General features: G+C 39.8%; 4 protein-coding genes across 16 annotated transcripts in view; 3 read left to right on the forward strand and 1 right to left on the reverse strand.

Moving 5' to 3' along the window:
- Positions 1-12620: 12620 nt before the first annotated feature.
- Positions 12621-43581, reverse strand: LOC116593453 (transcription initiation factor TFIID subunit 4-like). Its single transcript, XM_032347731.1, has 5 exons — positions 43558-43581; positions 14240-14374; positions 13875-14162; positions 13297-13778; positions 12621-13228 (listed from the first exon to the last, which is right to left on the reverse strand). The coding sequence occupies exons 1-5, from the start codon at positions 43579-43581 to the stop codon at positions 12919-12921; spliced, it is 1239 nt and encodes a 412-aa protein (XP_032203622.1). The 3' UTR covers positions 12621-12918.
- On the forward strand, positions 13048-134098 carry ATP2B1 (ATPase plasma membrane Ca2+ transporting 1). Of its 8 annotated transcripts, XR_004286725.1 has the most exons (23): positions 13048-13145; positions 67625-68050; positions 85505-85702; positions 91438-91692; positions 91784-91909; positions 95679-95819; positions 98315-98353; positions 99117-99278; positions 101177-101391; positions 103777-104019; positions 105371-105612; positions 108111-108348; positions 112798-112977; positions 113699-113786; positions 114158-114264; positions 120133-120324; positions 120587-120800; positions 121239-121450; positions 125115-125222; positions 127158-127340; positions 127731-127817; positions 130403-130473; positions 132821-132893. XR_004286725.1 is itself a non-coding variant. In XM_032346795.1 (22 exons), the coding sequence occupies exons 2-22, from the start codon at positions 67843-67845 to the stop codon at positions 133130-133132; spliced, it is 3750 nt and encodes a 1249-aa protein (XP_032202686.1). In that variant the 5' UTR covers positions 13048-13145; positions 67625-67842; the 3' UTR covers positions 133133-134098. The 8 variants fall into 8 exon arrangements, 6 of the variants coding, with proteins under 6 accessions (XP_032202686.1, XP_032202690.1, XP_032202689.1 ...); XR_004286726.1 differs by lacking the exon at positions 127731-127817 and having other exon boundaries at positions 132821-132892; XM_032346795.1 differs by lacking the exon at positions 130403-130473 and having other exon boundaries at positions 132821-134098.
- A 63730-nt stretch (positions 134099-197828) lies between these two features.
- The window catches only part of POC1B (POC1 centriolar protein B), a 99312-nt gene continuing 29578 nt past the window's right edge, over positions 197829-267562 (forward strand). The window contains exons 1-10 of one of the 6 annotated variants that reach the window (XM_032346809.1): positions 197829-198210; positions 198775-198859; positions 219891-220062; positions 224547-224726; positions 243768-243875; positions 244004-244119; positions 245272-245405; positions 247460-247528; positions 248227-248379; positions 256963-257040. In XM_032346809.1, the coding sequence (XP_032202700.1) occupies positions 198139-198210; positions 198775-198859; positions 219891-220062; positions 224547-224726; positions 243768-243875; positions 244004-244119; positions 245272-245405; positions 247460-247528; positions 248227-248379; positions 256963-257040 (1167 nt within the window). In that variant the 5' untranslated portion in view covers positions 197829-198138. Of the gene's footprint in view, positions 198454-198774; positions 198860-219890; positions 220167-224546; positions 224727-243767; positions 243876-244003; positions 244120-245271; positions 245406-247459; positions 247529-248226; positions 248380-256962; positions 257041-267562 lie in introns of those variants that run through there. The other 5 variants (XM_032346803.1, XM_032346807.1, XM_032346804.1 and 2 more) reach the window with 5 other exon arrangements.
- GALNT4 (polypeptide N-acetylgalactosaminyltransferase 4) lies at positions 198874-202450 on the forward strand. Its single transcript, XM_032346802.1, has one exon. It carries the CDS (start codon positions 199389-199391, stop codon positions 201123-201125), a length of 1737 nt encoding a protein of 578 aa, XP_032202693.1. The 5' UTR covers positions 198874-199388; the 3' UTR covers positions 201126-202450.

The following is a 267562-nucleotide window of genomic DNA, read 5'->3' on the forward strand; positions in this document are numbered from 1 at the left end:
TATTCCACACTCCAGCCATTATGAATAACCTGTAATTTATAAAGAGCTCATACCTCCCTATCTTTGTATCTGTTATTCCTCCTACCTGAAGAGGCTTCTCCTCTTGCCTCCTATGGCTAAGTTAATTTCTAAAAATCCATGTTGATACAAAAGTTGCGTATTCATCCTTCCTGATGGACACTACAGACAAAGGGCTATTATGCAAGATCTATAAAGAACTCCTCAAACACAACACTCAAAAAACAGATAATCATGTCAAAAAATGGGCAGAAGACATGAACAGACACTTCTCCAAAGAAGACATATAAATGGCTAACAGACACATGAAAAAATGTTCACCATCATTAGCCATCAGGGAGATTCAAGTCAAAACCACGCTGAGATATTATCTTACACCAGTTAGAATGGCCAATATTAACAAGACAGAAAACAACAAGTGTTGGAGAGGATGTGAAGAGAGGGGAAACCTCTTACACTGTTGGTGGGAATGCAACTTGGTGCAGCCACTTTGGAAAACAGTGTGGAGATTCCTTAAGAAATTAAAACTAGAGCTACCCTATGACCCTGCAATTGCACTACTGTGTACTTACCCCAAAGACACAGATGTAGTGAAAAGAAGGGCCATCTATACCTCAATGTTCATAGCAGCAATGGCCACAATTGCCAAATTGTGGAAAGAACCAAGATAGCCTTCAACGGACAAATGGATAAAGAAGGTATGGTCCATATAAAAATAATTTTTAAAAGATGTGTAGAAAATTTCCCTTACATTTCCCCCTGGCTTTCCTTAGTCTGTTAAGCATCAACTGAATTTATAAATAGAGTATATATAATATGGGGATTTATTTGTCAGTGTGAAGCATCTATTTAGGCTGCTGTTGGTTTTTTTTCAGAATGAGTTCTACCTGCTACATCACAGATGCGCAAACTATTCAGCTACTCAAAAGCTGTTATTGTTATAGTGCTGAAAGTGCTGAAAGTTATGTAAAGTAAGTGCTTCTCTCTCTGTTTTAGACCTGAACGGATAGGGTTGTAATGAATTCACTGACTTGCTACATGTCTTCTTAAATCCCAACAATAAGGTGCCTGAAATGATATAACAGATTTTATGGCCTCCAAAATGTTTCCTGTCATTAAATGTCTCTATACCTTACTTCTACCCTGACTGGCCTCATGTAATAACTTAAATAATGACAGCTTCTAGAATTTACTAATAAAGTAGTACTTCAGTTTATTAATTAGGTTTCTAGATATACATTTTAAAGCCCGGTTATGAAGATTAATTAGAAAGAAAGCATTTTACTTCACAGTAAAATATTTAAATAAACTATTCTTTCCTTGCAAATTCCAATTATTACTGATTTATTTCTGAGTTAATGAAGTACAGCATTGCTACATATTTTAGATGTATATCTAACTGTTAGCTCTCAGTGCATTAGCAGTCATCAATCTGTCTTTCAGAATCTTAGAAATCATCATATAGAGTATAAATTTATTTTTGAAAGTGCTCTCAGGGTATCTACAGTGCTATTTTTGGATTTAATGTCAGAGGGCAATAGCCTCATTATTTTGCTTAGAAATTTGTGGCTTAGTTTTTGCATCTATATGAAGGATCTCATAGCCTCCATCTATAAGCGGCTTATCCAGTATGTTAATTTTTTTAATGCTGCTCAAAAAAAGAGGCTGCCTTCTTCTGATAAACCCCAGACTTTAATAACACATCCTCTGAATTAATTCTGTAAATGCAGTACTAAAGTTCAGCACAGCGGTCTGGGCTTTTTAATTAGCTCGCAGCTGCATGGCCGGGATAACATTTCTTGTTGAGGAGGTAGCTTGGTGTTCATTATTTCGGCCCCTGTTCAGAGTTCAGTGGTCATTTTCAGCTTTCTTAAAGAATTGCTTGTCTTTGTTTTCAGGGAAAGACCATATGTCTTTGCTTAATCATTACCCAGAAACACTTACCAGTGTTCTTGCCATGACTGTACAGCCACTGATTTGGCCTGAGTGTAAAAAATGGTGGCAATCTTCTAGGCATGGAAGGATTCAGTAGGATCCAAAAAAATCATCTGAGTTATTTAACTAGTATATAAGTCACACAAATGAAACCTAAATCTCAACTCCTTTACCACTTTAAAATTCTTTACATTTTACATGTTCTTCTTTGATGATGAATATGGGTTATAAAATTTAAAAATTCTTTTGAAGCTGTATAAAATTTAACTATATTTTCTACAGTTTCTAGTCAATTGTATTATTTTTTCATGCCCTAGAGAATATGAAGACTTAATAGAAAGTGTAGCAGATTATATGGGACAATGAAGAACATTTAACACCTGTTCATTGAATGAATGCCGTAAGAAACTATGCAATCTAATTTCATTCTCATGGCAACACTAAAAGATTGTCCACAATGTAATTTGTCACCAATGTAGGTTGTCCCCTATGTAGTTTTACATAGGGGAAAAACTAAAGAATCAGAGCAGTTAAGGAACTTGCCCAAGATCACACAGTTAGTAAAATTCAGAACTGGGGCTTGAATCCAGGCCTGCCTTACATCAAAACTTGGCCTTTTTCTAAATGTTATATTAACTCCTCCTCAAAGCCAATTTAAGAGTAATCTTTTTTATAATATCTTCCCAGTGAATTTTAATTCCCTCAGCACGAAATTATGCAGTATGTACTATACCATCACATGTTTATATATTTCTTTAGAATTGTTTTTCTTGCTATTTCCGTAACTTGTCAAGGCTACTAGACATCTGTATTCCCTAAGTCCAGGCACCATATACTCTACTTCCTTTTATGCCCTCACGGCAAGAACTACTTGGAACAAATTATAAACCTTTTACACTGGATATTTCGGGGTGTGATTACACAATTTTTCACTTAAAAAAAAAGATTTTGTTTATTTATTTGGGGGTGGGGAGAGGCAAAGGAAAGGGAGAAGCAGGCTCTTCCCTGAGCAAGAAGCCGATAGGGGGCTCTTCCCTGAGCAAGGTCCCAGGATCCTGGGATCATGACCTGACTCAAAGGCAGATGCTTAATCGACTGAGCCACTCAGGTGCCCTCTTTCACTTTTTATACTGTACTTATCCTTATTGTTTAAATTTGAAAGAAATATACAGGGACACCAGGGTGTCTCTCTCAGTTAAGTTTCCTGCTTGATCTTAGCTCAGGTCTTGATCTCAGGGTCATGAGTTCAAGCCCCACATTGGGCTCCACGCTGGGTGTGGAGCCTACTTTATTTTTATTTAACATTTTTTTATTTATTTGGTTCATCTTAACCTATTGAGCTACCCCGGGGCCCCTGTAGATTCTACTTTAAAATAAAGAGAGTAAGGAAGAAAGGAGAAAAGAAAGAAAGAAAGATAGATGTAGGTAATTATCTATACCTAGTATTTAAAAAATCTAATGGCAAATGTCCAATGGGGGAGCTATTAGACAAAAAAAGATAATAGGAGTATACACACTTATATGACACTATATCTAGTTTTCTGTTTGAATTCTTGCAGATTAGAAAGAGTTAAATGTGAGAGGCAGCTCTATTATTTTTCTGTTTATAATAGTAATGGATAAGGTTCCAAATATCTGGGAAAAGATGACTAAGGCTCAAAACAGGAGGAATATGAAGCTATTAAATATATAGCATTTCATCTTTAAAGACATGAAGGGAATTATAAAGGATAATGACAGTATGTATCACTGAAAGGGATAGCAAGATGTATGGCAAATAAGCATTAACATGGTGATGGAAAACAAAAATACACCATATTTAAGAAAATGAGAGAAATAAAAATGTTACAATTTAGAGTTAGACTAGAACTACCCCACAAAATATTATCATGAATACAAGTCATATATGAATGCTATCGTATCAGTAGAATAATGATAGCTCAAAAAGAATTTAACATGAACAAATCAAAATGATTAAATCCTGATCCTCTTTTGGCACATTTAGTGTAGACATGATCTTGTAGTCCTATAAACAAGGTACAATTACTTGGGAAAAACAAGTTTGCTCTGATAAACTCTTTGTTCAGGGGTGGCATGAACTCATATAGCTTCCATTGAAACAAGGCATTTGAGAAATGTAAAAAAAAAAAAATAGATGAATAAAATAAGAAATAAAATGACTGGACAAACACACTAAACTCTAAATGCTGGGATTATGTATGATAGCAGCAAAGCAAAAAAAGGGGTTAGAATTTGGAACTGGGAAAGCCAAAATTGCCCTGAAATTGGGAATTTTGACAAGACAAGGGAATTAGCCATTAGGACTTTTTTTTTTTTTTTTTTTCCTGAAACAGGCATAATTAAAGTTCAAGATGAGCCGGTGAGGTCAGAAACTAAGCAACAAGCAAGCAGAAGTGAGTATAAATAGATGGAAGAAGTAAGTCTAGTCATTGGGTCAGAAATTAGTAGGCAAGCAGCAGATTATGAGGACAGAGTTACTGGAGTTCAGGGCAAAGAGTGAGAACCTGGAGGACATAAGTTTGCAAAGAGAAAGGCAAGGCAAATAAATGGTCTGCATGTGGCTGGTAGTCTGGAACCAGAAAACTCACAATAACCAGGCAGGTAGAGTAGAAAGAATTTCTACTTTGTCAAGTTGTCTCCAGAAGTTTCTCCATCATTACCATAATTTCATAAATATTTAAGTATTTTTAGATCTCAAGAGTAGAACTAGGAAGATGCATCTGACCAGATGTGGCTTATTGCCAAGTTTTCATGGTGATAATAATTTAGCAGTTTTATCTCCAAAATTGCAAAGCTCCATCCCTGTCTCTACCCCAAAAGAACTTCTTACCTGTCACCTCAGTCCTATATCTTAAAAACCACCTAAGCTATTTTTTATTTCATTTAATTATGATTTGAAATTGCTTTCTCTCTTTCAACTCCCTCACTTGATTATTCTTTTTCTTATGACATTTGCCCACCTACGCAGTTATGGCCTCAACTCAACTCAATGAGGTATTTTTCTTGAACTAATTTCAACCGTGATCTAATGAATCCCCCATACATATTCCTTAATAATATCTGGAGCAGATTTTAAAAACTTTTGTGGACCTTTCAACTATACAAACGGAGCCCACTACCGTTACAGAGTTGAATCTCCATCTGAGTCTACGGTAACTTCCCTCTCCCCATGGCTCTGTGCATTTTTATTCCTCCTCTTCTCTCCCTTCTCCAAGCTATGGCTCTTTCAGTGTTGAGGACGGAGAGTAAGGAGGAGAAAGAAAGGACAAAATATTGTTTCTTGGCTAGACTCCACTGCAAGCCTGTTTGGCAGTTGATGCCTTCAGCGTGGCTGGTGTCCAAACACTCACTCTCTTATAGGTACATGTGGGAGTTTTTGGAAAAGCCCAGCAAGGCCGATGGTAGGAACTGGTACTAGCACATCACTGTCTAGAAGGCAGAATTTTTGGCTTTACACAGGGTTCAATTCCAGTTCCTTGCTTCACTCAGGTCTAGCCACATCCCCTATCATTAAAACTTCACACTAACATTGATGACTTATTTCCAGGTTGAATAGCCCCATAGGCTGACATCTGCTTATTATATACTGGCTATTCTATCTTTGAGGTCTGTATTCCCAGCACTGTAGGTTTCGCTGCTGCTGTTGCTTCTTCTGCTTCTTCTTCTTCTTCTTTCTGGTACTTTTTGGTATTCTTTTTTTTTTTTTTTTTTTGGTACTTGTTTTGTACTGTATTTTGACATTGTTGGCTGTATTTCCCCCAACATTGGTTGGCTATACCCACCCCTTGCCATGCATACACGTACACACACATTTGTGGAGTGGGGTTGTGTAACACAGGAAATCTGATCCAGTAGATCTGAGGAAGGACCCTGAGACGTGGATTCTGAAAAAATGTTTACCAGATGAGTCTGTGTTATGAACTGACTTGTGTCACTTCCTAATTCCTCTGTTGGAGCTGTAGTCCCTAATGTGATTGGATTTGGAGAAGGCATTTAGGGAGGTAATGAAGGTTAAATGAGATATTAAGTTTGGGCTCTAATCCCATAGGACTAGAGTCACTGTTTGGAAAGGATGAAAATACCAAAGATCTTTTTCTGCATGTATACACACAGAAGAAAGGTGATATAAAAGCACATCAAGAAGGTGGCTTTCTACAAGTCAGGAAGGGAGGCCTCACCAGAAACCTATCCTTAAGGTACCTTGATCTTGGCCTTCTGGCCTTCAGCACTGTGAGAAGACAAATTTTTGTCGTTTAAGTCAACCAGGCTGTGGTATTTGTTAGGGTAGCACCAGAGAACTAATTCAGTGTGGGTATCAATGCCATGTCTATCCCTACTGAGAAGCTCTGTTCCAGACTCTCTTGAATCCTTAACAACTATAACCGCAATGGGAACCCCCAACCCTGAGTCACCAGAGAATATCATGCAAACCTCAATTGCTGTAAAATCATACTCTACATTTATTTGGGCCTCGGATAACATTTTTCTCTATCCTTTGCTTATCCTTTAGTTTCTTTAATCTTCACAATCCAGTCCTTAGCCTTACTCCATTCTGGCTGATCACCATAAGCACTATTATATAAGAAATATTAGGATGCCATTTATATGCCTATGTCATCTTTCCTCTAAACTTCAATTTTCACTTTTCCTTCACAGTTTTTTTAAAATTAATTAATTAATTAATTTTTTAAATAAACATGTATTTTTATCCCCAGGGGTACAGGTCTGTGAATCGCCAGGTTTACACACTTCACAGCACTCACCAAAGCACATACCCTCCCCAAGGTCCATAACCCCACCCCCCCTTCTCCAACCCCCCTCCCCCCAGCAACCCTCAGTTTGTTTTGTGAGATTAAGAGTCACTTATGGTTTGTCTCCCTCACAATCCCATCTTGTTTCATTGATTCTTCTCCTACCCACTTAAGCCCCCATGTTGCATCACCACTTCCTCATATCAGGGAGATCATATGATAGTTGTCTTTCTCTGCTTGACTTATTTCGCTAAGCGTGATACGCTCTAGTTCCATCCATGTTGTCACAAATGGCAAGATTTCATTTCTTTTGATGGCTGCATAGTATTCCATTGTGTATATATACCACATCTTCTTGATCCATTCATCTGTTGATGGACATCTAGGTTCTTTCCATAGTTTGGCTATTGTGGACATTGGTCAACTAATCTTTGACAAAGCAGGAAAGAATGTCCAATGGAAAAAAGACAGCCTCTTCAATAAATGGTGTTGGGAAAATTGGACAGCCACATGCAGAAAAATGAAATTGGACCATTTCCTTACACCACACACGAAAATAGACTCAAAATGGATGAAGGACCTCAATGTGCGAAAGGAATCCATCAAAATCCTTGAGGAGAACACAGGCACTAACCTCTTCGACCTCAGCTGCAGCAACATCTTCCTAGGAACATCGCCAAAGGCAAGGGAAGCAAGGGCAAAAATGAACTATTGGGATTTCATCAAGATCAAAAGCTTTTGCACAGCAAAGGAAACAGTTAACAAAATCAAAAGACAACTGACAGAATGGGAGAAGATATTTGCAAACGACATATCAGATAAAGGACTAGTGTCCAAAATCTATAAAGAACTTAGCAAACTCAACACCCAAAGAGCAAATAATCCAATCAAGAAATGGGCAGAGGACATGAACAGACATTTCTGCAAAGAAGACATCCAGATGGCCAACAGACACATGAAAAATTGCTCCATATCACTCGGCATCAGAGAAATACAAATCAAAACCACAATGAGATATCACCTCACACCAGTCAGAATGGCTAAAATCAACAAGTCAGGAAATGACAGATGCTGGCGAGGATGCGGAGAAAGGGGAACCCTCCTACACTCTTGGTGGGAATGCAAGCTGGTGCAGCCACTCTGGAAAACAGCATGGAGGTTCCTCAAAATGTTGAAAATAGAATTGCCCTATGACCCAGCAATTGCACTACTGGGTATTTACCCTAAAGATACAAACGTAGTGGTCCAAAGGGGCATGTGCACCCAAATGTTTATAGCAGCAATGTCCTTCACAGTTTTGGTTTTTTTTTTTTTAATGCCTCCTTCTACAGCAGAGAAAGAGATGTTCTTTTTATTTTCAAGGCAAATACCTTCTATCCACTTTAGATCCTACCTTCCTCTGACCTCTGCACCCGCTCCCCAGCATTTTCATCTTCACTCCCATGCCCTCCTTTTCTCTGCCATCAAAAATACATAAGTCAAAAAACAGAAAATTGACTTTCAGTAGCTTGGTTTTTGGTGACTGATAAATTGGCTTCTTTCCAACATTTCTATCAGTAAGAGAAAAAAAAAAAATGACACTGAAAGAAGTTCCCTGGAGTCACCGGAATAAAAGAGCAAGGCAGTGGATATAAATTTAGAATTCATCGTTGGAGAGGTGATAGTTCGCTTGCTCATTCATTCATGTCAATCTATTTTTATCTTAAGCACCAACTCTGTGCCTGGTTCTGTTAGTTTGTATAAATGGATAGATGAACTATCACCTTGGTGCTAATGCCTCTTAAATAGACATCTTCTTTGTTTTCCTACCTTAGTAAGCTGAGAGAGCATTTGTCAGGGTCAACTACTGGTTAATGAATAAATGAATGAGTGACACTGGTCTTGTCTTCAAGGGGCTGAAGTCATGAAAATAGGTGAGCTCTATAGAAGTTAGGATAGAGAAAAAATGCTCAAATATAGGAATTTAGTATTGGAACTAGCAAGGGAAAGAGAAGGAAGAACTAATGAAGGACACAACAAAAGAACATTGTAACAATGAAGAGAAAAAGATGATAAGGTGCTTCAAAACTACCTAAAGGAACTGTCCAAACTGTGTTTTCACTGGATCCACTCTGAACAGATTTAGTCGGAAACTCAGTATGACCCCGGGATCTGCACTGTTAAGCTCATACAGGTGATGCTTCTGCACATTCTAAAGTCATGAAAAACAAGAGTGTCCAAGAAGAGGTGGGCAACAATGAAAAACTGTAGAAATATAAGCACTGAAAAACCTGGAAAATGTAAGATTCTCCCTGAATGTGAAAAAATTCAGCTGATTTTCTTACTGTTAGCATAAAACGATAGCGAGGTAAGCCCATACCAGGGATGGTGGAGCAGAAACTTGTGAGCGTGGATCCTTGATGGCTGTGTTGGGCAGCTGAATCCGTCATAGCATCACCTACGTCTGGACTTCTAATGGGAGAATAATAAACCCCTGTTCATCAAAGTGACGTAAGTAAAGTGAAAATGTACAGTTTAATTTGCAGTACCTTTATTTAGTAGTAAGGGATAAAGAATGAATGCTTATGAGTACCAATGACAACATTTATTGGGCACTGACTATGCATAAGCATTTTGTTAAGAGCTTTGTATAAATATCTCACCAAAACCTCACAACGGCACAGTGATACACCATAACTCACCACTATTAATGGAAAAATAAATGAGCTCCTCGTATGGAGGTAAAGAATATCAAAGGTAGTAAATATATGTTTCATGGCTGATGAAAGGATAGGAATATAATGGATGTGGTGAACTTGTTAATTGCCAGGTACTTTTCTGGACATTTCTCCTGCCCATCTTCTTTTGCATTAATTTAAATCCTATATGTCTTTTGTGGCACAAGTCAAGTCTAAATCCTCTTTTAGGAAAACCTCCTTAACATTTAAGTATGAGCTTTCCCTTTTTTGATCTTTGGGAACTTAAATTTAGGACCACACTCTATGACCTAGATTATATAATATTTGGGGTAGAAAAAAATGCCTTATAACTAGAAGAGTACAGGGTGTTGAATAACTCCTGTCAAATGATGACAACTAACCATTTTGCATTTTTCACCTATAAAAATTTTCCATTATGTGACTTGAAAATGCTCATTTTAGGCTTACCCGAAGTCATACTTCATTTAACTCAGCAAACGTAATTAATTTGTTACTAATAGATAACAGTTCTCTGTGGTTTTCAGCTAAGTAATGTTTCTCTCGACATCTCTCTCTGGTGATCCAGGTTAATGGAAACTGGAGAAATACAACTACTTTTTATGAAGCATTTAATATTTCTTCTTTCCTGCCTCGTTATATGTGTCAATTCTCTTTAGCATTTTGCAATGCTCAGAACTAATACATTCATATATGTATAAAATGGGGAAATTATGTGCTTTTAAATACATGCTGCTGTTGGTAAATCTTTATTTTGTCCTACTGCTAGATGCTTGTGACAGAATTCTTGGGGATAAAGATCTTAATGTTTCTTTTTACACATAATTACATTAAAGATTTTAGAAAACCGTCTCTATGAATTATACACAATTAATTCATGTTGAGTCAATTGACATATCAGAAAATAATCAATAGTTTAGATTTGCTCCACTAAATGGAATATACTTTAATAGTTTGCAAAATATATGATTTTGAAAACATGGCCTATCTTCAAATAATGTTAATATCCCAAATAGTGACTTGCCATAGGATTTAAATACCTTTATAAATTTTGCACTATAACTAAAAAAAGGATATTCAGATATTCAAAGTGTATTAAAAGAACTTTGTAAAAGTATTCAACAAAAATTGCATTATTTTATTGTTATCATGCACTGATATATCTTTAGTTCAGTTGAAATCCATGGGACAAGTGAGGTCCAAGATTAGAGAATATGGCTATATCTTATATAGAAGCATCTTTGAATTCAATTAGTTCCATTTTAGGAAGTGCTAATTAAGCAATATCTTTTTGATTTTTACATTGAGAATTATGACACTAAGGTGGTCTCGGTAATAAACCTCTCGCAGATAAAAATGAATTTCCTTATGTAATGTGTACAGTTATTTCTGTATTGTTTTCAGGCTCTTTTGCTATTTGAAGAATGAAAATATAAAAACCAAATTACACAGTACAATCGTCTTGACTATGACAGTGAAAGTATATCAGTGTGTGTGACTCACATTTCATTAAAATGCATATAAATATGTTCTAGGATATATATGTATATAATCTCCATAAATGAAAACTCTATTGAAATCACATCTTAAAATGAAGATGCTGAGTAATTTTTCATGACCACAACACTTTAAAAGCATATATTTTATTATTTGGAATTGCAACAAACCCACAAAATGAACACATTCTAGTTTAATCTATTATCCATTTTGCTAGTGTACTGTACAGATGATTCATGTATTACTTTGTCAAATTCTTGATTAAAGTAGGATACATAATTCAATTTTCTATTGCGACTTCCTTGGAGGAAAATTTGGACAAAAGCCAATGATTCTTAAATTTCTCTAAGCCGTTTTGAAAAGTTAATCTATTCTTCTGTTACGAAGTCTTGAAATAGAGTCAGGAAGGGCTATTCTACCACACCAACCAATTCTTTAACAGTGATTAAAGAAAGGAAGAACTGTGTCATTTTGCCCAAGTGCTAATTTTGCATGTCGAGGGCACAGCTCAAAAGATAATGTCTAACTTGGCAAGATACATAAGTTGATGGGGAAAAAAACCCCTATCTTTAACAGGGTAAACCTGGAGATTTTTGCTTATGAAACTTATGTATTTGTTTCTAAGCCTTTATAATATTTCAAAATAAATGCTACCAGAGAGTGAACACACACGTAATAAAGTCTTCTGCATCGCCTGTATGCTTTTAAGACGTTACAAGTATTAAATTTTCCAGTCCTGGAGTTAAGGGAGGAGACTCTTCAGATTTTATCTTTTTGTTTTGATTAAGTGATAATGAAAATCGCACTAATAAGGTTCCTGAAAGAGCGTCGATGGTTAATTCAAATAGAGGCGATTGAAGGAAGATGGGACACGCTGTCTAAGGCAAGATAGGAATCTTTACATCCATGTGTGCATGTTTGTGAAGGAAGGAAAAACCATTTTATTTTCTAAGTAGATGTCTCTACAGGTAGTTTCTTTTTTATTAACTTGCAAAATCTCTCTTAGTTTGGAGCAAAGGAGGTTACCTTTTAGCCTCTAAATCCCGCACACTACCCCGTGTTTTTTCATTTCTCACCCACAGGAAAGAAGGGTGCAGTGTCGAGATGCTACAAAGTGAACTAAAGAGCCAACGGCAGGGTACAGGGAGAAAGAGCAAACCCAAAAGGAAAACATGGGGGTTTTAAGCCCGGATCCGAAGGCACGCCAGCGTTAACCCCTTGGGCGCTGCAGCGGGGATCCCCGGTGTCTCGGGCCCGACGGACAGGAACACGGGCGCCCCGCCCCCGTCGGGGTGGGGGGCTCTCCTTCTCAAGAAGGGAGCAAGCTGAGGCACTTCTGTAGTCCGGAGCGTGCGTCACGACCTGGGACAGGCGGCGAGTCCAGTACGCAGTGGAGCAGAGACGCGGCGAGGAGCCGCTCAAATGTCCGCTGGCGCGGGGTCAGCCTGAACCTGTCCTCGCCAGGGGCGCTCGCCCTCGCCCGCCCGCCCGCCCGCTCGCCCGCTGGCCCGGCTCCCAGGCTCTGGAGGGGCGCAGGACTGAGGATGGTTCCGGCGGGGCCTCAGGTGAAGAGTGCCCGCGTCCGACTGCGGCAGTCACTGCTGTCCTGCCTCCACACTCGCGGTCCCCTCGCGGACCCGCGCCCAAACAGCAGCTGTGAGTGACGGAGTCACCGCCCCGCGCGCCCAAGCCACCCCCTCCTCCCCCGCCACCCCTCCCCCGCCCCATACGTCATGGAAACACGGACGTCAGAGATCCTCAGCCAATCGCAGGCAGCAGCAGGAGGAAAGGAGCGAGCGGGAGGGGGCGGGGGCAGCGGCGAACCGAGGCTCTCGGGGAAGGAAGAGAGGGAGGGGCGCGGGGAGCGAGTCCCCCGCCCCTCACTCCGGACACCCTTTCCCGACCGGGCGGCAAGTTCTAATAGCCGGTCGCGCGCTCGCCAGCCGGGGACGCGCTCGCCGGGTCCTCCCCTTAAACGCCCTCTCCCCGGCGCTCGGGTCCTAGTCCCTGTCCCAGCCGCGCTTCCTCCGCGCGCGCGCGCGCTTGCCCGCCCCCAGGCTCCCCGCGGGCTGCGTCACGTGACCGCGCCCAGCCAAGGCGGCAGCAGCGGCGGCGCGAGCTTCGGCGGCGGCGGCGGCGGCGGCAGTGGCAGCGGGAGCAGCTGCGCCGCCAGCGTGGAGCGGGAGGCGTGTGGGTGTGGAAAGAAGGGAGCGCCAGACCGGAACGGGTGAGCGTTCACCTCCCCGGGCCTGCCCGGGCAATCTTGCTGGCCACCCGGTGCAAACGGGCCCCCTGCCCAGAAGCTTTGCGCATCTCCCTCGTGCTCGGCCGTCCGCCCTCGGGTGGCCGCGGCCCCGCCCGGAGCGGACCGGGCTGCGGTGCTCACGAAAGGGGCTGCACCCCGCCCGCCGCTGCTGTTGCGGACGGCGGCGTGAGGCTGGCGGAGCTGCCCGTGCTGAGCGCGGCGCGCCCTGTGTGCGGCTCTGCGGAGCCGAGGAGGCGGGTCCTGCGGGGACGCGGGCGGCCACTCGGCGGCTGCCGGGCTCTGGGCGGGGGCCGGGCTGGGCGCCGCCTCCTCCGCCGCCGCCTCCTCGCAGTGCAGCGTGAGTAGGGAGCCCCGGCTGGTGGACGCCGAGCCTCTGGGCTCCGCGGTCGCCTCATCCTCGAGGTGTAGCCGCACCTCCGCGTGGCGCCCCGAGCCCCGCGAGTCGGCTGCGGACGAGCAGAGGACCGAGCCCCCATTCTCCGTGCTTCCCGCTGCCCCCCACCGCTCCCTCCCACCCCTCGACCCTCCCGCAGCCTCCCCTACCTCCTCCCCCCTCGGAAAATGGTTCCTGCTGCCGGGCGAGGTGAGTGGCGGCTGCCGCCCGCCCGCGGCGGTGGTGGCGGGTCAGGTCACCTGCGGGGGAGGCCGGGCGGAACGCTGTGGTCTGGGTGTCGCGGCGGGGGTCCTGACCGCTGGGCGCTCAGCGGACTGCGGCGCAGTCCCGAGAAGTTGGCGCGGGCGTTCGGGGCGCCCCTCGCAGGTTGTCTCCTGCCGCGCCCGCCCTGGGAGAAAGGTGAGCGGGTTCCTCGGCGTGCGCCTCAGCGCCCGGTCCGGCCAGGAGTCCCCGCCCAGAGCCCGAGGGACGGGGCTCCGTGGGGCTTCGTGTCTACACCCGCTGCTCTTCGGCTTCTTCCAGCCGCCTCGGCCGCGCCATAGCCCATCCTGCTGCTGGCCGCCCCCGCCCCGGCGTGTGGTGACCTTGAGGGCAGCGGTGCCCGGCACTCTTTCCCCGCGCCCCGGGAGGGTCACCCTCTAATCCCCGACTTCGGCCCTACTGGCCCTTCGCTGGCTGAGGGCGGGGGCCCCTCGTCGGCCCCTCGCTGGGGCTGGTTGATTGATGCGTTGTCACACTGGACGGTGATTCCGCGGGAGTTCGAGAGCCGCCGCGCTTCTCTCCCGGTGTCTCCTGCCTGGCCCCCCCAAGATGTTCACGGCTCCTTCCGATTCAGATTTTTGGACTTAGTTGAAAAGGGAAAAATAAAAACAAAACAAAACAAAAAACCCGTGCGTCCTCCACTCCCTCTTTGGAAAGGGTCAGTAGAAAGAACCGCATTATAGTTGCGGGGGCGGGGGGTGTGCTCCCTTATCCCATCCTGCTGGAGAATCTTGTGGTGAGCTAGTTAGCGACCCCTGGTTCTGCGCCGCGGTCACTAGCTAGGTTGGACTCCGTGCGCATTTCATTCACCAATTTTCTGCGGGACTCGCCGCGCTGGGAGTGCTCGCATCCTGCGCGGTGCAGCGGTGCTGGGCGCGGAGCGCGGGGGAGGGGGCAGGGGGTCCTGAGGGACGTCTGTGGGGGGGGGGGTCTCTGAATCTGGGGAGGGCTGGACCCAACTCCACACACGTATTTTTACCCTTCCCTGGGGTTAGAGCGCAGCCAGCAGTCACCTTTGGCTGTTATGCATGCTACTTTCTGGGTTTATTAATAATCTAATGGCTCGTTGGTTGGTATCGATTGCTGTTCATGATGAATTAGTTATATGGGTGTTTTTTTCGTATGTGTATAGGTATATGCATATGTCTGGACTGTCTTACAACATGGAAGCCTTTGTTGTGTTTAACCTCCCCCACCTGGGGACAATCTTATTTTAAAATAAAGCTCTTGCTCAACGTGGGTGTATTTTATAATAAGAAGTACTTTTAAGGATCTGCTTTGTACGAGGCTGTCCTCGAGCAGAGGGTGTGTAACCCTTTGGATGGTGGCCCACGTGAGTCAATAAAGGGCCTTCACCGCCTGCCCTGCTGCCAGCCTTCCCCAGAATCCCTGTCCTCGCGTGTGATAGAGGCGGATTGGGAGAATTAGAGGGATTGGAGGGGAATCTGTTTTTTGTACTTGTGCGTTTCGTTTGGGCAGCCCCCCCCCCTTTTTTTTCCTTTTCCATCATGATGCGTTCAAATTTGAAGTAAATAGAAACGTTTTTCTTACAAGGAATCTTTATAAAAACTAGTCTGTGAAATGGACTTATTTAACCATGATTTCAGGGGGGGCGTTTTAGTTTCTACCTTGCTTTGGACGAGACAGTTAAATTGCTGTAATTAAGGGTGGAACTCTGTCCTGATTTTGGTTTGGGTGTAACTGCAAAGATCTTTGAAAAGTAACTGTTATTTCCTACCATATAGTCTGCAAAAGTGAGTCACAATCGGGTGAGTTGAGGACAGAGCGCCACCTTTAATTTAAAATTTCGTGATTTTTTTTTATTAAAATGGTGAAAATTCAGAGTATGCCTTCTTGATTTTTATGGCAGCGGCTGTCATTATGACATCCCTATTTAGACGCATAAGGTAAAATTGTCTGTTTTTCTTCCTGCAGTTATGTGGGAAGTTTTGGTTTTTTAATTGAAGCTTGAGATTTAATGTAGAATTCTGAGATGAGCTGAGAAACTAGTTTTGATTTGTGCTTATATGATCATAGGAGTAATGATAGTCTGGACCTACTTAGGAAAAGAAATAAGGAAATAGCTGCATTGTAAATAGATATTTAAACCTACCTATTACCACCAAATCCAGGTACCTACCAGCGTGATGTGGTTTTACGGTTTCTTTTGAGCTTTTGTACTATTAACAGATTCTGTAGGAAACATCCAAACTATCTGTAAAATTATTAACCTTGAGTAAGGTTATAGTAATTTTTTTGTTTTTCATCTTCCAACAGCCTGCCTTTTATGGCTTTCCTGTGAGTTTTATAATTGCTTGTTTTTAAATGATACAAATTTGAGGACTTCCAGCGCGAGTACATACATTCAGAGTTACCGAAGACCATGTTGGGAAAAGTGGTTTCTATATATGACTCCTCTCAAATGCAGTTTCTTACAAAAAATAAATGGAGTCTTTAATGCTTAGATAATAAAGGCTGTAGCTGACAGCTGAATTGGTGAGATTTCCTTCCTTGCCCATTTGCTCCCTTCTGTCCCCCTTTCTCCCAAATAAAAAATTTAAGGTACATTATCTCTTTAGGCACAGGATACTTTTTGATAATTGTGACTACGGATGTAGCATGAAGACACAAAAATTTTAGCTCTCAAGGAATGAGTGTGTCCAAGTTACCAAATACAATTTTCATTACTGACCACAAGATATTATTGCCCTTCTATCTGCATTTAAGTTTTAATTGAATACTTACGATTTCTTCATAGATCACTATGAAGCATAAGCTATTAAGTTATAGATGTTGTATTAAGTTAAAATTGAATTACAGATTTGCTTGAGATGAAGAGTGGCTTATACTTTTTCAGTCTGTGGAATATGGCCCCATGTTAAGGACATTATTTGAACAGTTAGGTTGATGTATGCAGAGTAATTATACACAGTTTTGCATGATTTGATAGAAACTGTGATTTGTGGGTTAAGTTTTACTAAATGCCTTTGTCGGATATGTTTAACTTCATTTTGAAAGAAACAGTCTTTTATCATGAGAACTGAGTTGTGTATAGCTAAACAGGTTTTAAGAAGAATGGCCCATTACAACTGTTTATTATGTAGTAACAACAACGAAAGTGTTTGCCCCCTTTTTTTGTACTTTGTTACATATACAAGCAGTTGAAATTGGTTGTTTTCACTTTTTTATTCTTGAATTTTGTAATGAATGAGCAAAACAATAAAGGAGTAAAAATACCAGGAAGCAGAAACTTTTTAAAATTTTTGCACCTTGATTAAGACCTTACTTGTCCAGTTGGAAGGAAATATTATTTTGTAGAAGCGAAGGTGATTAAATAAAAGGGCAACACGAGTAGCTTATTTTAGAATATATAGAATCTGTGGTTAACATTGAAGGCAAATGATTCAGTGGTTATGGGAAAAATTTTTTTAAAGATAAACTTCAAAAGATTATTTTTTAGCTTTTACAGTTGTTTTACATAAACATACACATGCACTGTTGCTTTGTTAAAAATTTTTATTTTGGAAATTGAGAGAATAGTATACTTATTGACTAGTTTTGACAGTTATCAATTGATGGTGGCCCATCTAATTTCATTTCTGTCTTTATGCATGAAATATGTCTGTTATAAATGGGGACATTGGTCAGGTAACTGAAATGAATTCATGTGTAATTTATTTGTAATTTACGGAATACACAATAATGCCTAATATGTAGTTGAATCTGAAAGATAATTTTTATGTTCTTCGTTGTTTCTGTAATAGTCTGTTTTACAGCAGGCTCCTAAAGACAGTGTCTCTCAAATTTTGCTTGTTTAGTAATAATGCTTTTGTTTTATAAAGCTCTTTGCAATATTTCAGAATATGTAACATACTGCCTCTTTGAGTCTCACAACAGTAGACCTGTGAGATGAGTAAAAAGATAGTTGTACTCCCCCCCACCCCCACTGGGTCCACCCCAGGTTAGTAAAAAGGATTTGTCTAGGCCCTAAGGTCACATAGCTAGCACTTAGATTAGCCAGAACTGGACTCTAGGTGGCTTCTTGCTTTTATTCTATTGCTCTTTCCATTGTACATGTTTTTATGTGAATTTGTGAAAGTTACATAGGTTTATGAAAAATGGGTTTCTGACCAGAGTAAATTTAATACTCAGATACAGACAGGTTTGTTTATACTGTGTAAATATAATCTATTGCTTATATTTGGCATAATGGAAATAGTTCATACCCTGATTTACTTATTAACAGATGAGTAAAATGAATTTGAATGCGTATGAAACCTTATATTTTTAATATTGTGAATTGGATCATCTTAAGTAAGGAATTTTGTTTGCAAAGACCTCTTGGTCTTTGAAATGATTAGGGATGTCTTAAATCTTGTGTCAAAAATAAAGTGGCCTGTACTAAAAGTTTCTTCTTTCAATTTCGGCTATAATTTTTTTAATGCACTTGTTTTTCTGCCAAACATATGTATTCCATAAATCTTTTTGAAATGTTAATTTGTAATGACATTTAGTTTACAAAGTTCCCAAAGGAGGAGATTTTTAGTTCCTGAAATTCAAAAGCTTTCTATAAATCTCACCAGGAAGGTAGTGGTTCTCCAGCATCCATGGGCCTGAGGATCACCTGGGGGAGTGACTGACAGGGTCGACCTCTGGCATTGCCCCTGCAGTCCTGATTCAGCAGATTGGGGGTGGGGCCCAGCAGGGTGCATTTGGAGAAACATCTTCAATTTATGACCAGGTTAAAATTATATGATGTGGTAGAGATGTAAAGATTTCACTTTGTGTACAGAGTTAGTGCTTTCAAATAGTTTTGACTCTTGTACCCATGCTTGATTAGAGATTGGTGGTTTTTGTGACGATTGTAAACCTGGTAAATTGAAAATACTTTTGTTATCTGTGTTCACTGTCTTCCTGTAAAAGATCTGTCTGTGGTTATTTGTTAAGTTACTTATTAATCTTTGTGAACTCTTAAAGAATGTTCTTCTCTTTTTGTTTTCATGCCCCCATGTCTGCCATTTCCAAGTGACTTGAACATAGGGACTTATTTTGGTAAAAGTAATGAATCCTATGTCAGTGGAGAACTGAATATTTGTGCTTTAGTCTGGCTCTTACATTTTGTTAGAAGGAAAAACTTTAGATGTTCCTTCAGACTAAAAAGCCATTAATTGGTGGATAAGTGGTGGTCCTTATCAATTTCAGTTAATAGGCAGCTGTTCTTCAAAAGGAGCAGGTTAGTGTCTAATGATTTTTCAGTAATATTAATGATATAAAACTAATTGATAATTCATTCTTCTGAGCATTAAAACAGAAGTTACTGCTCTTTTACTATTTGTTAAAAAATTTTAGATGCTAAGTAACAATTTTTATAACAATCTACTCTGAGGTCCAGTTGATATAAACTGGTTTGACTTTAAACTGTTTTATCTAATACTATATGCCACATGTGGATTATTTAAGTCCTAAAATAGTTGTTTCTGCTTCATTGTAACACAGTAGTAAATAGCCTTTATTGTATTTAAAATATATTTTATGATGAAATTAATTTCAAAGTAAATCCATTTAAAGATTGTGTTGAACATTTTTTTTTGTTGTTTGTTCCAAAAGCTTTGGCTTGTTGGCTGTGCTTTAAGATATATTTAGGCATCATGGGTTATAATTTACAAATGACTGTGGAAATCGAAACTAATAAAGATTTCTGGCAGAGAAATCCAGATACACTATGGGTAAACTTTTCACCGTGTTCTTTTGAAACATTTTTTTATTAAATTTTTCCTAGGATAGTGTTAACTGTTTTAAACAGTATGCCGTGTTTTTAGTTAACTCTTTGGTGAAAATATTACTTGGTACTTCTAAGTGCAATAACTTCCAACAGTGTGGTATCCCAACCTCTGGAATAGCTGCTTTGTATTAATATTATTGTCAGCTGGGCCTCTGGGGGAAAGAATAAAGATAGTTTTGAATGGACCAGTGCTTGCTTACATTGTGAAATCTGAGATTATACTGCCTAACTGTAAGCTGTTATGACTACTGTAAAGACCTGGTAACTTTAGAAGGAAAAGTTGTACTTTCTGAAAAATAGATCTGAAAAAGGATTTGATTGTTTAAAAGATGCTTTTTAAATAACTCGATTATTTACAGTGTGAATTTATTGTTCACTGTACTAACTCAGTGAATTTGCTCCCAGAAGGAAATTAAACAGTCTTTTACTCTCAGAACGCTCAGATCTGCTGCTTTAATCTATCTTTCATATTTGTGCCAGAACTTTTTTTTGTTGTTTTTAAATAGCTTTCCTGCTGTCCTTTCTTCACTAAAACTTCTAACGGTTCTTCATTTTTCTCTTTATCAACATGCACCTTAGCTCTGAAGGCCTTTTGTAAAATCGCTCAGTATTTTCCAAAGTGTTTTTCAGAACACTGGCTTCAAGAAATATTAATGGGGGGGGGGGGGTTCTTTAAGGGAAGAGGGGCAAAACTAAAATCCAAGATTGCTGGTTTCTGCAGTTTTCCAGTTTGGTTCTTCTCCCATCCTTTGATATGTTAATATGGATGGCATCTGTGTAAATGTGTTTAATGCTTTGTTCCGTTTCACAGAATCCCCTTTCCTGGATTATCCCACCTGTTACTTTTCTATATTACCTAATAGGATCACCACTTTTCTGTATTACTTAATGGGATTAGCACTTTGCACACCTCCAGGGGGTGCTATTCACATAGGTCAAACTGTTAATCACCTTTCTTGGAGTTAAGAGCAGTGCTAGTAACTTAGTGCTGACTGCTGCCCACTGGGGGACAGTCATGGAGTCTGGCCACGTGTGTCCACTCTGCTCATTCCTTTTGTTGTGACTTCATTATGTTTTTCCTTTCACCTGATGGGACCCTTGATCTTGTTTATCTAAGTGTGCTCATCCTTCAAAACTCAGCATTAGTCTCCCTTTCTCCATCATCACTCATTAACTTTTTTGTCTGAATTTCTCTGTATGTGTAGTCTGGGTCATACACTTCCATTTATTATAAATTGTTTTTGTCGTAGTCATTAATTTCATTTGGAGATAATATAGAGGAGTTGAGATAAGAACATGGGCTGTCCGGGATACATAGAACTTTATCTAGCAAATGTCCAGTCAGCGTTTTTCGGCCTATTGATTAAGGACTTAGGTATTGTGTGGCTTGCGTTGTTAGGGTAAAGCAGATAATGTTGAGGAATTTTTCTTGGTGAGTTTCTGAAGCCTTTTTAACCTTTGCAGTTTTAACTGAGGAGGACTCATAGGACAACCTGTTTTACTTTTGGAAGACAACTGTCTTCCATAGAAAGTTGCAAGGACAGTAGAATGTAGTATAGGAAATCTTCCATTTCTTAATTTCAGTTTAGTAATTAATTTGTCTCTTAGGTTTTATTTTGATTGTAATGAGTCATTATATGCTAAAATTCATTATACAAGTAAAATTTGTATCTTAAGATGACCAGTTTCGTTTTTCTGTTAGTTCTTTGACATCTTTTCTTTCATTGGAACGGAGGTTCTTAACGATGTATTTGTTGGATCTGTAGTCCGTTAGCCTGTTGCATGATGTGAAACACCATAGTTGGAAGCATATATTATGGTTTAATATTTAAACTATGATATTCTTGTTTTGCTCTTTATTGATAGAAATACCGTAGGGACCAAGTTAATGTGTGTTCGCCGAGGGTTCTGATTTTTCTGAGAGAGTCCTTTTCTATGAACTGAGAATGAATGTTTGCTCGTGACCTGGTGTGGGATCATTGTAGGAAGGGTAGATATACGGTCTCTGTTAAAGTTTAAAGCACAGTATAATATGGTTATTCTTCTAACTGCCTTTCTTAGGTCAAGAAAGGAAAGCCTCAGGGCGCCTGGGTGGCTCAGATGGTTAAGCATCTGCCTTCCTAGAGCAGGTCATGATTCCAGGGTCCTAGGATGGAGCTCCTGCTCAGCGGGGAGCCTGCATCTTTCTCCCTCTACTGCTCCCCTGCATGCGCTCTTTCACTCTTTCCCTCTCAAATAAATACATAAAATCTTTAAAAAAAAAAAAAAAAGGACGAAAGAAAGAAAGAAAGGAAAGCCTGTACTTGACTTTATCAGTTATGTTAAATGCTTATAATACATGAGTCGTAATTTCAGACATTCAGGCAATTGATTGATATAGATAGTATGTAAGCTGTTATATTAAAAAACACTTGAGAAAAGTTGCTCTCTAAAGCTCGTTCATTTTGCAGTTGACTGTTCTTCCAACCCTTTTAAACTGTGTAGACTTAATTGTTGGTAAGGGATTATTGTAGAAGAAATTTAAGACTTGCTCCTGCTTTAAGCTGGCAGTAGTAATCATACTTAAATTTCTAAGCAAACGAGGAGCAAAAAATGAAATCTGTGAAGGCAGAAATCAGTGAAACCAGGAAAAGTTGAAATGGGCTAGGGTATGCTCTTTTCCTACGGGGACACAGGTGGATGACATTGGCACATACTCCATCCTTCCCTGCTAATAATCTAGGCTTATGCAAGATTTTCAGTTTCTTTGCTATCATTCTTCCTTACTGAAGCCTAAAATTAAGGGAGTGCTGCTTGAAGTACTCTTTGTTTACAAAGCCAATCACAAACACGGGTCTTTAGACAATCCCGACAGCTGATACCATTGTGGAGAACTGTAGAGTTAAGAGGGCAACAATGCAGGTAAAGGACTGAATACAAGGAGGGTCAATCAGTGACATGGGAAAGAGATGAGGCGAAGTCTAGGAAAAGGAGATCCGCTAGCATCCAACTCTCTGAATATGTGGTCTCTGAAAAACGAACATCAAGCAGACAGCCCTTCCCTGCTTGCAGAGTGGATTCAGGGTAAAATGTCAGTTCTCCTGCCTTTGGGGTCAAACTCTGCTATATTTTTATATGTAATTGGATGCTGGAACCAATCGCATCTACTTTTCCTCTGGACCTTTTGTTGCCTCACTCCTTTTGCTAGAAACGCCCACGTGTCTTAGAGCCTGTGTGTCTTTTTTTTTTTAAGATTTTATTCATTTATTTAAGAGAGAGCACAAGAGCAGTAGAGGGCAGAAGGAGAGGGAGAAGCCGACTCCCCACTGAGCAGAGGGCTTGATGTGGGCTGGATCCCAGAACCCTGGGATCATGACCTGAGCCACCCAGGCACCTTGAGCCTATGTGTCTTTTGGTATGTGTGACTGGAGCTAAAATTTCTGATTTGGGTTTTTACTCTGTGATGTTCTGTTTAGATTTCTCCATATTTAAATTTGAATTTTACTTTCACCAGTAAAAAGCCAGGTGACCTTGCGTAAATCACTGGGTTTCTTTGTTACCTTCCCCAAAAGTGCAAAATACAAGGTCAAGGAGTTTTATTTTTATTTTTTTGAAAGTTTCGACTTAAAAATTTTTTATGGCTGTTGTAGATCTTTCTTCCCACCCTGCCCCAAATTTTCAGCCATTTAATTCTTTATTCTTTCAGATTTGCCTTCTAATTTTGTCTTTTAACCTGTTTATCAAAATTTGATGTTTCATCTGTGATATGCTGTGTTTCATTCATGAAAAATTACCTAGTTTTTCAATAAATGTATTTATCTAAGACTTCCAGTTAAAGAAATGGAACGTAAGTGGCATTTAAGTCTGCTCCCTACCGAAAGCATACTAAAATTTGAGAACGTGTTGAGTTTACATATTTATGTTAAGATTCCCTGCTGCCTGCCTTCTCTTAGCTTTTAGGCTGCTGGCCAGAGTTGAAATGTCTTCTCTGAGGATCCTGACCAGCTCTGGGGGTTGGGGGAAACTTAAAGATTCTGGCATTGGCTCTGTGTTTGTATGAGGAGTTTGTCCTGGGAAAAAAAAAAAAAAAAGTCCCAGTCTGATCACCCTGCAGAGAACTCCCTAGTCAGAAAGTCCTATATGTGAGTTCAGAACTCCTCTGTAGTGTATTTGTCCTATTTTTTTCTTTCATAATTAAAAAAAAAATTGTTATAGCCCTATTAAGGAGTGATTCACATACAGTAAAATGCACATACTTAAAGTGAAAAACTTGTTACATTATATTGAGGTGAACCTATCACCATGGTCAGGTTAATGAGCACAGCCATTCCCCTAAAAATTTTCTTGTGCCTTTTTGTAATCTTCCCTCCTTTCTCCTCTTCTGTCTCCTTACTTCGCTAGGCAATCACTGGTCTGCTCTCTCTCATTATAGATTAATTTGAACTTTCTAGAATTTTCATGTGAATCATGCAGTGTGTGCTCTTTTGGGGCTGGCTCTCATTCAGCATAGTTATTTGGAATTCACCCATGCTGTATATAGTAATAGTTCAGTTTTGTTATTGTTGATACAAGGATTTGCCTCTATGGATATACCACAGTATGTTTGTCCATTGACCTGTTGATGGACATTTTGGGTTCCAATAATGTATAGTGTCCCTTCAGATCTTTTGTCCACTTTTAGGTTGTTTGCCTTTCTATTTGAGTCGTAGTTTCTTTTATATTTTAGATAAAAGTTCTTTAGGAAACATTACTGTTTGTGTTGGGAGTGGGAGGAAGAATGGTGATGACAGCCATTGATAACACCTGAAAGCGAAAAAGCAAGCAGGAGCACTGTAGTATTATTTGTAGAGGTGGGCTTGGGTACTAAAAGAAATGACACCTATTCCCCATTGCCTCTGAGTGGAAAATGGAGTAGGGGAACTAAAAAAATGCTAATATTAAAAAGAAAAAAAAGTCTTGAAAATCTTACTCTAAATGGATGGTATTCTGAATGGATGGTATGCACACATATGTTTGTCAGAACTAAAACAAATACATCCATGGACTAAGTTTATTTGTGTGGACGGCCCAGGTATGCCTGTAAGTCAGTTCTTGTGTCTTGTTTACCGTTAGATGCAGAATTCAGTATTACTTTGGGTAAAAGAATCAGTTTTTACAAAAACATAAGTAAGCAATGTGGACTTAACAAGGGGCTTCATTTCTCAGGCAAGTCTTCCTCTACTTTGCAAGGTCAGATTCCCCATTCCTTTATTACGTAGAGCAGTTTGTCCCTACCTTTGGTTTCTTGAGTTTCCCCCGGGATTTTCCATACCACCACCACTCCTCCACACACAGCCCAAGCATCTTATAAAAACCTATAAAGACATTTTCCCCCCAGACGGTTACATACAGTGCTCTTCCTATCATAGGGTTCTGGTATGTGATTTTTCCATTTCTTCGTCTGGATAAATGTATGTTCTTAGTGTTGAGAGTACAGTCCTGTGAAATGTTGATATGTGAGAGACTCTTTAATAAATCTGTTAAGGAATACACTTTTTTAGGTGTGTCTTAAGGATTAACCATATTTTTAAATTCTGCTTCATTAATTTCCTATCTTCCCTTTGAGAAACTTGGTATTTGACTGAATTTCTTACTCTTGCTCTTTTTGGGAAGGAAGTAGAATCTCAAAGGGAGATAGCAATCATCTCTCTTAAGAGAGGCTAGAATTCAGAAAGAAAGAAAAAAAAAACCAAAAAACTAATTTTTTTTGTCACGTGCCATGAAGAATAGATCAGCTCCAAAACACAGTAATGACTTTGACTTAGAAAAAGGGAATTTAAAATTATTGAATAAAATGAACACCTGTGTAATTGCTTTCTACCCGCCAGGTTTTATTCTACACAGTTTATACAAATTAACCTATTTAAACCATGGGTTCTATGGGATTTGGGGGCAAGGTATTCACTACTGAAAATGGAAAGGATTATTAATGGTTTTAAAGGGAAATCCTAAAATACAGCAACTTACATAACTTTTACCAATTTAAGATGTAACAACACTGAGGTATAATGTCTGGGGGAATGTAGACTAATGTAAAATGAAATAAAATCACTCATAATCCTACTTCTGTTTTTGATCCTTTAAAAATTTGTATACCTATTAATATGCTTAAGATAATGTAAGTATAATTGTGTGCTTTTAAGAAAACTATCATTTTTCTCGTCATTTTTTTCATTCATACATTTTAATGACTATGATACTCCATTCTGTTGTCTAATTTCCTTGTTACTAGATGTTTGGGTTTTGAGATTTTTCTCTTATGTTAAATAATTCTCCAGTAAACACCCTTATCTTTATCCATGATTATATCCTTTGTAATTATTGGGTTTAAAGGATTTTGGTAGTTTGTTATCTCTTCATTTAAATTTTTCTTCTACCCTGACTTCCTGTGAGGCTGGTTAGGTATTTGGGATTCTTTGTCCTTTCTTGCTATGTGTACAATTTATGTCATTCACTCCTAGGTCTCTGCTTTACTCTTTGAAATTCTCAGAGCACTTTTAAAATTTCATATTTCGTTGTTTACTTTTTTGGCCACCTCTCTGTGATGTTCACTTTGAGAGCCGGAACTGTTAATCTTCTGTTGCTTCCTGCTGGCCAGTCCCTTGTACCTGTGAGGGTGGTCATGACTCTCGAATGAGCATCTTGTGTCTAGTCTTGAGCATGAATCCACTGACGTTGGGCTCCAGTAAAATGCTTGCTTTGTTTCTTCTTAGAAACTGTGATACGCTTGTGGTGAGAATTTATCACAAGACATTATTCCTTTGAAGTTCAGTTAAATATGTCAGTGGAATGACCCTATTGAAGATGAGAAATACTTTGTTTTAACTGTACTATATAAATTTAATTCTTTCTGAAACAGTTCCACTATTCCTTCTTTTAAAGAGTAGGATAGATTTTGCTAAGTGGAATAGAATTCCAAGAAGCCCATAGAGATAGATATTACTTTTTTTTCACAAAATGCCAATGATACATCATTTTTCTAAAATGCTTCTTTACAGATTAATGTATCTTTTTTCTAATAGAGAAGAAAACTACAAAAATTTAACCTTAAAGTTTTAAGTGCAGATCTGACAGTGGAGGTTCCATAATATTTAGAAAGGTGTCCTACCTAGCAGGCTCTAGTTATGACATTATATCTGAGATTTTTTTTTTTTCATCCTCAGACTTTGGAAAATTTAAGATTTTGGATGAATATATTCTTTCAAAAAATACCTATGTGTTCACTGTGCTAGACAGTAACAGCTGTGACCTACCAAGACACGCCGTTATGCAGAGCTTTAAGTCGGCCTCAGTCAGTGTCCAGTGTTCCTTCTTGGTTTCTTTTTTTATGCAGTGATTCATCAGGTGCTGTGTGCTTCCAAGGAACCCCTGTAAGTGTGTGCACATGTCTGCTTCCTGATCTTTGATCTCTTCCTATAACGAATGAGGATATATTGTTTCCAGTTATTCTTACACAGAGAAGAAAGGCATTTTGGAGTCTGCTGTCACATTTTCAAACCTTAATAGTTTTGTTGCCATTGTGGGCTATTTTTAGAACTCTTGCTACTGATCTCTGTCCTTGTGTCACTATTGCTTTTGGAGGTTTTTTTGAGTTGTGCTGAGCTCTGCTTGTAATTCCACATACAGCCAGGCTACCAGTTCTGAACTGTGTCATAATCTTGGACTTGCCCTCACTGTCTCCATTCTTGAGGGATATCTGTAGATTCAAATGAAATGTTTCGCCAAGGGAGGCTATATTGGTGAAGGTCTAAGTCCTGCAAAGAGGGAAACTTTTTTTTGAGATTTTTTTTTGGCCCTGTCTCTCCAATGTATTTTCAACACTAGGTAGCCCCATAAGGTGGATGCCCCAAGGAGTTGAAAAGGAAGAAATTTTGAGTGGTTTGGGGGGTATAGAGCAATGATAGTTCAGCTGAAATTTGTATGTGTACAGAAAGAATTTTGAGGTCATCATTAAAAGATGCTAGATTATGGTGGTGTTGAGAACTTTAGAATGACAAGCTACAGAAGTCTGCAGAGGAGGAAGAATAGGACAGTTGATTGTAACTTCTTAACATTTAGTAGCTATGTATCTAACTATATGTATTTGAATGTTAAGAGTCGGTGTTCTTTTTTTCTCTTAAATACAACCTCTTAATTGCTTGGAAAAGTTATGTGTGTAAAAGGATAAAAATGTACCAAAATAACTTTATCGTGGCATTCTATAATGTTGAGGTCAGCGAGTAATGGCAGTCTTGTTGTGGAATGCAAATCACTGGGCTAATTGCTGTCCAGAATGCCTCTGAGAGGGGAAGGAATGAAAGAGGAAGGAGACTAGAAGAATGGCGAGAGGTGTGGAGTCATTTCCCTCCTAGCCTGAAGGCTATTATTTATCTGGCTTCCTGAACCATGTAAAACAAGTGGAGAACCGGGAAATTGGCTGAGGCATCCTCTAAGAAGCCAGAAGTCCCTGCATCAAAACTCCCAGTGCCTCACCTGCTTGTAGGTGTTTGCTAGGTGTGTTCCCTAGCATTTTACATATATTCCTGTAACATTTTGATAACTGGTTCCCCAGCATACTACGGATGAGAGCAAAATTGGAGAAACTGGACAGGTTGTTCAGAGGCAGGTGTAAGTATCCCAGGAAAGAATTGAAAATTGACGTTTGACAGTGGAAAAGGAGATTTTTTAAATGAAAGAGAAGAATTCACAAAACTTAGGAAAAACTAGTCATGGAAAATTTGGTTCAAAAACAACAGCTCTGTGCTGGTCTTCCCATCTAGGCTAGTCATCTTTTAGGACTTCTCATGAAACTCCTTTGTGAAGCCTTCCCAACCTGTCCAGAAAATTAGATGCTTCTTTCCTGGCACCTACTGAATTTACGTGTGTCCAGTAAGACTGAGCCCTCTGTGCTGCCCCATCTCTGCTGTCAGAGTGATTACCTTCATCATACCAGCAGTTCTTACTGTGTACAGACATGGCCAGCCTGCACATTATTCTGTGACATACTTTGTACATCCCACTCCCCTTGCCTAAATTCCTCACATTACGAAATACAGCTCTTCTTTCAGTTCTTTGATGAACCATTTCCCCAGCTTCCCTAGGCAAGGTCATTTCCATGTCTGTGGGCCATTACTTTGTATTAAGTAAATGTTTCCTGAATCTGAAACATGGGATAGGAAATAAATCGATTCAATAACTGTTGTGGGGGAGCAAAATGAAAAATAGACAGAAACACTTTCACTTACTGATGGAAGCATATTATAGGACTATTTCACTTTATTCAATATAAAAAAATTTGAGTCTAAGCCTTTTCTGACTTATAAGTCATGTCAGTCATTTTAGCCATTGCTTGAGGATAACAACGTGGTGGGGTACCTGGGTGGCTCAATCAGTTAAGCATCCGTCTCTTGGTTTTGGCTCAGGTCATGACCTCGGGATGGTGAGATGAAGCCTTTTAGACTCCTCAATAGGCATGGCGTCTGCTTAAGATTCTCTCTCTCTAAAAAAATAAAAGTAAATAAATAACAACATGGTCACATGTTGCTTTTTATAACCTGTGGTCTAAGATCTTAGCCTCCTTAACATCTTTGCAACTGACTTGTAACTTTGAAATTTAGTGAAGTATATAGGTTTTGTTTGCATTTCTTATTGATTAAACTCAAGGCCTTTTTTAATAGTCTTTATGTTTTTAGGGTTTTTTTTGTCCTTCATGTAATAGTAACTTGGAGTGCTAATGCATTAAAAAAGAAACACTACCCTTTTCTTTGATAATTGTGTGATTTTTCTGAGAGGTGGCAAATTCTGTTCCTTTTAATTGCTCTGCCTGGTGTGTGACAAGCAGTCTGTGTATAAACCAGCTTTTGCAGTGTTACTTTTTAATTACAGATTTTTGAAAGATCTTAAAAAAGCAAAAATTAGGGACTCAAATTCCCATCAACTCAACATGGAAAAAAGGGTGGAGTTAAAATTCTTGGAAGTAGAAAGAATGATACCTGAAATATATTTGAGCAGGTAAATATGGCCTTTCTAAAGTATTATTTATTACTTGTATCTCTTTGCAAGTCCATATATTGAATTCTTCAAGGGAATGAGGTCTAGGTTATTTCATCCCCAGCACTCAGCACCTGGTACATTGTAGGTCTTAAAAAGAGCGGTACTCTTCAGTGATTACTTGCCAGTTTAATTATGCTTGACTTTTTAAAGTTGTCCAAGAGAATTTTGTGGTATGTTGTTGGAAGCTTTTTATGTAAAATATTTAAAGTTATTTCTTTCTAAGGCTAAGTTGCAGCTTAGGGCAAATATCTCATAACCTGATTCTGCTGCGTAATTAAGGGCTTTTGACATAAAGAGTGCAAGCACTGAGTTAACAGTCACAGACTTCACACCACTCACTGCATTAGTTAAAGAAAATGGACTTGGCTTACTGGCTTTATTTGAGGTCATGAAAATAAAGCATCTCAGGACACCTGAGTAGCTAGCTCAGTTGGTTAAGCTTTTGCCTTAGGCTCCGGTCCTGATCCCAGGGTCCAGGGGGTGGAGCTCCGCATATGGCTCTCTGCTCAGCGGGGATTCAGCTTGTCCCTCTGCCCTCTGCTTGTGCTCTGTCTCTTGCTTTCTCTCTCTCAAATAAATAAATCTTTAAAAAAGGAAAAAGAAAGCATCTGATTTTCTTTTATAGTTAAGAGGATAGATTGTGTCAGAAGTGTGTTGCGTGTAGCAGTTGTTGTCATTTATTTTGTATATAGGGAAAAGGAGTCTTCAGCCCTCCAAATAAGCTGAAGACTCCTTTTCCCTGTAGGTAGAGACGTGAGTCAGTTTACCTGCCCAAATGCTGATGGCCAAGAAAAGGTATGTGGGCCCAACTCCAACTCCCTAGTCCCCTCACTTTCTGCTGTAATACACTGTTGGGCCTTTGACTTGTTAACAGAAGTTTAAAGTGACGTCAAGACGTACTTTTTTATTTTTTAATTAAAATGTTTTTAGATGAATCTTGAAGTGCTTATCTGTTCACCTAAGGTTTGATGAAAAATGTGTAAGAGGGTAGGCATTCGGTTTATTCTTACTCTGAATATTGACTGCAAAAAGCCAAATTTAAATCTTAGTTTGCTTAGGTTGTGGGAAGGTGGTGCTGTGGATTTAGAGTGACAAACAATGAAGACTTGGTATCATCCTGACCTTAAGCAGGAGGTTTTATGCTACCAGCGGTAGTGGGAGGAAAGAGGATTGTTGATGGAATGTGGTATATTTGATGCTATCTAGGGAAGAAAGTTAAGGTCTATAGTAGAAAAGCATTAACACTCAAGATCCAAGAAAGCACTGATGTCAAATCAAAACTAATAAGTGATAAATAATGAGTGGTTAAAAAAAAAAAAACATGTTTAGTAATTTTTTGAAACCTAGTTCTGTTGAATTTGTGTCACGAGTTTGAAAAACTCATTGGGCTTAGGATGTTGACATTCTGAATTGATACTGGAAATTCCATGTTAAAAAATACCCTTCACGGACACTTTTCTCAATACACGAGTTGCTGTAATACAAATTTTCAACCAGTGTCCCTAGAACAAATAGTGCGTGAACCATCCACCTTATTAATGAAACTTATTTACAAAGTTATTCTTGATGATCTTCAAAAAAATAAAGCTTTGCTGCCATTGAGGATATTTTCTTTTAAGAGTGACCTAGGCGCTAAAGGAAAATTTAGAATAAAAGTGCTTGAAATAAATGTTTTTAGCATTGGCAACCTTATTAGGATGAGATAAGGTCAACAGATCTTGGTAAAAAAATAAATACTTTTAGGCTATATATATTCTGATTCATATTTTCATATATTAGTTATTTTATGGGCATACTGAATAGTAAGCAGCATAAAGGGCAGAGTCTGGATTTATTAGATGTTCAGTAAATGCTTATGAGAAAAGAATCCAAATACTCAGAAGAGTTCATAACTGGAATTCCTATCCGTTTCATGCTTACATTATAGAAGGTCAAGTAGTCAATATGAATTGAATGCAAAAAGTGAATTCTGGGTGTGTCATTGGATCAGTACAAAATGCAGTGTAGAGTATCACAGCTTCTGTGTTTATATCTACAATGGCATTTAGTATTTAGAAAACAGTTGCTTAACTTCTGTGTATATAACACAGTGTACACTAAGGAGGAAGGGTAGATGAAGATGAGGTTCAAAAGAAGTTATCTCCTTAACTGGTTTATGAAAAGCTAGGTAAGATAGATGTATTTAAGTACAAAGATAGCAGAGTTAATAGGTAGGGATTAGAATTATGTTGTGTCAAGCGTAGTTTCAGGTAGCACACTGGGTATTGGAGTCCATTTTGGTTAAAGTAAGTAGCCCCTGTCCTATATAAATGGAAGTTTATTGTCTTTCAATCTTATTTATTGTAAGTAGTGATGCTAAATGAGCAAGATTTAGGATTAAACGCTTTCATGAACTTGAGTAGCCCAGATCTTGACCTCTGACTTCTGATCTTTGTAGGTCACGTCCCTGTTCCGCAGTTTGTAATAGTTGTGCAAAAACTTGGGTCTGTCTTCAGATATTTTATAATCTAAAAGATTTGATAGGCTTTAGCTGTTCCTTTATAGGTCACTCAATTATCCTCAGTCATGAAGAGTAACGTGAAGTGAAACATCAGTGGTCAAATGAAAGAAAGTGCTAGAAGTTCATCCTCTGGTACAATAAACAGATAAAAATGACCAACTCTGAGGCTCTTCTTCTCCTTGGGTTAGATGCTTGCTAAAGATTTTGACCTGATGATATCTGTAAGAAGGTGGGTGCCTTTGGGGGCTTACTATCAGAGCTTCTTAGTCGGTCACAGTATGGTCCTTGTTTTCTTCTCCTTATTTGGAAGAACAGTGTTCTTACAGGTTGTTAGACTTTTTTTTTAAACACATCTGACTTAGTATTCTTCATATGACTAACTTGATAGAATGATCTTGCATACACTGTGTGAGTTTTGCCTCCTTATTTTGACATCTTTCAGTGGTTTCCAGGTAGGTGGAGCATTTTGTTTTTGTTTCAATATTGTAAAAGCAAGTATTATCACAACTTGTAATACCTAGCAAATGAAATTGCTGGGTAACATTTATTTCAGTCTGTTGAATTTATACCTCAAATATTAATATTTTTCTCTCTTGGCAAATAGAGTATATGGAATAAAACGTAACATTTCTTTTATTCAGGTACCCCAGTTATATAATTTTTATCATCAGTTCTTTATTGGATCATGTACATTAAGAGGAAGAATGAGCTAAATTTATGCTTTTCCAAAGATATTTGGAATGTATATTTAAAGGGGGTCTCATTTAGAAACTTGACTGCTTCTTTAAATTGGAGCAGAAATTTTCTCATTAAATAAATATTGAGATTAAGTTCTAATTAATGAGAGTTTTATACCATTTTAGAAAGGCATTCTGTGTGGCAGTATCTTTATAGGAAAATCATGATATTAGTATTACGTAGGTGAGGAAGGGACTAGGTGATCAGATAGGCCACTTTCTTGACCTCATTGCCTAATATGTTCAAAGAGGCTAAAACATAAATGACCCCAGAGGATATAATGTTAAAGTAATTATGGGTATATGGTAGAGACACGTTTATGTTTTTATTTGGGTGTCCAGTTGTTTTCTCTTAGTATATGGGTGGCCACTGTAGTGGCACTGGCTGTCCAGTTAGCTGATGTAAATTTGCTACATGGATCTACATGCTCACACACATCACACACGGGGAACATGAAACCCTTCCCAGTCATGTAGTGCTTCATGTTGGGATTGAGCATTTACATACTATGCACCAGTGTAGACGAAGTAAAGCTCCTGGAAATGGTCTGTACCTGGAGAGTGTTCTTGGGCTGGTTCAGTTGTTTATGAGTGTGATTGGTTAGCTCGTGTTCCTTTATTTCATGTTGGTAGTAATTAATAAAGACTGTATTCAGTGAAGCACTGTTTTTGCTAAAATTTCCTTTTAGGAGATTATTTGGAAGGTTTAATTATGTGCTCCATTACATTGGATAAAAGAGGAACTACAGTTGTGATTTTATACCTTAACTACAAACTAAAAGTGAATGTGCTCAAAAGTGTATTTGTTATCTAGCATTCAGCAGGAGGATAGGGGACAAGAGAAAGGGCTCTGGTAAAGAGGAGACCAAAGTCAACCTGGGATGGGTTGTAGATATTGGAAATAGGACCATTTTGTACTCAGAAATAGACTTCTAACAGCTTAAGCTGGTATAGGCTTCTGGTTTATCTTCTCACGGGAGTTAAGGTATAAAATAGTCCTTCTTATCTAAAAAGGGTGAAAGAAAGATTGAGTTGAAAAATGAGTTTTACAGATGCTTAAGGGAATTTCAGAGAATTTTCTTTTAACAGTGTCCGGTGTTTTCAGTTCATACTTAGAGAGAAAAAGCATTAAAATTAAATATTGCTTGAAGTAAAAGGGAATATATTAGTCTGGTAGGGCTGCTATAACAAAATGCTGATGACTTAAAAAAAAAAAGGATTTTTTTTTTTAATCCATCAAAATTCTGGATGCTGGAAGACCAAGATCAAGGTGTTGGCAGGTTTGGTTTTCTCGTGAGGCCTCGTTTCTTAGTTTGTAGATAGTTGACTTGCTGTTTCCTCTTGTGGGTTTTTCTCTGTGCTCACATCCCTGGTGTCTGTTCCTCTGATAAGGACACCAGTCCTGTTGGAATAGGTTCCCACCTTTGTGACCTCATTTAATCTTAATTACCTCTTTAAAAGCCCTATCTCCAAAGACTGTCACACTGGGGGTTAGTGATTCAACGTAATGAATTTGGAGGAGGCACAGTTCCATCCATAACAGGGAACACACAAATAAATTGACAGTAACGTGTCACTTTGTTGAAGAGGAATGGTTGTCAGACTTAGCATGTGTCAGAATCACCTGGAAAGCTTGTTCAAATACATTGCTGTTCCTCCCCCCACCAGGATTTCTGATTTAATAGGTCTGGAGTGGTCTGAGAATTTGCATGTCTACAGGCTCTTAGGGATGCTGATGATGCTGGTCTGGGGACCATAGTTTGAGAATTTGTGATGTCTTATCCTCCGTTTGGATTGAGAGGAATCGTCAAAGAATGCCTCTGAGATAGAAGGAGCAGCCTTGGGGATGGGAATGATGAGATGCGGCTGCAGTGGGAAATGAAGACCAGTGAGAATGTAGAAGAAACTGTTGGTTTTGCTTATCTGCTGTTCTGTTTACTCTCGATTCAGTGAATTAAAGAGATGGTGTTTGATTGGAGGTTGAAAGCAAGTACTTCTGTTGTCTCTTATGGCAGGAAAACGGACTTCAGACTACGTAAGGAATTCAGTTCCCGGAATATTTATCATCTCCTTCAAATCTTTGTTGAAATGTCACCCTCTTTATCTGGCCTTCCCTACCTACTAAATTGTGTCTACGAATTTGGAAGACGATCCCAAGAGAAGAGGGCAGACACTAGAATGAAAAATCTAAATTGGGTCGAGTGGTACCTGAAGCTTGGAATTTAGTGTTCACTGTGATGAAACAGACTTTTGTGTTAAAGTCTAGGCAGTACATAAAATTAAGCTATGCTTCAAAAGTTCATTTTTGTTGGTATAGAACTTGAAACAAATTTTCCCATAGAAATGGGATTATAAACAGTTGATCAACAGAATTCTGAAATGAAAGCTCAGTTGCTAGTACTACTAGCCTGCGATCTGGAAGTGCCCACTACATTATTATAGGGTAGCAGGCAAGAGGGAAAGAGAGGGAGAGGCACCAAGTTACCTTCTCCTATCCAGTTTCAAATGGACCAACAGAAGATTAAGCTTTAGAGAGTGAACAGGAGTTCTTTCGTCAAGTGCTACAAAATAACCAACATTTCTTTTAAAAAGTGCTCTCCTCTTGGCATTGCTGATTTTTACTGGATAACAAGAACAGTCCTAAGTCATATTATAGTCTTATATGAATGATCAGTGTTTCCCTCATGCTTCAGGATTCTTGTATTGTAAGAAGTGTATAAGCTCATAGTGTGTGTGTGCACATGTTTCATATATATGAATATATATATATATATATATATATATATATATGAAATTGTGAATTCGTCCTGATCACTCCCTTCCAGTCCATACTATGTCGTACTTCTTTGCCTTACCCCCATTCCATTTTTTGGTCTCTCTTTCCACAGAGAGAACTCTCCCGTGGTGCACATGATATAATTTGAGAACTTCTGTCTTCATACTGCTGTGATAAACACAAGTACTAAGAGAAGTTTAAGGTTTGTTTATACTCCCTTCCCCTGCCCCCATACTCTAAGGCTATATAGTAAAAATAAAACTGTGTCTAAAAGTTACTTTTATTAGGTTCTCCCCCACCCCTTTCAGTGTGGCCATTTTACTCCTTTAAACGACGGTGGGTGCTCCTTCACTTACGTTTCCAGTTTTATCTCCTCCCCAACCCTTTTTGTTTCAATTTTAAAATTTTGGATATGTAGAACGTTAGTATGCTTTCAGAAGTCAAAACTACACATAAAAAATGTATACTCTGGGCACTTGTCTGGCTCAGTTGGTTAACCGTCCGCCTTCGGTTCAGGTCATGATCCTGGGGTCTTGGGATCAAGCCCCGCATTTGGCTCCCTGCTCAGCAAGGAGTTTGCTTCTCTCTCTCCTGCTACTCCCCCCACTGCTCATGAGTTCTGTCTCTCAAATAAGTAAATAAAATCTTAAAAAAAAAGTGTACTCAGAATTCTTTTTTTCTTTCAGCAGTTCCCCCCTCCTTTGTGCAAGTAACTAATTTTCTTGTTTTTTGGTGTATTCTGTTTCTTCTCCCCAAAATAAACAGACTTATGTATGTTTTCTTATTTCTTCTTCCTTAATACAAAACATGGTGTATGTTTGTGCTCTGCTTTTTTCCCCTGCTTGATGTATCTTGCAGATCCCTCCATGTTGGCTGGCAGAACTCTTCCTCTTTTTTTTTTTTTTTAATAGCTGCATGATTCTCTGCTGTATGTGCTCTTCTCTATGCAACCACTCCTCCTGTGTTTGAACATTGAGGTAGTTTCCAGCATTTTGAAGTTATAAATAGTGCCGCAGTGAATAGATCTGTGCATTTGTGTTTTCCTGTCTTTAAGGTATATCTTCAAAGTAAACTCCCGGAAGCAAGATTGCTGAGATGGAGGGTAAATAATAGTATTTTTATTAGCTGTTATCAGATTTCTTTCCATAGGGATGTGCTATGTTCTGCTTATTTATTACTGTTTAACAAACCCACACCAAACCTAATAGCATAGAACAGTCCTTTTTATTACAGTCCTAGATTCTAGATGAAAAATTTGGGCAGAGGAGAGCAGGGTATCTTGGCTTTTCTGCAAATGGAGGTTGCACTGGGTGGGGGGGTGGGGGAGTCTGTCATCACTGGGTGATAGGGCAGGACTGTGATTATATGGCAGCCCCTTTACTCAGCCCGGACTGAGGTGGCTGAGGTTGGGCTCAGTTCAGACTGTCAGCCAGCACGTGCACATGTGGTCTGTCACAAGTGTGGCTGTAGCTTCTTCACAGAATGGGCAGCCTGGGTTGTCTGAGGGTTTGTCAGGAGAGTGAGCGTTCTTGGAGAGCCACAGGAGCTATGTGCCCTTGTATGACTTAGCTTGGTGTCCAGAGGTGTCACTTTGGTGGTATTCTTGGCGGGAGCATCCCCAGAGTCTGCCCTGTTCAAGGGTAGGAATGCAGACCCCACTTCTCCAAGGGACTAGTGTCAAAAATTTGGAGTTGTGGGGTGCCTGGGTGGCTCAGTGGGTTGAGCCTCTGCCTTCGGCTTGGGTCATGATTCCAGGGTCATGGGATCGAGCCCCGCATCAGGCTCTCTGCTCAGGGAGGGCCTGCTTCCTCTCTCTGTCGAATGAATAAATGAAATCTTTAAAAAAAAAAAATTTGCAGTTGTGTTTTAGAACTGCCCCACGACCTTCTGCATACACTGCTGGTGAATTCATTGTTTCCCAGACCCTGCCTAAAAAGTGTTATTTCCCAGCTTTTGAATTTTTGTGAATATGTTTGATAAAAGATGGTATTTCACTAGAATTTTCATTTGCATTTCTCTTATAGGTGACGTTTCCCTGTTTTTAATGGGCTCTTTTTATATTTTTGGGAACCGTCTGGCTTTTGCTCGTTTTTCTATAGGAATTTTTTTTCCCACTTAAAACATTTCTTTTTAATTGGGGAAATAGCCCTTTGTGACGTTGCAGATACTTTCTTCATGTTTATTATTTATGTTTTGACTTTGCTTAAGTTGTGTTTGCCATGTAGAAGTTTAATTTTGTGGTCATATTTATTCTTTTTTAATGCCTCTGAATTTTAAGTCATAGTCAGGAAACTTCTTACATTCCAATTACGGAGGGATTCACTTGAGTTTTCTTCTAGTTCTATTTAGTTTTATGTCTTTGATCCATTTGGAGTTCATATGGTATTAGGGATGGATAGATAAAACTTTACATTTGTCTAACTGTCCAGTTGTCCTGACACTATTTATAAAACATCTCATCTTGGCTTTCCCTCCCTGTCAAGTAATCTGAGTTACTACCATTATTATATACTAATTTCAGTGTGTAGTTAGGCCTGTTTCTGGACTTTCTCTTCTAGTCCTTTGTGCTTTTCATGTATCAGTACCTCGCTCTTTTTATTCATAGAGGCTTTACAGTACGTTTTAATATCTGGTAGAGTTAATCTCCCTATCATAGTTCTTCCTTTAGTGTGGTTTCCTGATTATTCTTGTGTGTTTATTTTAGCATTTAACTTTAGCATCAATTTGTCTAGTTCCAGAAAAGAGCTTGTTTTTATTTGGATCACATTGCATTACACATTGATTTAGGGAAAACGGAAATCTTGATAACATTGAGATGTCCTAATCATGACTAAGGGATGTCTTTCTAGTTCAGGTCTATACTGCGGATGTCTTTCTAGTTCAGGTCTATACTGCTTTCAGGAGTGTTTTTACAGGATTTTTTTAAAATGTAGATTTTGAACATTTCTTAAGTTTATTTGTAAGTATTTTCAATCTTTTTTGGTTGCTGTTGTAATGGGGTTTGCATCTTCTACTTTGCACAAAACAGAACCAGGTCCAGAGGGTTTCACAGAGCAATTATGTATGTGGAAGGCATTAATTTTAACCCTTATTCATTTATTTCATTGTTAAGTTAGGGGGTTTTTCTAGTTTTTTGTTGTTGTTGTTTTTGTAAGATTTCTTTATTTGAGAGAGAGAAAGCAAGTGGGAGAGAGAGAGAGTGACCATAAGCAGGGGAAGGATTAGGGGTAGCAGGGAGCCTGAAACGGGGCTCGATTCCAGGACACTGAGGTCATGACCTGAGTCTAAGGCAGACACTTAACTGACTGAGCCACCCAGGTGCCCCATTAAGTTACTTTTCATTGATTCTTGGTTCTGGAGTCTAGGGTCTTCCAGATGTATTTTCATGTCATGTATAGAGATTGTTTTATTTTTCTTTTCCCATTCTTTGATTATTTTGTCTAATTCATTGGCTGATACCTTCAAAATAATGTTAAATAGTAATGGATTAGTGGGCATTTGTTTTTGACCATATACTGAATGACTCTAGTATTTTCCCATCAATTTACTGACCCTAGAATCTGTATACATCATGATCATGGTAAGTATGCATTTGTTTCTGCTTGCTATTAGCTTTTCTAATATTGGAGTATTCTTGCATTCCTCGTATAAGTATCATTTTATCATGGTGTATTTTTTTCCCTTAATATGTGGTGTTGGAGTCTGAAGAAGTCCTAAATAAAATAACTATAACCAGGGGTGCCTGAGTGGCTCAGTCGGTTAACTATGTGACTCTGGATTTTGTCTCCGGTCATGATCGTCAGGGTCATGAGATAGAGTCGTGCACTGGTCTCTGCGCTGGGCAAGGAGCCTGCTTAAGCTCTCTCTCCCTCTCCTTCTGCCCCTCCTCCCTGTGTATGCACCCACTCTCTTTCTCAAAAAAAAAAAAATTGTAGTGTAGTGTAGTGTGTGATCTTACTCTGTCGTCATTAGGTTTAGGCATCAGTGTTATACTTGCTTCATAAGAAACTTGGAAGTTTTATTTTCTAGTCTCTGAAACAGTTTATGTAGTCTTGGGATGCTGATCTCCAAAAGTTTAGTGGGATTGCTCTGTGAAACCCTATGGACCTGGTTCTGTTTTGTGCAAAGTTTTTTTTTTTTTTTCTGCTGTGGTCAGTTTTGGTGGGTTATGTTTTCTTGAGGAAGTAGTCATTTCATCTAGGTTTTCAGATTTATTTACATAGAAGGTCTCAGTCTTTTTTTTTTTTTTTAATTTTTTTCTGCACAAAGTTGTTTCCTTTGTTGTCATTTTATTTAGTGTATTTGTATATTCTCTCTACTTCGTCAGCATGTGTAACACATACATTCTATTATTTTAACCATGTTCTTCTTACCTTTGTCTTTATTCCACAGTTAAGTCTGTGGAATGCTCACCGTTAATTCTTTTGCTTATGCTCCTTCTGTTATCTCTTGGATCAAGTTCCATCTTCCAGTAAATTCTTTAGTAAAGGCATGTGTATATAGTATTCCTGGGTTCTTCTACAGTCGAAATTGTTTTTCCTTTTGTAGACTTAATATTTGAAGGAAACCTTGGCTCCTATATTGTTAAATTTCTTGAAAATATTTTTTAGTTTTTTGTTCTTTTATTTGAAGTCTAATTTTATTACTTTTAAAGTAATTTGATATTTCCTCCTGCCCCTGAGGATTTTTTCACTTTGTCTTTAAACTTAAGTATTTTTACTGAGACATGTGTTGAAGTAGATTGTTTTGGGTTATGTTTCCCAGGTATACATCGATTGCTTTCTGTATGCTTATTAGATTTTTTTTTTTAATTTCCAGAAAGATTTTTTGGGTTATAATTTTAAGTGTTTTTCTCCTTTGTTTTCGTAAATGACTCCAGTTATACAGTGTTGGACCTCTTGCACGTATTATGTTTCAGACACTTTCTTTGAATCTTTTTATTCATTCATCTCATTTTCATTCCTTTATTTTCCTTCCTTCCATGTCTCTTGTTAGATTTTCATTCACATCCATTCTTCATCAAACATTTTGTAATTTGTTGTTCATTTCAAAAAAAATTTCTTTTTTTTCCCTCTTATTCCATCTCTGAGCTTGATCAGTTCTCATTGCATTTCTTCCTGGATTTTTGTTTCATTTCTGTTTTTAGTTTTTGTGTTTTAGGTTGTAGGTAATATTTGTTTTTAATATCTCCAAATACTTGCTTGAGGGTATTTAACTCAATTTGAAGTACTGCTTTACAGTTTTCTATTATTTCATGGTTTTTTGGTGTGTGTTGTCATTGTTGTTTTGTGGAGTGAATGTTTGTCAGCTGAAATGTTGTGATTTGCATTTTTTGTTTCCCTTCTCTGGTAACTTTGTATGGAATTGGTTTGATTTTTTTCCCCCCCTTCCTATTCCTAGGCATTTTGTGGACATCTTAGTTTGTGAATGCCTTCAAGTCAAAGAAGGGAAGTTTTGTTTTTTTTTTTCTTTTCCTTCGTTTTTGTTTTAATGGATGATGGCAGTAGTGAAGAAATTGGGTGGGAATTTGTATGTATTTTTCTCTGGTTTTTGCAGGATCCTTAATTTTCCCTTCTTTTCCTTCATTGCCACATCTCCCATGACGCACCTCCCTTCTCTGTCTGCTTTCCTTGAGCTTGCATTTCCATTGCTGGTCCCATTCAGTCTCCTCCTAGGTAGCTGATGATATCAAACTTTCTTTTACTCTAGGTGATTTTTGTTTTCTGTGCTTCATCTGTGTCCTCTGGTCCCTTCTCTTTTCCATTGCGCCTCTTAAGCGTCTCCTCTCCTGTGTGGTGTAGCCATAGTTTGCAAGGCACTGGGAGCTCTGTTTGATTTGGTGTTTATTTCTTTACTTCGTAGGTAATTCAGAGTTTGTGGTATTCTGTCTCCTAGTAATGCTGAGGGTTATGTGTGGTTTTATTTGCACTCTGTGATTTTTGTATTTTGAGAGAGAGAGTGAATTTGGTATTGAGGCTGCTACCATTATCCTCCTGACTTAGACATTCTAGAGGAGCTTTTTAAAGTTGAGATTCTTGGGCCTGGAGACTGATTCTCCGGGTATGGAGTGAGGCCTAGGTCTCTGTATTTATACTGAAGTTCTTTAGATTATTTGGTTACACAGCGAGTTTTTGGAACCGCTTGCCTTTGACCACAGATCAACAAAAGTGTTCTGTAAAAGGGTCAGATGTGAAATATTTTAAACTTTCGAGTGCATGACCAGTCTTTATGGAATTTTTTTTTCCTTTTTGTCTTAAATCCCTTAAACCTATTTTTTTAAAAGTACAGTTCTTAGCCTTGGCCCTTGCAAAAACAGGCTGTAGGCAATTTAGGCTGACTCCAGTTAAAGAACAAAATGCCCTCCTCTGAGCTTGGTTTGAAGGTTCCCATAGTGTTTACTTTTCTCTGAGAGCCTGAAACAAGGATTTGTTGTTGTTGTTGTTGTTGTTGTTGTTCTAATGGTGTAAGCAGCTTTGGATCTACTTAGGAGTGTAAACCAAGGCAGGGGTGGAAGTAGCCGTATGCAGTGGGAAGTGTCAGTGTGGGTGGTGCTGGGTAGCTGCTTTAGCAAGGGAAGAACTTGATACATCATTTCGGTAAAACACCTGATTTGACAGAATACTGTACTTTGATCGCTGCCTTGTGTATTCACCACAGCACGTGTGCAAATACGTGAGCGAGGCGCCTTTGAAGAATATGTAAATTGCAGATGTTTTCTTCCAGAGTTGTTCGAATTTTAAGAATTTATGCCAAAATTATTTTGACTTTTTGCACTGCTGATACTGAGCTTTTCTGGCAGGATACAGGTTCAGTCACTTCTTAAGGCAATTCTTGATTTGTGTTAGTAAGACAGACACAAAATAGCTTCCTATTTCCCGTGTCCGGAGGGCATGCTCTGAGTCCTAGAGCTGTTATATTGTCTTAAATGGATTGGAGAAGGTGCAAGAAATCTTACTGTATCTTCAGCACTTCTGATTCCCTAGCAGTACTTTTAAACAGGCTTTGATGTGTAAGACTCACGGCGGGAGCAGAGATCATTCTGGAGGGTAAATAATATGAATGCCAGCATAGAGGTGAGGAGGAGTAAGGCTTAATTAGCAGGCTCATTATTCATTGAGCCATTTCTTCATGTCAGTCACTGACAGGCTCTTTTTTCCACTTGCTAGAAGAAAACATGAAATGGAGGTCAAACGGCCACTTTTTTTAAAAAATGGCTTTTTTAAACCTCGAGAGTCACATCATTTAATCCTGTGTTCCATGAAGGGATTGATTTCCATTGTAGAATCACTTTGCTTTGAAACATGGGGTTTAAAAAAAAAAAAAAAAAGGCACTCCTGTTAGTCACCTTTATTTTTGGTCACAAGTCACCCTATTTATCTACATTATTCACTGATGAAGTCTTTCACATAAACTCTTACTTTGTGTGGGAAGGTGGGGCAGTTAGTAGGTGAGTATTTTTGCCTGGTGCAATGGCCTTAACTCCTCACTGTTTCAGAGATGTTCTACTTCCACTTCCTCACCTAATGAGAAAAAAATGGATCAAACTAGTGAAAAGTTTTATTACCTCTCCCTGTACCAGGGTCCACTTTTTGAAGATGCAAAAGTCATCTCAAAACACGTATCAAAGCATAGCTCATTGTAATTAATGATCAGACTCTTTGCCATGGCCTGCAGGCCCCTCGCTCAGTACCTGGTCCTTTCCAGCTCTCCCAGCTTCTCCGCCAGGGTGTCTGCTTCGTACTCTGTCACGAGTACGAAGGAGGGAAGGAGCAGAGATCATTCTGGAGGGTAAATAATATGAATGCCAGCATAGAGGTGAGGAGGAGTAAGGCTTTCCCTCTGTCTGTCTTGGGCAGTTCCGCCTGGTTCCTACCTCCAGACCTTGCTGTTCCCCCATCGCGGATGTTCTCCCTCCTCACTCCTCACGGAATTGAAGCTGCTTTGTCATGGTTGGGGACATTCTCAGATACCATTTGCTACCCACATTAAAGTAGTGCCCCTTCTTCGCACACTTTCTTTCAGGTCTTGTCATTCTCAGAAGACCGAGGAGACCCAGAATTGCTAGAATTCAAGGTTCATTAGGACAGGAACGTGGCCCTATACACTACTGATTTCTGGGTTCCTAAAATACTGCCTGGCACTCAGTAAGCACTCATTTGGAGGAATGAATGGAAGTTATACCAGTCTGTGTAATTTTCATTTCAATTGTAATGTTTCATTATTGATACGAACAGCAGTGTAACGCCCCCACCCCGCTCCACTTCTCTCAGTGAAGGGCTAATTCAGCGGGAAGTGTCACCTCTTACCTACAGCATCTCTGATCCATGGGTTGTAGAAGTAAAGTTTTTTTTAAAGGAAGAACATTTCAGCATAAGGATAAGTACTTAATAGTCTCTCTGTAACTATAACTAGGAAAGTTGTTTTCTAATCAGTTACCTTTTTAAAATAAATTTTTAATATTCAGTCCTCTGAATTAGGTAATGAAGAGTTGCATTTACCTGTACTTTTCTTTGATTGCCAGAAAACATGAAGATGGCTCTTGTCTTTTAAATAGTATGGTTTGTGTGCTTTCCCATAAGAGTGTCCGTATTTAGATTTCTTTAGAAATGATACCGTGAAGTTTCCTTGACTCTTGACCCACACAAAGAGGGAGCTCTTCTGGTGCTGAAGCAGCCCAGTGTCCCATGAATATATGACCAGGTATTCTAAAACTGGCTGTTTCTTCAGTATCAAAGACCTCTTCAGGCAAATAATGCTTTTCCTCAGTTGGTTTCTCCAGGAAATGTTGAAGGTCCACTGCTGCCTTCACTCCTTACTTAATGTAATGGTAACCAGGCAGGGTTAAGTTGAATTTATAGTGAACTAAAACCTTAAGTTTTTTGTTTTGTTTTAAGATTTCTCTGTTCTGTATCTGTATGTGGCTTTTCTCCCCCTGAAGAAGTCTAAGCACAGGCTCTAACATTTATACACTTTGACCTTGTTTCCCTTTTCTGCCCCGCACACAGCCTGTGTAGTCTTCCATCTAGTATGAGATCTTGCCTAGCTGTGGCGTTTGAAAATTGTGTGTCTTTTATATTTTCATTTAGGTTTTTGATGGAAAAACAGTGAACGGGATGAACATATAATTTACTTGATAGTCTACTCCTGGTGAAATTATGAATAGCCACATCTGATTTTCTGATAGAGAAGAAACGAGCACTGGTGCAGTGTGGTACCAGGAGAGATAAGCAAGTACAAAAAGAATTGAAGGAATCGCTTCATGTATTTTCAAGGAAGTGTAAGTAGTATTCCTTCCAGTACAGTTTTCCTTTGAAGATAGTAGAGGAAGTACATTTGTTCTGTGGCATTTTCAGTCTTAAAATGAGTACGATGTAAGTTTCGTTACATTCTCGGCCCTGCATTCTTCCATTTAAGATACGGTGAATCAGATATTGCCATTAGTGAGTTAGGAGGAGAATATTTGAAGGGCAAATTAATCTCAGTTGGAAACGATTTCTTAAAATGTTCATTAGTGTGCTAGAAAGATTTGGGGAGGGTATAATCACTGCCTCCCACTTCCCAACACACAATTGAAATTAAACTCCTGTGGATAAATCACTCAAAACAGCTGGGCTCTGCATAGGAGTATCTCAGAAGGGGGGCCCTGAATCCATGAAAAATACAAGGTGTTTAATATCCTGTGGGGTCTGTATTCAGTATCATTGGGCAGTGATAACGAAAGCTTCTGTCTGCTGGTTCTTGTATTGCCTTCCTGGTCTATTGGGTGTATGAAGTAGTTGTTACTATTCAAAATGGTGAAATACTTTCCCGACTAGTGCTGTGATTGGGAGGTTTGGTGTGGTTTGGTGGTGATGGCGGCGGCGGTGGCGTTTGGTTTAGAGAGCGTTGCTTCTGAGTATTTCTTTGATCCGTAATGGATACTGGTTCTTGCAGAGTTTTCTTCTAAGGAGAGATCATTATTCAAAACCATAAAATACAAAGCAAAGCAAAAACACATCGCTTTGGTTTCTGTTCTATAATAATAATAATTAAAAATGACTACTATGTAAATCTGGGGATTATAATTGTTTTAAAAATATGAATTTAGAAGGGTAATTACCGTAAACATGTGGGAGCCAAAACATTTTGTTTTATGTGAATGTGGCAACAGGTATGAAAATGAATAAGTTGCATCTGTTTGCCACTTTTATACTTCTGGTCAAGTAAATATGGTGTCCTAGATAAGACTTGGTGTTCCCCGAACTTTGTGTACCACTTTGTTACTCTTTTAATGGAAATCGTATCTACAAAACAGCCAAGTAGAAACACTTTTCTCAACTTAAAGATTGAAGTATAATAAATGCTTATTTTTCAGATCTTTTCCAGGACATTGTAATTTTTAAATGAGTGTCCCAAGTCATACGCAGTTATAGCTGATTCTGACACACATAGTCTGAGGAAGTAGATCACCAGTAATTGTGCCCACCATAAGTTGTGTAGATTGTGTCTGTATTTCTTTTGCTGTGCATCTGTGCGTCTCAGGTGAATTCAGGAACTATTTATTGTTGAGAGTCAATGGAATACCTTTGGTTTTAGCCTTTTTTTCCCTGTACTTTCTAGAACCTCCTGAGAGCTCCTGCAGTGGGAGGGGGAAGATGGGGAGGTTCTCCATCCTTGCACTTCTCTCTCTAGCCCCAGTACCCACCCACAGCTTGGATTTCGTGTTTTACATGCTAGCCACCCACAAGCAATGGGTTAGCTGCCTTAGAAGTCAACAGCTATTAATGAACCCCCTCTCCACAGTGAAGAAACCTTTTGATGACGGTAAATCTCTGAGGTTGTAAAAATAACTCTTTCAGCCTATATAGATTTAAGTGTTCTTAAAGTAACATTTTCTGAGAGCCTTTTATCATTTGTGAGATGATTATACCTAAAATTGAATCCTGGCTGGGGCGCCTGGGTAGCTCAGTGGCTTGGGGCCTCTGTCTTCGGCTCAGGTCGTGGTCCCAGGGTCCTGGGATCGAGCCCCGCGTTGGGCTCTCTGCTTGGTGAGGAGTCTGCTTCCCTTCCTCCCTCTGTGCCTGCCTCTCTGCCTGCTTGTGGTCTCTGTCTGTCAAATAAATAAATAAATCTTTAAAAAAAAAAATTTAAATCCTGGCTAGTTAGAGCTTCTGAGGTAAAAGTAGTATCCTTCCCCCGGAAGATAAATAGTATACCTACCACTAGAATCGTAATGGAGTCTGGGCAATCTAGAAGCGGCTCTTTTTTTCTTACCTGTTTGTGATATTGGTAATCAGTGGTTGGATCATGTGAAATACTTTGGTGATCATGAACTTGTGGTGGCCACTTTTCTGCAGTGTGGTAAAAAGTACTGCATTGCTTCAGTTATAAATTACCTAACAGTGGTTGGTGTATCAAGTGAGTATTTGCGTGCTTTTCCTAGCATGATGGTTAAATAGTACTCTGTTCATTCAGTGGACCTTTAAGTGTCTGCCTTGTGCCAGACGACACTCTGCTCTACAGGTAAAAGGCGCGTGTACTTCTTAGAAGGCTCATTGTTAATACAGCAGTAACACAAATATTCTCCAAGTTCAAAATAACATCTTTAAAAGAGTGAGTTCCTAGTCATGCTACTTTCAGAATAGAAGTATGTCATTCTTCAGAATAGATGGGTTGGATATTTTGATTTTGAAGGAGATAAATTGGCATTTTTAGGTAATAGTATTCCCTGTATACTGTTACATACATCTCTTACTTGTGAAAAGTGAGAGCATAAGCCTAATTTCTGGAACAAATTGAGGTTTTCCTCTTCTTGGTAGGTAATCTGGACATTACCTTTCCTTTTTTAGCCCGTTTTTATATTTTTGTAACATAGTATAAGTTTTTTATGAGCTTCAGTGAATATTGATTATAATGAAAATTCCTGATTTGTTAAACATAGGATCCTTCAGAATTAAAATTCCCAGAGAATCTTAATGATCTCTAGTTGTTTGTGCTGCATTTTTGAGTGGGTGAACATCTCAGGAGAAGTTAGGTACCATGCCTCCATGGATATATATGCACAGATTGGGTAGAGTGGTGAGAAGCAAACCACACTGGCTGAGTGTGAATTCCACCTTTGTTATACAAATTACTTAATCTGCTTCAGTTTACTCAACTGAAAAATGGAAAGTAATAATTACCAGTCTCATAGGACCACATAGTAAACCAAAACACTGTGAAAGTATTAGTTATTGTTATTATCTTCATGATAATCATTCAGCTTCATGTAAAATTGATAGCACAATGTTCTCTATATAGTAAACATTCAAAATTGCATGCTTTTTCTTTTACATTTGGCAGTAAGCCAAAGAGGTAATACTTTGAAGTGTTTTTGCTGTCAGATGCTACCTGTGGCCAAGGGTTCCCTCCCACCCTTGACCATCCATCCTTGTCTTCCTCCAAATCCTGTATGTTTATTTTGCATTTTCTGGCCAGTTCTGAACGTTTATAATGAGGCATGCAGTTCCAAGCCCTGTATAAGCTTAATGCCCATTTTTTTTCCCTCCTTCCTACCAAATTATGAATAACCAAAGGTGAGAAAAGAATCAAATGATGTATATTCACTACATTTATGATTAAATAATTGTACAATTATAGTTTCATATATATCTCCTCCAGAAGAATGTGTTCTGCGGAGAAAGGGATGATTCTGTCTTGTTTGCTACTGTGTCCTCCACATCTATCACTCAGGTACACCCTGAATGAGGAAGCAGTGTTTGAATGTCTGTTCTTTTCATGCCAATCCCAGCAAGGTCACTAGGCTCAGTGAGGAGTTATGCAGTGTATACAGAGAGCTAGAAAAACCCACCTTTGAGTGCTTGAATAAATGAGAAACTAGGTATAGGCTGTTCCCTATTCTGTACTTCCTAGTTCTATCTTGAAGGACGTGGAGACCCAGTGCTGGATATGACACCCACTCCGCCCCCATTATTACTCATGCCATATTCACACTATTGGCATTTCTTATGTGTGTCATTTGAAAGTTCCCAATCATTTATGCTAAGCGAAATAAGTCAGAGAAAGATAAATACCCTATGATATCACTCATATGTGAAATTTAAGAAACAAACAAATGAGCAAATGAGAAAAAAAAAAAAAAAAGGCAAACCAAGAAACAGACTCTTAACACTAGAGAAGAAACCAATGGTTACCCGAGGGGAGGCGGGAGGAGGACGGGTAGAATAGGTATGGGATTAAGGAGCGCACTTGTGATGAGCACCTGGTGTTGTGTGGAAGGGTTTAAATCACGGTATTATACATCTAAACTGATATACACTGTATGCTAATTGGAATTTAAATAGAAGCTTTAATAAAAAAGTTCCCAATCATGGCTGATATGCATAAGGCCAGTTCTGCCCTTAATCATGGAGATGGCTTTCCTTAAGCTTTGAATTAAAATTTACCATAATAAAGAACAATTCCAACCAACTTTTAGGGAGAAATTTTGGATGCTTGTGAAAGACGTGTTATGCAGGATGTTAGACTCATTCTTTTTTAATCCTCATGCCAGCCTGAAGGGGTTGATAGCAACATATCTGATATTTATTTCTAGACATGATCTATAACTCTTATGTATGACAGAGTCTGCAATTCAGTGTTATAGAGGGAATAGGAAGGATAAATATGGTAAGATTTGGAAGGAAAAAATTTAGCTACTGATTGGATATTCGGGAGAGTGAGAATTAGGGGTGCTTTTGAGCCTAAGTGGTTGACACTTTGAAACAGGAAAGAACAGAACAGTGTTTCCTAAAGTATTCTGTGAAACACTGGTTCCAGGAGATATTAATAGGTGCTCCATGGAAAGAAAGAGTAGTTAAAAATAAGTTCAGGAAATGCTACATATAATATTTCCCTCTTGTAAATTCACTAATGTGCAAGGCTATGAAAAGTCTCACTAAAGAAACCTATGTAGTATGTTGACCTTTTCACATCATAGCTATTAACCTACTGTAAATTAGCCTTGCCTAAGACACCAGTTCGGAAGAGGCTGGTCTAGAGGAATTTGGTGTTTGGTAATAGGAATGGAGCTTTGAGGTTTGAGCTTGAGGTTAGAACTAAAAATTAAATTACCATCAAGGTTTTGGAGATGAGAGAGAAATGAGACTTGAAAGTATAGTTTCATAGGCACACTGAGTAGAAGCAGGAGACAAAACTTGGAAAAGAAAATACTAATAACCATTTGTAACCCTGATCCCTAAAACTGTTACATTCCATGAGGGTCTTTCCGATAAAGTCACAACTGTTCCATATGTCACGTGTATACACATGCCATACTAGAGTCTGTATAATTCATAGTAGTCAGATAATGAGGACACAGGCAGTGTTTGTATTACAGATCTACAGTCATAAATGTGAGTGCTGGTGAGATCAGAGTAGCAGAGCCTAGACTTTGCTAGGATGGGTGCAGAAGCAGAAGGTGAACAGCAGGGCAGAGCAGAAGGAATACCCAGAGATAAAGTAGGGGGGGAGAGAAAACTAGAAATTGATAGGCAGTCACAGGTGTTAGATAAGAAAGGAATAAGATCATAACGACTCCATTTATACATAAGAAAATGAGCCTAAGGAATGAGAGAAGTGATTTGCTCAGGATTAAATGTTAACAGCAGAGTCAGGATTAGAATCTTGTCCCTTCCTTGTTGCCTTTTTGTATTCTAGAGATTTCAGAAAGGAAGAGACTATTAATGATGGTGTTGAGGTATCTCCTCTCCCAGGATAATGAGGATTGACTGTCCTCCAAAGGGCCCTCCCAGGATGGGGATTGTATTAGCTCTTAGTAGTTTTACCATGGCACAGAGTCTGAGATTTTCAGGCTTTGAAACCCAGTTCATCTAAACTGTAATAACTGAATTTTGGGGTCAGACTCATATTATCAAGGCTTATGAGATTGATATAAAAATCACAATGTCAATTTATTTAATTTATAGTAAAGCAAAACCAGACCTGCCTTGGCAAGCAGATTCCCAGAGTCCTGGCTAGCACGTTCCCTTCCCTATAGATTTACCACGTGGGAAGCCACGTTTTAATTAGAAGGTTGCTTGGTGAGGATATAGGCACCACAAGTAGTGTATAGTGTGTTTGGAATGTTGAACGGAGTCAGGCTTTTCTTAACCTCTTACAGACCAGTTTCTTCCTCTGGCAGTTGGCGTCAGTAATAGTATATTGTCTGGAGGGTGTTGGGAGGATTAGGTAGAGTTATACTGTAAATTGCTTAGCTTAGTACCTGGCATGGGTGTTCTACTCTTGATAACTAATATCAGTGTTATAATTCTTCACAGGATACAAATACTATTGAAATTTCATTGTGGCTTAAAATACTCTGTCCTAAACAGTGCTTAATGAGAAAGGCCACATTTTGTTTTTCTGTTCTAGTGATGTTCTGTGCCTGTGTTTTCCTGGTTGACCAGTCCATTTCTGAATGTTACGTGTTTTTGTTTTTTGTTTTTTCCCTCCATGAAGTTAAATGGACTTGTTCTGTCCAGCTGTGTCAGATCTTGAGTTCTAGGTTCCATTTTGCTCTTTTTAGGATGCTTGATGTGGGTGCTCAGCTCGATCGCCATATGAAACTGCTGATACTCTACTGGTTTTCATCTGTAAAAATAGCAGTCTCATATGGCTTAATCTAATCTACTAGTTTTAAAATTTAATTCCTCCCAGATGGTCGAAACAGTTCCTATGATGAGAGGCAAAGTCTGTTGACAATGCATGAAGCCTTTCCTTTCAATGCAAAGGGCTGTACCATTATGCTCCTTTTCTGGTGATGAAGTTCTGAGAAACTTCCATTATTTTATGTGTGCTTGTGTCTTTTGTATAGTGTGCTGTTTTTCCTCTTTACATTTAGGTTCTGTCTTTTTTTTCTTTTTTCCTGCTCAGGCCAGCACTGAAGGTATGAGAATGAACATTTGTACTTGATTGATAGTTTTCATAGTGCATTTTAAAATTAAAGTTATTAAGATTATTAAATCAGTGTTTGCTGCTCAATATACATTTTGTTCATGATATATCCTAGATCATAGGTATTAATTTTAAAAAAACTGTTCCTAGTTTTGGTTAAGGACATTGTGGGTCAGTATCAGAGTTGGTAAATTCCTTGTTAACTGGAATTTTAATATAATGCTGATTGATCAAAGTCAGAGTGCCTAACAGTTGAAGAGAAATTCTTCAGTATTATATTTTTAAATAACATCCTAAGCATTTAGGAAAGAAAGTAATCTGTAGGTTACTCTGACAAATTAGCTAATTTTCTCCTCTTATTTTCTGGTTCATGTCTATTTATTTAGTGTGTGAATTCTGCATGGTTATAATAATTGGATAGATGTGTATTTTTGTGTTTCTCCATGAATATTGTGTCACAGAGAGTTTTCTAGGCTGGTGTTTAATTTTCTTAATTGTTACTTTTAAGTCTCTAAGAATCTTCAACAGTTAATCATCTAATTTTAATTGTAAGAAGAAAACCTTTTCCTCTCTGGGGTGTCCCTCTCCTATTCTTTTTAAAAATAGACTAAATCTAATTTGTAGATCAGCTGTTACAAAATTCTGGATATGTGATACAGCCCTCTTGCTTTTTAATTCTTAAATACCATTAGATGTCATTAAATGTAAGGAAATCACATTGAAATATTGAATTAAATGTCTCTGTTCATTTAACAGATGTGTACTATGTATCTTCTGTATTGGTGGGCTAACTTAAATATTGAATAATATGTGCTGAATATGACAGTTTATTGGAAACTAATTTAAAATCTCCTACTGCTAATTATAACAAATAGTTAGAGTTTATTGAGTGTTTACTATTAAGTGCCAGGCACTAAGACACAGGGATGATTTTAAGATATCTCATGTATTAATTCATTTAAACCTCTAATAAATGAAGAGGGTAGATGGTGTTATTCCCATTTTACAAATGAGGAAGCTGAAACACTGGGTAAATTGCCCGAGGTCAATCAGCAAATACAGGAAAGTGCTGGAATGAACATCTTAGACGTTGTGGCCCTGCTGAATAGTTACTGTTCAGTGGTGATCTGGGCATCCACTTGAGTGCTGGCTCAGTCTCTGTTTCTCTGGAGTGGACATTCCCATTTGCAGGCACCCACATGGGCCTTACTGAAGGACCACTCTTTTCAGTGCATTGCCACACATGCTCCAGTGTAGTTTCCACGACAAGGTGCTGTTGCTGTAGTGTCGTTATCAGGAGACAGAGAAATGAGCAAACCATCCTGCCCTCAGAGCTGACTGTTCAGTCAGAAGGAAAGCCATGCACACAGGAAATTGTGATAGTACACACTGAATGCTGTAGTATCTGAAAAAGACTACAGATGCAGAGAGAAAGAGACTAATTCCATGTAATGGGATCCCAGCAGAGAGGGCATTTTAACTGTTCCTTGAAGGAGAGGTTCATAGAAAGGCAAAAGAAAGAGGCCAGCTTTTCTTAGGCAAAATTCATTAGGGAAAATGACAGTTAGAGACTATTTGAAACTTGTCCAAAGCAAAAAGGAGGTAGGGAGTCTGAGAGCAGTATGGCAACAAATGGGTGAGACAAGTTTGCAGATTTGGTACAGGACATCCATGCAGAAGCTGTCCCCATCCACGCCTCCTCTGTTGAAGACCTCTGCAGAAGGGAGATGCTCATAGACTAGACTCCGCCTGGGATCTTTCACTGTCTTGAAAGTACTCCTTCCATCTAGTCTCCTCCTTTGTTCGTTCCTTCATTTTACTTTTTGCAAATGCTACAAAAGGAAATTATACATGTTTCCCACCCCAGCCCCCTTCTGCCTCAATTTAGAACAGTGAAGCCTTTCTTGAGGCCACATACCCCTTTAACACGTTATCCTTTGTGTATTCACCAAATCTCTTGTGATGCTCTCTCTGTAACACTTAATTCTGTTACTTACATGCTTGTCTTTATCCCTCATTTAGTCAGTAAACTCCTTGAAGAAAAGGTCTTGGACTTAGGGCTTACTGAGACATGTTTGGAACTAACAGGAACTCCACAGAGAAGAACAGGTTTGGGACAGACTGTGATAAGTTTAATATTGGTGGTTGAGTTTGTGCTCTAAGATACTCTGATAGAGATATCTGTTAACAGTTGAAAACATAGGCCTAGAGCTTGATCAAGGCCTTAGATGTAGGTCATCATGTGGTATCACTGCCAAGAGGGAAGAGAGGTCTGCAGATAGATCCCGGCATGATAACCTCACTTAGGGCATAGTAGTGATTTTAAAAAGTCAAGGAAGGGCACCTGGGGGCAGCCCTAGTGGGACCTTTGTTTTGGGGCAGGGACTGGTGGGAACATAGGAGCTGACTTAGTGGAGAGCATGGCCCATCACCCTGCACCCGTGGTCAGGAAACTCCCCTGGAAAGTCAGAGAATCTGGTTTTCACACCCAAACAGATCTCTCCCCTAACTGCCTGAGGCAGCTGTGGCTCCCAGCTGACCTTCACTCCCAGAGTTCAGAAGGCCCAGGGCGCCTACATTTCAGCGGAGAGAAAGAAATCAAGGAACAATGACTAGAAGGAATGAGAAGAGAGGAAAGGGAGCTTAGGCACAGAAAGAGGTTAATGTGCTCTGCCCACAATCACAGCAAGTTGTAGTGAGAGGAGCCCCTATAAGTGAGCCCACTCCTGGACCAGGGCTCAGAAGAGACCGTTGAGGACACGGCTCTTAAGAGGACAGCTGTCCTCAGGCCAGGAGGAGGGCCCTCCCTCCACCAGGAGCCAAATTGCTGGCACCTTGATCTTGGACTTCCAAGGCTCCAGAATTGTGGGAAATCAACTTCTGTTGCTTAAGCCATCCAGTCTGTGGTATTTTGTTCTGGCAGCAGGAATGGCCTTTTTCTTCCTTCTCAACTAATCACAGTCTCTGAGAATTTCACACCCAAGTTTGGTCCAGTTTTGGTCTACAGTCATTCCCTGGGTGTGTCATCCGAGCCCCAGGTCTGTTTGGGGTGCTAGGTATCCAGAAGTGCTCACCCAGTTCCCGCTGGGAAGAGTCATCTCCTGGTGAGACAACAGGCAGGTTGGTAACAAGGTTGTCACACGGGGTGGGCTTAGATGAGCCTTCTGGGTCTGTGAGTGTCCTGCCCACAGCCTTGTCAGGTAAAACTGGTCACAGGGAGGAGTACTCTCTCCCAAATTGCTGTGGGTTGAGCCTCCTGTAGCCTGAAACATCAACCTGCTATCATGGTCCCATCTCCTGACGCTGGCCTTATGGCCAGACTTGAACCAGCAGTAGATGAGGAGATCTGACCTAATATTTCTGCACAGAAAAGACTGATCATTCAACCAGCCATTAAAAAAAAAAAAAAAAGAGGGGGCAATGTGAGCTGAGATTTCTGGGAGGCCTGAAGAGGACAGAGTAAGCGACAGAAGGGAGAGAGTCAAGAATACTAGCAAATGACAGAAAAGCGTATGTAGGTGGATGAGGGCTGAGAAGCAGCCGGAGATCAGTCACCACAGGCAGCCAGCTCAGGACTGTTGAGGATGGATTCCGTTTGCTAGGGTTCAAGGTGAAAGGGTGACCAGGAAGCAGTAAGAATGGACCTTATCAAGGGGTGTGGCAAGGGGGTGGGGTGGGGAAGGATCACTTGGTTGGTTAACAGAATCCAGGTGAGGCTTATTTGGGGGGGATGAGAGGGAGGCACCTTTTTTGTGATAGAGTGTATCTGAATATTCGTTAGGCTAAGTGAACAAGCCAGTGCTCAGTGGGTCACCGCGGCTTGCAAAGACGAGGAGGTAAGGTGTCAGGAGGAGACCTCTCCTGGCCTGGTGGAGACAAGAGCTGGAGTAATTTAGGAGACTTGGAAGAGAAAGAGGAACTTGCTAGGGAAGGCAGAGATGTATCAGTGGATCATATGGGATATATAAGTTTCCAGTGGAACTAAGAACTTACTCAGTCTTAAAAATTTCAACCGGTGTTGCTCAGCCAGACCGTCTGTCTGTTCAGAGGTAGCTAATTAACGGAATGGGAGTTAGTGGGAGGATAAAAGAGTAAGTGAGGTTTAAGAGCAAAACCAGAGTCACTGACCATTGGGAACTTAGCTTTTTTAGGGAGGCAAGTATGATCAGAAGGGGTCTTGACTGCCTTTGAGCCTGGAGGTCAGAATGTGTTCATAGGGTTCTGTGTAAATGAAAAGAAACAGAGATAAGTTGTACTGGAGAAGAATCTTGAAAATAGGACAGTTCCAAATGATAATGATTTTTTAATGTGTGGTTCTACCCTTGAAGAGCAGTCACAGAGTACAAATCAAAGTCTTGGAATGAAGGTCAGGAATTGTGTGAAACCAGCTTGAAGGATCCTCGGGGTGATGGGATGGAGTGCTTGTGGTTCAGCACGTTCCTTGATCTCCACTAGTCTTTGCACTTTGGTGAATTAACTCTAAGATTCTTGCCTAACACCCTCTTAAAATACAGCTTACCTTATTTTTCTACCAGAATCTTTGAATGTGTTGCGAAAGTGGGTATTGATTTACTGCTCTGTTCTTTAGTAACTACAGCTGGAAATTGCAAAAGACCATCAGCTCTCAGACCGTGTAAATAGAGAGCAAGAAGATAAAGACATGGGAAAGTGTCTCTCCTTAATTCTGCATTCAGTTGTTTAAATATTGGGATAAAAAAATCCTTGAAATTTACAGTTTTTAATGAAGAAAACAGAAAGCTCATGTTAAATTTACAGATAAGAGTTCTGCCTCCCTAAATATTGCCAGCTTTATTTTTGTGAGTTCGTTCGGTGACATAATGAGCATCCTGTTTCCTTAAGCATGTAAGTGTAGGTTCTTGTGAACTGACAGGATAGAAGCTCGGAAGGACGGAGTAGGCTGAGAGCAGCTGGTGTGACATTCAAGCGTTCATACTGCCTTCTTGCTCCTGAACAGAAGGGGGGGAAAACTGTTTTAATTTAGAAATCTCTTCCTTGACTATAGCTCAGATTCTCAAACCAGTGAAACTAGAAAATGATAGAACATTTCGTTCTCATATATAACTGGAGATATAATATGTTCTTACATTTAGTGGTAAGCTGTACAGGATTATATAAAATGAACTTTCCATAATTTGGAGCTTTTGAAAGGCTTCCCTTTTACTAGGAAACTGTCATGGTTAGGGTGAGCGTTCTTGAAATGCCTAAATCGAACAGTAGAACAGGAGAAGACAAAGGATAGTTTACTTAGGAGGGCAGTAGGAGAAGGTAGGTATGTAAATTATAGTTCTCTGTTCAATGTCTTAAAATTTAATACTTTTAGGTGTTTAAAATCATTTTACATGCTCAAAATGAAACAGTATGAATCTCCCTATTTCTTTGAATGAAAGAAATTATTTTTAGTGGCTGTCAGTATACTTGGTATTAAAAATCAAAGCAATTTAAAGTAACAGCTCACAGAATATTTTTAGAGTATGGTCTGCTTTCAATTATTCATGCAAATTGAGAATAACATAGCGAGGAGCCGTGAGTAATTTGCTTATATAACTTAATTGACAGGGAACTTTGGATGAAGGTGATAATCCAACAGTTGGTTCCTCAGCCGTAGTTCAGGGCCTGGTGGTCCACACTGTTTCAGTGGTAGCATCAGGATCTCCCTTGCCTGAGAAGCTGTTGGAAATGTAAATTCTTGGGCCTCCACCCCTGATCTACCACCGAATTGAAACTCTGAACTCTGCAGGGGTTGGGGGGTTGCAGCAAATCGCGTTTGAACAAGTCCTTCCCAGGATTCTGAGGCTTGCTGACGTTTGAGAACCACTGATCTGAAGTCTGTGGAATTAGCATGGAAATGATCTTAAAAATTCAGTATGTGACCCAGCACTTTGCCAGTTTATCCTGGATGTGGTGCATTCAGAAGGATTGTGGTTTCTTACTGTGGAAATGCAACTTTGCAAAACTAGAACAACCTTGTACGAGATACGGGTATCATCAGGGTTTGGGATATGACGACTCCAACACACTTGACCATAAAGCAAAAATGCTTAGAGCGAACGTCAAGATATCTGTGTTTGGATCATTCGCATTAAAAATTTTATCACATGCTCTGTTTAATTAAGTACTTTGTTGGCATAAACAAATAATCTGTGCTATCAAAAGCAAGAGTAATTGTCTTACAGTCCCAGGGAGGGGGATGAATCATCAATTTATAGAATCTCTTGTGCTTTGGGCTGACATATTTCTTTATAAACTAAAGGCTGTGGGGAATAGGAGTTGGGTTTCAGGCTAGGAAAAGGAAACGAGGTGATTTTATTCACACCTGCACTGAGCCAGACGGCTATAGTGTGGTTTTACCATTTTAATTGAATTGTGAAATTCTAAACTATGGGAGAGACAAAAAAATAAACCTTGTAAATGCCCATGCAAATAAATTTTAACTATTATCTCTAAACTGATCTCGTGCTCTCACTAAGAACAGATGAAAGCAATTACCGTCAGGCTGACAGCACCACCCAGCCCATCGCCATTGACTCCCTTGACACTTGTTCAAGAATAGGACAAACGTTGAAAATGAAAACAGGCAGCCAGAGATGGCAGTGTGGTGGGGTTGCAAGTGGAGCATCAGAGAAATTAAGGCAGCAGAACATTTCAGGGGGTGAGGGGAGTGGGGTGGGTGGTTACTGGTGGCAGAGGTTGTCGGTAGTTTAGATAAGAAGGACGGAATACGTCCCTTAGATTTAGAACAAGAGGAGTCCCAGGTCACCTTGAAGAGTAGTTGCAGTGCAGCCCAGGAGAAAAACCTAGAGTGAAGTGGGTTGATCTTGAAGATGAAGTAGAAGTTGCAAATTTCAGAAAGGATGGTAGATTCAGAGTTGAGGATTTTCTTATCCAGTGACCCTAACTGGGTAAGATTTTTATGTCTTACATAGAGGTAGTTGCTGACCTGATTTACCATATTGTTTTGGTAATACTTTAATTTAGTATGGATAATCCTAACTATTTTTCAAGTAAATGTATCACTCCATATTGAAATATTGAAACTCAGCATTATTACTTTTCATAGCCTCAAGGGTCTAGGACCTTGGTTGAGAATCATTGCTATGTAGCAGTCCTTGCATAGCTCATTGGAAAATCTTAAATACCTTTTAACTAATACTGTCTGAAATGATTTAAAGGAAAGGAACATTTGTATATGTTACATACATATCAAGGTGGTTTGAAAGTCCTTGAATGCCGTGACTTTCCCTTGACTAACCCTGCATGCCTTGCATATTATTTTAAATGTAGGGTTATCAGGTTTTGTTCTGTTTAAGTTGACCTTGTTTACTGTTAAAAAACCTGTTTTTCAAATTGATTTTTATCTTAAGGATCAAACATAGATATTAAGCACCTACCATATTTCAGACAGTGCTAGGGGTTAAAATTAAATGCCACAAATTGCCTTGAGTTCACAGTTCATTGGGGAGGACAGAGAGGTAAACCAGTCATTGCTGCTGTGCAATAAAAGCTATACTAGAAGAACAAATTAGTGCCTCCCCTCTTCTCATTTACTTGCTGCCCACCCTGAGAGATTTGCCGAAGTGCTGGTGCTGAATTTATCACTGGCAGCAGCTGTGGTTTGCCCTTCAAAGTGGTGTACTTAGTCTGTGCCTCTGGAAGAGTCTAGTAGATGGTAAGTAATTTACTGAGGGGAGAGAGACTAATTTCAGTCAACTCAGACGCAGCGACGGTATTTATGAATCCTGTGAGACTAATAAATCAGACACTGTAGACAATGTTTGTTTTCTGTTTCATCAGTTCTGTAAAACTGAAATCATGTTTGTTGAGTTTAATCTTGTTTATCTATCATTCTTTACTCACCTGATATAAATAACTTTTCTAAACAGGCTTTATAGTCTTTTATGTCCCTTTGTGCAGTGTGTATGCTTTCTTTAAGCCTCTTAAAAAAGTAAAAAAATGTGAGTTCAGAGAATATTCAAGTTGAGTTATCCCTTGGTTCTTTGGAGCATTTTAATGAAATAACTTGAACATAACAGAACTTTGTAAAAGAAACATGACCGTTCATGATCTTGATCTATCTGCTCTTGATATGCATAGTATTGATAGCCCATCCTCTTTTTTCTGCCATTAATCTGATGCTACAAGGCAGTACTTCAATATTTGGTAGTTTACCATACATTTTTATCATTTCTAATTAAAAATTGTTTTACTTGTTGGAAGACTTTACATTTGTAGGGTGTGAATCAGGATAATGGTTTTTTTCTTTTTTTTTTTGTTTTTTGTTTTTTGTTTTTTTTAGAAAGTGACTATATTTTGAATGATCATAGTACCTCTTGGTAAGATATGGAGATCAAAGATGAATAAGGCATGGCTTTTGTCTTTAAGTAAAATATAAGCTTAATGGGCCAAAATTTAGGCTTAGTTACACAGCAGTTAAGCAGTTCAAGCTTCCAGGGGACATTTAAGGTGGCGAGTTTTAGGTTGTCCTGCCTGAGAACTGAAGGTCACTGCTATTATCTAATGGGGTAGGGTGGGGCAGTGTGGACCCAGCTGGATTTCTTGGTTTATGAGATAGTGCTGTTAATAAAATGCTAATAGCAGCCACAGTGAGAAACAGCTAGAAAAGCTGGTTATCCCTCTCCTCACAACTACTTGTCTACAAAGGAAGTTGGATTAATTTTTATGTTTAAAAAAAAAAAACAAAGAAACTAAGAAAATGGAGATTCTTGAGTGTTCTTTTTTGAAAGGCTGCACTCCAAAGCAGTTTTTTAGCTTTTTGTCAGTTAAATGTGGTCCACTTTGAAGTACAGTGACATCTTTGTCCATGCTAGTAGCCTCTTTACAACGTGTACATTATGATTTACCCCATGACTTAAATTTGGTCTTTTACTCTTCTTTTTAATGATTTTGTGAGTATTTAATGTTTGCTTTCTTTTTTGATAAGCATCTTTTATTCTTTTTGGAAGTAGATTATGTATATTTGGTTTCATTGGCTATAAAATGAGCAATTAGATTTGGTCAACATCCTTTTCATCCGTTAAATTCTATGATTTCTTTGTAACCATTTTTTAACAGAATGTTAGCTTTTTAAAATTTGTTTATGGTTAGTGTTTTATTTTGACATAGAAATTTAACAATTAATTCTCTTATTAAGTGATTGAAAATAACCTGTCTTTTAGCTTTAGCTTTTTAAAACCCCAGATCTATAATTTGTGATCCTATAAAATCAGTTGTTGATTAAGAACCTTTGTAAATACTGATTTTTTGGTTTTTAAAATTTACTGAGATGTATTAGAGCTAGTAAATGGAGATTTGACTGACTATTTGAGTATATCAAATGAAAACCCAAAGACATTCATTGAGATATTTCAGTATGGAATCCTTAAGAAAATTGTTTGAATATCTTTGGGAAAGAGTATATGAAATCAAAGGTAACTTCATGTACTGAAGTAGTTTATGTATCATTCTTTACTCGCATGATAGAAGTATTAGAAAATTGAAGAGTAAGATTTAGGACTACAACTTTTTATGTTTTGAAATTTCATTGTGAATTTGGAATGATTTGAAAAAAATTAAGAATACTCGGGAATCTGTAGCTAGTTGATTCAGAGGACATTTTAAGAGAGAAATTAAAGTTTAAATGAAAGGATTTGCTTCTAACAAATATATTACTTTTGTTTTATATCCAGTTTGTTTAAATTTAGGGTTGAAATTAATTACATGACTTTCGTAAGCTTGTGATCATAATTAGCAGATCTTCAAATTTGATGGTATCTTTCATACGTTATATTCAAGGAAGAATTTTTTTTCCCCCTGGGGTTTGTTGTCTTTGAAGTAATCTTGCCTAAAAGGAGTCTTTATTTTTAAAAGCTAAACAGAATCAATGGAGAATAGAGTGCTGAACAGGAAGTCAGTTGTATATGTGTATAAAGCATGCTTACTGCCTTATTAGGCCAGTGGAGTCACCTTTTAAAGTAGGAATGGGTTTTTAAAGATTAGAGTTGTCACAAAAAAGGGCATGGGTTATCTTTAGGTATTGAGTGCACTTCCATATAATTCTTCCAGTATCTTGCATGGTCAGCTCCAGGTCTAGGGAGTGTCCTCTGACCCAGAGGCCCTTTATTAGTTAGGGTTCTCCAGAGAAACAGACCAATCAGAAATAGACACATAGAGTGATTTATTACGAGGAATTTTCTCAGGCATTTATGGAAGCTGAGGGATTCGATGTGCCTTCTGCAAACTAAAGCCCCTGGAAAGCCACTGGTGTCACTTTCAGTCTGGGGGCAGAAGATTGCTGTCTCAGCTCAGAGGTGGTATGAATTCCCTCTTCCTGTTTTATTCCATTCAGTCCCTATATGGATTGGGCGATGCCCCCAGTCTGCTTCACTTGGTCTACCTGTTCAAATGCTAATCTCATTTAGAAACAGCTTCACAGGTACACACAGAAATAATGTTTAACCAGGTATCTGAGCTCCTTTTGATCCAGTCATGTTGTCTTAAAATTAACTGTTACAGACCTTTTCAAATTTTGATAACTTGTTACAGAGTTCTGGTTTATGTAGCCAAAGACTACCTTTTTGTAGCTTTCTTTCCTTTCATTCTACTGTGTCCTTCAGTGGGCTACAGAATTCATCGGGTTCCTTTTCTACACTGTAGAATGTCACATGTTTGAAGTTTGCTGTCACAACTTGTTCCTCCCCTAGACTAGATTTCCTCCATTTCTTCAATGCACTGGTTTCCTGATTCTTCAACATTCTCTTTATTATTAACTGTGTTATAGTACGTAGACCCTGGCTGTTCATTCCTGACCTAGTAGCCCTGTTACGTATAATACAAATAAAAGTCTTTCATCCATCACTCGTTTTGAGACATTCAGTCTTCCTATTCTATCTGTATAGCAGAGTTTCTTTCGTTTTAGAGTATCATGAGAATCCTCTTTTCCTCTAGGTTTAGAAATCTTACTTCTTTAAACATTCCTCATCTGAATTGTCTGGGCAGTCCTCATCTGAGGAGAGCAGGGTAAATATTCTTAACAATAAAAAATAGCTAACGTTTATAAACATTAACTGTGTGCCAGGCTAAGTTCAAATAGTTTTATGGATATTCACACATTTAAAGAGGTGGGTATTGTTTTTGTAAATGTATTTTTATAGACGAGCCGGTAATCTTACTCATGTGTGTTGTCCAGGGTGAAGCAGAATAGTCTGTTACCTATCTTTACGAGTGTTAGGCTCCTGTCACTGCTGCCTAAGAACATACTCTCTTTGGGGGCCCAGTGAAAAGCACTTACATTATGTTAACTAACATCAAGTAAGTGCACTTTGTGACAATGCACTTACTTCTCCTTCCTACCTGTCTTTCTGAATCCTGATTCTGTCATCTAACATTTGCTGGCTTAACCGGCTTTAAGCCATCTACAGATTGGGGAAACATAACTTCTGTGTTTATGAATCATCAATAATGGTATAGAAGTCAGGAATTAGAAACCTAGTAATGCCTTGCAGGTTGTTCCTCTTTGTTATAATACACTTAGTTATAGGAACATTCATTTTGTATCTTTGTCTGCAAAAATCTCATGTTACTGTATAATGCTTTCAGACTCTGAATTTTATCCAGCTTCGTATTTCATTCCATACCTTACTTACCTGTTGCCTGTGTTTCTTGGAGTTTTTCTGATAGGCAGTTTTTTGTGGTTATCCTTGTTGAGTCTAGATAACATCCATACAACCACTTCACGATCCACAAGTCAAGTGTTCTTGTGAAAGAAGGAACTGCCCTTGTAATTAACAAAGGTGTCTCGTTATAAGCTTCATCCATTACTAGAACCTCACAGTCATTTTTCGGTCTTCTATGGAGGGCCCTGCTCATTCCTACTAAAGCTTAAGTATCAGTTGGAATCCATCTCAATCCTTCTTTTTGAAAACTGTTAACTGTTTTTGCCTAACTGCAGTCTGAAACTACCTCTTTTCTTTTTTCATAATCCCTCAAAGACTACCAGTAGTGGTTTGACCAGCGATATCATCTAGTGATTCAGGGATAAGTTATATAGACCAAGAGAACTCCGTAGATACCCTTTGTGGTTTCTTTAAAATTCCTCTCTTTGGGGTCTTCAGCTTCCATGTAACATTTCTCCTTAAACTTTCCAAATGGAAGATCAAAATCTTTTAGACAGAACAAATAAGCAAAAACATCTTACACATTCTGTTATATTTCAGTCCCACATTTCAGTCCCAAACAGTGTGTCCCCATCTTAATTGTCATTTTGTAGCTAAGAAATAAAAAAACTAAACTTTTTTGTTGTCCTACGCATTTTTGTGAATCCACTAGTTTGGTGAATGGAGGGTTGAAAGTGGATAGGGAGGAAAATAGTGGAGGAGACGATAGACAATCTACAAATAGACAATAGCCTGATAAATAGAACATGTAGGTAATTGTAAATTCAAATAGTAGACTTTTTGGAAAGTGGCTCATTTGCATTTGGTGATTTCGCTTGGATTTCTCTTTCTTTAAACAGTGGGGGAACTGGACATAACTGGTGATCATGCACTCATCAAAGCTACGTGGCTTGCACAGTGGCACAAAACTCAACCCCAGAAGGAAGTTTATTGATAAATTACCAAGAAAATCAAGGGCTCCGACAGACTTGAGACACTGATTGACCAAGGGGCTCAAGTGATCCAGCACTGACAGGCACATTCCTTGCCTCTCCCCTTTCCTCTCTCTGTCTCACCTTCCCTTTTGGATCCATTTGCAGAGGCTTTCTACATCTTGGATTTAAATTCAGTAAGAAGAGACAAGTCTCTCCCCCAGAGTCACAGCAGAAGCCTCCTTCCTCCCTTTTGGCCTTTGTTGGGTCATATGCACATTCCTGAACTGGTTACAGTTGTGGCCAGGGGAATGTTTGGATGTGGGAGGGAACCACATGGGGACTGCTTTGAGAGTCCGGGAAGGACAGATCCCTAAACAAAAAGTGGGAATTATTGCTGGAAAGTGCGGGAAAGGATGCTGAGTTGGCAGATAACAAATATCCGCTACAGTGTCTAGAATTCTGCTTTTATTATATACATTGGTACATTTGGCATTATTTGACTGTTTTTGACCTAGGACAGTTGCTATTTGACCCTAATAAATGTGAAGACATAAAGTAGAGGCAGTGTAGTGGAAGGAGCATGGCTTTCGAGTCAGAAATAGAAATTCAGGTCCCAGCTCTATTATGTGTCCTTATTGTTGAAAAGTTTAAGAGAACCCCGTAAGTAATACCCGTTTATCCTGCTTGCATTCTGTTGAAAGATGATTGGCAGAGAGGAATAAAAATACTAGTTTTAATATTGTCAGAAGCTGATGTGGAGGATTTGGGTTTTGTGTGACAGCAGTAAAGCTCTATAGTTGAATCCAAAACTAATCGGTTCTTTACCCCACCCCAGGCACTTGGAACAGGAGCAGGTTTCTGTGTTTTTTGGTTTTGTTTTGTTTTTTTTAATCTGGGAGTCTGCCCCTACCCTAATAACTCACACCAGAATGTATGAGTTTTGCAGAAATCTGGCTCCCCAAAGAAGGTAGAAAGGTGAAGAAACTACATATGTCCAGTGGCTCTTGGAAAATCTGTGAGGCAGCTTATTTTACCTCCGTGGCAATTGATGGGATAGGAAGCTACCCTTGAGGAAAATTCCTCTTTGTGGAGGAAACCGGAAGACTGATGACATACACACAGACTTAGTTAGGAATCTTAATTCTTTTTTTCTCTTGAACAATAACTTACTTTAAGATTGGTGTGATAACTCGGATGCCAGCAAAGTTTGCATTTGGAAAGTCAGGGAGATTGTCAAATAAGCACCCTCTCTAGTTTTTGGAGTCAGGTTATTATAATAATTGATATGTGAGTAGGAGGCAGCCCACTTTGCTTCTGAGATAAGTAAAATTGGTAATAATTGGGCAAGCAAGAGAAATTTTTGAAGTGGGAGGAAGCAGGCAATGAAAAAATGTCTTCGAGAATCTATCGCCGTCACATCCTTGCACATTTAACCCGAGGCAAGCAAATTTTCCTCAGCCACCTAGTATGAATTCAGAGTTTTTAACCCATTTTCCTATCCACTGGTTCTCACAGTATGCTCTCTGGACCTATAGCATCTGTATCACGTGGGAATTTGTTAGAAAAGCAAATGATGGAACCCATCCTAATCCTACTGAATTTAAACTCTGGAGGTGAGACCCAGCCATCTGTATTTTAATCACCTGTAGATTTTGATGCATATTGAAGTATGAGAACCACATACCATGATTTGTAAATATCCTCATAACAGTTTAATAGATGAAGAGTAATTGCACTTGCCAGTAATCTTGTTTCCAATCATTGAACATCTTATTAAATATGGGGGAGTGGGGTATTTGAGGGAGTGGGGTATTTGAGGGAGTGAGGAAGAAGAGAGATGAATAGGGAAATTAGAGCTTAGGTTTCAGTGCTAAATAGGCATGAGCAGTGGGACTGTTTCTTCACCCTTTAAGTTTAGGTATAGTGATGTGAAGCCTGTTTTAAAAACTAAATGTAGCCACAAAATGCACACCTTCGGATAAAGGAGAAATTAGAATGAAAGAGAACCTGGGGGTAGTGATTAAAACTTGTGAAGAAGGGACTCGAAGATCAGAAAGAAAAACGTTACATAAAAAGAGCTTTTCAAAGGAAGAATTTACTCAGTGACTGAAGCTGAAGTGGATGGAATCAAGGATAACTTAGGATTTCAAGCCCAGGTGAGGAGGACAATGGTGATTGAGGAAGGAAGTTCTCTGCTTAGGGAATAAGATGAATCCAGTGTTGCTGGGATGCCTGGGTGACTCAGTTGGTTAAGCATCTGCGATTAGCTCAGGTCATGATACCAGGGTCCTGGGATTGGGCCCCCGTATTGGAGTCCATGGTTAGCAGAGAGCCTGCTTCTCCCTCTCCCTCTGTCACTTCCCCTGCTTGTGAACATGTGTTGTGCGTTCTCTCTCTCTCAAATAAAATCCTTCAAAAGAAAAAAGAAGATGAAACCAGTGTTGAGCATGTTAACATTGAGATGGTTAAAGGACGTAGATGGAAACAAGAGCTGAACATCCATCTTTAGGAGGCTTAGATTATAAGGAGAACTTGAAAGTATTATAGGGGAAATTAAAGTAATGCATCCATTTATGGCTTAAACACTGGTTGTCTGCCATGTGCCTTGCGCGGTTCTAGATTCCCAGAATGTACTAATGGGCAAGCCTCACAAATAAATGAACAAGGTAATTTTAGATCATAAAGGCTGGCAAAGAAGTAGAGTAATGACAAAGAATGATAAGGGGTAGAGAATTTCTTGGGGTAGGTGTTTCAAGGCAAGACCTGAGGTGATGACATATGACAGAAATCATGGTGGAAGATAGTTTTAGAAAGCCAAAAGATGGTGGTGCTGCAGAGTGGCCAAGGAGGACTTTAGGAGAGCTTACTGTTTGTTGTGTTTTTGTCTTTTCAGGGTCTATATTGCATGAAAGGTTTAGAAAGAAGGTTCCATGTATTAGAAAGAACATGGGTTTGGAGACATCCCAGCCCATCCATTTTTTAGGCATTCGTTAGCTATGCAGAAGCTACTGAAATTCTCTGAGGCTTATTCTTCTCAGTAGAGGGGGAATAATAACACCTCATGCGATTAAATTGTGATGATTAATTGAGAGAATAAATTTAAAGAAATAGTGCTTGGAATGTAAGTGCTGAGTGATAACTGTTAATAACAGTGATACTGAATGAACATAAAATTCAGTCATGTGAAATGTGTTTTCATTTAATAATGGTGAGATCTAGTGTCTTGAAATACAATTTTATTTAGGAGTTATACTTCGACATTTTGTCATGCAAAACACTTTACAGGCGTGAGACTACAGTTAAAATATTTCTGTAATTAAACATGTACTGTGATTAGCTGCTTGAATGATACTTAGAAAATATACTTGTATGCATAATGCTATTAAAAGAGGGATTGTATTAACTTTTAAATATTATCTTACAGATGTGTACATCTCATGATTGATATGAAGAAACAAGTCATGGGCCAAAGGTCAAGATACTTCTCTGGGAAGTGCTGTTGATGCTGCTCTACAAAATCGTACAATGAGTGTTTGGTTTAAGAAAGACTTTCATATTTAAAAGATTTTCATCTTGGAAATACATCAAGTGAAAATTAGAGTCTTTTGGGAAACATTTTCCTCCTAATAAATTATTCTTGTAATGGGCGACATGGCAAACAATTCACTTGCATATAGTGGAGTAAAAAACTCTTTGAAGGAAGCTAATCATGACGGAGACTTTGGAATCACGCTCGCGGAGCTGCGGGCTCTCATGGAGCTCAGGTCTACAGATGCATTACGAAAAATACAGGAAAGCTATGGAGATGTCTATGGCATTTGTAGCAGATTGAAAACCTCTCCCAATGAAGGTGAGTTGTGTTATGTTTGTTTTTAGCTCTTTGTATGGAGAGCACTAGGAATTTGGCTCATAAATAAACCTCTCTCTATATATATATTATTGTATGATTATATCATAATTTTAGTGACATTAAGGTGAGTGGGTTAGCTCTCAGATTGGTGCAGTTAAAGTAACTTTAGATCAGGAAATAATGTTACAGATGTATATATTTAAGTTGGTGGGAGGAAATATTTTGTACTGTTGTGCATATTGCTGCTGCTTGTTTACAGTAACAAGATTGCTTTTCCACTGGAGCTATAGAGAATGGAACCAGGCTGGGTAGCCTCCGGGGGATTCAGTGGAAATAAACCCTGCTCACTTAGCCTTCATTTTATAAGGTGGCTTGAAGTAGTTGTCACTGCCAGTAGCGGACCAAGTTGTTTTTAACCTAAACTGTAATAAATTAGTTCAGAAGGTCCTAAAGCAAATGGAGTAGATTAGAAGCCATTTTTTTTTTTCTAACCTAGCAGACAGTTCCTTTGATTAAAACTAATTTTCAAGTCTTAGAATTATGTTCAATTTCCCTGTGTTCAAAGAAATCTTTGGTTTCATAATTCTCAATTTGTAGTAAGTTTCTTTATGAGAATCAAGAAAAGTCATTATAACTTCATTGCATTATGGCCTTTGAAATGGTTTGAGATAGGTGACCTTTTTTATACATTCATCATGTTGAAAAGAAAATTACAGTTAGGAAGTTTCAGAAAGGCTTTTCCAAATTACAAAGGAAGATACATAATGATGACTGGTGATTGTACTTTAGTAAGGATGGGAAAGTATTAATGTTAAAAGTTAAAGTACATTAGTACATATTCCAAAGCAAGTTCCAGAGAAATTAGGCAGAGTTTTTTTTTTTTTAGTCCATTTATTTTTTAAGTAAAAGTAACCCTCTACACCCAGCGTGTGGCTTGTGTGTGACCTCACAGCCCCGAGATCGAGAGTAACATTTTCTTTTGACTGAGCCAACCAGGTGCCCCCCAAAATGTTTTTCTTAACTTTTTTTTTTTTTTTGGAAACATCTTCTGCCATGCCATAATATATGTGATAAAATTTAAAGTAATGGCAAAAAGTTACTTCCAAAAGTGTTAGAAATTTTTAAATCACATAAAAAATTCTTTAAACTTGTGTGTGTGTGTGTGTGTGTGTGTGTGTGTATTATTGCTATTTGAATTCTTAATTCAAATTTTAATTGGTAGGTAAATATTTTTTCTGAGGTGGCATAATCTTGAGGAAGCCAGTATCCATATTCACACATGTCTGAAAAGGGCTTCCTTGATCACTTGGAGTATGTTCTTTTTCCTGCAAGGCCTGTTAAATCTTTTGTATTTTCTGAATCTTTTCCTTAAGTCAGAACTACTAGAAATGTGGACTTCTTAGTTACTCCTTAATATTGCTGTACCTTTAAGGTAGCAGGGATCCCTGTTGGTGTAAATTCTAGGAATCAGGAACAGACCCATGGACTTTAATAGATAGTAGTTTGACGAAGTTTGTAGCTTGTTCATTATGCAAACCCCTTTTTGAAATATTAGCTCACTTTATATCTCTTTTAGAGATTTGTACATTGATACGCTGTTCTCAGCTGGTAGATTCATTAATTCAACTATATGTACTTTCTACATTGAACCTAACACCTAATTGTTGGATGCTTCATGCTCACCAAATTGTTAAGAAATGCTACCATTAAAAAGCCCTCAATATAACAACAGTTTGTTCATAAAAGTGATACTGAGCTTCAGCTTCAAACCACTTAACTGTACTTCCCCTCAACCATGTTTTTGCATTTCTGTGCTACTAGTTAATCAGAATTCTTGTCTTCTAATAACTAAACACCCCTGTATGGTCTGTTCTCATTTTTAATAGATGTGATTCTCATTTGTTTGCACTGGACTTTCTTTTGTGTTGTTATTTTGGGCAGTAATCCTACATTGATTTTGGCTGTTTATTTAACTGAAAATTTTGCATTTACTACAGTACTTTTAAAATTTGGGGAGGTGATGGTTATGCACCTTTCTTACTACATGATGGAAGCTGTGGATAGTCTTAGAATAATTCACTTACCGCCCAAAATTTGATGTGCATTGTTGCTGCTTTGAGCTATCAAATGAATACATGAAATATTTTCCTCTCTTTTATTCTTGGGAAATTCTTGCTTCTTCCTCATATTACAGATTTTTGTTAAAATTTGCACAAACTTTTGTCTTCACTGGTTAAATATGAACAGTTTGTCATTTTGAAATATTCTTTTAAAAAAGTGAAAAAAACATTTTAAGCATATTTGTGTTTACAGTTGTAGGGTGAAAGAAAAACCGCCACAGGCTTCATAGGCATATTGTTACCAGAGGAGTAGTTTTAGTTTAATTTAGAAATAATTTATTCAGAAAGCTAATGAACATTTTGTCACTGATCAGCTAGGCAAACGATAATAAATAAATCATCATCAGGGATAATCAGCTATGAGTTTGTAGGCCCAAGAGAACGATCCAGACAATAAGTACCCTCTGTTAGTATAACCTGCTTCTAGTCAGGGAAAGTGAGACTAAAATGATTCTTTAAAGAATGTAAATTTGGGAGGCACCTGGGTAACTCAGTGGGTTAAGCCTCTGTCTTCAGCTCAGGTCATGATCTCAGGGTCCTGGGATTGAGCCCCGCGTCAGGCTCCCTGTTTGGCAGGGAGACTGCTTGCTTCCCCCTCTCTCTCTGCCTCCCTCTCTGCCTACTTGTGATCTCTGTCAAATAAATAAAAAAAAAAAAAAGAATGTAAATTTTGATTAAGTAAAAACTGAAGTTTATCTGTTTCTTTAATACTTCATTTAATCATTCCTTGACATATAGTCTTTCATCAGGTCTAGGTTGTTAATTGCCATATGTTTTATATACCCTCTAAAAGAAAAGAACTAGTGTTGGCAGTTTTAACTGTAAGATAATTGTAAGTGTATAATTAAATTACATCCCAATTTCAACAGTGTTAATACAGTGTCAGAATATGTGCCCCTTAGAATTGCTGGGATAGTCCGCTCATGGAGGCTACTACTTTTCTCCGCTGGGCACACACTTTCGTGAATCAGACAATCCCTGACTTATTTTTACAAGGGGGAGACAAATTTACAGGACAGCTAAACATGTAATGTATTAGCAATGTGTGCTTAAGAGAAAAAAATGAGCCGGGAAGGAAAGTCAGAGATACTGAGGATGTGGCTGTTAGATTGCTATCCTGTCTGGAGGAAGAGCAATTGAAGACATTTCTGAAACACAGCTAAAACAAAAAGAAGGTAACACATAGTTAACACTTTCTTGTGTCACATTGGCTGTTGCTAGCAGTTACAAATATTAACTCATTTTATCCTCAAAACAACCTTACCCTTTTTTACAACCAAAGAATCCACAGCACAGACAGGTTAATGGGCTTACCCAAAGTCTCACAGCTCTTAAGTGCCACAGTAGGGATTCAGACCTTGATATGGTCGCCACGGAGAACATGCTTTTAACCCCTGTACCGTGCTACCTGTTTGAAAAGCTCAGTTCATGCAACTTGCAAAACAGTTTTGAGAAAAAGGTACCTGTGTTCTGTCTTCTCAAATAGTAATTTTTGTTGGCAGGAATTTCATGGTGAAAAAATTTTTGAGTTATTTAATAAAGCTTCTGTTGATCAGTTAGTCCTTTTAAAATATTGCCTGTTCAGAAAGTTGGTATTTGTGAACTTCCCCATTTGGCCTGCTGATTTACTGCTTGTCTTCCACAGAGTACCCCTTTAACTGGATTTGAAGCGTACTTTATGTGTACTGATCGATAGAAAGTGTTTTGAGCCAGATGTGATTTTCATATTAAAAATTTAACCATCTTTAACTCTTAAAAGAATTGGAAGTACAAATTTTGAGGTTAACTGAAATGGAGACTGTTATCTCTTGGAGTCCTCAGAATCCGAGAATATACTTTACAAAGAAATTACTTCCTTACAGCATCCTAACTGCATGCAGTTATCCTTGTGGTTTTTTTCTTCATTATCTTTATTGTTTTCCTATAGTGACTTCCTTATTCCTGTTGTAAATCCTACTTCTTGATCCTTTTATTTCCAAATTAGCTTTTGGGATTTTTTTCCCGTTTTAATGTGTTCCTATGTTATTTATATTATATTTTAAATTGGATGGTAGAGTAGACTGTCTAATGATGAGATTTCTAGAATGCAGATCTCTATGCTGGTAGCATGTCATGTCATTCAGTACTGCCGCACTAAATAAAGGGTAACAGTGAATGCCTACCAATTAAAGTCTGGGACAGCGGGATAACTCTGTAAGAGGCATGGATGGCTTCATGGCCTTCTAAAGGGTCAGGAAAGTAAATGAGACACCAAGCTTTTTAAGTGGTAGTTGCTAAAATTAGGTGCAAGAGGAAAAGAAAGCAAAGGGAATAAGAAAAGGAAACAGGGGTAGAAAGAAAAAAAAGAGTTATGCCATAGGAAGCAGGGTAAAGTCAACAGTAACTGATTGCCCTGGCTGACTAATGTTTCCATAATGTTTCAGATGGCAGTTGATATTTGCCCTCCTGGAAGTAAGGCTGTTAGTAATGGTGTGCTTTGACCAGGTCTTCATGATGTAACATACTAACACTAATACTCACATTTGGGAACATATTAAAAAAAAAAAAAAATTAGCCCTTTGCCCAGCATGAATCATCGTTGACTTAAAGGCTACCACAAGAATCCTCTGATACCCTGATGGGTGTGCTTGGTTATACAGGTTGGCACAGCTCTTTCAAGGCACTCAGCAAGGATTTCCATCACCACAGTATGCCAGCCACGTGTATTTTAATACTTACGTAGAGTTACCTGCTAGCATTTTATGTTGATAATCCTGTGCGACCTTGTCCTAGAAATTTATCGCTGCTCTAATAGAAAATTATACATTTAATTTAATACCTGTTCAGGTCACTAGTTTTCATTGCTTATGAACTTTTTGAAGGTAGTAACACTGACCTCTTGTAACTTTGTTGCACATACTTAAAGTTGTCCTTGATGGAGTCTGAAGTAGCATAGCATTAGAGTTTTTTTGTTTTTTTTTTTTTAAGTTTGGTTTTCTGAGTGCAGTTGACATTTTTCCTTTTTATTTAATTTTTTAAAATTTATTTATTTTAGTAGTCTCCATACTCAATGTAGGGCTCAGACACATGACCTCAAGATCAAGATTTGCATGCTTTTCCGACTGAGCCCACCAGGCACCCCTGTGTTTCCTTTTTAAACCATTCTGTTCTGGTTTTCATGATGCTAAATTCTGTGGGCTTTCTTCCTCTCTGGCCAGTTATGTATCAGCCTGCTGCGCTTTCCTTTAGATGTTGGTGGGCCTCAGGTTTCAGTTCCTCTCCACACACTCCTCATCATCGACACTCTTCTGGTAATGCCATGTACTTCTACGACTGCACACATCATCTGGATGCTGGTGGTTTCCACATCTGTAGCTCCAGTCCAGATTTTTACCCCAGACTTCGGGCCTGAAAACTGAATTGTTATAGACCTCTTATTTTCTCAACCTTTCCATACTTTCCTTTCTAAAAGCACACTCTCCTTTTCCCGTTTCCACTGAAACCATTATCCATCTTTTAGGTGGCCTGGACTTGGGCGGGAAACTTGCACCCACTCTCATTCTGTTGGTCAGCAAGACCTAGAAATTCTAACTCCTAACTTGGTCTTAACCGAAGAGTGTCTGCTTGTCTGCATCCCCATTCCTCTGTTTGAGGACTGACTTCATTTATGATAATTGAGATAACAGTGGACTCGGGTGTTTTTTCCCTGTCTCCCTGTATGTTACCTGGCACTTCCTTGCTTAAAGCTAGTAGTGGTTTTGCATTGGCCTTAGAATGAAGTTCTGACCTCTTGCTTAGGTTAACAAATCTTTTGGGGGATCTGACCCCTGCTTACTTCTCTTATCTTGTTTCTTCTTCTCAGCTCTTCTCTTCAGTGTTTGAGCATAGCAGAATTGCAGTTTCCTTAAAAACTATTGTGCTAAGGTGACTCTTGTTTCTGGGTCTCTTACATACCATCTTTTTCTTCTTTTTTTTAAAAAAAAGAACAAAGGTACAGAGTAGCCTAGTGGGGTTTTTGCTACTCCATTTATTCACTTTAATTTTATTTACTATTATTTTTTTAAGTAGACTCCACAGCCAGTGTGGGGTTTGAACTCAGAGATCAAATCGCATGCTCTACCCATGGAGCCAGCCAGGTGCCCTATGTCTTAATCATTCTTAAGACCTCAAATTAGATACCTTAGAATTTCCTCATCTGTCCCTAACCCTTTAAATTTTGGATTCTAGCTCCCTGTGTATATTCCCATACTACCTCACCACCCCCGTCATAATACTTAATACAGTTTGCCATGATTAACTGGTTACTTGTCAGCTTGCCCCACGAAACTATGAGTTCTTTGAGGGCGAGTGCAAGAGAAAGGCATGTTGTCTGACTCATTTCCCTTTGTGGGCTTACTTAGTGGCCATCACAATGCCTGGCCCATGGAAATGAATGTGAATATTTCACTTTAGACCAGTGTTGCCTCAAATGAAGAGCAATCTCCTTTTTTGAAATTGAGCATATTAGTTTGTTTCCCAAAAAGAATGCAAGTAAACATAAATTTTCACATGCTTTCTCGGTCTGCATGTTTCCCTGCAGCCTTTACTTAGACGAGTTGGGGCGGCTGCTGTCACCACTGTGTTCCTCTCTCTCTCACACACACATAGACACACACACACACATGCACAGATAGAGACACGTACAGAAATTGATAAGACTGTGGTATTTGCTGTCGTAGCCGTGATTGCCGGTAAAGCCCTTCTGCTTCCTACATTCCAGTACTTTACCCTTCTCATTTCCTAAACTGACACATGATTTTATTAGTCGCAGAAGTTGTGGTGCTTTGTTTTCTTATAAAACATCAGGTTGTGATAAAGTTTGAATTTTACGTCTTTTCCAAATATATAGACAATACTCTTGAGCCATTATCTGCTCATAGGATGAAAATAGACTGCCCTGCCCCCTGCGCCCTTCACTTCCCACAGTGGTAAATCCAGACCAAAAGCAGATAATGCTGAGACTATCAACCTTAAAGAAAACAAATGGTACTTTAATTAAACAAAGATGAGTCTATTTGAGAGTAGCAGGGGAATTGGCATTCAGGACAGGCAAACTATGGCAAGCTGTAGCCCAGTCTGAGGAGACAAAGCGGGGAGACTACCTGTTTGGAAGAAATTGAGGAGGGTTGTTTTGAATATGACTCCACTGGAGAAGAACAGGAGTTCGAGGTTATGGTGGTTTCTCACCGGCTGCAAGTGGTGGGCAGTTGGCCCTTACTGAGGCATGTGGAAATCTTCCTCCTTCCTGCTGGTCATGTAAGTTGAGATGAGTGCTACGTGCATGAGAACCGTCCCTTCATGGCTTCCCGACTACATTTTAAATTAGATTTTCTTGATTCGTTTTCATGTTTTCCCCTTTTGATTAAGATCTTTCTCAGAAAGCATCACTGATTAAGCATCAGGTGGTTCTTTTTGATGGAAATATTTTTGTCTGTTTGTGTCTTTTGGTGCTTGGAAGGACCTTTTTCTAGGAGTCATGTCCCATGTGAGGATGAGGGAATGGGGACTAAGTAGCGAGTGGAAACCAGGGAGGCCACATCTGAGTAACAGGGGAGATATGAAGGAGGGGCTCTCATGCATTTCCCATTCATAGATTCATATCTTATCAGGTCTCTAAACATGAGATCGTCTGAGAGCCTTGAGCTAGCATTCTGTTTGCTACATTATTTTCATGACCTTCAGAACTAGCAGGAAGGACTGACCTCAAAAAGGGGTTTGAGGGTACCACGCTTGAATTTCTCATTGTCCCCAGAGCTGTTGGAATTCTCCTTTGGTCCTGCAGTCGCCACCAAATCTCCTAGTGCTGACTAGGAAATTCCAGGTTGGCTGGTCAATGTGCTTTTTAAGCCAAGTGGGTTGCTCAATGATCTTATGTAACTGAGTTTTAACTTCCCCAGAAGTGTTAATCCAGGTGCAGCAGGTGGTGTTGGCCACGGCACAGACTCTTCCTTGCTCAGCTAAACAATTATCAAGGACTGTCATGTTATCGGCTTTGGCCAGAGAGTGTAAGGCTCTTTTTTGGGCAGCTATTGTCTAGACAACTGATTCTGCAATATCTCCAAGAGTTAAGGAAAAATTTCTGATCATATTCTTGTTTACATGTACTCCTGACTGAGGAAATACAGCCCTGCTAAAGGAAGTGAATCCTAAATCATGAAAGCCTCCTGCTAGGTCCTTTCTCATTTGACAATGTAAATACTGGGAATTTGACCAATGAAGGTGCCTTAGTTGGATTGTCAGAAGTTAGGGGCATGGTCAGATCTTAAAAGGCCTTGCCTTGATATGCACTAGTTGTTGATAGGCCCACATTTATAGCCCACGGAGAATGATAGCCACCACAGACAAACATAAGTCCAACTGGGGCACAAATCACTCACTCAGATGGCACTGTTAATAGGGTAGAGATTTTAATGTTAAGTACAACAGTCTGAAAGGCAAACCCCTCCTTTAGCAGTGGCCTTGGAGAAATGGATGAAGATTTTCTCTTTCCAGGACAATGCCAGAGTAAAAGAAAGAGAAGGAAAAAAAAAATTCCTGTTTAAATTATGAGGTTTTGATTTGGCATCAAGAGAGTAAGCAGTCAGCCTTTATGTCAGCTACTTCTTTTTCTAGTCTGTTTGATTTGGAGGTCTCAATGTCTGTGCAGGACCAGGTGTCAGATGGAGCCTTCTTCATCCATGAGATACATGTTCAAGGCTTAAGTCCCTGAAGTTTGTCTGCCATCTGGGGAGTGAGGAGGACCTGGTATAGTCCCTTCCAAGTACAGTCATGGGCAATCTTTGTTCTGATTGATTCCAGATCAGAAGTGTGAGAGAAAATTGGAAATGTTCCTTTGAGAATTGTAGCTAGATTTTGAGGAAATCAGAATTCAGGATCCAGTCCAATTTGCAGGTTTGTAACAGAAACTCCAAGACAATTAACAGGATTAAAGAAAAATATAAGCATAATTTTTCTTTCTCTGCAAGTACCCTCATTTTTTATAATAAAACTATTTCTTTGCATTAAACTTTGCCTGGTTATGTACATTAGTGCAGCAAGAATAGTGATTAACCATCCAAACTCTTAATTAAAACTGTTTTTGCTGGAATTTTGTAAGCAAGGTACCAGATTGATTTTTCCTTCAAAGGACTTCATTGGCTGTGTAAAGTCAAACTTCACTCCTTAAAACTCTTGTTTTATCTGAATCTATGCACATTTCTCAACTATGATAACTCCAGCCAAAGCTTTGGTAATATAACAGATGTTTCTCTGTCCTGATACAAGAAGAACAGATCCTTATTGAATTTATGCAGATAATTGTCATGAAGATAAAAATACTCAGTTTCATATTCTGGAGGGATCATGTGGAGAGATAAAGCAAATGTTTTATTTTATTGATGAAGGTGCGTATGGCCAAATTGTTGAAAGCTTAGGAGAAAGGAAAAGGTTTCCTAAAATCTGAAGAAGCATAACATTAGAGAACCAATAATGTTTTAAACAAGAAGTCATAGAAATTATAGTCACCCTATTCAGTTCATTCAGTCTTGTGTTTTTAATTCTTGTTCTGCTTGAATTCAGTTTGCCACTAGTTCTGGAAATTCTTACCCAGTTCAGTGTTATTATCTTAAAGTTATCAGAGAAGTGTCCTTTCCTAAATCTCTTTGACGATCAAGTAGTTTTTCAGGAACACTTGTAAAAGTGTCAGAATAAAACAATAACTGTCTGTAAATGACCAAAAGACTTCAAAATGGCCATGGCTAAATGCCCAATGAGATTTCATTATAATGCAGCCAAGATAAAAATTTGGTTATTTTTGTGACAGACACTTTAAGTAGTAACTAGAATTAGAAATGTTAACGTGATGTCAGGACATACAAGATCTTTAGAAATTTCATGCTATTTTTCCTTATTACATTAATAACATTTCCACACAAATATATTCTAAGAAGGCTTAACATCACCTGTTTGACAATACTTCCCATATAATTTAACATACTAGGCAAGTCTAATTAATTTAACATCTCCTTCTTTATAAGGAAAACAAATCCTTTGAAATGTTCCAAGGACCCTCTGTAATAACCTAAAGTCAGTTCAAGGTCAAAATACTACCTTTAGAATTTGATTTGGGAGAAGTTTGTCAAAAACACCAAAAGGCTTGGACACTTAGGATGTGAGGTCGCTGTGAAACAATACTTGGGTATTGATTTAACCAAAGCAACAAAGATTTTGCAGGAAAATACAGAAAGCTACATAGTTGTAAAAAGCCTTAGCTTCTTTAGTATTGAAAATAACTTTTTAAAAAAGTAATCAAAGATCTGATGAGGAAAAACACACAATGTTTATTTTTCTAGGCAGATTACATTAAAAGTAAAGAAAAACTTGTTTACAGTAGCATATTAAGGGCAGTTCAGTAATGTAAGAAAATATTGTGCTTTTAACAGAGAAAAAGAAAATTCTAATTTTGTACCAGTGTCCTTTTGATGGTAAAACACCTTTTTTTAAAGATTTCATTTTTAAAGATTTTAATTTTTTTAGAAGATTTAAAAGATTTTATTTTATTTATTTTAAAGATTTTTTTTTTTTTTTTTTTTAAGGTTTAAAGAGAGAGTGAGCACAAACAGAGGCTGGGGCGGGGTGGGGGTGGGCAAAGGGAGAGGGACAAGCAGATTCCAGTGAGCAGGGGCCTAACTATCTGGGCTGGATCCCAGAACCCTGGGGTCATGACCTGAGCCTGAGTCAAACACTTAACCCACTGAGCCACCTAGGTTCCCCATCTAAAACTCATTTTTAAATAAATTTATTTTTAATCTTAACCAGCTTGACCACCCATTAAAATCTCCAAATCTTCCTTTTCCAAAGACCTACCTTTCTTTTTTACATTTAGATTTTATCCTGTCTTTGCTCGTTTCAAATAACCAGCCCCTTTTCCTTTTTTAAATAACCAGTCTCACTTTGTAGCAGACTTTCCCTCAATAAAAGTGCATGTCTGGGCACCTGGGTGACTAAGTTGGTGAAGCATCTGCCTTTGGCTCAGGTCATGATCCCAGGTGTCCTGGGATCAAGCCCCACATCAGGCTCTCTGCTCAGCAGGGAGCCTGCTTCCTCCTCTCTCTCTCTCTCTCTGCCTACTTGTGATCTCTGTCTGTCAAATAAATAAATAAAATCTTAAAAAAAAAAAAAAAGAATTACTTCCTTGAAGTTGTACTTTAGCATTTACACCTCAGGGGCACAAGGAAGAATGGGAGTTACAAGCCTTTAAAGATCAATAGGAGGGGAGGTTTGGGGATTGGGAAAAAGAAATGGGCAGATTTTGAATTTGCCTCTAGAGTTGCATTTCTAGTTTTACAAAGATTGTGAGATGAGGATAGTTGCTCCCAATTCCTCAAAGAATTGGGTTGCCACTTAATGACATCAGAGCTTAATCCACCCATCCAACTGCATTATCCTCAGTACAGAGGAGAGCACCTTAACAAAATTTCCTCTCAGTCACCAACCACTGCCTCCAGTCATGTTTTCTGCCTTTTTGTGTATTCACTAATCTCTGGAGTTAATCCAGTTATTAAAATGTTAGAGGATTTTCTATGAGTTTAAGAAGCTACTTAACTATAGTCCTTCGTTTGGTCTTTACTGTGGCCCTTGACCAAGAAATGAAAGCTACCTGAGGAGAATTACCTGTAGCTTCAGGTGGTCTTATTGGAAAAGGTAACTGTTTAATAGTCTCTTCAGAGTGGAAAGGCAATTCAGACAGGATTACTAGAATGAATATTCAAAGAGGGGAGCTGTATGAGAATTTTGTCAGTCTTATAGCCTTTTGTTTTAGCTAACTCTTGTGTCTTCACATTTTCATTAGCCTTTTTACAACAAATCTCTCATTAAAGCTATTTTGGGATTTTGAGATTTGGAGGCTTCTGCATGCCAGTAAAAATAGGTATCTCATTCTGTTTAATTTGATAGTCCTTACTTTCAAGTTCACTTCTTAAATGATCTTATCTAACTGGAACATTTCTCATAATGGCCATTGTAATTCTACGTTGTCTTTAGTAAGATTTTGCCATTTTTACAGATATTTACAGCTTCTGGAACCATAGTGTTTAGATGTAAAAATAGGCAGGTATGCCAGAAGGTGGCTTGCTTAACTTTCTGGATTTTAAGGATCCCATTACTCAGAGTAGAAGTACATAAAACGAAAGTGTATTCACCAAGAAGGGTACTATCTTAACAAAAGCAGACCTGAGATACAGCTGGAGAGCTAAACCAAAAGAAGGGAACTTGTATCCTAGAGGAGACTCACTGAATCCAAAGGAAAAAGACAACTCACAGAAATGAAGAGTGCAAGGGGCTTAAGGAGTGTTTTGTGGGATCTAGAAAACAGTTGTGAGGGTCATTAGTTCCTAGGGGTTCACCTCCTTCCGATCCCACTTCCGACACCAGGTAATAATAACCTTAAATGAAACAAGTGGTAATTTAATTAAACAGTTTAAAGATAAGCATATTCAAGAATAGCAGTGATGTTGCAAGTCAGGGCAGGCAGATAAGGTGAGCCATAGGCAAGTCTGAGGAGACAAGAGGGGAGGCTACCTTTTATTAGGTTCTGAGAGGAGATTAATAGAGTTGTTTTGAACCTGGCTTCATTAGAGAGGAGCAAGAGCTCAGTGTTGTGGCATTTTCTCACTGGCTGCAACTGGCAAGTCATTTGTTGTTCTTGAGGCATGTGGAAATCTTCCTCCTTCCTGTTTGTCATTTAAGTTGACATAAGTGATACATGTATAAGAACTTTCCTTTCATAGCATCCTACCTCTATTTTATTTTATTTTTTAAAGATTTTATTTATTTATTTGACAGAGAGAGTCACAAGAGAGAAGGAACACAAGCAGGGGGAGTGGGAGAGGGAGAAGCAGGCTTCCCGCCGATCAGGGAGCCCGACATAGGGCTTGATCCCAGGACCCTGGGACCATGACCTGAGCCGAAGGCAGCCACTTAATGACGGAGCCGCCCAGGTGCCCCCAGCTCCATTTTAAATCAGGTTTTCTTTATTCATTTTTACTTCTACCTTTGATGGTTTTTAAAAATACTTTTTCTGGTTTTGAAGGTAACTGGGCCATGAGGAGATCAGTGCTAAAACATGCCCTTTGCCTCACTGACACTACACTACCATCAACTGAGCCAGTGGTACTAGGCAGATTTGTTGTTACATTAATTCATAAGTTATACTTAATGATTTCATTTCACATGTACACTGTTTTAAAAATTCAGACCATGTAGTCTCCTTACTAGTTTCATCAGCTTAGCTCTCTCCCTTTGCCTAAGAACTTTGCTTTCTCTCTCCTAACAGTGGAAGCCTCTTCTTGCACTTAGAGCAGGCTAACACTTACACCCTGGATTCCATTCCCCTTACCTCTTCAAAGGCTTTACTCTAGTGTTAGCCTTTGTTTCTTGTGTTGTCTTCTCTATATGATTATTTACACTTGTAAATTACTTGAGCTAATATCTATCACTCAGCTTTTTAAAAACCTAATGGGTTTTATTTACACTTTAAATTCACTTTTACTGCTTAATTTTTCTCTGCTGTATCATATTCCTGGAAGAAGTTCTATGACCATAGTTTGCACTCATTTTCTAATTCTTGTTCTCTCTTCAGTTCTTTCTAATCAGACTTTCTTTACAACACTCTACTGTAAGATTTCTTAATCAAGGTTGTCAGCCTCCATCTAGTGAAAGCCAGTCGTCCATTCTCTGTCTTCACCTTACTCATTTGACAGAATCATCCACATGATATTCATCTTTGTTTAAAAAAAAAAAATTCTCCTTTTCTAGACTTCCATAGTATTAGATGAGCTTGTTTTTGAGCCCCTCCCCCTCATCCCCACCTGTTTCTTTGGGTTGCCTTTGGCTTTTCTTCCCTTATCTGACCTTCAAATGTTGGGAGGGTTCCAAGGCACTAGGTCTCAGACCTTCTCTCCCATCTGCTTTCTGGGAACTCTCATTAGGCCCATGGCTCCAGAATCCTCTATAAACATGGATGATTCTCTGATTCAGGCCTCTTCCTTGAGTTCCAGATACGGCTAGCTAGCTGTCTCACAGACATCTCCTCTGGTTTATTTAATGGGCATCTCTTGTGTAAATCTTTAAAATGAAAACCATTAACTCTTGCCTCTCTTTTTCCACTCAATTCTGCGATTCCCAAAGCCTGCTCTATCTTGGTAAACGGTCTTTAGTATTCATCCATTTAAATGTATAGACCCCCTACCCCCCATTCCCCACCCACAAAATACTAATACTGCTCTTTATTCTTTTTCTTTCATCCATGTACAGTCTTTTAGCAAGTTCTGTCTGATCTTTTTGCAGGATAATTGGTAGATCCAATTAAAAATTCAGATACAGGCTACCCTCATCTCTTACTTTGTACAGCGACAGCCTCCCTAATAGTGGCCTTTTCCCTCCACTCTTGAACTCTTCAGTTTATATTTTGTACAACGATTAAAATGACATCAATTATTACTGCAGTGCTTTAAAACCCATTCATTGTAGAAAGGTTTCTGTTACAGGTAGAATAAATACTAGTCTTCTCTGTGTTACTTAGTCTCTTTGTTTCGGTGCTATGTAACACAAGCTTCTGAATGTATAATTTGTTCACAGTGATTCTTCTGGATGTAGAGTAGTCCCTTGAAGTAGTAAATATTTGCTGGGGAACAGACTATTGTTATAAAACCCTTAACTTCATTATATTTATATTATATAAGTTTATTATTTGATATTTATGGAAATTCAAGTGTAATTAAAACCTGTAGTGTTCAGTTTGTAACTTGTCATCCCCTTACTTAATAGCTGTTATTCTAAGTTTATGATTTGATACTTTGTACCTTCTTCTTGGGTCCTTCTAAACAACTTTGTAAGTTACACCAACAAATTTTAATGCCCCTCCCCCAGCTGAAGAAGTTAAGTCCTATGTGCAAAATTTCAGTAGGCGAACTGGAATCTAGGCCTTCTTGTTCCTAAACCAGATAACTTTATTGATGTTAATGTCCTAGGTGTGTGCTTGGGGGTGGTACAGAAGAATTAGAATAACCCTTAAGACCAGCTGCTTTTTTATTTTCTAAATTTCCTCCAGTTACATTTTTAAGCTGTCTTTAGTTCTTTGGCTAAAGACATTTTTTTTTAAATATTTTATTTATTTATTTGATAGACAGAGATCACAAGTAGGCAGAGAGGCAGGCAGAGGGAGAGGAGGAAGCAGGCTCCCTGCTGAGCAGAGAGCCCGATGTGGGGCTCGATCCCAGGACCCTGAAACCATGACCCGAGCCGAAAGCAGAGGCCTAACCCACTGAGCCACCCAGGCGCCCCTAAAGAGTTTTTATCAGCATTAACATAAAATACTGGCCTCTGTTATAACCAATGTAAGTTTTGGCCAGTTATTTTATAGTTAATAGTGATGATATTTTAAACTACTAGGTGTTACAAATATGTAATTAATGATAGGTCCTATTAAGTGTAAGTTAAACTGATAGAACCGGTATCTTCAGACGAGTTCTTAGCAAAAAAATATTGGTGATTGACACAGGGAAAGAATGCAGTCTTTTATTTTTGCTAGTAAGATCACTGAAATACAAGACAAACTTACTATTTAATATCTTTATATGAAAGAAAGAACACTTAATTCAAAAAGCAGCAAGCACATAATCTCAGAACATTGCAAGGTTTAGTTCTTTAAAATAAATTTTGTTTTGTGGAAAACGTCACTACATTGATTGTCTTATCCCTCAGTTAAACCACAAACCCGTGCTAACTGCTTGTAGCCAGGTGTGATCTGGGAGCATTGCTCTAGTCAGAAGGAACTATGTAGCTCCTAAATTATAATTTGCAAGTTGCATCTCTCATACTGTCTTTCCCCTGATCACAATTAGTACAGTCCTTTGATTCCTTTCTTTCTTTTAAAACTCTGTTTCAAAGCCCAGAGCTCTGTGGAAGATTTCAGATGATGACTTCTGTCATCAGACAATCTGAAACACTTTTTGCCCAGAATGGACTGACCTTGTTACAGTTGCTAATAAAAACATCTCTGGAATCTTCTTGATAACATTAACAAAGTCAATAATTACTTTAAAAAGTTTGTATTCATTTCTTACTGTTTTTTGTAGCAGCATAATTTCTTTGTTCTCTCTTCCACTCTCTGCCTGCCTCCACATTGAGATCACCAGCTGAAACACTGAAAACCAAGAGCCTTCCAGTAATCTGCTGTTTTCCTGTCTCCCTCCTTTCTTTGATACTTTGTACCTTTCTTGTTCTCTTAGAATGAGCTCTTTCAACCCCCACCCCCCGAAAAAGATTAAGTTAACTAAATTAATTATAAATTTCAATTCATGATGATAAATTGAAAGTGGTATCATTCTGGTACCTTATCCGCCTCCTTTGATATTTTTAAACAGACTAAGGGAACAAATCATTTGTCACTGCTACCTGTGTTTTCATTCCCCCCCAACAAAAATGTAATTTTGTGCAAACTTTGCTTTAGCTGATGGGAATATATTTAGGTTTGATAGGATCAGCAGGGTTAGATTAGAAGAGAACCTGCTAGATGGGCTAGATGGGGTGAAGGAAAGGCAAAATTGATGTTCATCCAGCTCTCCCTTAACCTCTGCCCTCATAGCTTTCCACTCCTACATTCAGGCGATAAATGTTATGTGTCCTGTGATACATCTTTTCCCTTGCAGTGACTGTGGGTGCGGTCAGTGGCACTACCTATTTCTTAAGCTGGAACAAAATCCTAAAAGTAAAATTCTGAAGAAAAATCATCCTAAGTTTCTGGTTTTTGTGACTTGCAAATCTTTTATCAGTACCAAGTATATAGTAGACATTTTAGTAGAGAAGGTTTAGAGTTTAAATTAACTTTTCATTGTTCTTTAGTAAATAAGAGTGAGTTAACCAAGATTCTGTAAGTAAATCAAATAAATACATAATTCCCCATTTTTGGAGCGAAAACATCATCCGTAAAGGTCAGGGAGATGTTTAATTCCAGTATAAAACCCATCCAGCTGTCATATCAGTTCTGGTCTCTGGCAGTCTACAAGATGGTATAAAGTAATTTGATCAAAAATAAGCAGTTTGGAAAAGTGAAAATTCTTAATCCAATCTTGGAGCTGTCTACCTGAAATGTCCTTTTAAAGTTCTGTACACGTTTTTCAGGAATTTAAATTCTGTACATTTGGTCTAATGCATAAAAATCCTATCAAAAGGATCTTAGGAATTGTAATCTAAAGTGTGATGAATATGTTTTGAATAAAATAGGTAGTTTCATTTGTAAATGTGAGACTTTTTACTGAAATTTGTTTCTTTTCACTAGGTTTAAGTGGAAACCCTGCAGATATAGAGAGAAGAGAAGCAGTGTTTGGAAAGAATTTTATACCTCCTAAAAAGCCAAAAACCTTTCTTCAATTAGTATGGGAAGCATTACAAGATGTCACTTTAATTATACTAGAAATTGCAGCCATAGTATCATTGGGCCTTTCTTTTTATCAACCTCCAGAAGGGGATAATGCACGTAAGTAAATTGGGGAGGGGAAAAAAGAAAAAGACTTTAATGTGTGATGTTGGTAAGTTCAGTTCATTTGCATACTTATAATGTAATAATAATAGCAGGTCAGCATTTATTGACCATGCTAGACACCATTCTACTAGTGCTTTTAATAGTTCTTCAAATAGTCCATCTCGGATAATTGTACAGTAACACTATGAGATGGTGTCACTTCTAAGTGAAATACAGAGGTTAAAAAAGCTGCCAAACTGTGCCGTACCATGTGTTGTCAAGGAGCTAAGCCATATATCAGTGGGGTTTGTGCCACTTCGAACACTATATTGAGATAATTATAGTTTTAATTTTGGTGTGTGTTTTTTTTCTTAATTTTGGGAAGCATTACGAAAACAGTATTTTTTTCTCTTACCTAATCCATTATTTTTCAAGTTCTTAAATTGTGTTATTATATGCATGATTTGGGTAATTTCCTTGACATTCTAAAAATGTTTCTACTATGAAGTTTCTTGACCAGTAGAAAAATACATCATACAGTGGTAATGGTATATCTACTTTAACTTATAACTACAAATGGTTTTGTTTTTCTCCCACCTTTCTGTGTTCATTTCTTTTTTAAATTTCTTACCCTTTTTAAAAAGCTTATTTAAAATAGATATTCTTTGACAGTACATTCTGTAACTGCTGAGAAATCTAGCTTGGGTTTTGCTTGCTGTATTTAAAACCGTAGAGTGAACGCATAGTAGTTTTTATATCAGAAGAGTGATGGACCAATATTTTTGTTCGTAAAAACTTTATTCTTACGCCTTTTAAGTTATGAAAAGTTTGATAAGTATTTGCTGACTCTAAGTTTGGCTTAGGCGGTGTTTTAAAGTAATTCCATAAAAGGTGTGCCTGGAGCTCATTTGAGTTTTGGTTTTTGGGTCTTTTTGTTCATTTGCTTGAGAAAGTTGGTCACAGAATACATTATTTTATCTGAGCCCAGTATGGATCAGTGGTTTTCAGCAGCAGTAGCACTGTTCATATTTTGCACCAGAACATTCTTTGTTGCCCTGCATGGCACCACCTTCCAGTGGAGGCAGCCAGAATGCATCCCCATATTGCCAGTTTTCTCATAGGAGGCAAAATTGCCTGTGACTGAGCATCACTGATCTAAATAAGAAAAGATTTAGGCAGTATTCTTGTCAACATTGAGCCAAATTATTTTTGAAACTTGTCTTTATTTTTGTTAAATAATACATATTTTGCTATAGAAAGATGAGGAGGGAAAAACGACAATTCATAGGAAATACTATTCACCCAAAATCTCACTTCTTAGAGATTACTGCTCTACCATTTTGATACATAGTCTCCCAGATTTTAAAAGTACATTTGTGTGGGTTACTTATAAAGGTATCTGTGTACATGTGTGGGTAGACCTGAGGGTCTGTAAATGCATGTCTTTTATATGACAAAGAAAGGTCATACCATATTCAGCAACACACAGCTAAGTTCTATAGTGCTATTTACCCAACTAGCATTATGGAATATTGGGAATTGTTACTCTACATTTCAGTGAGTTGGCAGATTATTAATTTTTTTTTAACTTTTAACATTTTTTACTCCCAAGATTATAAAACTAAAAAAAAATATTTTCAGTGGGAGTGGATTTTGTTAGCAGGACAAATCGTTTTGGAACTTGGACTGCTTTCATTTGTAGGATGTAGTGACAAAGCCCTTTCCCGAATTTACTTAAGGAGAATACTGGCATTAGATCCAACTGGGAAGATAGTCTAGAGTTGTCCGTGTCGTAAGACACTTCAAAAAAGGGTCACAATCTACTAGAAGGTGGTGAAAAGTTAGTGTTTACATTTTTTTTGAACATTTATTAGTGTACTCCTTTATCTTTTCATCATGTTACCTGTTAACACTAAGTAGTAATTTACTTGAAATCCATTAATTGTCTTTCTACAGTCCTGGAACTCTAAATTCTCAAAATTTCTTACTAGTGCTGTTTGGTGTGAAAATGAGCACTATAACCTACTCTGTAAACAAATCTTTAGTCACTAGCATAATACTGATGATTCTCAAACCTTTTGGTCTCAGGGCCGCTTTACACTCATAGTATTAAGAATTCCAAAGAGCCTTTGGATTATATGAGTTACATCTTAGATATCTACTGTATTCTTAATTAAAATCAAGAAATTTAAAAATATATTGCATTTAAAAATTATAACCAGCCTGCTTTCTTCTCTCTCTGCCTGCCTCTTTGCCTACTTGTGATCTCTCTGTCAAATAGATAAAGAAAATCTTTAAAAATTTTTTTTAAAAAATTATAACTAAGTTCTTGTTATAATAGAAAATTATAAATACTGAAATTATTATTAATGAACTTTTTAAATGAAATAATGAAAATAGTAGTAGTAGTGTTCTTCATTTCTTTGTGTCTTTTCAGTGTCTGGCATAATTGAAGATAACTGAATTCTCATCTGCTTCTGCACTTAGTGTGTTGTGTTAGCACACATAATGTAGTCTTTGGAAAATTCCACTACACATTCCTGAAATTTAAGGCAGATTACATCTTAGTATTATTATAAACATAGTTGACCTTGGGGGTTCCTCCTGGGGTTCCTAGATGGTACTTTTGAGAACTCCTTCTTTATATTGTTAATGTACACACTTGATGCACCATCCAAGAAATAGCTCAAGTGGAGAACTTTAAGAATGGAGTATTTGCCTTGCAGTAGAGTGTAGACTGAATTTAGACTCTGCATCTCTCTCAGGTGAATTTACAGGGGACCACTTTGGGAGAGACAGATTTGTGTTGCTATATTTGTACTTGGACTTCACTGAAAGCATTATCAAAATACTTTATACATATGTGTGTGTGTGTATAATTGGTAAACTATAATCCTTTTGTGACTTTGATTTTGCAATTATTTTTTTCATTGCAGCTACTCTAAAAATTTGTGATGATCAGGAAAAGGATTTAATTTCTAGAAGTATTTTACTACCATCTATTTCAAGATCATTCTAACTTTATCTATATAATCTAAAGTAGAACTATATATGAAATGAAATATGGCACCGACTTGTTTCATGTTCTCTTTTGAAATATTCAGTCTTCTAGTTCTAAATATGCATACGAGATTTAAAGCTGAGAATGATAGAATTGCCTCATAATTCCTTCCCCCCGATCTCTTTCGCATTGATCTTTAAACTTTTTTGGTTATATACCTTATTGGGAAGAAATCTGAGCATATATCTGCAAATGATGCATTTGTGAATTAAATTTATTTAGAGCTGTCTACGTAATGTGTATATTTATATTGTATATACTGTATTTTTATAATGTGCATAGTCTTAAACATATGCAAAAATATAAACTGAAATATTAAAAAGATGAGGTTTAAAATTTTGATGTTTAATAACCATAAAATACCATTATTGATAGCATGATTGAGTATACATTATTATATTTTATAACTTTGGTTAAACCTTGATTTCCCTTGATTTGGGTCTGAGTTCAGTTTATTTTAGAACTTGGCTTTAATGTTCCTGATAGCTGTAAAGAAACTTACAGCGTTATGTAAATCCAAGTGCAGGAAGTGTATTCACTAATGGTATTTATTTTCACTCCATCCATCAGTTAAATAAACGTTTCTGTTGACATATGACTGGCAAATTCCATCTTCTGCTTTCAATGTGTTGTTTTTGTACACTGTTGTAACATTTTTCATTTTTAAATTTTTAACCAATGAGGTCAAAGCCCATTGAAATGCTTCACTTGGAAGATGATATTTTACCTGCATTTCAAGTTCGCAAAAGTGGTCAACATGGGATTTCAGCCTTCATCAGTTCTTGAGTCCAGACTTGGGCTACTTAATTCAGAGAGCTGATCTATCTTCTGGGCAAGGGAAAGGGGGAGGAGAAGCTGTCCTACAGCTGGCTTCTACTGTTCAGAACGTTGTAAACCATAAACTAGTTATTGTGTACGGTGACAGTGGTCATTTCTTCAGCTCAGATGTAATTCAAAGAGAAGTTTTTATATTTAGATGGGGAAGCTAGCACTCTTGATGGGTTGTAGTGCCATCTCCTTTGGAGAACATGCTTTTGTACCCATTGATGGCTAAATCCTGTTGATGGTCCTTGGGTTTTTGTGTTTATTTGTTTTTCATTCACATCATCCCTTTTATTTCACCGCCACCAGTTGATTTTATTACACTCTTCTGTGTTCTGTCTCTTCATCTGTCCCACATACCTCTCCTGGATTAATCTTTATTCAGAATCTTTATATATCAAATCATATCTTTGTTTCATGCTCATGATTTTGGAACTTGCTTTAATTACTTCTAGTATCATTCATTTACTCATTCTCTTCTTTGAATAATCTTTTTCCTGCTTTACCTGTCCTAAGAGAATAATTGACTTTCTTCAGACTGTTCAGCTCAATCCTCGGTAAGAAAGAACTTTTTTATATAGGTATATGCAGAAGAACATACGCCTTCATGTGAATTTATAAATAACCCAAGTGAACTTTAAAGAAGCAGTGCTTACCTTTACTGTGTATATATCCTCTTTATTTTGCTGTGTTTCATTTTTTGAAATACTGGTCATGAGCCACTGAATTGATTTTAGACTCTCAAATAGATTGTAGCCCAAAGTCTAAGTAGCACTGTTTCATTGTTCTTTCTTCAAAATTGTTGACCTTCAATTTTGAGCCTTTAAGGTTCTTTCCTCCCTCATTCTTTTGTAAACTTTTTTGTGCCATAGAGCCTTTGTACTGATTTTAATCTTTCTCTGGAATGCTCTTTCTCTAATCTTTTCCCTGGAATGCTCTTCCTGGAACGCTCTAAAGCAACTATATGGCTAGTTCCCTTTTTATCATTTGGCTCCTAGCCCAAATGTCATTGACACTTCAGAGAGGCCTTCTGTGTTCACACAAACCACAGTTAGCCCTTTCTTCACGTGATAGCACATCACCCTCCTTTATTTTCTTTATGCCATATGCTATATCTGAAATTAATTATTTGTGTTTTATTATCTGAATTCTTTATACTCTGTCCACACCTTCCAATCTGAGTATGGGTTTCAGGCGAAGACAGTGCTTGTGTGTCTTACTTCCTGCTGTGTCCCCAGCCACTCAAGTACTGTCTGGCACCTAGAGCAGGTGCCCAAATAGTTGGGTTAATGAGTAGCCCTTGGCTTACTTTTTCATGTTCTGGAAACCAAGTGTTGCTTTACTCCTGTAAAATTGATACAGTAAATAAGCATGATTCATGGGTAGCATGTAGTATTTAAGTTTTCCTGTACATCTTGTCTAATATATGTAATGATTAGTAGCATTAACCGTTGGTCAAGTGTGAAGGAATTCTTAACCACTGCTCTGCCTACATTAAAGTGTTCTCTCATTTAATCCTCACAACTCTGGCAGAGTAGGTGGTATTATCCTAATTTGACAGATTAAGGGACGGAGTCTCAGAAGTAGGTAACTTGCCTTGAGGCTGTGATTTCATCTTCCCCAGTGTCCTTGCTCTTAACTAGAACTCTAGACTGCCTCTGTGCCCTGAGGGTGAGAATCTTCTGTGGCAGGGAACTTGACATAGTAAGCATTCTTATCGTTGTGGAATGCTTTGGGTTCAGTAAGGTATTTAGAGTAAAATTAACAAGGTATGTAAACATCATAATTAACTTATGGAATGTCTGTTGTCATCAATTCAGAATCTTTTTTTTTTTTTTTGATAAGCATTTTCTTTCTTCCCATATAGTTTGTGGAGAAGTTTCTGTTGGAGAGGAAGAAGGTGAAGGAGAAACTGGTTGGATTGAAGGCGCTGCAATCCTCTTGTCAGTAGTGTGTGTGGTATTAGTAACAGCTTTCAATGACTGGAGTAAGGAAAAACAGTTTAGAGGTTTGCAGAGTCGAATTGAACAAGAACAGAAGTTCACGGTCATCAGGGGTGGTCAGGTCATTCAGATACCTGTAGCTGACATTACTGTTGGAGATATTGCTCAGGTGAAATATGGTAAGTAAACAACGAACAGTACCTCTTAGGCTAGAGGTAAAGTTCCTGTAATCCTTTTGGCAATTTAGTATACCATTGCTTTTTGTTTTAGGCGATCTTCTTCCAGCTGACGGCATACTGATTCAAGGCAATGATCTTAAAATTGATGAAAGCTCATTGACTGGTGAATCTGATCATGTTAAGAAATCTTTAGATAAGGATCCCTTACTTCTATCAGGTATGAACTTCTTTCTTATCTTTGCACTTCTTTCTCTTCCACGATTGTATCCCGTTGTCAGCAAACACAGTTTCTCTAAGAGCCTACAACTGAAGGATTCTGTATTTTATGTTAGCTTCTACCCTATAATCCTTAGGGACTTTTTTTTTTAAGTTGGCAGAGATACTAGAATCCAGAGCCCTATTTTACAAATGAGGAGCTTAAGTTAAAAAAAATCCAAATAAGAGTTTTTGAGTCAGTGTTAGTATAATGATAAAACTGAAATATAAGCCTAATGATTTCTACTTTTCTGCCTTATGTTAATTCTTTTGGCCTGTTGATGCATAAAATTAAAGAATGATTGTTTTTAAAGCAAATGAATGAATTCCCTTGGATGTACTACCAAAGACAGGTTTTTTGGGTTTTGTTGGTTTTTTTTAATTCTTTTTTAAGAACTGATACAATCCTTAAAATTGATCTAATCTGGCTTCCTCATTTAACTGCTGAGGAATAAATCTGAGACCTAAATTATTTATCAAAGATTACATAACCGATCAACAGTAGGCCTAGCAGTGGCACACATCTACTAGGGAGAAGTGAATTTTCACATAGGTAAGACGTGCTGAGAACAAAGAGTAGGATTTGTACAGGTAAGGGCACTGTTTGAAATGGGGACGTGGCCGTCTACCTGGGAGGCTCTCCCAACAGTAACTGTGGTAGCTTGACCTGAGGTTAATTGGAAATGAAAGGGAAGGGATGGTGGGAAAATTTGCACTCAGCCTTCGAAAATGTTGAGTGAGAGGGAGCCCCACAGTCTCACACTTGACTCCAAAAGCATGCCAGTTCTTTCACATTAGATTTCCAGGTTTTTACTCTTAATTTTCTAATGTTCTTTATAGAATTTGTAAAATTGCCTCTAAGATCATTGTTGATATATGTTTGCTAGACTGAATTACGCTGGAGCTTGGAGTGCACAGAATGCTGCCTGTTTGTCTTCCATTACCATTTTCAGGTGTTAATAGAATGCTAACATTTTACGTCATAAGGAGATTTCTGCCGATTGAACTGTGTAATAATTTGGCAGCTGTAATCGTTCACTTCTTCTCAGTGAACCTTATATATTAATTGATTGAGCATGGTTTTACTGAAACGAAAGTCAAACTGGTGACAAGTCAGTTAAGTCAAAGCCACAACTTCCGGGCATATACTTCAGTGTAACTTACCTTTTTAAGATTTGCAAATATGTGCCTAAAACACCGATTGCAAAACATCCCACCACTAAAAATCAGAGTAATTACATAAACACCATTATTAAAGGGTAGAGGTCCCAGTTATAATACAGATTTACTTCTTAAGAAAAATCTTGGGATTTGTATACCTTCAAAATTCTGCACTACCAAGAACATCCTGTTTTTTTTTTTCTTTACATGGGTGTGCTTGTAATTCATTCCAAGCACACATATCTTAGATATAGAAGTTCGGTATATCTAAGTACAACGTATACTTATTTTTATTTATTCCTTGCTGTAGTTTTGAGAAACTGTAATTGTTGACTGGGTAACATCTATAGTCTTTCCAAGGACGGGAAGCAATCTAATCAGACCTTAACCCCCACAGACTGTCTGGGCCACGGTATTTGGCGAACTAAGGCGATATTCTCTTGCCTTTTGCCATATATACTGCCGGACTTCTGTCTACATCTAGCTTATTTACAGAGTGCTTAGCTCTTCAGGTTGATGTCCTTTACCTGAACTTTGGTTCTTTTCTATTTTAATGGAGATTGCTAGTAAGCTTTATGTAGACTCAGGTCCCAGACACACCAAGTGTACCACAAGAACTCTGCAAATTTTCCATGGCTAAGAAAAGACCGAAATAACTTTGCAGAGTCCCTTATCGTAATGTGGGTGGGAAAGTTTTTCTCCATTTATTTCCCTATTCCAAAAATGTACTAAAAAACATAAAATGCATTTATTTTTAAATGTATTCTCATGATGCCATTCCCTCACTGCTGTTCTTGGCTTTTTAAATTTAGATTTTTTAAAAGCAGTTATTCAGTTAGCAGTGGGGATATGACCAGAACAAAAACTGTTTACTTTGCCTGAGCACATTAACCACCAGCATCTGATTACCTGTGGTAAGGAGGAATAGAATGTAAAAAAGTTGAAATTTGCCAAAAGCCAGAATCGTTAAAAGAAAGAAATTGCCTTTTACATGTAGAAGTTGCTCAATAAATACTGTTTCACTGACCTGAAATTCATTTCTTGTTTGCTTTGCCTGTTCACTGACAGAGGAGCTAATAATCAGTGAAATACTCAGAATATAGAATTTTAAAAGCAAGAAAATCAGGGGCACTTGGGTGGTTCAGTTGGTTAAGCATCCGTCTCTTGATCTCTGAGTTCAGGCTCTGCGTTGGGTTCCATGCTGTGTGTGGAGTCTACTTAAAACAACAACAACAAAACAAGGAATAAAAGCAAGAAAATCAAAGGCCTAAAATATTCACATTGGATAAGTTGCCCAGTAATTAGAAGACAAATATAATTTTTTAACTACTGGAATAAGGACTTATGCTTTATGACATTATTTAGCAAATAACCTTTGTGCGTTGACTTGGCAGATAAAATGGTGGTGGGACAACAGAACCTGCCCATATGGTTGTAAACTAGGAGATCAAATAAATGTGATAACTGTAAAGAAGGCTTTATTGGGAGTTTAGAAAAAAGAGTTGCTTTTGAAGGCCACTTAAAATTCACAACAATATTACACTAGAGAGATGCGAAGCCTTTTAATTAGGAAAGGTGCAGAGGTAGCTATACAAGTCGGAGAATGGTCAGCAGACTTACGGGCATTGTAGTAGAAGAATATGCCCTTTGTCCCTTGACCAAGCTGGATTGAATCTTTGTCTTGCCACTTAATTGTTATATAACCTTGGGCAAATGTTTAGGAAATAAGAAAAATTAATGCCTGCCAACTTTCAGGATGGTCGTAAGGGATGGTCAGTATATAATTGACGTCCCCATTTCTGTTCCATAGCTTTCCGTCTTGGCATTTTATGTTAGAGTAATGGATGAAAGGTTTAACGAAGGGTTGGTTGATCTCAAGGTGAAGACTTTGGATTTAACCCATTAGTTAGTGTAGAATCAGAGGTCTTTGAGCCATGAGACATTTGTGAAAAAATTCACGTTTTAGAGAGATTAAAACTGATGTCAGGACAAATTGGAAAGACAGACTAGCTAGGAGGCTTGTTGCAGTAATGTAGGCTGGCTGGGTGGAAAGCTGGTTTAGGAAGAGATACGGGTTTGGGTGCGGTAAATAGGGCAGTTTGTTGCTGTGGAGTCCTTTTGGTTATAAACACATTTCTTTTTACGCAGTGTGTTTTTCAGTAGTGTCAGTAATGATCATTGTAATAATTTTACAATTAAAATTAATGTGTATTCCTTGAATGCCCACAGATTCCAGGCAGTGTGCAAAGGCACTTTACATGTGTGCCTTTATTTGAGTCTCATTGTTTTTATTGAGGGTAGGTACTCTTGTCCTCATTTTATGGGTGAGGAGTTGAGATATGATAAGCTGACCAATCTCTCATGATACATGAGTGGTGGAGTGCACTTTGAATTCAGATGAAATGGATTACAGAGTTAAACCCTTAAGCCTAAGAATTTAGGTTATTTAATGTCTTATTGAAGTTATTAAGTACTGTATATGAAAGACAGTAGGACTAAAGTTTGAAACGTGAAGGTAGGAGGGAAAAAAACCTAACAATTTTAAAACAGTAAATTTTCTGTTGCTGTAGGTACTCATGTAATGGAAGGCTCTGGAAGAATGGTCGTTACTGCTGTAGGTGTTAATTCTCAAACTGGAATTATCTTTACCTTACTTGGAGCTGGAGGTGAAGAGGAAGAAAAGAAAGATGAAAAGAAAAAGGAAAAGAAAAGTAAGTTCCACAATCTTCTGTGAGAATTGGTATTTGGAAATACAGCAACTGGTTAGAAGAACTGGCACAGAAAAAATATGCTTCTTTTATGAGGTTCTGATATGAAACGTTCTATAAAAAGTTACTCATTGTAGTACTTTCAAGTGGTAGAATTAGTGGAGTCTCTTCCATTTCCTGATTTTTCTTGTAGACGTCACAGTCCATCAAGGGCTTTTAGCGAATGCATCAGTCCCTTTTACCGTAGCCAGACAAATGGAGCATCGCCTCGAACACTTTCATTGGCCTTTATTGTTTTTCTTTAGTCTTAGTGTCTTTCCATTATCTGAGCAGCAAAGTGAATTAAACTCTCACTTCCAATGCTTATCTCTTCTGCATCTTCAGTCATAACTTTGTCAACCATATCACATTTTGGTCTCCTTGAGCTTTTCATCTATTTCACATTTTCTATTGTTCATATTTTCCCCATCTATACTTACGTCGGTGGGTTCTGGACATAAGACAAAGACTTCCCATTGACACTTACCCTGTTTATTACATTTAGCCCAAAGTATTAGATACCAAGATTTTAGAGATTTGATCTCAATCCATTGTATCTGCTGTCCCTGCAAGTGATCTGTCCTCAGCAAAAATTGATAACCATAGTTTAACCACAAGCATCTTACCAGAAATTGTCATGAGGAGGGAGACAGCTCAGAATTACGCAGCTGGAGACACGTTACTTTTCTTAAAAAGCCCTCCCCTTCCTGCTCTGCCTGCTGCACCACCCTTTTCTCCCACTCAGGTTTGCGCCTACACGATTCTTTTCCTTTAGGGTGACAGCAGTTTACTGTGGTTTAGCCACTTGGATGTACTTAATTTTACTTAGGATAGTAAGTCCATATTTCTCTCTTACACATAAGTATTTTGAGATCTTCTAAAATAAAAACCTTGCTAAAATCTTGGTTTGCTTCAACTACAACCACGATTTTAATATTTGGATGTTTTATTTTTTGGCTTTCATCTTCAGCTGCGAAATTTTTAGTTCAAACAAAACCATACTTGAAAACTGACTGCAAGTGAAGGTTAGCAAGACCCCCCATTCTAAGTTGTTTTGTCCCAGTCCTTCCATAGCCCTCCTGGGGCCTCTTTAGGTTTCTTAAGGTGGAGTGGAAGGCAGTTTGAAAACCAGTGATAATGATACCACTTACTCAATACTGTGTGCATTATCTCATTAATCCTTAAAACCCTAGGATGCAAAGATGAGAAACCTGCTGAGATGCTGGGCTTGCTCCAGGTCAGAGATCTAGTAAGTGGCGGATCAGACCTGCTTGTCTGGCTCTTAACCAGACACTGCTGCATCCTAATTTATAGGAGTCAAAGGTCAGCGGACCCTATTTAAAAAGGAAGGGGAGTTTGCATCATGACCTGATACTTGTTGACCCTACTGTGTCTTTTCTAACAAGCTCTGTTTTTTCTAAGATCTTACATCTCTTTTTTGATTAAACCCGTCAAAAATATTCTCAGGAATGAACATCTAATTCATTGTCTTATCATTTTTGATTCTTGGGGTTGAGGTTTTTTTTTTTTTTTCTTCCCTTCACGAAGTGGGGCATTTTTCCATCTGTGGACGTCAGCCCTTCTCTCATTCTCTTGACTGCTTTGGCTGTTACCCAAAAGCAGTTGGGGGTAATCTTTCTCCTTTCCTTCCTAGTCTAGAATGTAGCTGTCGGGTTCCTCTGAACTCAGAGCCTGTTGAAAGTAGCTAGATACTATCTCCTCATCTATCGTGAACAGCTGTTCCCTCTTGACTCTCTTCCACGTTTCCCAGTTTGAAGATAGCTCTTCTAGATAGAGAAGGTAGGAGAAAAATTGACTGAATGAGCTCTGCCTCCCTTCTCATTTTCAGTATTCCACTGCCGGCTCCAAACAATAGATGTAGTCCTTCCTTGATTATTTTATTGCTTTAGACGGTCCCATGCTTGTTTTCTCCAGATTGAAACTAATTTGCTGAATTATCTCAACTGGTACTCCTACTGGCCCATTCTTTTTATTCATATTCTAATTTTACTTACTTGCCTCTCCTGTCTTTTCTGTGTGGGTTTTGCGCCCCTTCCCAATAACAGCTCTCCCCTTCCCAGCACAGCGCTCCTGTGTGCCTGTTATCTTCAGGACATGTCTCCCTCCCTCCCTACCCCTGCCCTTTTCTCCTTTCTTAGAATTACATGAGTATTTAGTTGAGATCTTCTTTGGGTTCATTGCAGCATAAAAGAGAGTAAAGTCTTACGGAGAAATTGAAAAGGTATAGACGTCCCAAATTATTTTGGCGTGTTTTCCTTAGTGAAGACCTAGGAGGTGATCAACCCAGCGGGTCATTGCAAGCCAAATGCTTTCTATCTGTACAAGCACACACCATTGTGTAACAATTCTGTTATAGAAATGTGAACTACCTCTGCATAATTCAGCATGGCTGTCTTTATTTCCTTTGGAAAGCTTTAATTCCCATTTTGTTCCTACAGATAAGAAACAAGATGGAGCTATTGAGAATCGCAACAAAGGTAAGTTCACAAGGATAAGAGTACAGTTAGCTTGTTTTCATTATATACAAAAGTATATCTACTATATACTGTATTCATCCAAAAGTAGGATACATGTGGCAGGGGAAATCAACAGTTTATGTTAACTTGGGTTAACTTCTCTTCCTGCCAGTGCCGTAGTCATTTTGCCCTTACAGTGGTAATAAGATTTTAACTGTGATTTGTGGTAGTAAGCTAAGAAAAATCCAGATGTAGATAACTTTCAACTTAAGTACTTGAACTTTTTTAACATTCGTTATTATAATACTGCTAGGAAAAATGTCTAAGAAATAGAATATACAACTGAAATGGTTTCTTGGCGCTTATTTAGGTCTGTAAACATGTACATTTTTCTATATGGTTTACACATAATGTTCTACATTATGGTCACATCTGGGAGGGATTTATAGTGTTTGGAAACGAACCTTATCAAACACAACATGAGGGGAGAGAAATGATTTTGGTGTTTAGTTCTTACTCTAAGGATCCCAACGTTTCTTCTTCTCCCTCATCCCTATTACCTGGCACAACATTCTCAAATCTGGTACAGAGATTCACAACCTAGTATCACTATTGTCTTGTTTTCTTTGGCTAGACATAGATACCCATGCACACACAAAGCCGAATATTTAAATCTTTCCTAGTTTCTATAAGAAACTGATACGTTTCAAAAGTAGTTTCAAAATATTAATAGTTTTGTGTGCGTTAAAAAATGTAGTGACGTTTTATTTGTTCTTCTATGTAGCGAAAGCCCAGGATGGCGCAGCCATGGAAATGCAGCCTTTGAAGAGCGAAGAAGGTGGAGATGGTGATGAAAAAGACAAAAAGAAAGCAAATTTGCCAAAAAAGGAAAAATCTGTCTTACAAGGGAAACTTACAAAGCTGGCTGTTCAGATTGGCAAAGCAGGTATGATAGACAGAAGAAAATAAGGTGTTTTGCTTTTAAAATATGCTGACTTTCTGCTTGAAAATGGCCTTTAGACCCACTTAAGTCTACAAATAGTTGCTTTGTGAGTGGAAGGGGTTTTAAAAATATTTTCAGTTTTATCCACAGACTACCAGGTCTTTGAGTTTTGCGGATCCTTGTGATGTCATGGCAGCTGAGGGGCTCTTAACCCCATTATACATGGAAGGAGCTAGCAGTAAGGGGTGAGGTTAGGGTTCGTGCCAAAGACCACCCATACTCCCATGTCTGAATTTCTCAGGATTTCCGGGAGTAGTAGAGAGAGTGCTAGTAGTGCCCTTGGTTACTCAAAGCAGATTATCCAACTATATTTTATTTTATTTTTTCAAAGGAGTGATTGATTGAAGAGAGAGAGAACCAGGGAGAGAGTGCGTGTGAGGGAGGGGAGGGGCGGAGGGGCAGAGGGAATCCTCTGCCCTCCCTGCGGAACACAGAGCCTGAGGCAGGGCTTAGCGCAGGACCCTGAGACTATAACTTGAGCTGAACTCGAGAGCCAGACACTTAATCGACTGAGCCACCCAGGTGCCCCCAACTTTATTTTAGTAAAAAGAAATTTTACCACACATGTTGCTCATCTTTTTATTGACTATGAAGAAAATGAGATCATGTTTGTCTGAAAATTCCACTTTACTTAAATTGAATGGATTAGTTTAAGTACCATCCTAGTGAGACCAAAGTTACTAAATTGCTATCCTCACTAGAAATACCTGTTAATACAACCACTTTCAGGTGGAGAAAAGCAGCAGAAGCAGAGCTCTTAGCTAAAAACATAGCATGCCCTCTAGCAGTATCATGTATGTGAAAGAACATGCGGATAAATCAGCATATACTATTAAAATCACTTAGATTGGGGCACCTGGGTGGCTCAGTCAGTTAAGCATCTGCCTTCAGCTCAGGTCATGATCCCAGGGTCCTGGGATCGAGCCCCATACGGGCTCCCTGCCCAGCAGGAAGCCTGCCGTGGAGCCTGCTTCTCCCTCTCCAGCTCCCCTGTGCTTGTGTTCCGTCTCTCGCTGTCTCTCTGTCATAAATAAAATCTTTTAAAAAAAAAAAAAATCACTTAAATTACATAATTCTACTTAGGAGTATGCTGGGAAAAGTGAGGTTTTTGCTCCCGTTCTGAATAAGTTTATCCAATAGCAAATACTTGCTTGTTGTAATGTGTAGCTAAAGGGTAATACTACCTCAGTTTTGGGGAAGGGGTAGATTTAAGGTAGTTGGAGTATTAGGTGCGGATATGTGAACTGGTCTTATTTTTCAATACTCATCTGTAAAAGGCTGAGTCGTCGACAAAATAGGTAAATGGTTTGTAGAACGTGAAGAACTGAGGATAGATAACAATTGAGAGAAATAATTTTTTTAATAAAAAACATAGGGTTGAATATATTTAATTCCAAGTCTCCCCATCAATCAGATTTCTACTAGCTTCACATTCAGCAGTAAGCAGTTGCCAGCATATGAAGTACCCATTCATTCTAAGCTTTTGGTATTTCTTTGTCATTACCTGTTATTTTGTCTTAGCTTTAGTAGAAAGCTGAAGATACAAGTAAGTCTAGGAAAGAATCATAAACACTTTTCTACCAGTTCTCCTGGGGACAGGGCTATACTTGGAAGCAGAAATTAAATCTGACAATGCCAAATGATGAGTTAGTTTCAAAAAAAAAAAAAAAAAAGTAACAATTTCTCAGAGACATTAAACTAAGTATTTTCAAACCAGTGGTAATTTCTTCCAGTTGCTAATACATAATTGACAATGGGGAGTGTCTGGACTACTGAAATAATGACTTTTTTTTTCTTTTTCTTTCTTTCTTTTTTTTTTTCTTTTTTAAATATACGGAAAGGTTTGTTGATGTCTGCCATCACAGTTATCATTCTAGTATTATATTTTGTCATTGATACATTCTGGGTTCAGAAGAGACCATGGCTTGCAGAGTGCACACCAATTTACATACAGTATTTTGTAAAGTTCTTTATTATTGGAGTCACGGTTCTGGTGGTTGCGGTTCCTGAGGGTCTCCCCCTGGCCGTCACGATCTCCCTGGCTTACTCTGTCAAGGTAAGCAGAAAACGGTGAAGTCAATTTACTAAGTTTAAAGCTTTAGTTGGTGGAGAAAATTGACACCTGTGGTGCCTCTTTTCTTTCTGATTCTGAAAGTAGGAGTCTTCCAGAAATGCATAGTCTCCTTTAGAAATGCTGTCACAGGTCCTGCCCCTGCCCAGAGTTGAAGGTCTCTGACACTTCCGGACGTATATGTTTCCTTGCAGGCAGCCTTGACCCAAACTGAGCACAGCCCCGCTAGGCAGTGTCTAGCTTAAGTTTCACTGTATGGCCTCCCTTTTCCCCATCTGTAAAATTAAAGGAAGAATGCATAGCATTGACCTGTAGGAACACAGCATAGAGGCGTCTCTTAAGTCCATCTTTCTCAGGGCTTCTTGTTTCTGCTCTTCTAACCTCATCACAACAAAGCCAAACTTCTGCACAGTAGGCGGACGCCAGTTCCTGGAGTAGGATTCAGCTCTGTCATTCCCTTGTGTAAAATGCCAGTGACTTCTCGTCACACTTAGAAAAAAAACCCAAGCTCCCTCTGTCCCTCAGGGCCCAGCCAGTGTGGCCCTGCAGACCTCTCGGTGCTCCTCTGGTCCAGCCTCACCAGCCCCCTGACATTTGTCACATAGTCCAGGGCCAACTCTCTCTGTCCTGTGAATCACCGGCTCTTCCTCTACTCTGTCTCTTCTGGCGTCAGTTCCCAGTTGCCGAGTAGAATGCTGAAAACGAGCTTTGATGGCTTTGCTCACTACAGTTTGCTTGAAGTTGTAATCTGGTTGAAAATTACTAATTTATTTTAATTAATTTTATATCTTATATGGAAAAGGTGAGTTGGATTTTCAAAAAGGTTTAGCTTTTTGGGCAATTTGGATCTTTCAAAATGGCTTTGCAGGTAAAATCATACTTAATGGGCAGAATGCCGCTCTTGTCAATTTTCTGGTGTTAAATGAGCAGTTCTTACGTAGTATTCCTGATGGCGCTGAGCCGTATGAACAGTCACGGTTTCCACTGGCGCCCTCTGATCCTGCGAATTCCAGCATCTTATACAGTTAACCTGTCAGGATAAGAATATTTTTTGCTTATTGTTTATTTTCTTTTCAGGCATTTAACATTTTCATTTCAAATGGCAGATGTTTCAATATGATGAAATACAGTGTAATACCTATTTGCCTTTTTTTTTTTTGATGTTTTGAAATAATTAGAAGTAATTGGGAGAAACAGTTATCATTTTATCAATACTGTCCGTTCATCTTGAGTAGTCATCAATGACATTAATTTTTCAGTGGATCAAAAAAAATAGGCAGAATTAATTTACATTCATAGGAAATAAATAAGAGCATTTTAGCTGCTGTTCTTTAATCTCTTTATTAAAAGTGTTTAGCCCAAATGTTACCACTTAACGTTGTTCTTCTTGGAGGTATGTAGTCTTTCTGGATCCTTTATTAGTACTTTGTGAAATTGAGCGCTTTTTTTTTTCACTATAGAACTTCATTCTTTTAATCTTCAATATTCATATAAATCACAAGTAATTTGAGAGGTACACCTCTTCCCCATATTTATTTCTTCAAAGGAACCAGTTTCTGCAGTATCTTGTGTATCACTAGTCACAGGCCACACTTTGTAAACCAGCTCTGTAGTTTTTTAACCCATTCTACATTTTTGAAAATGAATATCAAGCATTTTAACTTAAATGCCTTTTGGGGCTACTGTGAAAACTCTTCGGAGTTTTTTAGAGACTATTTTGTTCTTATAAATAAGAGGAAGAGATTATCCTAAGGATGAGAATGCCAGGTGTATCAGCATATGGAAAAGATAAAAATGACCTATTCTGGTTTTGATACATTATCTTAGTCTATCAGAGTAAAAAAAAAAAATCAGATAACTGTATGCCTATCAGTTCTTTATTTTAACTGATAAAAGCTACTTTTTCCTTGGTGATTTGTCTTTCGTCTTATAAGGAGAAAATTTAATCCTTAAAAGTCATATATTTTTACAATGCCATAAGTACCTCTGTAAGTGGAATACAGATTGTCTTTGCTTTTACATAAGGTGAAGACACTTCACAGAAGCTTTTGGAGGTGTATAGTCAACATAATTTGCGTATGAGTACAAGTATCTATATTCATGTACTAAATTTATGTTACGCATTGGTTAAAAAAAAATGTAACCCCAGAAAGCTAATATGCTCTTCAGCTTATTCAAATAGGTTAAATATACCAAAATTCTTCCAGTATTAAATTTATAAATGCTTTATACTGTATATCTGTATATAGCTGGGAGTTTTAATTCTTAATTTAAAGTACTTTGCAATTTTATGTAATGAGGTAATTGGTTTTGTATGTGTAGCCTAACTAGGTTGGGTATTTTTTTTTTTTTTTTTTTTTTTGTCTATAGAAAATGATGAAAGATAATAACTTAGTAAGGCATCTGGATGCTTGTGAAACCATGGGAAATGCTACAGCTATTTGTTCAGATAAAACAGGAACATTGACAATGAACAGAATGACGGTTGTTCAAGCTTACATAAATGAAAAACACTATAAAAAGATTCCTGAACCAGAAGCTATTCCACCAAATATTTTGTCCTATCTTGTAACAGGAATTTCTGTGAATTGTGCTTATACATCAAAAATATTGGTAAGGTTTCTTTAATAATTAATTTGTATATGAAATTAATTTTTATATAATAGATTATGTGTAGTTCTTCAGTCCTACCCTTATTATATATAAATTGGAGAACTGAATCTGTTTTTAGAAGTTACATAAGTTAGATAATGTATGTAAGTTTCTGTAATACAATTTGTGTCACAAGTAAGACTTGTTGATCAGCTTACACCTTGTTTACTTGCACTTTCCTCCTCCTATATTTTGAATTTCCTGTGTTCAGAAACTTTCAAGCCTTATAATAAGTTCTTAATTTTTAATTCTTATTAAATTTATTTTGTGAAAGACCAGGCTGTCTTACTGTAGAAAGTCAGCTCTCAATTTTCTAGAGAAAATTTTGAAGCCAGATTTCAACTTAAATGAATATGTTCTTATCTATGCTTGCTGTATGCTCTGTTTGGTTTCTCAGTATACCCTGCCAATGCCATCATCCTTAGACTTTTTGAAATTAACTCAATAAACTAATTCTAGACTTTGTGCTGCCTTAGAATAAAATATTTTTAACTTTGCAAGTTAAAAGTCTTACTTGCAATATAAAGTATGGAGTTGCTTGAGTTGATACGTGTTCTAGTGATTCATGGGTCAAGACCATGAACCAAATTAATACTACAAATTGTCTAGTGAAAATGTGCATGAATTGGATTATTAGACTGAAAAGTTATGAGATCCCGGTTCTAGATCTAGCTTTGCCTTTTACTAGCTGAAAGTCTGAGCTTTACTTTCATCAGTTGTTAAGTAAAGATGATCACATCTGGCCTTATTACTGTAGTGATAGTTATATATAAGGTGGTATTTGTGAAGATATGATGAAGGAAATAAAGCTTTTGTATATGTTTAAGGCAACAGTGCTTTATTTTAATGCATATACTTCTAAGTTTAAAAACTTGTATAGTCGATTTAATTTTGAACTGTGTAACATAAATGTTTAATGAAAACAGGAAGAGAAAAGGAAAGGAATTAAAATTTATTAAATCTCACTGTGTGCCAGGAGCCAACTTTAAACTTTACATGCCTTATCTCACTTAATTCTTGAGTCATAAGTGTACCTGTTTTCCAGATGCTGAAGCCAGGGACCACAGCAGTGGGGTAATTTGCCAAAAATTCACGTAGCTAGTAACGGGCAGGGCTGAGATTGGAATCCATGTCCTTCTCGCCCCAGAGATCATTTCTACCGTACCTTTTTGTGTCCCTCTTTGAAATGCTGATATTACTAGAAGTTTCCTATGTAGTTTTGTTTTAGAATGTCACATTCTATTTACATTATAAGTTAAACTGTCATAGAGAAACAAGATGATACTAGTTTCTAAACCTTTTTCTCTTATAGCCACCAGAGAAAGAGGGTGGATTACCTCGTCATGTTGGTAATAAAACTGAATGTGCCTTGTTGGGACTTCTTTTGGATTTAAAACGAGATTATCAGGATGTTAGAAATGAAATACCAGAAGAAGCACTGTACAAAGTCTACACCTTCAATTCTGTTAGGAAGTCCATGAGTACTGTCCTGAAAAATTCAGATGGAAGTTTTCGAATATTCAGCAAGGGTGCATCTGAGATAATTCTGAAAAAGTAAGAGTAAAATGCTTAGATGAATAAATTGCTCACTGTAGTTGCTTTATGGAATACCTACTATGTTGTTATTGTTGCTGTTTCCTTTTTTGTGAACATCAGGCATTTGATAGGACCTCAGAGCTTTTCAGCATATTTTAATGGTATCTAGGTATTCGCCCATGGTGTTCTGCCATTTCTGTACTTCTGTTTCTTTTATTTCATAGTTTTTGCTGGAGGGAAAATGTGCCCATTACATTAAGTCTGATAGACTTAATAAAATAAACCTCAATCTTTGCTTTTAGACGTGTTGATTCCGTGGTTACAGAGGATCATGAAAAATAAAGGGGCCTCCTGGGAAGAAAAATTCAAGTCTAGATCTTCAACACCACATTGTAGATAGTGAGCTCGAAAAATGTGATGAATGAATTATAGATCAGTTTTTAGAATAGCAGAGCATTAACACTGGATCTTCAGAATTCTCCTTTTATATCAGAATGAGGTTTTTTATCTGTGCTGCTGCATTATGATACTTAAATATCTTCCTGTCATTTTAAATGATCATATTTCTCTTTTACTGTCCTTTTACAGACCAGTAGTTTCAATTTTGACATTACACACTTAAGTAAAATTTCTCTGATGTTTGTATGTTCTTAATAGGTGTTGAAATTAATTTGGTTTCCCTAATTCCAATAGAGAATTTAAAAACGTAATGTAAGAGCAGCCTTGGAGAATTAGAGCTCATTTGAACTTAGGCATTTAAAGTATTTTTACTTTTAATTTGTTTATATGTAGATTATAATCCAGTGTTATCTTAATGAACACTTGACAGATTATATTCTAATAGGTTTAAGAGACAGGTCTATAAATAAATCACTGAAACGCAGCACATGACAGATGGTTACAGAGTCTTAAGATGAGATCATTGTCATATGAAAGATGTGGCACTTCAGCTAGGTTTTGGTATGAAGAACATCAAGGTGAAGGAAGCCACATCAAAGGAAAGGAGGTGGGAATACACAGCCCATATCGGGGAGGTAGCTGGTCGCATAGTTCATCTGGGTAGTAATGGGCCTTTGTGACACACAGACCACATAGAGCCTTCTTTTTATTGAACATTTGGTTATTTGATGTCGGTGTGAAGGTTAGAAATCTGTCTCATCCATGCGTTGCTGAGTGGCAGATAGGTGATCCAGGGAAGATTTTTGTACCAAAACCAGTCAAGCCTTTTGCCCACCAGCTCTGAGACAGTGAAATGAAAGGACACATGTGAAACACCTAGCTTGGGGTCCAATAGCTAGTAGTCCCCCAGTAATATTTACATTTTGTTGTAGGGGTTCTTACACGTTAGGTTAAGCAGAAAAAATTAAGTGGGTCAGAGGATACATCTGGAGTGGTTTCTTTCATCAGGTGGTAGAAGGAGCAAATCTGTGATGGAAGATAATTCTTACATCAGGAAGAAAGGTGGGTTGGCAGCAAGGAGAGGATGGACTGGAGACAGATAATAATTTAAAAAGCTATTACAGTAGCTCTAGCTTGAAGTAAGAGCCAGGAGAAGGCAGTAGCAGAGTGGGAACAGAAAGGAGAGGCAACATTGAGGAGACTGTTAAGAGGTCCAATATGTGGGACTTAGGAGCTGATACTGTGTAGGTGATGGGAAAAGGAAGTGTGCAGGTGAGATTTTTAGATTTACGTGGAAATGAGTGGGGCGGGTGTTGATACGGAGGAGGCAGCGTTTAGACTTGCACGTGATAGGTCTAAGGTGTTGCTCCAGCATCCCTGTGGAGCTCCTCAGCAGTGATGGAGAGCTTTGGAAAACCATCAAAACAGAAGACGTGGATTTGGCCATCACCGCCTAGAAGCAGAAGGAGGTGGCATCACAAGGGAGAGGGGCAGAGCATGGAGTCATAAAAAATAAACTTTAAATAGGGAAGTACATCGTGTGACTTCTGTTCACTACATAATTAAAATTGTGTAGTTAGTGTCACTGAAGATAAAACTATTTTGGCATTATGTCTCTCGTTTCAGTAGAATGCTTACTTTAACAATAAGTTATTATTTTCTTTCATGGCTAAAACAATATAGGTGATGAAACAGCATCTCAGGTAAGGGGTTGATTGAATTTGATATTTTACTTTAAAAGAAGAATATTTATGAATTTTGTGTTAATGCCTGATTCTGTACCAGGATGGACAGTTGTGTAATTTATTCTCCTCTGCCACTAGAGGTTCTTTGTGAAATTTTAAAAGCATTGCATTTCCAAAAGAGAAAGTTTAGAGAATATCTAGAATAACTGATAAGGCGGAGAACTGTAAAACGAGAACCATAAAAACTAGATCTGTTGTATAAAGGGAAAGGTAAAAAGCCAGTGTGATTTAAGTCTGTGGAAATGCAGCATACATAATTCTCTAAATTCCTAGTATCAGATCCCATGATTTCTAGCCCTTCCAGTTCACTTAAATGGCATTAACCATTATTTTTGTTAATTATTGATGTTTGGATTCAACATTTCCTTTTAGGTGTTTCAAAATCTTGAGTGCTAATGGTGAGGCAAAAGTGTTCAGACCAAGGGACCGTGATGATATTGTAAAAACAGTGATTGAACCGATGGCATCAGAAGGCTTGAGAACCATATGTCTTGCATTCAGAGATTTCCCAGCAGGAGAACCCGAACCAGAGTGGGATAATGAAAATGATATTGTCACCGGCCTCACGTGCATTGCTGTTGTGGGGATTGAAGACCCTGTGAGACCTGAGGTGGTGAAACGTTCTGTGCTCTGCATGTGCGCAATCTTTAACCCTAGGGGATCCAGGCACTGGCTGGGACCAGCTTTCTAGTAACATTCTTGGTGTTTGTGATTTTATTGTTTTTTCTTGGGTGAATCCAAAATAGGTGAAAAAAACAGTGCTTGCGATGTATATGCTACTTACTGATGGTTTTTAATTAGACTGCTTCTCTTTGGGATTTTATGTACTGATAGCACCATAACCTAACACGGTGCCTTGAGCTGGGTAGGTTTTTCAGTTGATATTTATATTAAGTAACAGATGTATTAAGTTACTTGTTTTCATGGTCTCTAGACCAGTGTTCAGTAGAACTTTCTTGTGATGATAGAAGTTTTCTATATGTTAAGTTTTCTATATGTTCTCTACAGTAGTTCTTTGCCACATGTGACTTCTGAGTTTTGGAAGCATGGCTAGTTAAACTGAAAAAAAAAAAGAGTTTTCTGTACTTTATTTAATTTGAATTTAAACATCCTAGTACCATATTTGACAGCATGCATCTATACACTTTGCTTGGCTTCTTTAAATTGTTTATTTTAAAGGTTATTGAGCAACTGCTAAATGAGCCAGGCATTGTACTAGGGTAATCTTTATAGACTTAAAGATTTTTGAAATCCAGTCCCTGGCCTCAAAGAAGTCACTCTTGGGTGGGAATGCACAAACATGTAAACATAATCCAGGATGTTAGTACATTGTTAGGTTTATCCAGAGCATGTTATTTGGGCACAGAACATGAGCCCCCAACTTTGTTTAAAGCAATAACATCTTTTTAATGAATTCTTAAATGAATTCTGTGTGCCAGATACTAGGCCAGCTGCCTTACATATGTTACTTCATTTAATGTTTACCTCTGTGACATTACTCTCATTTAACAGATGAGAAAAAAAAAAAATCAAGGTGTATAGAGGTTAGCTCTAGACCATAGAACTAAACTATTACGTTTAAATCTGGCTTTGTCTAAAAGGTGTACTGAAAACACTGCTATGCTCTGTGAACCACTGAAGGGGTCAAGTAAGACTTCTGGGAGGTTAATTACCTATCTGAGTCTTAACGGATGCGGTGTTAGCTGAACCTCAAGGGACAGTTGTAAGCACATTCTGAGCAAAGCAGCAACATGAGTAAAAGCACAAAGGCAAAAGCAGCTTTTGTTCAATGACTCTCAGCTAACTGATTCAACAATACCCAGTGTATTATATTAGGTACTTCTTTAGGAATTGGAAATAGTGCAGTAAACAAAATAGTCATGAAATTTGTCTTCTAGAGAAGACAACCAAACAGACAAAATGATAAATTTTTGGACAGTATGCCAAGTGAAAATATATTCTGTAAGGAATAAGACTTGGTCCCTGCCCTCAGTGGTTTTACATTCTGGTTGGCATATGGGGGTAGTTGGGAGGGTGATACCAGATACGACAATTACAAGAGTGAAAAGGGCTATAAAGGGTATGCTCAGGGTGATGAAATTAGGTGACTTAGACACATTAGGAGATCTCTGAGGATATGACATTTGAACTGAGATCTGATGGAGGAAAGGGAGCCAGCCATATTAACAGCTGCAAGAAGAATATTCAGGCAAATGGAACAAAAAATTCAGAGAGAGCGTTGAGCGTGGGAAAGTATTAACTATTTCAAAGTTAGAAAGGAGGCCAGTATGGCCGTAAGTGTCGACAAGAAGGGACAGATAAGATTATCTTTGGTCTTACAAAACATATGGGTTGTGAATTTTATTCTAAAACTCAGTGGGAAGTAATTAAAGAAATTCAGGCTGGGAAGTAACACAATTTGTGTAATTAAAATACTCTTTGAGGTACTGTGTAAGAAATAGAAGAGGAAGTAAAGCAGAGAAGGGATTATCATAGTGATCCTAGGAAGAGATGATCATGGCTTAGCACTACATACAGTGTGGCAGGGAAGACAAAAAGAGAGGGCTGATTTCAAAGTAAATGGAGGTAAAACCAATAGGAATGAATCTGTTGGGTTTGGATATATGATTCTTGACATTTTTTAGGTGTCTGAATCACCCTAATGTACATCCTGTAGGCAGTTGGACCTAGTAGCCTGAAAGGAGCCTAGTCTGGGAAATTCACCCAGGGGGCTCCAGGAGCTCTCCTAAGGAGAGTCTAGCTCCACAAGTAGATGTCTTACAGAGGAGAGACAGTCAGTCTTCCATTACTAGCTGAGGGGTAGACGATATTATTGAAGGAGTAGGAGAATCAAGCTGCCCTCTGTTCAGAAATAATGAAATACCCAGGTGGGTGATGTTTGCCTTTGGTCAAAAGGAAACCAAAGTTTTAAGCATTGATTTATGGCTTAGCTCTTACCTAGATGTAGTATTAGATCAGGGTGTCTACAGCTTTTGTCCTCTGGAAAGTAGATTGCTGTTCTCATGCTTTTGGCATTGAGGTTGATTAAGAGTTTCATCTTTTTTTTAAACATGAAAGTGGCACTTAATTTTTGTTTTTAGTATCACAATATGAGATGGATACTTTGAGACTAATATGAGACAATGTAATATAAAACCGCTTTCTGTGAGTGGGTATTGTGGACTGCATTTCTGATACAGAGAATTTTGATTAGATATCTAGAATAAATTCAGCTTTATTAAATTTGCATAGGTACTTGAACAAGGTAATTGGCTTCTCTTCAATTTCTTATTGTAAAAGTGGAGGTGGTTTGTGGGCTTTATTTGAAGATATTTGGTATGGTTAGTGGGCCATTCATAAATGTTAGTTTGCCCTTCTTTAATATTATTTGCCACATGGTTTTAACCCGACACCAGTTTCTCTCTTTTATTCATTGTCCCCCTATTCCAAGTGATCTCAGGATACCACCCAATCATTGAGTGCTTGGGTGGGTGGACAATTTTGGGTTACTTTTCATCCAAATGAGATATCTGGATATACATTACATTTTTTTGATAACCAATGTTTTCAAAATCAAATGTTGATTTTTTAAAAATAATAGATGCATGTGCTGTACGAAGACACAATTTTGTCTAGGTAGGCCATGAAAGCTATTCAGAGACATTACATTTAAACTGTATTTACAGTAGAAGTCATAAACCATCAGTCTGCAAGGCCAAATTTAGCCTTCAGTCAGATTTTCCTTGGACTGTGTGTGTGTGTGTGTGTGTGTAAAGTATTATGTATTGAGAAAGCATACACAAATGTAGCTTTCTACTTTCTCTTAAAGTTATAGGTTCTATCAACATTGGGCATTTATTCCATCATAGCAAAAAAAAAAAAAAAAAAAAAAGGCTAAAGCCAAGTAGCTTTCTCATTAGGCATTAGTTTGGGGTTCTGTGTTTTTCTCATTTATGTTACCCACATGGCTCTATAGGTGTTTGCATTTGCAGCCTCTGCTCCAGAGGAATCAGTACGGATATCTTGATAGAGAAGAGCAGGAAGTATTCTCTAGGCAAAGGGAATTGCCAGAAGTAGAGAAACAGAAACAATATGTATTTAATTCATCCATCAGACTGTCTTGTAGAGAAAAATTTTAGATAAATTTAGAAATTACTTTGAGGTTCAATGTGAAACTCTGTTATACTAAGAACTTTGCGGCTTAATAGTGTAACAGTTGAGAAATTGTCATGTATTTTTAAGAAAATCTATTAGAAAAATAATTCTATCATCAGGTATATCAGATGTTTTACAGGAGAAACAAACATAAAGACAGGGATACCAATTAGAAAGCTATTTTGGTAGTTGAGGCAACAAGCAGGGGAGACAAGGTACAGGGAAGGTTTGAGGTAGAATCCACAGGACTCATTGTCATTTAAAGATGGGTAGAATAAGAGATTGGAAGAGCTCAGATGACCCCTAGGTTTCTGTTAGGTAGGTTTTAAAAAACCTGCCCCCCCCCCCACCCCCCCCCCCCCCCCCCCCGTCTTTGGACTCCCAGATTCCTCTGTTCACTTCTCTGATGAAATTATGAGCTCAGCATTCACAATGAGATGGGAGAAAGATGTAGATTGGAAAATTATTAGCACAAACATGACAGTTAAATGTACAAGAATAAGTAGGGTAATCCTTAAAAAGATACAGAGTGGGAGGGGAAAAGTGAGCCACCTTAACCCTAAAGAGCACACCCCAGCATTTTACTCTGGTGTTGTCTGGGCAGTAAAACCAGAAAGCCAACCAAAAAAGAACCTCATAATAGTTGGGGGTGGGGGAGCATTTTAAGAAGCCTTTGGTAAATAAATAATGCAAACAAGTTAAGTAGGATCATAACTGAAAATGAAGCCTGAACTAGGACTGTGGCAATGGAAGAGGATAGAAGAGATTATTGGGAGTAATTCAAGAAATATTGAATATCTTGAGATGAAAGTAAAATGGTCATTGTTTGTGGAACTATGCAGTAATGCATTATTTGGAAATACTCATTTTCTTTCGTAATATGAATTTTTTCTTTGTAAACCAGGTACCAGAGGCAATAAAGAAGTGTCAGAGGGCTGGAATTACTGTGCGGATGGTTACTGGTGATAATATTAATACTGCTCGGGCTATTGCTACCAAATGTGGTATTTTACATCCGGGGGAAGATTTTCTATGCCTCGAAGGTAAAGATTTCAACAGAAGAATACGAAATGAAAAAGGAGAGGTAAGGGCTTCTTTAGTTTTTGTGTTGATGTATTTTTCATATATTAGAATTTCATTCAACCAATAACATATTGAATATGCACTGTGGGTTACGTATCACAAATGAGGGAAAGCAGCCTACACCTAAGAAGCAAAACGTTTTAGCACGTGAAAGAGATTAGTGATAGAGAAATTTGTCCTAAAGGGAGTGAGCACTTCTTTTTTTTTAGTCTAGGCCAATTTCAGAAGTATAATATATATAAGCGAGTATGGGAGGAAGAGTTGGGAAAGGCTGATACAGAGCATATTTTAAGACACCTCAAATTCTTTGCTTTTCATACTGTTTTAAGTTGTTTTTATTTTCATAGGCTGTGGGAAGATTTTCAAAATTAGATCTTATAATGGTGTGTGTGTGTGTTTGTGTGTGTATATATATATACATATATATATATGTATATATATATAAATAAAAAATAGTGGTTCTCAACCTGGAGTATACATTAGAGTGACCCAGAGAGCCTTTTAAAAACTGATTGCTAGGGCCCCAACCCAGAGGATTTGATAAAATGATAGGCTTGAGGCCTTGCTAAAAAAATCTGCATTTCTGACAAGTTCCCTTGAGTTGCTGATGGTGCTGGTCTGTTAACCACGCTCTTGAGAACTGCTGATACATATGCCAGATAGCTAATTTGGGAATTATAAAACTAATTTGGGTACATTTTAACTTTCACGAATATTTATAGATTGAGCAAGAGCGGATAGACAAGATTTGGCCAAAGCTTCGAGTACTTGCCAGATCATCTCCTACTGACAAACACACACTGGTTAAAGGTGAGTGGATTTTACGGCTAATTCACCGTTTGTTCATACAGAACTGTGTTCTGTTTCCCAAAGTAATAATAGATACTGAACAGTAGATTGGATCTTGGATATTATCTCTTTCAGTAAAATCTAAATACATTTCCTTTTGACACCTTCCGTGAACTGTGTTTATCCTCATTAAAACAGGATATTGCTCTTCGTGTAACCTTAGTTTCTGGACTTGGTCCTTGTCCAACACCTCAGCAGTTTCCATTTCTCTGTATTTGTTTGTTTATTTTTAACATCGAGTCTGTAAAACTGGCTGGTCAGGGTCCTCTGCAGAATCACCTTGTTAATTAAAGGGGATATTTTTACAGCACAAATATTTACTTTTTTTTCAGGTATAATTGACAGCACTGTGTCGGAACAACGCCAGGTTGTAGCTGTAACTGGTGACGGTACAAATGATGGCCCAGCACTGAAGAAAGCTGATGTTGGATTTGCAATGGTATGAACTTAACCTGTTTAATATTCAGAAGTAATTTACTGGCTAAGTTGTTTGTTACTAGATTGCAACTAACTTTTTTCACTTATTTGAGAGTGAGCGCATGAGTAGGGGAAGGGCCAGAGGGAGAGGGAGAAGCTGCTTCCTGCCTGTGTGAAGCCTGACACAGGGCTGGATCCCAGGACCCTGAGATTGTGACATGAGCCAAAATCAGGCGCTTAACCCACTGAGCCACCCAGGAGCCCCACTGTTGATTTTAAACACTGTCCTTTAAGATTTGACTGAAAATAGTATGTGCCTAAATTAGTTTGTAAATCTGAATAGTTTGTAACCATGTTCATTTGATGCAGTGAAATCTGGCTAGAAGGTGACTCTTGAAGAACTATAACATCAAGCATTTACCTTGTACTCTGCAAAATATATAAATACCTGTTGTCTGATCTGAACCTTACAACAATCTTCTTAAGCAGGAGACAGGCTTTGAATAAAAGAGAGAGAGAAAGTATATATGTGTGTGTGTGTGTGTGAGTTAAAAATATAATTGAGAATCTTCTGTTCCACTGAAGATGTCTGTTAAGAGTAACTGAACGTCATCATTTCATGTATAATAGCTATAGTCCTTTTTTGATTGTAAAAAACCTGCCCCCCCAAGTTTTCTATTTAGATTCGATTATTTAAAGTGTTAGAAAACTTCAGCATTTCATTTTTATATTCTTTCACACTAGCCATAGTACTGATGAAGTACTTATTATAAAATTGATATCATGAAATACAGATGCTACATAAATGTTTAGTGCCTGAAATTAGGTTGTTTTATATTTCTGAATCGATTTCTTATAGCTTTTCAGTGTTGGAATGAATCTTTGTACCTTCAGTGCCATAGAAAACAAATATTCTAATTTTAACTTACTTTTTTGAAAGTACAGGTCTATAATCACAATTCCCAAATCTAAAAATCTGAAAACTGAAATTTCTTCTCTAAATTCGCAACAGACTCTTTTGACTCCAAGACATAATTCTGAATGGATGTGAGGACTTTTTGTCCCACTTATCATGAACAATCATAGCCATTGTATAGATACTAATGTTTTTATGGGGTGCTGATCCCCTCTGGGAAAATTTGTGGTGGGATATAAGTGCGTCATTATCTTTCTAAAATGTGGGAGACTTGAATTCCGAAACATAGTCTGGGCCCACAGGTTTCAGATACAAGAAAACATGTGCGTACCAGGATTTATTTGTATAATTTGTCCCCCTGTTAGTGTGTTGCTAAGATAGGGAGGTAGCAGAACCATCACCATGGTGGCAGGCTTTCAGCAGGCATGGGAGGGATAGAAGGAGGAAATTATGTGGGTGAAGTGCTCTCAGCCCCTAGCAGTGAACCCAGAGCTCCCCACCCTGCCCTACTGCAGACTCATTACGGCTGGCAGCACATCTGTCTGAACTTCTGAAGATTTGTGCGAAGTAGCTTAAGGGAGAAGGAATACTGAGGTCCTGTCCCTTTGGCTGTGGGCACGTAGGATTCTTGTTCATTGTAGGAACACACGATCACTCTCTGCTGCTCTGAGCACTTAGCAGGACTCTGACTTTTCATTGGGACAGCTGACCAAGAGGGCATTGATTTACAGTTCATTTTAAAAAATAAAAAGCTTGCTTCCCAGACCTTCAGTGTTTTAAGGCAGATGCTAAGGACTTTCAGTGCACACAGGTAAATATAGTATTACAAACAGAAACACAGTACAGTGACTGCTTTGTTTCACTTGGAAGCCCTGACATTTTAGGCCCGTGGTACCACCTTTTTTTAAAGTAGCACGTCAAAAATCTAAATCTGTTTTAGAAGACAGAAGGAATGACTTGAATGTCAAAGCACTCAGTCAAGCCGGAGTTTACTTTATGTATTTATTCAGTTGTCCAATTTCATATTTTAAAACTGCAGGACAAAATTATTTGACTTGAGTTTTTAATAAATACCTGCAAGAAATTGCTACTGGTTAGTCCCTATTAAATTTCTCTTCCTTTGCAGGCAGAAATAGCATTTTAGAATACTATCTGTATATCCTCTGTGTGTGTGTGTGTGTGTGTGTGTGTGTGTGTGTATATTTATACACACTATATATACTTAGAAAAGTCAACATTGAAATAAAATTTTTGACAATAAAATAAGATTTGCAGAAGGCCTCTAATATAAGTATATGATTAGGTTGCAAAGAGGTCTGGCTTTATCTCTGTATAGCCGCTTGCCATAGATTCCTTTTGATTTGCAAGCTTTTATGGGTACATTTAAAATAATGACTATATTATGTTATTATATTACATTATTCTTACCAAAATTCAGCCAACCATAACATACAGTTATCTCTGTCTTCAAAGCCTGAATTCCATGATGCATTTCTATAACCAAATACATCTTTGGTAGTATAATCTTCCCTAAGGTAATTAAAATACTGTCCTTTTAAACTTTGGATTAGTAAAGGATTTGTTTGTTTATTCTCCACATATTAAGAAGCAGTTTTCAGTATTCTGGTCCAGAAACATTAGAAGTGAGTAGTTGTCTCCTCGAGGTTCAGCACACAGGGGAATAAGTACTCAGAGCATAGTGGCAGCCAGGGAAGGACCAGACACAACACAAGGTGTATGTCAAGGAGGGAGACTCTGCCTGGAGAGACTGGGAAAGGTTAAGGGACGGAGAAGAGGAAATGGAGAAGTACAGTGCAGGGACCCTCGTGAGCTACAAGAAGTTGAACTTGTCTAGAAGGGGTGTGCTGTTGGAGGAGAATGGGCCATGAAGTCGGGTAGATCGGCAGGCAGCACCTGCAAAGAGCCTTGAATACTGACATAAGGAGTTTGTTCTTTTATCCAGTACATCAGCCCCACCCAGACAGTCTTCTGATGGAGTAAGAGAAGTTTGGAGACTTCCATGCATGGTGGCACACAACTCAGAGCTCATAAAAAAAGCTATTTAACTTTTTCTGGTGGAAGTTCCCCAGACTTACTTGACAGTGGAACTCATTTTTATTTGGACACCATTTAACATCTCAAAATTGCTTCTTATATTTTGAAGGATTTTGAACAAGGGAGTGATGAGATTTGCATATGAAAAAGATGGGAAATGATTAGAGGCAGGAAGACCTGTGAGGTTTAGATGTGTTAAATATGTTGTACATTAAAAGTAAAATATTCTGATTAGAAGTTAGAGGCTAAAATTTTAAATTTAAATTGTTCCCTCATGGAAAATTTTTGAGAAAAACTTGAGCTTTGTTTTTGTGTTATCAATACATTAAATGGATTTAAAAAGTCAAGCCATTTTATAAGTCTTATTGCTTAAGCCCCCTACTTCTTCCAGTTTTTTGTTTTTTGTTTTTTGTGGGGTTTTTTTTGACAAAAGGAAACCAACTATTTTAGCTCTTTGTTTCCCTTATTTGTTTGCCTCCCTATATTTAAATTACATGATGGTGCTTTTTTATTTGTTTACAATAAAGCACTTGCTACTGACATCTCACTGGCGAAGACAAATATTTGACACTTCCACGGGCACACCAGGCACATACTGCTTCCCCTCCGTAACGCATACTACACAGGACCTACCCTGTCATTCTTGCTCCAGAATTAGATCATAATTTCCGATAGACCAGTATACAGTCCTTATTGCGACTATAAATGCTGTTCTTTTTTTTTTTTTCAATATTTTATTTATTTATTTGAGGGAGAATGAGTGAGAGAGCATGAGAGCTCTCCAAGGAGCTGGGAACCCGATGCGGGACTCGATCCTGGAAGTCCGGGATCATGACCTGAGCCGAACGCAGTTGTTCAACCAACTGAGCCACCCAGGCACCCTATAAATGCTGTTCTTTCTTTTTTTTTTTAATTTTTTTTTTTTTTAAGATTTTATTTATTTATTTGACAGAGAGAGATCACAAGCAGGCAGAGAGAGAGGAGGAAGCAGGCTCCCCGCTGAGCAGAGAGCCCGATGCGGGGCTTGATCCCAGGGCTCCAAGACCACAACCCAAGCCGAAGGCAGCGGCTCAACCCACTGACCCACCCAGGAACCCCTCCACCATTTCTTCTTTTGGAACATCTACCACCGTCCCCAATCCCAGTTCTTGAACTGCTTGGACTCATTATCTTGTGGGGTTTTTTTTTTTTTTTTTTCCAGCTTACCATACCTTTATCATCTTGCTATATTTTCAGGGACATTTCCTTAGTTTCTGAGTTGTTGTTGTTGTTAAGTTTCTGTGATCATATATTTAATCTCCAAGAGTTATTTTTCGATCACTGACTTTTTTGCCCTTGTTTTAGTATTCTGTTCATGTTTCACTGATGTGCCTTTTACCTCTGTAAGGATTTGGCTTCTTAAATAAGCTTTCATCTCGGCAAAGTCTGTTTGGGTTTCATCTTTCGTCCGATGTCAGGTAGTTGATTCTTGGTTGTCTCTGCGTATTTACCGGTGGAAAGCTGGAAAGCCTCGGGGCTATGTGTGGGATTTGTCAACGAGAAGCTTCTCGGTAAAGTGATCTGGCTTGGCTATTTCACTTCCTTAGTGTACCTTGAATTGTAGTATTTTCAGGTCTTTTCTCTTCAGATGATCAAATTTCCCAGAAAAGAATCTTCAAATCTGTTACCTAGGGGGCACTCCTGAATACTGGTGTTCTAGAAAACAAGTAGAGAAAAGGAGGTGGTGGTCTCAATACTCATTAAGCAGAGTTAGCCTTAACCCCTTTTTTCTTTTAGTAGCACACCCCTGTACTCAGCAGTGCTTGGTACCTCCTCCCCGCCTCCCCACAGTCTGCACTGTCTTTGTCATACCCTCTCGGATAAATTACCAGGCAGTCTTCTTCCAGGTCAGAGGGCATGGCAAATTGCCACTTGGTTGCATGGACCTGGGAACAGGCCTTGAGAACTTAGCTGCCTTTTCCTCTAATTTTGTTGTTAACATAAAACACACATACAGAAAAGTGCATAAGTCATAAATGTACAACTGAATGGATTATCACAAGGGAGCAAACCTGTTCTGTGTAAGGCGAGAAATAGATTGTTACCTGAAGCTTCAATCACGCTGTCTTCTAAACATTGCCCTGCCTCTCTGTGAAGATAACTAGTATTCTGAAGATTACTTTTGTCTGTTTCCAAACTGTCAACCTGAGAATCTTACATGTATTTTGAGTCCAGCATCCTCTCTTCATCATTATGCTTATGAAATTCATCTGTGTTGTATATCACTGTAGCTCACTCATTATTAATCTACAGCTTGCTAACCCATGCTATTCTACTCTTGATGGACAGAGTTGTTCTTAGTTTGGACCTTCTGGGTACTTCTTCAGTGTCTTTGCTAGACTTTTAAGAAGTCCTTCAATTTTTATTCACACTTTTACCCCTCCTTCCAGTGCTGCCTGGTGCTGCCAAGTACTGAGCCTTATGTAGGAAAGTCTGTTGTGCAAAGAAAGTTTCCTCTGCTTTCCCTACTCTTGGCATGGGATTCCGCTCTGTGGGGTCTGCCAGCCTACTTACTATTTGCTTATCTCCTCTCCGGCCTCTTAAGATTTCCTTGCAGGATGTCCTTTCCCACTAACTTGGATTTTGTTAAGTTTTTATTTTAATACACCTTTTTGTGCGACTTTTAGGGAGGAACTTGGCTGATGCATTCTTTTTTTAAACCCAACTTGAACCTTACTCTTTGTTCGATTTTGGTTTAGGTAAAATCGCTTTCTGAGAGATACTGTAGAATAACTAAATTACCTTTTTTTACAGTGAATGTCAGTCATTAGTCATTCAGTATAATGGCAAATTTTGGTTTATCGCATACTGCTGCCCTTTTGGATACTTAAGCGTGGTATTTCAAACGTTTAGTCTAATTCACAGCATTTTTCTTCTTAGGGTATCGCTGGAACGGACGTAGCTAAAGAAGCTTCTGACATCATTCTCACGGATGACAACTTCACAAGCATCGTTAAAGCGGTGATGTGGGGACGAAATGTCTATGACAGCATCTCCAAGTTTCTTCAGTTCCAGCTCACTGTTAACGTGGTCGCAGTGATAGTTGCTTTCACGGGCGCCTGTATTACTCAAGTAGGTTCACAGTTGTTCTTGTTGTAGTTATTGTTGTTGTTTTTCATTAAAACATGTTTGTTTTAAAGCAAAAATGTGTGTATAAGCTACCGTTTTAAAGTACTTAAACATTTGAATAACCTGAAGCTTAGCAATGTAGGTTAATTAATATGAAAATGTTATCCTGTTCTGTTCTTTGAGTTTTTAACTACAAAAGGCTTCCTGAGAATTGCTGAGTCCCTGAATAGTTGTGAATTTCTATTAGGAAACCTATCTTTTCTAGGATTCACCGCTTAAGGCTGTGCAGATGCTGTGGGTAAACCTCATAATGGATACGCTCGCTTCCCTGGCTCTGGCAACTGAACCCCCCACTGAATCTCTCTTGCTTCGGAAGCCTTATGGTAGAAATAAGCCTCTCATCTCACGCACCATGATGAAGAATATTTTGGGTCATGCATTCTATCAACTTGTAGTAGTCTTTACACTCTTATTCGCTGGTAAGAATTCAATGCCTGATAAAGCTTCGGTTGTTTTTGTTCCAAGCTAATACCGTCCCAGATGTTTGAATGTTGCAGATTCTTCAAGAACATAAGTTCTGTTTCTGACTGCCCATGTATCTTTCCTTTCTCCTCTTTGTCAGTGGATGTTGCTTAGGGAAGCACTATGATAGACAGTGGGAGGAAGTAAAAAGATTCCTGATTTTTTTTGGTCCTGGCTCTGCCACTAACTTAAATATCGTAGTTTTGGGGTTTCGGCGTCCACACCTGTAAAACAATGGATTTGTACTAGATGACCCCAGGTTTCTTCCAACTTAACCCGTGCTGTTATTCGAGATCAAATAAAGCTCTGGCTAGGTTGTATTATTGCATACTTTTCTTGAAATGTTAAATTGTTTTGTATGATAATTACAAAGTAGTAATTTTTCATTCTTTCAGGAGAAAAGTTTTTTGATATTGATAGTGGAAGAAATGCTCCTTTGCATGCTCCTCCTTCGGAACATTATACTATTGTTTTTAATACCTTTGTGCTGATGCAACTTTTCAACGAAATAAATGCCCGGAAAATTCACGGTGAAAGAAATGTGTTCGAAGGAATCTTTAATAATGCCATCTTCTGCACAATTGTTTTAGGCACTTTTGTGGTACAGGTGGGTAATTGGAAAAGATAGTTTCGAATTTGATGATCATGTAGGAGATATTAGATAAACAGCTTGTTCCCAGAAATTGTTCGCTGCATGTGTGGGGCTTCTATATATTGTCTTAATGACACCCTAAAAGATTTTAAATACCATACGTCAAGTTAAAATATGCTGTATCCTGAAATCCCACATTGAGCAGAGTATATAAAGCTAATACTATTTTAATTGCACTACTGATTCTGTGGTTGTGGTACTTTACACATAAGCTGATACCGATTGTTTATATCATTATCAAAACTCTTATAATTTTAATGTTACTTAAGGCAAATCTTACTGTTTACCAGTTTCTAGCCTAGCTAGAGTGATCACTTAATGGCTTCGAGCAGTTGATAGTAATTGTATCTACGGTTACATTTATTAAATAATAGTAGTTGAAATGAATATTCTAAGATTCACCTGATTCTGAATGCTGTTTCCTGAGTTGGTACATGCTAGTTTTTGATTTTGTAATACAGCTGACTCTTGAACAACACGGGATGGCGGACCAACTCCCACCCCGTCCCGGCCCCAGCCCACCCCTGCACAGTTGAAAATCTGAGTATAATTTTTGAACTTCCCCCAAAACTCTTAATAGCCTACTCTAGACCAGAAGCCTTACAAATAACATAAAATAGCCAACACATATTTTACATGTCATATATATATTCTTATAATAATGGAAGCTAGAGAAAAAAATGTTACCAAGAAATCATAAGGAGAAAATACATTTACAGTACTGTACTGTGTTTACTGAAAAAAATTTATGTATAAATGAACTTGGGCAATTTAAATAGTGTTGTTCAAGAGTTCCCTATACCATCAAAACAAGATTTAAAATTAAACAATGAGCTTGAAGGGGTCAGGCAGTGATGGAGCTTGTTTTGAAATGAAGACTGAAGAATTGTAAAGTTTATTCAGCCATGGCTTATGTACTCTAGGTACCAAAACCCTAGACTTAATTATTTCTGTTTTAGCTTTCAATTTCCATAAACTTTAGGGAAAATGTTGCTTACTTGCAACAAGTATTTGCTGGAAGTATTTTATTCAGGTTGTAAAGAAGTATCATTCATGACATGTTAAAATTGTAGCTTTTACTTGCTATAAAACTGGATTTATTTTATCTTCCTAATATATGAGGACTGCAGAAAATTTAACTGCCTCTCTATCAAGCAAATCTGGTAACTTGGTTCTCAGCAAAGATTGATATACCCAGAAGAGTTTAATGGGAGGGTATCATTCATCAGTGCCTTATATATAAGCCAGTACTACTCAAAAGTATAGTCTGTGGACCAGCTCCTGGTCCGTTTATTACAAGTCCACAGTGAGGTAAGAAGCATGTGTCAGACTATAAATCAGCAGCTTCATTAATCACCCTGTGTTTCAAGGAGGGTTTTTGTTTCGTTGCTGGAGGTGTGTGTTTGTAAGTAATAGCAGCGGTGATTCTGCTAAGCAAACATGCATCGATTTGTACACTAGTGCCTGTTCCTTATCTTCTTATCATGGAGTGGCACTTTGAATAGCACTTTTGTAGCCAGTTTTAGCTTGGTAGGAAAACATGGACCTTGATATACACATATCTCGTTCTGTTTACTTCTGAAACAGTCTAGCCAGAATCTTGATTGTAGAGCAGAGGTCCCTGAAGGGCTTCCTATTATAAATTGTATTCAATTTAATTTCTGTCTCTTTCACTTACTAGCTGATTTTTCTTCTTGCCTTTTTTTTTTTTGACAGATCATAAAGTACATAATAATCCAGAATTCTTTGTAAATATTTTATCTCCTACTTTCTAGCGATTAACACAGAATCAGTGTTTTCAAAATAACGTTTCACGAAACATTGGTTCCTTCGGTTGCTCTTACATCCTCAGATAAGTATAGGAAATATTGCCTATGTTACTACCTGTTGTAGTTTATTAAAGCAATATAACATTATAGTAACAAGTACAAACTTACGAGTCAGTCATGGGGTCAGATCGTTGCCTCTTAGTAACCATGTGACTCTCTGACAGGCTGCAGCTTCTTCATCTGTGAAATGGGGATAATATATATATGAGGCCGCATCACAGAATTACTGAGGCATTAAGGGAGACCATACACTCGGGAAGATCTGAGCTTACTCCCTGGGAGGGAGATATTCAAATGCTGGCTGCTTTTTTTCTTTTTTTTCTTTTTTCTCTTTTCTCTTGTTTAAATTAAATCAAAGGCTTTGAGAAATCCTACAGTTAAGAAACTTGTTGAACTCTGTTTAATGCTACTGCTTCCAAATTTTAGAAGGTAGCACCTGATGCAAGGCTCCCTGAGCACTCATTTTGGAAAATGGATCTGTGCACAGTTACACAGTTCTGTAGTATCCTGTTGATCTGAGGGATATATTAAAAGTATGTGGAAACTTAGTCCTTGTTCTTAGAAGTAAATGCCCTAAGTAATTAGGAAGTTTTATTCCTTACAACTCTAAAATAAAAGATTATTATTTCTTACAAAACTCAATCAATACAGTCATATCAGTCATTGATCATTTGCCCAGCATCTTAATACACCTTTCACGTCCTTATTAAGAATACCAAAAGATAAAGTTTAAATTTTAAAAAGAAAAGAAGAAATGGAAAACACTCAAATAAATAAATGTTGAGCTTTTGTGCTTGTTTTCTTGGTTTACCAAGGAAAATTATTTTAGTTTGATATCTCTATTAAAATCCAAGGAAGACTGCCAAATTAGTTATGATTGATTGGGAATCCATTGGTACAAGTGTAGAAATAATCCTGACTAAGAAAAACAGTGGAATTGACAAATACATATCACTTGAATTTGAAGTCTAGTACCGCTACAAAGATCGGAGTCCGTACCTTAAAAAGTTTTAAAATGTTGATACCAAATTGATTCTCTTTTACTTCGGTATTAGGCAGCTACTCACTGCCATGTCAAAGAGAAGCCTGTCAGACTCACAAGAGGGTGAATGTTGGTACTTATTTCTTAATATTCCTATGTATGGTCTTAGGTCTTTGAAAGTAAGGAGAGAAGCATAAGCACTGGATTAAGGATTTTATCTATGCCGGTCATTGGACTTCCCTCTTATTTATAAGGGGGAGCAAATTTCTGAGAGTGTACCACCTAAGTAAGCACCGTATCTCATAGAATTTTACGGATCACTTGTCCTCGTCCACCATTCCTGTTTGTCCGGACATCTAAATGTGAACTAAGAATGAACAGCTGTGTAGGTGGGAAACAAGAAAGATTGACTACCATGTTCCCTTTTCATAATATCTGGTCTTTTCCACAAAAGCTCACTGTCTTTTATGGAAAAGCATAAATTATTCAAAGAATTATATAATACAAGGGAATATAGTTACTTGGATCATACTGGAAACAACGTAAAGTTATTTTCCTGATCAGGAGAATTTTTTTTTTTTAACTGAACATAATCATTAAATATACATGCGTTTTAAATTTTGAGCAGAGATTTCAATTTATTTTCATTTGTCTTATTTTCAGCTGTGAATATGACAGTACACGTCACCATCAGGATAATCATTATTCAGCTTGAGTTTTAAAGGATACAGATTTGGGTAATTTTTGAAGTGTATGAAATGTCAAGTTTAAAAGATTTAAATAAATTTACTCTTGATTATTCCTCCAGATAATAATTGTGCAGTTTGGTGGAAAACCTTTCAGTTGTTCAGAACTTTCAATAGAACAGTGGCTATGGTCAATATTCCTAGGAATGGGAACGTTACTCTGGGGCCAGGTAAAAAGCTCATCATTTTTTGTTCAAACCTATAAAGTGATTTTTTTTCTTTTAAATTTCCAATGTGTATTTTCTTTAATCAATTCTGTTGCTTAATTCTAAGTAGTTGCCATTCTGGGTGAAGAAAGGGCATTCAGGGATATGTTTTTTTGTTTTTTTAATGTAGTATCTGTTCTCATATTATTATTATGGTTATGCCTATGTAATAAAACACTTCAAATTTCTTACATAGTTTTTTAATTTATTTTTTAGAACAAGTTTTACAACAGTTATTAAGAGGATGCATTTTTAACTGCTTAAGATGCTGGTATCTCTGTCTTTTGCTCTATGACCTATTTTTGCATTTTCAGAGAAAATATTTTTACAAAAATATTACGATGTTATACCTGAGACGTTTCATCGTTTTATTATGTAATTTAACCCAAAATATAGCTAAGAAAAAAAAAGCTCGAGTTTCAGTTCACTTAGAGGATGTTTCCATGAAAAAATAGTGGTATCTGGGTAAATGGGCCACAAAATGACATTTTCAGCTCTTTGGATTGACTGTAACAATATACGTATAAAGTACAATGCATGAAAAATAAGATATAGTTCATGTTTGGTATAGGCAGCTGACACGAAGGCATGTCATTAGTTTAAAAAGATAAGTGGTGTTGGTGTGTGCAGTGTTCATTTTAAGTCCGTTGCCATTACTATAAAAGTAACTGATTGTCTACTAACATTTTCATAAACGAAAGTTAACATATGTTATGATGTGTACCTGGTGTAAGCTTATGCACTGTCATTCTGCAAGTCAGTCTAAGTGAATGTCCAGGTTTTACTGAAACTTAACTCAATCTTTATGTGCCTTACCTTTTTCTTAATTAAGTTTCTAGGTTCTGAGGTTTCTCTTCTTACTCCTATTGCATGACTCATTAATAGAGATCTTCTTTTAAGTATTGGGATCCATACTCGGGCCACCTTTCTTTATTGATTACCATTCTAGTTATTTCATAATGTTCCCGCATAGGCAAAACAGAATCCCACAGCCTCCCAGACCATCTGGCTAATTGCAGGAAGAGGATATTCAGTACAACCAACATACCCAACGGGGATCAGCTCCTGGCTTTGGTTGACATTGCCTATTGATTTTACGTGTGTCCTGGTAGAAAGAGCACTGATCTTGGTTGTCAGGAGACCTGTTCCACCTTTGTGAAATGAGCTGGTTGGACTAGAAGGTCTTTAAGCAGTTCTGATCAGACCACGTGCTTGTTTCCTCCTGATAAGCCTGACTTCCTAAAGGAATGGCTATTAACACTCACAATTTAGTACATATTTATTACTATTTCTTGTCCTCTTTGTGTTTCCTGGGGCATCTGTTCCTGTTTGGTATCATGATCAATCAGTATTAATCCAGTTTTAAAGAGTTTCATCTTGTAAAAAAAAAAAAAAAAAAAGTGCATTTAAGAAACAGAAAAACTATGTTCAGTTTAACCTTGAAGATTTTGGGGGGGATTTTGGTATGTTTTTTCTCATTGAACTCTTTCAGCACTAATGAAAAATAAACTTGTTTTGCATCCAGTTAAGACCACCTGCCATTTTGGTTTTATTTTAAATAAATGTAATTAATTTGAGTTTAAAACTGAATATGTGTTTCAGAGCATGTTTGTGCACTTGACTGTCTTGAATGTCTCTCTTAAAATATGAAAGCTGTAATCAGGTTATTTCCACTCAGGAAAACTTCTTACCATTCCAACTTCAATCTTTTCTGTAGTTAAGAAGAGAACGTATTTTGTTGTTGTTCTGTGAAAGAAAGCCTAATGGACAGGATCTCACTGCTTCGTGGTAACAGTAGTGGGCCACACTTGCGACTTCTTACGCCTTTTGTATTGCGGTTGGTTGGTTTAATTTCATTCGGTTTTGATTTATTTCTAAGTTCTTTCCCCTGTGTTGTAGCTAATTTCAACAATTCCAACTAGCCGTTTAAAATTCCTAAAAGAAGCTGGTCATGGCACACAAAAGGAAGAAATCCCGGAGGAGGAGCTCGCAGAGGATGTGGAAGAGATTGACCACGCTGAAAGGGAGCTGCGGCGCGGGCAGATCTTGTGGTTTAGAGGTCTGAACAGAATCCAAACGCAGGTATGGGCCTGGTAGAGAGGTAGGAACGGTGACGGGAGCTGGGGGCCAAGGGCTCTGGGACCTGGGGAGGAGGTTTGAATGCGCTCCTTAACTTCCTTTCTAGCCTTCCCAACCCACAAAACGTATTCTTTTGAAAAAAATAATACTGGTGCCTGGAATGAGTGAAAATTTTAACTGATGGTGAAGGAATGTGTCTATATGCCCCCTCAGCTCCTTTTTTCCTAGCTTTTTCCCCCCACTCCATCTCAAAATGCTACTCTTGCGTATTTATCTGCTCTGTAAAAAGTGCCTTTTTCTTTACTTTTTATATGTTGATAGATGGAATGGTCCTTTCTCTTGTTCTCTCTCTCTCTTGCTGAGCAAGCTGTCACAATCTCTGATTCCTTGCAGATGGATGTAGTGAATGCTTTCCAGAGTGGAAGTTCCATTCAGGGAGCTCTAAGGCGGCAACCCTCCATCGCCAGCCAGCATCATGATGTAACAAATATTTCTACCCCTACACATGTAGTGTTTTCCTCTTCTACTGCTTCTACTACTGTGGGGTGTGAGTGTGTGTTCCTAAGTGCATGAAATTAACATTTCCTACTTCACACACCTAACGTTTCTCATTTTCTCCTTAATGTTTGAATTCATCGTTCAGGCTTTTCATAAAGCTTTCTTTTCGTAAAGTGGATTGAGACCTCAAAGTGTTGTCGTTGTTGTTGTTTTATTTCTTAGAGGGTTAGATAGGAGGTGGAACAGTTCAGCCAAAGATTAGATAGGAAACCCGTGAGCTTGTCTCTCTGCTAACTCTGATAGTTAATACGGGGAATAAAACTGTAGCTTAGAATTTGTGAAACTACTATAAATTTTTGAGTATATGCCTTTAAACATGTTTGTACTGCATGGTTTCGAAAAGCATGTGATTTGAAACTGATCTGTCAGAACCAAGGAATTATATTTTTAAAGCTAAAAATGAATCTAACATTTTTGACTTTTCATCTTGTTTAGTTGGCAAAGTTAAGTTGGTACCGTGAAGAAATGATCTCAGTATATGGCCCGTTGTTTGCCTTCTTAGCCTAGATTTTGTGGCCGTGCTTTGAATTTACTTATTTACTTACTTACGTATTTGTTTTTGAGACGGGGTCCCTGTGTAAGCTTCAAAATTCTTTGGTTTTTAATGGGTTTTTTTTTCATCTATATTATCAGTTTAATTTAAAATTACATCTTAGATAGAAATGTTCTATTAAGTTTTCCAAGGAAGTAGAGAAAGTATACCATTGATTGATTCTTAAATCTTATGACATGTCATAATTTCTGTTAATTGACTAGAATAATACATTTTCTTTCAGGTTTTCAGTAAATGGCAAATTCCCCAAAAGTCTTCTAACCTCTTGTCATCCTTACTGTGCACAGTAGATTCTCAGAATATTGGAGGCACTAATGATACAAAGCCCACCCCGTCATTCAGCCCATGCCTGAAATCCGCTGGAATACTTGTGCTTAATCTTGTATTTGGGCAGAGCCCCATCTTTTCCATCTGGTCCTCTGCCAGTTAAGGACTAGGAAACATGAGAAAGCTAGAGAGAGCGTAAACTGAAGAAGAAAGCAGTGCTGTTCTAAGGAGGACAGTTTACTCGTTGCCTGTTTGTTCACTGTTTGCATAAGCAATTTTCATTGGTCATTTCTGACAGTGTTGTAAAACAGGCAGAACAGGAACTGTGTCCCATTTTGCAGGTGTGAAAACTGACTTGGAAGTCTAAATGACTGGTCCATGGCTAATAAGCAGAGGCAGCATGATGTAGAGCAAAGAGTAATCAAGTACTCCTAAGGACAAAGGACTCTGTTCAGCTGGGCAGGATGTTCCGTTTACATACGTGGACAGATAGGAATCTTTCTTTTGAAAATTACCCTGCTTCTGTGCCTGACCTAAATGAAATGGTGTATGTAAATTGCCTGGCATGAGGCCTAGGACAGCTGATGTCAGGTATATCCCTCCCTCCCTCATCTGTGGATCTCCCATCGTTCCTGGCTCTTGAGGGTTTATTACCATTCATCCTTTCATCTACTGTTAATTAATGTTTCTGTGGTTGCAATGTGTAAACACGTACAGAAGGCCTGCCGTATGCCAGACCTGCGCTGGAAGCCCCAGACTTCGCAGTCTTGTATAGGAAACAAGCAAGCAGTTGAGGATTTCTACATGGTAATGAAACATGGAATTTTACAATAGAGTCCTTAACCCACTTTGGGAAATCAGGAAAAAGTACCCAAAGGAAGTAACCCAAGCTGACCTTTGATAAACGTTTACCAGTTGAGGAAAGCAGGCCTCAGTGACAGGTACTAAAAGTAATAAAATGTCAGGTGTTGGCGAGACTGGAGTGGAAAGCAGGGATAGGGCTTCTCTGGGTATCCTGTAAGGAGGATGCAAAATGAGACTTTGTCCTGAAAGACGCCCCTCAGAATTTTATTTTTCAAAAATTTCTAAGCGACAGACAAGTAGAAAGATGAATACCTGAATACACTTCACCTGGATTTACCACTTAATCGCTTATGATGTCTGCTTTATCTGTCTCTATATATTTATACTTATATTAGTGTATACATGTTTTCTGTACCTTGAAAGTAAGTGACAAATATCCTGACATTTCCGTGTCTTAATCCTTCATGTACCTCCTAAAACTAAGTCTCCTATATAATCATACTGTATTATCACATCCAAGAGATTTAACATTGGTATCTTTCTGTTGTGTGCAGTCCCTATTTGGATTTCTCCATTTGCCCCCCAAAATGTCCTCTATTAGAGCGATTTTGATCCTTTTTCTCTGTATGGATGTATGTATGTATGTATGTTTTGACATTGATTTTTTTGAAGAAACCAGGCCAGTTGTCTCATCCGGCATTATGGATCTAATTGTTTCCTCATGATTACTTCGTCTTAGACTTCCTAGACAGATGTAACTCGTGGGTGCTGCGTATTCATTTTTATTTCAGCAAGATCTTGGATAATTGACTCTTCCTTTGGAGGTTCTCACATGACCTTAGGTGTGCTCTCTTTACTGTATTTCTGTATAATTGTGTTCCAGACTTTACATTAACTGTCAGATCACCGAAGGCCCCTCCTGACTCAGAATCTGCAGTTTAACAAGATCCCCAGGTGCTTCGCATGCACATTAAAGTGTGACAAGCCCTGGCATGACATTGATACTTGTGCACTAACACGGTTTTAAGTTTGTACTTGTATTAACTCACTAATGACTCTCCCGTGACAACCCTGTAAGGTAGGTACCACTGTTACTTCCCATTTTATAGTTGAGGAAATCGGTTTGTCCAGGGTTCCTCAGCTGGCAGGTAGCAGAGCTGGAATTCACACCCAGACCTTTAACCTCTGTCTTCCTCGCTTCACCATGCTACACTCTTCCTAGAGCTAAGTGAGCAAGAAGTAAAGCAGCCTCCAGCAGGCAGGGCTTGGTAAATGCAGGAAGATAGCTTTGAGGAGAGATATTTTAATCAGTTTTAATCAGAACTGAGCGAGCGTATGTTGTGTTGCAAATGGTAGAATTCCCTTCTTCTTAAGGCTGAACAATATTTCCTTGCACATAGGGACACCTGGGTGTGGCTCAGTCGGTTAAGCATCTGCCTTCAGCTCAGGTTGTGATCCCCAGGGTCCTGAGATGAGTCCCACATCAGGCCCCATGCTCAGTGGGGAGTCTGCTTCTTCCTCTGTGCCATTCCCCCTGCTTGTGCGCTTGCTCGCTCACTCTCTGATAAATAAATAAAATTTTTTTAAAAATTCCTTGTATGCATATACGCCACATTTTCCTTACCTGTTCATCTCTCAGCTGACACTTAACATTTCCATATCTTGGCTATTTATAATGCTGCAGGGAATAAAGGAGTGCACGTTATCTCTTCAAGAACCTGATTTTATTCCTGTGGATACATTCCCAAAAGTGGGAATCTAAAATAGTGAAACTCCTAGAAATGGAGAGTAGAATGGTGGTTAGGGGTAGAGAGACATGTGGAAATGTTTATGAAGGGGTACACAGTTTCAGTTCATGCAAAGACCCGTAAGTTCTAGAGATGTAATGTATCTCATGCTGACTCTAGGTAACAGTACTGTACTTAACATACCTGTAATGTGCTAAGAGGACAGAATCCTAATTATTCTTACCACATACACACAAATGGTGACAATGTATGGTGATGGATTATGTTAATTAGCTTGACTGTCGTGATAATTTCAGTGTGTATATGTATATCAAATCATCAACTTGTACATCTTAGATATATACAATTAAAGAAAAGAAGTGGGCCTAAATAAATGTTACCATTTAAAAAAAATACATTCAAATATCATTTGAAGAAATTTGTTAATTTTTTCATCACCATTGTCTTAGAGATGGTTCCGATGTGATGGTCTTTTTTCTGGAATACCAGTATTCATGATTTCTCTTAACCTCATGATAAATGATGTCTTCATTACTAAACAAGATTCATTAGAATCAGTGCAAAAGCAAACACTGTGTTTGAATTGATACTGAGTAGATACTCAATTCTTTGGATTTTGTCCCTTTTTTTGTTTTGAAAGTCTGTATGACACTAGGTTAATGAGACCTAATGTCAGTGTATACAGCACTGTTTTTGCGTTAATTGTCCATTAACCTCTTTTCCTCTGTACAGCAAACTTTTGTATGGGGGGGCGAGTTATTGGGCTGTATGTGTATGGGCAAAAATACCAAAAAACCTTGTGTTTTTGCGAGATTGTTGACAGAACAACAGCAGGGGGTTTGGACTTTTTGTTTTAAATCTGTTCTTAGTGAACTCTAGTATATAAAGTGATTCAAGTTTTAATGTATTACAGAGAAAAGCACTAATGCTTTATAAACAAATGGCATATACTCAAATATTTATAGCTGTTTAATGGCATTTTATAGATACTTATTTGGGTTTTGTCTTTTTTTATTTGGTAATTAAGGGAATAGCGGGGTAGATGTGAGTTCATTGTGGCATTCAGCTTATATTTGCTTGGCTTTTTCATAGTTGGTGACACCCTGATTCCTAGCATGATGAATAGTAACCCTCTGTGCTTGACTTTGTTTAACTTATTTGAATTGTTTTCAAGACTTACTTTTTTTTTTTATTTTAAAAATCAGCTAAAGCTTGTGTATGATGAAGTTTCTGTTTCGTTTGTTTGTTTTTGTTTTCGTAGGGAAAAAAGTCCTATAAAATGGCTATTAAATTTTTAGCCTGTGACAATGAGATTTTCTCAGTATTACTTTGAATTCTATAACTCTTAATTCTTAGCGTATGTGGTTTTGTTGTTCTGTAGTGTCCTACTAAAATATTCATTTTTTTTACAGTGTATTGCAAGTTCCACTGCATTACATGCAAATATGATTCACTCATACCTAGCTGTTTGTGGATTCAGACTCATAAATGAGCCACTTTTAAATTAAGCGAATAGTATCCTGACATCTTTCTGTGTTTTCTGATGTTTACAGATTCGAGTGGTGAATGCATTTCGTAGTTCTTTATATGAAGGGTTAGAAAAACCGGAATCAAGAAGTTCGATTCACAACTTTATGACACATCCTGAGTTTAGGATAGAAGATTCAGAGCCTCATATCCCCCTTATCGATGACACTGATGCCGAAGATGACGCTCCTACAAAACGTAACTCCAGTCCTCCACCCTCTCCCAACAAAAATAACAATGCTGTTGACAGCGGGATTCACCTTACAATAGAAATGAACAAGTCTGCTACCTCTTCATCCCCAGGAAGCCCACTACATAGTTTGGAAACATCGCTCTGATTGTAAGCCGAATGTTAACACACTAGCTGCATTGTAAAGAAACAAATCGAAACTGGGTCTTTTCACATATTGTGATGGACAAGATCGTATTCTTGTCTTTGGACTTCAACAGAAGACACACTTGTACGAATGTAGATTTATTTTTTTAAAAAAAAAAAGCAAAGCTTTCTGCCAGACTGAGGGTGCTTTTTGGGGGGTGGGAGAAACGAACTGACAGATAAACAGTAACAGCTTATGCTGCTGACCTGTGGATCATCAGTAGTACCCAAGAGTGGTCCTGACCAGTGTATTAGCAGACCTTTAGTTTATTTCAGTCCTTGATGGGAGAGGGGGAGGAGCACAGCTGGGCAAGCAAGCAAAGAGCCCTGGATCATTGAATTGATACTTTAATTTCTGCTGTTGGCTGTTAATAATTTCGATTATTTATGTTTATAAATGATACAGATCTGTTTACAAGGTTTGTAGATACTTTTTTTGTTCCTGTTCATAGATGGGAAGCTTCCTTATAACTGATGCAGAGAAAAATTAGTCCTTCAAATACTGCTGTATTTTCAGGAAAACAAAAAAAGGGGTGTTTCTATTGAAACTGTACTAAATTTTTGCCTACAATTTACCTTGTTAAATACTGTAGATAAATTGCTAAGACTCATAGCCAAATAGATAACACTAATGCTTTGTTTAAAAAAAAACCAAAAAAAAAAAAAAACAAACAAAACAAAAAAAAACATGAGCAGTGGTGTTTAATGAAGTTACGGCATCTGTCCTAATTAGTTTCTTAAATACATTTACTACTTAATGGTTTTGAAACAACTGTTTAATTTTTAAAATTTTTGAAAACTTGCTAATAACCTTTGTTCAGAATTTAGTAGACTGTTTAATGTGGGACATCAAGTACATAATGAAAGATGCTTGAAATGCTTTTGTTATTTCAGGCAAATCAAATTAAATCAAACTATCAAACTACAAGAGAACCTTAGTCCTTTTTGTTTTTGTCTAAACATGTTAGCTCAGTGATGTCTTGGTGAACTGTGAGTGAACTGTATTGATTTTTTCTAATAAATCCTTAGAAACCTTCATACAGCATGAGGGCTGTTGGCATTTTGAAAAAGGTTAACAGGTAGAAGCATACATGTTTTCCTTTTGTTTTTGAAACTTGTTTGTAAACATAAATATGCCCTTTTATTAAATAAATACATGGCAATTTTTTAAAAAGAAAAAAGAAATTTCAGCTTCTTTACTTAATTCTGCATATTTGGTGCATCAGTCTGTTCTCTTTAACCACAATTGGAATAAATTTCAAGATGGTAACAGCCCCATGAAATACCACTTTAATTCCCCTGGTGGTGAATCTAATAGAATCACATTAAGAAAATCATTGCAATTTCACTGTTTGGCATACTCTTCATAGAATTTGGTTTATCTAAAATAGTCTCATCTAAAAATAATAATAATAATAATCACCATCATCATTGATACATCTATTTTAATTTGTAAGTGGCCAAATAACAAATTAGGTAAAGTGAGATTATGTGGAATGGTGGAAACGGTCCTAAAATATGTATATTTAGATGTAATAATTCACCATGTGCTTTCGGAATGCCCATCTCTAAGCCAATTGGGTTATTTAAGTCTTTGTTTCTTTCTTTCGTCGACCTTCTCCCCTTTTTTTGCCTCTGTCTTTACCTTTTAGGAACTGGCATTGTGTTAGGGCCCAGATTTCACCAGGAATACGGTCCTCAGGCTGACATAAAGTTTATGAGGACTACGACATCTGAGCATGCTGACTGAGCAAAGAAATGTTTAGTTGATGGTGCTTGGTATTTTTGGTGGGCGGGGGAAAATCTGTTTCTCTCCATCAGTGCTTTGCAGTAATCCTCTGCAAGTCTTAGAAACACATTGGCTCTGCCAGCAGTTTGTAATTGTACATTTATTCATCAGGTATCTATAGCAAACCATACTGTAAAAAGAGGTAGCATGAGATGCTGGAACGCATACGGGACTATAGGAGTCGCCACCTGGCTTCTGGTCTCGGTTTTGCCATTAACGTGCTGCATGACCTTGGGAAAATCATTTACCCGAAATGAGGGTGGTGGACTAGACTATCTTGAAGAACCCTTTCAACTCTAGAAATTGACCCTAGCAACTGGAGAAGCCTACAAGGCATAGGGAATAGAGAAAAGGGAAATGTTTTCAGTTTTCTTTTTTATTTTGGTGATGCTTAAATATGAATGTAATTTCCAAAAGATTTAGACGTGCATGTGCTTTGGAGGATTTGTATTGAGCTTTTACAGTATTCATTTTTCAACTCAAGGCAATGGCTTTTTACACCAACTCTAATCCATAAACGGGTCTTACGACATCCATGAAATAGTAGCAAGACATGCTTAGTGTGTATTTCTCCCTTTGAGACACTGTAATTTCTACCAGAAATTTCCAGAGCATTATGTAAGTAGAAAAAAATGCAAGCAAGCTGTTAAAGATCTTGGATCCCATTATATAGTATGTATAGCTGAAATCAGCATCTGTAATTCAATCACTTTTTCTCTTTTATCCTCTAACCAAAAAATTGTTTAATTTTGCATCCCAAATGTTTTTAATCTTTGTATATTTTTTAAAAATCCTTTTCTCCTCATCATTGCCTTTTTTGTGGTTGTAAATAGACTTACTTGCACTTTGAAGATGAGTTACTCCTTGTCATCTTACAAATATGTGATATGGTAATTTTCATAACAGATGTCAGTTTTGAACCAAGAAATGGTGATTTGTTTATAAGAAAAAAAAAAACTGGCTTCATTTCTGTGAAATTGCTCTTTGAAAATTTCTTTTTACACGTGTAAGCCAACTGAGATACCGTGATGGTGTTGATTTCTTTCGATGATGCTTACCATCTATTTTAGCCACTGAGCCTTTTATTATTTGTCTATTTGTAAAGTTTATTTGTCTTAACTCATTTAATAAATATACTGTTTATCTGTTTCTGAATGGGGACTGAACTTTTTGAATATTGAAATTGATCAGAACATCATATTTTGGAATTACTTTTTTCTACGTGAAATTTTAAAAATCAGGTGGACGACAATTCTATAATGTACTTGAAATGTTATGGCTGTATTATAGTGAATCGGTGTCCTTAATATGCATGATCTTGCCCCTAGACCTAAAGTGGGTATATTGTTGTCACTTTCTTTCCCATAGTCTTTGATCTGTACAGCAACCCTAGATCATTTCTACAGTCTTCTGAGCATGTAATGTTTTGGTCTTAGAAGAGATTCGTTTTTCACAATAATTGTTAGAGCTGCTTCTTTTTTTTTTCCCTTCATTAAATGATCCAGACCTGTCAATAGCAATTATCTGAACTCTGTGGTAACAAAATTAATCAAATTACCCTTAGTTGGTTTTTATAATAAATTATTAACATAAATTAGCAACTTTGTTGAAATACTGACTGAATTTAAGTGATTATGAATACCATATTTTTCCACTTAGCAAAAGTTATTAGTAAATTATCAAGTCTGTGTGAGTACCACATATATGACATGAGAGATGTTTTCCATTTCATTAAGTGGAGTTTATATATGTATTATGTATTAGGATTAAATTTTGAATGAAGCTCCCTTTGTAAAATGAACTGCATAAGAGTTTCTGTAAGACTTCGCTCGTTGCCATTTTTCTTTCCCCATGTGTTGAGAGAACTGTCCTATCGCAGCTCTGCTTTCTTCCAACCTCTACCACCGTCCAGACTCTTGTTTCCCAAACCCTGTATCAGCCTTTATGTTTTCAAAACACGGTGTTGCCTCCATATACCAAAAATAAAAAAGATTCTTTTCTTAGCATAATTAATGCCACCTAACTAGAAGTAATCTTTGAAACATTCTTGAAAGATAATCTTTCTTATAAAGAATAATCATTTTAATAATACCATAAAGAGTGCTTCATGCAGGAAGGGAAGTTTTGACTGTATTCCTGTATTTCTCTCATCAGTACGTGTCAAAAAGAAAATTGTCTTTATCCTTATAATGTAATTTCCTTCTCACCAGACTGATAATTTTGTACCTTAGACTCTCCATTGGGTGTTTACGTTCGTGTTTTTTGTCTTAACTACTTTAACACTTTCCCTTTTTGTTAGAAAAAGACTTCAGCCTACCGATGTTACACTAAATGTAGGCATAGCTAATCTGTATTCTCTGAAATCAAAGTATATCATTATTGAGCTGTATAATATTAATAGTTCCAAACTGGAAATTAAAGTAAGAAATGTGCATATATTCTTATACAGTCTTTGACACAGATTTCTTAACCACTATATCCTAGGAAAACTGGTTCCAGAATCAGTAACCCAAGTCCTGGTGTGGGTTCCCTGCAGGAAGATCCTGAGATTCTCTTAATTTAAGGCAAAGTTGCAAGGACCGCATACTATCCAACATTAAGTATAAGCACTGATACTTTCCTTAGGCGCTAAGAGGGATATTGTCACAATAAATTACTATTTACAAGTTACTGGATACATGCTAAGCGCTTTGTGGAGATTATGCAAATAGCCCCGTGTGCTGCTGCTGTCATGTTCTGTACAGGGAAACAGGCTTAAGGAGGTTAAATAGCTTGCTCTGTCTGGGTCCCAAGACAGAGCTCAGGAGCCCAGGCTGGTAGCTGGGTCCCAAGACAGACCTCAAGAGCCCAGGCTGGTAGCTACCAGTCTTTTCTGCAGTCTGAGCCCCTCACCATCTTGAGTCAGGGCCCCGTACCTAAAAATCTCTACTTGCTTTTAAGCCTCCTTCATTGTGCTTTTCTGATAGCAAATGCTTCAGAGAGAATCTGAAGAATCTTCGTGAGCTTCCTGGAGGACAGCTCAACCAGAGACTGAGGCAGAGGGTCCCCGACTAAACTGTGTAACCCAGGCTTTCCTGAGACCTCCCGCACCTGAAGTGTCTCTGTTAAACTCACTAGAAGGGTGTTTTTACTAGCATACTTGATTAGAGAATTCTGTGGTTCATTAGTCTTAAAATCGATATATATTTATTCTAAGTTCTGTAGATAACCTATTAATTTAACAGGCTGTTATTTTATTTCCTAAATAATTTGGAATGAAAATCAATTTATCACAGGATATAATCTGCATTTTTCTTGAAATCTGTGAAAGAATAGGACCTACCTAGTTTTGCGTTTTTTGAAAAACTAGTTTGTCCTTTTTAAATGTGCAGTAAAAATTGCAGCCAGTATTTCACTACCATTTTAGTACAGTTTTACATCGATGATGTTTATGGTTTATGAATAGTCAACTGCCTCCCTTATAGTCTTAAAAAGGAGATGCTTGCTGACCTGTATAATCTTTAAGGTAAAATGTACCTTAGTGAATGAAGATAAAGTCTATTAAAGCAATCTTTCTCTTTAAGACTACTTTTGAGATCATAAATATTTAGTCTAAGTCCTACTTTCACGAATAGCTTGAGAATGAGTGTGAAAAAGTAAGAATGAGACCTTAGGGAGAACTGTGATATCTGAGGCTAGCAATTCAAGTAAAAATGCTTCTTATTTATCTAGTATTTGAACTCTTTTAACCAGTAAGCCTGCTCCTTCCTTTCGCTTCAGACCTCTGAGAGGGTAAGTGTGTACCAACTAAAATTTTTCATCTTTCACTTTCTCGCTGCTGCAGACTTAGACTGGGTAGTAATAGTTCACAACCTCAGAAGTGTGATGGGACAAGGGGGAACAGTAACAGGTGTAGCCACACCAAGTTTCTGGAGTCTGAAGACTCCTCCAAACGCTACCTTAGGTTCCCCCTTTCTCCTGTACTCAAAATTACCGAACTGCCAACTGCTTTCATGCCTTTTACTTGCCATCCCTTGTCCTCCATTGATTCATTCAACAAATACTTGATACCTGGCCTGGGGAATTCATACTGTTCTGGACTCAGGAGAACCAAGCACTGTCCTCCTCCTCAGGGAGTGTATGTTCTAGTAAGATGGAGACCTCGGTCACCTGGTGGAGGGGACGATGCTATGTTACCTATTTAGTTATTTAGTGTGGTCAGGGAGGTTCTCAGATAAGGTGACTTTTCAGCAGAGGCATGATAGAAGTGAAGGAGCCAGCTGCTTGGTTGTCTGAAGGAGTCCAGAGAAAGGTTCCTGTAAATAATGCTTAGCAAGTTTGAGGGACATAAGGAGGCTATTGTCGTTGGGAGAGCGTGAACCAGCAGGAGACTAGTAGGAGACAAGCTTAGAGACCTAATGCGAGACTTCGCTTAACTCTGGCTTTTATGCTGAGTGAAACGGGAAGCCAGTGGAGGACTTTGAACAGAGCAGCAACATAATCTGACCTCTGAAAGGATCATGGGCTGCTCTGGAGAGACAGAGAAATTGGAAGTTAGGAAACCAGTTAGGAAGCTAACGTTTTCTGACTCATTTCGTTACAATTTCGTTTCTTCTGCTTTCTCAGTAACCCTTTTTTAAAGAGCCTTTGGGACCCCTTGATCTGTTTTAACTTCATGCTAGTCCTGCTCTTTGAGATGACACAAGGCTGACATTTTTATAGTCAACCCTGAAAAACCTACCTACTCTCATTTGCTTCAGGCTATATGCAGTTTCCCACCGGGATCACAGTAGCCTCTGTGTTTGCTCTGTGTTACTCAGCAACATGGTCCCAAACAGAAGATGGCCATTTGTCAGCTGTGGGTCTCCAGGATTATAGTTGGCACTCTAAATTTTCCTTCCTTTTAGAAGGTCTTTATACTAATCGGTATGATGGCTGGTCTCGTGATTTCCTTCATCACCTTCCAGTCTTTGAGCTAATACCCTTCACTCAATCCATCCTAACCAAGGCACTCAAGCTGGCCCCTCTTTCCTGTTCTGTCATTGTGGTTTTCCTCCTGGCGTTTCACTACCTTGGTACCCAGATCTGAATCACCATTAACTTCCTATCTGTCCGTAGTTGTCAGAGGGCTCACAGACCCGCTGGTGGCCGAAATCCACACGCATTTCCCGGCTTTCCTCACTGATGTTCAGACCTTTAATTTGTATCTCGTTCTCTTCAGGGTCATTCTTCATTGCATTTATTCTAACCTTTGCATTTTTCTCAGAACCAGGATTCACAGGCTGGTTTGTCTGACTCGGTCAAACACACCTTTTCCATTCTACCTCTCACAGTCAGCCCTGTGGGGTTTTTTCACATATTTTATAGGGGACGCCTGCCTGTCCTGGTGCTTTTCTTGCTGGTTTGGGGTCCCAAAGAACAAGAGATTACATCTATCTGCACTAAACTATTGCCTTAGCCCCTATTTGACTAATAATTTTTATCATCTAGTTTATTCTCAACCCTTCCCGGCAGTGATTTGCTTTCCTTCTGCCCCTTTATGGAAATCGCTATTTCACAACTAAACCAAAAGACATACATAGGACAGTCTGCCAACCACCCTTGGCCTCACTTTGCACTTTATACTACCTATTAACATACAACAATGTACATTTAATCAGTCATTCAACTAATTAGGGATCACTAATTAAGTGTTTTTCACCTGGAGTGCCTGACTGGTGCAGTCGGTAGGGTGACTCGATCTCAGGGTCATGAGTTCAAGCCCCACATTAGGTGTGGAGTCTACTTTAAAAAAAAGTTCTTTACACACAAATACCATCAGATCTAGATGTCCCATTGAAATGCCAGTACCTCTCCTACTTTGCTATACATAGTTGTTCCTTGGTTTCAATTGCTTTTTTAATAGGTTTTTTGTTTTTGTTTTTGTTTTGTTTTGTCTTTTCTTTTTCACTCTTGCTGTCCTAGTCTATTGCCTCTTTGCCTCAGATGCACAGCATACACTTCGGTTTCTCAGTGGCTCTCTCTACATCACTACCTTCCACCTCCCCCATCGCCAACACGTAATCCAAGCCTTCCCCAAATCACCACTTGCCCACATCATCCCTCCCCTCCTCAAAAAATAGATGAGTAAATAAACTTTTAAATGGCTTTTTATTTGCTTCTTAACAACTCTTCGGCCTCATGTAGTTGTCCCCTGCCCCTCTCTCCGCTATGGCCATGTTGTCTGTTTCTTCCCTCACCTGGAAATGCCTCCTTGAAGCCTGCCTTCTTCTTGGCTCCTCTTTTGTCTTTCTCCCTCTTCACAGTGAACACGCCATGCAGCCTCCCTCAACACAACCGACATGCAAGGGGCAAATGGTGACGTGGCTTATTTTCAGGGGGAAATCGCCTGGCCGGGACCAAGGGCTGAGGCTCAAACAGTGGCTCTCTCTTTAGTTAGAGGCAGTATTATATCCAACAGCATTTGCCTATGAGTCAGCAGACCTGGGTTCTGGTCCCAACTATGCCTTGTACCAGTTTTTAATACTTCAAAACTTCATTTTCCCAACAGGATTGTATTACAATTCCTGCCCAGCTTTGGGTGTTCAGGTGACCTTGGAAACTTAAAAGCACTTTAACAATTATAAAGGGCAACGCAAAATGGTACTATTCACTCAATAACAACAGAAACAATCCCAGGAAAATCCGTTCCTGCTTCCCCCCAAAACTGATTTAAGTAGACATTTTCCAAGTCGAAAGGACCCTTAAGCCCCAGCTTGATTTGTAAATACCCAAGGCTTTATGAAGATTACCCTGGAGAGTCATCTCATTAGCAATAAGTGTTTGCTTCTGTTTCCTTTCTGACCCTGTGTTTTTAGTCAGTAGAAACATTTTCCCTTTTAAAGAGAAGCGCCTTGCTTATCTCTTGCACATCTGGGAAGCGGAGACCAGATGAGTGAGCTAGTGACCCACGCACTCGGGTTCTTTAAACTACGTATCATTCAGCCAAACGCACTAGATGCTCCGAAGGTGAGGACTATTACCTAGTTTGTTGTTGTTGTTGTTTTATTTGACAGAGATCACGTACATGTAGGCAGAGAGGCAGGCCAAGGGGGTTGGGGGGGCAGGGGGAAGCAGGCTCTCCGCTGAGCGGAGAGCCCTATGTGGTGCTCGATCCCAGGACCCCGAGATCATGACCTGAGCCGAAGGCAGAGGCTTTAACCCAGTGAGCCACCCAGGTGCTCCTGTTACCTTTTAATTGCTTTTTTTTTTCCTGGTCATATCTATATCCCCAGATTGGACCATAGGGTAAATGCTCATTTCCCAAATGGCCACATACTGGGGTCACCTGAGGAGCTTTATTTAAAACACACAAACTCCAGACTCTACCCCCAGGCAGTGTGGGCAAGAATGTGGCCAGTCACAGGGATTTTTTTTTTTTTTTAAACTTCCCAGATGATTCTAATATGTAGTCCAAATTTGGGAACTACTGATTAAGCAGAGGGAAGCACTGAGAACCAGGATGCTAAAATGTAAGTAGTTAATGAAAAACATAATAATTTTGTAAATTGGCCTACTAAGATGATGGTCAGTACCAGAGTCTGTTTACTTGGACTTCAAAAATCAGGTTGTTTCTAATATTTTGAAAATCAACATTAAAAAAGAGTGTATAGATTATATTCAGTTTAGTTTTTTTTAAACTTACTTCGATTAAAAACTAACTCAAAATGTATATTTTTGGAAATGTGCTTATTAATAAGCTAAGAACCCTCTTTATCTCATTATTTGAAAAACAAATTCTAACCGATTCTACAATAAGCTAATTGGTTTTGTGAAAGCAAAATGAAAGGATTTCAAATATTAGGTTTTATTGCTTACCTGTTTTGAAATTCCTAGTTTATACTTGTAGACAGTCTCAAAATCAAGCAATATGTCATTTTACAATGTATTTCTAGCACTTTATGCTTTTTGTCTACATATTTGAAAATAAACAGCATGTATCATGACAGGCAACTGTCATTTATGATGAATATTAAATTACAGTATAATATCTAGGAATATACCTTTTTAAGATTTTAACTAAAATCACCTTATACCTGGAAAAAAATTAATTGATTTTTTTCTATTTCTAAGAACAATTTCTAAGTTAAATTAGTCAAAAAATGTTGCCTCCAACCATCATTTAGTTAATCCCTAAAAGATCCTATAACATTACCCACTTGGTGGTCTGTTCCTGTGCTTGAATATTTCCAGCATTAGGTACAATGCATACATTAACATTGATTGAGCCTCTCTTCAGGGTCACTTACTTACGTGTTTACCTCAGTAAATCACTACAACTCTATTCCCTCTTTTATAAGAAAGAGGTTAAGAAACTCGTCAATGGCCACAAAGCTACTTGGCATCATCTGGGTTTTGAATCTGGAACTGCTTGACAACAAGGCACACAGACCATTGCATGCGACCGTAAAGCCTCTACAGCATGGTCCAGGCACTCCAGGTGTCAAGGAATTAGGATCATCTCAAGCCAGTTCTTCATGGAGGTCTTCAGATGCCTCAAGGCAGCTTGCGTGTCCCTCACCTTCTAACCTTCCCCAACCTTCCATGCTCAACCATCTCCAGTTTCTAGCACTGTTCTTCACAGTAGGGTAACCATATGGACACCCCAGGTTAGCAGGGTGTCTGTGTACGAGCCCGCCACCCCAATGTCAGTGTTCAGAGCCCCCCCCGCCACCTTTCACTCAAAAGTGTTCTAGCCTGAATGATAAAAAATTACATATTTTCAAGTTGTGTTATCATCTCAGTCCTCTTCCGCTCGTGTTTATGTCTGCCTGTGTCTGCAGCATGGCGGCTGTTACTCAGAAATTGTGTTATTTGGGGCTCTACTGCTCTGACAAGTGGGATATTGAGAAAAGATGCAGAGCCATTTTTTGTCCTCCGTAGAGATCACGAAGGGACTGCAAAGTGTATCCTGCTAACAGGATAGCTTTCAAAGTTCAGTTCATGGATCTCCAAGTCTCCTCAAGTTTCTAGCTGAGGAGCCCACCATTGCACGTTGTGCCGTTCTTCAAACTAAGCTGCCTGGGGGAGCCTGCCTTCTTTCCACCCAGGAGGCTAAGAATGTCATTAGGGACCTAACTACTGATGCAGGTGGAGATTGCTTAAATATCATAAAAATTCACATAGCTGATCTGAATGCCTATATAAAGTTCAAAGAAGCTCTATGGCTTTTAAAAAATATAAAACTCACTTACCGGCCACATTATGAATCAGAGACCCCTTTGGGCACAGATCTAGTAAAGTGACTGACGTATAGGCTGTCAGCTGATGATCCTAAATAAATGAATGAAATCATGTGATTAAAAAAAATTTCCCTACATGATTTTAATAGCAATTCAAGTGTTTAACAATAGAGACTTCTTTATGTAGGTTATAGCATATCTTCATGATAGAATAGTCAATCATTAAACATGTTTTTAAAAACAGTTTGAACATCATATATACTTTATATAGCTGCCCTTTTTTTCCATTCAGCCTAATATTATAAATGTTTCCATGTCAATATTTTAGATGCGATTCTGTAAGAAAAATAAGTAGTGTGAGTAGGACATGTTATTTGGTCTCTAGGAACCTTCCTTCATTCTGTAAAACTGGGATCACAGTATATCTACCTATCCCTCAGGGTTATTGTGACAGTCTAGTAAGATGAAAAGTCAAAGTCCTGGGCAGAGAGCACTGCCTATAAAAAAGAACTTGGTAAAAATTCTGTGGATTATGATAGTAAGATTAAAGTGGTGTGATTAGCAAATTATGCAATATGGGCTGATCCCAGTACAGTGAGGAAGACAAAGCAGATCAAGTATTGTAAACTGGTAGCCTACACCCCCTTCTGACCCACCAAGGTGTTTTGTTTGACCAACGGTAATGGCCCACAGGGGGTTTTGTTTTGTTTAATGTTTTCAGTTGATTACCTGCACTGACCATTAGATTTCACTAAAAACACCCAAATTCTTGGCATCAGACATTAGACCCTCAGTCCCATATGATAATAGTTTGGTGCTTTACCCTCTCTAGTTTGCCACGGTCCCCACCAATCCCTATGGTCTCTACACCCCTGTCATTTATTAGTGTTGGTGACCATTTATTACTGTTTCTTTTATAGCAAAACTAAGAAGGAAATGAAATATTTTTATTGATATCAAGTGTGAAATAAGGAAAGCTTGATAATACCAAGATTCCCCTGCAAGAAAAACTCTTCTCACTCTATAGTCTTTTTCACTGCTGTATATTACCTGCCTTGACCAGAGGCATTGGGGTGGAACCCTTAGCCTCTCAAATTCTAGCACTATAAGGAACAAGCATGCTGGACCAGACAATCCTATCTTCTCTTCATTGTATAGATGAGTGAGTTAAGACCCCCAGGAGATTGTGATTTGCCCAAGGTTCTGGCTGAAAACAAAGTTGAGGCTGAATCCAGCTGTAAAGTGTTCTCACTCTAATATTGGGCTTTTAAAAGTTTTATTATTGTCTTAATTTTTAAATAATGGAAATGAGTGTAAATTAATTTCCTTTGGAGTAAACGAACCCTCAGTACCTCTTCCCTCTACGAAACATGTAATTCACAGTTTCTAAATGCAGATTTTCAGCATATTCTGTTAACTTCAAGCAACTTTTTCTCTTCATACGCTTTAGTTTTGCTACAACGCTTGTAGCAAATTTAAAGAGACCATTTCTCCGAAAAGTATTTGTGTTTGGCATACTGGTTTTCCTTTTTTAAAGAACGGAGAACTTGGGCAGAGTCTGTCCCTTGAAGTCCACACAACCTCGAAACATGCATGTTGATCTGGAAAAGTCTGCAGTGGGTCTTGATTACTTACAGAACTGGAAGACCCAGGAATAACAGTTCCATGCATATATACGAAAGTTAACTATTAATTTCAAGCTTTTCCAAAACATTGCTTAATACAAATAACAAATGGCTGAATTAAATCCTTTTATTTTTATGCTCTTCTCTCCAGTTTCTGGAAAGGGAGACAGTGCAAAGGAGTTGGAAAGCAGATGACATGTGTAATTCACAGTCGGATCTATACTGAATAAATGAGGCATTTTTAGCCTGCATAAAAATATAAAGGTCTTGTCGGATTTATCATGTGACGGAGTTAATTTGAAGGCAGAACAAAAGAATGATGGCTGGTCGTGTTAGTAAGAAAACAGCACTCATGCTTTTCCTTTTGGAACATTACCTCTTATCGTTGGATTGGAAAATGTATATGGGAGATTGGAGATTCTATTTGTTATGAAACATTTGCAAATATAAATAGCTTTGGTCTTCATTTTAAATCCTGAGAATAATCCGCGCTCATTATTAAATAAGGGAAGCATGTAGTGACAAGGAAAACTACCCTTAATGCCATCACCCAGGTTTAAGAAGAAAAACAACCCCATGGAGAAGGCGTGAGGTAGGGCACATCAGTCTCCGTGACCGGCCGGCTGAGGGGAAGGGAGCAGAAGATGTGGGTTCACAGGAGGCCCCCCTGAGGAAGAAGGAAGAAAAAGTGCAAAGAGCTGTGTGATCGAAGGCCCAGCAAGGAAGCGGTAGAGGGCCTCCCTCGGGAGGCCTGTAGAGTCAAACAGCAACGGCCCAAGCCACTCTTCTGTGCGGCCTTCTGAAGTTGGGAGAAGGACATTAGCAAAAACGCCATTTCTCCCTCAGTCTGAGAGAAGGAGATGGAGGTAGGCCTATAGGGAAAGGTTCAAGTGATCAGATCCCCAAGACGCAAGTGTGGAAGACCCAAGCCGAGCAACAGTGGGAGAGCAGAGCAGAGCAGCGTGGCGCGGGGCTTGCGGGGATAAGCAGGCTCTTCGCAGGAGTAACTCAAAGTCATGCTTTCAGTCCCGGTCCAGAAACCTCACTGGGCATCTACCCTACGCAGGAACTCTTCTAGGCAGACTCGCTACCAAGATGAAAAAGACACCATCCCCGGTCTCTGCGATGGACACAGGAACAACTTAATGCAGTTAAGTGCAGTAGCCAGGCCGGACAGGTGTGTTGGAGGATGGATTCCAGCAAGAATGGGAGATCCCGGATGAAAGAATGCGGAGTGGAGAAACCACTGGGAACCCAAGACACAGACAGGGCTCCGCCAGAGACAGGCCATCCTGAGAAGACAGCTTGGGACAAAGGAGCAGTGCAGACAGACAATCTCTCCATGCTCTGCAAGCTCATCAGGTAAGCAGTAGGTCTCGGTTCACCACCCTTTAAGATGAATTGAATTACAGACGTTTAAAATACACTAAGACTCTCCCTAGAACAGGCTAATGGGAAAGGCTTATCTCAATGAACTAGATGCTTTTGAGATGTGGGGTTGTATTGTAAAGGCATTCAGATGAGAATAACCGTTGGATAATAGATTTTTTTTAGAAAATGACAGTGAATGCTTCTAAATGCATGCTTTTAATGTGTTCCATTCTACTATTTAAATCCTTCCCCTTGCAATCTTGATTATACTATGAATTTGCTAACCCCGCCTTCCTTTTGCTACCACCTAAAGCAACATAAATCCTGGGTCAGAATAATAAATACTTACTGTACAATTTTGTGGGAAAAAAATTGGGGGAGTTACAAAAAGACGTTCTACTCTTTAGAGAGTACATTACCTAGTAAATATTTTCTCATGGTTTGATTTGGTGACAGAAAGGACAAGAAGACTTAAAGATAAACATCTTTAAAGTTATTCCTGCACTGCCAACAGTACAAATTCATGCTGAGATCTAACGTAAATACAAAACATAAATTCTCTTTCTTATGCCAACATTACTGGTTCCATGAACTTTGAATTATCACTAGACTAAAACTGTTCCATAATTTCTTTTATCCAGGCGTTTTAACTATACAGTACATTTTACTGCATCCTCAGTTTTATGGAATGTGGGGGCAGCATCTGATTTAATATTTTCTATTCGGGCTGTTTACTTTGTAGTCAAACATTCTTCAGAAACATTTTAGTCCCCCGCACACCACCCCCCGCCCCATTTTCCATCTACGGCTGTCAGTTCTTATTTAGAAAGGTTAATTGAGACTTGGAGGCTCCAAGCCTCTGATACAGAAGCAGCTTTTTCTGGCCTTAATAGTTTTCTTTGAATTTGCTGCCAGGTCTGATTCCACATGTAAATATTTGCCTGAATTCGTTAAAAAAAATTTTTTTTTTCCACAAGAGTGGGGAAGGGAGGTTACCATAATGCAATTCATGATATGAGAAAACTAACTTTCATTTCTACCCACTTCTTTTTGCTAATTACTTGGGTCACCGTCAAATTTGCAGATATCTTCATTACTGCTTTCATTAAACTTCTAGCCTCCTTTGCAACTGCTGAATCAACCAGGAAGTAACACAGCACATTAACAGGAGCCCACGCTGTTTTAATTAACTCCCCTTGAAGTCACAGAGGAGGCTGGGTCAAGTGAGCCCTTCGCCGTGACCCTTAACTCGTGAAAAGCGAGCATCTTCTTATGAGAGCCGGCTTTGAGCCACAGCGCATGGACTGCTGACACGCTCCTTTTTCACCTCTGCAAAAAGCAAAGCCTGCCTTGGAACGTAGTGGAAATAACCCACCACAGAAGAAAGAGTCTGTGAGCCCAAAAACTTGCTGTGGATCTTGGCTTCTTGCTACAGCCTTCTGCCGGGAAGGAAGAAACCTTGTCTCTTTCCACCACCTCACATCCTCTTTCCGCCCAGAGGTCACCCGCCCAGATGAGACAGAGGAAGGGAGCTGATGAGACAGGCCCTGTGCTCCCTGATCTGGGCCTGCACTGTCTGACAGGCATATAACGGGAGCCACTTTGATCAATTTAAATTGTCTAATAGATACATCCAAAAAAAAAAAAAAGGTAAAAAGAAACAGAGGAAATTAATTTTAATAATATGTTCTATCCCAACATACCCACCTATTATTTCAACATGAAATCAGTAGCAACTTTATTGATATTTTACCTTTTTTAAAAAACTGGGTCTTCAAAATGTGCTGTTTATTTTATACTTGGAGCCTATCTCGACTCTGCATTGGAGAGAGATGTTCCGTTAACTACATTTCACAAAATCCACAGCCGAAAAGATAGATTTATAAGCTGTTCCAAGTATACTAGAAATTCTTTTCCAATAACTAACCAAGTATCAGGGTTCAAAAGTTAATTGAAATTAAATAAAAGTATGCCTTCCACTCTTAGCTGCCCTACCCCACATTTCAAGGGCTCGAGAGCCCCTGTGGCGGGGAGCCACCATACCGACAGCCCCAAACTCCGACCTTGCTAAAACGCAGTCCACAAAATGACAGCGTCAGCATCAGCACCACCAGAGATTTTATTAGAAATGCAGAATCTCAGACCTCATCCCAGGCCTAGCAATTCAGAATCTGCATTTTAACAAGATCCCCAGGTAATCCGTATACGCAATAGAAATTGGAAAGCATGGATCTATTTAACACGACCAAGAAATTTGGTACTTATTGCATCCATTTTACAGATGCACATATATATACTGCAGCTCAGAGAGGTTACAGAATATGCCTAAAATCACAGGACTAAGAAGTGCAGGAGCTGAAATTCAAACTCAAACCTTGCTCATGTTTAAGCCCATTAGTCTTTCTAATATTTATCACCCCGAGCATAGGTTACTAACTTGCAGTGGTGTGGAAGTTAATTTTAAATGGTGCCCAGAAGGGCGCCTGGGTGACTCAGTGGGGTTAAAGCCTCTGCCTTCGGCTCAGGTCATGATCCCAGGGTCCTGGGATTGAGCCCCGCATCGGAGCCTGCTTCCTTCTCTCTCTGCCTGCCTCTCTGCCTACTTGTGATCTCTGTCTGTCAAATAAATAAATAAAATCCTGAAAAAAATACTAAATGGTGCCCAGAGAGTGTCTAAAAAATAAATAAATACAAAGATTAAAGATTTGTCCCTTTTCTACTGCCTTTTAATTTTTCTAAGATCAAGGATGAAGTCTCTGATTGGTGCCTTCATTTGTTCAGTACCCAACCCCCGATGAAGCCAGCCACAACCTCAGAACCTCCAGCAGAGTCTCTGGCTAGATCCAAATGGCTTTGTTTCCCTTCATTGTATTTATTCTTACTTTCACCTATTATTTATGGCAGATGATGCTGACTCTCCATTCACAGGAGTCCTACAAAAAGTAGATGTATTTTAGTAGAAGAAAGTGGACATAAATGCAGGTGGCACGCAGGTATGGACCCGTAGGGGAAGAGGCAGAGGAAGGACTGAGGTGTGGGAACAGCTCTGGCTGAAGGTGCCTCCCCAGGAGGCAGGGGGTCCCAGCAGCTCAAGCCCTAAAGACGACGAAGGATCACCAAGAATTTTGTGCCCTTCTGCATAAAGCACTTTAGCAGTTGTTATTCCTCTTTATTTCCATGTGTCGTCGATGTGAACTGTATTTATTGGATTGGTTGTCCAGCATTTCCTACTTCCCAGCACAGAAAACAAAGTGTCTTCTTGTGAGCTCCTCAACTTGACAGCAAGGCTGCGGGCGTAAGGGCAGCCACTGGGTGCTTCTGCTCCTGGATGAATGCAGAGCAGGTGCCACGAGGAAGCTGGGGCAGCTTCGGGCTCATCGTGGCTGTGGTCCTGTAGGGGCAGCTGGGAGGCCCTGACCCACCTTGGACCTGGATCAGGAGCTGAGGCTCCCTTGGTAACTCTCTTTCTACGAGCAGTGGCTCTCCGGGTCTCCTGGAGTGATCTGTGGGAGATGCGGCATCATTCCAAGATTGCCTCTTCCCTTTATGGCAACAAGAGTTGGTTTTTGTCTTTTGCAAATAAAATCCCTGGTTGTTACAATGGGATGATTTGATTATCCACGGAACCCACCAAACTACCAAGTCCCGTGAGAGGAGAGTCTGTGTCCTCTTGTTCAAGTGGCCCAATCCCTGGGGCCATTGTTTCCAGCAAGGCTGGAGCTCAAAACTTATTGATGAATGAATGAGTGTTGAGCAGGTAGGAGATGCCAATAAACAATGTCAAAAGGTCATACTGCGCTTTCTCAAAACAAGCTAAAGGTATTCTAGCTTTCATTCTTATTTAAGACAATCTAGCTATGAAAAATTCAGTTTTCGGAGACGAATAATAATAACCCTTTACTTCCTCAGCTGATTCACCCAGGGTTCCTTCCCTTACTTTCCTAGTGTGAAGTTTTGCTTTCTAGCCATAAACTAGTAGAGGGATTTCAACACAAGAGAGCATGAAGGGAAAAGTTTGTGCGTCGTGAATGTGTAATGATTTCAAAATTAAAGGAAATAAATCATCAAAAAATAACACATTCAGAGCCACCGGCAAGAAGACATTGTTCAGCTACGAAGGTTACACACATCCGAAATGGAAACGTCAATCACAGAATTTTCAGGAATTGGTATGTGGTTTGCTAAATCACAAAGGCACGCTAAGCCGTTTACCAACATGGTTATGCTTCACAACAACCGGAGTTACGGACTTCTGTGGCCCTTTGCCAGATGAGGAAACTGAGACACAGCAGAGAAACTAAGCACTTCACCTAATCTGCCTTAAGTCAAAGACCTAAGAATCACAGTTAAAGAGCCAGGATTGAAACGTCAGCCTGACTCCAAAGCTTAAGATTTTAAGCACAGGCTAACGCCCATTGCCTATAGATTGGTGACGTGTATTTGTAATAAAGACTTTGACTTCATTTTTGATGTTTGACAGCGGACAACTTTCAGGTTCCCACCCCTCCTGCTGCTTTTTGCCTTGCATCTGGGCGAGTCCTATGTGGAAGTCTGTCCCTTTCCTCTCTTGGTGCAATCAGGGGAGATCCCCTCATCCAGCCGGAACTCCGACCTCCTAATCACACACAAAACCCACTCCTTCCTTGCTTCTCTCCGGCCAGCTTCAGCCCAGCTTGGGTGGCTCCTTGATCCCCCTAGAAAGCCTCAGTGTGTGAGTAATAAGTTTCTTCAAATTCTCATCCAAACAAATTCTGGGGCAGGGGGTGTTGATCCCACCCTTCATGGGACAACCACACTGCAGTATTAAATTAATAAAATAAAATAAGACTATCTATGAAACTCCTTTTTGCGTTTACTGCACACACCGAGAAATTCATTTATTTCCTTGTCTAATTTTTGTGAATATTACCGTCAAGGGAGGGGTAGGTCTGTCTTCTTTCCCACTTCAAGCTCATTTCTGTTTTCCCCTAGAAAGCTTTCCAGCTCAACGAAATAGGGATTAGCTATTGAGTATTTATTAAGCTGAAGTTTACTAGTGGGCAGGGTCACTGGAGTGTGAAAGTTAGCCCGCAGGCACAACACTCTTCTGCTTTTTGTCCGCTGAAACATTCAGGGCAAGGATCCTACAAAGTTTGTGCTGTCTTTCATCCCTTTGATGTGTCCTCACTACCTTCCCTGCTCAGTTTGAGTTCCAGGGCCAGCTGTCATAACCCTCCCTTGCTTACATCTACAACTCCATTACCATGTCTCACTTCGTCACATCCTGGTTACATCCACCTCTCTGCCTCCTCATACCTGTCCTTGAAGGGAGCTGGAGAACCATAAAACAGGTGGTGCTGAGCAAAGCACAAGTTGCTGAATTTAAGACAACAATCCTCAAATGGTCCCCTGGTGCTGCCCGGAATTCCTACCCTAGGTCCCTAATGCATTCACTCTCCCATTTGCTGTAAGATACTTATTCTATACCTTTTCCTTTTCCTCAAACCTCTAACACACCCTCCCACACTTTCACTCTTGGCTGATGATCTCCTTTCCTGCTTCACCAGAAACATTGAATCCGTTGGAAGAGAATTTCAACTGACCCTCAACTGGCCCCCAATCCTGCGTTGATGTACCAGCATCTGCACCTACACACTGTGCCTTTCTGCCTAAAATCAGAGGAATAATATGTGCTCCCATGAAAACCCCTGAGCCCCAGACCCCGTCCCCCTCACCTACACAAAGACATGATGGCAGCAATTTACCACTTCTCTCCTAAATCATCAGTCTTTTACTTTTTACTGGCTTATTCCCATGGGCATGTAAATCTTCTCTTGAATTCATTTCCCCTGATGGTTGCCCCAAAATTCTTTTACTCCTTTTTGCACTGAAAATCCTCAAAGAGATAGCCATGCCCTCTCTAAACCCTCTCCTCATGCTCTCTCTTAAAACCACTACACTCAGCTTTATGATTCCATCTAAACTGCTCTCATCAAGAAAAACCAATGACCTCCATATTGTTTAATCCAATGGTCAGATTCTGGATCCTTCTTTTACTGAACTGAGTGACATCATTTCCTCCATGCCATACTTTTTTCATTTCCTTCCCAGACACAACATACCCCTCCCTTTTACTGTTACTTCCTCTCTGTCTCTTCTGATGGTTCCTTCTTAATGTGGGAGTACCCCAGGGATTGGTCCTTGATTCTCTCCTCTATTTTTTTTTAAAGATTTTATTTATTTATTTGACAGACAGAGATCACAAGTAGGCAGAGAGGCAGGCAGAGAGAGAAAGGAGGAAGCAGGCTCCCTGCTGAGCAGAGAGCCCGATGCGGGACTCGATCCCAGGACCCTGAGATCATGACCTGAGCCGAAGGCAGCAGCTTAACCCACTGAGCCACCCAGGCGCCCCTCTCTTCTATCTTTATTCACATTCTTGGTGATGTCATTATGATCTGAAATACAAATCTACGTGCAATCATACCCAAATGTCTATTTCCAGCCCAGACCCCTTTACTGAGCTCCAGATGTGTATACCCAAGGCTTTCCTGACATTTCCACTTAGATGTCTAATAGACATCTGGAAATCAGCATTTCCAAAGATAAGCTTCTGATCTTTCTGCCATCCATAGTCCTCTCAATTGACAACTTTATGCTTGCAGTTTTACAGGCCAAACTTTGAAAACTCATAGGTTTTCCTCTTTCTCTGACACTCCATCTTCATTCCAGCAGGAAATTGTGTTAGCTCTAGCTTCAGAAGATGTTCGGAATCCAACCACTCTGTATTACCTCCATGGCCACCACCCCGGTCCAGACCACCATCGCTTCTGTGTAGCAGATTACTGCAATAGCTTCCTGACTGGTTTACTTCCTTCTACCTTCGTCCTCTGAAGTCAATTCTCAACAGGATAGTCCTGTTAAGGGAGATGCCTTCGGCTCAGGGCATGATCCCGGAGTCCCGGGATCGAGTCCCGCATCGGGCTCCCAGCTCCATGGGGAGTCTGCTTCTCCCTCTGACCTTCTCCTCGCTCATGCTCTCTCTCTCTCTCTCACTGTCTCTCTCTCTCAAATGAATAAATAAAATCTTTAAAAAAAAAAAAATACAAGTCAGATACCTTCATCACTCCATGCTCATTCAAATTCTCGCCATGTCCTCCGGGTTCTTTATAATCAGTCTCATCTCTCCTCCCTTTACCTCACCATCCTCTTCTTCTATGACTCTCCAAACCACTCCTCCATTAGCTATGATGGCCCCTTTGCTGTTCCTTTGAAACACTAAGTATGGTCTCATTTTAACATCTTTTCATTTGCATTAACTTTACCTCCAGCTGGAACATTGCTCCCACAGATAGGCCGACTTCCTCACCAACTCTAAGTTCTTGTTCAAATTTTACCTTCTCATTGAGATACCCTGATCACCTGTGACAACTTCTGTTTTCCAAATGAGGCCATAACGATACTCTCATCCAGAAACTCTTACAGTGCCATCTTACTACTCCTCCATTAAGATATGGAGTCTATGTCCCTTTTGCTTTCAACCTGGGTGGACCTTTGTGACTCAACCAGCAAAGAGAAACTACATGACTTCAGGCTATGTCATAAAAGGTGATACATTTTCCAATAAAAGAACCAGGGCTCCTTATAGAATGACTGATATTAGGGGATAGGATAGAGAAAATACAAGAGGTCCCGGAAACATCCATTCCAGAATGTAAGGAAGTATAAATCAAACAGATACACAAATACACAGAATGCTAAATGTCTCTGACAGAATTAGTGCCCAATAGATGATTTACCTTGGTCTTTGCCTGGTACTTAGTTTTACTGAGAATATTAGATGGCTGCAGTCCTCTCCATGTTCTACACTGACAGATTCCAGTAAATGGCACCATAAGCAGAATAAACACTGTTGAATCCCCTATTGCCATTGGTGTCCATTTAAATTAGAGGTGGGCTCCAACAGGATTTCAAGGAAGCCTTGCCCTCTTTGACCTGGGCCAATATGTTGAGTATACTACAACTGTGAGTACGAAAAACTGGTCTCCTGTGGTATGCATCTTGAAGAGGGAATGAGAGGACTTTGTCAAAATCATACCACCAGTCAGCTTGAGGCTTAAGGGGAGAATATTTATTTGCTAAATTGCTAGAGTGAACTCTATACATTTCTGTAACTCCAAGCCTTTAGTTTCTCCTAAAACAAATATATCATCAGCTTTAACAATCCCACAAGGTAAAAATTCTACATAGTGGAAAATTCTTGTTCTTTGGTCGAGTTGTTTTATGAGAAAAATAAGAAACCTTGCTCAGGCTGTCAGAATAATATAAGACAGCTTGTGGGTTTTTTGCCTTGAGTTTGCGTGGGCAGGAAATTTATTCTTTGCTTGGTACATCTTTGAGCTGCACACAGCTGTGTGAGATCCCAGTTCTTTACAAATTGCTAATAAAGAAGATAATGCCAACATTTGCACTCTCCTCAAAAGTCAACCACTGAAGATTTAAATCAAGATTTCTGGATAGAAAATCTTAATCTTTTGAGTCATGTTGCCATCCTTTTAAATTCGCTTCCTAACACTGAAGTGAACTAAAATTAGAATTTGAGATAAGGCAGAAGCAATGCAACAATTTTCTCATTCATGTAACATGTACTTAGGAGCATCTAATCTGTGTGTATGCATTTAGAAATTTTTTGAAAAAGACAAAATGGATTTGATCTCCAAATACAAGGATTCTGTTAAGTTCTGTCAAAGAAAAAGAAGGTAATGAATATTTGTTTAGTCCTTACTACGTGTCAGCCCCTTTGCTGGGGTTCCAGAACTGTTGTGGTACGAACATTCTTGATCCCATTTTACACATGAGGATACTGATGCTATGTAAGTAGTAAGTAAGCAACCAAGTGGGATTTTACCCTCAGACGAATTGATTCCAAGGCCCGCTGTATCACCTTACCTCCTATTATCCCAAGTTTCATCCTGACTAGAATTTTTTTTAATTTTACTTTTTTTTTTTTTTTTTTTTTTATAAACATGTATTTTTATCCCCAGGGGTACAGGTCTGTGAATCACCAGGTTTACACACTTCACAGCACTCACCAGAGCACATACCCTCCCCAATGTCCGTAACCCCACCCCCCTTCTCCCATCCCCCCTCCCCCCAGCAACCCTCAGTTTGTTTTGTGAGATTAAGAGTCACTTATGGTGCTTAAGTGGGTAGAAGAAGAATTTTACTTTTTTAAAAAATGTCCTCACAATTATTTTCTTTTCACTTAAAGCAAATTTGATTCATTTGAAACCACAAAAAATAAATGACTCTGAAATAGATGTTCATTTTCTCTAAGTTAATGTGATATTGGCTGTGGGTGTGGGAAGCTGGGTCAGAGGAAGCACTGAAATGAAGGCCTCTGCTCACCTGAGGTCGTTTCAGCGTTGACCTCCCCACCCTTTCTCTCCTCCCTCCCTCCCTCCGTTCATCCCCTCAGTTGAGCTCCCCTTTCTAGGAGCTGGGGCCGGGCACTGGAATAAAGAGAGGAAAAGAAACGTACTTCAATCCCAAAGAACTTTCAGGTGAATGGGTAGGAAAAACAGCTGAAGTAAGCAATTTACATACAATGTCCTGCTGCGGAAGGAAGGATGAGAGGCAGGGGATCTTGGAAGGAGGGATGCTTTTGGAGGAGTCAGAAAAGGGTATTTGAGGTTACCTCTGAAGGAAGGATAGAGATGAACAGAAGACATTCTGCTTCCATAACAAAGAAGTGGGTTTGGACGAGACCAACTCCTACATCCATGATGACTCACGCGTCAGCAATCCCCACTGTAACTAACCTGAGGCTAACGGCTTTGCTTACCTTTCACAATCCCAGCTCCCACATCTGGATGCCAACTGGTAGGACGGCCAATTCATATCTTCTCCAGGTTCAAGGCAAGCTTTATACTCCACCCTTGGGGACTTATTCATTTTTAAATGCAGGCTGGAACATATCCAGGAGCTCAAAAAAATCCTGATCCAAGAATATGCCAAGAGTCTCCCAAATTCATGGGGATACCCATGCCAACGAACGTGGTGGTGGTGGTGGGGAAAGGGGAGAACGGTAGAGTTGTGTAGTCACTCTCAAAAGTGATGCTTCTCAGCTAAGTTCTGTGGACAGCCTGACTGTAAACACACCGGGGTGCTTCCTGAAGCTGGAGTGTCCTGGTCCTACATGCCACTGAGGTAAAATCTTTGAGCATGGGACCCAGAAATCTTCCCAGACCCATAGCATTCTGAGCCTTTGGGTCCCATGTTTCCCCAGAACTAGTATAAGAAGACTGCTCATTGCCACCATGTGAAACTGCTTATTCATTAGAAAGAAAGAAAGACAGACCAACTCATTATATACAAAGTGCTGTAGCTATGGCATGGCCCTTCTCTCAGGGAGCTTGTGTCAGGGAACAGATACCACAGCAGAGGCAGGAGTCTGAGCGATCTGTTGTGGGTGATGCCTATGAATGATTAAGGGGAAAGGAGATGGAGTCACCAGCGCAGGCCTTTCCACCACAGAGCAGGTCTGAGGTCTCCAAGTTTGGAGAGAGTATGTCGTGGCCTCAAACACTGTGCCAAACCCCAAAGTTGCTGCAGCTGGAGGCCATGGCCTGACGGCACCCCTGGTGACAGTTCCGTCCTGAAGGGAGTTCTGAAAGGGGCACCTCCACAGCTGCCCCAGAATGTGTTCCCAAAATAGAGATTGGGGGTCCGAGTCTAATCAGTGGAACGCCAGGAAGAAGGGATGTGGCAAAGACTGCGGACTCAGGCATGTCTCTGGAGCCAGGCAGGCCTAGACCGGAATCCTGCAGGCTCTTTGACTTAGTGTGTCACCTCAGGTAAGTGACCTAACTCTCCATAACTGTCTCCTCTTGGTCAGAGTGGGCTGGTCTATGGAATAGGGCATTTGGGGATGGCTAATGACAGTACTGATAACATCTTTCTTATTCCCTAATGATACACACCCACGCACTCATACACACACACACACACACACACCACAATTGGCTTCTTCATTTGGATGCAAGTTTTATTTGCTAACAGGGAAGAGAAACCAGAAAACAGAAAAGGCAAGCCCTGAATACGGGCACAAAACTTCTTGTTGACCTGGTCCCGACTGCTCATTGCCACCATGTGAAACTGCTTATTCATTAGAAAGAAAGAAAGACAGACCAACTCATTATATACAAAGTGCTGTAGCTATGGCATGGCCATCTCCTGTGATTGGCACGAGGTTAAGAGGTTCACGGGCATGGCAAGACGTGGTATTTACAGAAAATGGTACTACCTGTAGGCCACAGTAGGGTTCATGATGTACGACTACTCAAAGCTGGATGGCAGTGCTGGGGCTCATCACCCCAGCCCCATCAGGGTGTTCCAAGGACTGGGGGACTTGATGTGCTGTGCAACCTGTGTTGAGGGACACAGCTGGGAAGCTCTACCATTAGTTCTTGAATCTCCTCAGAGATTACAGAGGCTCTGGCCACACGGAGAACTGCTAAATGGCCAAGTTGACACAGAGGGAGAGGAGACTGTCTTTTCATCAAACACAGAGATGTTTGAGCATCCTGAGGACAGAACGTTTGGTAGCATCCGCGGATGGACGGTTGGAAACAGCTGTTGTCATTTCACGGTATGGAGTGACGTCTGTGATGAAGAAAAAGAACAGAAGAGACTGTGTGTGGGGACTGGGGCCAAAAGACTGAGTAATGAGGAAAAATGAGGGCAAGGTTGTGACTCACAAGAAATACAATACGGTCATCCGGATGACCAAAGATCTATTTCTCATGTGAGAAATATATGTTTGGTCTTTGTCCATGGTTCCTGGCTCACAACAACCAAAATCTTTGGAATTTCCTGAATGATAAGAGCAGTAGGAGCATCTTTTGTCATAATAGTTGGACTTTTGTGCTTAGTTCCTGAAATTGCTTCAGACAGTAAGGTGACATGGGTCTCTTGTTATCCCTAAGAAGCCCCTTTCCACCACTACTGGGTTTATGTTAATAAGGTGACTTTGGAAAAGCATCTGGAGGAGGGGAGAAGGGCTGGAGGTTGAGTTCATCACCAAAGATGAATGATTTAACCAATCCTGCCTGTGTAATGAAGCCTCCACAAAAACCCAGAGGCCAGGGCTCAGAGAGCTTCAGGATTGGCGAGCACGAAGAGACCCAGGAAACGGCACACTTGGAGAGATGATGGAAGCTCTGTGCTCTCTGCCCAAACTTTGCCCTGTGCCTTTCTTCATCTGGCTGTTGATGTGCCTCTTCTAAAATCCTTCGCAATAAATTGGTAATCTAGCGAGAAAATGGGTTTCCTGAGTTCTTTGAGCTTCTGTAACATATTAATTAAACTCAAGGAGGGGGCAGTGGGAACCTCTGGTTTCAGTCAGAAGTCAGTCAGTCAGAAGTACAGGTTAACCACCTGGGCGTGCTGCCGGTGTCTGAAGTGGAAGGTGATCCTGCAGGACTGAGCCCTCTGTTTGTGAGATCTGCAGCTCTCTCTGGGGGTTGGTAGTGTTAGAATTGAGTCTCATGGTAGGACACCCAGCCTGTGTCCAAGAAGTGCTTGTTGGTGATACAGGGAAACCTCCCCTATAGGAAGTTGGCGATCAGAAACTCTTTAATGAGGTTCTCCTTGGGGAACACCCAGAAAAAAACTGAGAGGCACTTAGAGGGAGTTATTGAAAAGAACTTTTAAGTCAAGAAAAACCTGGGTCACAAGAAAACAAATTTCTCAGAGTAGTTGCGAGCATTAAACGAGCTAAGTCCTATGGAGTCGGGCACACACACACCACGACTCTATAAGTGGTAACTGGGATTATGGGTATTGGGTCTTCTCTTAGTTAGGTGTCTTTGGTTGTAAGTAACAGAAGATAACTTGAATGTGCTTAACCCAACAAAACTGTGTGCTTGTGCATGCATTCGCGACTGTGTGTATGTGGTAGTTATTGAAGAAAATATAGGTATCTCGTAGGAACTGAGGACAAGAATCTACTTGGCTCTCAGAAGGAACTAGAACCAAGGACTGAGAAATCATTAAACCACACAACTTCCAGAAGTGAATGTCACCACAGACCAACTGTCTCTGCTTCTCAGTCCACTTCCTGTGCAAAAGCCACAAGTCCTGAGTCCATATGAAGAATTTCTTAAAGCAGACTTCTGTAGGATATCTGATTGGTCTAATTTGACTCAGGTATCTAAACATCCTTCCAGTAAACTTTGGCCTCGAGTGTGGGACCCCAGAGTATAAAGAAAGGCTCTTGGTGTCCCTTCCGGGATAGAGGTGAGCAGATGCCCGGTGCATCTCTTGCCCTGGTCTGATGGAGTTCAGGGCAAGGAGAATACTCTTATTTTTGGAAAACTTGAGGAAAATGCAATAAAAGGATTCTTTACAAAGACATGGCAGGGTGTAGGGAATAGTGTCAAATAGGGTCAAAGAAGTACCCAAACCAGACTCTTTGCACCCAAACAGAAGAGGAGAAAGAGCTCAGAACCAAAGGCTGGAAGGTGCTGTGAAATTCTTGTGTGGGCTGCAAAAGCCCAGAGGACCCTGGAAGAAGGAAGCCAGGCAAATAAACTCCCTCTTCATGCACTCCTTTCCGTGGATCTTTTACAGGACACCCTACTGGACAAACCAACAGGTAAAGAGAAGATCCTTGACACTAGTCGCTACAGGCCTTCCTGCCAGGGAGGAGAGGAGGAGAAGAAAAGTGGAGGGTGTGTCTGGAGGGAGAGAGACATATCTGGCACTGATACTTTTCACATTATTCAGTGACAGCAAAGAAAATCGCCCTACCTAATTTTTTTTAAAGATTTTTAAATTTATTTATTTATTTGACAGACTGAGATCACAAGTAGGCAGAGAGGCAGGGAGAGAGAGAGAGGTGGAAGCAGACTCCCTGCTGAACAGAGAGCCGAATGTGGGGCTTGATCCCAGCCAGGACCCTGGGATCATGACCTGAGCCGCAGGCAGAGGCTTTAACCCACTGAGCCACCCAGGTGCCCCCGCCCTACCTAATTTTTAATGGCTCTCTTTAGAAAGCAAACCAGGGAGCTTATAGCGTCACACTATCATCGAGGCCAGACAACTGTAATTTCCACTTCCATCAAAATAGGCTATTGCCCATTCTACTTACTCCAAACCCCTACTCCTTGACCCCCTCCCCTGCCACCTCACCCCACTTACCCATCCAAGACCAGATCCAAATCCTGCCTACTTTCTAAGGGCTTCCATCTAACACTCTCTCCCCTCTCTGATTTTTGTAAACTTTGCATAGCTTGGCCCTGACTCATTCCCTAATTTGTGTTATAATTTTTGTTCAGGTTCATGTTCATTCATTTCTGGATCCAATGGAGAACTTGCACAGACCCTTGCCCATAGAAGACGCTCAGGAATGTCAGATGAGTTGTTGAAGGAGGTAGGAAGAGTCTGGCAAACCTCACTTTTCCTAGGGCGGTGTCCCTTCTTTTAAGATTGCTTACTGGAGCCTTTAAGTTTAAAACTTGGAAAATACACAGTTCAACAAGTTAGAACATTTGTGAAAGGGTTTATGTTTACCTCACAAGGCTGGCACAGTTCAGCCATTACCCTTGGGTTACTCTTGAAGAACTATTATTTACATTTTAACTATTACTGAGAAAGGGTGGATATTAAGTAACACAGAAATGAATCACTCTTCTATTTCTTAAAGAGATAAGAGATGGAGTTAAAATTATTAAAACCTATTTGAACTACATCTTAAGATGGTATTAACTTAAAAGGCAAATCACACAAGATAAAATTGAAGGTGATATAAAAATAATCTATTTTATATCTTTTAACCTTATTCCAATAATTCATTTGGGGGTCTGGAAAACTGCCCGATTTTCCAAGTGGGACACTAGAATCAGACAAGAGTTCATCCTTTCCAGTCCCATAGTCTCACGATCACCCTTGAGATTTCTATCTTTACACTTAGAGACCCTTCCCTGAATGTGTAGTTACGATTCAAGGCAACACTGTTAAATTGAAGTCCTTAGCCTTTCTTGTCCAACCCGTCTTCTTTCCATCCTGTTGCTTCTGCTTTGAATTCTTTAGTGTTGATTCTCCCTACTCATCTCTGCTCCCACATGCAATCAAACACCACACACATCTCTCCTGTATGCTTACAAGGTATTGTACTGTCTTGAACCCAGATCTCTTTCCCTAAGTTGGGAGTAGTTAGTGAGAAACCACAGGAGAGTCAAGTAGGAGTTCAGTGATGCATGTAATGATACCTGGAAAGTTTTGTGAAAAGGATTAAATAAGATGAGGAGCTCTTTCCCTGCTGCCCCCCAGGTAGTGCACCAGGAGAGGTTTGGTGTAGTCAAGATTTCGCTGCATCTATAACCTACCACCACGGCCAAGGAAGGCATAGCTGCTGAAGGTATAATGGACATTAACACTGCTGTCCAAGAGGTAAGGAAGACCGCCCTCATCCATGACCACCTAGCACATGGACATCCCCAGACTGCCAAAGCTTTAAAAGAACGCCAAGCCCATCTTTGAGTGCTTGCATCCAACTGTGATGAACCTGTGTGTGGCAAGTTGTTGGAGGCCCTTTGTGCTGAACTCCAAATCAACCTAGTTAAGGTTGTTGACAAGAAACCAGGGGAGGGTATGTGCTATGGTGAGGAAAAAAAAATTTTTTAATTAAAAAAGAGAGAGAAAGAGAGAGAGAGAAACCAGGGGAATGGGCAGCCCTCTGTAAAACTGACCGAGAGGGAAAACCAGGTTGTGTGGTAGTTGAAGATTATGGCAAGGAGTCTCAGGCCAAGGGTGTCATCGAGGAATACTTCAATCCAAGAAATGAAGGAATAAAAAATTGGGTACTTTTCCCTCAGTAACTAGCTAAATAAAAAAATAAGATGATGCATGCAAAGCAGCAGCCCCTAGGGATACATGGTAAATTCAAAATCAACAGTAGCTCTATAGTTTTACAAATAACGAGAAACATGGCCTCCTTCCCCAAGAGTACTCATCAGTGGAGACCAGACATAAAACTGGCATGGCAAGCTGTAAGCACTGGGATCACTTAACACCTCCTCTCTATACTTCTGGGCAGGACTGGCTTGGTTGGTGAATAAGCAAGTTTGGAAAAGAACAACCTTGGACTCCGTGAGCTCATGTTCTTTTGCATCACCAGCGATAACATCTGAAAAACAACAGTAGTCACCTCCTACATATCCCCACGAAAACACTTAGCTGTTTCTCACTGACAGATTTCATCTCTCTCCCAGGGTTCTAAATTCTTAAACTTTCGGGGTCAAGCTTCTGCTACAGTCCTAAAGTTTGCCTAGGCAGCCCTACAGAGAGGTAAACAGTGCTTGAATAAATCGAGAGACAGGTGAGCGAGGAATCTCTCTTTCTGGCCTCAGGAACCAGTCTTCCTGGAAAAATACCAGACCACTACAGAAAAACTCAATCCTGAATCCCCAGCTTATGAGACATTTTGTTTCTTCTCTTTGAATTCTCCAGTCCCCTTCAAGTATGCCACTGACCTTATCTTCCCTCTCCCCAAGCCCTAAAATCCTGTCATGAGTTATAATAATAACAGTATATACCACCGATCACATAATAAACTCTTGGCATACACTGTCCCATTTAGTCCTCATATTAACTCAATGATGTAGGTATGGATATTATTCCTATTTTATGGGTGAGCTACTGAGGTTCAGGGAAGTTAATATTGTTCATCAAATCACTGGCAAATGGTGAAGCCAGAACTTAAACCCATCTCTGAATCCAAAGCTGGTACCTTGAATCTCTGTACCTAACACTTCCTGGTACCTTCCTTCACCCTAACCCTTTATTGTCATGGGGCCAGTTTGGAGGATGTCTTTGGCTATACTCATTTAAGTATATGCTTCTGTCTTTTAGTCTACATTCATATTTAGTTCAGTTTTTTTTAAATTTCTTTTCAGCGTAATAGAATTCATTGTTTATGCGCCACACCCAGTGCTCCATGCAATACATGCCCTCCATAATACCCACCACCAGGCTCCCCCAACCTCCCACCCCCCGCCCCTTCAAAACCCTCAGATTGTTTTTCAGAGTCCATAGTCTCTCGTGGTTCATCTCCCCTTCCAATTTCCCTCAACTCCCTTCTCCTCTCTAACTCCCCATGTCCTCCATGCTATTTGTTATGCTCCACAAATAAGTGAAACCATATGATACTTGACTCTCTCTGCTTGACTTCTTTCCCTCAGCATAATCTCTTCCAGTCCTGTCCATGTTGATACAAAAGTTGGGTATTCATCCTTTCTGATGGAGGCATAATACTCCATAGTGTATATGGACCACATCTTCCTTAACCATTAGTCCATTGAAGGGCATCTTGATTCTTTCCACAGTTTGGCGACTGTGACCACTGCTGCTATAAACATTGGGGTACAGATGGCCCTTCTTTTCACCACATCTGTATCTTTGGGGTAAATACCCAGTAGTTTAATGCTATGTTGAGCTATGTAATAGACACAAAGAGTTCTGCTCTTAGTTTCATTTAAAACTTAGCTTTCTTTCACCAAGTGAGTTGTAGGTCCATTTGGATAGTAAATCCTGGCCTTACTTCCTTCTCCATACAAAATTAGTGGACACATTAGTAAAGCACTGGGCATGGGGCATTAATCCTTTGGTTCTTTAGCTCCTAACTTCCTGAAAAGCCCACCAAAATAACCTCTTGATCAAGCAGAGGCAAGTTCATGGCTTATTGCAATAAGGGAGAGTCCATCTTGATAAAATTTTAGTGTGTTTCAGAAAGCGGACTTCAGGAATGAATATTTATAAGGTTTAGGCAGTCAGGTTTAAAGTGGGATTTTCGGCATGGGGGCCCTGCTTGTGACTGGGTCAAGTTTGTGATATCATAGTTTAAGACTGGTGAACTCAGCAAGGCTTTGGTTTTGAAGGAATTCTTGATAAGTAAACAACACTTTGATAAGCAATCTGGCTTTCACAGTTGGACAGTCTATTCTTCAGATAAATGAATTTTCAAGATGTTCTTGAAACAAATATTTTGCAACTGTATCTCCTTGGGCAAGAACTTCCCATTATAGAAAGTTATGCTAAGGTAGCCTGTCTTATTTCATGTAGTTACATGCGGCTTTTGCTCAGTTCTTTATGTCTCCTCTCTCTAAATAGAGATGATTATAGCACTTACCTCACTGGGTTATTACGAGGTTTAATGAATTAATGGAGGTAAAGAACTTAGAAGGGTGCCTGGCACCCAGAAGGTGCTATGGATGTATTTATTATCATCTTTACATCTTCTAGGACATTTTAATTAGCCTTGCTCTTGCCAGGCTGAGGAAGACATTCAATCTAAATGGATTTTTGAGGATTTTTCTCTAATAAAGTCAGATTTATAGCAATGATAGTCACACAAGAGCTCTGCATTACTTTGATTTTGAAGTCATTCTGAATAAACTAAATTCACAAAATGTACTTATATTGCCCTAGCTTTTATCGCCCCTGAATTCCAGATGCATATTTCCTGTTGAAATTTAGTTTTCCTACTCTTCTTTCCCACTCTAACGGGACTGAAGACAAAATACAGCTGACCCTTGAACAGTGCAGGTTTCAACTGCACTGTCTAGTCTTATGCCGATTTTTTAAAAAATGCTATAAAGTACTGTAAATGTATTTTTCTCTTCCTAATGAGTCTCTTGTCCCTAGCTTACTTTATTGTAAATATGGTGTGTAATACGTATAATCTACAAAATATGTGTTCATTGAATGTTTGTATTGGTAAGGATTCTGATCAATAGCAGGCTATTAGTAGTCAAATTTGGGGCAGTCAGAAGTTATATGTGGTGTTCAATTGTGCAGGAATGTCATGCCCCTGACCCCCACACTGTGCAAGAGTCAACTGTAATCTATGATTTCTTCTCCATTTTCTCACCCAGCCTCCTGTCCAAGGGTCTCAATCATTCAGCAAATATTTGTTGACTACAATTGCATTCCAGGAGCTGTAACAAGTATAGGGAACAAAATGACAGGCAAAACAGACATGGAAACCTTCCCTCACAGAGCACAGAGTCTACTGGCCGAGATGGACATTAATCTGATGTAAGTTGTGCTGCCACAAGAGGTACCGGGGAAGGGGTGACATAGCATAGGTATATTGTGAGATCTGCGATTGCTTGTATGCATTCACCTTCAATAGGGACTAAGAACTAAGGCCACCTATGTCAACATGGCTTGATTATTTGTTTCAGGAGTGCTTGTCCAGGGACCCGAGGCTAGTAAAGACTCTTATTGTTTGCTTTAGGGACTTTCTAAAAACCGATGTATCTGAACTTCAGATGCTTGAACAATTTCTCAGGGCAATAGATCATGTAAATGGCAAACTGCTCATTCATCAAATACCTGTTTACTTATCTTCGAGATTTACTTAGCTTAGAGACTCATTTTACCCTAAATTCACTGATCCTAAATTTTGGTTTCAAGAACTTTGCCTGAGCTCAGTCAGATCCCCTTAAAACAAAGTTGAGTCTGGACCTCAAAACCCTTTAAATATCAGTTCCTGATTTCTGAGATATTGCTAAGGTTTACTTGATCAGCAACTTATGTTAGTGGTCTTTTGGAGAGTCTATAGTCAATAACTGAAAACTGATAGGTGCCGTGGAATGAAAACACAGGAACAAGAGTGGATAACAAGGGGTTTGATTTAGAATGAGTGGGTAAAGAGAACTCAGGGAAGGCTCTGGATGAAATGATACTGAAACTAAGAATTTAATATTGAGGAAGAAGTAACTGGACAAAAAATAGAGGAGGAAGAGTATTCCAGGCAAAGGCCTTTAGTTGGGAGACAACTGTATTTTTCTAAGATGAAATGAAGGCCATTATGGCTAGAATGGAGAATAGGAGGAAATGAACCCCTGGGATGGGGGTGAAGTCAGACCGTAAGGACCTGGCATGTTATGTTGAGGATTCCAACTAGAATCCCTGAAAGTAAAGAGAAACCACTGGAAGGCTTAAGGCAGAAAAGCATTAAGTTCTGATTTGAGACCTTAACAAGATCATTCCGGCTGTTGATTGGATAGTGGATTATAGAGGAGCAAACATTGATAGGAGAGATGGTTAAGAGGGGCTGTAAGACTCCAGAAAAAAAAAATCCTAAAGTGGATGTGACACTGGTATTGTAATCCAAATTCATCCTATTTACACTGCCCGATGTAATATAATTTAGGCTTTTTTCTTTTCCTTTCTCGTTTATTTAGGCTTCCTTTAGGCTTCCACCATAGCTTCTTAACTTAGTCCTCACCAACCCAGATCTACAACCCATCGGGCTCTCTGCTCACAGTCTCCTGTTTTATAAAATGGGGTAAGTGATAACACATATGTTGCTCACTTCATTCAATAAATAGTTTTGAATACCTGTTATATGCCCAGCATGTGCTAAGTCCCAGGAATTTACTCATGAGCAAGACAAACATATACTTTGCCCCCCACACCCATAAGATCAAATAAAATAATGCATATCAGAGTTCTTAGAAAACTGTAAAGCTTTAGGGATTATATAGATTTTCAAATTTTCTGTTTATTATGATGTTTTGACATTTTAAAACAAAACCAAAAAACACCTTTCTGGCTGGGGAAAGCTTGTCCCTTCTGAGGCCAGCCAATTCTTAGAGCTAGCAAAGGACTCACCTGGGAGCATGCCTTTGGTATACAAGCTAACCAATCCAGACCCATACCTCCTCTATCTGGCCCTAGACCCCAGGAGACAATATGCTTTTGCCTTAATCATCCCGGGCCCAGATGTTGGGCAACTTGAGATCATCCAAATAGTTTAGAGCCTGCTGAAGTTATTCAAACATTGTAGCCAATCCTAGACTGTTTATATACTTTGCCCAGCCCTTCCTTTTTCATGGAAAGCCCAAAAAGTCTCTAGCCTCAGCTTTCCCTTTGCTCTGGTCTTCCACCACCTGACCAAAATCTGGCACTTCCTCTGTGACCCTATGTAGCAAGAGGTGACCTTGCTATATGATACATATTATACATATAATATATATTATACATATCATATATATATGGTAAATTTTGTTTTCTGTATATATGTCCCATATATATATGTATGTATGTATGTATGTGTGTATGTATGTGTGTGTGTGTATATATATATACATATATATATATATATATGATAAATTTTGTTTTCTTGTACCTTTTCTGTGTTTCCTTTTGTGGCTATACTTGACTGACCATTGCATAAAAGAACACAGACCACCACACTGGCCTCTTGATTTCAAGTGACAGAAGCACAAATCAAATGACACAAACAAAAGGGTTATTTATTAGCTTATGTACCTGAAAAGTCTAAGAATAGCCTGATCTTAGGGATCTTTGGATCCAGGAGATCAAGCAATGACATCAGGGACCCGTATCTTTCTCCATCTCTTATATAGATACTTCCACATGGCAAACGAAATGGCCTCTTGCAGTGCAAGAATGATCTTTCAGAAAGAGTACATCTTTCATAGAACTCCAAGAGGAAAGTTCAGGGTAGAGTTCAGATTGGCCTAGCTTCAGTGATGTGCTTATTCTGGCAACCTGAGGCCAATGCCAACCTTGATGTAATATTCTGGCCAGGCCTGGATCATGTGCCCACTCCTGGAGGAAGGAATTGGGGCAGGGAGAGTCAGTGCTCCTGAAACATACATCCTCAACATTGTTTCTACTGGTTGATGTGGGAGAACTTTGGGCCCCCAGTGGAATGTTTGCTGAGCAGAGAACCACAACAACATGTGCCCAGAGAGAAGATGTTCCAAACAAATAGTAGGCTCTATAATTAAGACCCAAATATCTGACGTCTCTCTCATGATAGCTTTTATAGCTTTGAACTCTAAATACAAGACAGGAAGTAAAAAGAAACATGAAGACAGTAAGAAAAGTGGAATAAATTCTAGAGGATGACACAACATGGGTGAAGCAGATGATTTCAGGATGAGAGACCTGAGATATTTTTAGTCTGGGGGAGGTAGAGTTAAAAACACCAGAGAGAAAGGAAAAACCAATGGAGAAAGTCGAGGAAGATAGAATAAAGAACATAGGACAAGGGTTTTAGTCTTGGGGAGCAACAGCTCATCTTTCACCATAGGAACAAAAGAGGTTCTGATGGGTGTGGATTACCATACTTAAAAATGGTCAAGTGTTGAACCTTGAAAAAGGTTTATTTTCACCTTGAGACATCTCTTGTGTAGGGATTGTCTTAATATTGTTTCACAATATTTTCTTAGGGTTATGTGAAATAATGGTGTTTCTTACAATCAGTCCTCTTGTCGAGTTGATGAAATTTGGTCATTACGCCAGTAATCGGAGCACCTCCATGCTTTCAGTTTTCTGAGCGAATGAAATAGGGGATGAGATGAGGTAGTTTGCCCGTAGGGATGGGGCTGGAATGTGGGCTTGGTCAGTACACTAGTGGGGAGGGGCTGACTCTTAGCTCACCAGTGACTAGCAGCAGGGTGCTGGGTCACATGGCTTTCTCTTTCGAAGCTTCAGTTCTCTCATCTACAGAAGAATAGTACTTAACCCCTATGTTTGAGACAAAGACTAACTGAAGTGGATGTGGTGGGGGAGGGGAAGAAAAAGAACTTAGCACGTGGGCCTAGGCCATCGAATGTGTGAATAAAGCTCAGTCGTTGCTATTGTTGTTCATATTATTTTTGGCTCAGTGAGGTGTGAATGTTTGGAAGAGCTGCCATGGCAGGGCTGAGAACCCCTCTGAGAGGTGAGACAAGAGAGCCACAGTCTGCCCATTGGCGGACATTCCTCCAGCAGAATTCAACGGAGCAGGTGTAAGTGTGGGGACGGCGGGCTGTACCGCCCGATGTTCAGCTGGGCGAGCGCCCCAACATGCCAGTCCTGCTGCCGCTGCCGGGCTTTTGCCTTCCCTGGTCTCTCGCCAGGAACGCCGTTTCCCTGTAGCCACATGGCTCACCTTCTCATTTCACTCAGATTCTTCCTCAGATGTCACGTCTCCAGCAATGTCTCCATGGCCAGCCTACCCCAAGTGGCATTCTCCGCCCCACCCTGCTTGGTATTTTCATGAGCACAGGCTGGCACCACGGGAGGAAAAAGCTTACTTCTACCGTCCAGGTCTGGCAACAAAAGACAGATTAGTGAGAGGAAAACAAACAGAAGTTTATTAACATGTATGTCTCATATATACAGGAGAAACTCAGGGAAGAGTAACTTAAAGAGGTGGATTGAGATATGGGCTTAAAGCCTCGTCCTCAACTAGCACAAAGGAAGAAAGATGTGGAAGCAGGGAGAGGTGAGTTATGGGAAAGTGACCAGGGTAAGTATAGTAAACAAGGGTGGATTTTGTTATGCAGATTATGTTGGTGCTCTCTGCCTGGATTTTAGAAATGCAAATTTCCCTAACAAGAAGATAGCTTCTATTCTATTTTCCAAAGTTTCTTCTGTATCTGCTGTTTTTCAAAATGATCTGTTCGAAATAATCCTTATGCCAAAGAGGCATAGTTGGGGGCATATTCGGTTCACCTAAAGTCATACTTTGGGGTGCCTTATCCTGGTATCCTACAGTACTTAACATTATAGCACATTTTTCCTTGTTTATATATTTATTGCCTGCCTTCCTGGCAAGTAAGGAGGCAGTTACTGAACTGTGCTCCTTGTTCTATCTCCAATGTCTGGTACAGAACGGACACATGAATAATTGTCAAACAAACAAATGAATAAATGAATGAATGAAACGGGTAATTGGAGTAATTATCAGAAGCTGAGTTCGCAGTGGAAGGGAATGAAGCCAGAAGGCTATTGACATACACGCAGTCATTCATTCCAAATGATTGTTTGAACACCTACACTGTGCCTACACTGTTCTAGGTGCCAGAGACAGATCAATGAAGAAAACAGACAAAAGTTGCATTCTCCAGGGTTTCTATTCTGCTGAGGGAGAGCAAAAACAAGCAAGATCAATAATTAATTATGCACTGTGTTAGAAAGGAAAAGTAGAGCAGGGCAAGCGGAATCTAGAATGCAGGGGAAGAGTGAGAGGTTACAGTTTTAAACTGAGCCGTCAGGGAGACTTGACTGAGATGGTCCTCTTTCAGCACAGACTGGAAGTCGATTGTAGAGTGCATCTTGAAGCTACAAGGCTGAAGCTTTTTTTAGACAGAAGGTACAGCTATTGCAGGGGACCAGGGACAGACGCACACCCACATCGGATGAGAAACAGCCAGGAAGCAAGACGGGGAGATGGCCTGGAAATGAGGAGGGTACAGACACCGTTCAGGGCACTGGCAGCTATTCAGGACTTGGGATGTGATTCCAAGCAATGGGAAACCAGGTGGAATTTTAGGTCAAGAGTAAGAAGGTCAGGATTTTGTTTTAAACAAGCTGAGAGATAATTATCTTCATTTCATAACTAAGAAAACTGAAGTTCAGAGGGTAAGGTTATTTACTCAGAAATCACAGAGCAAGGGGCCATACTGGGATTTAAACCCAAGACAGCCTCATTCACATTCTTGGTCAACACATGCGCTAGCTCCCCCGCAGCGTGCATATAGCGCTGGTCGGGCGCCGCAACCACCAGGAGAGCAGCATTCTCTCTGTGTGGGCCACCTGAGGGTCAACAAGAACTACCCGCTACAATCTTTCTGTGTGAGTGTGTCCCTCCAGCTGAAAGAGAGCCACTTCTATTGCTTTCCCCTGTACCTGCTGTGTAATATGAGGGAATAAGAAGAATGGCACCAAAGCACTGTCAGCCCCAAACTCTAGATGTCAACTCCTGCCACGCACACACTTGGTGAAGGAAAAGGCATCACTCCCAGCCCCCGATATTTTGTGCTGCATTCGTGCCTTGTGATCCCAGATACAGGCATTCATGACCCAAGGGTAGCCCATCCATTGGCTAGGCTATGATATACTACCATAGCCCCATAACATTCTATAACCCATGGGAACTAGAACATTCTGAGAGATCTGTTTGTCAGTAATGTGAACAGGAACAGATGTATAAGCAGAGGACACTATTGGGTAGAGAGAGGGAGCAAATAGCTGAGCACAGCAGATACGCCGAGACAGCGCTGGTGGTATCTCCATTCCTGAGCTGACTGTTCTCTGAGGTAATGCAACGTACTCTTACAAAAGTGCCCCCGCCTTTCCTGAAGTAACTCAAAAACCAGTTGAGCCAAGATAAAGCAAATTGGCAGGTCACTCCTGATGTGTTCAAAAGATACCGCCTTCGGGTCCCCATGAAACCGGTGAGTCTCCGTCTCCACCTGCCGGTTCTAGCCCCGGGATGTCTGCTCTGTGGGCGCTGGAGAGCCAAACCCCAGACTGGGGTCAAGGCCAATTCCCCTGACTTACATTGGTGGGATTCTGGATGATACGTCTCTTTTCTTACTTGGAAGGTGACATTCTTACCATGAAGAGCATTTCACCAAAACCCTCATTTTTTTTTCTACCAGGTATCTTCCTCCTATTTTTACCATGACCATTAACCTGGTCTGGAACTAAGGATCCTAAAATAATCTTAGCCAGTTAGAACTACCATCTAATATTCAATTGGATCCAATAAACACTGAATGAACACCTATTATGTGCTGGATATTGGGACTAACCACACATAAGGTAGATAAGATCTCAGGGAGCATTAGTCAATCCAAAAACAAAAACAAATACAAATACAAAACACCACACTTGTAGTCTTGTTTTGAGTCCATGGCACAGTTCTGTTGCATACAGAGATTTGCTTGAGGCACATAGAAAGGTAATGATTGCTTCCTTGTGAGCTTAAGAACTTGAAGTTAGTCATTTGCAGACCCAGCACTCTCTTAGAACATCTTGCAGGAAAGGCTGATTAAAAAGCTTTAGCATGTCTCCTTGTCTCACGGACTGAACACTTCCATTAAGTTTGAATGTCCTCCTTGTTCCTTTAAAAGATGGCATTAAGCCAAGTCATTAACTTTCTGATAGCCTGTCCTTTCCCCCAGCTATCTGCTCCAGATCTGTACTTGGTGACTCAAGTTTCATGGATACTTTGATGGACGTTGGGAATGAACAAACATGTAGAGTATTAAATCTGAAAGTATATTGCCTAAACCGTTTTCTATCTAAGAGAAATGGAAAGGGAAAATTGAGTAAAATGATGATTTTCTGCCTGCTTTTTATAGCTCTGTAATCTTCTCTGTTTTTTTTCTAGTTTTTTTAATTAACACACAATAAAATTTACATTTTCTGTATGTGTGACTCCATAAACTTTAGTACGTGTATACATTCAAGCAACCATCACCAGGATCAAGATACAGAAGAGTTCCATCAGCGCCCCAAAACTCTTGTTATCCCTTTGCCATCACTGTCTCCCTCAACCCCTAATCCCTAAAAGATCACTGATTATTTGTCTGCTGTCCATCATGGATGGTTCTGTCCATTAGAGAATTTCACATAAATGGGGCTATTTCGTAGGTAACCTTCTGAGACTGGCGCCTTTCACCTGGCTTAATGCCTTTGAGATTTATCCAAGTTGTTGCATGATTCAATAGTAGGTTGCATGGTATTGTTGAGTAGTCTTACATTATTTACATGTACTACAGTTTATCTGGTTATCAGTAGGACATTTGGGTTGTTTCCCATTTGGGGTGATTATGACGAGAGCCACTATACTAACAATTATGGACAAAGGGGTTTGTTTTTGTTTTTGTTTTTGGAAACGCATTTATTAAATACCTAGGAGTGGGATTGCTAGATACAGTGGGTGTAAATATGTTTACTTTTATTAGACACTTCCAAATTCTTTTCCAGGCTGCCGGTATCATTTTGCATTCCACCAGCAAAGTAGGAGAGTTTCAGTTGCTTACCACCACTTGGCATTTTATTTTTATTTTAGCCACTCTAATAGATGCATAATTATGGTTTTAATTTGCATTTCTTTAATGGCTAATTTTGTTAAACATCTTTTCATGGGCTTATTTACCATGCTTATATCCTCTTTGGTAGAGTATTCAAGTTTTTTATCCGTTTTAAAATTGGATTGTTTTCTTATTGTTGATATTTGAGGGTTCTTTATATATTTTGGATAAAAGTTCTTTGTTGGAAACGTGATTTGCAAATATTTTCTCCAGATTTGTAACTTGTCTTTTCATGCTCTTAATGTCCTTTGCAGAGCAAAAGCTTTTAATTCTGATAAAGTCCAATTTATCAATTTCTTTCTCTACAGATCATAGTTTTGGTGTTTTGTGTGTGTGTGTGTGTGTGTGTTACTCTTTAGACTGTTAACATGGTGGATTGGTGGATCGTGTTTACTGATATTCAACCTTGAACCAATCTTGAATTTGCAGGATAAATTCCACTTGCCATGGTATATTATTGTTTTTACTTATTGTTGAATTTGATTTTGTTGAGGATTTTTGTATCTATTTCCATGAGGAATATTGGTCTCTGGTTTTCTTTTCTTGAACTGTCTCTTTTTTCATCAAAGTAATGCTGACCTCATAAAATCAATTAGGCAGTATTATTTCCTCTTTTGTTTTCTGGAAGAGATTTTGTGTGATTGGTGCTGTTCTTCTATATATGTTTGGTAGAATTCACAGTGAAACTATCTGCACCTGGAAATTTTCTTTTTGGATGGTTTTTAGCTAGGAATTAAGTTCTTAAATAGTTATAGGACTATTCAGGTTACCTAGTTCTTCCTGGCTGAGTATTGTTGTTGGTTTTTTTTTTTTCATTGCTGTTCTATGAATTAATCAATTTATATAAAGTGCTGAATTTATATATGTAAAGTTGCTCATATTATTCCTTTATTATCCTTTTAATGTCTGCTGAGTCTGGTGTTACATCTTTCCATACTTGATAATGATAATGTGTCATTTTTCAGTCATGTTAGAGGTGTGTGTGTGTGTGTATAAAATATATTAAAAATATATATATCTAAATATATATCTAGTCTTTGTAAAGAAAAAGGTTTTTTTTTTGGACTTTTCTATTGTTTCTCTGTTTTCTTTCTTTTAAAAATTTTTAAAGATTTTATTTATTTATCTGACAGAGATCACAGGTAGGCAGAGAGTCAGGCAGAGAGGAGGAAGCAGGCTCCCCACTGAGCAGAGAGCCTGATGCAGGGCTCAATCCCAGGACCCTGAGATCATGACCTGAGCCAAAGGCAGAGGCTTAACCCACTGAGCCACACAGGTGCCCCTGTTTCTGTTTTCAATTTTATTGATATGTGCTCTTATCTTTATGTTCATCCTTTTGATTGTTTTGGGTTGATTTTCCTTTTCTCTTGTTTCATGAATTAGACATTTAGATGATTGATTGGAAACCTTTCTGTTTTTCTAATATAAATATTTACTACTATAAATTTTCCTGTAAGTCCTGCTTTTGCTGAATCTCATAAATTTCAGTACACATACTTAACTTTTCAAAATGTACTTAGAATCGATATTTTACTACTTGATGTGGAATATAAAACATTTTCCACCATATGGATCTCTTTCTTTCCTGATTTATATTGTAGCTGTCTTATATATTACATTTATATACACTAAAACTCCATCAGTATTATAATTTTTGTTTTCAACCTCAAGCATATTTTGAAATATTCAGTAAAAGAATAGTATATATTTTCCAAGACATTTATCATCTGTGTTGCTCTTCTTTCATGACTGATGCTATAAGTTTTCCTCAAGTAGCATTCCACTCAGTCTGAAGAACTTCTTATAGCTGTTATTCTAGAACAAGCCTACCCTCAGGGGATTCTCTTATTTTTTCTTCATCTGAAAATGGTTTTTTTCCGCCATAATTACTGAAGAATATTTTCACCGGTTATGGAATTCCGACAGTGACAGTTCTTTTCCTTCAGCACTTTAAAAATGTTCCATCCCCCCCCGCCCCCGCCCATGATATCTGGTGAGAAATCTATTGTCATTCAAATCATGATTTCCTTACAAATAATGTATATCATTTTTCAATGATATCCTTCAATACTTGATCTTTGTCATTAGCTTTCATGATTTTTAAAATCTTTAGCTTCTTGATTCTATCGTGTCTGGGAGTGGATTTCTTGGGCGTTATCTCTTTACAGGTATGTTAAAGTTCTTGAATCTGTAAGCTTACATCTCTTGATAAATTTGGGAAGTTTTCAGCTATTATTTCTTCTAATATTTTTCTGAACAAGACTCTTTCCTTCTCAAACTCTGACAATACAAATGTGAGACTTTTGGATTTTGTTCTACAGACCCCTCTTCATTTTTTCCCATGACAAAAAGTCTTCGTTATTTTTTTTTTCAATCTTTTTGTTGTTGTTGTTCAAACTGGATACTTTCTATTGATCTATCTTCAAGTTCACTTTTTTCTTTGTTAACTTCTTTTGCTGTTGGGCCTATCCAGTGAGTTTTTATTTTTAAGTTGTTATATTTTTCAGTGCTGACATTTTCAAATGGTTCTTCTTTATATATTCTATTTCTTGGCGGAGGAATTCTATCATTCCATTTATATAAGAGTTTACTTCCTTACTTGGTAGAGCATTTTCGCAAGAGCTCCACTAGTCTTTGATAATTCCAACATCTATGTCATCTTGGAGTTGGCATCTCTTAACTGTCTCTTCCTGAATGAGTCATGATCTTTTTGGTTCTTTATATGCTGCATACTTTGGGATTGTATTCTAGATATCTTGATTACTATGTTATGAGATTCTGGACAAATCTTACAAAGAAAGTTGATATTTCTATTTTAGCAGACAACTAACACAGTTGGGTTTAAGTGGTAAATTCCAACCAGCCACATGTGTTTTATGATTCCAATGTCAGTCCAGTTTATAAAACCTTTGTAGTACTATTAAGATCTGTCCCCTGTATGTACCTCCCAGCTTCCAGTCCAGGATCTGGGCAATAGTCAATCCTGTTGCTTGGTTCTCAATGTTCCTGTAGTTTAGAGTCAGATCCACATATGTGCAAATCAGAAGTAAGCTCAGAAGTTCATAAACAACTTTAGGGAGTTGCAATCCTGATCTCTTTCCTCTTTGTCAACTCCCTGGTACCTTCTAGATTCCTGGGACTCTCATCTTTGGTCTGTTGGCCAGAAAGCTGGGATTTTGGTAACTCTGTTGTTCACTTTCTGCAACTGACCCACATCTAAGGCCAACTGATAAGGGAACACGGAGACAGACAAAGCCACAGTAGTTTGCCCCATCCCCTTGGGATCCCGGCTCCTCCAACTGGAAAGGAATGTGCTCCTTTCTCAGAGTTTTTGTTTCCACATGCTCCTGTTACTGCCACTACTGCAGGATTTCTTGGAGACACAAGTGAATGAGGAAAAAAAATGGAGAAAAGAAAAATATATATATAATAATGGCTTCTGCCAGCACCTCTGAATACTAGGAATTCCCTTTCTGACTATTTGAGCTAGAATCAGAGAACCTCTCCTGGGGCTCTCTCTGTTCGCCCCTTTGTGCCCACTCTGGGTTTTCAGCGGCCCTGAGTTCATTTCAAGAGATATCAGAAGGGTAAAAGTGATAAACTCACCATTTTGGTTGTCTTCCCCAATCTGCCTACTACTATTTACTTTCAGAGTCCTCAGATGACCCATGTATTTTGTCCAGACTTCATAGCTGCAGTTAGTAGGAGGGACAGGGTGGAATGAATGTGTTTACTCTGTTGTACCTAGAATTGAAACTCTTTGATATTTCTAAAAACTCCTTCAAGAGGCAAGAGAATAAGGCAAAGCTCCTTATTCTGAATTTCCTGCCTAACTGAATGTTTAGACCTATTAATGCTAGGAAGAGGAAAAATGTAAGTGTGGGTGGACGAGGTGGGACTATCATGTAGTCATGTGAAACATTTCAAAGCCAAAAAAAGAAAAGAAAGTCTTTTAAGATTTACTTCTTTACAGGCATATATTTTACCCAGTACCATCTGTGGGGAAGGAAATAAGAAGTGAAAGGCAAGAATTAAAATAAGTTTTGGAATCAGTAAAGGACTAAAGAAAGTTTTACTGGGCAAGTTAGTATGGATTCAGGAAAGAAGGAAATACACTATACTTACTGAGGTTTTTTTGTACCATCTCCAAGCCAGGGCTTGCCAGGAATTTCCCTTTTTCCATTTACCCTGCTCAGAAGCCCACCACAAAGAGCAGGACTTGGGTTTGCCTAAGCCTACGCTTGAGACAGAAATAAAACCCTTTACCTCCTAACAGGGGACTGAGCTGTGAGACTCTGAAAGCTTTTCTTACTGCTTATTATCATCATCTTCCTCTTCTTCTTCTTTCTTCTTCTTCTTCTTCCTCTTCCTCTTCCTCTTCTTCCTCTTCTGTTCTTTTATGGGCTCATGGATCCATAATATTATTACATTTTCCCACACACACAGCTAGTTTGGGCTCTCACATCCACATCCATGGAGTTAGGTCACAATAAAGATCAACCTCTACACAATGTGTTACTGTGTTAGTTGGTTTCCGTCTGAACACAGTAATTCGCGCGCGTGTGTGTGTGTGTGTGTGTGTGTGTACTTTGGGAACTTTTCAAACACAGAGTTTAACCAAGGATATCAGATCCTGAGACCCTCCTGACAAGGGAATCGTAGATTTTCCTCCAAACCCTTTCCTCCAAGTGGCTTTATAATAGATTCCCGTCCTATAACTTGTTTGGTCAGAAACACCATTTCCTCTACCCTTCAAGGACTGAGGTTGAGAAAAGGATTGCTGGCCATGATTTATAAGACAAAATACAGACGATTCATCTCAAATGAGGAGCTAAATTTACTTTGAAAACCTGCTCTGTTTGTCCGGAGATGACTCTCATGGAAAACACCCTGGAGCCTCTGCTAACATGAGGGCTGTTATTCCCCGAAGCCCTGCCCCTCTGCTCAGGAGCCTGGCGGGAAACAAAATTTGTAATTGGAGGAAGTGAGTTGCTATCAACCTACGAGAGCAACCTAACCCAGAGCAAATGGACTGCAGACTTTTCTAGGGCTGGCATCACATGTTCTTCACTTTGACTAATGCTGAGCATAGATCTTTCCACATGGTGGGTAATCCATATAATTATTTAATTAAGTGGTATCTTGACCAGATCTGAGAGAGTGGATTCATTCATCAGGACTTAATGAGTTGCCTGTTATGGGCGTGGCTTTGTTCTAGATCTCTCCACTGGGGAAAAAGAAAGAACAAAAGACTTTACCTGCTTTAAAGAGACTGTTTTAGTGGAATAGGTGGGAGGTGACAACTGGCTTAGTCAGCTTGGGCTACCATAACAAAATACCATAGACAAGGTGGCTCAAACAATAGACGTTTATTTCTCACAGTTTTGGAGGCTAGGAAGTTCAAGATCAAGGTGCCAGCTGACAAGGTTTCTAGCAAGAGCTCTCCTTCTGGCTTGTGCAAGGCAGCTCTCTCACTGTGTCCTTATATGGCAGAGAATGAGCTGACTTTCTGGTGTCTCTTCTTAGAAGGACACTAATCTTACTGGATCAGGGCTTTACCCCAGGAAGGGGTGACCTTGTTTAACCTTTTTTAACTTTAAATATAGCTCACTGGGGATTAGGGCTTCAATGGGCAAATTTTAGGGGGGTGGGGGATGCAATTCAATCCATAGCACCAACCAAACAAATCAAAATCATTATATTACATAATGGCAGTTAGTGATACAAGGAGAACGAAAAGTGGAAGAGACTAGAGAGTTTGAGGTGGAAAGGTGATAGTAGGCTTCTCTGAAGAGGTGAATTTAAGCAGAGGCTTCAGGGAAGTATGCTGTTCAACGTAGTGAGGGTCCAGACTGAGAGACCCAGTGAGACAGAAGGATGCTTGGTTGCTGCAGGATAAATGTTCAGGACAAAAAAAAAAAAAAAAAAGAATCCAGGTAAAGTTCATGATCAGGGATGAACAACAGACACTTTGCAGCTTGTAGGTTTCTAGCTAAGTCCCCAGTAGGAACCACCTTTACCCGTCTAGTCCCCCGTGTGCCTAGAAGGCAGATAGAGGGAGGAAGTCTAAATATATTTAAAATACCAGGATTTTCTAATAAAGGGTCAAGTCTCAAGGGATTTGGCCAATCTCCGGAGACTTGAAATAATTCATTCAACAATTTGCAATAATTAGGAAGTCCTTACTATGTACCAGGCACTGTGCACATACTCATGATCGCGTCTTGGCATAGAAACTGGAAAAATGTCCTTGGACTTATTTTTCCTGGGAGGTAATTATTACAGTGGTGAAGTGGTGTTAGGTCGACTACTCCTGTTCCAGGCTTGGAATATCCTAGGACAGAATGGACTGTTCCTTTTTTCTCTATTGCCGGGTCTTTCTCTTAGAGGACTCTGGGCCTTAATCATTGGTTCTCTTCTTTATTTTATGCTTTCTCTTTGGTTACTTCAGCCTTATAAATACAATCTCTATACCTATTAATCTTAAATTTATATTTGCATCTTCACATTTATCTTGGACTCTAAATTCATATATACTTGACTGTCTATTTAACCTCTCCATTAGGATGTTTAATAAACACCTCAAATCTAATGTGCCCGACCCTGAACTACTAATCTTCCTCCTCACTCCTGCTCTACTCAGTCTTCTTCATCTGAGCTGATGACAGCTGCACCCTTGTTGGGGCCCCAAGCCTCAAAATTGTCCTTGACTTCTGTCTTTTCTAGAATCTCATATCCAATCCTTCAACAAATCCTGTTGGCTCAATCTTCAAAATATACCCATATTCTGACAATTATTTACACATCCACTGCCTCTGGCCCAAGCCATGGTCATTGTTCACCTGGATCGTTGCAATAGCCTCCTGACTGAGCTCCTCCTGACTTTCTCATCCTCAGAAATCTATTCTCAGAATGGCAGCCAGAGTCTTTGAAAATATTAGTTAGCTTATCCCACTCCCTGCTCAAATTCCTGCAATGGGGCTGCATTTCATTGAAAGAAAAAAATCAAAATCTTACAATTATCCAATTATCGTTCCCTTAATTAATTCCCGGACCTCCTTTCCCCTTTGCTCTCCTAATCACGCTGGTTTCTTTGCTTTCATAGAGGAGGAAAAGTCATTTTCCTTCTACTCCTGTAGGTTCTTGTCTGAGACCCCCTGTAACAAGAGACAGATTAACAGGAGAAAAACAAACAGAAGTTTAATAACATGTATACTTCCTGTGTACTTGAGAGACATCCAGGAAAACTAAGTAACTCCTTCAAATGGTCCGAACTACCACCCTAAATATGATGTCTAGCTAAAGACAAAAGATGTTGGGCAGATGAACTAGGTTTTCAGGCAAAGCCCAGTAAACAAGCACATGGTTGTTACGCAGAGTTAAGTCTGCACCTTCTCCACTGATAAGAGTTTCTAGAGATATGGCCATCCTTCTTTTTCTGGTGCAGAGAAGGGGACACCCTTACAAATAGGGATTTCCCTTATAGTGGGAAATGTCTCTTACGAAAGGGTGACTTATTTCAGTTTTCAGGGCTTCTGCAATTTATTTATTGCTGGCAGTCTTTTCTCAGCAGGCCTCGGTTCCACGAGGAGAGGACTTCTGCCTGTTTTGGTCACTTGTATCATCTCAGGCATCCAGATTACTGACTGGTATGTCGTAGGTGCTCAATAAATCTTGACTTTGTGATTACAAGACTACAATCTATATCTAATGCAATTTCTTCCATTGCAGGCCTTTAATAACTGATTTTGAAGGTCTGACTGTTTAGCCTGAATTGTGCCGCAGTTCATGAACTTTTCTAACATAGTTTCCAGTTCCTGGAAACTGGCAAGGAGGTCATCCGTATACAAAACACGTCTCATTTTTTTCTTCTTATTGAAATGTAATGTACAGATAGAAAAGTACATCTATCACGAGGGCACATCTTATTGTAATGTCACAAAATGAAGTCTCCTGCAGGACCAGTACCCAGAGGAGGACACATGAGCTGCTCCCTCATGATTCCCTTCCTGAATTCTAACACCATGGGTTAGTTAAGCACATTTTATTTTAAAGACTCCATATTGGGATTTCAACAGTTTCGATAATGTTCGGTTAAAACTAATCTAGTTTTTCTTTTTTGGGGAGAGAGAGAGCGTGTGTGCATGGGCGAGGGTTGGGGGAGTGAGAGGTGGTAGGGAGAGTAAAGAGGAGGAGAGAGAGAATCGTAAGCAGACCCCCTGCCCAGTGCAGAGCCCGATCTCATGACCTTAAGAGCATGGCCTGAGCCGAAATCAAGAGTGAGATGCTTCACCAAGGCAGACATCGAGGAGTGCCAAGGCCAAAACTAAAATTAATCTTATTTTTCCCCAAACTGCCAAAGAAAATATAAAAATGGAACTTGTTTTATTTTATTTTTTTAAAACATTGTATTTATTTATTTGACAGAGAGAGAGAGAGAGAGAACACAGTAGGCAGAGCGGCAGGCCGAGGGAAGAGAGGGGAAGACTCCCCACTGAGAGGAAAGCCAGATGCAAGGCTTGATCCCAGGACCCTGGGATCATGACCTGAGCTGAAGGCAGCCACTGAACCCATTGACCCACCCAGGAGCCCCTCACACTTGTTTTTAAAAAGCACAGCCTGGCGTGACAAAGCTTGGGTGGCTCAGTAGGTTCAGGAGCCAAGTCTTGATTTCAGCTCAGGTCATAATCTCAGGGTCCTGGGATGGAGCCCCACATTGTGCTCGACACTCAGTGTGGAGTCTGCTTGAGGCCGTCTCTCCCACTCCCTCTACTCCTCCCTCCAGCCCTCTCTCTGCCCCTCTTTCAAATAAATAAATCTTAAAAAAAAAAAAAAAACCCATAAGGAATTTATCAGAGGCTCACATTTCAAAATAGACTTTCTGGGAAAAATCAATCAAACATAGATGTTAGATGCATCTCCCTTTACCTCATGTGCATTTAGGAAGGACTGTGAAATACGATATTTGCCAGAAATATATGTCGAGCGCAAGGATAGTTCTTTATTGCCTTACTGGCTTGTAATTCTGATGCTGTTGTAATGGCAAGGATTTTCTCACAGAAAGTAAGGAGCTTGCTGAAGAATCACTCCATTTAAACTTCAGGGTGAAGAACTTGCACACGCGTGGGTGAGCTATTATTCTTTCTCCCTCACAAGCCAGCTCTATTCTCAGCACTTCTCTTCCCTGCAGAAGCAGACGACTCAGACTCCCTACTGCTTCCCGCCTTTCCCTCAAACCAGCCCTCTGGCCTCGTGGGGGAATTCCCCATGACCAATTCATGAGAAGACCGGGGACACTGTCTGGTTTAAGGATGTATCCTCTGCAAGTCAGAGGGAAATCTCCCAGTGGACAGAACTTCGGGTGCTACCTCTGGTTGGCCACTTGATGTGAAAGAAGAGATAACTGAGTTTCCCTGAAATCGGCTGATCCGTGGGTTGTAAACTGATGTGTTGGTCAACTTACCAAGGACTTGGTGGTTTTTAAATGTGATTGGAGGACTGTTGCCAAGATCACCTAAAGAGAAATTACATTACGGACTTCTGAGAAGGCCACCAGTCTTTGAAGCTATCTGGACCCCATGGAAGTGTCCCCTGGGGGACATCCACAGTGTAGAAGGATAAAATAGGAGGTCATCAACATGACGTGTACTTGGTTATAAGTGAGCCTCCTTTCTGGCCATCTGTATACTTGCACAAATGGCCCGTGTACCAAGTGGCCATGGAAACAGAGATAGAAGCAATCAATGTGAATAAAAACACAGACTTCCTCTTACCACAATTATTCTGATTTCTACCGGTATGAATGCACAACTTTGTAAGACAGCAGCCCACACGGAGCCTTTATTTGGTACCATTGCCCAGGACACCAGCCATCCAGGTTGATTGTTTTGGACAACTCCATTACAGAAGGGGCTCTTTGTCCTTGTGGGAGTAGCTGCATATTCTGCAGAGTGACTTCCCCTTACTGCCCATGATGCTTCTGCCCACACCACCAGAGATGGTTGATAAATTGTCTTATCAATCCATGGCATTGCAGTGACCAAGGGCAGGCTGCCCCAAATGGACTGTTTTGACAGGAAGACTATTTTGAGTTAAAAAGCCATTAAAACCCAGAAGATTCAGGAAAAGCTCTTTGTAACACCCCACAACAGCCTAAAAAGAATTTAGATAGAGGACCTGTTCCAGGAAGAAAACTATCACCATGAAGAACTACATTATACTATGAGCTAGTTACGGTGGAAAGGGAGAAACCGAGCAAGCGTGGCCCAGCAAACATTTGTTTGCTAAATATTTACTCTTTTTTGTCTCCCTGTGAATTGCATTTCTTCTCTTTGAAGTTCCAGATGCCTGCCCCCTTCTCCTTAATGCAGAATGACATACATAATTCATGTTGCCTGCCTTTGGAATGTCCATGTCTGTGTCTATTCCCTGTACATATGAAATCGAACTTAATTTTCTCCTGTTAATCTCTCTCTCTTGCCAATCTGATTCCCAGTCTAGCTAGAAGGACCTTAAAGGGGATAGGACATTCTTGCTTCCTAACAGTATTACACACATTGTTGCCTCTGATTGAGTGAGAACTCCTTTGCAGTGAAACAACTACGGCTTTGGGCTCACATGATGGAATTCATTGTTCTTACATCACTTGGAAGCAGCTGGCTTGACGGGGTAGCGGAATGACGCACTGAGGTCTCAGTTATGGTCCCCGCTGGAAGACAGCATCTTGTGAGGCCAGGATATTGTTCTCTAAGTGATCAGGTCAGTGGCTAATAGAGGCTGTTGAATGCGTTGTTCTGGAAAACCACGAATGGAGGAGGAAGTGGCTTCTCTCAGTTACACTTAATAACCTGATTCGAGAATATTTTCGTCCTGTCCCTGAAACATTGTAGCTAGTGAACTTGCGGTCCTCCTGCCAAACGGAGAGGATTACTTCCACCAGACGACACTGAGAATGCCCCCCCGGCCATTTCCGGCTGTTCATGAAGGACAGTGTGCCCTGGGTGTGCATATGGGGCAGCCTGATTGATTCTGCTTATCGTGGAGAAATTGGATTGTTGCCGCAGAATGGGGCCAACATTATCCACAGCCCACGGGATTGATTGCACTCTCATGTCCAAGAGCAACGGGCAATGGAAAATAGCAGCCAGTCGATAAAGACAGAGCCACCGAGCACCAGGATCCTGTGGGTGGGAAGGTTGGGCTCACCCCTTAGGATAAGAACATCTTCACTTGCCGGGGTGCTAGCTGAGCGTGAGGGGGTCACCGGGTGAGTGGTGGGAGAAAGACGTCAGGAGGGTCGGTGTAGACCCATCTTACTGCAAGTGTTTATCTTTCTCCCTTTCCTTGCTGCTTTACTCCTGGGGGGTGTGGACAGTCGAGGTTCCAGGAAGGAGAGTGACTGAACTCTGACGCCTCTCATGACACACTGGTGGATGAGAGGTTGTGTATTTCCCCGTGTGGGAGGGCACGGTCTCTTAGCTAAGGAAAGGACCGGAACGGAAGCTGGGTGACAACAAGGTGGCCTGGGCTGGTTCTTCTCAGCCTTTGCTTGCCACACCCTGCGAGGCTGGGCGCTACTAAACTTGCCATTTCGCTTGCTTTTCCCTGTCCTCTGGCAAGGAGACACTGGCAGAGGCCCGTGCGCGGGAGGAAAGCAAGGTCAGGGATTTTTCCTCCTCCCTCCTCACTCTTCCTGGCCTCCCCACCGTTCCGCACAGGCCCCGAACCCCAGCCAGCTCCCCAGCCGCAAGCCTGCCTGACTCAGCTCTGCCTCTTAGTAGGCTGGGAACAGCATTTCCTCACCTGTCCCTGCAGGTCTCCAGGGCTGCAGGCTAATCCCTGGGTGTTTCCCTAGATCTTGTTGCTTCCATTAACCTTGATCATGCCTCTGTAAATAATCCCCGCATGAAGTGCTTTTCCGTTAAAGCCTTTTGGGGGGTGCCTTCGATTCCCTGCTGACACTTTGATGGCTAGAGCAGGGAACGGTGCTGAGAAAGGAGAGGGCAATGCCTTCTGCTGTTGTGAGGGGGTGGGGGCCCTGGAGGGTATCTGGCCCGCATATCGCAATGGGATGGAATACAGTGCATCTCACAGGCTGAAACTGGCTGAGATTAAAAAACAAACAATCATCTCTACTGGTCAGAGTTCATAGGTTATTTGTTTATTTTTTTAAAGGGTGGCATAAAGGAGAAAAGTTTGTGAAGCAAATTGGGGGGGGTGCTCAAGACTGAGGGGTTTCCTGGGATGTGGGACCTCAATGCTACAATCGGGACCATCCTGAACGAACTGGGACAGCTGGTTCCCTTAGTCTGTGACTATACTTGGGACCTCCGAGTCCTGCTCAGATGCTCCTGCTGAAGAGGCATTCCAGGCAAAAGAACACTATTCTAGAACCACATGCTGATTCCTTTCCATCTTCTAGCAATGGCAGATACATTTACCTCTCATGGCATTCGTTCTCATTAATGGTAGAGGCAGTCTGAGAATCCCTCTAAACACAGTGGTTCAGGCAGCCGGTATCAATGGATCAGAGTTGGAACGCCAAAGAACCTGCTGCCTCTAATTTAGAGCTTTGACTCTGGACCTAACAACTGAGCTGGACCAAGTAGAGCCTCCAAAACTCCTTTTGCCCTTATAACCCTGGATCCTGCTGAACTTGGCAGGCAGTGTGTGGCCTTTTTGGCTCCTTTGCACTTGACCAAGAACCTAACCTTGTCTCTCCGTGACTCTCCGTCTAAGGTAAAGTTTCAAAGGCTGACAGTATGGGCTGTAAGAATAGCAGATCATATCTTTGTAACATTAACAATATGCCTGGATTGGCTCTACGTGCTTTGTGTGTATTTATGACTTATATTTTAGGGAGGCAGAAACAAATGGGAGTGAATTAAACAACTTGCCCTGAGTGCTACAGGTAGTGTGGAGTAGACACGGGACTCAAGTCCGCTCAGTCTGGCTGGGAAATTTCTTAAGCACTGCATTGTAGTACCTCTTGCCTTGGCCACTGGGGATCCCTGGCTCCTGGCTCAGATCTTGGCATGTAGCCAGTGCTCATCATTAAATCTCTGCTGGAAGTTACTAAATACAGACAAATCCTAACAGTATGTTTCCTTTTTTCTGGTCTCCTTGTCATGGACACTGCCCTGGGTCTTCTAAGTAAGGGCAACCTTGGATCCAGCTGACTAAACCAGCAGGACAGAGGACAGAAGAGCAGAGACCCATCCAATGTCATGTGGGTTCAAATCCCGACTCTTTCAGTCTCCTGATCTATAAAAAGATAGTGACAATGGAATTTACCCCAACAAGTTTGTGTACTAAATGAGAGCCAAGAACTTGGCACACAGTGAATATGTAGTGTTAGCTTTGGTTATTTGGATCGTTATTATTAGAAATCAATCCAGGGGCGCCTGGGTGGCTCAGTTGGTTAGGCAGCAGACTCTTGAGGTCAGCTCAGGTCTTGATTTCAGGGTCATGAGTTCAAGCCCAGAGCTGGGCTACACACGGGGCATGGAGCCTACTTAAAAAAGAAAAAAGAAAAAAGAAAAATCAATCCAAATGTAGTACATGTAAGTGCAAAGAGGAAATTTCTTGTACCAGGAGCAATCTCGTGACCCCTGCTAGTTCCATTCCCAGTGGAGAGCTCTTCTCTTGGGGTCTTTGGCCCTCCCCTTCGGCATCTGCTCCTTCTCTGCAGCGGGGGTGGAAGAAAAGAAATCCTTGGGCTCCCTCTAGAGGCCAGCAGCGCTCAACTTTGAAACTTTCAATGACCTCCCAGGAACCAGAGGATGTTTTCTGATATTCTCTGTTTTGTTTTTTTTTTTTTTTTTCCAAGTCCCTTCTTCTGTGCTGGGTGTTTTCCGTTTGTCCCTCTGAATCTACTCTCCCTTCCTTTCCACTCTGCTCTGGGTCCCAAGATGCTTGATCTCTGTGGACTGAATCTGGGGGCTCCCTTGCCCACTGACTTCCAGGTTATTTTAACCAGCAGAGATCACTCCTACTGAGGAAAAAGAGAGAAAGACTGGGGTATTATTATTTCCTCAGACCCCTCCTCACTGAGTTTTCTTAGACTTGACAATTCCCTTCTACCAAAGACTAGAGCTCCCATCAAGCAGACCCTAAGATCTTTGGGTCTTGATGCTGGCCTCTTTATCTCTTCAGAGCAAGGATGGAAGTGGTCCCCTGCTATTGCGAGCCCCAGGACACGGCACCATCTTGTTTTCCCTTAATCCTGCCCACACCTTTGTAAATAGTCCCTTTATTAAGACCTCCTCAGTTGAGTTGCCATCTGTTTCCAGCCACATTCTACTCATACTGTGTCTAAATTCCTTGGCTTGGCAGTCTCATCTCTGCCTCACTTCCCCTGTACACCGCGTTCCCACAAACCAACCACTTATGGTTTCTGCAGTATAATCACGTTGCTTAGTGCCGCAGGATTCTGACATGAATTCCTTCATCAGCAGAGCCCCGACACATTCCATGCCCTCCCCTCTTGCATTTCACTCTCCACCTTGACCCCTCTGCAATCCCAGGCACTCCCTCTTCTTCTTTAAAGAACATGGTTCAATGCCCTTGTCTTCTATTTAGTCCTTCCTTTTCTTCTGTGGTGCATGTTTTGTCCCTCATCTCACTGGCATCCTGCCATTTCTATCCTATTGGGTATCAACATTGTGTTTTGGCTGGATTGACCTTTTCTCTGGCGTCTGTGGAGGATCCTGGGTAATTACATGGCATTAACTGGATTAATTCCCATAGTCCTAGTCCTACCAGTATCTGGCACTTCCCTGGCCATGGGGATTTCTTTACAGGTGTTCCACTTGGCAGGAAACTGAGGAGTTTCTGTTTGTTTTGTTTCAGGAAGTGATGCTGTCCCCATCAGAGTGAACAGGGAGACTGTAGTTACATCTGCTACTGGCAGCCATGTTGTAACCAAGAAGAACGCTACACTGAGCAAGAAGGTGGCATAGAGGGAGAGAGGGGTCAAGAGAACCACTGAGAAACAGTGCCCAAATCTGTTATGCCAGTTTGAAAGGGGGTCTAGTGACACAACCTAAAAATATCTGTAGCATTTGTGTTCACGAAAAAGCAAAATTCACAAGGTGCTCTTAGAAAGCAACTGGATTCATTTCTTCTGCTGCTCATTCAAGCCCACCCTAAGGGCTATGTCTTCAGCTGTCTCTGGATGACATACTGGTGAAGCCCAGGTCGGGGGAGGCTCTATGACTTATCTCTTCTTTCACTGGTGAAAAAAAGATCTTCTAGCCACTTCTAATTACAAAATAGTTTCATTTCGGTAATTAAAATACCCATTTCTAAGTGATAGTTAAACCTCTGTGATTCATTCAATACAAAGCTTCCCCGCTCCCCAAACTCCAACCACTAGAAGCTGCAGCAGGTGCCAGGTGATGGGGGAGGGAAGTGTTTGTTTCCCCCACCCAACATCGGGTATGGTGCATTTTATTCCCCATTTCCCCTTCCTTCTCATTTTCTAAGAAGTTTCTGGCTCCTGGTTTGAAGCACAGGAAAGAGGAGAAGGAAGCAATGAGGAAGATCTCACCCGTACGGACCCTCCAAAGTGATATAGTGATGGTTCCTGCTCTTCAGATGTTTAAAACTAATTTTTCCTGGCTTTGAACCCAGGCAGAACTATCCTCATGGGCACTTCTGCGGGTTCGCTGAGGACCTCCCTGGCACACTGGGCCGGACTCCCTGTGATGTGAGCAATGCGTTTTTCTCTGTAGGTCACTTTCGGGTCCTCCCCAGCTCCTGGGATTCTGGCAGTCTGTCCTCTTACTGGATTTATGGCAACAGTTCAGGCTTTCTCGGGCTGCAGTCCTGCCTACCTCGCCCCCTGCCCTCTCTTCCCCACATGGGTCACGTCTGGTTCTGGAAAGATACTGTTGTATCCTTTCCCCAGTGGGAAGAGTCTGCTCAGGGCAGCCTGGTCTCTGCCCTCAGAGTAGTCAGCCAACCATAACCTTTTGCCTTTTGATTTTACAGGCATGTGTCACATCGCATCACTGTGCTCAGCAGCCCCCAAGGGTTACGTAACTGGAAGACAGCCTAATCTCCTCTCAGCAAGTTTGAGGGTAGGGAGAGAGATCCCCTACCCTTCCCCCAAAGGCATGGGAAGAGGGGCTGGGGAACAGACACACTGATAGTCTCTCCACAAAAATCCTCTTGTGTCCGAACTCAACCCGGAGACGGATATTTGCTGAAAGTCGCACAACTGGTTGATTGCATCCTTGTTCCAAGTCCTGCACAGGTGTTCCGGCCCATCCCATTGGAATGCAGGGTGCTTACCCCCTATTGTCTTGATCCCTCAGCAGAAATGGAGAGAGAAAGCGTGGGAAATATCCCTCTGTAACACCCTTTTGCTTTCCCTTTCCTGGAATGGGTGTGGGTTTGGGGGGTTCTGGGAAGAGTAGGGGTACAGTCTCCTGGAGGGCTGAGAAGGAAGGGGGTCCACTTAGCTCAGCCTCTGCCACCTTTGGCTCTCGTCATATCCTTCTTTCTGAGAAGCAGGCATATCCTGGTTTGCTCTGTTGGCTGTAGGGTAAACTCTGCTTTGTCGGGGTAAAAAGCTGAGCTGGGGGGGAGGAGGGTTAGATCAATTCAGGAGCCTGCTGGCAGGCCTGTTTTGTTGTACACTTCAGCCAAATTCTTCACTGTTATATCCTCAGGATCATAACTGACATTTTGACTTCCATCTCTCTGAAACCCATAGGACTCAGTGGCTTCTCCATTTTGGTGGGAAAGAGAGGTCTTATTTGGGGCTCACTTCGACACCATCACAAGCTATAGAGAAAAAAAAAATTTTTTTTTTCCCACATGAGTGTTTAAAAATTTCCAAATCAGCATACAACTTTTAAAATCAAGGAGATTTTAACTGAAATTCTAGATTTTCTAATTATCATGATAATTTCAATGATTTGGTAACACTGGGGCTGCTTTCCTCATGGAAACAATTCCGGAGATACTATGTAGCAGCTCCCCCTTTAGCCAACGCCTGCACTTACCCATTCTCCTCAATTCCCATTTAGCTAGAGTTGCTAGATTTAGCAAATAAAAATATAAGACGTCTAGTTTAAAGTTGAAATTGAGATAAACATTAATTTAATTGGTAAGTATGTCCCATGTAATCCATGCAATTTAGGACACCTCATCCTGTGTCTAGCAACCCTACAATCGAAACTCCTTCCCTCCTTTTTGTTATCTGCTTGGGTTTAAAAGATAAGTGCTTCCTATGCTTGTACCCATTTTTGCTTATCTATATATGCCTAATGCCTAATATACTGGCCCCCATTCATGTGCTCAACAATGTTTGTGGAATAAATACAGTCAGGGGACCAAAATTCTGTCCCACAGAGAATGTCACTAAGTCTCAGAAGAGGAATAAAAAGTGATAACCTCTTGCTGAACTCATCTTGGATAAAGATTCCGCATTTGTGGTGATTCGAGGGGCAGCGCTGAACTTGAATTCTGGACCGTCAACTTGTAGGCTCGACTCAGTCACTGGCTAGCTGAACAGAGTTGGGCATGTCAATGAGCTTTCCTAGAGCCCTGGTTTCCCAACTCTTCCTGGAAGAAATTGATCAGTTTGCTCCCAGGACTTCTACCAAAGGGAATGTTTCTGATTTCTTGTTTTGCATATTCATCATAGAAAAAAGATCAGCATGGGAAAAATCTGACATCAGTATTTCTCAGCAGCACAAGGAGGAAAGTCAATTAATAACTATATAATTGGTAATAATAAATCAGCAGACATATGAATAGGCTAATTTTTCGTGTCCCCAGGCACTATTTCAAGAACTTCTGATCTCATACAGAAAATAGAAGCCTAGAACTTTAGACATATATATAGTATACTACCTTTTTTTTTTTAGAGTTTAAGATGTCATTAACACCCACCATGACTTAATAACAGCTACTTTGAGGGAAAAATATATAAATTATCACATCTGATGCCAATTCAAAAAAACTAAAACAGTGATTAATTTTTTAAAAAATTTGAGTGCAGTTGACACACAACGTTACATTATTCTCAAGTGTGCAACAGAGAGATTCAACTTCTCTATACATTATGCTCTGCTCACCCCAAGGGTAGCTATTATGCTAAAAGAATGATTTTTTTTAAAAAAAAAAAGGTACGTCATATAATGAAGAAACTTTGGTATATTTAATGGAAAATTTAGGAGATCACTAATTATTTGAAACCTTATGAGCAGCAGCAGATCAGGCCAGAAGGGTGAATTGACATTTACTGAGCATGTTATGTGGTAAGCGCTTTCATTTCAGTCAAGGTTTCTCAACCTCGGCACCAGTGACATTTGGGGCTGGATCATTGCAGAGGCTGTCCTGTACCTGGTAGGACGTTTAGCAGCATCCCTGACCTCTGTCTACCAGATGTCAGGAGCACCATATCCACCCCCCCGGCCCCCCGCTGTGACAACAGTGTCTCTAGACATCACCAAACATCCCAGGATTGGGGTGGGGGAGGGGAGCTGTCCTAGTTAAGAACTACTGATTTAAATTATCCAATTTTGAGCTAAATAGTTCACAACAAAGTAAGGTCTCAGCAGTCTTCACTGTGCCAAGGTCACGCTGTGGTCTGTGCAGACCTGCGTAGGAGCCTCCTCTTTTGTCACTCTGGTTTCCATTTAGGCCCCTGGCTACCAGGCAGTGCAGTGTGTACCAAGTGTCTCAGCAGACTCGATAGTAACACAGTTTCTTCTACTTCCTGCTGTATCCTCTCCTTCCAAGAGACTCAGACTGAGTCTGCGGGGCTGCGGAAGCTGAGATGTCACAGTGTTGTTGTCTGTCCTGCCTCCCTTCTCTGATGACAGGCATTTATTCAAACCTTGAAAGGGTGGAGGAGACAGAGGGATAAGAATCCAACTCCTATCTAGCCCTTACTATCTGCCAGGCAGCAAACGGTAACACCTGTATTACCTTTGTGTTGCTAAATTCTAAAATGGATGACTTTCATTTATTTAAAGGAAATGAATGAAAAATTTCAGGCCACTGTCTGAGCTCTTGTATGGTTTATGTAGGTTTACAACCCCCTCAGGAGTTATCCTGAAACTGGCCCCTATATGCAGAGGGCAGGGAGAGAACGAAGAAAGAGGCAGGTAGGTGATAGGTGGCAATTTTAATAACAGCAAAGGGAACTTACATAAGAGGCTTGTCTTGGGTGGCAGTAAGGTAAATGGATCCCCTATGTGGTCTCCAAATCTTAAAAGCTTACCCAGTCAGGACTGGGTGTGGTTACCTGTACTGTGCAGGTGTTTTCACCATCACATCACCATCTCAAGGCTCTGTCCTTAAAGCAGCCTCTGGGAACAGGAAAGAGTGGGATAGGCAAGTAGAACCTACATTCAAGGACATGGGAGGGCGTGAGGAGCCTCCAAGTGCCCAGGTCCAGCTCACTGGGCAGTGTACAATGTGATGATTTGATATTTGGGTATATTGCAAAATGTTTACTACAGTCAGATTAGTTAAAACATCCTTTACAACACATCATTGCTATTTTGTTGTTGTTGTTGTTCTGGTAAGAGCCTTAAAGCTCTACTCTCATAGTAACTTTGAAGGATTCAATACGGTATTATTAACTATAGCCGCCATGCTGTGCATTAGATCCCTGGACCATATTCATCTTATAATTGAAAGTTGGTAGACTTTGACCAACATCTCCCCCATTTCCCCCACCCCTCAGTCCCTGGCAACCACCATTCAACTCTGTTTCTGAGTTTGATGGGTTTTATTTTATTTTTTAATTTTTTAAAAAGATTTTATTTATTTATTTGACAGACAGAGTTCACAAGTAGGCAGAGAGGCAGGCAGAGAGAGAAGGGAAGGCAGGCTCCCTCTCAAGCAGAGAGCCCGACGCGGGGCTCGATCCCAGGACCCTGAGATCATGACCCGAGCCGAAGGCAGAGGCCTTAACCCACTGAGCCACCCAGGCGCCCCTGGGTGCATTAGATCCCTGGACCATATTCATCTTATAATTGAAAGTAGACTTTGACCAACATCTCCCCCATTTCCCCCACCCCTCAGTCCCTGGCAACCACCATTCAACTCTGTTTCTGAGTTTGATGGGTTTTATTTTTTTTTTAATTTTTTAAAAAGATTTTATTTATTTATTTGACAGACAGAGATCACAAGTAGGCAGAGAGGCAGGCAGAGAGAGAAGGGAAGGCAGGCTACCTCTCAAGCAGAGAGCCCAGTGCGGGGCTCCATCCCAGGATCCTATTTTTAATGTTTTGAGGAACCTTGGTACTGTTTCCCAGAGTGGCTATGCCAGTCCAACAGCACACATTTTCTTCACATCCTCACCAGCACATCTTGTCTTCTTGCTGGTAGCCATTCTAACAGGTGTGAGGGGGCAGTTCACTGTGGTTCTGATTTGCATTTCCTTGATGCTTAGTGATGTTGTGCACTTTTTTCCTATAACAGTTGCCCTGTCTTCTTTGGGAAAAAAAAAAAATGTCTACACAGTTCCTCTGTCCATTTTTAAAAATCAGATTTATTATTATTTTTTTTTGCTACTGAAGTATATGAGTTTTTATCTATTTTGAATATTGACCCCTTATCAAATATATGTCTTGCATATATTTTCTCCCATTCCATAGATGCCTTTTCACTTTGTTTCTTTTGCTGTGCATTAGTATTTTAGTTTGACGTTGTCTCCCTCATTAATTTTTGCTTTTGGTATGAAATTTCCTAGGAGGCAGAGAAGGAAGAGGGCCTGTAGAGAAGCAGGAACCACAAAGACAAAAAGATGGCAAGAAAAATTCTATTGTGAGGATAGGGCTGACAGGATTTGGAAACTGAATGTTGATTGAAATGAATGATGATGGTCCTCAAAACAAAACGAAGTGAAAACTAATGCTTTGATGATTCAAACAGATCTGGAACTTCCTTTCTACATATTCTCCTATGCTCTGGAACAACTGGATCCAGAGGAATTATAGTGCCTGGAAACAGGATACAAAGTAGTTTCACTCCCAAGTGCCACACAAGAATGTGAACAGTAGATGGCACTTTTGTGTTATCCCTAAATTTTCAACCTTTGAAGGAAACTAACCTAAGAAAGACTCCTGTTAACATAAAAACAAACTTTTATGGTGCTCAAGTGGATACATTTGATTTCTAATTTGAGGGGAAAATTAGGAAAAGGAGAGCTAATTAAAGGATCTGTTTGTCTTAGGTAGTACCTTGCCTCCAATGCTATCTTATAGATTTCCAAATAGTGTGAAATATCGTGGCTTTCTTCCAGATTAATACATTTGCATTTTGGAGTGGTTCCAAGTTACCGTAGCAAGTGGAATTACGTGAATTCAAGCAGGCTTGAGGTGAGGGAAAAAAAAATAGCCCCCACTTTGGCCTTGTTTCCAAATCTCTGTCTCTGTGCTTTTGCTGTTTGCAAAGGTGGGGAATAACAAACAAAAACACAGTCAAATCAAATATGGAAAAGAACCATGGGAGGAGCAGTTTGGACTACTGAGAGAACAATGAAATGGAAACACAGATTTTTTTTTTTTTAATTTACTGTTAGGCTAGGATACAGAATTTTACATGTTTACAATACGCCTGCCATCATGCAAAAGGCATCATGATGTAACTATGTACTTGGGGCAGTTAATTTCACATCTCTGCATATCAATTTCATCATAAAGAAACATGGTAATAGGGATGCCTGGGTGGCTCAGTAGGTTAAGCTGCTGCCTTCGGCTCAGGTCATGATCCCAGGGTCCTGTGATCGAGTCCTGCATCGGGCTCCTTGCTCAGTGGGGAGTCTGCTTCTCTCTCTGCCACTCTGCCTCGTTTGCTCTCTCTCTCTCTGACAAATAAATAATAAAATAATTTTTTTTAAAAGAAACATGGTAATAATATTATTCTTGTGAGGACTATGTCAAATTTTGTAAGTTACTTAGAGGAGTACTGCGCATGTATCGAGCACACCAAAGGTAGATGCAAAAAAGTTTTTAAAGCCAACTTTTAGGTGATGGGCCAGTAGGTGATAATTTTCCTTCTATTCAGTAGAGAACATGTATTTTTTTGGTAACTAGAAAGTTTAAAATCTTAAAAGACTTAGAGAAAACTCTGTATTTAAAAACTTCTCTTTTCTTCTGAACTGGTTTCTACATCCTTCCTTTTCCTTTTTCTTAATCTGCTATACCCATGATCAGACATATCCTAGCTATGAGAAATCCAGAGGTCTTGGTCATTCTTCAGAGTTTCCAGAATTATTATTTTTGATTGTAGTCAAATATATATAACACGAAATTTACCGCTTTATTCTTAAGTGTACAAGTCACTGCCATGACATACATTCACAATGTTTTCTCCACCATCCCTAGTACCTATCTCCAGAACGTCACCATCTCAAACAGTAACTCTGCACCCATTAAACAATAATTCTCCATTCTCCCTTACCCTCACCAGCTCTGGTAGCCTCCATTCTACTTTCTGTCTCTATGAATCCAACTATTTGGGGTACCTCCTACACATGGGATCATGCAATATATGCACATTTGTGTCTGGCTATTCACTTAGCATATTGTTTTCAAATTTCACTCATGTTGTAGTATGTATCAGAAATTTATTCCTTTTTATGACCAACTAATAATCATTGTTATGTACTTATCACATTTTATTTGTAGATTCACCTGTTAGACATATGAGTTCTTCCCACTTTTTGACTGTTATGAATAATGCTGCTATGAATTTAGATGTACAAGTATCTGTTCTAGTCCCCGCTTTCAACACTTTTCTTTAAAAACCTAGGAGTTAACTTACGGAGGAACTGCCCAGCTGTTTTCCACAGAGCTACAGCATTTTACATCCAAACCAGCATCCAGCATTATTTTTAAGAATGCCTTCAAGTCAAACTGAAATACTGAATCTAAAGTTATTTCCTAGCTGCTTAGTTCCTATGTACAGTATTTACTAAAACTAAATTCTATCACTAGGTAACCAGAGCACCTATAATTAAAAGATGCAGCACACCTTTCATCTACATCAAACATGCATCTTGCCAGGTGTGGTCCATGATGTCATTTTTTTTGCTGCCAATAATGTTTATCTTATATGTAGTTTTCAGCTGAGTCCTTCCTGCTTTAAGGGAGGGTAAAAAAGGATACAGGTTTAGAATTCGAAAATGTGACTCTGGGATCTTTGACAATTATACGTAAAATATCTAGGAATGAAGTTTATAACTTGTAAACCTCGGTAACATTTTGTCACTCTATCGACCTCATAGTGTTGCCGAAGCGCAGATACAATGTGTAAGAAAGCCTGCTGTACCAGGGCTATAGTTACTATGTGTCCTAATAATTTAAACAAGACAACAAGTTTCTTTCTAAGGGTTCCAACAGACTTTCAACATGCTGCCCTGTGAGTCTGGGGCTCTAAAGCAAACGGTAATGAGCAGAGCCTAGAAACCCATTAACAGAAAAACAGTAAGTGGATGCATAGCATTCCTTCTTCATTCAAGTTCATCCAGCATCCATATTTATACCACAAAGCCTACTGTGTCAAAAGCAATGATTCAATAAGTTAAAATGTGTCCTCCAGAGGCTTAGTTCCTGTGTGAATATTAATAACTATCGAGCTGCCCAACTTCAGCTCCAAACTCCCTTACCCGGTCATTAAGCAGTTGCGGACCCTCTTCAAATTCGTGGGCGCTGTCTCTTTAACGTGCAGCAGAACTCCGATTGCATCGATCACAGACTCGTCCCCCTTCCTCCCCTCGGTCTCATTTCCATCTCGGTAACTGCTCTCTACTTCCCAGTTTCAAGCAGAGGAGAGCGCGTGCGTTAGTAAACTTTGGCTTTCCTGGGTGGTCACGCCCGACCCCGGAGCGTCCCGCTTGCTATCCCGCGGCGGCCCGGCTTCCGGCCGCGCCGGCGACGTCTCGGGGTTCGACTGGCCACGCCTGGAGCGCGGGGTTTGACTGGGCCGCCGTTGTTGTAGTGACCGGGAGGCGCCGCCGCTCTGAGCAGACGGTTCCGGGCGCCCCACGGTCCCCCCTCCTACCCCATCCCCTCCCTTCCCCGGCTCTCCCCGCGGGCTGGAGCCCGGCGCCGACCGCGCCTCCCATGGCCTCCGCCCTGGTAAGGAGGGGCTGGGGGGCGCCTCCCCGGAGCTGGTGTCGCGGGCTGCGGCGCCAGGTCCGGGCAGCTTTCGCACCTGGCGGGAGATGGAGGCGGCGTCCGCAGCCCCGTCCCGAGAGCCCCTCGCCCCTCGCCCCGGGGCGTCCACATCCCACTCTCTGCTCCTGGGGCCGAGTTCTGGCCAGACCCCGGGCGCTCCTCCCCCGCGTCCCGGAGCCCCGGACGGAGCCGGGGCAGCCCCATGGCCCCTAGAATTCTCCGAGGGTTTCCGTGGAGCGCCTGCGTCAGAATCACCTGCAGGTTTAAAAAAGTAGCGAAGCCGGAGCCCGCGGCCGGGGCCCGGGAACGCGCATTCGGACGAGCAGCCCCGGCGGGGCGCCTCGCGGGCACGGCCGACTCTGGGAAGCGCCCGCGGCGGGCTTGGCAGGTTTCCGCGCGGGAGGCCGGCGCCCGGCGTCCCCCGGCGGGGGTCCCAGCGTGTGTCCGCAGGCTCCCGCCGGTGTGGCCGCTCCGGGGCTGGGCTCCGGGGCTGAGCTCCGGGGGAGGGGACCGCCCTGATCCCGGAACCCCCGCGTGCGAGGTCTGCACCTGCCGGCAACCCTCGGCAACTTTCCTTCCCAGGAGGACCCGGTTCTCGAGCGCTATTTTAAGGGCCACAAAGCGGCGATCACCTCCGTGGACTTCAGCCCCAGCGGCAAACAACTCGGTAAGTGTTCTTCTCCCGTTTTGTGAGGACGGACACGCTCGCCGCATCGGAAACCGCGCCGCCCGTGCGCCCTGCGCCGCGGGAGCACCCCCGGGGGACCCGGGCGGGGGTCGAGCGCGGCCGGAGACGCGCGCACCTGGGTCGCGTCGGTCCCGCCCCCATCCCGGGCCCCCGCCCGGGTCTGGCCGGCGACTTTCGCGAACTCACCACCAGGAGGAGTGAGTGGGAAGGGGAGGGGTTTGTCCTCGGCCCAGGGAGGGTGGGGAGCTGGCGAGAGAGTTTGTGAAAAGTTGTGAGAAGAGCAGGAGGAAGCGGGGACCGAGGCGCGGGGGCTGCGCCGGAGGCCAAGGACTGAGAGGTCGCAGGTCACCCCGGGGAGCTGGAAAGGAGCCGCGCGTCTGCGTCAGAGGAGGGACCCGCTTGGGAGTTCGTCCCTCCCTGAGCCTGGAACTCAATCTGCGGGTCCCCAGCCCTTCTCCTGCGTGGTGACTCTGGTGGCCGCGTCGGCGCCCTGGCCGTGAGGATCCGGATGGCCGTGAGGTGGACCTGGGCAGGCAAAAGCTGCCTGTTGCTGGCGCTTTTAACAGTGGCCTATATCCTGGTGGAACTCTCGGTCTCCACTTTCCATGCCTCCCCCGCAGCCGACCTTGCCCGGGAGCAGGGGCCCAAACAGCTTTCAGACCCCTGGGAAAAGGCAGAGGATTTGTCTCGACCGCTCTACAAGAAGCCGCCTGCAGACTCCCATGCGCTTGGGGAGTGGGGCAAAGCCAGCAAGCTCCAGCTCAGCGAGGGTGAACTGAAGCAGCAAGAAGAACTTATTGAGAGATATGCCATTAATATTTATCTCAGTGACAGGATTTCCCTCCATCGCCACATAGAGGACAAGAGAATGTATGAGTGTAAATCCAAGAAGTTTAATTATAGGAGACTTCCCACCACCTCTGTTATCATTGCTTTCTATAATGAAGCCTGGTCGACTTTGCTCCGCACCGTCCACAGTGTTTTAGAAACTTCTCCTGCAGTCCTTTTGAAGGAGATCATCTTAGTGGATGACTTGAGTGACAGAGTTTATTTGAAGACACAGCTTGAAACTTACATCAGCAATCTTGATAGAGTCCGCCTGATTAGAACAAATAAGCGGGAGGGGCTGGTTAGAGCCCGCCTGATTGGGGCCACTTTTGCTACTGGGGATGTCCTCACTTTCCTGGATTGTCACTGTGAGTGTAATTCTGGTTGGTTAGAACCACTTCTGGAAAGAATTAGTTACGATGAGACGGCAGTTGTTTGCCCTGTTATAGATACCATTGATTGGAATACTTTTGAATTCTATATGCAGACTGGGGAGCCCATGATTGGTGGATTTGACTGGCGCTTAACCTTCCAGTGGCATTCTGTCCCCAAGCACGAAAGGGACAGACGGAAATCGAGAATTGACCCAATCAGATCGCCCACCATGGCTGGAGGACTGTTTGCCGTCAGCAAGAAATATTTTCAGTACCTTGGAACATATGACACTGGAATGGAAGTGTGGGGAGGTGAAAACCTTGAGCTGTCTTTTAGGGTCTGGCAGTGTGGAGGTAAATTGGAGATCCACCCGTGTTCCCACGTGGGGCATGTATTCCCCAAGCGGGCGCCCTATGCTCGGCCGAATTTCCTACAGAATACTGCTCGGGCAGCAGAAGTGTGGATGGACGAGTACAAAGAGCATTTCTACAATCGAAACCCTCCAGCAAGGAAGGAAGCTTATGGTGATATTTCTGAAAGAAAATTACTCCGTGAACGGCTGAAGTGCCAGAGTTTTGACTGGTATTTGAAAAACGTGTTTTCTAATTTACACGTCCCAGAGGATAGGCCAGGTTGGCATGGAGCTGTCCGCAGTATGGGCATCTCTTCTGAATGTTTAGATTATAATTCTCCTGACAACAACCCCACAGGTGCTAACCTTTCCCTGTTTGGATGCCATGGTCAAGGAGGCAATCAATTCTTTGAATATACTTCAAACAAAGAAATCAGGTTTAACTCTGTGACAGAGTTATGTGCAGAGGTTCCTGAGCAAAAAAAATATGTAGGAATGCAAAATTGTCCAAAAGATGGGTTCCCTATCCCCGCAAACATTATTTGGCATTTTAAGGAAGATGGAACCATTTTTCATCCACACTCGGGGCTATGTCTTAGTGCTTTTCGGACACCTGAGGGTCGACCTAATGTTCAAATGAGAACTTGTGATGCTCTAGATAAAAATCAAATCTGGAAGTTTGAGAAATAGAAGAGCACAATGGCACTCTCTTCCTGAGCTTAGAGCTTCGGGAAAGTCAAAGAGCTGGTGAAGAACCTCAGTAAAGACTGTATTTTATCAGAAATCACCCACTGGTCTTCTGCGAGAGCTCTGTGAAAGCTGTGTTTCCTTTGGTATAGAACACTGAAAGTGGGTGCATAGAGAGCGGCTGTTTAATCTCTCAAAGTGCCTTACTTGGGTTGTCTTGTTTAAGGGCTTCGTCAATATGGTTTCTTCTCCTTAAAGATGTTGACTGTGAATTGAGATACACAAAACATTTAAGTGACAGACTTAATAGTACAGAATGTAAAAGTCCAAGCAGAATGAGTGATGAGTTATGTTGATGGGTAAGTTCAAGGCCCATCCTTTTAAAAACAAAACTCATAAATATGTGGTTGGAGCTATTGCTATTTTGATTGTATATGGGTTTTGAATTTCTTTTAGCCAGTACATTAAATTTTAGGTGTTTTTTTCTTTAATCTTAATTTTCCTTTAATCAGCTAGAAATCAAAGAAAGTTGATCTTAAGGAAAAAGGCCTGGCATAGATGTATGTTTCATTGGAAGAGGGCATTAGTTTGAATGTGAGTTTGCTGGTCTTTTTAACATGGAGACATCTCAGAAAAGTAGACCCACATCTGAAGGAAATGGGGAGATACTTACATTCCACGCTTGGTGAACTGGAGCTATTAGACTTCACTGATTTGTATTGATACCTCATATTGTTCTGATTTTGTAAGCTGTCCTCTCTGTGAACTCTTTTTTGTGTGTGGGACATTTTCTGTTTGCACTTCCTTAAGTTATGAATGTACTGGAGAAGGACTCATTCACAATACTGTGCTTCCCTTTGTTAATGCTTAATCATTTAAAGTAAACACAGTTGTTGGCTCTCTGAAGTTAAACCCAACTGCATTTACTGAAATGTGTGAAACTGAAAGTGGATCTCATGCTAGAAAGGCTGTGGGATTCTTCTAGGAGTTCTTCCTAATTAGGACGTTTAAGGATTTATCTTAACACAAAGAAAAAGACTGGGCACTGGTGTCTGCTGCCTGGCAGGCTGTTTTCAGCACCTAGCACCAAGCCTGGCACTTAGGCAGCTTCCAGTAGTGGGTGGGTGGATGGATGGGTGGATGAATGAATGAATGAGTGAATGAGTGAATGAATGGCACAGCCATGGAATGTGATTTTCGTCCTGTCCTTTGACCAACTGTTTGGGCCTCAGTTTTCTCATCTGTAAATGTGGGTGCTGGATTTGATCTCAAAGATCCCTTCCAGCTCTGAAATGTTGTAATGACACATTACAGTCACTCTTGCAGTCTTTATATCTCTTTATATAACACTTTATATAAAGTGTTTATATAACACTTTATATCTCTTCACTTTTAACACAGGTAATGTGAGTGAACAACATTCAGTCCAGTTATGAAGCTGGAAACGAGGGATGGTTTTAAAATTAAGTGAGGTGAGGGTTGCCTGAGTGGCTCAGTCAGTTAAGTGCCTGACTCTTGATTTCAGCTCAGATTGTGATCTCGGGGGTCATGGGATTTGAGCCCCATGTCGGGTTTTGCACTAAGTGGGGTGTCTGCTTGAGATTCTCTCTCCCTTTGCCCCTCATTCCACTCTCCCTTTCTCTCTCTGTCTCTCTTTCTCTCAAATAAATAAATAAATCTCTAAAAAACAATTAAGTGAGCTGAGCTCAACTGAAGTGGTTTGGTTTGGATTGAGTGGGAAGTTGTTGTGGTCAGTGTTTGTATTCATTTTATTTTGGCAGTCGTTGAACCAATTTTGTTTTTATCTTTACTCTTCAAACTCTAAAAGTAATCTTCTGGGCTAAGAAGACAAATATTTACTAAAACAAATTATCTGAGAAGTAAGCATATTTTTTTGAAGAAAAAAATATGTTTACTAGTTTTATTTTAGCGCTATATCCAGAAATCACAGGCTGAATTGAGAATTATATTAGTTCACTTTGGTCTAAATTTATGGAAAATGCATACTCCATAGAAAATTAGATGACAGTACTCATAAGTAAAGTTGTTTTCGGTGTGTACATGATGACCAGAGAAGGAACTTTGCAGAATGTGAATTTAAGAAAAGCTTTTAGGGTAACCATTTCAAAAATTAAAAGTGTTATGTATCTTGAACAGCTTATTTCTCTTTTGCTTCTTAAAATGTAAGTGTGTTAATAACTTTCATTAAGTTATTTAGCAACCTTAAAGTTTATCAAAGAAATGTCCAGATTTCATATGCACTGTATATGGCCATGGGTGTAATTTAAGAAGGAGTTATAAGAATACTCCAGATTTTGCAAAAATGGTTGTTTGACAGCAGTTGTTCTAAACCCACCCTTTCCTCTTGCCCAGTCTACTTTTTAATTTAAATTACCCCTTTTCTTTTTACTTATTTTTTTGTTCTTGTTAGCCACCTATCAAATGGAAAGACTAAAATTGATGTATTCTGGAAGTACTTACTGAAATTATTTTTGTTCCAGTGTCTTGCTGCTCCTATCAAAAGGTGGAGGGGGCATTGAAAAGCAAAGTACTTAATTTTTTACCTATTGCCTAAATTGTAGGCTGTGACCCATTAATCTTTTTGGAAGGAATTTTAGGATAGTGCTTTATTTATATCAATAACTTGAAAGTGTCTGGTTCTTCATTCCTCCTGATAGTGTAGGTAACAGAAGAATGAGACTTTCATATTTTTATCTATAGGCATTTCCAATTTAATTGCAAAAACATACTGTAAAATTATAAACAAAATTTATCTTGATTCTCTAATTCCAGTTTATTGGTACCAAAGCTGTCTTTTGCTGTAGACAATGAAGAGTTGACCTTTTAAGTTATTTAACATACTATTAACAGTTTCAGTGAAATATTTAGTAGACTAGAGGTTTCCATTTTAAATGGTCACTGTCATGTAGTGTCCAATTCTACGAGTAGATTGTCTAAATAGGCATTTCTAGCAGTCATCTTTTAAGCAAATGACAACCTAGTCATCGGCAGGATCTCTGTAACTCAGAATAACTTGTTTGTATGAGAAAATCTGTTTACTTCCCAGGGGTAGGCTCCTGCATATTCATTATATGTTGGCAAATCAAACTTTTCTAGGTTGATGTCAAGAGGTTAAGTTGTAGAGTCTTAGTGGTTTTAGGATCTCAATTTTAATGGATAAAATATTTAGTTTTGACTTGTTTGTCCTTTTAAATTGCTGTTTTAATAATATTTTTAAATGAGCACGAAGAATATTGAGGTTCAATTAATCTCTTCTGAACAATGAATTTTTTTCCTTAGTGATGAGCAGTTTCCATCCTTTTTTTTTCCCTTTTGTTAATGGTTTTTGCAGTATTGATCAGACATAAAATAAAATGTGTGACTAATTATTTTTGCAAATGGATTCTAATAATTTTAGTCTATGGCATCATTGTTTCTGTGTACACATTTGTTGATGGTAACAGAGGTGAGTTAAGCTCATAATAGTTTTGCTTGTTTGAAAATACAGACAAAATGTTAAAAAGTCAAAATTCCGGAATTATATTGCAAGGTGTCATTAACCAACAAGCATTCTAAAGTGGTGTTAGCACTATTAATGCATGCATTAATTACTCATAAACAAACAGGAAATGATCCGTGAGCTCTGGGACCTATTGGGGGCACATTAACAAAAATTTCAAAATGCTAGGCCAAAAAGAAATATGCCTATTCTATAAACCACATTGCGTCACATTTTCCTTAACCTTCTCTCTGCATCACGCCATCCTAAGTACAATTCCTGTCTACCGGTCATATCTCTCTTCCTCAGTGATTCTGCCTAATGCCCTACACCCTGCCTCTCCTAGCCTGAGACACTGCCTGGGAATCACTATTCTAAGTGAATACTGGGGATTCACTATGCCAAGACGTCAGAGGTCTTATAGCCACGTTTAGGATATGTATAGTTGAGCTAAACAAATTTTTTACCTATCTTTTGTTTTGTACGTATAGTTTAAAGTGTTACTATAAATACGTATGTTATAATCTTGCTGTCTTACTAAGTGACGGCAACCCTGTGCAAATCATTTTATCTCTCTTTCAGTTTCATGGAAGTGAGAAAAGACTGGGAAAATCATAGAAACAGTATATAATGTTTGCAAGGGGCTGGGGGAGGGAGACGTAGAGAACGATTGCTAATGGCAATTTTGTTTTGTTTTTTGGGGTTTTTTTTACATGTGTGTGGGCAGGGGGAGGGGTATGATGAGAATGTTCTGAATTACATAGTGACAATGGTTGTACAGCTTTGGGTAAAACACTGAATTATACACTATCGAAGGGTGAATTTATGGTATTTGAATTACATCTCAATTATTTAAATAAAAAAATTAGAGGAAAAGAAGAGGCTGGAGAATTTCATGTATCCCAGAAAAGATTTCTGTGTCCCTCTGTGCCTGTTAGACTTTAAAACAGGCCAGCAGGATTTATTAACACTTGAGTCATTTTGTAATTCAGCAGAATTAAGAAAGCTAATATATATGTGAATTAGGCTGTGAGTACAAATGAGTTTGTATTGGAATGTTTTCCTAAAACTTCAGAGAAACCTCAGTCAATCCTCTTGAACAGGAAGTGGGGATTATTATAAAAAGTGAAACGAGTTCCTGAATTATATAGTTGTCCACAGCAGAACTGAAGAGTAGACAGGTCCTCACAACTTGCTAATAATCAGACGCTACTTTTCCTTTTGTGCCAAATTCAATCACTTTGTCAGGCTGACCTGAGAGAGTTGTCTGCTGCAGGCCAGCGGTGTCCTTGGCTCTCTGGTCATCCTGCTAACCCTCTCATTTGCATGTATATAATCTTGTTCAAAGAGGGAAATGGGAGGTACTCTATTTATTTAGTATTCCTTTATTTAGTTAATGCTACTGGTGCCAGATACTGGCTTGTGCTCTGGGTATACATGCAGAGGTGAACAAAACACGTGTGCTTTCTCAGGGGGTAGGAAGAATTCACAGTCCAATGATAGATACTGGGAAGCACATAAATCATATGCCAGTACAATGTGAAACAGGAAAAGAGGGGCATGGTATGAAGGAAAGGAAGAGTGCTTTGAGGAAGAACAGTGGTGACAGAAGTTTATGGGGTTAAGAGACACTCCTTTGTTGGAGTTAGATATCACTCAAGACCTGAAGGAGGAGTTAGCCAGGCAAAGGCTAGAGAGAGAATAGCATACGCAGAAGCCAAAAGTGGGAAAGAACTTGTCCTTGATCAAGGAAATAGAAGAAGGCCAGAGGCACCTGGCTGGCTCACTCAGAAGAGAGTATGACTCATGGACTCTGGGTTGTGAGTTCAAGCCTGGCACTGGGTGTAGAGTATGTACATGTGTACATAACGTACATACATACACAAACATTTAAAAAATTTCACTTAAAAAGAATTCCAGAAGGGTAAAGCTGGAGAGCAAAGGAAGAGAGAGAGCTTTGGTAGATGAGTTTGCAGGGGAAGGCAGAGGCAGCTCAGCTAACGTCTTGGAGGCTAGAGTGGGTCAAATGGTAGCCCTTTAAACATGTTCCTGAAACCTGTAAATATAACCTTATTTGGGGGAAAAAGTTCTTTCCAGATGTTATTAAGAATCTCCAAAAGAGATGATCCTGGATTATCTTGGTGAGCCTTGAATCCAGTGACAAGTGTTCTTATGAGAGACACACAGAAGAAATAGGAGGAGGCCACGTGAAGCCAGAGGCGGGGATTGGAGTCACACAGCCTCAAGCCAAAGAACTTCTGGAGGCCTCAGACATTGGAAGAGGCAGGGAATGGAATCCCCTTTAGGACTTTAGAGAGATTCCTGCCAACACCTTGATTTTGTACTTCTGGCCTTCAGAACTATAGAAGAGAATTTCCTTTGTATTAAGCCTCTAAGTTTATGGCAATTTCTTTTTTCTTTCTTTCTTTCTTTTTTTTTTTAAGGTTTTGTTTATTTGACAGAGAGAGAGACCACAATTAGGCAGAGAGGCTGGCAGACTGGGGTGGGGGGAAGCAGTCTCTCTGCTGAGCAGAGAGCCCGATGCGGAACTCGATCCCAGAGCCCTGAGATCATGACCTGAGCCCAAAGCAGGGGCTTAACCCACTGAGCCACTCAGGAACCCCATTGTGGCAATTTCCTATGGCAGCCACAGAATACTAAGAGGCCATGTTTTAGGATTTTGTTCTGAGAGTTATAAAAAGTTGTTGAGGGGTTTTAAGTAAGGGAATGAATGGCATGATGTAATTTATACTTTAAAAAGATCATTGTGGCTACTATGTGGAGACTGAACTATTAGTAGAGAAATCAGTTAGAAGCGATTTTAGTAATAACAGCAGGAGATGATGATGGTCTTCAAACTAGGGTAGTAATCTGGGAAAGAAAGAAATGTGGGAGTTATTAGCATAAAGATGGTATTTAAAGTTGTCAAAAATTCAGAAATAACAGAGGTAAAACCAAGCAATCCCTGGAACAGTTGATAATAAAAGTTTATTGTGTGCATACCATAAAGACAGTTTGCAAACTGGGAGCAACTCAAAACATGGCTGGCATGAGGCTCAGAGGTACATTATGAAGCAGCTTTTATGGTAAGAAAGCAGTGACTTTAGTCTTCACACTGATTGCTTGTAGTATTAGAATTCTCTTAAATGATAGGGTGTTGGTCTGCATTTACCTTTGGAAAAACTTCAAGTTTTGCTTAAGATTTCCAGGGACATAAGAAATGACCCAGGTCAAGTTTTACAAAATAAGCTAAATTAATCTTTGTATGACTAAATGGGTTTTGTCTGCTCAGGGAATTTTCAAGGCTGGTCTCCATTTGTTTTTGATTTTAGCAAAGTCATGGGAATATTTGAGGTCACCTGGGAAGAATATAGAACAATGAGGGCAGATGGGCCAAGGCTGAGCCCTAAAGATCTCCACCCTCTAGACCAGAAGAAGAAATGGCAAAAGAATCTAAGAAGGAATAATCAGAAAGATAGGAGAAAAACCATGACAGCAGGATTTCATGAAAGCCAAGGTCCAGGGTGGGGTAGAATTGTTGAATTGAGAGGAGAAGATATTACATAATCATTAGCAGGGGCGCCTGGGTGGCTCAGTTAAGCGTCTCGGTCTTGATTTTGGCTCAGGTCATGATCTCAGGGTTGTGCGATTGAGCCCCCCATCAGGCTCCGTGTCATTAGGAGAGTGGGGAGGGGACTCTTGCAGAATGAGGCACTGCTGGACAGTATGGAAGATCCATGTGAAATTAGTGGTTCTGAATTTACAGTGTTTCCAATCTGTTTGGGGGTGCATCTAGCCCTTTTGACGGGTACAGATACCGTCCCAGGAAAGGCAGAGTGATTGGGACTTGGCTGGGGAAATTTGAAGGAGGGAGGGTGGGCCAAGGGGTTGAATATATGTGTAAGAGAAGGATTATCAGTTGGATAAGGAGAGAAATGAAGGTTATTAAGTGGAGGGAGAAATGGAGAGAGCCTTGGGGAGAATATAGGTCAATGGATTGGAGTTCTTCACGCGATAGAAGTTACTTGACTATGCTGTAAGGAATGCAGGTTGTCAGAGGATGATGGCTTTCGATTCATGATCTGCGAAGTGTTCAGGTTCTGCTGATGACAAGATGCAGGGTGTGCCATGAACAAGTTGCGGAGGAAGCGCGGAAGCAAAGGGCTTTGGAGAGTCTTAGTTATCCCCTTAGTCTGAAATGCTCTTCACTCTTCACTTGGCTTGGCTGACTCCTTCTTGCCCTTGATGCCTCTACTTAAAATGCTACTGATAACTCCATCTGAATTAAGTATTCTACCCCACCCCACACTATTCTTTTATTTATTTATCTATCTATCTATCTATCTATTTATTTATTTGATAGAAATCACAAGGAGGCAGAGAGGCAGGCAGAGAGAGAGGAGGAAGCAGGCTCCCCGCTGAGCAGAGAGCCCGATGCGGGGCTCGATCCCAGGACCCTGGGATCATGACCCAAGCGGAAGGCAGAGGCTTTAGCCCACTGAGCCACGCAGGCGACCCCCCCCCCCCGCCCAGCCACACACACAGTTCTTATTGGGACTTCCTGACTTATCTTTCACATCTGTTAGCAGAAGGTAAAATGGTATGTTTGCCTGTTGTTGGCTTGTTTTCCTCCTCTTCATCTGAATGTCAGTAGCTCCGCATTTAGAGATTTTGTCTATTTTGTTACTTAGGACTTGCCCTGCCCTTGCCACAATGCCTTACGTGTTATGTGGGGGTGAGATATCTTTTGAATGAACTAATAATATCGGGAGTTGGAGAGGAAAACTGTGACCTGGGGTAGGTGAAATGTGAAAGAGAAGATGATTGTCACTTGAAAGGGTTTCAGGGAACTTGGGGTTCCCAAGTTGAGAAGTTGAGAAGTGGTTGAGAAGAAGGGACTTTCAGGGAGGAGGTGGAGGGTATAAGGGAGATCATCTAGTGGATGTTCCTCTGGGCAAGTGGTACCTTTCAGAAAGCAGAGAAGGCATAGGTGTTAGGATCACTAAAGGTCAACTAAGGGGACACCCAAGCATTGTGGGAGTGAGTACATGTGACTGATGACCCGAGGGGCTCAGGGGTTCAACTTCTGGTCATGACTGGGGGAAATAGAACAATAGAACATGACTAGGGGAAATAGAACATTTAAACTTGGCAGTCTTTTAGAAGGCTGGGTTTCACGGGGTGATTTGGGAAGGATCAGAGGAGAGGGGAATGGGAACAAACAGTAGCCTATGAAGTGTGTCCATTCATTGTTCTGGATGAAGGTTCAGTGACTTTCTGAAGCTCTGTAGCCTGGCTGGGCCTGGTTTGGAGTCTGATTCTGGAGCCACATTTTTTGCATTAGGCAGGTTTCTCGGAGGGCAGCACTCAAGTTTATTTAAACATTAGAAAGTTTTAAAAGTACTGTCATGTGGTTTGTAGAATCTATGTTGTACTTTAGAAGTTTTTATTTAAACTTGTATAATTTTAACATTGAAGTTGTCACTTTTCCCCCCTTTTTTTCCTTCAAGGTTATCCTGTCATCAACTCAATTCCTATTTATTAGCCTTTGGGCTATTTGTAGAATAAATCATACTTAAAAAAAAAAACAAGTTAATTTCTTTCTTTCTTTCTTTCGAATAGGAGCAGAATGAAATTTAGAATTTCTAAGTTGTTTTCCTCTTGGTGAAATCATAGTAAAAGTTTGCCAGATATTCTTTTTCTATTAGGGTTCTTGATGTCAATCCATGTAGTAGCTTTGTTAAAGTTTCTCCTACTGTTCTAGTTCAAAAAATTACTCCCAAGTACTAAAGTAATCTAGTGTATGCCCTGAAAGGCAGTAGCAGAGTGCCATATTTCTCTAGTTTTGAAGTACATCAGACTTAAATGAGAAAGTGGTTTAAAAAAAAAAAATCAGATTCCTTGGTCTCACCCCAAACAATGCTTAATTTGCTAGAAATACACATTTTTAAAAAAACAATTTTACTTATTTATTTGACAAAGAGATAGAGAGGGAGGAAGAGCGGGGGCACAAGCAGGAGGAGCAGTAGACAGAGGGAGAGGGAGAAGCAGGCTTCCTGGCTGAGCAGGGAACCCAGTGCAGAGCTAGATCCCAGGACCCTGGGATCATGACCTGAGCCGAAGGCAGATGCCTCACCAACTGAGCCACCCAGATGCACCTGGAAATAGACATTTAAAAATATTTATTTATTTATTTATTTGAGAGAGAGGGAGGGTACACACGAGAAGAGGAGGGAGGGAACCTTAAGTAAACTCTGTGCGGAGCATAGAGCCCACTGTGGGGCTGGATTTACAGCACTGAGATCATGACCTGAGCCGAAACCAAGAGTTTCGGAAATACATGTTTTAAACAAGGTTCCCAGTAATTCTAATGGAGATAATCTATAAATGTCCCATGCTTCTCAAAGCACCAGGTTATTGGTTAATTGCCCAGACTTTGGAGTCTGATTGAAATGGGTGAAAAATGGACTCCATTACTTTCTGCATCCATGATCTTGGACAGATTACCTAACCCTGCTAAGGTTTATTTCTTTCCTCATCTATACAAGAAGAAGAAGAATATTCACCTGTCTTGTTATGATGGTTAAATAAAATAATGCTTATGAAGTCTTTAAAAGTACTTGGCCCATAGTAACAACTCAGTAAAGGTGCATTCCGTTATGACTGTCCATCCTCATAGAGATGTGGAATTTGAATAAGTTAAATTAAGTTTCTCCAGGTTATCATTACTAAAGATTATTTTTAAAGCACCCACAGCTCCTTTTAGACCAATCTTACACTAGTAAGATAATTACTTAGTGTCAGCTAGAAGGAAAACATGATTAAATAGTCTTTCAGGGCAGAGGAATGTTCATTTAATGCCATCATTTACTTATATTATTACACAGTACTTGGAGAGCACAAACTAATTCTGAAGGTATTAGATAGGTATTAAAGTTGATCTAGTGAAGATTAGAATATTATCTTTTTATTGGGCAGCCTTCTCTCTTTTATCTAAGTTTATAGAAATGTGTGCTTGGGAATTATACAGAAAACTCCTTCTTGTCAATTTCCTTAGAAGATGTCCTTTTTTATTCTTCCTTGGAAAAGGCAGCCTGGAGTCTCTTTTGTGACCAAAAGGCAAGCACGAACCTGGAAATACAGAAGGAAGTACAAATTCAGGGTGCCCTCAAATTAGAAATCTGAGTTTACTTCTGGTAGTGGAGTTCAAGTGGGACATAATTAGGGTCCAGAATATATAGAAAGACCTCTGAAATAGTTGAAAGATTCAGTAATTTCTATATGGGGGTGCCTGGGTGGCTCAGTGGGTTAAAGCTTTTGCCTTCGGCTTGGGTCATGATCCCAGGGTCCTGGGATCGAGCCCCACATTGGGCTCTCTGCTCAGCAGGGATCCTGCTTCCTCCTCTCTCTCTCTCTCTCTGCCAACTTGTGATCTCTGTCTGTCAAATAAATAAAATCTTTAAAAAAATAAAAAATAATTTCTTTATGAAGGTAACCTGAATTATTGGGACTCTCATGAATATGGGATAAAAAAAAGTCCAAGAGGGATATAACCCAAATGTATAAAGTTGTGAAAGATACTATATTATGATCACAGACCTTTTTGTAAGTTTAAAAACATGTACTCTTAGACCCATTCAAAATTCTTTTGGGAATTAATCATAGTGATATACTTGCACACACCAGAAATGACACATGTACAACAATATGGCATCGTTTGTTGAAAGGGCAAAGCTATACACAATTAGTCTGGTTAAATAAGTTAAGGTGTAGCTACACAATAGAATACTATGTAGCTATTAGAAAGAAAAAGGCATCCTTCCATCTCTAGTTAGGACAGGGTAATTGGTAACTGAAATTGCCCTCCTGCCTGAAAACCACCAAAAAATGAGACAAAATGTATGAGGCAGCTGTATTCAGGCATTAAGCAACAGAGAGTGCAACACTGTGGTGATTACTACAAGGAGGGAAACACACAAGGTGAGCCCACAGTCAGGTAGAGCCGAAGCTGTGACATCCTAGCTGAGCGGAGGCAACAGAGGTCATAGTTCTAGAAATGATTCTGGAAAGTAGTACCTCAAGAATGAATGACGCTTATTAGAGAAGGTCACAGAGACTAGTTTAAGGGACTCTCGCCAAATTTCAGACAGTGTGAGGGTCAAAATAAATAATGATAGCTATGGATTATAATCTGAGTCCATATTGATAAAATAAGTTAATGAATAAGTAGAAAAACAGAGGAAAATGGAAAGTCTTCCTTGCAATAACAAATTAATTAATTATATATTAGTTCATTAGTTAAATTATTAATATAATTTCTAATTAGTAAGTTATGGAAAGAAGGATGTGTTAGAAGAGCATTAAGGGTGCTAAAATTAGTTGTGATAGCTTATTAAGGAATAGGGTTTATCTCGTCCTAGAGTATCGTCCCCACAAACAACTTGTTGATTACAGAGGGGAACAATACTAACTTCACTAGGCAAAACCACCTAAAAAAAGTGATGAAAGTAAATCTCACCCCTAATATGATAAGGGCACAATAAAATTTGTGAATTTCCTATCAAAAACATATATCCTAACTCTAATCATAAGGAGCACCAAGAAGAAAATTGATGAACACCCCACAAAAATAACGGGTCTGTAGTCTTGAAGAATATCAAGGTCTAATAAATAAATAAAATCTTAAAAATAAAGGGGGGGTCAAAAATCTAAGGTGGAAGATACAAGGGAGTTTCTTGTATGACCTTTGTAACTGTTCTGTAAGCTTGAAATTATCAAAATAAAGTTTTATCACAACTAGGGAGGAAAAAAATAAGACAGTTCTATGTACTGATAAAACACGACCTCCAGTATATACACTAAGTGGACTGGTGGAGAAGGAGATGCAGAAGCAGAATGGCCCGAATCACATGTTACCATTTGCATAAAAAGGACATGTGAATAGACATGGATGTGTTTAAGCACACAGAAAGATATTCAAGCCATGGTTAACACTGATTGCTTCTAGGAAGGGGAACTGGGTAGCCAAGGTCTGGAAGGAGATTTGGGTAAATACCAGTGTCAGGTACATGTATCACCAATTGAAAAGATAAGACAATTCAACAACAAACTCAAAAACTGGAGGCAGCACCATTTCTTTCTAGGATATAGTATTTCTGACAGAACAGACTTCTGAATCCCTTCAGCTTTGGGCCAACCAAGGAGTGAGAGATCTTTGGGTGACTCAAGTTATTGCTACTTGGGGTGACACAGGAACTTTTGGACATTGTGGAAAGCAAACATGTTCTCCATTAGTTTGTTCCTTGTAACTCCAGAGACCCGGCGCTGACTTAGGTGAGCGTGGGTTTTGTTTTTTCTTTTGTCCTAATGAGGATTTCTTGAAACAGTGAATTATTGTTATAGAATATAAATAGTTTTTTTTTTAATGAGTAGATTTACTAGTTAACCTTTTCTCTTAGCTTCCTGCCTTTGACATTTTATCTCAAAGCAGACCAATCAGATGATGAAGCCTTGACATTTGAAATTATGTAGTAATGTTTATATAAGGTGTGGCTCAGTAGAAATGTATGAAAGCAAATTCCACGTTGACACTATGCAACATTGACATCGATGGTCCAATACCTTTTATTATCATGGTATGAGAATTTGGTGGGAACAGGTAAGGAAGCAGGAAAAATTCAGAAGAAATCTAGAGTGTACCTTGAGCCACACAGTGGTGATCAGACATCTCTGCTTCTGGGGTCTCATAGTTAATAGGGCCTCTGAAGTGCCACCTTGCCCAGAGGTTGGGTTGTCCCTGCCCGTGAAGCACTTGTTCTTTCTGCTCTCTCACTTCCCTTCCCCAGAACAGCAAGCACTGCTTTAATGTGGGCCATGCAACCATCGACTCTAATTTTTGAGCACCCACTCTGGTTAAGATGGTCTTTTCCTCTTCTGATGAAACATGTGAAGGCTTGAGCCCTATCCTGTGTCACCTTCTCATTTAAGCTTCTTATTCTTATCCCTCTGAGCCCACCTGACCCCATTAATTTTTGCATCACCATGAGCATCCTATAATACCATTTTTTCCCAGACCTCTTATCATATTGTTAGGGACCCTGCAAATCTTCAGTGAGTTAAAGAATCAATCTCACAACCCCGAGGTCATGACCTGAGCCAGAATCACGAGTTGAACCCTTAACCAACTGAGCCACCCAGGTGCCCCTACCTTTAAATATATCTTAATTTTGACTCCTTCTCCCACTTCCATGGCCTCTAGTTTAGTCCAAACAACCTCCTTCTTCAATTTTGTCTCTCTGCCCTGTGTGTATTCTGCATAGAGCAATCAGAGTGATATTTAAAATTTTTCTTTTCTAAATGTTTCATTGAAGTATAAGATACGTAACCATTGTACAACTTGATAAATTTTCACGATGTGACATGACCGTTTAACCAACCCCCAGAGCCAGAACCCCAGAAGTCCCCGGTACTCCCCTGCAGCCACTGTCCTCCCTTCTTGTCCCCCAATAATCCGTACACTGGTTTCTAACTCCATTGATTAGTTTTACTATTTCTTGAACTTCATATAAAATGAAACTTCATTATTTAGGAGGTACACAGTGTGGATATATGACGTTTAGGCATCCATCTTTGATGGATAGTTGGGTTTTTATTTTTAGTCTATTTTGGATCCTATTGCCACAGATGATATTATTATGCATCTTTTGCTAAACGTACATAAGAATCACTGTCAGGGATGTATCTAGGAGGGGAACTGCTGAGTCAAACGGTCAATGTATATTCAGTTTCAGCAGATACTCATAACAATTTTCTGAAATGGTTGTAACTCTCAGCATTAAGTGAGAGGTCCGGGTGTCCCACATCCTCATCAAGGTTCGGTATCATTTCTCTTTCATTGTAGTCCTTCTGACGAGTGTGTAGCCAACTGTGCAGTGCACTGTGTTCATTATACTTGCACTGCTGAGCTACTCATGGAATGGACTCCCTTTTCATATGTTTGTTGACCATTTGGGTATCTTCCTGTATGAAGTGCCTATTTAAGCCCTTTACCTATTTTCTTGCTCTTTCTTACTGATTTGTAGGGCTCTTTACAGAATCTGGGTTCAATGCGGATATCTTCTTCCACTCTGTGGCCTGCCTTTTTACTCACTTGGTAGTCTCTTTCCATGAACACAGTTTCTTAATTTTGGTGTAGTACAGATTATTGCTTTTCCTTTAATAATTTAATAATTTTCATGTCCTGTTTGTTGCCTACCCCAGTGATCATGAAGGTATTCTCTAATGTTCTAGTCTAAAAGCCTGTCGTTTTACCTCTCCCATTTTTTTAGATCTATCCTCTATATAGAATTATTTTTGTGTTTAGTATAAAAGGTAAAAGTCAAGATACATTCTTTCCCCTTATAATATCCAGTTGACCCAACATCATTTTTTGTGAAGACTACCCTTTTCTTACTGTAAAAGTGGTAATTTTCTTAACTCAGATCATGAGGTCCCCCTTGCTCAAAATCCTTCAAAGTTTCCCACTGCACTTAGCATGAAATAGACATGTCTTCCTGTGGCTCTTTGCCTGGAATTTGCTTTCTGCTCAGCTTTTGCCCCACTGTTCTCATTTTCTGCTCTCCACAGTGGGCATGCTGGTCTCCTTGCTGTTCCTCAGTCTTTCAGATACGTTATTGACTTGGGCAGTCAGGCATGGGGTTTGTTCTGCCCAGAGAGCGTTCTTCCTCCGCGGGTCAGACTGAAGCCCTCCGCACTGCGCTCAAGTCTGTGCTCAGATGCCCTTTCCAGAGGCACCTGGGCGGCCCAGTTGGTGAAGCGTTGGACTCTTGGTTTCAGCTCAAGCCATGATCTCAGGGTCTGTGCTCAGTGCGGAGTCTGCTTCGGATTCTTTCTCCTTCTCTCTTTGCCTTTCCCCACTCACACACACTGTCTCTCTCTCTCTCAAATATGTAAAATATTTTTTTAAAAAGCCCTTTCCCAGGGAGGATCACTAACCACTCCACGTAACACTGAGAATGAAGAATATATGAAAATCCTCTGAACATGTATGATACTATTAGTGAACTCTTTCCCAGTGATATCAGTGCCTGCCAGGTGGCCTCTCCATTCTGTGTCAGATCCGTGAGATCTCACTGGATTTGGAAGTAGGACTGATCATCATCTTTGCAACAGGCAGCAGCTCTTTTAAGCCAGTGCAACTGTGCTTTCTTCATTGTTTTTAGAATTTGAAGAAGTGCTTTTGAAGACTTCCATTTTAAGAACTATGAAAATTTTGCTTCCAAAAACCTTCACTACTGTGTGCTTAAATGAATGTTAATTTCTAAGGTTTGGAATTTTGTGGATTTGCCCCCTCTTTTTCTTTTCTTTCCTTTTTTCTTTCTTTTGATGTTATTTGCTGTACATGCTGCACATCCAGATTGTGTATCAGAAGGACATGGATTATTTTTATGCTTTCTTAGTGATAACTGTTGTTAGAGTACCATTGCTGTCTGTCATTGCACTGTTTGTTCTCCTGAAATCAACTACTTCTAATTCCCAGTTAAACAGATCATTTTCAGTTTTGTCTGTTGTCTTTCTAGCCATTACAGTCATTTGGAATAAAAATTCAATTTCAGTGAAAAAAATGGGCTAAAGACCTAAATGCGAGCCCAGAAAGCATAAAACTCCTAAAAGAAAATATCGACAGTAAACTCTTTGACATCAGCTTTTAACAACACTTTTCTAGATATGTCTCCTCAGGCAAGGAAAACAAAAGCACAAGTTAACTATTGGGACTACACCAAGATAAAAAGCTCTTGCACAGTGAAGGAAACCACCAACAAAACAAAAAGGCGACCTAGTGAATGGGAGAATATATTTGCAAATGATATATCTGATAAGGGATTAATATCTAAAATATATAAAAGACTTATGCAACTTAACACCCCCAAAACAAATAATCTGATTGAAAGATGGGCAGAGGAGCTGAATAGACATTTTTCCAAAGAAAACATACAGATGGCCAACAGTCATATGGAAAGATACTCAACATCACTAATTATGAGTGAAATACAAATCAAAACCACAACGAGATATCACCCTAAACCTGTCAGAATGGCTAGAAATGAAAAGACAAGAAATAAGTGTTTTGAGGATACGAGGAAAGAGGAACCCTCATGTACTGTTGATGGGATCATAAATTATGCAGCTACTATGAAAAACAGTATGGAGATTCCTCCAAAAAATTAGAAATATATGATTCAGTAATTCCATTACTAGGGATTTACCCAAAGAAAATAAGAACACTAATTTAAAATGATAAATATACCTCTGTGACCTGTAGCATTATTTGTAATAGCCAAGATATGGAAGCAACCCAAGTGTCCACTGATAGATGAGTAGATAAAGTTGTGGTACACACACACACACACACACACACACACAGGAATATTACTCAGCCATATAAAAAGAATGAAATCTTGCCGTTTTTGACAACATGAATGGGCCTCAAAGGTGTTATGCTAAGTGAAATAAGTTGGATAAAGACAGATACCATATGATATCGTTTGTATATGAAATCTAAAAAACTAAACAAGTGAATGAACAAATAAAAAAAGAAACAGACCAATAAATATGAAGAACATAATGTGCTTGCCAGTGGGGGAGTGGGCACATTAGATAAAGAGAGGTTGGAGCTACAGAAAATAGAATGAATCATTTGTAAAAGTCCTCTGAGCATGTATATTATTATTATTGATCTGTCTCCTCTATGATGTTGTGATTTCTTGAGGTTAGGGATTGTGTCTTATTTCTTTTTGTAGATCTTATTTGCAGCATAATACTTTACACTTGAACAGGGTCCTTAGTATAATGCGTGTGATAATACATTGTTTTCCCTATTTTGTCTATATTAGCTCCAGATCATTAAGATTCTAATATAAATATTTAATAATCTTACGAATTGAGGGAGAACATGAGCTTTTTGTATTTTTTAAAAAGGGGTTAGTATACAGCATTATAGCCTGAAACTTTAAAATTCACTTTAACTATTTTATATGGGAGCAACGCATAGGCCAAGTCCAGGCAAATGTTATCTATGGCTCAAGAAAGTAGAAGGTTTTCAGTGACTTTGTATTCTCTTCTAACAGTAATACTAGTTGTATTTCACGTTTATAAAGTTGCATTTTTTTCTAGAATTCTGCAGTCTAGACAGTACTTCTCATTGATCTGGTTCCTATTATTGGTGCAATTTGGGGGCTACATGTATATATAAAATTTGACTTGGGGACAAGAGTTAGATCTTTCATTTATTTATTTGTTCATTCTTTGTCTGAGGCATTTATTTCCACTATTGGTTGCCTTTGTTTTTATTTTCTTAAAGCCTTAAGCTATGGCTTAACATACACGATTCTTTGATTAATTGTAGAATGTCATAACAGAGCAGAAAGAGACTTTCAAGATCACCTTATCCATCTATAAAAGAAATTACTGGGTCAGTTAACAGAATGGGAACACTGTTGGTAGATTCAATTATTATAAGTGATCAGCTTCCTGAAGTTGATAGTGTTATGGGCATATAAGAGAGTATCCTTATTCTTAGAAAAACACAATGAAATATTTAGGAATAAACATGCCATGATGGTGTATTTACTTCCAAATGGATCAGGGAAAGGAAAGTGTGTGTGTGTGTGTGTGTGTGTGTGTGCGCGCAAGCTCACTTGCATATGGAGAGAAAGAGGGAGCACAAATGAGCAAAGAGTCAATTATAAACCAAATGGAGAATAATATTAACAACAGGTAGATCTGGCAAAGGGTATATTAATCTTCTTTACACTGTTACGTGTTTCCTCATAAGTGTGAAATTCTCTCCATCTAAACAGTTTTAAATACTCATCTCAGCCAGCCCTCTCAGGAAAAGCATTCAGTCTGTGTGACACAGAGGTTATGTAACTTTCCCGTTCGCCCCGAGAGTTAGAGGTGGAACCTCTCCGAGTCCCGCGGGCCGTGTTATGCTGTGCTGCCACCTTCTAGTAACTTGTCATCACGGTCCAACCAGATGCAAGGGCCAGTAATCTCGACTTGCGGTTGCATTGGACGCAGCCAAACTTGCACAATAATGATGTAGCTCTGGGTGACTTTTAAAAATACTTTCTCCATCATCTGGTCAGCCCTACAACCCCCAGCCCCTGTGTTACCTGGACATCTTGTCACTAGGTATGCTGCCCGCTGTAATGAGACACGCCTACATTCGCATGCTAACAGTCATGGTTTGTTGTTCTCTCTCCTGATAGCTACTGCTTCTTGGGATACGTTTCTCATGCTATGGAATTGCAAGCCACAAGCCAGAGCTTTCAGATTTGTGGGTCACAAGGATGTTGTAACCAGCGTGCAGTTTTCCCCACATGGAAACTTACTGGCCTCTGCTTCACGGGACAGAACTGTCAGACTATGGATTCCTGATAAGTAAGAGAAATAAAGAAGTACCTGATGTGCTCTGGATTTAGGAATGTGAACGAAAATGAGCCTGGCCGTTCCTTCTGCACTTCTTGGGAATGCCGGCGCTCCCAGTATGTGCACCGCACCTAGTCTGAGTCACGTGCAGACGTGGTGCCCTTGTTGTAAAGTTGGCAGACTACCTCATATTGTTTTTTCCCCATTTTAAACTCATAATTATCTCTTCTTTTTGAAATCTATGTCTAACCATGGAAATATACTTAAGGTTTTTTTTTGGTCTTTTTTTTTTTTTTTTTGACAGGGACCTGATTATCTATCCCTTTATAAATCTATTGTAAACTTCAGATTGTCTCCCCAGAGAGACACATATCGACATTATAACTGAGATTTCATAGTTTATTAGCCTACTATCACCCATTTGTGGATTTTTGGGGGGCCTTTGGATACCTGTTAATCCCTGTTGCAGAACTGACTTTTTGGTGCATATCATATTATTAAGCGCCGGAGTTTTCTGGCTAAAGAAAGTTTCTGACAAATATATAAATCACTGTGTTTGTGTAAAGTCCTATTCTAGTCTAACAAATCCCTCTTTAAGAGGCTTTTAAAATCCTAGCTGATAGCTTATCTATTTTAAGCAATTATTGAGCCATGTTTTTTTAAAAAAAGTCTTTGAACTCTTTTTTTGAACTCCTTTTTTAATTATATGTTTTCAAACACAGATGAAAACAGAAGGAGTAGCGCAGTGATCCCCGCCCCCCCATATTCCTCCACCACGCCCAGCAGCTTTCCGTGTCAGCATTTATCAGTGGTTTCACCCATGCCCCCGCTCTCTCTCTCTCTCTCTCTCTTTTTTAGCGAGAGTATTTTTAGAACAAATCCCACACACCATTTCCCTCCATAAATAAGAGTTTGAGTATTTGCCTTGGCGCTGCTGTGGCAGGACGGGATTTGTAGTGCGTGACTGAGCAGTCCCAGGCACCCCCACATGGACGTTCGCAGGGCATTTTCCTGCCAGGAGGCACTTTGTTTTCACCACCACCCAGGGAAACTCCGTGCTGAGAAACTGCACATCACCCTGATGGTGAAAACTACCCGAGAGAAACCGCGTGTTCTCTTGACGCTGTGGGTGGCAGGGTGCAGGGTGGCTGCGGGGGCGGGAGACTGGCTCGGAGTCCAAAAGGGAGAGTGTTTTCTAAAATCCTTAACTTCGGGGATTTAAGGCCAGTGGTTGTACTTTCTTCAGCACGACACCGCTCCCGTCTCCCACTACTAATTCAAGGAGCTCTCAGTGAATAAGCGCCCTACAAGGGTAGAAATGCTTACCACGCACGGCCGTTAGTTGGTACGGGCTGATAAAGTGCCGCAGTTCAGCCTGGGTAGATGTCTCTGGTTCCTCTTTCTACATCATATCATCGTGGGCCAGGGAAATCGTGGGTCATGGCAGTGAGATGGAGACTGATTGCTCTGTATTGCTGTATAATCCTCAAAACTTAGCCGAATACAGTAACTGTCCTTTCCCATAAAGTGTGGGTTATCTGGATGGTTCTTCTGCCCCATTTGATGTTAGCTATTACTCAGTTTCACTAGGCCAGGGGGTCCTGCACCCCACTCACACCTGCAGCCTGTGCCAGCTGTTGGCCAGGGCTCCCTGGTCCTCCATATGCCCTCTCTGTGCCCAGATAAGGACTTCCCTACAGCCTGGCAGCTGTGTTCTAGGACAGTAAAAATGAAAGCAGCTAGGCCTTTGAAGGGCGAGGTCTGACACTGCCACAGTGTCACTTTTGTCTCATTCTGCTGGTCAGAGTAGGTCACAGCCAGCCCAGATGTGAAGGAGGAAAAATGGGTAGATTCCACCTTGTGTGGGGGGGTGGGGAGCAGCGTGTGGTGCAGGGATGAGAGGGAGTAGGCAGGGGCCGCACTTGCAAACACCACACCTGGTCACTGGCAGGCTAGGGGAAGATAGTAGGACCAAGCGTGGAGGCAGTTCTGGCCCAGAGTCCATCACCATGGGCAGTCACGAGAATGTGGGCAGAAAGGGGACGTAAATGTGTGTGGGCACAGAACCAGTGTCAAGGCAAGGTGAGGACCTACAGAGCCGTTAAGCAGCAGCACAAACAAGGCACTCCTACAGTGGTTTCTTACAGGCTTCCTGTTGAGACCAGGTCTAGGGGTCACAGCAGATGAGAGCCAAGAGGAGGGCCCTTTAAAAAGACGTCCAGCCAGATAGACTGATAGAGTGTGGAGTGTAGATCAGGGCGGATTTGAATGATTCCAACTGTCTCCTGGCTTCCTGGTCATAGCGGATGCCAGTCTAGTCTTTGTCTTTTCTATGCTGTATTCTTTGTTGTTGTTGTTGTTCTTTTTTTTTTTAAAGATTTTACTTATTTATTTGACAGACAGAGATCACAAGTAGGCAGAGAGGCAGGCGGGGGGGGGGGGGGGGGAGGGGTGGAAGCAAGCTCCCCGCCGAGCAGAGAGCCCAATGCCAGGCTCGATCCCAGGACCCTGAGATCATGACCTGAGCTGAAGGTAGTGGCCCAACCCACTGAGCCACCCAGGCACCCCTCTAGGCTATATTCTTGAATTCGGGCCAAACTATACTTCTAACTGCCACCCATAGAACTTTTCCTTGAAATTTCACTGGACTAGAGCCTGAATGCTCCTTCCTATTTAAAAAAATATATATCAATTTTAGTTTTTCCTGGTATAATATCATGTATCAGGTGATGGAGCTTTATTACAAAGTCACTTTACATTCTACAGACCACTGGAAGGATAAGCCAGGATGGATCTAAGAACCTTAAGTAGTGAGTCTTCCCAGTGGAATTGAACAAAGTGTATTGAGCTCTTTTTATATGCCTGATATTTTGCTAGATGCTGATCTTATAGGGATGAATAAATTATCATTCCTGTCCTCAAAAAAAAAAAAAACTACAAAAAAACACCCCCAAACTTGGGGCTTCATACAAGAGAAACAGGTCTATTTTTTTTTTAAGTACTGTATAATGTAATACGTAAAATAGATACAGCAGACAGGGAGCAGTTAAGCCTGCCTGGGTCAGTCAAGGCCCGGGGGGGGTTGGATGGGGGGTTGTTTGAGTGAGGAAGTAATCCAGGCTGAGAAAAAGCAGCAAGTGCAAAGCCAGAGGTGTGTTTGAAGCTCGGGGATTGTTCTGAGTCCAAAGTTCAGTGTTGGAGCAGGATGCCTTGCTGAAGAGCTTGGGCATTGTGCCTTTTCTTGGAGCGCAGCCAGTGACACGTTTATGCTAAGATTTACATGCACAGAATGGCACTTTTAGGGAGGTAATAAGCACCGTATGTTGGGGACTAGAGGGGGATAGCAGATTAGAGCAGGGAAACCAGTTAAGAAGCTTTTGCGATAATCTGGGTGAAGGATATGGAAGGTGTATCTCCCTTAATGTGAGCGTAGCCGGGATAGAAAGAAGCGGTCCTGAAAGGATATTTGGGCGGTGATAGCAAGATCACCGTCAGTAGATCCATTTGTTGGCCTGCTGAGTGTGGGAAGAGAAGGGGAGCCGCTGAGTATGACTTCTCCCTCTACAAATTCTGTCGCCTGCTGTTTTTCAAACAGTTACATATAAATGACTTTCTGAATGGAAAGACACTTGGAGGTGTCTTGGGAACTTTAGAATGCTACCACAAAGTAGTATTTCCCCAGTGCCACCTTTGAACTCCGGCTCTCTCTGCTAGCCTGCTCCTAACTATTTTAAAGTTTTTTTTGTTTTTTTTTTTTGTTTGTTTTTTCCTGGTGCTTCTCCTTAAATGCCACACATCATTTTCTCCATCTCTTCTTTTCCTGTTCTCTTTTGCTCACCCTAGTCAAGAAAAAGAAGCAGCATCTGAAATTTCAGTGTTGAGAACTGTGTTATTACCATTTGTCATTTGTTTTGCATATGAGCGTAAGATTGGGCCTGGCCTGAGCATGGCCTTAGATATACCCCAGGGGTCTCGGTTCTCATTGCTGGTGGGTGCAAACACAAGTGGAAACAGGAAAGTCAGATCACCTAGAGCTACGTTCTGGAGAGGGGAAAATGGCATAAGGGCCATCTCTTCCCTCCCAACCCGAACTGCCAGTCCACACGTGACCTTAGTCCGAAAGCTCTTCCTTGGAGCTATTCATTTAACCCGTCTTAGCTTTTCTAGGTTGCAGGTTCTTTAAACTATTTTTTGCTCTTTCTAGAGGAAGAACAGTAACTTAAAATTCACGGTCGAGATTTGTTCAAAATATTATTCTCTAGCTTCCAGTTAAAACAGCAACTGCATTTCTGGGTGGGACCACCAGGGTCTTTCCTGGTAAGTATCAGCTGTGACTCTAATAAAACCAGCTATAAAGAGTGTTGATGAAGAAACCTCTCACACTTTTCTTAATTTTTTTAGGAATTAAATTTTCATATATTTCAAAGTCTGTACGCTGGTTAGATGTTGATAATATTGAAACCCAGAGTTACAAATATTGAACTGTTTATTTCCAGGAGAGGGAAATCCTCCGAATTTAAAGCTCATACAGCTCCCGTTCGAAGTGTAGACTTTTCAGCCGATGGCCAGTTTCTAGCTACAGCCTCTGAAGACAAATCCATCAAAGTATGGAACATGTATCGCCAGCGTTTCTTGTATTCCTTGTACCGACATACGCACTGGGTACGCTGTGCCAAGTAAGTATGAAGTTTCGTCGTAAGGTTTCCACATTTTTTCCCTGCTGTAGTTCATGTATACCCTCCCCCCTCCAACCCCCAGAAAAGGGGATTGAGGACAAATTCATTCGTTCGTTCATTCAGTAAATATTTATTGTGTGTCTGCTATGATGTGCTGGGAAGAATAGGAAACAAAACAGTCAGAACCTCTCGCTGTCATGAAGCTGACATTCTAGAAAGGGGAGACAGACAACAAACAGGTAGGAAAATGGATTGGAAGAGGGGGCTGCAGTTTTAAACAGGGTGTTCAGAGACTGCGTAACAAAAAGGGTGGCCTTTGAACTGAGACCTAATAGAAGGGGAGGGAGCAAGGCTTGAATATATTTGGGAAAGGAAATGTCCTGGATACAGGAAACCAGTACAGAAGCCCTGGGGTCGGAGCCTAGGGGCTGTTCGAGGACCAGCAAGAAGGCTGGTGTGGAGCAGAGTGTGGGGAAGGAATTGGAGAGGCCCCAAGGGAAGCTTCAGCCAGGTTGGGAACAGTTGACAGGCACTGAGTGAGGCGAGATGCCCCTGGAGCGCATTTCATCTCCCTGACCAATGTGTTGTGGGGTTGCTCTGATTTCTGTGTGGAAAATGGACTGTCAAAGTCAGGGCAGAAGCAGGGAGTGTTGCTAGGAGGTTATATATAGTGGTTCACATCCGGGCTTGGACCAGAGTGGTGGCAGTGGAGACTTCAGGAAGTGGTTGGAGTCTAGACATAGCTTGAAGGGATAAGCAATGCTACTTGCTGTCACATAGGATGTGAGAGACAAAGAGAGGAACTAAGAATGACCACAGTCTTTCTCAGTAGTTTATTGGGACAAGTGCTATTGTAGGTGTCCCTTTCTGTTCTTAAGAACAGAAAGTACTTAAGAAACACACTGCTAAAGTACTTAAAATATTTCCCCAACTGCCATGGGAAGATAGGGCTATTATTGTTTTATTTTCCCAGTTTTGCAGATAAGGGAACTGAGTTTCAGAGTTAAAATTAGCACTCATCTAGTTGAAAGTGATAGAAACCCAAAGAAACTATTTTTTTCCTTTCAAGGTGGTTAATTAGCTGATGTTTGGTAACATTGGAGTGAAGACAGGGAACACTAGAAGCAGGGACTCCAGTGCCTCCAGTGTCTCTGTAGGCCTCCCTGTACGCCGGCTCTATTCTCTCAAACACCCCGCTGCTGAGGTCACTGCCAGCTCTTGGCGAAGTCCTCACAGCTATGTGACTGGACAAGAAAAGCTCCTCCTCACACCAGTTAGAAAAGTGCCAGGGGCAGCTCTCAGCTTGGATCCCGTGCCCATCCCTTCAGGCAGTGAGACACTGGTTGCGTCGGGTTAGGCAGGCGCCCGATGAGACCAGTGACCCCGGCTGGCTGAGGGGTGAGAGTACATACCAACCATGCATTCCGGTGGTGGAGAGAGAGGACAGCTCGCCAAAGGAGGGGGCTAGCATAGTCATGGCCATTAGGGGACAATGTGTGAAGCTTGCAGCCAGCAGACTTGGTGCACGCTGGAGGAAACAATGTGTGACGGCATCTCCAGCCAGGATATGGGGCAGGGGGAGCCCAGCCCTGTCTGTCTCGCCTTACATCCCGCGTTCCTGTTAGCATGCTCTCCGTAGAACATTATTATTCAGGTGTTGATTATAATCTAGGGTAATGAATCTAAGGAAAATAAAAATAAGGTCATACTTTTAGTCAATAGTTTTTTTGTTTTTTGGGTTTTTTTCCCTTCAAAAGGTCTCCACTACTTTTGGCTCTGGCCATCTCAGTCTTCTTTCTATATATGCCAGAGAGCTGTGTGGTCAAGAACCTGGGCCTGGGACCTAAATATATAGGTTAAAATTCTAGCCCCACCAACTACCAGCTGTGTGACCTTATGGAAGTTTATCAAACTACTCAGTGCCTTAGTTTTCTTACCTGTAAAATTAGGATAATAATAATAACCTGCTACACAGGTTGTCATGGTATTTAAATGAGTAAATATATGTGGAACTTTTAGAATCATGCCTCCCACAGAGTAACCACTCGATAAATCTTTAGCCATCCTCATCCTCATCATCGTTGGACATCACAATCTTGTTTCATTTTTAAAGATACTGTGAAAGTTGAGTTGATAATTTTTTCTGCCTAAGGAGGTGACATGTGGTGGTCCCAAGAGGCTGGTCAGCTCATTTGTATTGATTTATTCAATGATGTTATGAACAGAGAATCGATTGTCCAGTGCATCAGACCCGGAGAACAGACAGAGGCACAGGAGACCAGGCAGGAGCCTGGGAGTCATTCAGCTCCCACTAGGACTGACACTGGATATGTTTAGCAAAGACACTAGTTTCTGTTATCTTCATCAAGGAGCTCATCAGAAGCAAAAACATTGAATGATAGCTGTTATTTCTCTAGTGTGTCCTGAGTATCTCTATTTCCTTCCTAAAATAATTTAAGGTGATTTATAATAACTGTAACACAATCAGAGGGAATGAAGAGACGATTCTATCTAGAACCATGTAACCTTGCTTAGTGCACATCTGGCAGGTCTAGACTGAGTTTCCTGCAGCCAAGGTATTAATGGGATGATGGTGGCTGACGTACTTTTGTATTCTCACAACAAAAAGAAATCCTATCAAGCTGTTCAGATAAGACAAAATTTTTCCTGTAGTAAATTCTAGGAGGTATTTTATTCCTTGCCCTTGTCCTGAATCATCTAGTATAATATACATGCAGAAGAAAAGTTATTGCTAATACAAGACAGAAGCACTTAGGAAATGTTGAAAGGTCACCAATAATGTAAAAATCTGGTTTTCAGAATATTCCTTTAATGAGCATAGCCCTGCTATGCACAGCACATCTGTGACTGCGTGTTAGGTAGGTAGAGATCCACAGTCTGGGCCTCAGGGAGCTTTTATATTCTATAGTTCAATGGAAAAAATGGATACAAATTATACTTATAAAAATTATAAATTTAATATATCCTGTGGGAAGGTGATGCACAGGTGATAAGGGAGTGGGCAGTGGAGCACTGCATTAGACCTGCACGAGGAGAAGCCGGGGAGGCATTTCAGGCCCAGCACCGACGGACGGGCAGGAGAAGAGGCAGCAGCGTCTTGTCAGATGGGGAAGGGTGGCCAGCCATTCACAGTGGAAATCGGCCAGAGGAGGCCCTGTGGCCTGGGGAAAGGTTTTGTGCTCTGGGAACATGAATTATTCAGCCGTTGCCAGGTGTGAGGAGTGAAATGACAAGTGGGGTGGAGGGGGAGAGCTGGGCAAGGCTCATTGTCATGGAGGTCATGAAAAAGACTTTGGACTTCATCCTCCCGGTGGCACGGAGATACTAGAGGGCTTGGAATGGGGAGGAAGCCTGATCTTTCCGGAGCTCTCAGCTAATTGGTCTTACATCCCACAGCACGCTTGCTTTAGAGCGTTGGCATGAGCCAGGCCAAGACTCATAGGCCTCCCTGTGCCGCATCATTACTCTTCAGCAAGTCAGTCTACGCTCTCAGCCCAGTGGGAGGTGAGGGTAATGGGGCATCTCAAATAGACTGTTGTGGGGATGAGAGAGACTGTGCAGGGCTGAGTGATGCCAGAAACCTGCCATTCCTCTGGCTGGACAGCACTGGTTAGGGAGAGACTTAGGCATTGGGGAAGAGCCCGGAAAAACATTCTCCCTCATCAGTTAGAGAGGAGGAGGTGATGGTTGAACCCTCCTTGTCTGTCTGCCTAGCAGCTGTTCTGTTTTCTGGAGACGGTGCCAAGTTTTCCCCGAGGAACCAGTGCTCCCCCGCAGTCCCTCATGTGATGTACCATGCTGGCATGGCCTAATCTCCAGTCCTAGCGGAGGGTATTGAGCTCAGGCTTGCCGCCTGGAACAGGGCATCTCCTGCCTGCCGGAGTTAGTGAGTCTTGTTAGAACGGCAGGCCCTTGCCTTGGGATTTCTATGTCAGGCTTATTTCCTTTTTCTTTCCTTCTTTTTTTCCTTAAGTTTATTTATTTGTTTTAATAATCCCTACACCCCAAGTGGGGTTTGAATTTATGACCCTGAGATCAAGAGTCACATACCCTTCTGACAGAACCAGCGAAGAGCCCCTTAGGCTTATTTAAACCTGCGGCTGCTGAAGGACAGTGTGGGCAAAGAGCTGACTTGGGGCATTAGACTGTGAGCTGGAGAGAGAGAACATTGCTGTCTAATTACCTCTGCGGTTTCTGGAAAGGGTCATACCTGGTTTTATGAGCATGTGTTTGCATGTGGGCATGTATGTGCGTGTGAGAAACCAGCCTTAGAAATTCTCACTTTATTTTTTAAAGGCACTTTTTATAAGATGTGATAGTGGAACAGCGTTTTGGAAAAGTGGGAGTTATTGTGGCACCCGGTGATGTATCCTCTCCACAGATTTACCTTCCTTCCCCACTCCACCCCCACCAGCGCTCTGCAGTCTCCATGGAGACCCTGGTGAAATGCAGATCCGGTCACACGCTCCTCAGGTTAAAACCACTCAGTGATTCCTTGCCCTGGCGCATCTGCTCTGCCTTCCTGTAACAACCTTGTCTTTTGTCCATGTCACCATCCCCTTCTTAACTCTATGCAGAGTTCCCATGTGCGATGTTCTGTTATGTTCTATGCCTTTTCCACATGCTGCCTGCCCTGTCTACAATGCCCCCTGAATCCACGCTCCCTTCACAGTCCTGTTCTGCATCTCCCCCCGCAGGAAAGGTTTCTGACTCTCCCAAGCCCAGCTTATCTGAAGTCCTTTATGCCACTGCATTGTCCCTTTGAGGAGATCTGTCTGCCTCAGCCCCTCTTTCCTGTCGGACTTTGAATTACAAGTATTTTATTCCTGTTGTATTCCCTTGACAAGCACTTTCTAAATTCTGTAGCTACCATAGAAAGCAAACCAAAATTCCCAGTCTTGTAGAATTCCTTCTACCAAAGGGAGGTAGACAATTAAAAAAATATGTTAGTGATACGTGCTCTGCAGAAAAATTCTCTAGGGTAACCAGATAGAGAGTGCTCTTACAGGGTGCTCTTACATCCCGGTGACAAGGCATCTCTGCTCAGGTGACCTTGCCTGAAGGCGGGAAGGCAGTGGTGGGGGAGGAGCAGGGGGCAGAGATGAGTGTTGGAGATGGAGTCTTACACAGTATGAGAAGCACCGCCATGTTAGTATGGAGTGGGGAAGGCTCAGAGGAGGTATGTAAAAATGTGGGTTGAATGAATCAGTGAGGGGTGTGCAGGCAGCTTAGGTGGGAGTTTTCATGGGCTTCTTCAAGGAAGAGTCATTTCTGTGGATTTTTAATATCAAATAAAAGAGGACTATACATGCATGTTGGGATGGAGAATGTGTATGGGACTTCACTTTTTTTTTTTCCCATTTTTTTCCCAATCCCTGTTCAGATTGATAATTTTGTATTGAGCTCACCTGCTCTTTTATAGAATGCCTTATTCTCACCTTGTCTACCTTGTTCTGAGGTGGATTTCTTGTTTTCTTTTTTACCTGGTGTTTTCTTTTTAATTTATTTTTTTAAATTTCTCTTTTCAGTGTTCCAGAATTCATTGTATATACACCGCACCCAGTGCTCCATGCAATACATGCCCTCCATAATACCCACCTCCAGGCTCCCCTAACCTCCCACCTGCACCCCTTCAAAACCCTCAGATTGTTTTTCAGAGCTCACAGTCTCTCATGGTTCGTCTCCCCCTCCGGTTTCCCCCAACTCCCTTCTCCTATCCATCTCCCCATGTCCTCTGTGTTATTCCTTATGCTCCACAAATAAGCGAAACCATATGGTAATTGACTCTCTCTACTTGACTTATTTCACTCAGCAGAATCTCTTCCAGTCCCATCCATGTTGATATAAAAGTTAGGTATTCATCCTTTCTGATGGAGGCATAATACTCCATTGGAGATATGGACCATATCTTCTTTATCCATTCGTCTGTTGAAGGGCATCTTGGTTCTCTCCACCATTTGGCAACTGTGGCCATTGCTGCTATGAACATTGGATTACAGATGGCCCTTCTTTTCACTACATCAGTATCTTTGGGGTGAATGCCTACTAGTGCCATTGCAGGTCATAGGGTAGCTCTATTTTTAGTTGTTTGAGGAATCTCCACACTGTTTTCCAAAGTGGTTGCACCAACTTACATTCCCACAAACAGTGTAAGAGGGTTCTCCTTTCTCCACATCCTCTCCAACAGTTGTTGTTTATTGTCTTGTTGATTTTGGCCATTCTAACTGGTGTAAGGTGGTATCTCTATGTGGTTTTGATTTGAATCTCCTTGATGGCTAGTGATGATGAACATTTTTTCATGTGTCTGACAGCCATTCGTATGTCTTCATTGGAGAAGTGTCTGTTCATGTCTTCTGCCCATTTTTGGACATGATTATCTGTTTTGTGTGTGTTGAGTTTGAGGAGTTCTTTATAGATCTTGGATATCAGCCCTTTGTCCGTATTGTCATTTGCAAATATCTTCTCCCATTTCGTGGGTTGCCTCTTTGTTTTGTTGACTGTTTGCTGTGCAGAAGCTTTTGATCTTGATGAAGTCCCAAAAATTCATTTTCACTTTTGTTTCCTTTGCCTTTGGAGACATATCTTGAAAGAAGTTGCTGTGGCTGATGTTGAAGAGATTACTGCCTATGTTCTTCTCTCGGATTCTGATGGATTGCTGCCTCACATTGAGGTCTTTTATCCATTTCAAGTTTATCTTTGTGTATGGTATAAGAGAATGGTTGAATTTCATTCTTCTATACATAGCTGTCCAGTTTTCCCAGCACCATTTATTGGAAGAGACTGTCTTTTTTCCACTGTATATTTTTTCCTGCTTTGTCAAAGATTATTTGACCATAGAGTTGAGGGTCCATATCTGGGCTCTCTACTGTGTTCCACTGGCCTGTGTGTCTGTTTTTATGCCAGTACCATGCTGTCTTGGTGATCATAGCTTTGTAGTAAAGCTTGAAGTCAGGCAATATGATGCCCCCAGTTTTGTTTTTCTTTTTCAACATTTCCTTAGCAATTCAGGGTCTCTTTGGATTCCATACAAATTTTAGGATTGTTTGATCCAGCTCTTTGAAAAATGCCAGTGGAATTTTGATCAGAATGGCATTGAAAGTATAGATTGATCTAGGCAGTATAGACATTTTAACAATGTTTATTCTTTTGTTCCATGAGCATGGAATGGTCTTCCATCTTTTTGTGTCTTCTTCAGTTTCTTTTATGAGTTTTCTGTAGTTCATTCAGTATAGATCCTTTACCTCTTTGGTTAGGTTTATTCCCAGGTATCTTATGGTTCTTGGTGCTATAGTAAATGGAATCGATTCTCTAATTTCCCTTTCTGTGTTTTCATTATTAGAGTATAAGAAAGCAACTGATTTCTGTACATTGATTTTGCATCCTGACACATTACTGAATTGCTGAATGAGTTGTAGTAGTTTGGGGTGGAGTCTTTTGGGTTTTCCATATAAAGTATCATGTCATCTGCAAAGAGAGAGAATTTGACTTCTTCACTGCCAATTTGAATACCTTTTATTTCTTTTTGTTGTCTGATTGCTGTTGCTAGGACTTCTAATACTATGTTGAATAAGAGTGGTGAGAGTGGGCATCCTTGTCATATTTCTGATCTCAAAGGGAAGGCTGTCAGCTTTTTCCCATTTGCTGTGGGTTTTTCATAGATAGATTTTATGAAGTTCAGGAATGTTCCCTCTATCCCTATACTTTGAAGCATTTTAATCAGGAACGGATGCTGGATTTTGTCAAATGCTTTTTCTGCATCAATTGAGAGGATGATGTGGTTCTTCTCTCTTCTCTTATTGATTTGTTCTGTCACATTGATTGACTTGCGAATGTTGAACCACCCTTGCATCCCCGGGATAAATCCTACCTGGTCATGGTGGATAATCTTTTTAATATACTGTTGGATCCTATTAGCTAGGATCTTGTTGAGAATCTTAGCATCCATATTCATCAGAGATATTGGTCTGAAATTCTCCTTTTTAGTGGGGTCTTTGCCTGGTTTGGGGTTCAGGGTAATGCTGGCTTCAAAAAAGAGTCTGGAAGTTTTCCTTCTGCTTCAATTTTTTGAAACAGCTTCAGGAGAATAGGTGTTATTTCTTCTTTGAAAGTTTGGTAGAATTCCCCAGGGAATCCATCAGGTCCTAGGCTCTTGTTTTTTGGGAGGTTTTTGATCACTACTTCAATCTCGTTACTAGGTATCGGTCTATTCAGGTGGTCAGTTTCTTTCTGGTTCAGTTTTGGGAGTTTATAGTTTTCCAGGAATGCATCCATTTCATCTAGGTTGCTTAACTTATTGGCATATGACTGTTGATAATAATTTCTGATGACTATTTCTATTTCCTTGGTGGTAGTTGTGATCTCTCCCTTTTCATTCATAATTTTATTAATTTGGGTCTTCTCTCTTTTCTTTTGGATTAGTTTGGCCAATGGTTTATTGATCTTATTGATTCTTTCAAAAAACCAGCTTCTAGTTTCATTGATGTTTTCTACTGTATCTCTGCTCTAATCTTGATTATTTCCCTTCTTGTATGTTGAATTGGCTTAATTTGTTGTTGGCTCTCCAGTTCTTTAAGGTGTAAAGAGAGCTGGTATATTCTGGATTTTTCAGTTCTTTTGAGGGAGGCTTGGATGGCTATGTATTTCTACCTTAGGACTGCCTTCGCTGTATCCCATAGGTTTTGGACCGAAGTGTCTTCATTCTCATTGGTTTCCATGAATTATTTAAATTCTTTGATTTCCTGGTTGATCCCAGCATTCCTAAGCAAGGTGGTCTTTAGCTTCCAGGTGTTTGAATTCCTTCTGAACTTTTTCTTGTGGTTGAGCTTCAGTTTCAAAGCATTGTGATCTGAGAATATGCAGGGAATAATCTCAGTCTTTTGGTATCGGTTGAGCCCTGATTTGTGACAGAGTTTGTGGTCTATTCTGTAGAAAGTTCCATGTGCACTCGAGAAGAATGAGTATTCTGTTTTTGGGTGGAATGTTCTGTATTTATCTATGAGGTCCATATGGTCCAATGTGTCATTCAGTGCTCTTGTTTCTTTATTGATTTTCTGCTTCGATGATCTGTCTGTTACTGAGAGTGTTGTATTAAGATCCCCTACTATTAATGTATTCATAGCAATATGACTCTTTATCTTGATTAACAGTTTTCTTATGTTACCCATTGTTTTCTAACTGTTTGGCATGAGTGGTTCATGGGAAACTCTGTAGAGGCCTCTGGAAGAATGTTCTTTGATAAATAATTTGGTTAAATTTAATGAATAAGGATATCATCTTTTGGGCAACTTTCCATTTATATGCTTACAGCATACTTAGAGATTCTTTCTCATGCATTTATTATGTTTTTTTTTCTTGGTTCATGCTATTGTAGTTAGATTAGAGGAACGTTGAGAGGGCCCAACTGACCATTCAAGCCCAGCCTCTGCAGTGTTTATGCAGCTTTCTGTGAGAACTTAGCCTTGCTAGGGTCAGCCCAGTCCAGAACTTTATTCCAAAGCTCTGAAGGACCGGAAGTTCATTTCACTTTTTAGTCAGAGGTGAGAATGTTCTGAGGCACTGAGTCATGCATAATAAACTGAAGGAGAGTCGAAACACAAGCCACATGCCACTTTACTTATTTTCAAAGGGACTAGAATATTTGCCTGCTTCCGTCAAGGCCTTCCTCCTTAGCTGACAAAGTCAGGATAAGGGCTTGAAGTGTCCTGGAACTAAAGCAAGGAAGTTTGTTGAAAAATTATCTTGATGAATAGTTTTCTTGGGTTCGGACCGTGTGATGGGGCCATCTCGGCCACATGCACACACCAGCCCAGGAAGCTACATGATCAGCTGGTTGGGTCCTCGACCCGCTTCCCAAGGCCAGGCAGGAGACACACTGACCACTCTTGCCTCCTGCCATTACTGGACACCTCCTCTCTGGTGACAGGGTTACCTCTCAGGTGCAGCAGTGCGGTTGGTTCAAGTCCGCGGAGAGGCAGAGGCTCCCTGGCATGCGATCTGCTAATTCCAATGTCTATGCCCTGTTTGGGTCAAGATTCTCTGCCGCTTTGTAGGTCTTGTAATTTTTTTTTTTTTTAATTGTGTGCCCAAACACTGCTAAGTGTTTGAGATTACTCTGTCATCTCTAGAAAGTGATGAGTTTTGTTCTTGTAAGCCGTTAGCTTTCTGCTGGTTCAGCTAGATTCTCTTGAGGCTTGGATTTGGGCTCTTTTAGGGTATATCTAGAGTAGCATTTACATTTGGGCTGTAGTACTAGTGGCCTTTCTAGGGCCTCAACCAAATGCCTGAAGCATTTAGCAAGGTCTGCCCAGAACTTGAACATCTTTGAGTACTATGTAACATCTGGCATCTCTGTTCAGCTCTTAGTCTCCAGTGGTTGCTCTCTGTCAAGCCTTGTCAGAGCATAAGCAGCTTTGTATTTGACTAGACTCAAGGGGGGTTGGAGGCAGATTTTTGGAGGGTTTCTGCTCTTTGTAGCTCCTCTCTCACACGCCTCCAAAATTCTAGCCCTTTAGTCCAGTTCTGAATTCTGATTTCTGTTTCCTCTGCTCAATCAGACTGGACTATCTCCTTGGACCCTATGTTCTCATGCCATGGTTTGGAAAATGCTTGTAGGTACGTATATGGGATAGATCTCATCCCATCTCATATTCCTTCTCTCGCAAGATTCACAACGCCGTGCCGTCTCTTCACTGGTGCCTAAAAATAGTTGCTTCATATATTTTGCCCAGTTGTAGGTTTGTTTATAGGAGAATAAGTCTGATAACCATTACTCCCTCTGTCTAGAAGTTCTGCCAAATGAATTTAGTGGAGCCTACCAAGCCAATTTCAAAATTCATATGGATGAGTTATATGTGTAAGAATAGCCAAGAAAAAAATGAGAAGAAACTTGTCCAGCCTGCTGTCAGAACACAGTATAAAATTATACAAATTAAAATATGGTGATAATGGTACGCTATTAGGTAAATAAGTCATAGAAAGTCTAGAAGCAGGCAGATATATGCCTTAGATGGTGTTTCCAATAAGTGGGGAAGTGGATGGACTATTTAATCTATAGTTATAATTGGATTTCTGTTTGGAAGAATATAAAGTGGGATCTTTATTGTATACCATACATGTACAAAATTTGTAGATGAATTAAACAGCTAAACATTAAAAATGGTCCAAAGATACTGCTTTTCCTCCTAATATGTAGGAAGTATATGTAAACAAATATAGAGGGTCAGCAGAGTTTTTCTCCTAAGTATATTCGTTTTAATGTATGGCATGGACTTAAGTAATTAAAATTCTGTGTCTGTCTATGCTTGGTACTTACCATAATTTTGTTCTTAGAGCCTCTGTGTGGCATAGAGATGGTACCTATTCATGTAAGAAGTGATGAATACCTTGCTACGTTCTTTGAAGTGGCTGCTGTTTATAATCATACATTTTAATTCACAGAAATATTTTTAAGGTACACTCTCTATTGGGAAATATATTCATGCTCTTAAAATATAAATTAGTATAGTCTTTTTAGAAATCAGTTTGCAAAATCTATCAGGTATCTTTGTTGCAATGACTTCACAATTGGAAATATATTCTATGTAAATACTCTTTTATGTGCAAAAGAAAAAGCTTTGTATTCCAAGATACTGCTTTCAGTATAATTTATAATGGTGAGAAGTCGGAAAGAATGAATTTTTCCCCAAAAATCTAGTTAAATAAACGTAAACTATTGTGTAGCCATTAAAAGGGGACTATATATAAGTAATGACATGAAAATATTTATGTGAGGGAGGGAGAGCAAAACTCAGAATTCATTATAATATAAAAGATAAAGTAGCTATCATACATACAATGTTAAGTGTGATTTTGAGTGATGGGACGATAGACTATTTTTACTTACTGTATTTCCCATTTTTTAACATTCAATTTTTCTTTAATGAGTATTGAAGAAAACATTTATCATTTGATATCTATATCTTTATCTATATATATAAAATATGAGAAATATTTTCTCTTTCCAGTGGCAAAGAATTTTTCTAATAGGTAAAATTTATTGTAGCCCTATATTCTTTTTTTTTTTTAAGATTTTATTTATTTATTTGACAGACAGAGATTACAAGTAGGCAGAGATGCAGGCAGAGAGAGAGGGGGAAGCAGGCTCCCCCTTGAGCAGAGACCCCTATGTGGGGCTTGATCCCAGGAAGCTGGGATCATGACCTGAGGAGAAGGCAGAGGCTTTAACCCACTGAGCCACCCAGGCACTCCTGTAGCCCTATATTCTTAAACTCATATGTACTCTAGCATTCTGTATGCTTTTCTATGGTATCCTCCATTAAAAATAAACATAGCCGGGGCACCTGGGTGGCTCAGTGGGTTGGGGCCTCTGCCTTCGGTTCAGGTCATGATCCCGGGGTCCTGGGATCGAGCTTCACATCGGGCTCTCTTCTCGGCAGGGAGCCTGCCTCCTCCTCTCTCTCTCTCTGCCTCCTTGTGATCTCTGTCTGTCAAATAAATAAACAAACATTTATTTAAAAAATAAATAAAAATAGCCTTTTGAGATGTTTCCAACATTATCGCTTTTCCAGCATTAATTTTTAGGGGAAAAAAAAATCTACCTTTAATTTTCACTTGTTGGTAGTGTTACAAGTGATCTTTGACCACCTGAACTACAGAGGTTTTTTCCTTCGCAGTGGTAAGATACATATATTATAGAGCTTACCGTTTTAACCATTTTAAAGTATAAAGTTAAGTGTCATTGGGTATATTCATGCTGTGCAACAAATTGCAAAGATTTTAAACATCAGCTTTCATTGGTTATAATATTTTAAATTGGACCCAGTTTTCTTTAAAAAAAAATAAAAAAGTCTTTTAAATGCCTGAAATATTTACCTAGACCTACTCAGTGCCATCTACTGTGTCTGGAAGTGTAACAATGAACAAGACAGACGTGGTTTCTGTCTTCTTGGTGTTTACGTTTGTTGGGGAAGACGACAGAATGTTTGGTTACAAGTGTGACCTAAGTGCGACTCTGAGCTACTCTAAGGACCCACATTGAGGAACTAAGCTGCGAGCACAGGGGTGGTCTAGAAGACTTCCTGAGGAAGTGATGCTGAGCAGGAGGCTTACAGGACAAGTAAAATCCTCTTAGGTTTTTTAAACTAGGTAAAGAGTAGGGGGCAGCATTTGAGGCACAGGGAATAGCACGTGAAGACACTTCCTGAGACAGGGACAGGGACCTGAGAGGAGAGACATACGTGTCAGGAAGAGCACGCAGGATGATGGCGAGACAGGAGGGGAGACTCTGGAGGACCTGGTAAGCAGTGGGAAGGATGCCAGGCTTTTTCTCAAGGGAAATGCAAAATCATCAAAGCATTTTAATCAGAGGAATTTAATTCAGTGTTTAAAGATCACTTTTATTGCCTGCGGAGAATGGAAGACAGTAGTTCCCATTATGGTTTGAAGACACAGGCCTGATAATGGATTGGAGTGGGGGGGTGTGGAGGAGGAGAAAGAGGCACAAAACATGACTCCTAGGCTTCTCAGTATTCCTTTTTTCAGTAATAAGGAATACTGAGAAGGAGCAGTTTGGGGAGGTAGACGATGAGTTCAGATTTGGACAAGTTCAGAGTTGGAGGAACCTTCAGGATATCCAAGAGGAGACGCCCAGTAGGCAGTTGTATTTATGGGTGGAGATCCCCGGAGAGAAGTCTGGGCATATAAGTGGTAAATGACCCAACGAGTAATTAGCATGTTCCATGGCATAGTTACATCTTTTTATATCTCTTTCATCTGCTTTTTGTCTCTCAGCAGCTGTAGGAATAAATCCTGTTCCTGTCATTAACAGATGTGTTCTCTTCTGATGCTGACCAGCACTTAAAAAAAAAACACACCGCACACAGATGTTTTGCTTATTTCCTTGAACTTCACCTTCAGTATGCAAACACAAAATCCCACCAAAGCAAACTCTGAGACTGCCAATATATATATTTTTTTAATGAATCTATGAAAGTTTAGGTCTGAATGCAATCCAAACTCCCTCATTATACAAATAGAAAACAGTGGCCAGTGTGGTTTTGAATTTCACAAGATTACAGAGCTGGGCAGTTGCAAAATTGGCCCTAGAATCCAGGACCATGTACTGACAGGGCAGTCTTATTTCCACTACTTTTTACTGCTTCCCTCTCCTATTGAATAGTTGCTGACTTCAGAGTACCAATTACTGATTATTTGTTTCTTAAGGGACATGGAACAGTGCCTACTCTGGTGTAAGAGCCCTGAGGGCTGGAATGGTCATTTTATAGAGTATTCATTCCAACGATAAGAAATTTCCAAAGGAAAATTTTGATTTCTTATGAACACTGAAACTTCTCATGATTCATGAACCCCTTTGGCTCTCTAATGAGTTAATAACTCTATGGCTATGCATATAATAATACAATTCTACATACAGTTTTAGGAAATCCATAGATTCCAAGTTAAAGAAATTCTATTATATAATTGGGCTGTTCTCAAGGACCTGTGAACCAGTTTTTCTAGAAAGAAGTCCAGTAATTTTCTGATTCTCTCAAATGAGTATCACTATGTTGAAGTAAATAATTCAGTTAATTTCCCAGGTACCTTATAGACAATTCATGTGTGCTAATCCAGTAGTCACTATTAATTAATGTCCATGTCAGTGACACACTCTAGAGGTTTTATTTATTTATTTATTTGTTTGTTTATATTTTTATTATGTTATTCACCATAAAATTCATCATTAGTTTTTGATGTAGTGTTCCAAGATTCATTGTTTATATACAACACCCTGTGCTCCATGCAATACGTGCCCTCTTTAATACCCACCACCAGGCTCACCCATCCCCCAATGCCCCGCTCCCCTCTAAAACCCTCAGTTTGTTTCTCAGAGTCCACAGCCTCTCATGGTTGATCCCCCTCTGATTTCCTCCTATTCACTTTTCCTTTCCTTCTCCTAATGTCCTCCATGTTCTTCATTATGCTCTACAACTAAGTGAAAACATATGATAATTGACTTTCTCTGCTTGACCACTTCACTCAGCACAGTCTCCTCCAGTCCCATCCATATGATGCAGAAGTTGGGTATTTGTCCTATCTGATGGCTGAGTAGTATTCCTTTCCTGATTAAAACTCTTCAGAGTATAGGGCTAGAGGGAACATTCCTCAACTTCATGAAATCCATCTATGAAAAACCCACAGCAAATATCATTCTCAGTGGGGAAAAGCTGAGAGCCTTCCCACTGAGAGCAGGAACACAAGGATGCCCACTCTCGGCACAGTTGTTCAACATAGCACTAGAAGTCCTAGCAACAGCAATCAGACAACACAAAGAAATAAAAGGTACTCAGATTGGCAAAGAGGTCCAACTCGCAGATGACATAATACTTAATGTGGAAACCCAAAAGACTTCACCCCCAAATTGTTTATTTTTATTTAAAGATTTTATTTATTTGAGAGAGAGCAGGGGGAGGGGCAGAAGCAGAGGGAGAAGCACACTCCCCGCTGAGCAGGCACCCCCCCCCCCCTTCTAGGTTTTAAAAGGTGGTTAAATGGTGCTAAATTAGAGAGGTTGAAATCTGTTGATGTTTCAGGAGAAATTTTATATACTCTTAACATTCTTAAAATTAATAACCCAGTTAGATGTTGTTTAGGCCCTGAAAAAGGAAAGAACGATCCTTTGCCCCAAAGTCAGGGCAAAGAGAAGCCTGTTTTATTGGGGCTATCCTCTTTTTGATGTGACTAATTTAAAATGAAAGGGGAGAAAAGAAGATACAAACCACTATCCTCACTTTTAACCCCTCCCAAGGCAAACAACAACAACATTTTTGAGAACATATGTCGGGATTATAATGTGGTATCCAGAGGAAGGGGGCAGCTTCAATCCTGAGTCCTCTCTGGTTGTGTTGAGCTGGGGGTCGAACCCCTCGCTCCCCGCCCCCGCTGCCCTTCACTCTCGGCTTATCTGACTTCTCATCCCCTTCGTTTCTTTAGCACCTGGAAATTCTCCCAGGCTCTAGGTCCTCCTGCTCAGGATGAATTTCTAGCCAGCCAAGATCCCTTCTTTAACTTACTAGTGAGTTTCTTTCAAGTCCCTTTGCTCCATTCTAACTTCTACCGACAAATTGGCACCTCTTTGTTACAGACTGTTTTTTTAGCACTATCTAAAATGCTATTATTTGTGTGCCCTTCCTAGAATGAAAAACCTCATGAGGGCCAGGATCTTACCAGTCTCCTTCACCACTTAAGCCCCATTACCCAGGACAATGCCCAGGTTTTGGCAGGTGCGCAATAAATATTTGAACGAAAGGTTGAATATTTTCCCCATAAACTCCCCAAGGACACTGACAGTGTCTAGCAGCACAGACAAGTTTTTATTAAAGGATAGTCTGGTGGCTAGCCTGCCAGTCATAGCTCAGTCACATAGCCTCCTCAGAACCCTGCCTCATGGTTTCCCTTCACCCTAGAACTTTGTGTGATTACCCAGAAGCCACACTGAACTGTGCTATAAATCATTTAGCTGGTTGAAGAAAGTTTCCTTTCAGGGACTTCAGCAGAGTGGCTGAGAGGTTTGGCTGTGGAGCCGGACTGCCTGGTCAGACCTTCCTGGCTGTGTGACTCTGGCAGTTTCCTGATCCTTTATGGGGCCGGGCATTCTCACCTGTAAATGGAGGATACCAGTAGCACCTGCTCTGTAAATTATTTTGAGGATTAAATGAGTTACTATAGGTACTGTGTTAGGAAACATTCTAAGACATATGTGCTCAATAATGTAGGCAGGATAATGACGATAATGGAAGTGGTGGTATTTGGCGGGTAATGTCAAAGGGTGAGTGTTTTTAGACTTTATTTTTAATCTGGTCATTCCATTAGCCATTCTTTAATCATTGCTTTCTTAAAATGTATGAATCAAGTAATCTCTTAGAAATACTTTTTAAAATATTCATAGTAAGTGATTTTTAAAACATAAGTTATTAAGAAACAATGGATTCCTTATATTAGTTGCATTATTATGCAAAATTTATTTCTATGAGGATAGTGAGTAGGTAGGTGTTCCTTCCCCGGGATCTGCGTAAAATACATATCTGTTTGAAGCATTTCTATAATACTGCCTTTCATATGTGAGTCTTCCTGACATATTTTCTGGAAGAAAAGATTAATAAAATATTATATTATCATAAAATCAAGTGGTGCCTGCATGGCTCAGTGGTTAAGCATCTGCCTTTGGCTCAGGTCACAATCTCATGGTCTTGGGTTTGAGCCCTGCATCAGGCTCCCTGCTCAGTGGGGAGTCTGCTTTTCCTCTCTCTCTGCATGTGCTTTCTCTCTTTCTCCGTCTCAAGTAAATCTTTAAAAAAAAAAAAAAATCAAATCAAATCAAGCTGAACTACCCAGCATGGAAGGCATTTCCTTGCAAGGTTACTTTCCAGAATTTTATTTTATTCTTTTTTTTTTTCCTTTTCTTTTTTTTAATTTTTTTTTTTTTATAAACATATATTTTTATCCCCAGGGGTACAGGTCTGTGAATCACCAGGTTTACACACTTCACAGCACTCACCAAAGCACATACCCTCCCCAATGTCCATAATCCCACCCCCTTCTCCCAAACCCCCTCCCCCCAGCAACCCTCAGTTTGTTTTGTGAGATTAAGAGTCACTTATGGTTTGTCTCCCTCCCAATCCCATCAGAATTTTATTTTATTCTTAAGATGTTCTTTATTTATTTGTCAGAGAGAGAACATGAGCAGAGGGAGCAGCAGGCAGACGGAGAATCAGGTTCCCCACTGAACAAGGAGCCCGATGCAGGGCTCAATCCCGGGGCCCTCGGATCCTAACCTGAGCCAAAGGCAGATACTTAGTCCACTGAACTACCCAGGTGCCCCACTTTCCAGAATTTTAAAAGATTATTTCACATAGAAATGAATTATGCTTCTACTCCCTTTTTAAAAATATGGTAAGTCCATAAATGACAGATTCAAAGTTTCTGTCAGGAAGACTTATTTTTAGGTCAGTCTTAAGAACAGAGAGGGAGGAGAGAAGAGAGAGAGAGAGAACAACAACAACAAGAAGCTCTTCAGTTACAACCCACACCCTTAATTAATGACCTTTACAGTCATCTGGGCATAGAGGGAAAGTACAAAGAAAATTGAAACATCATCAGTCTATGACCTAATTCTTTTTTTCTTTGTTTTGTTTTCGTTATTGCTAAAGTATTTATAATAAAAATAGTATTCATAGTTTCCTAATAGTCTAATTTTTTTTTTTCTTGGTCATCTTTTCTTCTGTTTTTCCCCCTACCACTTAGGGGAAAAAGAATAACCTCAGAAGGTTCTTAAGGGAGGAGAGTGCATAAAAGCAGTAGATGAGATGTCTGAGAATTGTCTCATTTGTTTTTGAGTGGGTCATGTGGATGATAGGTGTGTCCATGAATGAGCATCTTCAGTTCTGTATAAATAAGCTATCCACTGGAGATTTCCGGCCTCCCAAAGTCCAGGAAGTTACAGGCTTAGGGAGGTGATTCTTCTGTTGGTGGTATCACTTAATTTTAATTTTAATCCTCAACATGCCAATCCTTTTCTTCCAGAAAGCTTCACTACAGGTTAGTGGGATGAGTAGTAAAGGCTCTTGTGGGTCATAGGGATAGTACCAGAAAATGACAAAAGTAGAAGAAAGAAATAATGAATGCTTTTTGTTAAAATAAGGTATTTGGCTTGGGAGGAGTGAAGAGTTGAATCAAAGACCTAGAACAAGTGCCATAAAACTAAATCATTTAAATCAACTAGTAAAAGGAAAAAAGAAAGTTGGTTGGTCTGTATAATGTATTTTGATATGGTCTGTTATTGTCATTTGTCCTGCTTATTTGTAGTTAGAAAGATGGTTGTAGAATATGACCTTGCTACATGGTGTGGTAACTGTGGTCTCTGGTATTTAATATGTCCAGCCTGACATGTGTGTGTCAGGGGGTAGGGCATGTGAGTGACTGTCAGCAGCCTTTCACAAAGGCAGTCTTCTTTCTTGTGCTTTCCAGATTTTCACCTGATGGAAGGCTAATTGTATCATGCAGTGAAGATAAAACTATTAAAATTTGGGATACCACCAATAAGCAGTGTGTTAATAACTTCTCAGATTCTGTAGGGTAAGTCCATTCCCTTTGTGCATTTATATGGGTTGGTTTGCTAAGGCGACATTTCATTATTAAAATTCAAATAAAGAAATGAAGGGAAAGAAATCAGAATATTAGGCTACCTTATTCTTTCCTCCTAGGTTTGCAAATTTTGTGGATTTTAACCCTAATGGTACATGCATAGCATCAGCAGGTTCTGATCATACCGTGAAAATCTGGGATATAAGAGTAAACAAGTTGCTTCAGCATTATCAAGGTAACAATTTCCATGACAACAAAATCCAGTTGACGCCTGGACCCTTCCAGGAAACCGTTAAGCCGCAGCCCATGCTTCTCCCTTCGTCAAGGGAGGCAGGGGGCTGCCTTTGAACGGACTAGACAGCAGTTAGCTCCATCAGCAGCATGGTGGGAAGCTGGGACGGGTGTCAGAGTGGAGAGGGGTGGGGAGGGGCCTCAAAAGTGATGCCAGGGCCGCTAAAAAAGAAGCTGCAGTGAGATGTTCACAGGTTGGTTCTCTGCATAATAGGAGAGATAGAAACTAATTCTGAATTCCGAATCAAGTTCTGTGAGCACAAATAGGTGTTATAAGTGGTGGGAAATGACGTCTTCCTGTGCCTATGTATTGCAACTAGAAGAGAAATGAGTTGATTTCTTGGTTGATACTGGATTTATATTAAATTCACATTTCCCTTTTAAAATAAGTATAATACTGTGCTAAATCCTTACAACAACCCTGGGACATATTATTATTACTATTATTATTATTATTATTATTACTATTATTATTATTGTTACTGTTATTATTGCCCCCATTTTATAGATCAGTAAATTGAAGCTTAAGGAGCATAAGTAACTTGCTAAAATAATTGCTCGAACTAGCTTAGGGTTATCTGTTTATAAAGTACGAGGAAGAACAGCCTTCTCTTGGCTGTGTCATGCTGCCTCCTGTTGGAAAGATGGTGTCCAGGAATGAATTCTCGGAGAAGCTAGCAAGACTGCACTTCTGCAAATAGACGGCCACACTCTTCATACCCAAGCCTCAAGTCACTAATCGGTTATGAAATTTCATTTAAGGCTAGATTGTATACCATATGTGAGCTCGTTACAATCCATTTTTGGTTATATTATATTGGTAATGTGTCTGAAGACTTCATAGTTATGGTTAACTAGCTTATCCTTCCATGACATACTTCCAGTTTTAAAGCTATTCAGTCTCATTGCTGGAAGTTGAATCTATGATCATAAGCTACTTACTTGTTTTAGTGACCTATGTGGAATTTTGGTATTGTGGAGACATTGGCTTTAACGGATTATTGTTTCCAAGCTAATATTGCTAACAGAGCAAAGAGACATCTCTAGAATTAGAAATTGTTCTCTGAACTTGTTGCTTTTCTTTCCCATGAATTAGTTCACAGTGGTGGAGTTAACTGTGTATCATTCCATCCTTCGGGCCACTACCTCATCACGGCCTCTTCAGACGGTACACTTAAGATTCTGGATCTCTTAGAAGGAAGGCTCATATACACCCTTCAAGGACATACGGTATTAACACTAAGATTTGTGCTTTTTAAATAACATATATTTTAAGGCGTTGGCCCAGTTTATTATATATCTTTTTGATCTTTCCAGGTATAGCACACGTTACCATTATGACTCACATAGAATGTTTGCTTTCAGGGCTTTGTTTTTATCCTCTGGAAGCAACTCTTAGAAATATTACTTATTGTAATTCTTATCAAAATCAATGTGTATCTTTCAGTAGCCCTGAAATTAATCCTCCACTGCTGGCTTCCTCAGTATGTAACGTAGATTTGCCTGGTCCGATGGCTATGGAGAAGCATTTTCCTGACTTCTGATCTTTCCCCTCATGTGGAGGCTGTCCACAGCTCTGCCACTTCGCCTTGCACACCCTCTCACTCATTCCTTTTCATTAATCTGATTGGTGAGTTTAGAAGGAGAAAGTCAACAAGGAGAGCCCAGTGCCTTCTGTTAGGAGCCTGTCCTCAGTGTTTTTCTCTGGTATTTCTTGTGGGCATGCCTGCCTTTGTTCAGTCTTGCCTGTGACAGGGTACTCAAATGTGACTCATTCTGGGATTCAGTTCTTCAGCCCATTTGCCCACAGATAAAGCCACATTTTTTCTTTATAAGCCTTCAGCAGCAAGAAAGATGACATTCCTATGTGTTAATTTTTAATTGACTTAGAACCCAGTGAGGGAGAGGCTAGTTATTTATTGAGCCTGTTCAATCTCACACACACACACAGACACACCCAGCATACAACGCACTAAACAAAAAGTGTAAACTATTCCTTCTTTCTGGGTAAATATTCAAACTTCTTTAAATTTTTTAGAATACATACTGCATCCTCTTTTTTTGTTGTTGTTTTTTGTTTTGTTTTGTTTTAAGATGTACTAGGTACTTCCTTTTAACCAAGTGTGATCTGTTTATCTCCATAAATAGAATAGGCTTTGTGGTCTAGGGGAGAAGGGGTTCTTTTCTGCCTTCATATATCCTGTCTGGCTTCCTGCTTTGCTTTATCATTTGTTCTGCAGCTGTGTTAGAGCAAAGCAGGAATAGACACTAACTAGTTCAGATACATGTATATCCATGGATTCAGGCTGAATAAACAACCAATAAAAGTGGTCAAGGGTTAAAATATTCGTGGAATAATATAGGGTAATAATAATTCAGAATGATAGGAAAAATATATTTTAGGAGGAAAACAATGTACACAAAGATGAAAATTTTCAGTCTAGAGTGAAGATGTTTAAGAGGCTATAATAACCCAAGTCTGTGTGATGATCTACTTGAAAAATACAAAATGATTTCCCCCCCAATGTTGCTTACACCAATTAAGGACATTAAGAACAAACCATCTAGTAATATATTTGAGATGAGAAGGAGTTACTCTTGATGGAAAAATTGACCTAAAGGCCATGCATCTTGTGACTTGCCCAACGCCACAGTCATTGCTTAATTTCAGGTTCTTACTACCTCTCACCTCGATAACTGCATTCATTTCTTAATGGGCTCCAAACATTAATTCTTGCCTGAATTCATCATTCTTACAGTCGTGATCCCAGTGTTCCACAGTCACAGCTCTCTGCCTGTCTCCCGCCCGCTGGCAAAACTCTCAGTGACTCCCTGGTCCCGAGTGAGGGGAGAGCTCTGCGAAGCCCTTTGTGGTCAGGAAATGGCCTTTGTCCAGATTACCTTACACACTTGTCCTTCGGTTTCTGCTAGTGATCTGATGAACAAAGAGTCCAAAACCAGAAAATCTTAACAGACATTCTTATTCACTTACACATTTAGAAGCTTTTCTTTAAATGGAAAGAAAGTGTATTTTCATAGTTGTATTAGTATTGCTTTTTTAATCTAGTATCATTGGTATGTGTTTTAATATAATTGGGTTGGTTCCTTGATTATCTTTACTCCGCCTACATTAGTTGGCACTGACTGGATACGTTCTATCAGACTTACTGCATACATCGTCTACATAGATTAGGATGAAAAATTCATACAGTCTTTCTGGCTATGAGAAAACATTACCAAGTGCTTTTTTTTTTTTTTTTTTCAAATCTCCTTTTATTTCCTAGGGACCCGTCTTTACTGTTTCATTTTCAAAAGGTGGAGAGCTGTTTAGCTCAGGAGGTGCAGACGCACAGGTTTGTAAATCTTTCAGCTCCTTCTCTGATTTGGTGAGGGTAAAGGGATCCAACACGTTGGCTAGGATTCTTACAACCAGCTCCTTTGTAGGTGTTAAGATGATTATCACTGAGTTTATATTTTACTTTAATGCCAGGAAGTCTGCTGTCTCATTGCTGAACTAGTACCGGTTCTGACAGTTTCTGGAACTCAAATAGTGGTTATTTCTTGTGCTCTTCTTGACACTTAATTATATGTGGGATTTCCTGAGGTCCCAGTGTGGGTGTGGCACTTCCACTTGAACTCTTGCCTCACCTTTTATCTCTGGGTCTTTTTTTCAAATGTTAAGCCCCTTGAGGATGATAAATTGTTCATGTAGCAAATCTGCATTTTTGAGGAAGTGTCCAAAGTCATCCATAGGCAGATGGACTGAATGAGGTGGACCGCCAAGAACATGATTTTGAACTTTGAAAACATGAGAGTATTTTAAAGGAATACGTTACTTTCTTAGCATAAATTCTAAATTGGACACGAAGGCAATTGAAAGTGCTAAATCTCTCTCACCCTTAGAAAAGTAGTAGTGGGAACTAGTAGCACAGTTGAAATGTATATTTCAGCCTTCTTAGTCTGAGGAACAATCATGTAAACTTTCTTTTTTTAATTCTGTTGGTTTTATGTGCAAGTCAATTTTAAGTGCCAATGTATTAATTTTTTATAGGTCTTATTATGGAGGACTAATTTTGATGACTTGAATTGTAAGGATATGATAAAAAGAAATCTCAAAAGGTTACATTTGGATGCGTCACCTCATCTTGCCGATATATACCCAAGGACACCACATCCCCACGAAGGGAAAATCGAGACCATTGAAGTGAGTACTTTGCACCCCAGTCATCTGCCTGTTTGCAAGTGTACATTTTGGGGCAACTGGTCAACTAGATGCTTGAAATTATACTTTACTATATAAAACTTAGTTATGTCTTAAAACAGCAGCTCTTTGAGAAACACTTATTTTCAATAATACAGCAAAACTATAAGTAATGATAGTGTGTAATTCTGTTGAAGCCTCAGATTCACGGCTTGAAGGTCTAGAAATAAAGCTTAAAAGTTGTGTCAGTGACACAAAAAATTGTGTCATAGGAAATGAGAAATCAAACCTACGGCCAGCGTTGACCGTGTAGCTTGAATTAGCTCATACTCTTCATGTGTTTAGGGAGCATCTGTGATGGCTATCACGAGAATGGGGCTGAAAGGCAAGAATTTTTATAACAGTTCCTGGAATAGTTATCTTACAGCCTCTTTATGACCATAGGGAAAAAAATGTTGTGGACAGTAAAAAGAAGAGAATTTAGGCATTAAGCCTAATCACTGAGAATCATTTTACTATTTGCCTACTTTGTCTACATGTATTTTCAAATATGTAATTATCTATTTAGCTGTAGGTCATTGTTGACAAGTTCCCCTAGGTCCTATAGATTTAAATGTTCTACTCTCTTCAGAGTCAGAATTCATCTTTGCTGGATACTTGGCTAGTGTTTGTCTGTTTCTTCCCATTTTGCATAATTATTCTTAAGCCTCTTTCTCCTCCCAAAAGCTGATATTGGAAATCACTATTACCTATTTATCTGAATTGTTTTTCCATCATCAACAGAGCCTTGCTTTGCTTTGAGAGTAGCTGTTTTGAGTTCTTAACACTTACTCCTGAGTGGAAACGCAGTCACCCCACACACTGTTTACGTAGTGGGTCCATACTTCTTTCCACGGTCCCCATGCCTGCCCCCCAGTCCACGCTTTGATTTTGGTTTTGGTTAGTCACAGTATGCGTGTGTGTGTGTGTGTGTGTGTGTGTGTGTGTGTACATTTACGTTTTTGAAACTTTTTTGAGTTTTTTGGATTATTTTCTAGATTTTGTTTAGCCTCATTTGGGGATTTCTATTCTAGTTTTTTCTTGGTTATAATTTTTGTCCTTCCGTCTTCTGACCATCTTTCCAGTTCTTCTAAACGGATTATTTACCATGTCTTTACTGCTTGTTACTGTATCATCATGATTATTGATGATTATTGTATCTTTTTTTTATTTCTTTGAAAGAAATAATGTAATATAATTTGTGGCTCATCACATTTTTGTTTCAGTTTCTACAATGGTGTATGTATTTGTGGATTCCCTGGGATCACATGTGTTTACATAATGTATATGTAGAATATATTTGAAGTTCCCTTTTCTTGTTTTACCCCAGCTGGTTATTGACTCGTGGTATTTTTTACTCTAGCATTTCTGGGGCTTGGCTGGGCTTGGTCCTCAGTGTCTATGCTGCCCAGTCATCCAGTCAGCCACCTTTCCAGTCATGGGGGGTAGAGCTGCAGGCTGAGCCCAGGTCTCCTGGCTCCTAATTGAGTGATATTTCCATGACACCACACCACCCCTGCAGTAGACGCCCAAGTTATTTTCTCTGTGATTTGCTGTCAGCCCCAGCCCACTTAAGAGTGCTGGACTTTGTTGAAAATGTCAACAAGTTGTCTGAGAAGCTCGGCTCTGACAGCAGCCAGAAAGCAGTAAAAGCGGCTGGGCTGCTTTGCTTGGCTGGGTCAAGATGACCCCAGTCATGCAAAGTCACTCTCAACCATAATTTTCACATGTACACTTGAAAAATCTATTAAAAACCAACCTTTCCTCCTGGAATTAGAATTCAGTTATACTGTACAGAATGTCGAGCAGTATGACTGAATTATGTTTATGGCCTTAAGAATGTCCGCCTCTGTGCACCTCGTTTAAATGATCTATCAAGCACTCACGGCTGCTTCAATTAAGTACACAGAGTGACGTATGTTTGTAAAACATCCACAGACCACGTGATATAAAATACCAGAAAAGTGATAAGATGCTGCATATGAACAACCGTTTGCCTTTTTTTTTTCCTTTTTTCTTGAAAAGTTCTTACAGTAAGCAAGGATGTAAAGTTTTCTGGACAGAGGATATCTTTAATATTAGAAATAAATGGTAAATATCGAATGTTTTTGAAGCCTTCAAGTTAATGTCCAAGGATCCCTCCTAGAACCAAAAAACCATTAATTTGACAATATCCCTAGGATGGAAGGGATGAATCAGAATAGATGTTATACTGCTATGTCCGTTTATGATCAGTATATTTGACCTTGAACTGCTAAATGTGCTGGATTGATCCCCCCCCCCCTCAAAGATTTAGGCAAGGTCAGTTCATATATGATAGGCTACTCTGGAAATATTTGAAATTAGAAAAAAACTTTTTGAGGTCAGAATTCACGATAAAAAGGTGTAAAAAGGTATTATTGAAAGATGTAGGAAAAAATGGCTCCTAAATGATGTAGTTAATTTCCCTAATTGGCTCTTTTTATAGTAACCATGAGTATTCTATTTCTGAGTTTGAAGCAACAGAGAATTCCTGTGGTTTATATTTTTGTGTGTTTTCTGTGAGGCTCATTTGAGTGGCATAATCCCAGTCTTCTGGGTGACAGAGACCCTTTACGAAAGTGACCCATTTGCCAGTTTCTGAGCTTTGCTTGTTTGAAGGTGGAGTCTTAGACCTGGGTTCCAGCTGAGGAAATGTGTAAATTACTAATTACTACATGGATAGAGAGGGTGATAGCAGGTTGCTTTTAGAATGAACGAGAGAGAGAAGGCCACGTGAAAGAAAGCGCGCAGCATGCAGTCCTAGCTCCAGCTGTGCGGGACAGGTCCCCCCCATGTGCTTCCCACTGGTCTGACTGCAGATCTTTGTTGTGGCACTTCTGGCTCGGGCACTCCATCTTTTGTTTTTTCTTTTAATATTTATTTTTATTTATAGTTATTTATTTATTCATTAAAGATTTTATTTATTTATTTGACAGAGGGAGACACAGCGAGAGAGGGAACACAAGCAGGGGCAGAGGGAGAGGGAGAAGCAGGCTTCCCGCTGAGCAGGGACCCTGACGCGGAGCTCAATCCCAGGACCCTGGGATCATGACCTAAGCCGAAGGCAGACACTTAATGACTAAACCATCCAGGTGCCCCTAAATGTATAGATTTTTAATTTTGAGTAATCTCTATACTCAACTTGGGGCTCAAACCTGCAACCCCAAGATCAAGAGTTGCATGCTCTACTGACTGAGCCAGCTAAGGCACTCCATCTTAATTAAAAACGTGAGAACAGCTTCTTTCTTTTTTTGGTGGGAAAGGATTCTTAACTCAGAGCCTGCTGTGCTATGGCACCTCGCTAATTCATGCTGTCTTTATCTTCTTCAGACTGGCATGAGCTGAACTGCGCAGTTCTGCTCCTGGATAAAACCAGATTTCCTTCTTGAAGGGGAACTTAATCTGTGTGCAGTACCTTCTTCTTTTGCATATTTTAATGGGAAGACAATAAAGCCATCCTAAGGGTCACAGGCACCAAAATAATTATTCTAGGATAACTGCAGAATATTGTAAGAAGGGATTATGGTAGGTTAAAAAAAATTTACTAATAAAATAATTGTTCTGGTGGCTTTTAATCTTCTAGTACCCATTTGAGTTTATTTTAATCTGTAAGTTCTTAATTTTGCACAGGAAATTCTGTGTCATATTTAACAGGAAGGAAACATTCCTTTAACTTAACCAGCTATCTCTATAATAATAATTTGTGACAGTCTGGCCATGATCCATTGTTGAAAAATGACCAATTTAAGTCTTCAGGTCTGAGATTGGGTTTTTATCTCAACCTTTTCTTAAGGTTAGAAGCATAATTTTGGATAAAAAATGATCACTTCTCTACAAATCTTGTATTTTATTTCTAATCATGGCATATGTTTATGTTGTTTCGGGCCTCAATAAAGGTTCTTCAGAGATTACATAATAATATTAGTAATAATAGCAATATTAAGTACATACAGAGTTACTCTAATTAGCCTATATAAGTTGTCATTAAATCTTCCTTTAAAGCTCTATGAAGTACTGTTTTTATTCCTTGAGAAATTGAGGCACATGTAAGTTAAAACTTAAAGTTAGTAAATGGCAGTGCTTGCATTTCAACCCAAACACTCTGGTTCCATTTTGTGCTTTTAACCATTTTGAGGTAATGCTTCAAAATAATCAAAATTAAATGCTGCTGTGTTAGCAGTAAGTACGGATGTGCTAGATGTTGTACTAGCTTTGGAGTATGCAACAAAGAACAAGATAGGCATATTCCTGTCCTTCTGAATTTTGTTAGTAGCAGTCCTTGTGCTTATGGACTCCTCAGTGTGGCGGTACGCAGGGCCTCAGAATGGGATGCTGCACAAGGTTTCTGTCCTGCACAAACCCCTCAATGACACGGTCAGTGATAGAGAGAACTCAGCCCCTCAGAAGGCAGTCTACTCCACGTCAAGGCAAGTGTAGTTATGATGTGGTTTTTTCCCTTAATAAGGACAAAGAGCTAGGATGGACTGTTGATATTCCTGGAGGTTAGCCGGTGAAGAGCCTTACCAGAAGCATCTCCCTGCCCGCCACCACCCCCCACCCCCGCCACTGCCGCAACACACACACACACACACACACACACACACACACACACATATTCTCTTTTGGAGAAGACTGTAGAGTTTTACTCAGTAAGAACGTTCTGCTCCATTTAACATATGTGGCAGCAACTTGTTAGTCACATCAAGAGTTTTCCAACTTGGAGAAGTTTACGGATTGCTCTGTGAGAGATGCTGTTTCCACGGGATTTAGATTTCCTGAGCAGTTCCAATTTCAGAGGGTAAAACCAGCTTGTATTTTTCATAGGTAAGTGATTTCATGTCTACACTAGGTGGCAGTAGATAAAAGAGAATAAAATATCTGCAGGCACTCTCTGGCCAGCTAGGCTAAGATTGGAAGGGAGGTGTTTCATCCTCAGGTTTCTTATTGTGGCCTACCCTGTGGACTCAGAGCTGATAGGAGGAGGCTGTGTTTTCTGTTATCTGGGGCAGCCAGCAAGAAACAGAGGTGCTGATAGGCCCTGGTCCTCATCCTGCATGGTGCTAACTCCTTTCCTGGGACACAGACACTCCTGGGCACGTACCTCTAACACAAGTGGCTGGATAATTATAAAAGTCTCTTATTGTTTCCAGAACTCTAGCTATATCCATCAAACATGATAAGTGTTTTTAAAATCATTCTGCTCCTCTGTGTGTGTATACACACACACACACGCACACACACACACACGCACACACACATATTTATATACCACATCTTCTCAGCCATTAAAAGAAATGAAATCTTGGGGCACCTGGGTGGCTCAGTGGGTTAAAGCCTCTGCCTTCAGCTCAGGTCATGATCCCAGGGTCCTGAGATCAAGCCCCACATTGGACTCTCTGCTGAGTGGGGAGCCTACTCCCCCCTCTCTCTCTGCCTGCCTCTCTGCCTACTTGTGAGCTCTGTCTGTCAAATAAATAAATAAAATCTTTAAAAAAAAAAAAAAGAGAGATGAAATCTTGCCATTTGCAATGACGTGGATGGAACTAGAGGGTACTGTGCTGAGTGAAGGAAGTCAATCAGAGAAAGACAACTATCATATGATCTCTCTGATGTGAGGAATTTGAGAGGCAGGGTGGGAGGTTGTGGGGGGCAGGGAAGGAAAAAATGAAACAAGATGGGATCAGGAGGGAGACAAACCTTATGAGACTCTTAATCTCACAAAACAAACTGAGGGTTGCTGGGGGGTGGGGGTGTAGGGAGAGGGTGGCTGGGTGATGGACGTTGGGAAAGGTATGTGCTATGGCGAGTGCTGTGAAATGTGTAAACCTGATGATTCACAGACCTGTACCCTTGGGGCTAATAATACATTATATGTTAATAAAAGTAATTTTTTTAAAAAATCATTCTGCTCCTCTTTCCCTGGGCTCAGCCCTTATCAGCACAGTCCTGGACAGCTGTAGCTGTGTTCTCGCTGTTACCCGACGTCCTTCTTGGTGCTCTGCAGGCCTCTGTCAGATTCACCTTGCTAAACCGCATTGCAGGCCCCAGCTTCTCTGTGTCTTCCCCAGTTCCTTCACCCTTCCCAGCTTGCCCCTTGCCAACCTGTCTTATTGCTGCCCTCTCCAAAAGGGTCATGTCAGCATTCTGCCTCTGTGCTCAGGGATGCTCTTCACCTCATCTCTGTCTCCGGTTTATTTCCTAAACCTTTGTTTTTAGGGATCCATCTTAAGCCCTTCCTATGCTTCCTCCATAGAAAAGGTTTTCTCCCTAAGTGCCCAGTCAACAGTTTCTTCTTTGAGGTTCTTGTATACTCATTGCTGGTACCATTCATTTGATACAGAGTTCTCCTACCTTTGTTGCCCTTTGTTAACTAATTTATATGCACAGTCCTTATAAGTATTTGGTGATGATGTGGTTTTATTTTTAATTTTTTTCCTTTGGTCTTCTTGAATTCTGAAGTAACCTCCTTCAGAAGTAATCACCAATCTAGTTAATTATTCCCTTGCTTTCATTTTTTCATATACTATAACATTTTAACCTATAACTAGATGTTACTTAGTTTTAGATGGTTTTAAGCTTTATAGAAATGAAATCATACTGAGTGTATTTCTCCATAAACTGCTTTTTTTACTTAAAATCCTGTGGGGTACCTGGCTGGCTCAGTAGGTTTAGCTTCGGCCTTTTGCTCAGGTCATGATCTCAGAGTCCTGGGATCGAGCCCCACGTAAGGCTCTGCACTAAGTGGGGAGTTTGCCTGAAATTCTCTCTCTTCCTTAGCCCCTCCTCACTGCTCATGTGTGCTTTCTCTCTCTCTCAAATAAATAAATAAAATCTTTAAAAAGAAATTAAAATCCTGAGAGTCATACATTTGGATTCTGAATTTGTACAAACATATGTTGTACATAGTTGTATTTCATTTATTTTCACTGCTGTATAGGATTCCAGTGAATGTAATTACCATGACTTATGTGTCTTTTCCGCTGTTGATACACATTAGGGGATTTGGAGCTGTGGCTTTTTTTTGTTTTGTTTTGTTTTGCTTTTTCCTCACCATTATAAACAGTACTGCTATAAAGAAGGCTGGCATCATGAGCTTTCTCATTTTCAGAATCTAATAGGTGTCAAGTGGCATTTTGCTTTAATCTGGTCTAATTACTAATGTTTCTGTAAACCTCTCCATATTGCTGGTCAACTGTTAGGTTTTCTCTTCCATAATTTTTTTTCCTGGGATCACTATCTTTCACAGTGATTTGTAGCTGTGTAAGAAAAACCTACTTTTTCAGTTTTAGACCGCACAATCTGTTTCCTTTTCCATGATCAGATTATTAAGTTTGTGGTGTCCATTGTTAAACAAATTGTTAATTTTGATGTCATCAGATGCATCAGGTTTTTTAAAAATTTGGTGTTGTTATTTTTTACCTTATGGCTTTGCTTTTGTGTCTCTTGTTAAGATGTCTTTCTTGACCCCATGTGACAAAGATATTCTTATTTACCTTATAGTTTATAACTTCCTAGTTTTAACATAACATTTAGGTTTTGTAATCTATCTACTGTCCACTTTTGTATGTCATATGGTGAGCCAGTTTTCTCAACTATAATCATACTTCCATTATTGATTTGTTGTGCTATTTTTCATATACTATATTTACTTTTTGTGTTTATTTCCCATGTATATAGGGTGCCGTTTCTGAGATTTTGGTGGTATAGCCTTCTATTTATTCAAGTCTTTTTAAATATCTATCATGTTAGTTTTACTATTTTTCCCATGAGATCTTACACATCTTTATATGTTTATTGTGATGTATTTAAAATTTTTATGGTGTTGTAAATGATGTCTTTTTATTCTTTTTTAAAAATTTTTTCTTACTGTTTTTAAAGTAAGCTCTGTGCCCAACATGGGACTTGAACTCACCACCCTGAGATCAAGAGTCGCATACTCTACTGACTGAGCCAGCAGAGCGCCCCATAAATGATGTCTTTTTCAAATTTACATTTTCTGTGTGTTGAAGTATAGACGTGAATTTGATTTTGTGTATGGATTTTGGATCTCATGAACTCTCTTGTTAGTCCTAATGATTAACAGTAGATTCCCTTGGAATTAATCCATAGATAATTACATATGAATGACAATTTTATTTCTTCTGTTCTAATTCTTACATCTTATCACCTTTTATTCCTTTTCTTGTTTTAATGAACTGGCTAGGACTTTTTTCTGCATCTCTGGAGGTGGGTCATTTTATTTTATTTTAAAAATTCCTTTATAAAGGTGAATTATATTGATTTTCAAATGTAAAATCAACTTTTTATCCCTGGAATAAATTCAGCTTGGTCCTAATGATCTGTTTTTATACATTGATAGATTTGATAGGCTAATATTATGTTTAAAATGTCTGCATCCATATTCATAAATATGACAATATATTTAATTTTAGAATATTAGGAAATACCCTCTAGGTTGTTACAAATAGCATCCAGTTTCTTATGGTAGAAAAAACTAATGTTAACTTTTCTTATCTATATACACAGATTAATCCAAAGCTTGAGGTAATTGATTTGCAGACTTCTCCCCCTGTTGTGGATGTCCTTTCTTTTGATTCTACCACAGTAAGTTTTCTTTAACATTTAAGTGGCATTAAATTATTTGGCAAAATACATTTTCCTTAAAAAGTGTGTGGGAGGGGTGCCTGGGTGGCTCAGTGGGTTAAAGCCCCTGCCTTCAGCTCAGGTCATGATCCCATCGTCCTGGGATTGAGCCCCGCATTAGGCTCGCTGCTCAGCGGTCAGTGGAGAGCCTGCTTCCCTTCCTCTCTCTCTGCCTGCCTCTCTGCCTACTTGTGATCTCTGTCTGTCAGATAAATAAATAGAATCTTAAAAAAAAAAAAAAAAGTGTGTAGGAGAGGAGATAAAAAGTGGTCTAAATAGCCTAACATTTTAGTATTAAAAAAAAAAAAAACTTTTACAGTCATATTTACAATGTGCCTAAATAGCCACAAGGGGGAGCAGCACCAGTTTCTCAGAAAAGCCTTCTCTTCTGATGACCTTAAACTCAGTCTAAACCTGTACTCACTGTCTCATTCCCTATTAAAGTGCCATCCAGGTGACATTTCACTTTGTTGTCACAGAACAGATTTTCTTCTCTGTTAATTGCCTTTCAGAGATGCTAAACTCACTTATAGTTTTCTTCTGAGAAGCTATAAAAAGGGCAGTCCTTTCTCTTTGTCCATCCCTCTTGATGGTTTATGTGGGGACTAAGAATTTCTAGTACTTGCAATTTTGTTAATAATGACTATATACATATAATTTACTTAGTGTAAAGTCATACACTGAGAGTTTCAGCCTTTCAGTCTGAGTCTGTTGGCCTTTGCAAGGCAGATCATTACTGCCATCAGTTCCCGCGAGTCAATGCAAAACTAGTCGTAAGAGTGAGTGGGAGGAGCGGCCTGCGCGCTCTGTGGTCACACTGCTGTGATGGTGTCGGTGTCGTTGAGTATTTTGGAGAAATTGTTAATGGGTGGCCAAAAAACAAACAAAAATGCTTGACATTATGACAGTACACCCTTTCCAGCAGATCTCAAGAATGGTGTTTTTGGTAGAGGAATTCTGTAGAGGGACTAGTCCACGTTGAATCTATCCTGTACCAGAAAGAACTGTACTTCTTGGGGCACCTGGGTGGCTCAGTTGGTTACCTTCAGCTCAGGTCGTGATCCCAGAGTCCTGGGATCAAGTCCCACATCAGGCTCCCAGATCCGCAGGGAGTCTGCTTCTCCCTCTGACCTTCTCCCTCATGCTCTCTCTCACTCTTTTTCTCTCTCTCAAATAAATAAGTAAATCTTCAAAAAGCAAGAAGAACAAACAAACAAAAAACCTGTACTTAACCCGAGGCAGAGAAGACTCATGGATCACTCAGGAGAAGTTTCACAAAAAGAAATCCCCCTGGGTTGGGGGAGGGAGGGTAACCGACAGGCTGATTGTCATGTAGAATTGTCACGGACTCTCGGGCAGGTCCGTGGTCCTGTCTTTTGTAGTATTCATGTTTATAAAATATTCCTCTTAGCACTTCTGCATTAATAGCTTACTTATGGCATTAAAAATTAAGTGGACATCTAATTGTTGCCACATGGGTTGGTGGCTTATAATAGGTAGTCAGTAGATGTATAGTCAATGATTTACTTGAAAAACATAAATTCCAGTGAGTTAGGTTTTTGCCTCTGCTGTAAGAGGACCAAAAGAGAGGTGATGCCTTCTGATGAAGCTGTTATTCTACAAGATTTGTGTATTCCTGGCTTAGAAGTTATCCTAGATCATCAAAATTTGGTCTACATTTTGAGACTCAGGCTTCCTGCTGGTTCCGTTGAAGTTTTGCAAAGTCTCATGATCTGAATAACCCAGCTTTTTTTTTTTTTTTTTTTTTTACAGTTTGCTGTGCAAGTAGCCTAATTGCCACCTAGCCAGTGATAGCAGAGTATCTATTCCTTGATGGTGATCCAAAGGTGCCCAAGTCAACTAGTCCGTGTTATAGTATCCTAAGTCAGGGACTGCAATGTATGTGAAATTCTGAGAGGCCAGTTCTGTGCGATGAATACATGATCAGTTTGCAGCTCTGCTAGTAAACCTTTAGTAAGACTGAAGAGTACAAATATGTCCACATGAGGGATAATATAAGGTTGGATTATAGGAAATTGCCATTTTGTAGGCAAAAATAGTCTAATGCCAGTGATTTCCGATGGTTCAACCCAGTAGTGACTATTATAAAAAAGTCTCTACTGTTACTTTGAGTTATGTGCTTAATGCTTCATAAAAATAAAACAGACAAAAAAAAAACACAGGAAAACAAAAATATATTTGCCATAAATCAGTTTAGGATTAGGCTAATGAAGTCCCATCTAGGTAGATTCTTTTATAATCTGGAAGATAGCTGGTTGCCTCGAGGGCAAGTTATAAGGATTCCTGATTTTATTTATTTTACTAGGACATTCTCTAAAGATATAAATATATGCTCATAAAGCATCTTTTTTATAAAGAATATCTCTAAAACTTTTCCCTTTAAATTTTCATATATGTATCTTCCTTTTAGCTCATTGGTAGATAATTGGGTAGAAAACTAAAGTGAGGTCACTTTAAATGTTCATCTTATTAATCTACTGATAAGTAATTCTTATTCTATAGTCTCTGTACCTTGGCTACTTTTCTTTTGCTTCTGTACAACAAACCAGGCACAACTGTAAAGGAGATTTGTTTCCAGTCTGGCATGAAGCATAATTGCGTTGAGTATTTGTGATTTGAACTTTGCGTGTGATTATAATTTTAAAACCCAGAAAAATACCAGAAGCCAAAAACAAACAAACAAACAAACAAAAAACCAAACAGTATTGGTAGGTGGTTTTGGTTTTTATTGTGGTGGTTACTCTTTATCTGGGGGATTTATTTGTTCGGTTTTCATAGAAGACTGGAAGAAATTTCCCTTGGAATTCATTTCATCAAGATGGGACAGAAAAAAGATTTCTCTTCAAGCCTTAATTTGTCATATTTCCTAGTAGGACAAAAGCCAGGGTTGTTACGATAGAAGTAGTTGCCTTTTATTCCTACTTTGACTTGATTTTATATTACATTCAGAATGATTTATAGATCTGAGAGTACTGGTATCTGGGCTCTGATGCTTTCTTTTTTTTCTTTTTTTTTTTAAAGATTTTATTTATTTATTTGACACAGAGAAAGAGATCACAAGTAGGCAGAGCAGCAGGTAGAAAGAGAGGAGGAAGCAGGCTCCTTGCTGAGCAGAGAGCCCGATTCAATGCAGGGCTTGATCCCAAGACCCTGAGATCATGACCTGAGCCAAAGGCAGAGAGAGGCTTAACCCACTGAGCCACCGAGGCACCCCACTCTGATGCTTTCTTATTACAAGTCATGGCATACAGTATAACAGTTGGAATCTTCCCGGCTTGTACTTGTGCCTCTAAAAGCAGGCAGGACATCTGATATAATATTTCAGGATCAAAATAAGCCGTAACCAATATGCATTTTTTTTTTCAGATTTTATTTATTTGAGAGAAAGAAAGTGAGAGGGCACAGGAGCAGAGGGGGATGGGCAGAGGGAGACGGAGAAGTGGACTCTCACTGACAGGGAGCTGGATGTGGGGCTCCATCCCATTAGGACTTGAGCAGAAGGCAGACACCCAACTGCTTGAGCCATCCAGGGGCTCCACCAGTCTGCATTTTTGAAGTTTTGCTATAAACGAACAAACAAACAAAAACAGAATTGGGGGGACAGTTTGTAAAGGGACATACTGGCTGTCAAATAGATGTAATTTTTTTAATGTTGATCTCGAATCCTTAAATCTTTATTCTGATTGCATTCTTACTCATTATGTACTGATTTTTTGAGGGTTTTCCGGGATTCCATTGGGTCTTTTAATATTTTCATTTATTCACTTAGAACTGGACCAACCATTTTAACATCATGGTTGTAGAGCAGCATTTAGCATTAGCACTGACATTGGATGTGGCCCTATGGGATGTTCCAGACCCTCCCCTATTCTCACCTCTCTCCTATAGAAGGCAGGCAAGATAGGAATTTCTCTTCTGTATCCTAACAAAGTCTTTTTTTAAAACAATACTGACTATAGACAAAATTTATTTTAAAATATTCTAGGATTATTAAAATGTTTTATTCTAGGTCAACTGTATTCCTACGTTTTGATGTATTAATTTTATTATTATTTGTCCTACAAATGAACAAAATGAGGTTGATAATCTTGCCAGTGTTTCCTCCGACTGATTGTCAAAACATGGACTCTTCACTGAGAGAGAACCAAAACAGTGTTCTCATCTTCATTCTGGCAACTGTGTAGACTATGAACAGAATGTGGGTGTCTTTCTTTAGAATTGGGGACAGTGTTTCAGGTCAGATTAGTTCTTTACAATAAATGAGAATTTGCAATTATATTATAGGAAAAAAATCATGGGTTTACAGTCTTTTGTTGCTCCATCAGTCAAAATATTTAAGATTATAGTACATGAAGACAGAACATGAGATGCTCAGTGAGCTGACTAAAAGAAACTTAGAAATAGCCCAACAGAAATAAGAGTTTAGGGGCCCCTGGGTGGCTCAGTGGGTTAAAGCCTCTGCCTTCGACTCAGGTCATGATCCCAGAGTCCTGGGATGGAGCCCCGTGTGGGGCTATCTGCTCAGCAAGGAGTCTGCTTCCTCCTCTCACTCTGCCTGCCTCTCTGCCTACTTGTGATCTCTGTCTGTCAAATAAATAAATAAAATCTTTAAGTAATAAGAGTTTAAGAAATAAGCGACACTTGGAGTATAGTAGATACCAAGTGTATGTGATTGTCACGAAAGTTTATTGATGGAAGTACTCAGAAAATATCATTAATGGGCTGGAGGAAACTAGAGAATTTCTCTGGAAGGAATCTTTTGACGAGTTCTTGACCTGACCAGAATTGGATAGGATTTTAATGGGGACATTCCAATTGGGGAAAGAGCAAGGTGTAGGTAGATGTCTCAGAAGTAATTGAAAATACATACCACAGCAATCAAAGTGCATCAGTCCAGTTTGGGATCTTTAAGTTGCTTGACTCAGTGGGTAGCAGATGTGGCAGAATGCCAAGAACATGCCTACCCACAACATATATGTCTCTTAATCCGTATTGTTGAGTAACTGTTCTGTGTCATTCATCGTTCTTGATTTTAGAAAAAGGGAATGAAACAAAAACACCTGCCCCGGAGTAGCCTGCTTCCTACATCCCAGTGGGGAAGACAGGCAATTCACAGATTAAAAGATAGACCGTACAGTATGGTAGGGCGTAGCATATATAGCCCCCCTGGCCCCTAGAACGCAAAGGTATAGAAAGCGCTGAAGGCAGACAGGAGGAGGGATGTGCTTTAGGTATGGCCAGGATGAGACTCACGCGAGAAGGGACATGTGAGAAGTGAAGGGGATAAGCCATGTGGATATCTGGGCAGGTACCCCCCCGCAAGTGGGAGCAGTGCTGGAAGGGCAGATTGGGAGTGAGAGAGGAGCCAGCAGAGGCTTTCCTTCAGAGGCGGAACTTGTTTGACTTGGGTTTTAGTAGGTTCACTGCAGCTATGACTGTGTTGAGAACCGGCCCCCGGGGGTGGTGGTGGAGAGAAGCAAGCAGACTGGCTAATTAGGAAGCTACTGAATAGTCAGATGGCCGTCCGGAGTTCCTTGACCCACAGTGGTAGCGGAGGAGGTGGTGTAAGTGATCTGATTCTGGATGTGTTTTGAAGGCAGAGCCAAGAGGATTTCCTGACAGGTTGGATGTCAGCTGTGGGATTCCCTACCTCCTTTCCCCAGGGATGGGAAGGTGTAGCCTTGAGTAACCTCAGGATAGCTGAGATTATCTCCTGGCTCTGCGTCATTTTGCCAGCGGGATTGCTGAAAGAACTGTGGCTTTACCACATCCTTTTTTAGGCTCAGGAAAGCGATCAGATCAGTTGAATCTGATACTCTGCTGTTGCTGTGACTTAGGGAAGCACAGTGGTAAAACACTCCTCCCTCCTAGACGTCATTGAGATGGGTGTTCTTTCAGCAAAGCGCACTCGTTTCCCTGTTGGAAAGACTTTTTTGTCTCAGCGTATTTTTAGGAAGAAAAATGTTGCACGCTTCCATGGAGATAGTCATATGGTGTATGCTCTCTGAAAAATATTAATGCATTGATAAAATATATGGACATACAAAGAGTAAACTCGCAGATACAGAGGGAATATTTCCATGGATGTTGTGGCAACAGTTTGTCCTGGTTACTGAACAACATTGTGTAACTAGTTCAGTTATTCCAGTTCCTACCTGCTTATGTAAGCAAAGATTTGGAAAGACTTACTCAAAAGAACACAGTGTATGCAAACCTAAATGTCTCAAAACTAAAATTTATAACTTTAAAAGTGTAAAATGGTAATATGCAAATTATTGTCCTCAGACTCCCCATTTACTTTTCCAGGAAAATAAGTAAAAATCAGGTTGCACAATCCTCCTGCTTTCACCACTTTTCCTGTATGCTAACATTGCTGGATTTATGTATATAAACCACCTCCAAATTTGGAGGTAGGGGAGATTCTTTTTGAAGTTTTTAAACTTTGCAGTATTTTTTAACATAGCATTTAATTTGTAAGTTTAGTGCATATGATTTCTGAAACTAGGTATGTTTGTAACTTTGTTGCTGCTTACTAAGCTTTAAGGAAACAGACATGTGAACCATATCTGTAGATATTGGTTCAGTGGCCCTGTGCTATCTTTCTCCTGACCCTTGGTCTAAGCATTTGAAGGGAAATGAACATAGATATTTGTAGAATCTATATCCGCACTCACTAGCTGGTACCTTCCACATTTTGTCCACCTTTTATTAAAAGACTTTTAGTCTTCATTTCAAACAATAATGAGCCTGTTAAGTAGGACACAGTGATTTTTTTTTTTTTTTTTAATCAGGAACTCCAAAAGTTAAATGTAACTCTTGAAATGCTTAGTAGGAATAAAAGAGGAATTCTCATCTGGGTTGAGAAGTAATTTTAAAATGTTGTCCTTCGAAATTGTAAGAAATGAAGTAATTAAATTGTCAGACTTTTAAAAAGAAGATATACATGATAATGGAAGTAATGAAGAAAAACGTTTTCCCAGAACTATTACCATTTAGACGAAAACAGCACATTTTTTTTTTCAGATACAAGTTATTTTAGAGATAGGAAAGAAAATATTAGAGATAGAAAGAGACTACTTCCAAGTTAGTTGTGTCTTTGCTTTTGAAGTATATTGTGACCCATATGTTAGAAAACTACCAACAGTTGTGGATGTGATAGCTGACCTTTAAAAAAATGTGTTTTTGGATTGTAAAAAGGAAAAAAAAATCCAACTAAAACTTTTTAACTTTTTAGTCTGTTAAAGGAACATGACTTTTTTCTTTTTCTTTCTTTTTTTCTTTTATTTTTAGATGACACAGATCTGATAATCTGTAAAGTTTACCAAGATAGTACAGCTAGAAAAAGAGATTAATAGTGTAGATCAGAGGCTTTCTTTTTTCCTTCAAATAAAATATATTTTTAATAAAAAAATCATAATGATTTTAAGTTCCAAGGTTTGACTTAGCTATATTGAAAAATATATTAATTTTTGAGTTTTATTCACAGTTTCAAGGTCACAGAGAAAGAAAGCTTACATTAATGTTTCCTTTCACCAAAAAAAATGTTACACGAATTACATTTCAACAAAAATGATTTAAGACTTAAATTCTTCTCTATAAATTGTACAAAAGAAGAAAAAAAAAAGGAGAGGCTCTCCAAAAAGATTTTATAAAATACGCTCTCTGGCAGCCCAACAGGGTACTTTTTTTACAATTTCCTTTAGAAAATTAGCACGTTTCTGGGAACTGGAGGTGTTGAAGTTCCAGGTATTATTTCTGCCTTCCAGCTCCCTGAGATATTGTCTGTCTAAGCCGTGACCCCTAACTGCTCCAGTACTGCCCAGGGTCCCGGGCCTGGGAATCTCAGCTGCACCCCCAGTTCCCACAGCTGAGCCTGAGGCATGCTGAAAATGCCCCACAGCTCTCTCCGCCCACACATCCAGTAACAACTGGTTCCTTCCTCTTCCTGTGGAAGAGCAACATCCTCTGAGATGAGAAGAAATGCACCCTGAGGAATGCAAGAACAGCAGTGAGATTTTCACACAGGAAATTACTCCAGTAGCGCTCTGAAAAGTTCCTGTCTCTTGGACTGTCAGCCTGGAATGAGCTTCCTGTGGCTGACCCAGAGGATGGTTCACTGTGGAGCTAAACACCACATGCGGGTCTCAGAATTTCGTGGAAAATCGTGAACTCATTGTTCTGTCCATCCCTACCTATCTGGTTTTGAGTTATTTGGTGCTGCATACATGGGAAAGCTAGTTGGCTTTGCCCTTCTATTTAGACACTTGACAGTTAATTACTTGCTGGAAGTAATCAATAATCTGCTAATAGAATCTTCAGTCATTTCATTGTACTTTATGAAATCAGGATTGGTAAAACATGTTAGGACTTTAAAGAAATTAAAACCCTTACAACTGGGACGCCTGGGTGGCTCAGTTGGTTAAGCAGCTGCCTTCGGCTCGGGTCATGATCCCAGGGTCCTGGGATCGAGTCCCACACCAGGCTCCTTGCTCAGTAGGGAGCCTGCTTCTCCCTCTGCCTCTGCCCACCTCTCTGTCTGCCTGTGCTCACTCTCTCTGACAAATAAATAAATAAAATCTTTAAAAAAAAAAAAAAACCCTTACAATCAGTGACGTGGCTATTAAGGCCAGTGCTGGTCCTTTTCTAGTTCCTCCTGTGTCTTTTCATTTCCTTTCTTTTACTTTCTGAAGTGTAGGCATCAGTAGAAGGTAACATACTGTGTGCACAATCATGCATTCTCAAACACAGATACAACTGTTGCTTTGAACCAACCAACCAACTCCTATCATTTACATTTCAAATGGATTTTTACAGTTGAAGAATGTTTTAGTGTAACTTGATTTTTTTTTTAAACTAACTCCTATAGCGTTTTCTCTTTGCGTGAGATAATGATGGCCACTACAAAGCCCAGTTTGTATATTACATGTACATTTTAAATTGCTTTCCAAATCATTGCAGAATTTTGCTAGGTTTCAGTGCTTATGGTCACAAAATTCTTTTACTTTTCGTGTGTTTGTTTGGATTATTTTACTAAAGCACATACAAGTCAACTTGTTTGTTCTAAGTTGAAGGGGAGATGGAGAAGGAATGCCAGGCATTTCCTCTTCCTTTTCAGAATGTCTTTTTAATGAACATTCCTCTTCTCTCCTATGAACAGACCATCTCAAGTCAGCCAGGGGCCTCTAAGTGCCTAGGGTCCAATAATCCAACACATTTCCTTTGTTCCTCCAGCGCTACTGAGGTCCTTGTTCCATGAATTTACTATTTCTTCTTCCCTCTGTGCTTCCTTTCAGCCTTTACAGACTTCCAAACCTGTTTAATCAGCTCCCTATATTAAATTCTCTCTGTTAAAATAACTCTTGTGGTTTCTCTTTTCCTGTTGGATCCCGAATGATCATTCTAAAGATCCTAAATCATCTTTAAAAAATAATAAGACAGACTGACAAAGACTTCTATTCAAGTACGTTTATTCCAGCATGACTCTTAATACCAAGAGGGTGGACACAAATCAAATGTCCTTTATGAGAGGAGTGAGGCTTAAATAGAAGGATAGTATATCCATGAATGGAATATTATGTAGCCATACCATATTTAACAACAACTAAATACAATGTGTGTTATTCTAGATTTGATCCTGGGTCAGTGGGGAAATTGCTACCTAGGACATGATTAAGACAGTTGGCAAAAATGTACTATCAATATTAGATAATAATATCAATGCTAAATTTCCTGATTTTGATGATAATACTGTAGTTGTATGGGAGAATGGTCTTGTCCTTAGGAAATACCCACAATAGTAGTTAAGGTAAAGAGGCATAGTGTCTATAGCTTTTCTCAAAAGATTACAAAAAAAATTAGATAAACAGATACTGATATAGAAGATGTGGCAAAATGTCAGCACACGAATCTGCATGAAGGATATATGAGAGCCCTTTTCATTATTCTTACCACTTTTTTATAAGCTTGAAATTATTTCAAAATGAAAGTTAAAAAGCACTTATATGTCTATTAGGGGTATGATTTTTATTTTTTAAATATGATTTTTGTTTATCTTTTTATTAAGTGAAAAAAGAATATCACAAGCAATATGATTCTAATTTTATCAAGGGACACAAATATGTGTCTCCATTCAGTGGAATTCTTTCTGAGCGTCTTATATGTCTTGGATACTAACCTGGGCTTTTGAAATTTACCCAAGGTCATCCAGCCAGTAAGTAACAAAGCTGGATTTCGAACTCTGTCTAGTTTTACAGAGTGTGCTTTTAACCACTTTGTAATGTACATGTATATGTTTTTAAAGCAGTAACTTTCCTAATTATACAAAGAATGAAAAACAAGGAGAGAAAACACAAGAAACAAAAAGTTACCAGGAGACAACTGTTGTGAACATTTAAAATATTGTCTCCCAGGAAGAGGTTGCTGCTGTTAGATGCTAGAGGCCTGGAGAAGAGGCCCCGCCCTC

This window comes from Mustela erminea, chromosome 6, assembly GCF_009829155.1.
Source record: "Mustela erminea isolate mMusErm1 chromosome 6, mMusErm1.Pri, whole genome shotgun sequence".
Lineage (NCBI taxonomy): Eukaryota > Metazoa > Chordata > Mammalia > Carnivora > Mustelidae > Mustela > Mustela erminea.

Excerpts from the sequence above, each read along its gene's own strand:
- LOC116593453 (XM_032347731.1), bottom strand. The coding sequence starts at position 43,581 with ATGGGGGAACAGCAAGGTCTGGAG. Across the intron at positions 14,375-43,557 it reads GGGAACAGCAAGGTCTGGAG|GCAGGAGACACCGGGAGAGA; the intron begins GTAGGAACCAGG and ends TGGGGGGGCCAG. Across the intron at positions 14,163-14,239 it reads CCTCAGCCAGCGAAGGGCCA|GTCACCACACGCCGGGGCGG; the intron begins GTAGGGCCGAAG and ends GCTGCCCTCAAG.
- ATP2B1 (XM_032346795.1), top strand. The coding sequence starts at position 67,843 with ATGGGCGACATGGCAAACAATTCACTTGCATATAGTGGAGTAAAAAAC. Across the intron at positions 85,703-91,437 it reads TCCAGAAGGGGATAATGCAC|TTTGTGGAGAAGTTTCTGTT; the intron begins GTAAGTAAATTG and ends CTTCCCATATAG. Across the intron at positions 120,801-121,238 it reads CTTTACACTCTTATTCGCTG|GAGAAAAGTTTTTTGATATT; the intron begins GTAAGAATTCAA and ends TCATTCTTTCAG.
- GALNT4 (XM_032346802.1), top strand. The coding sequence starts at position 199,389 with ATGGCCGTGAGGTGGACCTGGGCAGGCAAAAGCTGCCTGTTGCTGGCG.